The sequence below is a fragment of the Ambystoma mexicanum genome, chromosome 13 (assembly GCF_040938575.1).
Source record: "Ambystoma mexicanum isolate Mex_15411 chromosome 13, UKY_AmexF1_1, whole genome shotgun sequence".
Classification (NCBI taxonomy): Eukaryota; Metazoa; Chordata; class Amphibia; order Caudata; family Ambystomatidae; genus Ambystoma; species Ambystoma mexicanum.
Window position 1 is genome coordinate 117,660,719 of NC_090938.1, and position 288,358 is coordinate 117,949,076.

Here is a 288,358-nt window from a genome sequence, read left to right on the forward strand (position 1 = left end):
TTAAGAAATCCACCCCCATTTCAACAAAATGGTTGGAGTTTCTAGGATTCCCATGGGTTTCAACATTAGGCAAAGTCTTCCCAACAGGAACAAGAATAAATTATATTTTTGAGACTGTAGCCGTGTTCTTGTCTCATTCTCAAGCGACTTAGTGGTAGAACTCTGGTCGGCCTGATGGCATCCTGGCTTCTGCCAGTGCCCATTGCCACATTGCGGATACGCCACCCCAGCTACCACTGGCAGTTGTTTGGACTTACGTCTCTGACCCCCTAACCAAAGTGGTTTCTATTCAAGCCTGGCTCCTGCAGGATCTTATGTGGTGGTCAGTTCACAGGCACCTCTTAATGGACTGTCCTCACCAGTTCACTATAACAGCAGACTCTTCCCTATCAGGGTGGGGGGCAACATTGTAGGGCAAAATTGGGGGATCTCCCAAGTTCACAACATGAAGATTACCAGAGAAAACAAACTTTTGAGAATAGAAGGCAACCTTTCTAGCCATGCTGGTGTTATTACCTGCAATAAAGAAGTCTAATGCCCTTGTATTGACGGACAACGTGCTGACGATGCTCTACATCAACAAACAGGGAGGCACCAGGTCAGTGAAACTATGCGCTCTTGCTGTGCACCTATGGGAGTTGGCACTGAGCAACAACATGCTGCTACAGGTGGCTAAGGTAGCTGGAATAGACAGTGTTCAAGCAGATGAGCTGAGGAGGAGATCTTTCACAAAGCATGAATGAGAGTTGAGTGAGCACGTCGTCCAGGAGATTACCTCCTGTAGTCTTCCCCCAAATGATCTATTTGCGACAGAACTGAACATCAAGTGTCGTCATTATGCCTCATGGAAAGGGAAAGAGTCTCTGGAAGATGCACTGTTTATTTCATTTAACAACCTGTTCGCTTATGACTTTCCCCCTTGTCTGATTCCTAGAATCTTGCAGAAGTTCAGAGCCTCCAAGCATTGTGAAGTGCTCCTATTGTCTGGGTCCCAGACCTACTGCTTGCACATCTCCTTCTCCCACTTCTTCCTGACCTGCTTCAACAGCAGGGTGGAAGGTAATACATCTTTACCTACAACCACTAACCTTGGTGCTCCAGCACTGGAAAAATTCATTTATGGTCACTTGGTATTATCAGATGACAACCGCAATATAATGGGGGCATTCCTGAAACCTTCTACCCAATCCCAGTAGAAAGGAAATCGACTTTGTTTTTGCTATTAGATGTTGGGAAAGTAAAAATATCCATCCCATGCAGATATCCATAGATGATATAATCCCCTTCTTGGTAAGTATTATTCATTTTGGGACTTAGGTTCCTACGTACAGAACATATCTGGTGGCTATCAGCTTTCATATAAGGATAGGCTAGTCTCTTTTGCCAATCCAGTAATTAAGCAACTCTTCGGGGGACTTTTCCATCTGTTTCCTCTGTCATGGCGACCTATTTCAAGCTGTAATCCTTATATAGTTCTTACAGCTCTGGCTCATAAGCCCTTTGAGCCAATGGTGTCAGTAGTTTTATGTCTATTTTAATTGAAAGCAGCCTTTTTTGTAGCAATTACATCAGCTTCTTGTAGCAGCAAATTACAGGCCTTTTCTGTCAAAGAGCATTACCTCTCATTTCACAGACAAAGGAGTCCTGTGTACCCACCCTTCGTTCTTGTCAAAGGTAATCTCAGACTTCCATATAAACCAGGAAATCACTCAGCCGTCTTTTCTCCAGACCCACCGACAGAAGACGATCGAATACTCCACTGCTTGGACTTTTGAAGTTTTCTCTAGAGAGGACTAAGCCTCATAGATCCTCGGATAGACTGTGTGTCACCTTCGAGGGAGTACATCCATGATAGCAGGGCGCATAAGTGTTACTCACCGAGCCGGAAGGTGTGCGTGACCCCAACCTGGATCGAGATGTAGGATGAGCCGTAGACGTCTCCAGAAACCCAGGTCCCCTGATTTCAAAGAATCAGGCTTCCTCTTAGAGAGGGGCACTTTTTCACGATGTACCATTCTATTTATGTAAGAACAGACATAGCAGTTAATAATGCAAAAGAGCGGGATTGAGCGCACCGCCAGATCAATGCTGCAAGAGATACAGAAAGGTTTGAGTTAGTATGCCTAACTTGTGTTTTAAATTATTTCTATTTAACACAATAGAACTGCCGGTACCTGAGGTAGTGTATGTGAGTAGATCTGAGAGGGAATCCTTTACCAGTTTCAATGAGGAACACAAAATCCAAATGGTGGATGACAACAGGATAAAATAATAAAGTGGGAAGGTTAGTATAGGGTGGACAACCCGAACGGCACGAGGGACGCACTAGGGCCGGGTTGGTGCATGTCCTGGAAAGCGTTTGTAAATGCACTTCAGTAGAAAGACATACAGTCTCCCAGGATACGAACACAGTTAATCAGGTAGTTGGAGCAAAGGCAATTCTTGATATGCAGAACTGGTAGGATGGGATGTATACTTCAAAATAGATGATTCAGATAGAACAGAAAGAAAAGGACCAACAAGGATACCACTTAAGCTATTAGTGAAATTCCCAAGCGTCGCGCTGAAGCAGATCTCAGCAGGTCTTAATCGTAGAGCCGGAACTCAGATGGAAAGCAGAGGCGCTCGTGCAAGTGTAAGTTGTATGAGAGCTGGAGTCCAGTTTTGAGCGGAAGTGGAGCGCCACAGAGCCAGTAGAACTGAAGGTTGAGCGGGGAGGCTCCTGCGGGTTTACGGCAGTAAAGGAAAACTGCATGTTAATAGAAAAGGCCGTGGCAACAAGTCCTTAGGGTAATCCAGGTAAGCAGAAACAGAGTACAAAGCCCAGGTCTGGTAACGAGAGTAAAAAGTCAATAAGGTTCACGGAGGATAATCCGAGGAAGGCAAACAGTGCCGTAGGCGGGCTACGAAAAGGCACGTAGTAACGTACAATTAGCAGCAACGAAGTTCCCGTGGCTGAAAGCTTTAAGGAACAAGGGGGCGTGGCTTCTGTGTAAGCGAAGCACGTCCGATCAGCTAACTAGCACGTTTACGTGACCTGAACAGTTTCCAAGGCAACTTGTAACGATGCCAAAGTGGATTCCATGGTCGGGAAGTTCTTTGTAAGAAAGCCCTTTGCTGCCGTAGTGTATCAATAAGCTATTATAGCAAGTTGTGTTCTCTCATGCGTTCAGGGGCTCAAGTCTCATGGAACAGAACTTAACAGGCTGCTTTCGGGGAACACCTCTCAAATAAGGATAGGCTAGTCTCTTTGCCAATCCAGTAATCAAACTACACTTCGGGGTCATAGCTTTCTGTTCCTTCTGACATGACATCCTATAGCGAACTGGGATCTTAAGATAGTCTTGACAGCTCTCGCACACAAACCCTTTGAGCCAATGGCATCAGTTGACTAATACATGAGGAAAACTGCACACCACACAGTCAAAAGAACACCATAATAATGCAATTAAGAGAATTATTACATTCACTGGGGATCTATTGATGTGGTACACTCAGACATAGAGTGTAAATATACGATATACAGGAGAGGCCCTTCGAGCCATCTGACGGTCACCACTACTCAACTCTGAAAGGAATTAATAACTTAATTGATTAAAGAAAAAATATTTTTCTGACCTTCAAATCAACAAATCAAAAATATTCTTTCGATATATGTGCTAATAAACAGTATATTCCATTCAGAAATAGATTCAAGTCTGATTACGATTTCATCATAGCAATCTAATAGATCATTGAAACAGCTTAATCGGACAACAATATATTCAAAAAGAGCCTCTTAAAAATACATACGTATTTTCATGAAAGCTTGACACATTTTGTGTCAATTGACCTTCAGTAGTAATCAAGACTAGGAAATAATCGTGATAAACAATTTAGTACAATTGAAAAGTTCACAAAGCTCACCCCCTCACCCTGCACAAATGATAGATTTAAGATACATTTCAAATAGTCGTACACAAAGATACTATTCTCAAAGGAGTGTCCTCCCTAGAATATAAGACAAGGAAACTCCACATACCTTAAAAACCGTTAGCATATTGAAAGAAACCAATCTACCACGTTAACAAATAGTCATGGTTACCAACATATAGACATAATTACTAGGAAATAGAATTCCATCAGTCTTTGTCAAGAATTCAAGGACCTACATAGGAAGATAGAAATGAACCTTCAGTCAACTAAAGTCATTACTAAGGTCCGAACTTGCCATTAAAGGATAGTTCCGGGACTTTTTTTTTATTGTCCCTACGGTTCGGCCATGTGTTTTTAAGCATAAATCGGTAGATCGTAGAAAACTTTCCTATGGACCATACCCGACTTTTCGTCCATTAACGCACTCGAAATCAGCCGCCATTTTCTGATAATCCTCTCACTTGCCGCATCGCCCTGGCTCACCTGCTTTTGCGGCACTAAATCAAATCCCCCGCCCCTGAGCCTGACATCAGCAGACGCGTACCGCCCATTTCCCAACGCCAAAGCACGTTTCGTGTCAACAATCGCTGCGCCTCAGCTAATGACGTGTCGCCATGGAAATGGCAGGACGCCTCTTTCCTCAATAAGTATAAACACACCGTTTCACAACACACAGCAGCAGATTTTCGATTCCATTATTCTCTCTGTGTTACTTTGAGTATTCTGTGACTCGTTTCTGTGCTCTGGTCAGCTACCTTCGCCACTTCTAGGCCTTGTGAACACCTGTACCATCTCTGTAAATTATTTTACTTTCTTTACCACACAATGGCTACAATAATGCCGTATATGTACGAGCCCGAGTACACCGAGGAAGAACTACTGGAAAGGCAAGCACGCGAAAACGATGGGGATTCGGACGGCAGTTGGGAGGACCAGTCAACGGATGAAGAGCCTGGACCATGTCGCATGGACGGCGTCTCCACCTGGTGCACGTGCAATCGGTGCGAGCTAATGCCAACTGAGGAGGAGAACTGCTGCTGCCGTGAAAATTCCGGGTGCTTGGCCTACATTTCGGAAGGCGAGCCAAGTCCGCAATGCATCACCGAGCTGCCAGAGTTCAGGGAAGCCTGCCTCTCACGGACCGTGTTGAGGATGATGATGGTGCTTATGCACGAACTTCGCGGCACTGTTCGTCCGCGTAATCCGAGTAACGAGTAAGTATACTCTGGTTTTGATGTCAGTGATGCCACTACTATGTCATGGTCGTCTCCCACATATAAAATTACATCTACATATCATTCGAATGCATGTAAATTGGGTCCATATTGTGCATTTTCTAGATAGAATTTTTTTCAAAGCAGAATGATAAGAAAGTTTTGTCATTTTAATACAGTTTGCATCTTTCATTTTCACAGGTGGTACAGGCTGGTGGCCTATCGTTGCTTCACTTGGTGGCTTCACGGGAGGCTCGGACACCGCGTTCGGAGAGTAATACCTGCCTGTGCGGTACTTGCCATTAGACAACATTTCCCAAGCGACAGTGGACAATACCGCGGATTTTCCCTGGATGTGCTGCAACCGGAACTTTACAATGTGTAATGTTTATTATTTATGTTCAATTGAAATTAAGATCTAAAATAAAACCCAACATATATTTTAACAATGGTTGTTTTCATTTTTTAAATGAATCTAGTGTGTCTCCATTGAATAGTCTTCCTGTGCCTTGTCTTGTCACACCACATGTCTCCGGCCAGCATCCTCCCTCACGCTGGCCGCCCACCTTCACTCCACATAACCTTTGCACCCATATATTCTCCTGGGAGGGTGAGGTATTTATAAAGTCACCCCCCTGCCTTCCATGTACTAGATCCTGCAGCCTGCCTCTTACATGCAGTTAGATGGCCTCTCCTTGGTGAGGCCCTGCGGCAAACGAGTCTTGTCTGCACGACCACCGCCCCAATCCACCCCCCCGCCCTATCAAAGGCAGTTCGCACCGGGGCTGCCAAGTGGAGCTGTCAGGGAGCGATAAAGGCCAAGAGGTGCCAAAGACCATGTACACTTCAAAGTGGTCTATAGAGCATGGGTTGTTGTTCCCATGTCTACCTCCAGACCCCGTGTCTCCTGCCAAGCATCCCCCCTCACGCTGGACGGCCCCCTGCAATCCACATAAGTGTGTCTCCATTCACGAGTCTTCCTGTGTCTTGTCTGCACGACCAGCGCCCCAATCCACCCCCCGCCCTATCAAAGGCAGTTCGCACCGGGGTACTTGTGCTGCCAAGTGGAGCTGTCAGGGAGCGATAAAGGCCAAGAGGTGCCAAAGACCATGTACACTTCAAAGTGGTCTATAGAGCATGGGTTGTTGTTCCCATGTCTACCTCCAGACCCCGTGTCTCCTGCCAAGCATCCCCCCTCACGCTGGACGGCCCCCTGCAATCCGCATAATGCCACGACATATAGACGTCATTCATTCACAAACACACCCCTGTTTCGAATTCTTTATAACCCACTTCATATTTCTAATGAGCACTTCTTTGCGCTTTGCTAGTCAACCCGTGAAGGTGCTGGTTATCTGCTCTTCGTCTCTGTGAACTTCCGTGACCACTCCGAGGAAACTCCTCAGTTTGCAACCGGTGAACTGCTCCCTGTTGTACGACAAGAAAGTACTCTGATCCCTGCATCTAACTGTTTGTTCGTCAAGGTAAGGCCATGTACCATAATCATTTTGCGTCCAATTTCTTTTTGTTCAAGACAGTACATGCAAGGAACTAGTCACATGTTCTGAGTTTACATTGGTATTCATAGAGAATTGTTGATCTTTACTTTTCAGAACTTTCCACAATGCCTGCCTGTTCCATTGGCGGTTGCCCTTCGAAGACCCATAATAAATCTGAAGGTACTATAATGCATGTTTTCCCTAAAACAATAGATCAGATAAGAGAATGGGTCCGATATTGCGGATATCCACCGTCTGAGCTTGAAAGTAGAGTCCTAGAAGTCTTTGCGGACAAGAGGGGTGATCGATACCGCATCTGCAGCAGGCACTTTAGCTCAGACATGTACTCCACATCATTGCTAATAAAGAAGAACACACCGCGAGCGAGGCGAAAATTGCTCTCAAACGCTATTCCTACTCTATTCGTCCACATCCCTCCACTGGTGAGTCAAGTTTACGTATTTATCTCTCGGCCTTGCGGTAGTGTGTAGCATTAGCTAACAATAATTTCCCCATTTATGTATCCACTCAATATGAAGGCGGAAGATTCTCCATCCGTGTCGTTATTGCAGTCATCAGCCACTTCAAGCGCCTATCGGGTAATCTTACTTGGCTATTCTGCCACTTACTTTTTTTAGGCATGTAAATCAATAGTTTTAATTTATCGTGTAATTATTTTACCTAATGGTACACCCTTGTACTCGTCCTCTAGTCTTTGTTTTCAGTTATAATTATTGTTATCCAAAATAATGCAAGTACTGTCTTTCAGGGAGATGCTGAGGAGTCCAACGTATTGACGACAACCGTTGATGTCACTCAGATGCTCGAGGTACGTTTCCGGACAGTTCCATCGATGGAGATCATCAGATCTTGCATTCTTGTAGCGTGATTGTTACACACAATGTTTCTTTCGTTTTTAGCCATTGATATGTCCTTCTGTCGTCGCCCTCCTATGTGTCTTCTTTTTTCAATATTGTGTTCATTACTAATGAAAGTCCTACGTTTCAGGGAGTCGATGGAGCATTAGTCCAAGAAGAAGGGGGAGCATGCAGTTACGGGTCGGCGCAACAGCTTGCAGAAGTGTGCACCGCAGTTACATCGTCCCTTGATGTTCTTATGCATTTCGAGGTATGGATACTGACAGTTCGATCAAGCGAAATCATATGACGTGATTACATCCGCTATACTTCCATCTTTATTAACGCAAGTACTATGTTTCAGGGAGATGACGGAGCTTCTTCTACAAGGACATCACCCCTAGTAGTTGATGCAGATCTCTGGGTGGTGACACTTCCAACGATCGAGCAAATCGAATCATATTTACATATCCATTATTTATTTTAGACAACTGATCATTTGTGCAGGTCTATTTAGATGAGCCGTTGACGTCTGCACAAAGTTTATGTTCTTTTTAACAAAATAGAAAACCATACTAATGCAATTACTGTGTTTCAGGGAGTTACTGAAGCATCATCTTCAATAATATCATCAATGGAAGTCTATGAGGAGCCCGAGGTATGGATCTTGACAGTTCCATCTAACTAGATCAACAATGCGTGAATAATTGTCGTTTGAATGTTCTACACAAAGCGTTCATTCGTGTTTTGCTATTGAGATGTACGTGGGTATTGGTCCCCAAGTACATTTTGTGTTTTCGATATTATTATACATACTAATGAAAGTTCTATGTTTCAGGGAGTCGATGGAGCGTCAGTGCGTGATGGATGTGCTTATCATGAAAATATAGTCGTTGCAGCGCAAGAGGAAGTGGAGACATGCACACACGAGTCGGAGCAACAGCGTCCTGATGTTGAAGTTCGAGGCAAGAAAGTTTCAAAGAAAAGAAAGCAAAAGAAGGTTAGTGTCCTGGTCACTATATTATGTTGTTTTTCACTGTTAATAGTTCAATACTGTAAGTTGTATTTAAACTGAACATCCCTTTTCCAATCTGTCCTCTAGTTGCGAGTGGGTGTACGAACTAGATCTACACAGACAGTGAAGCGAACGAGAGATGTTGCTTGTCAAACCTTTTGGCAGGGACTTGAGACTGGAGATGCATCGTGCCAATGGGAAGAATATGAAGTGATTGACAACGGAGCTATACCACATCCAGCCATTGATAGTGAATGTCCTCCTGGTAGTTCGGATGCAGACGGAGATCAGTTCACAGAATCCACACCCGCAAAAACTAAGACCGCGAGAAAGTTGAAGAAATTGTCTTATTCACCCATCGCCGGAGAAGGAACAGATGTTGCAATGGAAGAGAATGAAGTGGACGACAATGAAACACCATCAATATCACTGAACATAGCGGAAGACGATATCATAGATTCTACCTTTCATGTGAGTGACATGTCCTCAACGTTACAGGCCGAACCAGCTGGGATGCAGAGTGACTGTATAAGGAAAGAGGCCAAATTCATTGTATTCGATAGTTGTTTGATTGATATTATTATTCGGATGAAATGTGGGCATTCGGTTGGTGGGGAAGTATGTGGGGAGCCATTGATTAATGTGACTCGTGCAATTCGAGGCACTAACCTTAAAATACATGCCACCTGTACAAAATATCATCCTTTCTCATGGTCTGCACAACCCATGCTGGGGCAACTGCCAGCAGGCAATCTACTTTGTGCAGCGGCTGCACTTTTTAGTGGTTCAAGTTTTAAAAAGTTAGAGTCTTTCTTTCAGTTTGTGGGAATCCATTTCATTGCGAAAACTCAGTTCTACAAATACCAAACCGATTATCTATTTCCAGCCATTAGCGAAGCTTGGAGAATGGAAAAAATGTCTATTGATAGTACATTCGCGGGCAAACGGTTCAGGGTAGCCGGTGATGGACAGTGCGACAGCCCAGGATTTTCAGCCAAGTACTGCACCTACCACTTTCAGGACATGGAAAGTAAGAAAATTGTGAGTTCGGTGGTCGTGCAGGTGTCACAAAGTACATCCTCAGTGGCCATGGAGAAAGTTGGCTTTGTAGCATCATTGCAAGAACTACAATCGCGGGGAATGGTGATCGACCTGATAGCCACGGACAGACACGTTTCAATTGGCAAGACAATGAGAGAAGAGTACAAAAATATAAATCACCAATTTGACGTTTGGCATCTTGCAAAAACAATCAATAAAAAAATGTCTGCTGCAGGTAAAAAAAAAGAAACGCAAGGTATTTCACAGTGGTCCAAGTCAATCAGCAACCATCTTTGGTGGAGCTCAAAAACATGTGGAGGGTCATTGGAAATTCTACTGGAAAAATGGCGGTCAGTAATGCTACACTGTACAAACGTTCACCGTTGGAACACAAACCAACATTTCCACAATTGTGAACATGGCCATTTGTCCACAGAGGAGGCACGGAAGAAGAAGTGGTTGATTCCTTCATCACCCACTCACAAAGCCATTGAAAAGATTGTATTTGATAAAACTATAACAAGAGATTTGAGGGGACTCACGGAATTCTGCCACACAGGAGATTTGGAGGTGTTCCACAATATGTGCCTAAAGTACAGGCCAAAACGATTGCATTTTGGCATGGAGGGCATGATAAATCGGACTCTTCTAGCGGTCTTGGCACATAACCATAATGTTGGACGTCAACAAAGTAGGACGACCGGAACTTTAGGGACGCTTCGCTACAATAAGGCCTTCACTAAAAGAAGTAAACAATGGGTGATCAAACCAGTGTTTGAGGATATGCAATATGAGTTTATTGAGAGACTTATTGTTGACGTCCTAGATAGGCACATAAATGGAGTTGTGAACGAACCTGTGCAGGGGACAACTGCATTGCCACCCAACATTGCCTCTGTTCCATGTCCACCTAAAGAAGAGCTCATTGAGAAATACACATCACGGTTTAAATGATTGTAATTTGATTGTCTGTTCTCTCGAGTCTCCTCATGTCGCAGGCCCATTGAATATGTGTATCTATGTAATGTGTAAATTAAAGTGATTGCTCAGTGTACATGCAATGTGTCTATCCAACCTTGTTCATCTGCGCATTAAATTAAACCAAACAGTATTATAAATCATTTTTCAAAAAATATAGAATGTCTCTGTATTTATGGTTCTCTGGGGCTGCAAACCACGCAGACAAAATGCAAAAATGGAGTGTAAATTTCAAGTCCTGTGAGATGGCCTTACACTGAATGTAGCTAAATAGGAATGTGCGCTCGTTCAAAGTGAAGGTCAGCTGCTTTGATTTTTTGCTCGGGTGCCGGAATGGCCCACGACTCAGTATAAGGTTGTATTGTTATTTGACCTTGACAGGCCGGGACCATCCCGAAAGACTTCTTTTTGGGGGTGTGGGGCAATAATGTAAGAAACGATAATGAAGCCATTTCATGTTCGTTCATTAGAAGAAATAACGTCGGCATAGAAGGAGTGGTATTTCGGGGCTGCCCTACGCACAGACACAATGGAAAATGCAAATATAATGTAAGTAACTCTTTAGATGAGTTTATACCGCAATTTAATTACTATACAGTAGCTTTAAAGACGGGTTAAGTTGTACTTGTTCGTTCTATGTGGCATATTGTTTTGTACCGCCACTATCTTGAGGAGAACCATCTCCTTTTACGGAAGCACCTCAAAACCTTCCTCTTTGCTTCTGCTTTCTCTCTCCCTCTCCCCTGCTACAACTGGTCCACTGTCTGCGACCTCGGTCCTGGGCCCTTCCACTCTCCACCTGCACTGCCTCCCTGTCAACCCCTGCACTGGGGGACTGTCTCAGTATCCTACAGCCACCCCTTGATGTATAATACCCAGTTGCACTGTCCTAGCTATGAAATAATTTCCCGACCTAATATATAAAATGAATAATTTTAATAAAGATCTGATGGTGAGACTAATTTCATTTTTTATGTTTTTCAAACAGGTACATCATGCATTACTGCATGTGTCACGAGTACCAGACACCGGCGGATGGTTTTTTTAACCGCCAGTTGCTTCTCCGCGTGATCAACGTTACCACCCTGACCATTTTATGGGACGATCGCCAAGTACAAGTATGCCCTTACGCGGTACTAACGGCTAGATGCAACATACAGACCGTTGTGGTGGCCTAGTGCTTCGTTATTGGAACAGCCATGCGATTATCAGTGCGACCAAAGAGCTTATTTTATCGTAAACCAACACCCTGTGTACTGCACACGAACATCGCTTGCCTCAAGACGAACTATTTTGGATCGAGAGCAAAGAAAAATGCAAATCCCAGAATATTCTCTAAACATTTGATGTCGAATAAATGTACTTTGCCAAATGTACAATCTTGCCGTTTGCTTTTAAACCACAGTTTCATATTCCGAATTGTGGCGCTGTATTGTGAGATGATCTAAGACCCTGTGTACAGCAAAGGAACATCGCGTGCCTCAAAACGAACTTTTTGGAACGTGAGCAAATAAAAATGAAAATCGCTGAATATTCTCAAAACATTTGATGTCAAATAAATGTACTTTACCAAATTTACAATCTTGAAGTTTAATTTAAAAGTACAGTTTCATATTCCCGATTGTGGCGCGCTGTGTTGTGTGAGCTCATCTGTGTTGATTTCCGGTTCTGTGTGGAGTCGCGTAGAAGACGCCTGGGCGCGTTTGCCTACGCAGCTCAGTCACGTCACGGATAGAGGCGGGGAATATGAATGTTTTGATAAAGTCTGTTTCAGGGGCGGGAGATTTGATTTAGTGCCGCAAAAGCAGGTGAGCCAGGGCGATGCGGCAAGTGAGAGGATTATCAGAAAATGGCGGCTGATTTCGAGTGCGTTAATGGACGAAAAGTCGGGTATGGTCCATAGGAAAGTTTTCTACGATCTACCGATTTATGCTTAAAAACACATGGCCGAACCGTAGGCACAATAAAAAAAAAAGTCCCGGAACTATCCTTTAAAATTAGAGAAGAAAACTTTCCATATCATCTGTTAACAGTTTACAATTCTTCCAGTCAACACCCAACAGGTACTTCCTGGAATCATTGGACCTCCTTTTTGTAGCATTGAACCTAAGATCAATGTGCATGTCCTAACCCACGTCTAGGATTTAGTGAAGGACCCAGTACCCTGGATCAATGCGTTAGATTATCCTTAATTATTGATAAGTATGTCACATTAGGTGTTAGGAAGAATTCTCTTTTAAGGCTAATTTCCCTTACCTATAGAGTCCCCCAGCAGCTTTGCTGGATTTGAAGGGTTTATTTTTTTCTCCTACTGAGAGTGAGACCCTTTTTTCCCACTCTAGACAGATTGCTAGTGTGTGTTTTAGGCTATCTTGTGTGCTTATGGTCTATGGGGTTTTTCTCGCCCTCATAGGAATCATCTTTTTAACATGTGTGGTACACAGCACCCTCCGTGCCGTACCACAGGGGTGTCGTAGCGACCCCCAAACATAGACTCCATACCCTGGGACTGAATACTGTCTCCCAAGGCATGTAAAGTCCCCATTGACTTTACTAGTCATTACTTATGAACTAAACCAGTACAACCCATTTTACTATGGAAGTACTGGAAAGGGTTAATAGTTTTTCCCTAGTGTTCATTTTTGAGGGGGTACCGTACAGTCCCTCTCTCAAAGGTTTCTGGCTGGTGGCAGTGGTTACTACCGTAAATATTCGACCGCAAATATTTCCCTATGGGATTTTCCCATTGTTCGAGGCTACCACTTTTACTGACAGCCTCTAACATACCACTGGTTTATTTTAATATTCACTTTACTCCGGTAGGTTTTTATTGCCAGAACTTTAATAATATTTCTTTCTCGTGTCTTTCTCTATAAGCCTAACCCAGGTCGGGGATCCTTTGTTCGTCCTTTTGGCAGGCTTCTGCACAGAAGCCCTCCTCTCGTCGCCACTGAGTCTGGGGTAGACAGGATGTGTGGGAGAGGGAATAGGCACCCTGGACAACCCAAGTTGCACTCTGCCCTGATAGGCTGGGGGGTTCTCCCCCAGGAGAGCCACCCTACTGTGTGAGTGACAGCTAGGCTGTATGAATGGGGGTCTTGCTGCATAGAAGCAGGGTCCTGAGGACTGGAGGACAAGACGTCGCCACTGGAACTAAGAAACCGAAGAGGAGAGAAGCTGAAGACATCTGCAACGACTGAACCACCGGTGAAGCCCTGCTGCAGATCCTCACCACTTTTCTCCAATGACTTGAGAAGATCTTCCTCTGCAAGAGTCTTCTTCCCTTGAGCTGGTGGGGCCAACCAGTTTGCAAATCGCCTTCCAGGACCTGCCTTGGTCGAATCGCCAGTGTCCTGCACTCGGAGACCGGATAGCCAGGCACCCGTACACCAGGACTGCGATTTAAAGGAGCATACCTTTTATTCGTTTTGGCAGCACCAAGGCTGGTTTCATCCATGGGAAGTGCAGTAACTCGAACCTTCCTCTACGATGAGAGCCCCTCTTCCTCTGCTGGATCTCCCGAACTGCCAGGAACTACCGCCACCGCAGGAGCCTCTACTACTTTAAAGGTACATTGTTCCGCCAGGCCTCCCGTTTCATTGGGTATCGCTAAAGGTCTTTTAAATCCTTTACTTACCTACTGGGTTGGCCGCCCCTATCATCTAACATTGTCTTTCACCTTCTGCAACCGCCTTTTCAAATCGTTAAACAAAGACTTGACTGCAGCTACTAGAACAGTTTTATCCTGGGCACATTGCCTTGTACCATTGACACTGGCACAGGCCTATTGACTCTGGCTAAATCTGTTACAACTGCCTTCTCTAGATTGCTTCTCACCTAGAAATGTGTTGGTGCACCTAACTCTTATAACCACCTTTTTCCTTCCCCTTCTTAAACTTGTGAAGTGCCATTTTGCTCGGTTTTCACCTCAATATTGCATAAGATAAAGTACTGCCTTGCCTAACTTGTTCACAATCTACTTGGGAAGTGTTGCTGGTGTGTTAAGAGTCTAAACCTGTATAACTTGTCCTTTCCCTCCCTTTTGAGAAATTGTTAGAGTGCCATTTCTGCTTGGTTTCCACTGTGCCGTTTTGCTCAGTTTTCACTCTTGCTCAAACTTGTCTACAATTTAAATAGGGAGTTGTGTATACTTTTCTGGACTGATTTAACTTGCTTTAGTAATAGTGGTTTGTGTGTGAACATCAGAGTGTGTAAAATAAATATATATATTCTTTTTGATACAAAGCTTTGGTCAGTGTTTCCTTGTTCCATAGTACTGAGGCCCTAATGTGTAAACCCTGAAAACTGCTCAACTCCCTCTTGAGATACGTCTGACTGCTTAGCCACAGCTACCAATGAAATCTTTGTGGTACAGACTGATACCAAAGGGGATTTCTTGCATATACCTGTAGTCTTAATCTTCTGCAGTGCTCCCTAAGGGAACTGCAGAGGATTCTGCCTAACACTAGGAAAAGCAAATCTATGGGCCTCATTACGTGTCTGGCGGTAACCCTGCCGGTGCTACCGGCGGGTTGCTGCTCAACCCATAATAAATTACCAGTGCCACCAGGCTATTACAAGTCCGGCGGCCAGGAAGTCAGGCACCGCTACATTTGTTAATCCCCATTCCCATGGAGTCCTATGGCACTCTATAGGAGTGGGGACACGGGAGCACCGGCACCGTTAGCAACGGGACCAGTGCTCCCATGACAAGTCTGCCTACTGTGGCCGCTGCGCCCAGCAGGGTCAGACCTGTCGGGCACAGCGGCTGTTCCGGCACCCTTGTTTCCGGACCGGCAAACATGTAATGAGGCCATATATATCTTATTTGTCGATCTGTGCACTGCTTATGATACAGTACCACATTAAGCTTTGGGAAGTATTGAGAAGCCTTGGGATTCTCGCAGCAATATTGTTATTTAATAACAATGCTGTTGTGAGATGGGGTTTGGGAGGGAAACCACAGCACCCTTTAAGGTGCAGAAAGGAGTAAGACAACAGTGTGTGTTTGCCCCAACCCAGTTTTTATTATATATCAATGTCATAATAGATAAAATCCTCACATCGCCAACAGGCGTCCCATCCCTAGCAGGGGAAAGATTTCTGCCCCTTTTATTCTCTGATGGTGCAGTCTTTATTTCCCTGATTAATGTGGGTGGGTAAAACAAAATGTATGGTAATGTCAAAAAAGAGGAAACAAAAAGCTGTAGCTTATCCATTGAGAATGACCCAATCGAGCAAGTAACCTCCTATGATTGACTGGGAGTGAAGTTCTCATGCTCTTGTAGATGGAACCATCAATCGGTAAGAGCAGGAGCCTCACTTGCTAGGTATTGTGGTATGATCACAAAGTTTTCACACAAGTATGGGGATGGCGCTGTGGGACCAATGCTAGAGGCATATAAAATCCAAGACAGACAGGTGCATTTTTTAGGGTTAAAATTTAGTGCCATGTAAAATGCAGGAATGTCGGAGTGATCGAAAACGGGTTTCTCAAGAAAAATGTAAGCTTGCCAAACAGTGCCTTTACAGTGATGATCCATGAGGAAACAGGCTTGCCTTATGTGTCAAATATTATTGCCCTAAAACCTGTACTCTACTGGATCAGATTATGGTCCAGACCAGAACTGCAAAAGTACAGAGAAGCATTTGAGGACGTCCTTGGCCTAGATGGTGGGTTGTCCCTCCCTTGGTGTGTGCATGTGAAAAACACTCTCCACAGGGAATTGTGCTAAAATACAGAGAATATTTCCAAAACTGTGAGTCAAGTCTGATTATACTGAAAAATATTGCTGTGACATATTTGACCGGACCCCTAGATTAACCTTGCTGAGCGTATATTGGCAGCACAAAGATACCAAAGGCTACAAACCATACCTTGATTGTATGAAACCTAGATTCTTGTGCTCTTTGTATAATAAATGTAGGCTTAGCCTATTGCTAGTAGGCTCTAGATTGAATAAGTGGGGCATTAATGTATCAAATAAATGCTTGAAATGTATTATATTATTATCTCTGAAACTGATGGGCACTTTCCTTTGTGTTACCCACTTTACAAGCATCTTAGACAAATGTATTTGAGACCAAAGTTCTTGTTACTCAGAATTACAGCTGTAAGAGAAGCAATGTCTCTTTGTAGAAAGTCCAATATTATAGCACATCTTTTTATAGTATCTACATGTTTATATAGATTGTGGTTAATAAGGCCTGCACTGTTTAAATTAGGATCAATGTAATGTACATATCTCTTATTTTTTGCACTGGAATAAGGCCTATTTAATATTATACAATCTCTGTTTTCAGGTTTTTGGCATGCACTGGCACTTTATGCTCATGATTTTGTATTCATCCGTTATTCTTAGCAGTTGCAAGCACAATGGATGATGTTGTTTTCTTTTATTCTAATTTTTAAACTATGACTGGAATGTAATTTTAGAATGTATTGCACACCTGCGTTTAGGTATTGTACTGCCACTTTACCCCATTTTTATGTGTCATTGCACATAACCTTCGCACCCCACCTTGATAACGTATTGCGAGGAACCACGAATGAGACACAGACACAGAGGACTCAATGTCATTCTAATCAACTTTTATTAAATATTAAAGGGGTTGGACAATGCCTCACTGTCCCTAATCTATGAGGTATTTTCCTACCTCAACCAAAACTAGGGCCTGTCCTGTGTCAAGACATCCAAAGCAAACATTTCAGAAATCCTATCCTAGCCCTCTCATTCTAAGGTGCTAAGGGCAATGTCTTTGGCTTGAGAAGTGCACAAATGTTCAAGTTCAACAAAAGGTATATCTTCAACAAGAAGGCTTCCAATTAGATGGTATTCACAGTTCCTGGGAATGACTCCCTTCTGCAGGTTTCTTTCAAGCAAAAGCAAAAGTTCAGAAGAATAACCAAGTTCTTTGTAACCCAAGAGAAAAACCCTCTCCTCTTGGTATTGCATTTCACACCCGGGGAAATGACTCCCTTCCACAGGTCCTTTTCACATAGAGCACAGTTCACAATCCAGAGGGCATGGATTGTCCTTTGGACTCACTTTTCAAAGTTACAACTACAATTTGAAATCATAAGGGCATAAACCTTCCTTTGGATTCTCTTTCCAAAGTTACACAATTTTGGGTGCAGGTTCCAGACTTGCAAATGCCTGGTATAGTCTCGTCCCAGTGCTTTTATGCAACACAACTCTTGCTCTTACGTCCTGTCCCCTTTCCTCCATACTGCATGGGCGTCCCTTCCAAGGGACGGGAAAGAGAAGCTTTTTCACCAGAAAAAACCTTCTTCCCCTTTAAATATAGCGGCGAGCGGGGATGCGGGCCTGGGTGCATGCGCTGCTCTGACTCCGTCTCTGGCGCCACACCTCAGTTCCCTTTTCTGCTTCGATGGGAACGGGCCGAATTCACCAGCCCTCCTGGGTTTGGCTTCGGCCATGTAATTCCACGTGCGGATACTTCTTCTTCTGTCTTTTTTGTCTTTTATCATACAGGTACACGGTCCTCAGGCGTCACGCTCCTCCCCGGCGCATGTCGACTTCCACAGGGTTCAGCAGGTGTCCATCCTACGACGGGCTCTTCCCAACTTCAGACCCCCACGCCCTCTGCCTACGTTGCCTTGGCCCAGACCACGGTTGGCAAGCTGGTACAGCGTGCGACGCCCTGTCATCGAGGTCGCTGAAGAACAAATTAGTCACATGGAGGGAGTGCTTCCAGAAGTCGCCTCCAGAGGACCTCAAGGACTTCGTGAAACATCGATCCAGCCCCAAGGTAGGGCCTCTAATTTCCATCGCACCCCGCAAGGGAGTCTCCTTCCTAAGGACTTGCCCGTGCGGGAGTGACCTCTCAGGTTCTCGTACCAGCCTGTGCACCGAGGCTGCTCCAGCTACCTGCCTACAGGCCGAGGGATCCTGGTATACTCCTGTTGACATTGTTGAGGGACCGGAAGGTTCTTGTACCGGGTCTTCACCCAAGGGGCTCTGCCCTTGTACTGGCATCATGTCCAAGAGGCCAAGCCCTAATGCCGGCACTACGTCTAAGGCGGCGCCTAAACGCAGCTCTACCGGGCCCCAGGCCGAGGGTGTCACACCTACCGGGTCTAGGCCCGAGGAGCAAGGTAGTCCTCGCGATCCACACTCAAGAGTCCTGGAGGAGGCTGAGCCCAGCGAGCCGAGAAAAACGACGCAGGCATGTGGCAGGAAGCTCGACAAAATGGCCACCGTGCCAGACATCAGCACCCGTCTGACGCCATTCCAGGAGTTCGGCAAGGAACTAGTGTCAAGGTGGGACTGGCCTCAAACAGGTACATGGCCGACAGCCTAGCCTTCATTTGCGCTGGGCAGGTTCCCGCTATGTCCGTATCGGCAGGGTACGCAGCGGCTCCAGCAGCCTCCCGCTACTCCATCTATATCCCCAACCACCCCTCTGGCCTGTGAGGACAGGTTCTTTGAGTGGTTCCTGGGCTCTTGAAGTCCCCTCGGATGGCGGTTATCCTCAGGGATGCCATCATGGACGTGCTCCCTCCAATTTTTCCAGCACCTCAGGCTCCTCCACCGGCACCCCCAGCACCGGCGCAGCCTTTGCCTTCAGCCCCCCAGCCGATTCATCAGGAAGTTCCATATCCACTTCCTCCACAGCCTCCTGCTCCGGTCCTGGTACCCCAGACTCTGTCTCCCGTTACTCCTCCAACGTCGCAGGATCCTCCTTACCCACAGGACACGGACGACGAGGAGGACCCAGACACGCCCTCGTCAGCCAAGGCCTTCCACAAACGTATTGCAGGGCTGGCGGAGTACCTGGGCCTACCTCAACCCAAGGTCGAGCAACCGGCAGAGGGGGTCCTCGCTGAAGTCCTCATGTGACGCCCCTCTGCCAAACAGGAATTCCACTGCAAACAGATGTAGTCTCCCTGGCCAAGAAGGGATGGCTCAAGCCCCACTCTGCCCAACCGTTAAATCGATGCCTGGACGCCAAGTACAGGCATATGGAGGTGGATACACTCTTGCTATCGGCCCATCCTCAGCCGCACTCCTCGGTGATCACTGCGGCATCACTATATTTCAAGCCTCAGTCATCCTCAGCCTCCTCCTCTGCGGTGATGCTAGGCAAGGAGGAGAAGATCTCAGAGGCATACGGGAAGAAGCTGTATTCCAACGTGTCCTTGCATCTTCGTCAGGCCAACGCCGATGCCATTCTGGCAGACGCTAACCAAAGGTTATGGCGGGAAGTTGCGGACTTCCTCCTGGAACTCCCTACACAGAGCCAATCACTTTTCAAGGCGGGACTGGCTGAGGCCAAGCTGCCGGCGCAGGAATTCATGGAGTCTACGTGACCCACATTGACACCTCTGGCCGTCCTTTCTGTATTGCCACGGACATGACAGCCTGGCTCTGTGCAAAGAAATTCAACCTGGATGTCCAGGAACGCATATTAGACCTGCCGTTCGAGGGGGAGGGAAAGCCTCTTCCACTCCACCACGGACGAGGAGCTGGACAAAAAGAAAAGCAGCTCACAAACGGCCAAGTCTTTATCCATCCTGTCAAATCGGCGCAAGAAACAAAAAGGGGGGCAGTAAGGGCTTTTTCCAGTCCCCTCCTCTGAATCAGCCCTTGAGGGAAAGAAGGCATGACACGCCCCTCCGGGTCCTCGTGTCTTTAGTGGGGGGCATGCTTGCTCTTGATGCACATTTCTGCCACCAGAATTTCTCTGACCTCTGGATCATCTCGGGTAGCATCCACGGGGTACCGCCTACCCATCCCAACCTCTCCTCCCTCCTCCCCTCCACTCCCTCAAGTTGGGACAGCAACTCTTCTGGTGGAGGTCCGCTCGCTGGTAGAGAGCCAGGCAGTGTAGGAAGCCCCAGCCTCCCACCGAGGCTTGCGCTTTTACTCCAGGATTTTCGCCATTCAGAAAAAGAACCGGGCGGGCCTGAGAGTTGTGCTGGACCTTTCTACTCTCACTCCTTACCTCTACAAAAATTCAAGATGGTTACGCCAGCTTTTATTGCGTAGACATTGTGCAGGGGAGACTGAATGTGATCTCTGGATCTGAAGGACGTGTATCTACACGTCCCGATTTGTCAGCCCCATCGTTCTTTCCTACGGTTCAGGATCATGGGCTATCATTTCCAATATGAGGTCCTTCCTTTTGGCCTCAACTCGGCCCCAGGGTCTTTACCAGACTCATGACTACTGTGGCTGCCCTCCTCAAAGCTCAGTGCCTCCACCTCTACCCATACCTCGACGACTGGTTGTCAGGGCTACATCTCCGGAAGTGGTTCACCACTCTTCCCATGCTCTTATGAATACACTGCACGATCTGGGCTTTTCGCTCAATCTCAAGAAGTCGCAGCTACAGGCCACGCAAAATCTGACATTCTTGGGCCTCATCTAGGACACGTGCTCCGAGAGGTTGTTTCCGTCGGAGGACAAGATCTCGGCCATCAAGAGGGCCACCACTCACTTCCTCAGCATAGAAGTGACCTCGGCCTGGTGGTACCAGCATCTCCAGGGTCTCTTGGCAGCGGTCCTACTGGCCGTCCCACACACGAGACTAAGGATGAGGAGGATTCAGCTGCACTTCGCGGCATCATGGAACCAGGAACGGGGTTCTCAATCCGAGATGATCAACGTTCCTCCATCTCGCCACTCGGACCTCACATGGTGGTCCAGGGACTGCAACCTACGGACAGCAAAGCCCTTCCGGCCTCTCAACCTGCAGGTCACCATCACCACAAACTCCTGGCTCGAGGGCTGGGGAGCCACCCTGGACGATCTCTCGGTCCACAGCACCTGGACTCGACAGGAGCAGGAGTACCACATCAATTGATTGGAGCTGAACGCCATCTGGCTAGCGCTCAAAGCATTCCTTCCGCTTCTCATGGGCAAGGTTGTCCTCATCCAGACAGACAACTCGACCAGAATGTACTATATCAACAAGCAGGGAGGCACCAGATCCCCTCCACTGTGCAGACTGGCAATCAGCATGTGGGAGTGGGCCCCGGAAAACATCTACCTCATGGCAGTCCACCTTCCAGGGGAATCCAACCTGGAGGCGCACAGGCTCAGCAGATTGGGAGCAGATAGTTACGAGTGGCAGCTAAACGACCTCGTTATTCAGGAGATCGTCAGCAGATGGGGTCTCCCCCAGGTTGATCTCTTTGCCATCTGGCACAACAGGCAGTGCCCTCAGTTCACCTCCTGGCAGGGACGGTGCTACAGCTCTCTGGGCGACGCATTTCGGATTCAGTGAAACGGCATGACAGCTTACGCCTTCCCGCCTACTCCGATGATTCACATAGTGATTTGCAAGATCAAGGAGTCTTGCCAGCTCAACATCATTCTGATTGCTCCATGGTGGCCGGCCAGGCCATGGTTCTCTGAGCTGCTCAGCCTCTTGGCGGTGCCACCAATTCACCTTCTAACGGGCCCAGCACATCATCTGGTGCAGCAGGGGGGCAGGCACCACAGAAACTAGCCCTCACATCATGGTTCCTGAGCAGGTAATGCTAAGGCACCTCAGCCTCTCCCAAGCCAATCTGGAGATCATACAGGGTGCCAGGAGCAAAGCCACCAGGACCCAGTACAAGAGTAAATGGACCGGGTACTGCCATAGGGCAGACTCCAAGGAAATTGACCCCCTGGCGTGTACACTGGACGATGTGCTCTCCTTCTCGGTGCACCTCGCCCATTCTGGCGTGCAGGTAGACACCTGCCGCACTTATCTCACAGCCATCGGGGCTTACAGGAACTCGGAGGAAGGGGTCTCCTCCTCCACCAATCCTATTGTCCAGAAGCATTTGACGGGGCTCGCAAGGCTTTACCCGCCCATCAAGAGGCCACATCCTGTGTGGGATCTAAACATAGTCTTCGGCGCCCTGGCAAGCCATTCGAGCCAATGGTGTCAGCGGACACCAGGCTGGTCACCATTAAGACAGCCTTACTGGTAGGCCTCACCTCGGCTCGCAGAGTCAATGAGATCCAGACGCTGGTCACCTCAGAGCCATATACTACCTTTCACAAAGTAGTCCTGAGGACGCACCCTTCCTTTTTGCCTAAGGTGCCGTCTGCTTTCCATTTGAACGAGGAAATAGTCCTCCCTACGTTTTTTGCCAATCCTCAGGACGAGGCACAGAGAGTTCTGCGCTGCCTAGATGTGAGGCGTGCCCTGAAATTCTACCTTGACAGGACCAAGGGATTCCGCAAGTCAGACGCCCTGTCATCTTTGGAGGTTCAAGACCAGGCTATCAGGCCTCCATATGATGGTCTCGGCCATCAAGGAAGCAAACAAGGGGCAGCACAAGCCGCTTCCAGCCAACATGCATGCCCACGCAGTCAGGGCCAAGGCAACGGCCATAGCTTTCCAGCACCATGTACCTTGGCAGGTCATAAGCAAGACGGCCACTTGGGCCTCCCCCTCGGCTTTCTGCAAGCATTACTGTTTGAATGCCGGCTCTAGATCTGATGCGGCTTTCGGACAGGCGGTTCTCAGGAACCTATTTACTTAAGGAGGGTCTCCTCTCCACCCTGGGGCTACATTCAGTTGTAATCGTCCCATGCATTATGGAGGAAAGGAGGCGTGACGTAAGAGTAATTAGAAGTTACTCACAGTAGTGATTAACATACTCTTAGTCAATAGTTCCCTTTCCTCCATAAGTCCCACCATCCTCCCCCCTAATAATACTGGTGTAATTAGGCAATGTTAAATCTTTTGTTGACTCGTCAATGAGGACTGAGGTGTGGCACCGGGGGGGCAGAGGCAGCCCTGCGCACCTCTAAATTTAAAGGGGAAGAAGGTTTTTTCTGGTGAAAAATGTTCTGTGTCCCGTCCCTTGGAAGGGATGCCCATACAGTATGGAGGAAAGGGGAATATGGACTAAGAATATGTTAGACACTATGGTGAGTAACTTATAATTTATGGATTCAAATCCCAGATCCGCTCTTAACCCGGTATACTCTCCTTCCAGGACTTCTATCACATAGCTCTTTATACAATTTTAGGTGCAGGTCCCAGACTCGCAGATTCATACTCTCCTGCCAGGACTTTTGTACAACACAACTCTCAATTATGGGTGTCGGTTCCAAACTCACACAACGTCAGGCAACAGCCCTCTCCATGCCCTCCTCCTCAAGGTGTCAGCAACCCTCTACTTGGCAGTTTGTTAGCCTATTTTACTTTACAGGGCTTCCCGCCCATTTAGATAACCTCTTCAGGCTTTCCCGGAATGTGCAGCATTTGCGGTGAAGTGACCCAGCATCCCACCTTTTCCCACTGGGCTCACCGGTTCGAGGTATTCGCTTCAGAGTTCCTCATGCTGCCCGGTTGCTGCTGCTGCTTGCCGGTGCTTTGGGGTTGCGTCTCGCTTCCTTTTGCCACCTTGTTTGGTCTCTGGCATCCTCCGACAGCCATGCCCTGTTCTCGGCATTACCCTGGCAGACCTCCGATTTTAAGGTGCTCGGGGAACAGAGTTTCCGATAGTACTCCAAGCTCCTGTACCTCTATGCTTGCACTTGCAGTTTGTCCACTTTTCTCATAGCCTAGCCTCATCTGAGTCTACTTCTGCATCTAACGGTAGCTGTCTGCTCCTGTCAGGGACCTCTCTCCTTTCTGCATCAACTTTCGGGATTGAAAGATTCCGCCACAGCGCCGCTTCTTCACACAACTAGAGCGGGTTGTTGGCTTTCGGTCCTGCTTATCTTCCTAGACCCAGTAGTGTAGACTGGGTCTTATATATGTAGGGAATACTCAGTCTGGTTTCAATCTCTTTTTCCACATAACAATATGTCGTAAAGGCATGAGGAATGGAGGGGACCTCCTTAAATGGGAAAGGGGGATACCATGTTTCGTCTGACAATGTCTCACTCCCCCTTTTAGGGTCGCCTCGCCCCATTTGATCCTCCCTCCCATAGCCACTCCCAGGGTCAGGATCAGGTAGCGGCTGCCGTCCCCTCGCCACATGAGGAGACGCTACCTCAGGGAAAGGAGTGCTGGTTCTTTTAGCATCTAATGGGGAACAGGAAAGAAAGTCTGCATTTCCCTTATCTCTTCCTTTTCGATGTTCTACCGTGATGCAATGGGGCTGCATATCTAGGAACCATCGCATAACTCGTGCATTGGTGTCTTTGCAAAGGCTGATCCATGTTAATGGAGAATGATCTGTGATCAGCCTAAACGTTCTTCCAGTGAGATAGTATTTTAAAGTATAAGACTGCCCACTTTATAGCTAGGGCCTCAAGCTCAATTGTGGCATAGTTATTTTCTCTTGGACATAATTTCCGGCTGATAAAAAAGAATCGAATGGTCGAAGCAATCTTGATCTTGGGAAAGAAAAGACCCTAACCCAACATGTGAGGCGTCTGTAAGATAAATTCTTCGTTAATATTGGCTACTTTTAACACTGGCTCACTGCACAAAATGTGTTTCAATTTGTCTCTTTTACTTTACACGGCTTCCTGCCTACTCAAATAACCTCTTTAGGCTTTCCTGGGATGCGCACCCTTTGCTGTGTCCCCCTTTTCTTACCTGTTTGAGATATTCGATTCGGCATTCATCATGCTGCTTGGTTACTGCTGCTGCCTGTGCTTCGGGGGAGCGTCTCACTTCCGCTTGCCTTCCCGAACGGTCTCTGGCATCCTCCGACAGCCATGCGCTGTTCTCGGCATCACCCTGGAAGACCTTTGTTTTTTTGTGCTATGGGAACAGCGAAAACCTGGCCTGGGACGCTTCTCAGTTGTCCCGCGAAAGGCAGACACTTTTTTTTTTAAACCTGCTTTTTATTGCATTTACAGCAAACATTGCAATAACATACTACACATGTTAGCTTCACAGTGATAATCATTGAGTGTAATCCCCACTATACGTTTAGTAACAGCAAAACCACAACTTTGAATGTAATGTAACTAAACAGATCATGTTTAAAAAGAAAACTCTCCCTGTCCCTACTCATCATATTGAATAACCAGTTGCCTTGCGGGTGCCATTACACACAGTTACACTCACAAATACCCTGAATTAGGTGTCAGGCATCTTAGGCATGCTGACCATATATAGCTCAATCCATTGTTAAAGTTCATGCGTGGAGACTCCTTGGAGAGTCTAAAGAGAAGGCGGAGACAAGCTTTGGGAATACTCCTGGTCTATGTCAGTGTGCTTCATCCAAGGCTTTCATGTAGTCTGTATAATGTTCTGTAAAGGGGTAACAAATGAGGTCTATTTGTGTGTGGGACCCTTGTACGGCAGTGGCAAGGCTCTCATTTCGAATATAGATTGAGCTTTCAAAATCCATTCCCTCTTCGAGGGCAAACTGGTAGACTTCCATTTGCTGGTTAGGCATACTCTAGCTGCCAACAATAGATTTCGGGGCATGTGGGCAAGCAGTGTGTAGGTGTCTTCATCCTCTGATTCTATGCCATAAAAGACTAACAGTGGGGAAAGCTTCCTACTAATGCCGTCTATTGCCTTTATCCACCCCAAAACTTTCTTCCAGTATGTTTGCACTTTTCCACATTTCCACCATTGATGCCAGTAGTCACATTTCGAGTGTATTGTGTCCTCCAACGTATTCCTCATTTTAGATGTATTCGTCCAGCTTTGGCTGCTTTGTAAATCTTTTCTCGGCAGAGGGTGCCGTGCGTCGATGTCGTTGAGTAGAAGTCCCTCGAAGGCCTCCGTCGAGGGTGACGCCATCGGGTATACAAGTAGCATGCGCGGCGCCCGTTGGCCTCAGTTCCATTTTTCCACATTGCGTGTTGCTTCAGAGACTCGGCGCGCCTCGATAGTTCTGTGACGCAGTTATTGTGAAGATATTAGAGATGTCCTCATCGTCGACCCCGACTACCCTGCATTTGGGGTTCAAGAAATGTAAAACCTGCAGTTCCAAAATGTCGATCACAGATCCGCACCAAGAATGTCTGTGGTGCCTCGGCGAAAACCACGACATGGAGGCCTATACGAAGTGTCAGGCAATGACGGGCAAGGCCTTGCGAGAGAGGAAGGGAAAGCTACAGGTAGGTCGAAAACCCAACCAAAAAGCCTCAACCGTCGAGTCGAGAACCCATAAGGACAAATCTCCTCAACGCGAAAGGTGAAAACATAGGTGTAGGTCCCAAAGTGGTTCCCACCACTCTTCGTCTTTTTGACGAAAAAGTCTAAAAAGAGACGCCACCGTTCCCCTTCCACCTTGTCTTCTGATGAATCCTCCAAGAAAATGAAATGCCCCACAAAACATTCTTCCTCCGAAGAATGGGAAGCATTTAGAGTTAAAATGACGGGTTTTTTAAAAGGCTAAGCCTTGGTCCGCGCCTTCCTCGGAAGCCGGCCAAGAGCGTTACCTTTCTGACACTCGCGTGCCATCGAGCCCGGGTGATCGAAGGAGAGAAGATCGGGAACCTTCCAGGACCCCGAGTGATAAAGATCGCTCGAGTCGAGTCGAACGCTCGAGGTCATCGACGCTGTCCAGAACCCGACACACCTCGAAGGACTAGCTTTCGAAGAGCGTCTCGACTGCTATTTCGTCGACACCATAAACGCCTTTCACGACGTCGACCCTGAAGCCTTCGGTGCCAAAAGTTTCAAAGGCTCCAGTTCAACCAGAAACTGACAAAATAGCAGCAAAAGAAAAAGCTGCAAAGACTACAAAGCCTTCAGCCTCCACTGCAACAGCTCCTCCAGAAAAAATGTATAAACCTCTGCCAAGGAAAGAATATTTTAAATCCTTGACTTCAATTTTTGAAGAACAAGAAAGGTCTGAGGAGGAGGATGTTCCTTTTGGCCTAGAGTATGGCACCCTTAATGTTCCAAAATGTCTAATTTCTGAGGTAATTAGGGATTTAGTGGAAACTTTGCATAACGCAAGTGGAGTTGACACATCACCTGAGACAGAATTTGGCAGGCCAGAACCAGGGGAACATGCCAGTCCCTCATACAGACAACTGATGACAAAGGATCATGGCCCCACCGAAGATCCGATTTTACCCTTCCATGTAGCCTTACAAAATAGGGTGGCCAAAAATTGTGAGACCCTGGGCTCAATTCCTCCTGTGAATAAGTCGCTCACGTCAAAATACCGCCCTTCCAGTAGCGACCCTGGCTATCTGTCCAAACACCCCACTCCCGAGAGTCTGGTGGTCCAGGCAGCCGCAGCTTCAAATAAGGTGGCGTACCCTCCATCCCTCCGGATAGGGACGACAAGGGTGTGGATGGTTGGGCACGCAAGGTATTTTCAGCTGGGAGTATGGCATTAAAATCGGCCAACTCCACATGTGCCTTGGCAACATTTTCGCACACCCTGTGGGAGTGCATTGCAATGGCGGCGGAGCACATACCAGAAGGGGAAGAAAGGGAAGGATTCGTAGCCATCGTCAGAGATGGAAAGGAGGCCATGCAGGAATCACTTCAGTCAGGATTTGACACTGCAGATAGTGTGAGCAGGTCCATGGCCACTAGCAGAGTGATGCACAGATTTGCGCGGTTGCGAAAGTTGGGTTTCACACCAGACGTGCAAAACCGTCTTTTGAACATGCCTTTTGACCGGTCTCACCTTTTCGGCAACAAGGCTGACGAGAGCCTTGAGAGGTTGCAGACCTCAAAAGCGGCTGCCAAATCTTTAGGAGCTGCTATTAGGCAACCTCTGCCTTTTCATGCAGCAGGACAATCTTGGAGGGGACGATCCTATCGTTATTACTCCTCATATTGAAAGGCAAGAGGACTGGCCAGTCAAAGAGGCCAGAGAAAAACCACTCATGGTGGACGAGGTAAACGTGCTAAGCCAGCCCCAGCTGCAGCTTCTTTACCATCAGTAGCTGCAGCAACCACCACAAAACCACTTTGAGGACTTGGATCACAAGACACACTTAGGAGGCAGGCTGTCCCAGCATCTGCAAGAATAGCGAGCCATTACTTCATATGTTTGGGCTCTAGAAATAATAGCCCAAGGTTACTGCCTTCCTTTTCTAATGCAACCTCAAAGCAATCCACCTCAAGCACAGAAAATACCTGAGGTTTGCGGTTGGCGACTCGCATTATCAGTTTCGAGTCCTACCATTCGGGTTGACCTCCGCCCCGAGGGTCTTCACCAAGTTGATGGTAGTGGTGGCAGCGCACCTCAGGAGATGGGGGATTCACGTCTATCCCTACCTGGACGATTGGTTGATCAGGGTGCTTTCTGCCGAGCAAGCCCTGAATCATCTGAAAGTCACCTGCCACTTCCTCCACAGACTGGACTTCTCCTTCAATTTCGAGAAGTCACAAATGACACCTTCCCAACAGGTCTAGTACATAGGGGCTGTATTAGACACATCCTTGGGAAAGAGCTCGCTTCCCAAGTCGAGGGCTCAAGACATTCTTCAGATGGTTTCCAAATTCCAAAATGCCCAAAATCTCCAGGCCTACGACTTCTTGAGGTTGCTTGGCCTCATGGCATCCAGCATTTTCCTAGTGCCAGAAGCACGCCTTAGGATGAGATCCCTTCAATGGGCTCTAAAGACTCAATCGTCCCAATTCTCAGGACAAATGACGGATTTCCTTCAGATTCCGAACAAGGTTCAGCAGGATCTTCTGTGGTGGACTTGCACAGAGAACATCCTAAAAGGAGAACATTTTTGGCAACCATGGCCGTAGAATACAGTAGTGACGGACGCCTCACTCATGGGGTGGCAGTGGTCGTTGGTCTCCATCGGAGTCCAAACTACACATCAACCTTTGGAGCTGATAGCAATCAGACTAGCGCTGAAGGCTTTTCTGCCATCTGTCAGGGGAAAACATTTCCTGATAATGACAGACAACACAGTGGCCATACATTACCTGGCCTAGCAGTTCGGGCTGGGCTGCTACCTTCGGTGGCGGCAGCTGCTGACTGATTTGCACATGGCTGGTCCCCTTTTGCAATGGCGCAGACGGGCTAAAAAACGGTGGTGTGGAAGGTTGGCCCAGAGCAATTGCCAGTGGTTTAGATTCATTCGAAACCTTCCACCCATCACTTTTGTGGTCAGTTTGTTTCTCCTTGTGAGAGAGGGTATGCCCAGACGTGGGTCCCTTGCTCGCTGCGCCACAGGGAACCAGACTGCACCTCACTGAGGAAGTCCAACTAGGCCGAAACATGTCTGGGGTTGCTTGGTTTTCTGTGCAGAGGGGACCTGGCCTAGCAGTTCGGGCTGGGCTGCTAACTTCGGTGGTGGCAGCTGCTGACTGATTTGCACATGGCTGGTCTCCTTTTGCAATGGCGCAGACGGGCTAAAAAACGGTGGTGTGGAAGGTTGGCCCAGAGCAATTGCCAGTGGTTTAGATTCATTCGAAACCTTCCACCCATCACTTTTGTGGTCAGTTTGTTTCTCCTTGTGAGAGAGGGTATGCCCAGACGTGGGTCCCTTGCTCGCTGCGCCACAGGGAACCAGGCTGCACCTCACTGAGGAGGTCCAACTAGGCCGAAACATGTCTGGGGTTGCTTGGTTTTCTGTGCAGAGGGGACCTGGCCTAGCAGTTCGGGCTGGGCTGCTACCTTCGGTGGCGGCAGCTGCTGACTGATTTGCACATGGCTGGTCCCCTTTTGCAATGGCGCAGACGGGCTAAAAAACGGTGGTGTGGAAGGTTGGCCCAGAGCAATTACCAGTGGTTTAGATTCATTCGAAACCTTCCACCCATCACTTTTGTGGTCAGTTTGTTTCTCCTTGTGAGAAAGGGTATGCCCAGACGTGGGTCCCTTGATCGCTGTGCCACAGGGAACCAGGCTGCACCTCACTGAGGAGGTCCAACTAGGCCGAAACATGTCTGGGGTTGCTTGGTTTCCTGTGCAGAGGGGACCTGGCCTAGCAGTTCGGGCTGGGCTGCTACCTTCGGTGGCGGCAGCTGCTGACTGATTTGCACATGGCTGGTCCCCTTTTGCAATGGCGCAGACGGGCTAAAAAACGGTGGTGTGGAAGGTTGGCCCAGAGCAATTGCCAGTGGTTTAGATTCATTCGAAACCTTCCACCCATCACTTTTGTGGTCAGGCCATACATTACCTAAACAGAAGAGGACGTGTAGGGTCACTGCCTCTGTGCAGAGAGGCAATGCGGCTCTGGTATTGGGCAATTCAGGAAGGAATCTCCTCATCGGCAGTTCATCTAGCCGGCGAGGAGAATATGACGGCGGATGATCTGAGCAGGCAGAGTACTGTGTCCCACAAGTGGGAACTGGCTCAGGAAGTCCTTCTGGAGATCTTCGCCCTTTGGGGAACCCCTCAAGTAGACCTGTTTGCGACTGGAATCAACCGGAAGTGCGAAAGGTATTGCTCAAGGGAATTTCCCTCGAGAGGAGCCCTAGGGGGCGCTTTCGTGGTGGAGTGGAACTTCCCACTGCTATGCGCGTTCCCTCCGATCCCCGTCATTCCTTAAGTCATCAGGAGGTTATGACGGTTCGGAAACCACATGATCCTAATTGCCCCGGATTGGGCCAGGAGAACGTGATACCCGGACCTTCTAGATATGTCCATCTGCCCTCCGTTACGTCTTCCTCAGAGACAGGACCTTCTCTCACAAAAGGAGGGCCAGGTTCTCCATCCAGTGGTCAGGACTCTCAACCTTCATGCTTGGTATCTGAAAGGCTGAGATACAATGATTGGGACCTTCCGGATGACGTCATGGAGGTGTTGCTTTCGGCGAGAAGGCCAGCAACAACATCTTTGTACCGTTGCCACTGGAAGAAGTTTTGCAACTGGTGCAGGGAAAAGAATGTTGATCCCTTTCTGTGTTCTATTCCAGAAGTGTTATGCTTCTTCTTATCATTGGCACATAGAGGTCTCCATGTTGGGACCATTAAAGTTTATCTTGCAGCGCTTTCCACCTTCAAGCGCTCTTCGGAGGAATGTTCCTATTTTAAAATTCCTTTGATAATACAATTCTTAAATAGACTCACCAATGTGTTTCCTCCTCCTTTCCAAGTCCCAGTTTGGGACCTTAATCTGGTTCGAAAGTTTTTGATGTGTGCCCCTTTTGAACCTTTGCACACATGTCCTTTAAGATTACTAACCGTTTTCTTGGTTGCTTTAACATCTGCACGAAGAGTGAGCGAGTTGCAGGCAATGTCTTCTGGGCCACCCTATACTGTGTTCCACAAGGACGGGGTTGTATTGAGGGTTAAACCCTCGTTCTTACCTAAAGTTGTGACTGATTTCCATTTGAATCAGAAGATCATCATTCTGCCTGCGTTCTATCCTCCACCTCATTCCAGCAAGGATGAGGAAAGATTGCACAGGCTGCACCCGAGAAGAGCTCTAAGCTTTTACATTTCTAGGCTCTCCAAGCTTAGAGTGGATGATCAACTTTTAATTGGCTACACCGGAAGGAAGTTGGGTCATTCGGTGTCAAAACAAACCCTATCAAGTTGGATTGTGCTTTGCATTTCAGAATGCAGCTGATTGGCAGGCAAAGATCCACCAGAAGGCTTGAGGGCCCATTCAACCAGAGGCATAGCCTCTTCGACAGCCCTTCAAAGAGGTGTTCAAATCAAATCTATTTATGAAGCGGCGACTTGGTCTTCGCTGCACACATTTTCTAAATTCTATAATCTGGATGCTTCCCACTGTAAAGAGCTCACTTTTGTTAAAGCAGTGCTGTATTCAGCTATATAATATTAAAAGATCTACTCTCTCTTCCAAAGAACCTTTACATTGCTTTGGGAGTCTATCTAAGAGGAGGAATACATAGGAGGACACAATCCATTCGAAGAACAAGTTCCTTACCAACTAGTAACGTCCTTTCGACTGGATGTTCCTCCAACGTTTTCCTCATCGCCCTCCCATCCTACCCCTCTCTAGACTTTCCGGTGTTATTACCACTTTAACTCTCACAAGGCTGACACCTGGCTACCTACACCATCTTTACAGCAGAGCAAGAGGGGAAAAACAGAACTGAGGACAACGGGCGCTGCGTGTGCGACTTGTATACCCGATGACGTCACCCTCGACAGAGGCCTTCGAGGGACTTCGACTCGACGACAATCGACGCACGGCGCCCTCTGCCAAGAAAAGATTTTCAAAGCAGCCAAAGCTGGACGAATACATCTAAGATGAGGAATACATTGGAGGAACATCCAGTCGAAAGAACGTTACCAGTTGGTAAGTAACTTGTTCATCTCCCAACACCCTCTCCAACAATACGGGAAAGTACAAGGAAACATTCTCGACAGACGCTGGGGGGTATAATGCCATCTCATCAGCAATCTTACATTGTGCATTTTAAATTGCATATATTTTGATGAGCTACACACTGCTCTGTGTATGACCCTTCACGTGTCTGGCTCAGTTTGTAATTCTAATTCCTCCTCCCATCTTGTTTCCGATGTGGGACGTGTCAAGTGGCCTCTGGTGAGGAGAGTATTATACAGCCCTGGGATTAGTCCTCTAGAACCTCTTTTGATGCTCAGGACTTGTTCAAAAGTTGTGAGGGGGCTGCATAGGGATTCCCCCCAGCATGGGTCATTGAGGACACTTCTCAATTGTAGATAGAGCAAGGGAGCTATTGATGTGCCGTGTAATGCATCTTCCAATCCTTCCTTGGTGATATATGCCCCCTTGTTCCACATTTGTCCCGCCCTAACCAAACCCTCCTCGTATAAATGTTGAAAGAGTAGCAAATCACATGTATGGTTTCGCAGCCGGGGAGACCAGATACAACATAGAGGGGATGGCCACGTCGTGACGCCCGTTATAGAGCGGGAAGGACGCCATATGGACCATAATAATGCTAGGACAGTGGGTTCCCAGATTCGGCGGGGCATGGTAGTCAATGGAACCCCCAGCCATTCCCCCAAGGTGACTGGGGCAAACAGTGTATTTTCCAAAGAGACCCATTGGTTCTCTGGGTTTTCCCACAAGTGATCGGAGAGGATCCGAAGCTGGGAGGCTGTGTAGAATTCCTCAAGGTCAGGGTATCCCGTGCCCCCTTTGTCTTTCAGTAGGCTGAATGTGTTATATGGTATCCTGAGTTTGGAGTTTGCCCACAAGAAGGCTAATAACGTACGTTTGGCCTCCACTAAAAAGGCTCCCGGGACTACAACTGGGAGGGACTGAAAGAGAAATAAGAGCCTTGGGAGCACATTCATTTTTATCTATGTAAATCTTTCCGCCCAGGAGAGAGTCAGCTTGGACCATCTATCGAGATCAGACTTGAGAGTACTCCGTAATGGTAAATAATTTGCTTTGAACATATTAGCCAGGTCGGATGTGATCTCACCCCTAAATAGCTTAGGGAGTCCTTTTGCAGTTGAAAGCCCCATTCTGATTTTAGGTGCAGTGCTAGGCTATCGGTGGGACGGAGCAGTAGAGCTATTGTCTTCTTAAGGTTTGCCCGGAACCCCGAGAGGTCACTATATTCCCCCATGGTCTCAAAGAGGGCGGGGACAGAGTCCAAGGGGTGGGTGAGATATGTCAGTATGTCATCCGGAAACATGGCGAGTTTGTGTTCCTTTCCTCCGCTTGTTATACTGTGTATATGGGAGCTTTCCCTTACTTTCTGTGCAAATGGCACAATGACTAGGGCATCCAATAAGGGGGAGATTGGGCAGCCTTGCCTCGTACCACGGGTGAGGGCGAACAGGCTTGAGGGAATACCGTTAACCACGACCCTGGCTGATGCATTACGGTACAACGCCCGCACATTACGGCACAACGCCCGCGCGCCCCTGGCCCATGTCTCCCCAAGGCCCGCCCATCTCGTGACCGTGTGCAGAAATGGCTTTTCCACTCGATCAGAAGCCTTTTCGGCATCTGTTGAGATTAGGATGGGACAGTCTTCATTTTCATTAGGGGTAGCCATAAGATCTAACGTTTTACAAATATTGTCTGCCCCCTGCCTACCTGTTATATAACCCACCTGGTCTGTGTGTATTTGTTGGGGGAGCACTTGAGCTAGGCGAGAGGCTAAAATGCTGGCAAAAGTTTTGCGTCCACATTTATCAAGGATATCGGGCGGTACGATGCACATTCCGGGGTGTATTTCCCTTCTTTGGGGATTACCACTATCCCTGATTCAGTGAATGACGACGGTGGGCGGGGGGAGGCTTGGCCTATGTGCAATATCGGGTTGAAGAGCTTAGTCAGGAAGGGTGCTAGAGCATTGCTGTTTGCTTTAAAGAAGGCTGGGGTAAGCCATCCTGTCCCGGTGCTGAGCCTGCCTTGAGGTGAGAGATGGCGTTGTATATGTCTTCGATTGTTATCGGTGTATTTAATATTTCTACGTGACCCTGCGCTATCTGAGGCCTCTGAAGGCTATTTAAATACTTTTCTATATCGGGGTCTATCCCATGCCCTTCCGCGGTGTATAGTAATGTGTAAAATCTCGAGAATCGGTCTGTGATTTCTTGCATGTCGGTCAGAAGTGTTCCTGTTTCGCTCCTAATCTTGTAAACTGCTCTGTCTGCTCTCTGCTTGTGGAGGCGATTGGCCAGCATGGTGTGAGCTTTATCCCCCTTCTCATAAAATGTTTGCTTTAAATACCTCACTTTCGTTAAGGCTCTTCCCTGCCAAATGCCTTTCAGTTCTTCACAACGTATTTTAATCTGATATAGGATTTGCTCAGCCTCCGTTGGATGCGTACGAAGTTTGAGTTCCCGTTGCGCGATCTCAGCTTTTAAGTCTTCCTCACTCTTTAGTTTAATTTGTTTCTTCTGCAGCCCTTCCGAAATGAGAATCCCTCTCAGAGTAGCTTTACCTGCTTCCCAGACTGTATTCAAGGATGTTTCCCCTGTATCATTTGTGATGAAGTAGTCTTTTATTGCTTGCGTGAATGTTTCTTTGAATATTGTGTCCCTACAAAGATAGTCATTACAGACCCATCTCCGCTATGTACTGGGAGGGTGGCCCAGCTCAAGGATCATCTTACAGAGGTCATGGTCTGACCATGCCACTATTTCCATGGCAGCTGCAGTAAGCAAGTACTCGTACTCAGCTCCCACAAGCAGATAGTTAATTCGTGAATATGGTAGGCGATGTGGGGAGTAAAAAGTCTAAACCCTCTCCTTTGGGTTCGCCGTGAATCTGTTAGATGATGTTGCCTGAGGTGGCTGCAGAACCTTTGCCCTTGGAGATCGCCTGGTGGGTGGGCGTTCGGTCTCATTGATTCCCAGTCCCAATTGGGGTCTGCCACTACATTCTCCCCCGCATACAAACGTGCCTTCCTGCCAACCCTCTAGAAGCTCGAACAAGGATTTGCTGAATAGAGATTGATTTTGGTTAGGGGCATATGCAGAACATAGCGTAACTGTTTGTGACCGTGGCGTTCCTTTCACAGCGACACATCTCCCTTAGTCGTGTCTATAGATGTGCTCTATGAGGAGTCCCAATGATTTCCTGTATAGGATGCGAATCCCGCCTCTCATTACCTTACCGGAAGCCCATATTGTGTTCCCGATTTCTTTATCCAGTATTTTACTTTCATCCCCTTGAATATATTTTGTTTCCTGTACGAACAGAATATCTACTTTCGAGAGCTTGAATTGACGCGCTAGCATGGAGCGTTTGTTTGGTGAATTGAGGCCCTTGACATTCAAGGATCCGAATAGTATGCCCTCAGGGGGCGCCATGTTGACATATGTGCTGATGCAGTGATGCTCTACTAAGGGGTTCTACGTGTAGGTAGATGCCTGACCTGTGTTTGGGGTGCAGGTGAATCGGTAGTGTGAGAGATTGCGATAGAGTACCTGCTTGGGCAAGGCATTGTGATTTTTTTTCTCCCTTCTGATGAGTAGCCCCTATCCACCCCCACCCCTTCCCCAACCCCTGGAAAAGGCTGAATCCTGCAGTTTCGAACCAATAGAGACGCCCTAAAGAGGAAATCTAGGGCCACACTTCAAGGGCCCCTCTCCAGGCAGTTATTCAAACATAACAAAATATCAACAATTATACGTCAAAGGAATTCTTGCTATGTGACTTCGCGAACAGAACTTACTTTCTATGAAAACTTCTCTAAGCATACCATGGAGTTACCTTTTAAAGGCGCACTATAAACATCTTTGTAACACTTTTCTGGAGCCTCTTTTGGGGCGCGACCTCCCTGTGCCCCAGGACAGTTGCTAGTCAGTTCCGCTGCAGCCCCAATGACCTACATAAGAGAAAGGTCTGGAGACTGGCATTCCCCAGGGTGTGTTAAGCCTTTTAAATTTCCATTTCCTAGGGCTGCGGCCCCTCCTGGGTGACATTGGTTGATTCCCTTGATGCAGCCCTTGAGGGATCCTGGCCCTGTCTTTGTTGGAGGTTGACGTGCCCGCTCGCAGATTTTCGAAGGCTCGTTTGGCTTCGTCCTCCGATATCAGTCTGAATTCTTCTCTGTCGTGCTCAAAGTTCACAGAGAAGGGGTGTCCCATCGATAACGTATTCCCTGTTCTTGCAACCAAGCTGTTAGGGAGCGACAACCCCTTCTCCTGCTCAGTGTAATAGCAGAGAGATCCTGAGAGAATTTTACAGTGGACCCCTCAAACTTTATGGGTTCCTTTTCCCTCAATTGTTGCAGGATGTCTTGCCTCTGCTTATAGTAGTGACACTTGATGAAGACTGATCGCGGGCCTTTCGGGGGGGGGCCCGCTCTGTGGACCCTATCGAATTCCAGAACGGGTGGCATCGCTCCACTGAATAGAGACAGAACCAGCGCCTTCACTCTATTTTCCAGTCCGGCCTGTGTTTCACCTTACTTCTCACTCAGGCCCATGATGCGAATATTCGTCGTCCTCTCACGGTTCTCCAAGTCATCTATTTTCAGCTCCACGTCTCGCTCTTTCTGCCCCAAATCCTGAAGCCTGGCTTCGTGGTTCATTGTCGTCATGTCATTGGACTGGTGGTTGTTCTCCACCGCCTCCATTCGGTCTTCAACATTCTTGTTTGCAGATCTGAGACTTTTTCCGTGAGGCTGGACTTGATGGAACATATCTTACCTAAAAAGAGACGTATGTCCGATTTGGTGGCACTATCCCAGTCTTTTCTGGGAATTTCCGAGGAGCTTTGGACTTCATCTTGCTCCAAGTTGGTTGAGATATGACGGAAAGCCTGTAATTTGGTGAGGGTTTGTGGGTCCAGTGTTACCAGGAGAGGCTCTGAATCTACTACCGTTTAACTTTGTGATGGGTCTGGAGACCCGAGGACTGATGACCAGGGTTACTGAGTGTCCTCTGCGTGACTGTTGAGTTGGATAGTGAAGAAGTGCTCAGGGTGCCTCCTGTCGCAAGAAGATATTAGAATTGAGGGAATGCTGTGTGCCCCACCGTGTTGCATGTATCTGTCGGTCCGGCTCGGCTAGCAGCTCCCTGACCTTTCATCTCTCTTATGGGTCCTCACTCCTTTCTCAGCAGCCGTGGTGCAAATCCAGGAGCGCCTATCTCACGTGGGAGAACGAGCCACAAGGCAGTAGTTTACACTGGGGGGTGAAGTGACAGGTCTGCATGCTCTCCCCATGCTGCTGATGATTTGCGCTACACCACCAGAATAATAAGTTTCATAGGGGTTATCGTAGGGCCTCGGCCTATGCTCTGTTAGTGGCTGCGATTCTGGTACGCACTATTGTATGGGGGGACACACAGTCCGGGGAGCTGGATGTGCCCCAAGGGGCATTGGGAGGGTTGGGTGTGCAGCAGATGTAGGTAGTCCTCCTCGATGTTGCTGCCGGACGAGGCGAGACTTCGCCATGATCGAGCAGCCGCTGCGTGGTGTCGTGATTACTTGTGAGGTTCTGCTAGCTCCGCTGCGGGCTGCGGTTTCCACTCTCGTTACACAGAAAAGTGCCCCAACGTGTGAGAAGCTGAATCGCGCGGTTAAAATTGCCTGAAGTTTGTTTTTCACCAGAGTTTTTGCCTTCATCGTGTGTCTGGAGAGGGAGACGAAGGCTTAGGCAGCCATCATGTCTGCACCCCCTGGTGGTCTCCAAAGGCAAACACTTTTTGATCCCGACCCTATGGGTGCTGTTCTGCAGAGGATCACTTGTGGAGGGAAGTAGGTCAGCAGTAATGGGAAACCCCCTTGTTTAACTTTCCCCTGAAGCCCCACCCTTCTAATGGCTTATTGTAAAACAGAAGAAGTAAGAAAAGCTAACTTTGCCATTAGGAACTTCAAGTCCCATAAATCACTAAGTACTGGGACGAAGAAGAGGGCTTGAATGGTACAATGCTGCAGGAGTGGTCAGATTGTTAAATCAGATGACCCACACTTGAGGGAGAATTAGAGGCTTAATAGGCCCCTTTCAGGTGCAGGCCATTAGGATGAGCAAAAACCAGAGCAAGAGGCAGAAGCAGTGTGATTTGTGCAGGCAGCCAAGGCAGAAGCTGGAGGCAGGAGAAGATGCTGGGACCACTGTTGGGCAATAATCAGCTGCTTTTCATGAAAAGGTCCATACCTCCAGAAGCATGAAGGGTAGAGGTCGCACAGCGGGTACTGTGCAAGAGGGAAGCTTGCCCTCTGGGGACCTGTTCTGCAGAGACTGCCCAGCAGGAAGTGAAACGAGGGAAGCTCCCCTACCCAGGAGGCTGTCTGCGGTGGGTGGCGTGCACCAGAGGGCCTCAGGAGCTCCGGTTGCAGGTGGCGTGGGTGACGCGGACCAGGAAAAGCAGTTTGCCGGGTCACTGGGAGGCGCAGAAGTCCTGTGAGCAGTGAGGGGATGGGACGTGCATGCCTTACCCATGAGTTCACAAGCTATGGGATATATTTACCCACTCAGCAGTACTTCCCCCACATCACCAAGCTACACTTCAGCAGAACCAGCAAAATGGCTGCGCTGGCTCCTGTGAGCACCACTGCCTCACACCAAAACTGCATTTTGCAGCGACAAAAGAATGGCTGCACTGTTTTGCCAAGTGCCATTGGGCAAGATGGAACAGGGAGCACCGAGGGAAAGGCTACTAGGGGGTGTTCTTGTTTGTCTTAAAGAAATGGAGTGAAAAAGCAGTGCTGCTTTGCTGCAAGCCCAAAATTCCTATTTCAAAATGATGCTGCTCTGATGCTATTTTTCCTATTCTTCCTCACACTACCTTTATCAAAAAGACCCTGTCATGCCCATCCATATTCACATTGTGCTTCATCAGAAAAGAGCCTAATTCCTGAATGGCAGGCTGTGCCACCCAAACCTGGGAAAATCAACAAAAGCTTTCCTTCAGCTACATGGGAAATGCTTTAATTGCGGCTACAAAATGTCCAGGATCAACGCATCAAAAAGGCCAATTCCAGTGCATCTATATTTAAACAAGGTGCTGCATACAAAATACTAACTCTGGCTCCAAAACCATGGGGGAAGTCAGAGGGAAGAGAAAAATCGAATTGGCAAGGACAATACCAGCAGTCACCTCTTGTTTAAAATGTACTTTTGCAAAGAAAGAAAAATACTTGTTTAAAAGTGTATGTTGGATAGGGTCCTGCCATTATCTAGCAATGTAAAGAGGTTTGTTGTGAAAGATATATCTGGGGGGGTTTATTCAACAGGTTTTATTCTGATTTATAACACAAATAAATAAAATAAGGAATTATAAGGCAGTGGTTACAGGGGGGGGGGGAACCACCCAAACAGCTTTCTGCTGGGGGGGATGCTAGCAACCGAAGGCCCCCACAGTAGATACTAGACACACTAAGTGCTACCTTTCCAGACTTCGGTCTGTGCTCCAGCTTCTGACAATGGGATTTCTGGGACACGGGTATGTAAAAAGAAAATCACACTTCCCCGTGACGTCTACCAGAAGCTTCAAAGAAATTCTCTGTGACAAACCTGGAATGAGGGGAGTAGCATTGGAGGCATGCCCATATATGGGGAACAGACTGAACATTTGCCTCCAAAGACTATTTATTAATAGAAATGTTAAAGACTTTTATCTCTCCAGCAGGACTTTGCATAAATAATAAAAGTTAACAGTTTCAATGTGATTTTGTGGTTTATAATTTAAGACATTGTAGCATTCACTGACACCTTGGGAACAGAAATGGCAGAGAATTGGGTATTCCAAGGAAAGTGTACCTGATGCTAATGTAAAATTTAATTCTGACATGCCTGACGATAATCCAGACACACGTGTAAAGTTACAGATTTTTAAGCCGAATATTTCATACTCAAAATGACTAAAAAATATTAGAAGGGTGAAACAATGTCTCACAAACTGGAGGGTTGGACTGGAATGGTTCACCTGCTTATGTCATTTGTTAAGATGCTTCAACTGTATAAATGTGCCATTTGTGGCAAAACTGGATTTGAGCTAAAGTAAATGGGAGGTTTTGAACATTGTAAAACTCACATCATAAATCTGACATCCTGCCCTTGAAATCCAACCAGCTGAGAGCGAGGCAGGGACTATCACCCCTGACCAACCCTCTGGATTAGAGGCGTGCTTAGCTAAGCCTGCCCCACCATATAGTTCTATGATGTCACCATGCACTATAAATAAGAGTCCTTGACATAACTCTAGACACACACTCTCTCCTCAATTTCCTGCGCCGGCGTTCCTGATCTGTTACATTCATCTTGTTGATTCCAGATTTCACTACAAGGCCAAAGCATTGCTGATCCTATCCCCAGCAAGGGCATTGTTCCAGAAAAACCCACTAAAATCCCATTGAAAGGGGTAAAAGCTCTGGTACCTTTTACATCCTGAAATCAGACCGGCTTGCTGCCCACTACCTGCATGCCCGCTGCAACCCTATCATCCAGCTGTCCTTGTTATCCGGTGACCAGACCTTTGCCCAGCTGTCTTTTGTCAGGAGGGTCCGCCATCCGGTGACCAGAATCTTTTATGATCAGAACCAGTTGACTGTCCAAAATCCTAGACTCAAAAGTGGACTGTGAATATCCCACATCCCATAACACATAGTCTACCCCATCTTAATTTTTCTTTATTCCACTATCAAAGCAATCCTATCCATACCCCGGTAACTTGTTAAAACTGTGAGAATTATCTGTGCACCCTGCCCTTGACTTTCTAAGTGCTAGCGCCATCTCTCTTTTCTTTTCTGTCTGGTGTAAATCATAAGCCCTTAGTCATATTTTGAGTAATCAAACAAATTTCCAGTTAAAGTTGAGCGCTGAGGTGACAAGGTTGACTTCGCGAATCAACCTTGGAGCTTACTGTGTTCCTCTTTAACAATATACAGGCTGATTCATGGAATAATTAGCGCGGCGCAAGTGGGCAAAAACGTGCGAATCGCAGTGGAATAGCGAAAATCGCAGTGCAAGTGCGAAAATCGCACGAAAAGCAGCGCACGTCGATTCATGGAAGGCCGTGCGCGAGAAAACCAGCGGATGTGCGATAAAGTGCGCGGCGCACGTTGGCGCACAGGCCATCTAACAGCGTGCGCCAGGTCACAGCGAAAATCGCACAGGCCACAGCGAAATTCGCACATAGCGCGGCGCACGCAACAAAAGTAGGCGGAACACGGGCGTAACACTCGGAATGGGGAACAACTTGCCAAAACGTGGGCGTCACGGGGAAAGTACAGGGCACAAGTGCGCGGAATGCCCACACGCTCGCCTACAACACGTATTCATGGAATAGAATAGGGGAAAAAAGCGCACGCTCAAACCAGCGCACAGGCACAAACACGACCGCCACAAGAAAGCAGGCGGTAGCGTCTCTGCGGCTGTAAGAAATGTGCCCCAAAAGGTGCGCCAACAAATAGCACCTATATACTGCCATGATGAATGTCCCATACTGTGGCCCTCCAGGAAAAATGACGTGCAAAGGGGTACCCACAAACACGGACACCCGCTGACAAAAAATACGTGTGCGTGTATACCGGGGTGCGCGGGAAGTCTCACACGCGATTTCAGCAGGGTACGTGCATCACAGGGGTTCGCGTGAAGTCATTCACGCGATCGGGCCTGGGGGAGCGGAATACGTGTATTTCAGGGGTTCGCGTGAAGTTTCTCACGCGATCGGGCCTGGGGGAGCGTGCTACGTGTATTTCAGGGGTTGGCGTGAAGTTTCACACGGGATCGGGCCTGGGGGAGCGGGCTACGTGTATTACAGGGGTTCGCGTGAAGTTCCTCACGCGATCGGGCCTGGGGGAGCGTGCTACGTGTATTTCAGGGGTTCGCGTGAAGTTTCACACGCGATCGGGCCTGGGGGAGTGGGCTACGTGTATTACAGGGGTTCGCGTGAAGTTCCTCACGCGATCGGGCCTGGGGGAGCGGGCTACGTGTATTCCAGGGGTGCGTGAGAAGTTCCACACGCGAATAGCCTGGGCGCGTGTATTTCAGGGGTGCGTGGGAAGTTCCACACGCGAATAGCCTGGGCGCGTGTATTTCAGGGGTGCGCGGGAAGTTCCACGCGCGAATAACCTGGGCGCGTGTATTTCAGGGGTGCGCGTGAAGTTCCTCACGCGATCGGGCCTGGGGGAGCGGGCTACGTGTATTCCAGGGGTGCGTGAGAAGTTCCACACGCGAATAGCCTGGGCGCGTGTATTTCAGGGGTGCGCGGGAAGTTCCACACGCGAATAGCCTGGGCGCGTGTATTTCAGGGGTGCGCGTGAAGTTCCTCACGCGATCGGGCCTGGGGGAGCGGGCTACGTGTATTCCAGGGGTGCGTGAGAAGTTCCACACGCGAATAGCCTGGGCGCGTGTATTTCAGGGGTGCGCGGGAAGTTCCACACGCGAATAGCCTGGGCGCGTGTATTTCAGGGGTGCGCGTGAAGTTCCTCACGCGATCGGGCCTGGGGGAGCGGGCTACGTGTATTCCAGGGGTGCGTGAGAAGTTCCACACGCGAATAGCCTGGGCGCGTGTATTTCAGGGGTGCGCGGGAAGTTCCACACGCGAATAGCCTGGCCGCGTGTATTTCAGGGGTGCGCGGGAAGTTCCACACGCGAATAGCCTGGGCGCGTGTATTTCAGGGGTGCGCGTGAAGTTCCTCACGCGATCGGGCCTGGGGGAGCGGGCTACGTGTATTCCAGGGGTGCGTGAGAAGTTCCACACGCGAATAGCCTGGGCGCGTGTATTTCAGGGGTGCGCGGGAAGTTCCTCACGCGAATAGCCTGGGTGCGTGTATTTCAGGGGTGCGCGTGAAGTTCCTCACGCGATCGGGCCTGGGGGAGCGGGCTACGTGTATTCCAGGGGTGCGTGAGAAGTTCCACACGTGAATAGCCTGGGCGCGTGTATTTCAGGGGTGCGCGGGAAGTTCCACACGCGAATAGCCTGGCCGCGTGTATTTCAGGGGTGCGCGGGAAGTTCCACACGCGAAGAGCCTGGGCGCGTGTATTTCAGGTGTGCACGGGAAGTTCCACACGCGAATAGCCTGGGCACGTGTATTTCAGGGGTGCGTGAGAAGTTCCACACGCGAATAGCCTGGGCGCGTGTATTTCAGGGGTGCGCGGGAAGTTCCACACGCGAATAGCCTGGCCGCGTGTATTTCAGGGATGCGCTGTGGGGCACCTGCCAGCAGGCCCCCACCCATGTCCAACTCATGTCCCCCACCACCCCCCAGCACTGTGGGGCACCTGCCAGCAGGCCCCCACCCATGTCCAACTCATGTCTCCCACCACCCCCACCCCCCAGCCACCAGGGTCACCCTCCACCAGGCCCCCACTCATGTCACCCACCACCCCCCAGCCACCAGGGTCACCCTCCACCAGGCCCCCACCCAGGTCTCCCACCACCCCCAGCCACCAGGGTCACCCTCCACCAGGCCCCCACTCATGTCACCCACCACCCCCAGCCACCAGGGTCACCCTCCACCAGGCCCCCACTCATGTCACCCACCACCCCCACCCCCCAGCAGTGCAGGGGCACCCTCCACCAGGCCCCCACTCATGTCTACCACCACCACCACCCCCCCAGCCACCAGGGGCACCCTCCACCAGGCCCCCACCCATGTCTCCCACCACCCCCAGCCACCAGGGTCACCCTCCACCAGGCCCCCACTCATGTCACCCACCACCCCCACCCCCCAGCCACCAGGGGCACCCTCCTCCAGGCCCCCACTCATGTCTCCCACCACCCCCACACCCCAGCAGTGCAGGGGCACCCTCCACCAGGCCCCCACTCATGTCTACCACCACCCCCAGCCACCAGGGGCACCCTCCACCAGGCCCCCACTCATGTCTCCCACCACCCCCACACCCCAGCAGTGCAGGGGCAGCCTCCACCAGGCCCCCACTCATGTCACCCACCACCCCCAGCCACCAGGGTCACCCTCCACCAGGCCCCCACTCATGTCACCCACCACCCCCACCCCCCAGCAGTGCAGGGGCACCCTCCACCAGGCCCCCACTCATGTCTACCACCACCACCACCCCCCCAGCCACCAGGGGCACCCTCCACCAGGCCCCCACTCATGTCTCCCACCACCCCCACACCCCAGCAGAGCAGGGGCAGCCTCCACCAGGCCCCCACTCATGTCACCCACCACCCCCACCCCCCAGCCACCAGGGTCACCCTCCACCAGGCCCCCACTCATGTCACCCACCACCCCCACGCCCCAGCAGTGCAGGGGCACCCTCCACCAGGCCCCCACTCATGTCTACCACCACCCCCACCCCCCCAGCCACCAGGGGCACCCTCCACCAGGCCCCCACTCATGTCTCCCACCACCCCCACACCCCAGCAGTGCAGGGGCAGCCTCCACCAGGCCCCCACTCATGTCACCCACCACCCCCACCCCCCAGCCACCAGGGTCACCCTCCACCAGGCCCCCACCCATGTCTCCCACCACCCCCAGCCACCAGGGTCACCCTCCACCAGGCCCCCACTCATGTCACCACCACCCCCACCCCCCAGCCACCAGGGTCACCCTCCACCAGGCCCCCACTCATGTCACCCACCACCCCCACCCCCCAGCAGTGCAGGGGCACCCTCCACCAGGCCCCCACTCATGTCTCCCACCACCCCCACACCCCAGCAGTGCAGGGGCACCCTCCACCAGGCCCCCACTCATGTCTACCACCACCCCCACCCCCCCAGCCACCAGGGGCACCCCCCACCAGGCCCCCACCCATGTCTCCCACCACCCCCACCCCCCCAGCCACCAGGGGCACCCTCCACCAGGCCCCCACTCATGTCTCCCACCACCCCCACACCCCAGCAGTGCAGGGGCAGCCTCCACCAGGCCCCCACTCATGTCACCCACCACCCCCACCCCCCAGCCACCAGGGTCACCCTCCACCAGGCCCCCACCCATGTCTCCCACCACCCCAACCCCAGCCACCAGGGTCACCCTCCACCAGGCCCCCACTCATGTCACCCACCCCCCAGCCACCAGGGTCACCCTCCACCAGGCCCCCACTCATGTCACCCACCACCCCCACCCCCCAGCAGTGCAGGGGCGCCCTCCACCAGGCCCCCACTCATGTCTACCACCACCACCACCCCCCCAGCCACCAGGGGCACCCTCCACCAGGCCCCCACCCATGTCTCCCACCACCCCCACCCCCCAGCCACCAGGGTCACCCTCCACCAGGTCCCCACTCATGTCACACACCACCCCCACCCCCCAGCCACCAGGGGCACCCTCCACCAGGCCCCCACTCATGTCTCCCACCACCCCCACACCCCAGCAGTGCAGGGGCAGCCTCCACCAGGCCCCCACTCATGTCTCCCACCACCCCCACACCCCAGCAGTGCAGGGGCAGCCTCCACCAGGCCCCCACTCATGTCACCCACCACCCCCACCCCCCAGCCACCAGGGTCACCCTCCACCAGGCCCCCACTCATGTCACCCACCACCCCCAGCCACCAGGGTCACCCTCCACCAGGCCCCCACTCATGTCTCCCACCACCCCCACACCCCAGCAGTGCAGGGGAACCCTCCACCAGGCCCCCACTCATGTCTACCACCACCCCCACCCCCCCAGCCACCAGGGGCACCCTCCACCAGGCCCCCACTCATGTCTCCCACCACCCCCACACCCCAGCAGTGCAGGGGCAGCCTCCACCAGGCCCCCACTCATGTCACCCACCACCCCCAGCCACCAGGGTCACCCTCCACCAGGCCCCCACTCATGTCACCCACCACCCCCACCCCCCCAGCAGTGCAGGGGCACCCTCCACCAGGCCCCCACTCATGTCTACCACCACCACCACCCCCCAGCCACCAGGGGCACCCTCCACCAGGCCCCCACTCATGTCTCCCACCACCCCCACACCCCAGCAGAGCAGGGGCAGCCTCCACCAGGCCCCCACTCATGTCACCCACCACCCCCACCCCCCAGCCACCAGGGTCACCCTCCACCAGGCCCCCACTCATGTCACCCACCACCCCCACGCCCCAGCAGTGCAGGGGCACCCTCCACCAGGCCCCCACTCATGTCTACCACCACCCCCACCCCCCCAGCCACCAGGGGCACCCTCCACCAGGCCCCCACTCATGTCTCCCACCACCCCCACACCCCAGCAGTGCAGGGGCAGCCTCCACCAGGCCCCCACTCATGTCTCCCACCACCCCCACACCCCAGCCACCAGGGGCACCCTCCACCAGGCCCCCATTCATGTCTCCCACCACCCCCACACCCCAGCAGTGCAGGGGCACCCTCCACCAGGCCCCCACTCATGTCTACCACCACCCCCACCCCCCCCAGCCACCAGGGGCACCCTCCACCAGGCCCCCACTCATGTCTCCCACCACCCCCACACCCCAGCAGTGCAGGGGCAGCCTCCACCAGGCCCCCACTCATGTCTCCCACCACCCCCACACCCCAGCAGTGCAGGGGCAGCCTCCACCAGGCCCCCACTCATGTCACCCACCACCCCCACCCCCCAGCCACCAGGGTCACCCTCCACCAGGCCCCCACTCATGTCACCCACCACCCCCACCCCCCAGCCACCAGGGTCACCCTCCACCAGGCCCCCACTCATGTCACCCACCACCCCCACCCCCCAGCCACCAGGGGCACCCTCCACCAGGCCCCCACTCATGTCTCCCACCACCCCCACACCCCAGCAGTGCAGGGGCAGCCTCCACCAGGCCCCCACTCATGTCACCCACCCCCCAGCCACCAGGGGCACCCTCCACCAGGCCCCCACTCATGTCTCCCACCACCCCCACACCCCAGCAGTGCAGGGGCAGCCTCCACCAGGCCCCCACTCATGTCTCCCACCACCCCCACCCCCCAGCCACCAGGGTCACCCTCCACCAGGCCCCCACCCATGTCTCCCACCACCCCCAGCCACCAGGGTCACCCTCCACCAGGCCCCCACTCATGTCACCCACCACCCCCACCACCCAGCAGTGCAGGGGCATCCTCCACCAGGCACCCACACATGTCCCCCTGCCCCCAGGTCCTGACGATACTCAATCATGGCAGTAATGGCCAGGATACCCAGCACAAACACCCAGGCAAGGATTGCATCCACCCACATAGTGAATGCAATTACATGATACAACCCCAATGGCAAGTCTGTAAATGAACACATGTCCGTCACACACACATACACAATGGGTGCAAGTGAATGTCAAAACCCATATCATGACATGTATGAAACCAATGAGAAAATACCACAAGTGAAAGTTAAAAAAACATGTATTAAAGATGAAAAATAAGTAAAAAAATCAAACATACAACAATGGGGATAACAAAATAAATGGTCCATGTCCGAGAACAAATGTAAAAATAAAAAGAACAAAGTAATCCAAAAACAAATGTTGTCCAAAGCAAAATCATGTGGAAGTAAAATAATGAAAAACCATTTCCTCATGGTGAACACAATAATTAATAAAAAAAATGTTTCTTCAAAAAGCAAACTATATACACGAAAATTCCAGGGTCCATGAGCCCAACACCATAAATGAAACCTACTACTACCTAATGAAAATAATATATACAAAAAAGTGGCCATTGTCCGAGCGGTCCAAAAAAACAAAAATTAATAAAGGAAACCTAACACTAACTAACTAAATAACTATATACAAAGGCAGCGGGCAAGTCCTGCGGCTCACTCGGTGATGTTGCTGGCCAGGGCATCATCGAACTCCATGTCGATGTCCTGGAGGCGGGACTCTGTCCTGGCCCCGAGGTCTCGCAGGGATAACCCCATGTCCAGCTCAAACTCCCTGCGAGCTTCCTCGAGGCACTCAGCCCGCCTCAACGCCCGACGCATGGAGAACTCCGCCCTGACCATGGTGAGCCGCTCCTCTTCCGCCCGCTGCCGCTCCGCACCTATCCGCTGGACCAACTGCTCCCACACGGAAGACACCACCATCCCAGGGTTGCCCTGCCCTCCGGCCGATGCCTGCCCCTCTGATCTTGAAGGCCCCGAGCCATGATGCCTCCCACGTCGAGCCTGCTGCTGCCTCCGACGCCACTGCCTCTGCCAGCACGACGGCATCCAGGCTGATGGAAACCACCGACGCCGTCGTGCACGTGCCCTGCCTGATGATGCTGTCACATCTTCCATCTGCTGGGGTCCAGTTGCTGTGTTGTCCACCCCTGCTGGACCTCCGACTCCCAACTGTGGCAGGGATGGGATCCCCACCGAGCTGGCTGCATTGGTCGGGGCAGGTCCACAGGGGGCCCTGGTGGCATCTGGGCCGGAAGACGGCAAGGAGAACGACTGGTGTATAGCCTGCACAGAGGAGGAGAGGGCCGCCAGATTGGACAACACATGCAGGAAACCCCCGAACATGGCCGATCCCAATTGGGCCACGTCGGCACGGTGCACTTCGTGATGACGTGCGTCCTCCTCCCGGGAAGCACGCACGGCATCACGAATCACAGCCGTGCGCATCGCGACCCCAATCAGGACCTTCTCCACACGGCCAGGGGTTCCCACGTCCGCAGGTGGAGGGGAGTCAGGTGACATGGACATCCCCTCTACCTGCGGACGGGCCTGGGAAGGGGCATCCCTGCTGGTGCATGGTGGTGCACTCACAGGGTCAGGGACAGCGACATGCACAGGCCCCTCCACGGTGACCTGTGCTGCCTCCTGCCCCTGGCCCTGGACTGCACCACTTGCACCAGCAGAGATGCCCCCACCAGGCCCCATGTGTGCCCCAGTGGCGGCCTCCTCCTCCTCTGTGCAAACCACCAACCTGGATGGCTCCTCACCGTCTCCCACCGTAGCAGGCCCCTGTGGGGGCTCACCCACCCCTTCCGCTGCAGCCGTGGGGGCATCCCCGCCGCCTTGCTCCACAGCGCCGTCTCCGCCCTCTTCTTCACTAGCCGCTGCGTAGAGGGAGACAAAGAACACAAGCATCAGGGCACTGTACAATGGTCCCCTAGACAGGAAGCAATAGCAGATGAGCACCACTGTCAAAGTACACTTCCATCATGTCCCTCCACAACACATGGGTCAGTCCAGGCAAAACATACACAGTAACAGGCATGGTGCATGCCATGGACATTTCCATGCATGTCCAATGGACTCTTGAAACATTCAATGATATGTAACTCACATGCATCATGGCTCATGCCTATCACATGCACACACTTCACCTCAGTCACATCCATCTGGCCCCAAACACACCAAACACAGCGGATACAAGGGTAATTTGGCTGCTTCACTGAATCTGTGCATTGTCACACACATGTGTCATGCATCCATGGCATGCACAAGTCACAGACACGCAGGTCAGGCACACAGACATGGCTACCATATATGTACCTGGCATCAGCACCCATCCCTCACCCCCACCCATGTCCAGGTACAGAGACTGGTATGCTCTCATGTTCAAAATCTGCATAGGGCTCCCCATGCGGCATTTGAACACATGCAACAACCATGTGGGTCACACATCACTGGTCGCACATGCATTACCATGATGTCCCTGCACACATACATGCATACATGGCCTATGGCACACATACAGGCAAGTATCATAGAACCAGCACACCGCAACATGCCCTGTCTCACACAGTAATGCTTGGACACTTACCGCTCAACTCCAGACGGGCCTCCCTCTCAAGGATCTGGGCGTGGAGCGCTGGGCGTACGCGTTCCAGGACCCTCATCTGGATGGAACTAATGCGGCCCCGGCCCCCCTCCACGAGGCGCCGGGCCTTCACAAAGGTCCTGGACCTCAAGTCCTCCCAGCGTTTCTTGATCTTCAGGACGTTGCGGGTTGCCACCCCCTCCGCGTTGATGGCAACCACACAGTCGGCCCAGATCCTCTCCCGTCCTTCCTTGCTGGCGCGGGACGATCCAAAGAGGGCATCATACTGCCCCAGGACATGCTCCACCAGGACACCAACTTCGGTGGCAGTGAAGCTGGTGCCCCTCTGCCCCTCTGGCCTGGGGTTGCCACTGGTGCCAGATGTGGAAGTGCCCGACATGGCAACCCCAGAGGCAGGTGTGGGTGGGCAACTGGGTCCTGGGGCTGGGCTGTGGAGCGATGTAATCCCAGTCGGGAGTCTTCAGTTCCAGCAGGGGTGGACACAGCAACTGGACCCCTGCAGATGGCTGATGTGCAGGCACCAAATGGCAGGGCACGGTGGCAGCAGGCAGGCAGGCAGGCAGCAGCAGATGGCACGTGGGAGGCTGCTCGGGGCACTGGGGGGCAGTAACTCGGCCTTCTGGGCAGGAGCGTGGTCTTCCGTGTGTTTTCGCGTGGCCAGCTTGATACGGAGTGATTTGGCACGTGAAAATCCTGCACGTCAGCGTGAAATCCGAGGAAAGTCCCTTAGCGCGTAAGCGCGTCAGCACGCATACGCGATTCCATTGGACCAGAGTCCCTCAGCACGTAAGCGTGTCTGTGACGTGACCCGCACGGGTGTTCCCCACTCAGCACGTGATGACGGAGCACACGTGGAAATACTGCACGTCAGAGTGTCATCGCGTGTAATTGGACAAAAGTGCGCGTACACGCGATTGGCCTATGTACGTGTATTTCATGGGTGCGCGGGCACTTACACACGCAAGTACGTCAGCGAACCTGTATCCCGTGGTGCGTGTGAATTTCCACATGCTATTGGACTGGGAACTGGATTCCAGGGGTGCGCGGGTCACACGCTCGCCTAGAACACGCGCAAAGCATAAATTTGCGCACTTTAACAATAACAAGCTCATACGCCAGGATGAACATACTGTTCCTAGCAGCAGTGGCAGTGGGCTACCAAAGGAGGAGGAGGAGGAGGATAGTCAGGGCCAGAATATTCACACCCAGAACCAGCCTTTTCGGGATGCCTGATGACCAGGTGTATGGGAGGTACAGGTTTCCACCACACATCATACTGGACCTGGTGAGTGAGTGGGAGGATGACCTCACATCACCCACCCTGTGCTCCCAAGCACTCAGCCCCCTGGAGAAGGTCCTCAATGTACTGCACTTCTTAGCCACTGGATCATTTCAGCGGACAAGTGCCATAGTGGGTGGGGTGTCACAGGCCACCCAGTCACGCTGCCTACACCAGGTCTTGAACATCATCACTGCACGCCCATCAGTCCGCAGGCACATATACCTGCCCAGAACACCTGCAGAAAGGCATGCTGCCGCCCTGGATTTTTACAGTGTGGCACGATTCCCCAAAGTGCTAGGTGCCATCGACTGCACCCATGTGGCTCTACGTCCCCCCAGGGCATCTGAGCACATCTATAGGAACCGCAAGCACTGGCATTCCATCAACGTGCAGGTAGCATGTAATGCCAAGGGAATCATCACCTCAGTATATGCCAACTATCCCGGCTCCACCCACGACAGCTTCATTTACCGAATGTCCACCCTAAGCCGGGACCTAGAAGCTGGGCGGCATGGCGATACATGGCTGCTTGGTGAGTATGTATGCCACTGCACATGCATGCATGTTGGATACTGAGCAAGGTCACAACCCCACCAATGATACCAATCACAACCTCCACAGGTGACAGTGCTTCCCTCTCAGCCCCCACATGATGACGCCAATTCGGAACCCCACCACGCCACCCGAGGTAAGATATAACACAGCCCACATTACGACCCGGGGCATAGTGGAGCGCACATTCGGAGTGCTAAAGTCACGCTTTCGCTCCCTTGACCGTTCTGGCGGGCAGCTGTTATACGCTCCCCCAGTAGTGTGCAGGATCATAGTGGCAGCATGTGTCCTGCACAACGTTGCAACACGCCGGGGCCTGGCCGTGGACATGGTGGTGGCCCCACATCCCCAACCACATGCACAGCCGCTGCGCATGGGAGGGGAAAGGGCACGGGGGGAGGCAGCCCGTACACAGCTAGTGGCTAATTACTTCACATAGAAATCACACCCCTGTGGAGTGCACACTGCCCTGGCACATTCCATCTGACAATCAATGATGACTCAACCTGACACTGATCCTGAATGTCTGGAGAATGAACCGTGAATACCATATCAGCCTGAGATTGTTCACCTGGAAGTGTCACAATGTGTGCATCCCTACCCACACAGACACCACCAATGCAGTTTTGTGAAGTTACACATTCAAGCAGCTAAAATGAATACCCACTTGCAAAATGCAACAAGAGGACAGTGCCATGTCAGCCAACCCAACCCCAGCACCGCCACACGACACACCGTGCCATGTCATGCTAATTGCAGGCAAACAAAGTAATCCCCACAACATGACACTAGTCTCACTATGTACAGTGTCCCTATTAGAAACCTGCAACACCTGAAATGCTCACAGCAATGCCGGACCAACAACATACTTGAGCACGTACTACCATTAACATGACATCACAAATGTTACATATTAGTAGTCTCACCACCTGGAAATGCCTGCACTCCCACCACTATCAACTGTGCAGTGTTGGCGCCATGTAGAGTTGTAGGTGCACTGCTGCCAACATGGATCCCATCTCCAGACTAGAGGTCCTTGTGTAGACATGAGGAAGGGACCTGCAAATTGGGAGGTAGACACAGAAGAAGAGTTACACATCAATGCAACATGCAGTGTACAACACAACAGCAATATGCACTAGGAATGTATACACAGTATTGACTACAGACTGCCCACACAGCTCATGGGAGTCCAACGTCACTGTGTAATTCACTGTCACTTGGGCACACCCTTTGCAAGCCCATGGAAACGGGAAGCAGGAGGGGTGTGTGTGACTCAAACCCAAGCATCTGAACCAAATACATGACAAGCCTGCATGTGCCCAGCCACAATGCAGCGTATGCCCACAGGAACCACGGAAGCCAACAAATTGTCCCAAAAAAATTGGGAATAAAAGAAATCAGAATAAAAATAAAAATAAGAAACAATCAAAAATGGCCATTGATGGGCCCGGGGGGTTGGGGAGGCCACCCAGGAGGTCCGAGGACAGGATGCACACCAGAACCCACCTGCGTGGATCCTGGGAAGATAAAACACCTCCATGGGCTCATGGCCCACACGGCTACCCTATTGTGGGAGTATCACTGCTGTCGCTATTATCACCCTGTGCAGCTGCATCCGGAGGTGGTTGCACTATGGGAGGCAGCCCACGCAAGGCCCTAGTCTGCTCCTCCATGGCTGCAAGCATGCGGGTGTGGTAGGTCTGGTCCTGGAGGATGAGTGTGCGGAGGTCCCCATGCAACAACTCACGGGATGCCCGGACCTCCGCCCTCGTTGCCTGCATCTCAGCTGAGAGCGTACGGGTGAGACGCTCCAGCTGCTGTTCTGTCCTTTGGTGTGTTGAAGCCTCAAGCTCAACAAGAGTCGTCCTGAGGTGAAGGAGCTCCTGCCTCAGGGCTTCCCTGTGGCCCTGGGACTCAATGGAGATGGCCTCCTGCAGAGTCGCCAGTGCCGCCCGCCTGTCCCTGTTGGACCCCAACATGTCCTCCCTGTGTGACTGGCAGATGGAGTCGGTTGCCTGCTCTAGTCGCTCCATCAGCCTTTCTGGGGGGACAATGGAAGTGGCCACCCTATCCATGGCCTGAGCCATCATCTCGGATGATGCAGCCTGTTGGGTTGCCATACCGTAAATGGATTGCTCCCATGCGGTATTGCCGGGTGGCGTACGGCCACCACGTCGGCGGGCACCACACCTGTCTGGGGCAAGGCGAACTGCGCCTTGCTGTGCCGGCACTGCCTGAGGCTGCAGGACTGCATTCCCCCTCTGATCTGCTGGCCCAGGAACGGGATCAGATGTCGCGGAGTGTGACCCTGCATCCGTAACCACCGAAGGCGTAGCTGCCAACACTGACATCCCCATGGAGGGTTCTGACCCTGGTGCAGGTGGGTGAGACAGAACAGAATCCCTCCCTGGAACACTCACCTGCGACGGCACGTAGGTCTCATCCGAATCAACACCTGAGTACAGCTCGGGGGAGGTGCAGCCAGAGACACCCCTTGAGAGCACGACCTGCAGCACTTGTGGGTTCTCCCCCACCACCACACCACGTCCCTCACTGGTGGTTGGTCGGCCCTCGGACCCCTCCTGGGTCTGCACCATCTCCACAACCCCAGCAGTATCAGGTGCGTCTTCCCCTGCAAAGACATGAAAACAAAGAAATGGAAACAGGCATTAGCACCATGGCACACAATGAGGGCTGAGAAGCAAGAGAACCAGTACTTGATTGACACATGTCCCACATGACTAAAACCCTCCCATGCATGCACCCTCACTGCGTATGAAGTGCAGGCAAATGGCACACACTGATGACACCAAGATGGAAGATGAACACATTTTCTGCATGCTGCCTGGCAGTGGCATCACACATTGGCCTGTGATTGCCAGGTGAAACACACATGCCATCACACAGATGGCATGTACCATTGCTATTGAGTGAAGATGGAGAGGAGGGCAGCACCTATTCATTCAGTCCAGTTCCCGCATGTAATCGCTTTTCTAATTCTAACAGGTCAGATTTTTCACCTGGTGCTGCCAGTCTGAAATGGTCCAATTGCACAGGGACATGTGTGTACAAATGATATCCAGGTAACAAAGTCACTCCACTTTACCATAGCCATGTCAGACATGTGACTAGTGGACAGCGACATGCCTAGTGAAAGTGGTGGAATGCAAACAAACTGACTGAATGAACAGTGAAAAATAAGCAACTATGTTGTGGCAAGGTGACACTTCAAGGGCAACTGGCGTGCAGTTGGGCTAGATGTCTACTGTTGGCAGAAGGGATACTGCTATGGCCAAATGCAGCTGCGCAGGAAGTATTGCATGAAGCACATGGCTGACCCATACGACTCAGGCGCACACACTCTCACCTGGCACACAAACAGAAGCCCTCACACACACACCATGCACATGGATGACACACACATGCATGTGCACTCACCGGACAATGCCTCGTAATCAGCCAGATCTCCCACGCCTTGGATCTGTTCCTCCGTGACGTAGGTCCCAGCGACTGACTCATGTGGAGTGAGTTCCATGTCTACTACTGGAGACCCACCTCCAGTCACTAGAGTTGCGGCATGACTTGAGGCCAGCTTACTCTTTGCCCTGCGCTTTAGGTCATTCCAGCGCTTATAGCAATCATTGGCTGTGCGCCTCACGATTCCAAGGGCACTTACGATGTCCGCAACGGTCTGCCAGTGTGCCTGGCGTTGTGCAGGTGTGGTCTTGGATCCTGCAACAATGACCATCTCGTTGTCATGTCCGGACACATACTCGACAAGTGCATTCAGTTCGTCATCCGTGAAGCTGGGCTTCCTGGATGGGCCGGACTGTGTAGCCGTGTCTGGGGCATCAGCCTGTGCCGGACGAGCACTCTTCCTCTTCCGCTTGGAAGGTGGTGGTGATCCTGAGTGTCCTGCGCCGCTCTGGACACTAGGGGCAGGAGCCCTGGTGGACTCTGTATCAGGAGTGTGGGATTGCACACTCAGCATGGGAGTTGGTGCAGGCATTGGCTCTAGTGTGATGGTGTCAGGGGGAATGTCAGCAGCATGGACTAGGACCGACACTGTCCTGGCTGGGTGTGTGAGGGCTGGGGTGGATGGAGCCGCAGCTGCCCCTGCAGCCTCTCCGCCCTGCCTCCTTGGTGCAGCAGATGACCTTGCTGGCCCAGATGCACGTGGCATGGTGACATCAACGTGCACCAGCGCACGTGTCATAGGCCTGCTGACCTGGAAGTCAGCCATGGAGTCAGCCAGATCTGGTGCCACAATGGGCTGGTCCAACAAGGGCTGAGCATGGATGGTGTCAGCCACATCAGCCTCAACGGGAGGGGGGGGGATTATGGGTGCCCTTGACTGGTCCTCCACACATGGGGGGACAGGCTCACCCTGCAAGTAACGACCACGTCCCCTACCGGATCCACCACAGCCACCACTTGTGGCTCTTCCACCTTTGCCACCCTTACGGAATCCTCGCCTCCCAGCCATGGCACTGATGTAAATGTGCGTATGGGAGTGGCTGGAAACTATTGTCCTGGGCAATTGGGGGTCAAAGGGGTTGGGTACCAGATGGTAATTGTACCCTAGTGCTCTTGCAAGGCTGATTGTAACCCCTGGGGAAAGATGACGGGTCACGCTACGCACAGGAGCCCCAAAAAAGGGAGATGACGTGCACGCAACCCCTCCTAGACCACGTGTGCAGAAAGAAAAACCTGCACTACGCTGTGGCACCCAGTAACACAAGAATGAACGTATGCGTGTCACACGCAGCCTAGAATGACCTCTGAAGGGGTAGGCTACACACGGGGCAAGCACAGATGTTAGATACGTGCGTGACTCACCGTCTGCCTGGTAAACGAGCGTGTAAAAGGAGCACGTTTGGTTGGCAACACCCCCGCCAAAAGAAGATTTGTACGCTGTCAGAGGAGACAGGACAACAGTAGAAGGGAACACTGTTTGAGGGAACAGGCCCAGGTAAACCAGTAAAAGCGAAAAAAGAGAAAAAGCTGTCAGAGGTAACAGGGAATACGAACTTGAAACGCCGTGAAGTAAATCGCGTGTGAAACGACAAGAAGTACAGAATTCACCCACTCGCTCTCCACGAAAAGCACATACAAGGAAAACGTGTTCTACACATACCTTTTATACAGGACCACACGTCCAGCGTCACTTACGCGGCGTGTACGCGCTAGGGCCATTTCCACCAATTACACGCTTTGTCACTTCTGCGTGTAGGGCCATTTCCACCAATTACACGCTTTGTCACTTCTGCGTGTAGGGCCATTTCCACCAATCACACGCTTTGTCACTTCTGCGTGTAGGGCCATTTCCAACAATCACACGCGATTACACTCTGACGTGCAGTCTTTCCACGTGTGCTCTGTCATCACGTGCTGTGTGGGAAACACCTGTGCGGGTCACGTCACAGACGCGCTTACGCGCTGAGGGCCTTTCCTCGGTTTTCACGCTGACGTGCAGGATTTTCACGTGCCAAATCACTCCGTACCAAGGTGGCCACGCCTACGCACACGGAATACCACGCTCCTGCCCGGAAGGCCGAACTACTGCCCCCCAGAGCCCCGAGCACGCTCCCACCTGCTGCTGCCTGACTGCCTGCTGCCCCTGCACTGCTGGGGGGTGGGGGTGATAGGGGACATGGGTGGGGGCCTGGTGGAGGGTGCCCCTGGTGGCTGGGGGGTGGGGGTGGTGGGAGACATGAGTGGGGGCCTGGTGGAGGGTGCCCCTGCACTGCTGGGGGGTGGGGGTGATAGGGGACATGGGTGGGGGCCTGGTGGAGGGTGCCCCTGCACTGCTGGGGGGTGGGGGTGATAGGGGACATGGGTGGGGGCCTGGTGGAGGGTGCCCCTGGTGGCGGGGGTGATAGGGGACATAAGTGGGGGCCTGGTGGAGGGTGCCCCTGGTGGCTGGGGGGTGGGGGTGGTGGGAGACATGAGTGGGGGCCTGGTGGAGGGTGCCCCTGCACTGCTGGGGGGTGGGGGTGATAGGGGACATGGGTGGGGGCCTGGTGGAGGGTGCCCCTGGTGGCGGGGGGGTGGGGGTGATAGGGGACATGAGTGGGAGCCTGGTGGAGGGTGCCCCTGGTGGCTGGGGGGTGGGGGTGGTGGGAGACATGGGTGGGGGCCTGGTGGAGGGTGCCCCTGGTGGCGGGGGGGTGGGGGTGGTGGGAGACATGAGTGGGGGCCTGGTGGAGGGTGCCCCTGCACTGCTGGGGGGTGGGGGTGATAGGGGACATGGGTGGGGGCCTGGTGGAGGGTGCCCCTGGTGGCGGGGGGGTGGGGGTGATAGGGGACATGAGTGGGGGCCTGGTGGAGGGTGCCCCTGGTGGCTGGGGGGTGGGGGTGGTGGGAGACATGAGTGGGGGCCTGGTGGAGGGTGCCCCTGCACTGCTTAGGGGTGGGGGTGATAGGGGACATGGGTGGGGGCCTGGTGGAGGGTGCCCCTGCACTGCTGGGGGGTGGGGGTGATAGGGGACATGGGTGGGGGCCTGGTGGAGGGTGCCCCTGGTGGCGGGGGGATGGGGGTGATAGGGAACATGAGTGGGGGCCTGGTGGAGGGTGCCCCTGGTGGCTGGGGGGTGGGGGTGGTGGGAGACATGAGTGGGGGCCTGGTGGAGGGTGCCCCTGCACTGCTGGGGGGTGGGGGTGTTAGGGGACATGGGTGGGGGCCTGGTGGAGGGTGCCCCTGGTGGCGGGGGGGTGGGGGTGATAGGGGACATGAGTGGGGGCCTGGTGGAGGGTGCCCCTGGTGGCTGGGGGGTGGGGGTGGTGGGAGACATGAGTGGGGGCCTGGTGGAGGGTGCCCCTGCACTGCTGGGGGGTGGGGGTGATAGGGGACATGGGTGGGGGCCTGGTGGAGGGTGCCCCTGGTGGCGGGGGGGTGGGGGTGATAGGGGACATGATTGGGGGACTGGTGGAAGGTGCCCCTGGGGGGTGGGGGTGGTGGGAGACATGAGTGGGGGCCTGGTGGAGGGTGCCCCTGGTGGCTGGGGGGTGGGGGTGGTGGGAGACATGAGTGGGGGCCTGGTGGAGGGTGCCCCTGGTGGCTGGGGGGTGGGGGTGGTGGGAGACATGTGTGGGGGCCTGGTGGAGGGTGCCCCTGCACTGCTGGGGGGTGGGGGTGATAGGGGACATGGGTGGGGGCCTGGTGGAGGGTGCCCCTGGTGGCGGGGGGGTGGGGGTGATAGGGGACATGAGTGGGGGCCTGGGGGAGGGTGCCCCTGCACTGCTGGGGGGTGGGGGTGATGGGGGACATGGGTGGGGGCCTGGTGGAGGGTGCCCCTGCACTGCTGGGGGGTGGGGGTGATGGGGGACATGGGTGTGGGCCTGGTGGAGGGTGCCCCTGCACTGCTGGGGGGTGGGAGTGATGGGTGACATGGGTGGGGGCCTGGTGGAGGGTGCCCCTGCACTGCTGGGAGGTGGGGGTGATAGGGGACATGGGTGGGGGCCTGGTGGAGGGTGCCCCTGGTGGCGGGGGGGTGGGGGTGATAGGGGACATGAGTGGGGGCCTGGTGGAGGGTGCCCCTGGTGGCTGGGGGGTGGGGGTGGTGGGAGACATGAGTGGGGGCCTGGTGGAGGGTGCCCCTGCACTGCTGGGGGGTGGGGGTGATAGGGGACATGGGTGGGGGCCTGGTGGAGGGTGCCCCTGGTGGCGGGGGGGTGGGGGTGATAGGGGACATGAGTGGGGGACTGGTGGAGGGTGCCCCTGGTGGCTGGGGGGGTGGGGGTGGTGGGAGACATGAGTGGGGGCCTGGTGGAGGGTGCCCCTGGTGGCTGGGGGGTGGGGGTGGTGGGAGACATGAGTGGGGGCCTGGTGGAGGGTGCCCCTGGTGGCTGGGGGGTGGGGGTGGTGGGAGACATGAGTGGGGGCCTGGTGGAGGGCGCCCCTGCACTGCTGGGGGCTGGGGGTGATAGGGGACATGGGTGGGGGCCTGGTGGAGGGTGCCCCTGGTGGCGGGGGGGTGGGGGTGATAGGGGACATGAGTGGGGGACTGGTGGAGGGTGCCCCTGGTGGCTGGGGGGTGGGGGTGGTGGGAGACATGAGTGGGGGCCTGGTGGAGGGTGCCCCTGCACTGCTGGGGGGTGGGGGTGATAGGGGACATGGGTGGGGGCCTGGTGGAGGGTGCCCCTGGATGCTGGGGGGTGGGGGTGTTGGGAGACATGGGTGGGGGCCTGGTGGAGGGTGCCCCTGGTGGCGGGGCGGTGGGTGTGATAGGGGACATGGGTGGGGGCCTGGTGGAGGGTGCCCCTGGATACTGGGGGGTGGGGGTGTTGGGAGACATGGGTGGGGGCCTGGTGGAGGGTGCCCCTGGTGGCTGGGGGGTGGGGGTGATAGGGGACATGGGTGGGGGCCTGGTGGAGGCTGCCCCTGCACTGCTGGGGGGTGGGGGTGCAGGGGGACATGAGCAGGTGTGCAGGGTAGTCCCCTGTTTTGTGGGCTGCCTGCAGGGGCCGTGGAGGGTGTACAGGGAACACCTGTGAGGACCCACCCAGCCTAATTGCGTGTGATAATTCCCGCACACCCCTGTAATACACGTACCTGGCCAAATCGCGTGTGATAATTCCCGCGCACCCCTGTAATACACGTACCTGGCCAAATCGCATGTGAGAATTCCCGCGCACCCCTGTAATACACGTACCCAGCCGAATCGCGTGTAGAACTTCCCGCACACCCCTGTAATACACGTACCAAGCCAAATCGCGTGTGATAATTCCCGCGCACCCCTGTAATTCACGTACCCTGGCCAATCGCGTGTAGAACTTCCCACGCACCCCTGTAATACACGTACCAGGCCAAATCGCGTGTGATAATTCCCGCGCACCCCTGTAATACACGTACCCAGCCGAATCGCGTGTAGAACTTCCCGCACACCCCTGTAATACACGTACCTGGCCAAATGGCATGTGAGAATTCCCGCGCACCCCTGTAATACACGTACCCTGGCCAATCGCGTGTAAAACTTCCCACGCACCCCTGTAATACACGTACCAGGCCAAATCGCGTGTGATAATTCCCACGCACCCCTGTAATACACGTACCTGGCCAAATCGCATGTGAGAATTACCGCGCACCCCTGTAATACACGTACCCAGCCGAATCGCGTGTAGAACTTCCCGCACACCCCTGTAATACACGTACCCTGGCCAACCGCGTGTAGAACTTCCCGCGTACCCCTGTAATACACGTACCCTGGCTAATCGCGTGTATGACTTCACGCATACCCCTGATATGCACGTTACCCGCTTTGCGTTCCTTGTTTGGCAGCCCTGTAGACTGGTCCAGGGTTAGCGCAGCCCTTTTCGATGATTTAGCGATTTTGATGGCTTTTCCTTGCGCGAGGGCGTTCTTGGGGGCGTTACTGGCGCTGCTGCAGGGTCGCTTCGATACTCTGCGCCACGGCTGGTTTGGGAGCCTGAAATCCATGAATACGCTGTGCGCGGAAATCGGTTTTAGCGCACGTGCCTGGCGCAGACAATCGCTTGCGACACTTTTCTGCGAAATTCTATGAATTACCCTGTTAGTCTAGATAATTTAGTTTAAGTAACATTTGCCTATCTTTCAAAACCGAAGTTTTCATTTTAACTGCTCTATTTTCCTAAAACTCAACCTCATTCCACCCTGAAAATCTCATCCAAATCTTCAGCTACTAGCATCCTTTCACTTTGATATTGTCCCTTGGATATACATCTGTCCCCCAGACCAAAACCGCATTGCGATTTTCAGTATTTCACCCGTTTTTCTTAAACACCGTTGGGTGATTTAAAGGGGGAGTTGAGAAAATTGCAACTTTCCAACGTGTCATTCGGCTGCAGCATGTTCTAACTTTTCACTCATTTTCGAATTGTATGCTTCTTGTTGATCCATTGCATTGTGATTTCTAGTGTTTATGCATTCCTGTTGTGGTGAAAAATCATATTTGCCTCACACATTTAACCACAAATTAATTATTTATTTGTCAATTTCCAAGTGTCATTTCATGCCATTGCAAAGGGTTTTTGCCTCTTATTTTGTGAGGGAAGGTTGGATTTTGATTCTGTTTGCTGCCCCTTATTCCTGACTACCTGCTGCTTCTTTCTATCTGATTGTGGGTTGAGGGAACATTGCAGGGGGAAACCTTACCTTGTGTGCTATCATTCCTAATTCAAACAGTGCTCCTATTCAATTGTGCTTTGTATATATTCTAGGAAAAGGTTAGCCAAGTACATTTCTTCCATTTACATTGTAATTATCACCCCATTGGTGATTGCTGCCCCATATTAAAAATTGTATGATTTCTTTTGAATTTTAAAACTAAATAAATATTGCAATTTCACCAACCGGCCTGGTTCATGGTCCATTTTGACACGGGGTATTTGAAAAAGAGGGTGTGGGACGAGTTGTTTACCATCTCATATTGAATCTGCATAAAATAAAGAGAACGGCATCTCAATTGAGCGCTACATCCTAGGCTGAGACCAAGGTGTGTGTCACCTGATTGAAATCCTTAACAAAGCGTGTCTTATATGACAAAAACAAATGACTGTAACTTTAAAAGTGTGATTTTGTGGAATACCCAGCAACGCGATGTGGCAATATTATTAAGATCTAATACCTACAAGCATTGCCCAAGCCCAGAGAGACTAAAATCAAGACAATTCAAATCCAACAGATATTGTCAAAGGTAAAAGGGGGTTAATGAAAGATCTATAAGTTGTGAACTTAGTTGCCCATACTTTGTACAGCATATAGCAAAAGCTGGTATAAACGTGCATTGCCAAAGCCAAGGGAGAAACAGATTAAGATCCTATCCTTGTCAGTATTTGGTTATTTGTGCATTGGGGAAACAATAGTGGGAAAAAAGGTTGCCCTTATGGAAAAGGTTATTCAGAAGGAACAGAGCATTATTTAGAGGAGTATTAAAGAGCACCAATGTAAATCTTGTTTTCTCAGAAGAGTTGTTAAAAGTTGGACGCTGCAAAATGGTGAATACTGTCAAGCTGTTGTGAACCTCTTGTCAGTGGATTTTAACCACAAAAGCACTTGTTTTTGTGAAACGTTGTTCGGGCAGGGTATTCCTGGATGGCAAACCTTTGGAGGAGTAGCCTGACATGGGAGTAATCCAGGTGTGAACTGAGGTAGTAGCCCTGGCATGGCAGTAAATCAGGAAGAAGTTGATAAGTGCTATAAAGTGGACCTGACAAAGACAATTGATGTTGCTTGTAGTGCTGAAGAAAGAACTGTGTAAAGCTGTTGTAAAGGAGTTATGTTTTCAGAATTCCTCAGCTGAGGCAAAATGTCCAGACCAAGACAATTATTGTTGCTATTGATGAACTGAAAACATTTTCCTTGATCTGAAGAGAATACGATACATCTTACACTTGTTCAGAGGAAGAACCTTCCATTTTATTTGTTGAATCACGGTAGTGTTGGAACTTTCTGTTGACAAGTTGAAGTTGCAAAGAACTGTGTTGAAACTTTGTTGCAAATCAGGATTTCCTTACTTTCTTTTTGGAACTGTGAAGCAGAATCCCGCTTACATCTGGGGAAGGGGATTTCACCCAGGTTATAGGCAGAGATTGTTGTTACATTACGAATTCAATTATTATATTATTTTGTTGTCTTGAACTACCATGAATTTGCTCATTCATTTACTGTATGCATATGTACGAGAGACAGATATCCTTTGTTAGAGAGTTTCCCTTGTTTTATTTTAGGCAGGGAAATACTTGTCAGGATAGGGCTATTGAGGAGTTTATCCAACCTTCAATTTAATAAAATGGCACTCTTTAAAAAACCTTCACAAAGTCGTCCGCCTCACATTTCTGACCCCTCACAAGTCCCAGTAGTGGCATGTGCAATGCTGGTGGTTGCGCCACTTGGCTCACAGGTGGGGCCTGTGGTGGTATTGCCACTTCTTGCAGGGGATCCTGCCATTTCTCCTGCTTTTTCCATTGCTGGTCATCGGAGGTTGATATGGTCGCACCTGTGGCCCTACCATGGGACATAAATGGGCCTGCATCCACCACCTGAGTTGGCTGTGAAGCTGTTGGGCAGACAATGACATGCTGTAAGCCATCATGCATTCTTGTACGTACGTGGGCTTGCTACATGATGGAAGGTCTTCATACACACATGTGGTCTGATGGGCAGAGTAGATTGCAGGCCAATGTATATGGCTAATGCAAGGTGGGTGTAGTGTCTGCTGAAGGTGTACATTGCCTGTTGGGCTTGCGATGTGGCTTGTACATGTGGTTGCGCTGAAGGTTCACTTTGGCACTTGGCCTTTCCCTGCAAACATCAGTGCTTCTCATGGTTGCATGGGCTCACATGCAAATTCCTAATACTGTTGTATGCATTGGCATGTGGTTACACATTCCCCTGGCCATTTGGCCCATCTATGCTGAGGGACACATGCATGGGATCGTCATTTGTTCAGTGCATTATGGTAGGGAGGACATTCATACCCATCAGCTTCTCCTTGGCTGCTGGCTCTGACCTTGGCACTCCCAACACCCTCAATCCCTTCCATATGGAGGATGCTGCTTGCTTTCTGCTCCCACAGGTCAGGATAAGGTTGTCCACAATGCCCCCTCCTGTGGCAGATGTCTCATGCCAGTGTTTCGACAGGAGGCTGTGGACCCTGACCTTGAGGTCATTCCAGCACTTGCAGCAGTGCTCACAGTCCCATGGGTCTGTGCCCACAGACGCAACCTTGTCACGTATGCTGACCCAGAGGGCAGTCTTCGTCTGGCAAGATGTCTTCCTGTGCCTTGAGCCATACAGCTTGTCAGCATGTGCACAATCTCATCTGTAAGGACCTGCAGCTCAGCCTCACAAAATGTTTGCTTCTGCAGGCTCATATCTGGCAACTTCCCTTTGGCTTTCTCCTGTGACATCTTCAGTGTTGCTTCTATGTTCAGATTGCAACAGGAAACGGGGGTTCAGATCGGATTTGATTTTTAAATATGGCCTCTGCCACGTTTTTCGTTTCAGGGTTGACTGTAATTCCAACCGCTGCAATTCCATCAGTGGAAATAGCACTGTACGTGGCAGCGGTATCAGTAATTCTGCCGATTCCGGGTGTATTTAATGTCCAAAACTCATTTACGGCAGTAATTCCACTGGATCGAATTACTGTTACTGCCAACAGTGTTTGCCCGCTCCTGACAACTTCCAATATGGTGATAATTCCACCAGACACCATGGCCCTAACAGTAATTCTGCCAAGGAGGAATTACTGCTGTATTACTGCCCAACTCGTAATGATGCCCAAAGTATCCTATGAATATATCCAAAGTGCTTCACGTTGTGATAGCAGTTTATCATAATCGCCTCCTCTTTTCTATTAATTGACAACTTCCAGAACACGGTTTTCAGTGTGGTGTCTAGACAATGGTGAAGTGAGATTTCTTAGCCGGATCGATGAACAGTGTTCGTTCCAAAAATCTTTCTGTCCTGGTTTTGCCAACATACATTGAGTAGGGATTATCTATCCTTAGCTGCCACCTTATCACAAAATGCTGATATAAGGGAGTGGTCATACCAGAATTTTCACATTTTTTTTATATAATTTCCAGTTGTTTTGTAAATTCATCCTTATCAGATATAATACGTTTCAATCTGAGAAATTGTGACTATGGTAAATGATGTTTAATACCATTAGACTTAAAGATGTCGACTCTTAGAATACTATTTTTTCCTGTTGGTTTAAAGTAAATGTTTGTGATGAAACGTTGTTAATCATGTGAATACTTCACATTAACATCCAAAAAGTTGACCTGTGGATCTTTTATAGTCATTGTAAATTGAAGTCTCTGGTCGATATTGTTCAGGTAAGCTAGACATTCTTTCAGTGTGTCGGTCAAACCATCACAAATGCCAAAACTGTCATCGATATATCGATACCATGTATATATATGTTGATCCCACATAGTATTATCAAGTATATATATGGTTTCGTAATAATGCATAAAAGTATTAGCGTAGGTGGGTGCAGCAGCCGACTCCATCGCTGTACCTGAGATTTGTAGAAAATATTTGACATTGCATCTGAAAGAATTGTTATATAGGATAGTTTTGAGAGGCTCCAAAACAAAAGCCTTTTCTGTTCAAAAAAGGTCATGTTTCAACAGGAGCCACTCTACGGCATGAAAACTTCGTCACGAGGGAAAGATAGATATAAGCTGACCACATTAATAGTAAGTAGAGAGCTTTCTGAGGGTAACTGTTCCATGGTTTCTAGGTGTCTCAAAAAATGTCCAGTATCTTAAAGTGTCTGTGTTTTGTCTCAGCGGTTGTAGGATGGCATCTGTGCTTTTGGCTAACGGTTCTAGTAGTCCCCCAGTACCTGCAACTATCGGTCATAAAGAAGAGTTTTGTACATTCTTGTGGCTCTTTGATGGGCCATAAAACACTGGCATAATTGGTTGTGAATTAGTGAGAAACTTCAATGTTTTGATGGAAATCCTTTCTTGTTCATCAGCCTTTTTCAATGCTTCGCTACTCAGTTGCTGAACTTCCTCTGTGAGATCTTTTTCAAGTGGTAGACATGTATGTGTATCATGCAGTTAAGTGGTGTATGGTCATAAAATATTGCTCACTGTCCATAACTACAATAGAGCCCCTTTACCGGCAGGCTTTATCGTAATTCTCGGATTTAAATAGCGATCGTTCCAAGTACCCAAATCTCCCAAACAGATGTTTCAAAGAGATCAATAGATCAATCTTTTTACAAGGAACTTTGGGTTGGTCACCCTAAATTACCTGGGGGAACCCAAACGTGGGCCCCTTGCTCACTGTGCTCAGAGAGGCACAGCGCCACCTCACTGATGAGCCCTAACAAGGCTGGAACATGAGTCTGGGGTTGCTGTTGGTACTCTTGTTCAATGGAGGTTTGCCTGGCATTTCGGTGCTTGACTACCCTTGTGGGCATACAAAGACTGATATGCAAATGGGTATTCCTCCTTTGTGAAAAGTACAGTGAGCAGAAAGCGATGACTGCAGACTCTCAAAGTGGGAAAAAACACAGAACAGGTTATCATGTCATGTTCTTTCTATAGAGGGCGTCTGCTACCTTTTTTGTACATTAAAAGTGTGTAAGTCTATAGCTTGATATATTTAAGAGTTCTGCCTGGTTGCTTGGAAAATTGCCTTCCTAGTGAAAATCAAATCAGCCCATCGTATCAGCAAACTGCAGGTGTTTTTCTATTTTTAGCTATTGAGGATTCTTATTTCTTCCTTTCACAGACAAGATAGTCCTACAGACACATCCATCGTTTTTTCCAAAGGTGGCCTTGAACTTCCATATGAATCAGAAAATTACTCTACCTGTATTTTTTTCCAGAAACACAGTCGGAAGCCAATCGTATTCTACATTGTCTCTAAGTTTGAAAGGTCATGAAGTTTTATATTGAGAGGACTAGGTCTAACAGGTCCTCGGATAGACTTATTTGTCTCCTTAAGTTGGGTACATCCGGCAAAAAAGTGGCTAAGGCCACTATAGTGAGATGCATAGTCTCTTGCATTTCTCATGCATACCAACAACAGGTAAAGTTTCCTCCTCAAGGCCTACATGCCCATTTGACTAGAACAAAAGTAGTCTTTCAACGTCATTTGACCTGGGAGATCATAGGCAAAGCAGCGACATGAGCCTCCCCTTCAGCTTTTTGCAAACATTATGCGCTGCACTCCAGATCTAGGGTTGGTACCCAATTCAAATGAGCAGTCATAAAGAATACTTAGCAACAGTGTAATTCCATCCCTCCGGGGTTAGAGTAGTGCTTTATACTCTCCCATAAGTATGGAGGGACAGGATGTAGGAGTAAGTAAGGTTTACTCGCCATAGCGACAACTGTACTCCTAGTCCAGTGAGCCCTTTCCTCCATTTGCCTGCCTTCCACCCCCCCCCCCCCCCACACAATCTAGTACATAGTCCTACCCGTCCTCTTGCAGATTCGGGGACTGAGGGAAAAGAGCGAGGGTGGTGGTATTCATGGCGTGACTGCACTACCCCGACTTGGCCGGCTCTCTCTAAATTCTTAAATGAGAGATGCACTTGGGTTCCTGTGGCTCCCACCCCATCCTTGTGAGAACCTCTACAAATATGGAGGAAAGGCGACACTAGAGTATGAGTACAGTAGGGACTACTGTGAGAAGCGTTTGCTAACTCATTCTTGCCACCTACCTCTGCATCTTCGCTACCTCACTACCTTGTTTCTCTTTCAACCTCTCACTGGTCTTAGAGGATGCCTGGCCTTTAAAAAAGGGCTCAGAGGCTTGCGGTCGGACTGATGTCCTATATATATTTCTCATTCCCATACACTGTTGCTAGGCAGTCTGTCTTCCCTGTTTACTGGCTGCACAAGTGGAGTGGCCACCTTGGAGCTTTTAGTTCCATTCTTGCAGCACCTCAGTGGATACACAAGGTAAGGCGAGAGCCACCTGTGTCTTAATTTCTTTTTTATTGCTTTATCCTAGTTCATCAAGTGAACTTTTTAAGCATTACCAAACACATACAATTCATATGTACATAGTTCAATTAATTAATCACTTGAATACACACTAAGAAAGACTAAGAACTGTAAATGACTAAAAACAGATTACATATCTAAAATGTGGTGCAAAAAGTCCAGCATCCTATTTAAGAGCGACATTTCAGTAGTATTTTAAATTCCAATCCATAACTCTTCATCTAATGTTCCCCAAAACATTGACAGTTTCTCGCTTCGAATCGCAATAAGGGTCGGGCAGTCAATACATAATTGTTTTGTTATTTGTACCACATGGTTAATTTTCCTTTCAGGGACGGATTACGTTCCCTGCCAAGGCGCGTGACTGGGCGCCACTTACTCTGCACTCGCGCTAATTGTTAGCATTCCTAAATATTTTAACTGTTATTTTGTCCGTTTATTTTTCTTTCCTTGTAACGGATCTTAGAGGGTGCCTGGCCTTTTAAAAAGCGCTCTGAGTGTCACGCTGCCCTATTTTATTTCTCACTCCAATACACTGCTGCTAGGCAGTTTGTCACCCCTGTTTACTGGCTGGACAAGGGGAGTGGCCTAGGTAATAGTTGTGTGTATTTAACACGCAGCCTCACAGACAGCGTAGCGGTTGTGCGCAGCGAGCGAGATACTGTTGCGCCTAATTTAAGCCTGTCTGGGCCCATCCGGGCTGAGGACGGGCTCAGAGGGCTGCACTTAGTGCCGCTAGTCCAATATTCGTGTTCTTCCATTTTAGCGCTTGCCCCTGCTATCCCAGCATTGCCTTTGAACTTTAGTATGCGTGACTGGCTTAACGCTCTCATGTACTAGTACGAGTCCTGCATTGAATTCGTATTTGCTTAATTCTCGTTCTCTTGTAGCCCATGTTGATTATGTGCACGTTATTTTGAGTGACTGTTGTCCCGATGTACTTTTTATCACTGAAATTTGACTTTGTGAGACATCAGCTCCTGTGCTCTCCCATCTGCTCCTGGTAGACTACAAAATCATCCATCAGGATAGAGTGGCTTCTCATCCGGGTGGAGGGATTGCGGTTATTTTTAAATATTCTCTGAATGTCTCTTATCCATTTAGCCATTGATGCTTTTTTGGTTCGCTTGACAGTATTTGCCTCCTATTCTGTCGATTTCTTTGCTAGTTTATCGACCCCTGGGTTCCTTTACTATATTTCTGGCCCCTTATTTTAAAAAGGTTGCTTCTTTCCAGGTGAAATACTGCAATCTGGTATTGTAAGGGGAATTTTAATATTAGATTTAACCTCCCTCTTGCCCCGATGTTGTATCATTTTCTTGAAGCTCTAGCTGATCTCGGTCTTACCGAATGTGCCCAGTAGCCCACCCATCAGCAAGGGGGCATCCTGGACAAAACATTTTCTGCTGACCCTTGCTTCTCAGTTTTACCTGTAGGGCAGGTTCTGTGGTCTGACCACTGATTGGTCCCCTTTTTAGTGCCTTGTCCACCTCCTGCGACTGTACCCTGTTTAGCATTCGCCCTGAGGACAAACTGGCAAGGATTGGATGTGGCACACATGGTATCAATGGTTAACCCCCATAGGTTCTTCCTTGATCTTTCTACTGTATTTCAGGCACTTCTTACTGCTGCAAACCAAGTGGCACCACTTAAACATACCTAGGTGCGTCGGTTTTCTGAAGAGACTAAGAAGGCTCATTTGGCGTTCATTTTATAGTCCTAGTGCAAAAACAATCTTTGGATCTTTCTCCTCTACTGCATGGTTTATGCCGGTAGCAGCCATGTCTCAGCTATGCTGCGACGCGTTAGCAGACTTTTTTCACACTAAGATCATAGATATACTCCATCACATCCATCTGGCTCAAATGACCATCACTTTGGCATCACGTAATCTGGATCAGCGGGCAGCCTGTAGCTGGTCAGCTTTTCCAGTGTTCTTTGATGAAGGTGTGTCTGCGGCCACATGCAGGCTCAAATCCGCTGCCCCTTCCAATCCTTTCCTGCTGAGAGTCCTTAAGGACATTCTGCCGGGTCTGATATCTTGGGTTACGCAAGCTATGCATCTATCCTGCCAGTCAGGATGTAGTCAGTGAGAGCTTAAACAGGCCTTTGTGGTCCCTCCTTTTTTTTTATTTTAAACGTCACTGGATGCTTCTGTTCTGGCGAATTTTCGACCTATTTCTCTGCTTCCTTTTTTCTTAGAGTCTCTGGTTGCTCCACTTTTTTCTTCTTTTTTGGAATCTCTGTCTGCTTGACCCCTTTCAGTCTGGTTTCCATCCCGGAGAGGCACTGAGAGTGTCCTAGTATCTGTGATGGATGACGTGGCCAGGCTGGTTGACGAGGGAGGAGTGGGGGCCCTGATATTGCTTGATCTGTCAGCAGCCTTCAACACTGTCAGCTACTCTATACTTCTGTCCCGCCTGGCCTCTGCCAGCATCTCGGGTCCTGTCCTGGCTTGGTTTGCCTCCTTTTTGACTGACAGGGGCCACTCATTGCCTTTACCTCCTTTTCTCCCATCTCCTCGCCTGCTCTCCTGCAGGGTTCGACACGGCTCCGCCTTGTCCCCGATGTAATTTAACATCTATGTTCAGCCACTTATTGGCTTCATCCGCTCCCACAGCTTCAGGTGTTATTCTTACGCGAACGACACTCAGATCTTGGTCCGTCTGGATCTTGGCCAGGGTGAGGTGTCGTCCTGTCTGTGTGAGGTGCTGGATGAGTGACAATTGGCTTAAACTTAACGGGGACAAGACTGGGGTCCTGGTGGTGGGTGCTTCTTCTGGTCTGGGCTCTTGGTCTTCCTCTTTCTGGCCAGCTTCACTGGGTGGTTTTCCTATTCCAGTGACAGTAGTGAAAAATCTTGGTGTCCATCTCTTTTCTTCTCTTTCTATGGCTCCTCAGGTGAGCGCAGTATGTAAGACAGAACACTTCTTGTTCAAGGTTCTTTGCAAGGTTCTGCCTTTCCTGCCTGCTCACCTACATTCAGCAGTAGCTGCCTCAGTTTTTACCAACCACCTAGATTATTGTAATGCTCTGTATTTAGCTAAGCCCTTCAGTCTGATTCATCCCCTCCAGCTTTTGCAGAACCTGCTGGCACGGTACCTGGTGCCATCCCTTATGGTTCTCACATTAGCCCGGTTTTGAGATCCCTTCATTGTCTCCCAGTAGAAGAGGATAGTTTTAAAATCTCTGTGCCTGGTTCATCGGGCCTACTACCAGGTGGGAGCTGCTTTGTTGCAGGAGAAATGTCTGCCTTATATTCCAAGTAGAGTGCGCCGTTGCAGTAATGAGTGTCTATTCGTGGTCACTAGATTCTGTCTCCACAGGAGGGGGGGGCAGGCTTTCTCAGTGGCTGCAAGCAAACTTTAGATTGTCTTACCAGCTTGTTTGAGGCATACTAGAAATCACTTGCAGTTCTGCTCTCAGCTTAAAACCATGCTATGCCAAAGGTCGGGTTGGCTATTGTTTTTTTGTGTATATTCTCGCGCCAAGAAGCCTTTGGGTAGACGTCCGTGCTATAAATGCATTTAACATAACAACCACTCCCTCACCCCTTATATTTTCCTTGATTTTTACAAACATGCCAATATAGTCCCATTCATAATCCTCTCCCTTTTGGTCCTTGTGGTCATTCTTCCCCTGTAACCATTTTCCTATTTAGCTTCTCCCATTTCGTGATTTTACCTTAACCATTCCTGACATATGGCAGTCATCTCAGAGACCAATATTTTGATCTCTTGGTGTCACTCTAAACAATACTCTCTTTTTATCTTACTTGACCTGTCAGCAATGTTCAACCTGGTCGAACCGCAGTACTTTGCTCTAGTCCATTGGTGCACAACATAAGGCCCAAGGGCGGGAGGTCAGCCATTCAGGACATTATTTATGAAGCTCCAAATCACCTAAGTTTAATGAAGTTGCCTGGCCAACAGTCATTTTTTGTCTATGCAGTCTAATACTTTCATTTTTACTTTGACCTAAAACATGATTTCATTCCCCTAATAGAAATAAATACAAGTGATAATGCCATTACACAGTCTACAGTTAAACAATAGATCAATAAATAAAAAATGGCATATCAAAACCCAATGTTTTCATTTTTTGTTCTCAAATTCGTGCACCTACACCCCACCGCCTGCCCATCCTCATAAGTCTGGCTAAATGTGTGAGACTTGAAGTGGATGTATCTTTCAGATTGTTTTTCTTCTCACGTGACACTTTTCCAATCTTTCGCGACCTGAATCGCTGCTCTGTTTTTGAACTCTCAGCACCTTCACATGTCACATGAGAAGAAATACAACTTGAAACAAAGGGTAATAGAATGACAGAATCCTTGTAATGTGCACGGACACTTTAAGATTGATAGTGTAACATGTGAAGAAAAGCAATCTGAAAGATACATGCACTCAAATGAAAAAGGTTCTTCTCAACAAGGTCAAGAAGCACTGTCAATATAAAATAAATGTTGGGGACAAGCAGAATTACAGGAGCACTGTGCGAAGAGAGTAGACCCTTTAGCAAAAGGCTGAAACACACCAGTGTTGACAATCCGTCCTTGTAAAACATTGTGCATTATTTAGTGAATGTGGTCTGAGATGGAAAAAAACCAAGCCAATTATTGTTTTTTCTAACATTTGTATATGCTAACCAAGCTTGGCCAATATAGATGATTCTGGTGACTGTGTGCAATGAAACAGCCATTCTTGAGGTACATGACACTGTAGTCCAGATCTTTGCTGTGTTCTGAATACTGAAATTCTGCGGAAAAAAAAACGAGTTCAATGAAAACATAACATTGACACACCTTACTAATCCCATCAAAAAGCTTCTGTTGAAACAATTGAGTTCTGCCATCATTTTAGGTGAGATGTACCTAATGTGGAATACATATTTTTGTGTTTTTATAACCGTGTTAACTGAATAACATTTATTTTTGTATATTAGAGGTTGAGCTGCTCCTGAACCAATGGTACCATTGGATTAGAGAATGAGGTAATCTGTATGATGTTAGAGAAATTGCTAGCTAAACAGAGTATAGAAGTGCCTCCAGGAGACACTGGTCCAGGCCCCAACTTTTTAGAACCTTTATTGTCCTCCAATTCCATCTTCAGGCTCTTAATCTATTTGTGTTTACTCTTTTTTACTCTGTTATTCACTTCCGCTCTGCCTGACCTTCCCTTACCTTAACTAGGAAATCATTTTAACTCTATTCTTTGCCTCTTGATTGTACAGTTTCAATTCCACATTATTGTACTATATTTTTACTAACTTTTGTAAAGCACTTTGGTGAAAAAGGCCATATAAATGCAATAAATACATTTTTATAAAAATTCCTATTTCGTATTAAGAAATTAGCTTTACCTATTTTTTCGCAGTTAAGTTTCTTGGAGAGTAGGTTAATAAATTGCATGTTTGTTTTTGTAGATTGCAAGACACGAAAGAGATGATAGAAACTCTTAACTTGGAACTTCAAAAGAAGTCTACTGAATGTGGTAAGGGTACATTTCAATACAATGTTTGATTATTTTACGTTTACTTTAAAACGTTAATGAACGTGCTATTTGAAATAAAATCTTGCATAATTATGAAATATTTTCAGTGCTGAACTGAGCTACCAGTTCTTTCTTGTTTTTGTTGATGTTGGTATTAGTTTTCAGCAGAGCACAGACAATACCATATACACAATATTATAGCATACTGTTATTCCCTTTATTAATAGACAGTCATAAGTTTATTTCGGTGAAGAAATACCATCAAACGTATTACAAATACACAATAAATGAGCAATCATGACAAATACCAATTGGCAATACAAAATTAGGAAAATGTGCCTAGTAGAGATATGTTTAATCGCTAGACAATACATCAGGAGCTCAGTCTCTACGATCTGTAATATTACTCAGACAACACCATCAAATGTATAAAATATTAAATCATCTATATAACACTGTTCCATTCTGACAAAAAATGAGGCCATCAATTATATCTTATGGTCTGACTGTGCACAATTAAACATTTGGTGGCCTTTTTTTCTAATGGCTAAAGCTACCCTGAAATAAAAATGCAAAGTCCAGGATACTGCCATTAAAATATTGAATACAGCAGGTCGACATAGCCTAAAATTTAAATTGCGCATTGAGGGAACTAGTGTACATTTGCGGTTGATGTCATATGCTGAACTAAAAATAGAAAATGGAATAGATCGTCTGATCCCCCATTTCATAATTCACATGTTACATTATCCAACCTAGGCTCTATCAAACTTTCTGTTAATGCTCTCAGCCCTGCATCGCTCGTTAAGATATTTAGAAAATCCTAGGTATTTTGCAGTGAATTACAACTAATAATAACATGAAGTCGAGTGACAATTTTTACAAGTTCCATATGTTCTCTTTGCATCGCAGTGGACTCCTTAAACCCCCCTCCTATACACCTGTGGATCTCTGTTAATAGATGCTGAGTTTGCAACTAAGAATTCAGTATTCATCATAGACGATGTTCTATGTGCTTGAGGCAAGGGATATGTCATGCTTCAACACGCCTCATGGTCCTGCAGTCGCGCACTGGGTAGCTGACAGATGTATGCATGCTGGCGCCTCCCACGCAGGCGTGGCACTTACCCGATCCACACTAGGCTCCTGCCTGCCGGTTCCGCAGCGTTGACATTGGGCAGCTGCTCTCCGGGTTCCTTATGGCGAAGGGGGGCTGCCACCTTCCTCATGCATACTGAAAAATGAGTGTCTGCATTGCAGTGATGGAAGTCACTTACTGAGTTCCTGCCCGGTTCGACCTGCTGAACTGGGGGGAAACTAGCGGGCTACGTTCCGGCTGTCACGCTGGTACGCTGGAGCTGGGTTGCGCACTGAGGCATAAAAAGGAAGTGAAACAATACCTCACTGCTGTCTCAACTTTCTTGTTGCTTACGTCCTTTCTGCTCTGACCCCGTTATCTGTGCACCTCTCCCTAGCTGTTTCGCTAGTCTTGCTCTCTACCCTGCCTTCCTTTTCTCTTTCCGTTCCTAGCCTCTAGTCCCTACCAGCCTTCCCTAATCTCCCCTGTTTTTATCAATACCTATCATCTTGTGCCTCTGTCCAGTGTTTTGCACTGTTTCTGCATCATGCTAATCCAGGGGTACTTACTTTGTGATGCAGGAAGATTTACCTTGCTTTCTGCCACTGTGTGTTTTTTGACCAGTTGGCAGGGGTAGGGTGGGGTGGGTTTTCAGGTATTGCCTGTTCTTCCTAGAAACCATTGTTTACTACGTGGCGACTTCTGCTCAATGGACGCCCCGTACAAGTACGCACAAGCGCTCTGATCTGCTTGACAGATTGAGACGCCTACCTTCCCAGTCATTGGACATGGAGGCTCTGCAGGAATTGTGGGATGAAGAAGTAGCACTATGTCAAGAGGTAACAGCCCTCAAACAGGAAAATCAAATTCTGAAGAATGTTATGGCACAACACACCATGGCTCTGCTTGCTTTGAGCACGTTAGCCACGACTGTGTCTGTTAACGACGATGGGGATCCTCGTACCCTCACCGAGTTTTGTAATAATTGCCGAGTCCAGTTTCTGTTCCGACCAGTACATTTCGCAAGCAACAGAGCAATAATTGGATATATTCTAAACAACCTCACAGGAAATACTCTGGCCTGGGCTACACCCTGTGTCGGCCAGGAGTCCGTCCTAGATTCCTTAACCGACTTCGAGAAAGCGTTCCTTGGGGTCTTCCAGTCACCCAATACAACGGCCATTGCCCAGAACCGGTTGTTAGACTTTAAACAAGGGACACAAAACATCATCCTCGATGTTAGTTGGTTTCGTCAGCTGGCTCATGAATCTCAATGGCCAGAAGACACTCAAAAGACATTGTTCCATTATGGGTTGCGCAAGGAATATAAGGATGAATTGGTCCATCCCCGGTACCCACCACCATTCAGGCTTTGATTGATCTAGTGATTAAGATAGACCACCGTCTGACTGAATGACATACCCCACGTTGATGATGTGACTACAACAAAGCAGTGCCGCCAGTGCCCTCGGCTTCCAGAGGTCTCCCCTCAGCGGGGTAGGTTGGGCCTGAACTTATGCAGTTGGGAGCAGTACGGGACCCCCTGACCGAAGCCGAAAGACGACGAAGCTGACTGAATAACTAGTGTCTGTATTGCAGTGATGGAAGTCAATTACTAAGTTCCTGCCCTCCTTCCTATCCACTGGTTTTGGGTTTGCTTTAGTTGATGTTCCATGACACCTACATCAACTGGGCCACCCAAACCCTGATATTCTGTTCCACCCTCTGCACCAAAACCTGTCCTCAGTCTCCCTGCCACCTACGGTACACTTTGACCATCTTGATTCAAGTCCTGTTCGATCAATCCTTTGCTGTCACGAGAGACCGGTGGAGTATGCCTTCTTCAATAAGGTGTTTTCCCTGCCTGAAGATATACCCCTACCACCTTCATGTCCTTTTGATTGCGAGATTAGGCTACGCCTGGATCAACCTATTCCCCATGGGTGAGTGTATTCGCTCACTACACAGGAACAATAAGAACTAAGACGTTATATACCAGATTTCGCACAGAAGACCTCACAAATTACACACCTATTACAGAAAGGGGTAACCTTCAACTGGGACGAATAAGCTGATCAAGGGTTTCCGAGACATCAAAGCAGAGCTCATGAGGGACCCCATCCTGGTACACCCTAATGAAGAACATACATTAATTGTCGAGACTGATGCATCTGATAACGCTGTTGGCTCCGTCTTACTGCAGTGGAATCCTGAAACCTCTCTTGATCATCCCATCGCATACTACTCTAGGCAGTTGTCCCCAAGTGAGCGTAACTATGCGATTATTGAAAAGGAACTGTTGGCTATAAAGTCAGCTTTACGCAATGAAGACATCCTCTTCTCTGAGGCAGGTACCCAGTGGAGGTACGCTCTGACCATAAGAACCTGAAATACCTATGATCCATGTCTTGCCTACAACAGTTGCCAGGCCCGATGGGCATTATTCTTCTCGCAATTCAAGGGCAGAAGTGTTTTTCTCTGCCCCGGAAAGGGCAGGGGGGCTTCCAGAGGCCAGCAAGCAGCGGGTGGGGTGGCTCCACCCTCTAAGCCGCTTTGATGTTCCCCTCCCACAACTTGCCCTTTGGTGGATAGCTGTCAGAGCACTGGCCCCAATGACAGAAGATTACCTCCAACGCCTGGGCCCTCGAGCTTGTGCGTGGGGTTATTGTCTGCCCTGCTTAAGGAAACCTCCAGACAGACCCCCACCACCTCCAAGCCAACTGGGACAGGAGCTCCAGGAAGAACTGAGAGCCCTGTTGTTGAAGGGTGCTGTGGAATACCTCCCGAGCCGAGAGGATTGGGCTGGTATTCCCGGTATTTCCTGTTGCCCAAGAAAGGAAGAAGTCTCTGTCCCATTTTGGACATCAGTGCCTTGAACAAGTTCCTGAGGAAAGACAAATTCAAGATGGTGACATTGAGAGAGATTCTCATACTCTCGAATTACAGCACTGGCTGGTGTGAATAGATCCGCAGGACGCTAATTCCCATGTGCCGATCCTGAGATTCCTCATAGGCGACAAACATTATCAGTTCAAGGTGCTCCTCTTTGGGTTGACCTCAGCTCCAATGGTCTTCACCAAGCTCAAGGCAGTAGTCGCGGCTCACCTCAGGAGATCCGGAGTTCATGTATCCTCGTACCTGGACCACTGACTGATCCGGGGGAAGTTGGCAGAGCCGGTTTTGTCCCACCTAGAGGACACCTGCTCACTACTCCACAAGCTGGGCTTCTGTAACGCTTACCTTAAGTCCCAGCTGGGGCGTAATGCCTTTTAAGCTGAGGACCTGTGGTCTGGGCACTAGTTCTGTGGAAACAACAATTATAACAAAACCACTATTGTAATTCCCATTCACAGACTGATAACTGTGACTCAGTGTACTTTGAAAATGACCCTCCCTTCTCACCTGTGCTTTTGTGTTGTGGAGCTCTCCATCCTGTATTCTACAGGGGCGCGTTGGGTAGGTGACATATTCTGAGGGGGTAATGGTGTCAAGCCTTTTATCTGTATAGCGTCCAAAACCTTTTTTAAGTATCAAGGGAAAGTCTCTTGGTAAGAATAATAATTGTTTATAGTTCATCAAATTAGAAATGGTCCCTACGTTGGAGAGATCGCTCTTGCTAGAATTCCCTTTTATTCTTTGCAGGTTTGTGGTTCCCTAACAAGGGCTTAGGCTGTGGTAAGTCTGCAGCTATACTTGCTTTTAAGGGAATATTAAATTACATCAGTTTGTCAAAAGGAAACGGAGTAATATTTGCCTTCAGAAACAAGCACGGTAATAATTAGTGAAGAAAAGCCCTGCTGATACTTCAGGTAAGCACATATGAAACGTCTTCTTTCTTTTCTTTTAACAAGTTTATTAATTCATTAAATACCTTTGTTTTGCAGGTCTTCGGAGAAACTGTGGAAGAAAATACCTTTGGACGATGCGGGAACTGATGTGGAAACTTTCGGAAGAATACGCTGCGACCACGGACAAAGGCTGCTGAGAGAAGAAATGCTGCGACTGCGACAGAGCTTTTGACAGGAGATGCGGAGACTTCGAATATTACTGCGGACTGTGGAAATTCCTGGAAACCTTCGGTTCGGTAAGTCTTTACAGTATTTCTACTATTCTGTTGATTTTGCTATGGAATTAATATCTTTGACTCGTTTTCTTCTGTTGACAGGTTCTCTCAGGAGATCGCTGGAAGCGTTACCAGCTGTCAGCGGAGAAGATGCAAAGCGAGAGCTTCGGCGGAGGCGGGGCTTAAGTAGCTACCTCTGCTACAGGTGTAGAATGCACTGTGAGTTACCTTATGGGATTAGCGGTGGCCATGTTGAAGATAGGGAAGATAATGTAAGTGAAATGAGCCTATGGGTACAATGCTAAGAGTGAGGCAAATGCCTCTTGCGCAAGCTACTGTTGACCCACTGATAGAAATGATGTGCCCTGCCTCTCACGTATTTCGGAATGGGAATTGTATTTCTGTGCTGGAGTCATGATGGCTTCCCCCTTAACTTGAAGAAGTCCCATGTGACACCAGTCCGGAGGCTTCAGTTCATCGGAGCAGTTCTAGACACTCAGTGGGGAAGGCTTTTCCCCCGCGAGGAGAAAGGCATCTGCATTGTGCAGATGGTGAACCAGTTCCAGAACCATGCCACCTTACTAACAGCTTCTTTCCTCTGCCTTTTAGGCCTCATGGCTTCCTGTATCTTTCTGGTGCCAGAGGGCAAGCTGCGCATCAGATCTCTTCAATGGCTCTTATGAGGCCAGAGGTCCTAGTACCTCAGAACCTTTTTGGATTCCCTCAGGGTATCCAGGTCAGTGGTCGACAACCTTGGTTGGTGGGCTGACAGCAGCAATCTCATGGCGGGGAACCCTTCTGGCCTCTGTGGCTAAAGGCCGGAGTGGTCACGGGCTAAAGGCCCAAGCGGTCACGGATGCGTCTCTGAAGGGTTGAGGCGTTCACTGCGAGGACTTGCAGGTGAACGGCCTTTGGTCAGAAATAGAAGCCAGGTAGCACATCAACAGGCTGGATTTGCGAGCCATCAGGCTAGCCCTGAGAGTGTTTGCTCCATCTCTGAAGGGGAAGCATGCCCTCATTGTGACAAAATGATGCCCATGCACTACCTGAATAAGCAAGATGGAGTGTGCTCCCTGCCCCTCTCGAGGGAGGCGATGCAGCTGTGGTTCTGGCTATTGGAGAATCGGGTCTCGGTCTCAGCAGTTCATCTGGCGGGGACAGAGAACAGTTTGGCGGATGCTCTGAGCGTGCAGACCACAATCTTGCACGAGTGGGAAGTGTGCCAGGACTCCCTTCGGAAGGTCTTCTTTCGTTGGGGTAGCGCATCAGTGGACCTGTTTCCCACAGAGTCCAACAGGAAGTGCAGGCAGTTTTGCTTGACGGAATTCACAGCGAACGGCACGCTAAGGTGTGTGTTTCCTGTGGATTGGACCTTCCCTCCACACTACCCTTCCCTCCGATTCCAGTAGTTCCGTGTGTTCTCAGAAGAAAAGGCAGAGGTATCTTGCATTCGAAGACCCTGAAAGATTATATGATAAGACAGATCACTAGGAGTGTGATTCATTAAGTCTCCTAGGTTAATAGGTGGATCTTTGGCACCTTTTTGTCAGGTTGAATTACCGTAGAAATAACCGTATTTCTGACCATTCCACGTATATTGTGCATAAAATACATTAATAGATTGTATAATTATTTGGACTATATGTGTAATGTTCATTTGTTAGGACTACTTGTTTTACTTAATATCACAAAAAGTGTGTGTTTTGTATGTTTGCAACACTCACATTTATGATTTAGACTTTCCGGATGGCTTCAGTATTATTATTTGTGAATTTGAGTAATTTCCCTTCTTATTTTTTTGCTGTTTTGTCACATCTGGACTGTGTATATTAGTGAATTGTTCACATTCTTTTTATTGTACCTGGATGTTTGATATACCAGTGAATTGTTCATAAAAAAAATTAAAACATTTTTATTTTTAAGAAGTGGTTGTTCAAAATCAGGCCAATTACACACAGACTCCAGGATAATATGGAGCTGTGATAGTAAGTTACTAAGTTTATTTACCTGAGATTAGTAACAGGGATGCACTGATTTTGTTTAATTCGTTTTCGTCTGTTGACAGGTTCTGTCGCTCGAAGCGTTACCAGCTGTCAGCGGAGAAGACGCGAAGCGAGAGCTTCGACGGAGACGGGGCTTAAGTAGCTCCCTCTGCTACAGGTGTAGAATGCACTGTGAGTTACCTTATGGGATTAGCGGCGGCCATGTTGGAAGATAGGGAAGATAATGTAAGTGTAATGAGCCTATGGGTACAATGTGAAGAGTGAGGCAAATGCCTCTTGCGCCAGGCTTGATGCCACTGTTGACCCACTGACAGAAATGATGTTCCCTGCCTCTCACATATTTCTGAATGGGATCTGTATTTCTGTGCTGGGGTCATGACAGCACCCCCCCCCCCCCCCCTCCCAAGGAGGAACCCTCTGGTCCTGACTTAGTCTGGTGATTTTGATGAAACTTTTGGAGTAGTCTGGGGGCATGAATGTTTGAAATAGGTTCCCAAGTCCTATCCTGTGCGCCAAAACCTTTCCAATCTATCAGGTAGAACAATTTCTTTTTAACTATCTAACTATTTTAGAGTCTAAAATTTCTTTTACTATGAATTCTAGTTCACCTTTGACAATTTGGGGTTTTGGTGATAGCTGTAATCTGGTCCCTGGATTCAGTGGTTTGATCAGAGAGACATGAAAAACTGGGTGAATTCGCATGTGAGGGGGTAACTTTAGTCTTACTGCTTCGGGATTAACAATAGTCTCTACTGGAAATGGGCCTATGAATCTTGGTTGGAATTTACGTGGGCATTTGAGTGCCATGTTCTTGGAAGACAACCAAACCTTGTCTATCACCTTATACTTTGGTGACTCTCGTCGAAGTCTATCTGCAAATTTCTTTTGATCCTCCTTTGCTGTAGCCAAATGTCGTAGAACTTCTTCCTGTACTCTGGTAATGTTGTCATGGAGACTCTGTACTGCTGGCATCTCTAAAGACTCAGTTGGATCGAAAGTGGAGGTCTGAGGATGTAAACCGGTCAGAGTGTAGAAAGCAGTATAGCCCGTGGAAGTGTGTTCTGAGTTATTATAAGCATACTCTGTGATCCAAAGGACATCTACCCAAGTGAAGGAGACATCGAAGATAGTGTTCAAGGGTCTGATTTATTCTCCAGCATTGGATCTTTCATAGATTCAGATGCTCGTCAAACTGGGAAAGCTCGGTGATTTAAATAATTATTAAAAAATCTTAAATATATACATTATTTTCATAGAAATATGAATGTAGATTGCTCATTATGGTCTATGAGCCATTCACTTGTGTGGTCCCTACACCTCATTTTGGTCCTTTGTGGCCCTAACCAATGAGGTGGCAGGGCTTAACTCCGCCCCAGTCAGCCATCTTCTGATTTTTCTGTCATGACCCACAGTACGCGCCCCTTCTTGGCTTCCTGGTCCTTATCGCGACAGGGCCTGTATTTATTGTATTCATTGTTTCTTCCAACATGGCCATATCACATGACACACCTCGCACCAGCCTTCACGGCGGACATTGTACGTTCCATAAATGTGCCACACCCCGCGGGCCTGCGCGTCTCAATGCTATTGCGAAGTAGCGATCAGATGTGTGCTCCGTAGCTCGTGGTATTGTAACCTTGCTTATTCCTGCTTACTCATTCCTAGTCCCTTTCCTTCCTTTCTTGGTTCCTGGACTCGTGTGCTTGTTGCGCACCCTGTTACTTTCCCGGACTCCTGGATCCCTGCATCCCGGAACCTTGAACGCACGCTGGAGTCGGAAGAGACTCGTGCAGCCTTATTCAAGACTCGATTAGTTCGCAAGAAGGCATCGACCAAGAAGTCCAGCAAAGATCGAACTCAGGTGAGAAGGGGGGAACTCCTTGACAGTTTGAGACGCCACTCGACTGAACTCGATATGGACATGGACGTGGCTGTCCAGGATTTGATGCATGGCATGCAAGAGCTATCAACCGAGGTGCAGAATCTAAAGGCGGAAAACGCCGCTCTCAAACAATTAGTTCTATCCCGTGATTCTGCCACAAAGGAAAGTGCATTGCTGGGCGGCATAGTGGACAAGTACGATGGCTCAGCAAAAACCCTTCATGGATTCCTGGATTCATGTTTGGTCCACTTTACTTTTAAGCCCTATTACTTTTCAACTCCCAGGGCTAAGGTGGGGTTCATAATTTCCCACCTTTCAGGAAATGCCTTGACCTGGGCCACGCCCCTCGTTAATTCCGGCGATACTCTTCTGGATGACTATGATGGCTTCATACAAGCCCTTAAAACCATGTTTGATTGTCCAGAACAGGTCTATACTGCCCAGGAATGCCTGTGTGACTTCCAGCAAGGATCCCAGGATATGCTCACCTATGTTACCCGATTCAAGCAATTAGTCAAGGAAGCTAATTGGTCCCCGGAGGCGAGTTCTACCCTTTTCAGGAGAGGACTGAATGAGGAGATTAAGGATGACTTGGCCAGAGTGGCTCGCCCAAACTCATTTCAGGCACTAATGGACCTTGCCTTGCAAATAGATTTCCATATCCAGGAAAGGAAGGCAGAGAAGAAGAAATCCAGAGCTAATCCTCCGAAGCTGTCTTTCGAGAATACCAGCAAGACGGACACAAACCCAGGCTCAGTCTCTGAACCTGAACCCATGCAGATAGGAGCCTTCTGTGGACCTATATCCCCGCACGAAAGAATGAGAAGGATTCATATGGGGTTGTGCATGTATTGTGCCTCAGACAAACACTTGGTTACCGATTGTCCTCTAGCCCCTCCTCGGCGTTCGGGAAACGCCAGCTCCCGATCCTAGATGGAGCAGAGCTTCGGGAGAGAGATGTTTGCTCCACATCAATTCCATCCTTGAACTCTCCTGGACAAAACAATTTGGTGATACTACAGGCCTTCCTGTCGCCCTCCAAGAATAAGACCTATCCCATTCTGGCCTTGGTGGACTGCGGAGCTATGGGAATCTTCATTGATCAAGACTGGGTTGTTAGTCATCATATTCCGTATGAGACACGAAGCACCATGCAGCCGGTGGAAGCAATCGACGAAAGACCCCTCTCTTCAGGACCCAAAAGCCTGCAGACAAAAGAGTTCCAACTTTCCATAAACCATCACCAAGAGCGGATTACATTCGACATCATTAAGTCTTCCCATTACCCCATGGTATTGGGTATGCCCTGGTTACAAAGCACAATCCGTATATCAATTGGACAGCAGGATCACTATTCCTAGGCTCAGAGTTTTGCATGTCCCACTGTCTATCCCTGGATCCCTCCTCGACACCTCCTAAAGAACCACTAAGAGACCAGAAAACACCACTCATGGTTTCCAATATCATACAAGTCCCAGAGGCCTATCAGGGATATGCTGATGTATTTTCAACAGCCATAGGCCAGGCCTTACCCCCTCACAGACCTGAAGACTGTGCCATAGATACAGATCCCTCAGCAGTGATTCCCTTCAGCAGAATGTTCATTCTTTCTGAACCTGTGAAAAAGGCCCTCCGAGAATACCTGGACACCAATCTTGAAAACGGCACCATAAGACCCTCAAAATCTCCAGCGGGTGCTTCGTTGTTCTTTGTTCCCAAGAAGGACACCAAGGAACTCAGACCTTGCCTCGACAATCGTGGCTTAAATCGATGCACCCTCAAAGATCGGTAACCACTGCCCCTGATCTCGGGTATCCTGGAAGCTGTGAGAGGCACGTAATATTCATGAAGCTGGATCTCCGGGGTGCCTACCATTTAATCCGTGTACGGGAACAGCCTTTAAAATACCCTTTGGTCACTATGAATATCTAGTCATGCCCTTTGGACTAGCTAATGCCCCTGCAGTTTTTCAACGTTTTATGGATAGGGTGTTTTCTGACATGTTATTCCTCTTCGTCATTGTCTATCTGGATGACATATTGATCTTTTCCAAGGATCCTCTAAAGCATGAAGAACATGTAAAGGCAGTATTACAACGACTACGTGAACACAAACTTTTAGCCAAACCTGAAAAATGCTTGTTTCACGTTACTTCTGTTCACTACCTAGGATTCATCCTTAGCCCAGAAGGAATTGGTGTGGACCCTTCAAAGGTAAAAGCCATACTGGCTTGGCCCGCTCCCACATCTGTGAAACAAGTTCAATCCTTCCTGGGGCTTGCCAACTTCTACCGGAAGTTCATTTCTTCCTTTTCCGAGATCGTTCAGCCGATCGTTGCTCTCTTGAAGAAAGACATCCCCTTTATCTGGTCTACACTGCAAGATCAAGCATTCCAACGATTGAAGACAGAGTTCACGCAAGCCCCCATCCTGGCCCAACCCGACATAAATCGCCCATTCCTAGTGGAAACCGATGCCTTTAATTACGCCATAGGAGCGGTCTTGAAACAGGTACTTGAGGATAAACTGGAACACCCCATTGCTTACCTCTGACGAACCCTGACTCCCAGTGAGACACACTATTCCGTCCTGGAAAAGGAACCGTTAGCCATCCGTCAAGCCTTCACTGAATGGCGACATCTACTGGGTGCTAGGGATCCAGTTCAGGTCCGCACGGACCATCGGAATCTTCAAATTCTACAGTCGTTGGAGTGCAGGAACAGTCGTTGGGCGCTTTGGGCCTAAATCTTTGCCCAGTACCAAATCCAAATCACTCATGTTCCCGGATCACAAAACATGATTGCTGACGCCTTATCCCGACGTCCTGACTATGTAACCACTGAAGACAAGGCCTATCCTAAGATGTTTCCCCACACGATCTTTGTAGCTCAAGCAGTCAACCTCCTGGAAGAAATTCGAGTACAAACCCAATCCTCTGACCTCTGGAAGGATATTTCAAGGAAGAATCCATGATTAAGAGTTAAAGAAGGATATTTATTCAAGGACAATGCACTGGTCATTCCTACACAGAAATTACAACAAAGAATGATAAACCTCTGCCATGATACCCTTCACTCCGGACGTCGTGGCATAACTAACACCCTCCATCTTATACAAAGGCAGTTTTGGTGGCCTGGAATGAAGACCGACGTACAACAGTACATCAAAGCTTGTGCTGTCTGCAGTCAAAACAAACATGATAACAAGAGACCGGCGGGTCTTCTACTACAACCTACACTGCCAACAAGACCATGGGAATTCATTGCTACAGATTTCATTGTGGAATTACCACCTTCCCGAGGATACACGACCATCATGGTAACCATAGACTTGTTCACTCATATGGCTCATTTTACACCCCTGTGTAAGCTGCCATCCTCGTCTGAGCTTGCTGGACTCTTCCTGGAACACATATTTCGTTTACATGGACTTCCTTCCAAGATCATATCTGATCGAGGACCTCAATACGTCTCTCAATTCTGGAAACATCTCTGTTGCATTTTGGGAATCCAACGCGCCCTTTCGTCTGGTTACCATCTCCAAACCAATGGGGCCACAGAACGTGCTAATCAGACCCTGGAACAGTATATTTGATGTTTCGCCACCAAGGTTCAAGATGACTGGTCGCTCCTGATACCCGTGGCTGAATTTGCATACAACAATTCCGACCATTCAGCACTTAAGACCAGTCCCTTTTTTTGTAGCCAAGGTTTCCATCCATCGGTTCTCTCCTCTGTTCTCCCTCATCCTACACCAGTACCTACTGTCGACTCCTGGATAGAAACCCTCATCAACGTTCACCAGGAGGCCAAAGAAAACTGGCCAGAACACAGACTAAGAGGTATGCAGATTTAAAAAGGAGACCAGGTCCTTCTTATGCTATCGGTGATAAAGTCTGGTTGTCTTCGAAATTACTACCCCGGCATCTATGGCCAAACAAGTTGGCCCCTTGGTACTATGGTCTATTTCCCATCAAGGAAATTATCAATCCAGTTTCATACCGGATTAGACTACCAGACTCTTGGAAGAGAATTCACACAGTATTTCACACATCCTTATTAAAACTCTACAACCAATCCTCCCGGAAATCCTACCGACCTCCTCCTCTACTGGTCGACAACCAATTGGGGTATGAAGTATCCCGAATATGTGATTGCAGGTATAAACGGGGTCAGCTTCAATACCTGGTTGAATGGAAAGGATATCCTCCTAGTGAAAGAACCTGGGAACCACTTCCTAATCTCAAGGCCCCTCGACTACTCAGAAGATTTCACCTTATACACCTGAGCAAACCTGGTGGAACAGGGTTTCGGAGGAGGCATGTTGTCATGACCCACAGTACGCGCCCCTTCTGGACTTCCTGGTCCTTATCGCGACGGGGCCTGTATTCATTGTTTCTTCCAACATGGCCGTATCACATGACACGCCTCGCACCAGCCTTCACGGCGGATGTTGTACGTTCTATAAATGTGCCACGCCCCTGCGGGCCCGCGCGTCTCAATGCTATTGCGAAGTAGCGACCAGACGTGTGCTCCGTAGCTCACGGTATTGTATACTTGCTTATTCCTGCTTACCCCATTCTAGTCCCTTTCCTTCCTTTCTTGGTTCCTGGACTTGTGTGCTTGTTGCGCACCCTGTTACTTTCCCGGACTCCTGGATCCCTGCATCCCGGAACCTTGAACGCACGCTGGAGTCGGAAGAGACTTGTGCAGCCTTATTAAAGACTCGATCAGTTCGCAAGAAGGCATCGACCAAGAAGTCCAGCAAAGATCGAACTCAGTTGAGAAGGGGGGGAACTCCTTGACATTTTCAACGTAATCTAACAGACCGAGGGAATCCTTCAGCTCTCTTAGCTTTCCAAATTTGTTCTCTTTGTTATATGGGTTATATCCTTAAAAAGAATTCTATTTTATTCCCCTGCCCAGGGGCTATCTACTCTGTTTTTTTGGGCTCAGAAAATTTCTTTTCTCACCCTAAATTCGTCAAGTAAATTTCACCTCAAGCATGGCTGACCTTCAAACTGCCAAGAAGCCTTCCCTATTCAGGGACTGCACGAGGTACATGAAGAAACCTGCCTACATGAAGGATCCACATGATCAATGCTTCTACTGCCTTTATCCTCATGATATCAATAAATGTGATATCTGCAGGACTTTCTCAAACAAAACCCTCAAGACAGACACAGAAGACTTCTTTTACATTTAGAAGCCAAAGGTCTATCTTCTGACGAGGAATCTGTCAAAACAGCTCCTATACATTCCAGCAAACCATCTGAGAGGAAAACTTCCAAGAGAAGGGCCTCTTCAGTGGAAAAGAGCACCTCTCCCTATCATAAAAGTAAGAGGAAGCTGGATTTAACTTCTTCCACACCTCCCTTGGCCTCTGGAGACCACAAGATACGGCATCCTGAGGAAAAAACCACCTCCAAAAGTAAGGAGGTGTTTTCAAAAAACCAGGGGGATGGGGGTGCAGTCGTCCACAGAGAAGCCGGTTACGAGCGGCAATAAGGATAAAGGCCCATCGATGACCAAGCCGTCGACAAAACCCTTATTGTCCACGACGACGACACTTCAAACCTTGTCGAAATCTGCATCCACGAAACAATCGTTGACAAAGGAATCCCATCACTCGTCCACGAAGCTCTCGTCCACGAAGCTGTCGTCGACGAAGTCATCGTCCATGAAGCCGCCGTTGATGAGAACACTGTCGACGATGCCATAAACTTCGTCTACAGAAAAAACAAAGTCCAAAACGCCCCTTGTGGACGTCACTGTTGCGCCATCTAATGAAGGCAGTATTCCCAAACCAATGGGAACAGTGCCTCCTATTTCAGAAACTCCTGAACCAATAGGATCACAATTATCTCCATTAAGAGAGATGACAGATCTCCCTGACATCATTCTTCAAGAGGAGTTTTCGGACACAGAATTTGTTGGCGAGCAACCTTTTCTCACCCTCAAGGAACACAGCACAGTGGCATCCGACTACAGAGGAACCCGCTGATCCTTACGATCCATCGCTCATGGAGTCGATGCAAGGGATCATTGAAGAATTTAACAGACGTCAAAAGGAAAAGAATAGGTAATCTATATGGAAGGAGTTAAGATCCCCTAAGAGGGACATTTCAACTCAGCAAAGCACACCAAGACATTCTCCTACCAGGAGCAGACCACATAAAAGAACAAATTCACCTGTGCCACCTCGCAGATCCAGGAGCAGGACGCTCAGTGATTCACCGACAAGGGTCCCGTCTCCGACATCATTGCATAGACCAAGATCACTGTTTCAAGATCCGACAATGGTGCCATCGACTGCACCAGTCTCAGATTGGCAGGAGGACCCTTTCAGGGATTTCTCAGACCCCGAGGAAGATGAGATCACGTATGAGCCTGACACTCATAGCGAATGGAACGATTATATTGTTGAGAAACCTAGAAAGAAAGACTCTCCAGGTGACTCTTCACCACTGGACGATTTAGTTTCATTTCATACCATGATCGGCAAAGCCGCAGACTTATTCAAATTACAAGTCACATCGGAACAGAAAAAGCCGGTGCATTATGGGCATAGGGAAAAACGTAGAAGAAGGGTCACCACCATTCCTCTTCTCGATACTGTCAAGACCGGTGGGGGGGTCTGTACTTCCGCTCTCTATATGGTAGAGGAGAGGCACAGAGGACCCCAGCCAAGATTCTCTAATACGGTAGCTATGGACGAGCAATCAAGGCCTAGCTTCTCAGGAGGTGATGCAGGCTGGTTCTTAAGTACAGTGTATCCCCAAGCCCCCACAAAGGAATGTCCACACACTGTATTACTGAAAACACAGTCTTTATATAATTAATATTCAAGGGTTATGTACACTTATCACAACAACGCACTTTGTGCTCAGGAAAACCAATAATGATAAATATCTACAATTCTAAAGTGGTACCACTAATATTAGACCTCATAACAGTGCATTCACAATACTGTAGCAATGGCACGCAGATCAATAAGCAGGAAACCAGCAAATAGAGAGAGGAGAGATAACAGAGGGTTGAAACAATATGCAGAATACTGGCCCCTACCACTGGACACAGTTCTGTGTGGAGATCCCCCCACCTGGGCAACCTGTAAAATAAAGAGATATAACACAAGCCCAGTCCATATATTGTTCAACAGTCTTATTCTCTCCTACAATGTTTTTACCCCCCCCAATGTACCTGGTGGAGTCGAGTTCTTCGAAGAGGCGTCGACAGATCCTTCTTGAATGACCCCCTTTAAAGCAGGAGTCACGGATCGTCGAGAGGCGTCGAGAAACGTCGAAGACCTCGGGGTTCGGCGACGGGGAATCGACGGCCCTTCTTGAATGCCTTCCCTTTCAAGCGGGAGGCACGGGGCGTCGAACGTCCGTCGACAAACGAGGTAGAACGATGTCGGAGAGGCGGCAGCTTCGTCCGAGCGGTGCTCGTCGGCGTCGGGGCGTCGGCGTCCTGCAAGGCGGAGGTGTGCGGGGCACCTCGATGACAATAGTTCTGGACCGCAAAGATTGTAGAGACGGGAGCCCAGCAAGGGCGTCGAGTCGCTCGAGTCTTTGGGATCGTGAGGTGGCGGGAAACCCACCGGCGGATTCTCCTCTGCGCGTTGGTCGTCCTCGACTTTCTCCGGCAGGGCAAAAGCGGTCGACGGTGCGGACGAGGGAGTCCTTCGAGTCAAATGTTCTTAGGCAAGGAGCGGACGGCTCCGGTCGTCGGCGGCTCGGCGTCAAGTGGTTCCCCCGGCTGGGCAACACAACTTCGACGGGCCTCCAGCGGTTGCACAGACCTGCGAACCCTGGTCGACGGCAATGGACTTCGACAGCGTCGATGTCCGGGTGCTTTACTTCGGTCTCCTCGGCAGTCCCCTTCTCCGGTCGGCAGCCTTTCGATGGTCTGGCGTCCAGGGAGCTTCGGCGAAGATTTCAGCGGTGCTCGATGGTCCCTCGGAGCACGGGAAGAGGGCGCCTTACCAGGTCCTCTCTCGGGTCAGTCCTCGACGATTTCGACAACCTTCAGTTCCGTCGAAGCAAATGCCACAGCAAGTCTTCTTCTTCCAGCTGGACGTCGAGGATCAGGAAATCCAGTTACTCTTGAGTGGAGACTCAGCTTCTGAATGCTTCTGAACAATTTCCAGGGGTGAGAGGTCCCCAGATATACTATTCTGTCTCTCATCCACACTGCTGGCACACACACAGCAGCCAATCACACAGAAGGGCATTCATGCAGTCAGTCAGCCAATCAGGCACACAGTGCATTCAGGCCACACTCCTCCCTTTCAGACACTCACAACAAGGAATGTGGATTGGGACAAGTACCCAGCCATTCAACACTACACACTGCATTCAGGCCAGTTTCGGGCAGGGCTGTCTCAGTCTTTGTCTCTCATGCCAGAAACCAGACAACCACAACAAGGAGTGTATATTGGTCACACACTCCATTCACCCAGGTCCCACCCACAGGAGGTACCCACAACATACAGTCACTGGGAAGGCTCCAGTCAGTCTAGCTGGGCCTTCACAACAACACCATATATGGAACTTCCACCCAACAGCCAGTCAGGGGGAAGGGACAGAGTCAGGGCTTCCCAGGACTTTGGGAAAAACAAGATAACAGGCAATAGAAAGCAAGAGGCCACAGGGGCCATCTTGTTTCCTATCAGGAATCAACTGATTCCAATGGCAGGGCCTGGGTATCCCAAAATGGAGGACACCCAGAGCACCTGTCAAATTCAGCATGGAGCTGCCACCAGCCCATACCCTGCTCTGTGGGCCACCCACAGGTGCCCAAAAACATACACTAGGGGCACAGGGTTGTACCCCTACCCATGGGTGCCATAAGGGTATCCCATGGGTCTGTTCACCAAACCAAAAGAGAGCTGCACTGCCAGGAGTCCCTCATGGACTCCTGGGCAGAAAACATGACAGAACACACGGTAAAAACAGAAAAAGGACAAGGATTCAGAGGCCCTGTCCCTCAGATGCATTTCCGGCATCACAGTCGCCCCCCCCAGACTGAGGTGGAGGGTGCCTAATCTCCCACGGGATAGACACCCTCATCCAGACGGTCAACATACCTTCTGGAAAGGCCATCTGCATTATCGTGACTCTTCCCTGGTCTGTGCTCTATGGTGAAGTCTAGCCGTTGTAGGCTAATCGACCACCTGAGCAATTTCGGATTCTCACCCTTCATCTGCATAAGCCACTTCAGGGGCTTATGATCTGTTTGGACCTTGAAGGTGGACCCCGTAAGGTAGGGCCTAAAACGCCTAAGGCTCCAAACTATACTAAAACATTCCTTTTCAACAGTAGCCCACCTAAGTTCTCTACCCTTGAGTTGTCTACTGATGAATATGATAGGATGTTCTCTCCCTTTGTCATCTAACTGGGACAAGACAGCTCCAATTCCGGTGTCGCAGGCATCCGTCTGGACGATAAAGGGTCGGCTGTAGTCAGGCGCACTCAACACAGGTGCCCTACACAGACTTTCTTTCAAGCCATCAAAGGCCCTCTGACAGTCTTCAGTCCAATTAACCTTCCTAGGCTGTTTGGGTGAAGTTAGAGCTGTCAGGGGTGCAGCTATGGTTCCATAGTCTGCCATGAAATTGCGATAGTACCCAGTGAGGCCCAAAAAGGCTCTCACCTGGGTTTGAGTAGTGGGAGTCTCCCAGTTCTGTACGTCCTGTACTTTACTGGAGAGAGGTTGGATTTGACCCCCTCCTACCTCATGACCAAGATAGGTAACTTTCCCCTGAGCTATCTGGCACTTGGTGGCCTTGATAGTGAGGTTAGCCCTTTTCAAGGCCTGCAACACCTTATCCAGATGTGTCAAATGCTCTTCCCAGGTGGAACTGTAGACGGCAATGTCGTCTAAGTAAGCCACACAAAAGGCTTCCAGCCCACTGAGCGCATGGTTGACCAATCTCTGGAAGGTGGCAGGGGCATTCTTCAACCCAAAGGGCATGACCCTAAACTGGTAGAGTCCCTCAGGTGTGGAGAATGCCGTCTTTTCCTTGGCATGGTCCGTCAGAGCTATTTGCCAATAGCCTGAGGTAAGGTCAAAGGTGCTCACAAATTTGGCAGCACCTATAGTGTCCACGAGCTCATCAGCCCTGGGCAATGGGTGCGCGTCAGTTTTGGTGACGGCATTGACTCCTCGGTAGTCCACACAGAACCTCCAATCCTTGGTACCCGCCGGGGAACTTGCCTTGGGGACAAGGACCACTGGACTGGACCAGGGACTGGTGGAGGGTTCAATAACACCCAGATCCAACATCTTGGCGACCTCAGCCTGGATGTGGTTTTTAACGGTATCTGACATACGATAGCTCCTGCTTTTGACAGGCACACTGTCACCAGTGTCAATTTCGTGCTTACACCACGGTGTAAGGCCCGGTGTCAGTGAAAACAGAGGGGCATACTGCTGGAGCAAAGCCCGGCAGGCCCTCTGCTGCTCTGTTGTCAAATCTGGAGAGAGTTGTACTCCCTCCACTGAGCCATCCTGAGGGTTGCTATGCAGCAAATCAGGAAGGGGCTCACTCTCATCCTCTTCTTGCCCTGAAGCTAGCAAGAGACATGAGACCTCTGCTCGCCTGTGGAAAGGCTTGAGCCTGTTGACATGGAATACCTGGGGGGCTACCCCAGAGGCTCCCATGTCCACCAGATAATTGACTTCGCCCATCTTGGAGATGATCCTGAAGGGTCCAGTCCACTTGTCTGCCAAAGCTCTAGGCTTGGTAGGCTCCATCACAAGGATTTCCTGTCCCGGAGTCCAATCCACTTGCGAAGCTTTCAGGTCATGCCAGTACTTATTCAATTCCTGGCTGGCCTTGAGATTTGCTGTTGCCTGACCCATCATTTGTGTCATCCTCCGCCTGAGGCCTAACACATAGTCCCCCACTTGCTTGGCGGGACCTGGAGGGGTGGCTTCCAAGCCTTCTCGGATCAAGGCGAGGGGCCCCCTCACGGGATGTCCAAAGAGTAACTCAAAGGGGCTGAAACCAACACCCTCTTGAGGTACCTCTCTGTAAGCAAACAGCAGGCATGGCAGGAGGAGATCCCATTTCCTCCTTAGGGGCTCTTCCAAAGCACCTAGCATGCCCTTGAGAGTTTTGTTAAATCTCTCAACCAGACCATTGGTCTGGGGGTGGTAAGAGGTGGAGAACTTGTAGGTTACCCCGCACTCTTTCCACATGGTTTTCATGTAACTAGACATGAAGTTGGATCCTCGGTCAGAGACAACCTCCTTGGGGAATCCAACACGGGTGAAAATGCCCAGGAGAGCCCTGGCAACCACCTTGGCAGTAACAGTCCGAAGGGGTATTGCCTCAGGGTACCTGGTGGCATGATCTACCAAGACCAGGATGAACCGATGTCCACCTGAAGTGGGAGGGTCAAGGGGACCGACGATGTCGATGCCCACCCTCTCAAATGGTGTGCCAACCACTGGTAATGGCTGCAGTGGGGCAATGACCCTGCCTCCAGTCTTGCCAGACAACTGACAAGTTGGGCAGGTCCTGCAGTGGGACTCCACCTCTACTCCCATCCGTGGCCAGTAGAAATGGGCAGAGAGCCTCTGCTTAGTCTTCTTGGTCCCAAGATGACCAGCCAAGGGCACCTCATGCGCCAACTGCAGTAGGAAGGGCCTGTAAACCTGGGGTACCACCAACCTCTTGCGGGCACCAGGTTCGGGCTTAGTGGGCTCACTAACAAGGAGCTCACCCTCCCAATAAATCTTGAATGTCCTAGGCACTTCACCTTGTGCCTGGGACAGGGCCTGTTTCCTCAGGCCCTCGAGAGAGTGGCACTCTCTCTGTCCCTTACAGAAGTCTGCCCGGGAGGGTCCCCCTTCAGCTAACAAGCATTGAAGGTCGGGATGATCCTCCGGGTTGAGAACCTCTCCCACAGGAGAGTCTTCTGTCTCTTCTCCCACAGGAGTTGAGTTTGGGTTTTCCACTGGACCCAGCCCGTCCGGAGCATGGATCCCAATGGGTGCTGTCGGAACAGCAGGAAGAGAAGGTGTTCCCTCCACAGAGGTGGCCTTCTTGGTCTTCCTTCTTCTTGCCTTAGGCCTCGCCTTTGGCTCGGGTACCTGACTCACAGCCAGACCCGGTGTCACCTGTGACCTAGTGACTGCAGCAGCAGTCATGGGAAGACCATCCGAGATCAACCCCAACTCTACTAGATCATTTCCTAACAGAATGTTAGCAGGGACATTGTCCTGAACCAGGACAGGAAGCTTTGCTGTCTTGTCTCCAATCATGAGTGTGACTAGGGCTACAGGCGATAATTTGGGAGGCCCACCAGCTAACCTGGTGGTTCTCAGAGGAGCACCTACATAGTCCTCTGGCTTGAGCAGGGTCCTGTCCACCACTGTCATGCTTGCCCCAGTGTCTCTCAAACCAGTAGAAGGCTGGCCATTCAAGAGGACACTTCTCAAAAACCTACGGGTGTTCTGCGGGATAGTTGCCAGTACTTCTGCGTACTGGTCCCAGGCCCCAAGGGACACTAAGGAAATCTCTACCGGAGCACCAAATGTGATTCCTGTAGAGGAGGGGAGGACAGTGGCCTCCACCTCAGCCACGGGGTAAGGGTAGGTCAGGCTGACAGCCTGTACTCCAAGTGCCTTACCTTTACACTTGGGGTCACCCCTTTTGTGATCCAGAGCCCCACAATCCCAACAAGTGCCAGGAGTGCGGGGTATGGTACTGGAACCACTGGGAACCTGCTTTGCAGCAGGTGGACCACTACTCTTATTCCCACCCACAGAGGACTTATCCCCACTAGATTTTTGGGTCTTAGGAGAGGAAGGTTTTGGTTTACCCGACTGTGATTGCTTTTGGGACTCCTCAGCTTTCTGAGAGGTCCCCTTTTCTTTGTCCTTGTCCTTCCCACTGGAGTCCTTAGGGGACACCCGGTGGGAGACCCACTTGTCAGCCAACCTAGCCAGCTTAAAGGGGTCCAAAATGTTCTGGTCAGCCACATACTGACGCAGCTCTGGTGAACAGGCTTCAGAAAAATGCTCAAAAAACAAGAGGTGGGACAACTCAACAAAAGTTTTCACCTTGTAACCGTCAATCCACCCCATCATGTTCATGTGCGCAGTACTCACCCAGTCAACCCAAGACACATTCTCTCTTTTCTTAAAATCCCTGAACCTTTTAAGGTATTGGGTAGGTGTCTTGCCAAACTTGGCAATCAAAGCAGACTTCATACACTCATACTGACCCCTTTCTTCCACACTCAGCTTCAGAATACAGTCATATCCAGTTTGAGGCACTCTGCTTAACAAACACTTAGCCCAATCTCTTTTATCTACATCATGAATTGCACAAGCCATTTCAAACGCTTCAATCCATTGGAGGATATCTGAACCCTCCACAAACACACCAACCAAATCTTTCATAAACTTGGTGGCTGGGGACCTGCCACTCTCAATTGGTCTAGCTGAAGTCTCCACTCTAGCTCTCTCTAGCTGGATTCTCTGACATTCAGTGTCCTTGTCTTTGAGCGCAAGATCCCTATTCTTGAGTTCCACTTGCTGTGCCAGCTCCTCTTTCTTAAGCTCAGCTTCTATTTCCAACTTGCGATATTCAAAGGCCAATTTCATCCTTAATAACTCAAGTTCCATGGAATTGCTGGGGTTTGGAACAGAGGCAGCAGGAATGGTGGCATTCCCAGAAACAGATTCAGCGACAACCCCAGGGGCAGAGTCCTCACTGGTTGCATCCCCCCCTTCATCAAGGGTTTCACCATCAGTCTGGTAGTCCACCAGGGCAGCTATCAGCTCAGCCCTAGACTTATCCACAAAGTCCAACTCCCTGGCTTCACAAGCACTCTGGAGAGCCTCTAAGCTCATCCGAGTCAATTTACCATTTGCAATGGGCTCCATTGCCTGTAATGCAGTTATTTGGTACACACCCAAACCTTAATCTAATAAAGTGCGGATATTTTGTAAGTGGCACGGTTATACACTGAGTCTTAAAACCATAAGCATCCCACCGCTGCCAACAGCTTGTCAAGACCGGTGGGGGGGTCTGTACTTCCGCTCTCTATATGGTAGAGGAGAGGCACAGAGGACCCCAGCCAAGATTCTCTAATACGGTAGCTATGGACGAGCAATCAAGGCCTAGCTTCTCAGGAGGTGATGCAGGCTGGTTCTTAAGTACAGTGTATCCCCAAGCCCCCACAAAGGAATGTCCACACACTGTATTACTGAAAACACAGTCTTTATATAATTAATATTCAAGGGTTATGTACACTTATCACAACAACGCACTTTGTGCTCAGGAAAACCAATAATGATAAATATCTACAATTCTAAAGTGGTACCACTAATATTAGACCTCATAACAGTGCATTCACAATACTGTAGCAATGGCACGCAGATCAATAAGCAGGAAACCAGCAAATAGAGAGAGGAGAGATAACAGAGGGTTGAAACAATAGGCAGAATACTGGCCCCTACCACTGGACACAGTTCTGTGTGGAGATCCCCCCACCTGGGCAACCTGTAAAATAAAGAGATATAACACAAGCCCAGTCCATATATTGTTCAACAGTCTTATTCTCTCCTACAATGTTTTTACCCCCCCAATGTACCTGGTGGAGTCGAGTTCTTCGAAGAGGCGTCGACAGATCCTTCTTGAATGACCCCCTTTAAAGCAGGAGTCACGGATCGTCGAGAGGCGTCGAGAAACGTCGAAGACCTCGGGGTTCGGCGACGGGGAATCGACGGCCCTTCTTGAATGCCTTCCCTTTCAAGCGGGAGGCACGGGGCGTCGAACGTCCGTCGACAAACGAGGTAGAACGATGTCGGAGAGGCGGCAGCTTCGTCCGAGCGGTGCTCGTCGGCGTCGGGGCGTCGGCGTCCTGAAAGGCGGAGGTGTGCGGGGCACCTCGATGACAATAGTTCTGGACCGCAAAGATTGTAGAGACGGGAGCCCAGCAAGGGCGTCGAGTCGCTCGAGTCTTTGGGATCGTAAGGTGGCGGGAAACCCACCGGCGGATTCTCCTCTGCGCGTTGGTCGTCCTCGACTTTCTCCGGCAGGGCAAAAGCGGTCGACGGTGCGGACGAGGGAGTCCTTCGAGTCAAATGTTCTTAGGCAAGGAGCGGACGGCTCCGGTCGTCGGCGGCTCGGCGTCAAGTGGTTCCCCCGGCTGGGCAACACAACTTCGACGGGCCTCCAGCGGTTGCACAGACCTGCGAACCCTGGTCGACGGCAATGGACTTCGACAGCGTCGATGTCCGGGTGCTTTACTTCGGTCTCCTCGGCAGTCCCCTTCTCCGGTCGGCAGCCTTTCGATGGTCTGGCGTCCAGGGAGCTTCGGCGAAGATTTCAGCGGTGCTCGATGGTCCCTCGGAGCACGGGAAGAGGGCGCCTTACCAGGTCCTCTCTCGGGTCAGTCCTCGACGATTTCGACAACCTTCAGTTCCGTCGAAGCAAATGCCACAGCAAGTCTTCTTCTTCCAGCTGGACGTCGAGGATCAGCAAATCCAGTTACTCTTGAGTGGAGACTCAGCTTCTGAATGCTTCTGAACAATTTCCAGGGGTGAGAGGTCCCCAGATATACTATTCTGTCTCTCATCCACACTGCTGGCACACACACAGCAGCCAATCACACAGAAGGGCATTCATGCAGTCAGTCAGCCAATCAGGCACACAGTGCATTCAGGCCACACTCCTCCCTTTCAGACACTCACAACAAGGAATGTGGATTGGGACAAGTACCCAGCCATTCAACACTACACACTGCATTCAGGCCAGTTTCGGGCAGGGCTGTCTCAGTCTTTGTCTCTCATGCCAGAAACCAGACAACCACAACAAGGAGTGTATATTGGTCACACACTCCATTCACCCAGGTCCCACCCACAGGAGGTACCCACAACATACAGTCACTGGGAAGGCTCCAGTCAGTCTAGCTGGGCCTTCACAACAACACCATATATGGAACTTCCACCCAACAGCCAGTCAGGGGGAAGGGACAGAGTCAGGGCTTCCCAGGACTTTGGGAAAAACAAGATAACAGGCAATAGAAAGCAAGAGGCCACAGGGGCCATCTTGTTTCCTATCAGGAATCAACTGATTCCAATGGCAGGGCCTGGGTATCCCAAAATGGAGGACACCCAGAGCACCTGTCAAATTCAGCATGGAGCTGCCACCAGCCCATACCCTGCTCTGTGGGCCACCCACAGGTGCCCAAAAACATACACTAGGGGCACAGGGTTGTACCCCTACCCATGGGTGCCATAAGGGTATCCCATGGGTCTGTTCACCAAACCAAAAGAGAGCTGCACTGCCAGGAGTCCCTCATGGACTCCTGGGCAGAAAACATGACAGAACACACGGTAAAAACAGAAAAAGGACAAGGATTCAGAGGCCCTGTCCCTCAGATGCATTTCCGGCATCACAGATACCATATGGGACTCAGGGTCTAAGATACTGGCCCACCATTATCCACTCCTGCTCTGGATTCAAGACCTGAAAAGAAATACAAAGCTCCTGATACAGCACCGCTTTGTCTAAGGGGACAAGAGGCCATGGGCAGAAAGGTATCCTCCTCAGCATCTCTCACCATCAGAGCGGGCAACGCACTAGCCATGACAGCTAGGTTTGACCGCGAACTATGGCTTTGTATGTTCAAACTGGTCAAACATTTACCAACAGATCCTCAGGAAGAAGCCAGAACCGTCATAGCAGACATGGAAGCTACCTCAGATCATATGATCGACGCAGCAGTTGATGTGGCTGAATCAGGTTTCAAACAAATGGCCCACGGTACTGTACTGAGGAGACAGGCCTGGATGAAAGCTACAAATTTCAGACCGGAGGTCCAAGCACAAATATTGGACATGCCCTTTGATAGACAAGACTTATTTGGTAAAAAGGTCGATAACCACCTGAAAGGGATAAAGACGGACACAGACACAGCTCGAGCCATCAGTTCCCTAAAGGACAAGGACAAAGACTGTAGACCTTTTCGTCCTTTGAGGTTCATCCTCAAAATACAGAGGATTTAATAGTCCCTCCTATGGCCAAAAGATGCAGGGATACCCATTCCAGGACAACAGGTACCACACCACTAATCCTCTAGAAGGTACTCCCAGAGGGGAAGGCATGGCTCTACCCAGGGCAAAGCCCAGAGCAAACAAAATTGACAAATCATGTCTTCCCTCTCAACATCACACCCCGGTGGGGGGGAAGAGTAAGCCGATTTTTTTCAACGTGGCAATCTATAACATCGGCCAAGTGGGTGTTGTAGGTGATCCGCGAGGGTCACACCATAGCATTTCTAGATCAACCTCCATCCCTTGCTCCCACCAATCACAAGGTACATCTGTTAAAGCATGTCATGTCCGAAATTCACAAATTGTTGCAAAGAGCAGCGATAGAACCGGTCGCCTATCAGCAGAAGGGAAGAGATAAAGAAGAAAAACTGTCAATGGAGACCCATTCTAGATCCGAGAGCGCTCAACAAATACATCAAGCACATCAAATGCAAGATGATATCCTTGCAAAGCATTGTACCATGGCTAAACAGGCACGACTTCCTGGCCACTCTGGAGTTGGAGGATGCCTACTTCCACATTCCTATTCACCCTTCCCACAGACAGTTTGTCTGGTTTGCTGTAAGAGAGTTACATTTCCAATTACGTGTGTTCTCGTTCGGGCTAAAGTCAGCACCAAGAGTTTTTACCAAGTGTCTGACACCCGTAGCAGCAAAACACAAAAGGACCGGAACGGAACGGACGTCTTCCCATATTTGGACGACTGGTTGATAAGGGCAAGCTCATCCAGACTCACGTGGATGAGCTTGCATGGTGGTTTCGAGAGCAATAAACTCTCCTAAAAGGGTTAGGTTTTTCAATGAACAAAACAAAGTCCTGGCCAGTGCCCAGCAAGACAGTACTTTTCCTGGGGGGCGAATTCGACACCAGCATTCCCAGGTTAAGACCATCAACAGACAGAATAACAGCTATTCTCCACTTGACCTCATGGTTCCTGGAAAAAGGGACAACCACGGCATGTTCTTTCAAATCCCTCCTGGGCATGATGTCCTCATGTATATTTCTCCTACTGAATTGCAGACTTCGCATGAGACCAGTTCAAGAGGCCCTGGACCACCAATGGAAACAAGCACTCGGTTCACGGGAGGATTTCATTGAGATACCAACGACCATGCACAAGGCACTTCGATGGTGGAACACACCTCAAAACCTGTTTCAAGCAATGCCATTCCAGACTCCAACATCTACCCTTCTCCTCAGGACAGATACAGCCTTGTCGGGCTGGTGGGATCATTTGGCGAACCTCCAAACCAAGGGCATTTAGTCCACCCAGGAATCCCAGCTCCACGTAAATGTTCTAGAGCTCAGGGCTATAAGGTGGGCGCTGAAAGCCTTCCTTTCAATAATAGCTGCACAGGTGCTGACCTTCCAGACAGACAATACAACCTCCATGCATTACACAAACAAGCAAGGGGCATGAGGTCAGAGATTTTGTCAGAAGAAGCTCTGCTATTATGGGCATGGGCCTTGCGCCACAGAGTCCAGATCAAGGCGGAATGCCTTCCGGGAGTGGACAATGTCCTAGCGGAGAAGCTAAGCAGGGAGTACACGATATCTCATGAGTCGGAACTAGACGAAAAAGAAGTCCAGCAATTTTTTTTCCATATGGGGTCATCCACAAATGGACCTCTTTGCCACCAAAGCCAACAAAAAATTCTGCGAATTCGCCTCCAGGTACCCGGAGCATCGGTCCCTAGGAGATGCATTCTCAGTGGATTGGGCGGAGAAATTCCTATATGCCTTTCCCTCCATCCCGCTAATAGCGAGAGTACTGTGCAGACTGAAGGAACAGAGCTGTTCAATGATCCTCATAGTGCCGGACTGGGCTTGGCAGGGCCGGTACCCGACCCTACAGCATCTATCCCGTTGGCCCCGATTCACCTCAAAGCGCATTAATATCTTTTGACGCAACAGAACCACAAAGTCCTCCACCACGACCCAGCAAGTCTGTCCCTCAAGGCCTGGTTCCTGAGCAGAGTAAACTAATGAATCTGAATCTTCCCGAATCTTCCTGCGGATTGCTGGATCATTATCAAGGCGTCGATGGCTCCTTCTACCCGGATCACCTACATCCGGAAATGGACTCGTTTCTCCAAGTGGTGTGAGACATCATCAATCAACCCACTCATCACATCGGTTGAGCAAGTGCTACCTTACTTATTGTATTTGGCTAAAGTAGGGCTTTCGTTATCCTCTATCAAGGTTCATCTGTCGGCCATAGCGGCATACACGACTATCCCAGAAAAAACATTGTTACCCACACAACCGGCTGTCAAGATTTCCCTGAAAGGGTTGATGCGTACTTACCCGCCTACGCCCACATCAGTCCCAGCCTAGAGTCTAAACACTGTAGTAACAGCTCTTATGGAACCTCTGTACGAGCCCATTCAGAGATGTGACATAACATTTTCATCTTGGAAAATGGCTTACATCAGCCAGGAGGATCAGTGAGTTACAAGCTTTGTCATCAGAACTTCCTTTTACCTTGTTTCATAAGGACCGGGTCATTTTGAGAACACACCCTAAATTCCTTCCAAGGTCTTGTCTGAAATGACACTCACAGAGCGCATTGTCCTACCGACTTGCTTCCAGAATCACACCTATGAGGCAGAAAAAGCGTTGCATTTTCTAGATGTGGCAAGAGTTTTGAAGTTTTATTTACAGAGAACTAAGGAGTTCCGCTCCTCCAACAGATTGTTCATTGCTTTTTCTGGTCGCACTAAAGGCCAACATATCTCCAAGCAAGGTCTAGCACGTTGGGTCTCTCAATGTATCACCCACTGTCACCAAGCGAAAGGCAACCCCCTCACCAAGCCTCCTTCGGCTAACTCCACCAGAGGGAGAGCAGCTTCAGTAGCGTTTCACGCAGGGGTAGCTTTGAAAGACATATGCAGAGCCGCTACCTGAAGTACTCTGCACATGTTTGCCAAGCATTACTGCCTGACAGAAGATACCAACAAAGAATCTGCAGTTGGCCAGGCAGTGCTCCACCACCTCTTTGCATAAGGTAGGATCAGCCTTCTCTCCAGCCTTTCCCTGAGTATATAATCTTTGTGTTGCTGTATGGTAAAGGCTCTCAGAAATGTTTTTTCTGCATATCTATGTATTTATGATGGGGGCATGTTCTTAACTGCTTGGTATTCTATTCAAGTGATTAAATCTGTAAAAGATCCAATGCTGGAGAAGTCTTACTTACTTGTAACTGTATTTTTTCAGCATTGGTATCTTTCATAGATTCACATACGCCCACCCGCCTCCCCGAGAGGCTGCTCCTACGCTCAGCATCCATCATACTGTAGTCTCTACGGCTCAAAATCTGAAGATGGCTTACTGGGGCAGAGCTTAAGCCCTGCCACCTTATTGGTTAGGGCTATAAAGGACCAGAATGAGGTGGAGGGACTGCACAAGTAAATGGCTCATAGACCATAATGAGCAATCTACATTCATATTTCTATGAAAATAATGTATATATTTAAAATGCTTAATAATTATTTAAATCACTGAGGATTCCCGGTCTGACGACGGGGAATATTCAAGCATGTGAATCTATGAAAGATACCAATGCTGGAGAAGTACAGTTACAGGCAAGTAACGAAGACTTCTTTCTGTTTGACCGTCAGTCTGGGTGGTGGCTGGTAGATAGGTGCACTTCAATCTTGGCCAATTCACAGCATTTTCTCCAGAATTGGTATACAAATTTGCTTCCCCTATCTGAGATCACAGTAGATGGAAATCCATGAAGACGCACAATTTGTTCGAGGAAGACCTTTGCTAAGACTGCGGAAGCTGGGAGTCCCTTTAGGGCTATGAAATGCGCCATCTTGGAAAATAAGTCCGCCACAACTAAAATAGTGTCATATCCTTAACAAGGAGGTAGTTCCGTAATAAAATCCATAGAAATTATATGCCATGGAGCTGGTGGGACGGGCAACGGTTGCCGCGTTCCTGCTGGTTTCTGTTTTGAATTTTTGTTCTGAGCGCAAATTCCACAAGTTTGAATGTAATCTTTGATGTCTTTGCGCCATGTTGGCCACCAGAAGTGTCTTTTAATCTTGGCCGTGGTTTTAGCAATCCCAGGGTGACCCTCCAAGGGTGCTCCATGGTAATCTGCCATAACCTTCTTTTGTAACTCCAGATGGGGTAGGTAAAGTCAACCCTGGAAATAAGGTACACCTTCTTGAAGACTAAACTTAGGTTCTTTTGATTCCCAAGCCTTGAATTCAGATGTGGTTAAGTGAAGTAGAATTTGTGCTTTTAAGCCTTCTTCGGGGGATCCAGTGACACCCAGCATCTTTTCTTAGGGTATTATGTCTACAGGTTCTGTGGTGCTTTGAGTTTACAGGTTGTGTGGTGCTTTGAATCTCTTTTTCTCCAATCCTTGACAAGGCAGCTGCATTGCCATTACCTACCCCTGGGCGGTATGTGATAACAAAATCGTATTCTATAAAAGATAACGCCCACCAGAGTGGCTTGATGATTGAGCTTTGGCATTGCGCAAATATTGCAGGTTTCGATGATTTGTTAAAACAGTAACTGTATGTCGGGCTCGTAACAAGTGGTGTCTGCATTCTTTTAACGCATGCTTTATTGCCAGTAATTCCTTGTCTGTGATGCTATAGTTCAATTCAGCTGTTGAAAACTTCTTGGACGAGAAGGCCACTGGATGCAGCTGTCCGGTTTCGGGGTCTTTCTGGGATAGTACTGCTCCTATTGCAGCACTGGATGCATCAGTTTCCACTACAAATGGTAACTCTGGTTGAGGGTGTTTAAACACCGGAGCTGTGATAAATTGTTTTCAATATCTGGAAGGCCTCTTCTGCTTCCGCGGTCCAGGAGAAGGTCCTATGTTTTCGTAGCAATGAAGTTATCGGGTGGACCAATTGTGAAAATCCTGCAATAAAGCGTCTGTAAAAATGTGCAAATCCTAAAAAACTTTGGACTCCTTTCACTGTGGTAGGAGAAGGCCAATTGAGAACTGCTTCAACTTTTCTGTTATCCATTTGGATTCATTTAGGTGATAATATGAATCTCAGGAAATCCACTGAGGTCGTCTGAAAGGAACATTTTTCCAATTTTATGTGCTCTTGGACCGACCTTGAGCGTCACACTCCGTCCCTGGAAACGCTGGCATTGGTGAAGACTGGGAGGTATTGTTCGCTCCAACCGACTTCAACGGTCTAGACTTCTTCTAAAATGGCCGCCCTGATAATATAGATGGTCACTTCCGGATACGCTTCGCGTTGTATCCGTCTTGGACCCTCACTGCTTGTACTACTGCTGAGTACTAGCGCTCTGCTCCGGTTATTCATAGCCTTACTCTTTTTACTCTATTTTTCTCTGTCTTTCCTGGTTCCGGCTGTTGCGGATCTTATCTTTCTCTGCCTGTATATTTTTTGCAATGTTTACGTACCAGCTGTTTTCTGTTAATTTTTTGTTTTCCCTTCTACTGGGCTTTAGGAACTCCTCTTGTTTCCTATGCCTCTCTCTTTACTCTCCACCCTTTCGGTTCTCTCGCTGCACCGTGTTTATCTCTGTTCCTAATTTTTCGGTCCAGCTCTTAGCTTGTTTAGTCTGTTTTCTACTTTTTCGGCTTTCCTTCTACCTCGGTTGTGGATCACTCGCTCGGTTCCGACTTTTCAGTAATTCAGTTTCTACCTTTGTATTTTCTGTCTTTCATTATGGAACTCTTTGCATTCACTCTCTAGTGCTTCTTATCGTACTTCCTCCTTGTCTGCAGCCTGTCCTTTACTGTGTTTAATCCTCCTGTCTCTGTTTGTCCGTCTCCTACTCCCTCTTCTACAATCTCGAATACAGGGTCATTCTGTTTTGTTTACAATCTTCCGCGTGCCATCAGGAAGGTGTTACCCTTATTTGGAGCACAGGAAATCTTACCTTTTGATTGGATTACAGTCGACGGTTGTGTTAGTGGATACTGCTTCAACTATACGGAGGCTACAGCTTCAAGACATCCTCTCTTCCGGCAATCAGGAAATCTCATCTTACCCAGGGTTTTTTCTGCCGCATCAGGCTTTTTCTCGTGGACATTTTTGAGAGCTTGCTTCTCGTGATTCAGCTTGATCCTGTTTCCTTGCAGGTCACAGTGGCCTCCGAGGGAGCTCACCCTTATTTGCACGACAAGAAGGAAAAGAAACTAAAGGAAACCAAGAATAACCAAAAGAAGAAGGTATCTGAAAACACCATAGACTCTTTTGAGGACGCAGGTGAGGTGAGGAGAGGGATCGGGGAAGTACCGCGGACTCTGACAGAGTATATAAGAATGTCGTCCAAGTACACTACGGCGCAGACGTCAAGTAATTCACATAAAACGTTGTTCAAAATTTTGGAAGGCCCCTGGGGCGTTACATAAGCCAAAGGGCATAACTTCATATGCGTATAATCCGTATTTTGTGCGGAAGGCAGTCTTCCATTCATCTCCTTCTTTCATTCTCACTAAGTGGTAGGCTCCTCTACGGTCTAATTTAGTAAAAATGTTGAAATCCTTAAATTGATCCATTAGTACTGGAATAAGTGGAAGGGGATATCGATTCTTGACGGTGATCTGGTTTAGGGCACGGTAGTCTATACAGGTACGAAGGTCCCCTTCCTTATTGGGCACGAAAAATAAAGGCGATGCCATGGGGGACTTAGAGGGCCGAATGAACCCATTGGCCAGATAATTGTCTAAATAGGTCTTCAAATGAATATTTTCTTGTTCAGTTAGTGTAACGCTCACCTGATTCTCGCAGAGGCGCCGGTCTTGACTGGGCGACTACCGTATCTTCAAAGGTGATGTGTAGCACCCGGTTGGCTCTTTGGGCTGGACCTCTGTGCACTGTATGCCTGACTTCAAGAGTAAGATGTCTGCAGACAGAAAATATGGGATTAATGAACTGGGGTTATTGGGGTGTCCCTATCTCTTCCCTTTTTTGCTCTCCTGTAGACCCCCAAAGGTTAACGCTCTCACCTTAGGTAAGTGAATGCCGAGCTCTCCATCTGCCTCGGGGCAGGGTGCTGTAACCAGTTTCTTCACTGGATCGGTAGCGCAGGCCTCTTGACTTCAGAGGACTGCTGTCCGTCGTTTACTGCACGAACGGTAAGTTTCGAGTAATTCTATTGTCTTTAAAGTCTTTAGCAATGATGTCTCTTGTTTTGCAGGTTCCGGCGATGGCGGATGACGGGCTGAAGTGAGTTGAAGATGGAGTCCGTATGATGAATAGAAGCGCTTGGAAGCACGTAAGTAAGCGCTTGTTGCCTGCTTCACGATGCGCTCTAACTGTCTTTTATTTTGCAGGTACGAGTTCGGAGCGGCTGCAGGGTGCCGGAATACCCACTGGGGTTGAGGTGGAAAGGAGTAATGGCACGTGAGTATCAAAGTTCCCCAATGTCTTTAAACGCACCTTGTTTTGTCTTTCAGATGCAGGATGCAGCGCCGAAGGCCTCCGGAGCGTGCGAAGAGTCGGTAAGCTTTTGTCTTTCAGATGCCGGAATGCAGTGTGAAGACCTCCGGAGCGCACGAAGAGTAGGTAAGCCTTTGTCTTTCAGATGCCGGAATGCTAACCTGTTCTTTCTTGTCTTTATAGGTGTTGCTGAAGACTGGATTCAGGATGGTAAACCTTTTTCCTTAGGCCCAGGATCCGATGCAGAAGACACGATGAGCGTTCTGCTGCAGAGGATGCAGAATAACGCAAAGCAAGATTCATCCACCGGGTGTGGTTTAAATAGCCTCCTGTAGTGCTTAGGTGTCTCCTTCCACAGCCACGCCTAGGTAAGAAAAGAGTTCCTGCTTTCCAGAAGAGTTCCAGTGTTCTGAATCTAGGGAGTGGCTCCTGCCCCACCCAACAGGAAAAGTAGTTCCAAACAGAAGAGGATCAGAGGCTCAGCTGGCAGGCAAGTAAGCAGCATGGTCTGCTGCCGGTAAGTCCACCCAAGCATTATGAGCCCGGCGCTTCCAGCGCTGGGACTGGGCACATTTATGAGCCTGGTGCCACTGGCGCCAGGACTGGGTCCAAAAGGTCCCAATTGGGACTGGTTGGCCCTCGGAACCTGGGTTATGGATCTGCTTCCAAGGGAGTTGGGAAAACCCTGACCTTTTGGAAGCAGAGATCATGACAGTTAGGGCATAGATTCTGCTGCACTGGGTTTTTGAACCGGGAATCAAATCGATTTGGCAATCATATGGTTGATGAGGTGGCAGCACGTTAGACTGTTCCTCTTCGAATACCTCTCAAAAATCTTGATATTCCAGAGGAATGGTCCCTATCATCCCTAAAGTGGGTGTGTTGTAAGGAATCTCTGGTAACCCTTTCTTTAGAGTTCCGCCTTGAACATAGCAGGAAGTCCTGCATTCCTCTGTGAAAACAATGGTCTTGGCTCGTCAATCAATCCGTGGGTTGTGTTTTTCCAACCATGGAATTCCTACAATCACCTTAAACTGTGGCACACAAATCAGGTCAGAAGATATCTTTTCCCGATATCCTTCCTGGCAGAGCAAGTTACAAACTTCAGAACTGGTCACTGGTCCAGATATTAATTGTGTTCCATCTACCGCAGTGACATTTTCTGCCACAGCTTTTGGATGTAAACTAATACCCATCTTGCCTGCTAGTTCGTAATCCATGTAGTTTCCAATCGCACCACTGTCCACATATGCTTCCAGAGCGTACACCTTGGACGGTTGAAGGTCACTACTTAAGATGACCGGAACAACGAAATGAGGGATCTGAATTTCCTTCTTTTGGGTCGGCAAGTCGACCTCTATACTTGTCGGGCGCTGGAGTTTTCTTTCTCTTTATCTACTGTGACTTTTCTATCCCCCTTGTCTACTGCTCCCACTGGCTTTCATGGTGGTTTCACTGGACAGTTCCGCAATTGATGACCCGCTGAGCCACAATAGAGACATACATTATGCTGTCTTCTTCTATCTGGTTCTTCTTTAGAGATGGGACCTCAAACTCCCCCTAACTGCATGGGTTCAGGGTGACTTTCAGTCGTTGAACCATTTACAGAGTCTCTAGAACGAACATAAAATGATTTTACCTCTGATCTAGCCCGATCAGAGCGTCGGTTCTGTAATCGGTGATCCAACTGGATAGTTAGATCTATGAATTCGGCACAACCTGTAGAAGGATTCACGACTTGCGCCAAAATATCCTTAAGTTCTCCTCTCAGGCCTCGATGAAAAAGTGTGGTTATCTTCTCCTCAAGCCAGTTCCTTTCAGCTACTAATCTATTGAAAGAAGCTATATAAGCCAACGATTCCTGGTTACCTTGGTGTAAAGAAAGCAACTTGTTTTCTAAGGCCTGACCTTGAGCTGGATGAGCAAAAGGTTTTTCTAATTTCTACCGAAAACCAGGATAGTTCCTCAGTAATGGATCATCTCTGTTCACTAGGGGTATGGACCAATCTGCAGCATGTCCTCCCAAATAAGATAACACAAATGCCACTTTGGCCTGATCGGAAGGGAAAACCCCATGTCTACATAGAAAATATAAATTACATTGGTTAATAAATACTGCAAAACGCTGTGGATCTCCTGTAAATCTCGGTGGGGCTGCTAGGTTAATATTTCTGGGTAAGACTACTTGTAGTGGAAGACTGGAAGTGGGAATTTGACCCTGTGAACCCCCACCAGGGAGTGGTGCCTGCCCTGCTTTAGACTAGCAACTGGCGACTCAATTCCCCAGTGCGCTCCCTATTAACTACCAACTCTCTCCTAAAAGACCTAGCTGCATGAACCTCTGCTCTGAACTCTCCCAGAAGTTGGGATAAATGATCTATTCCTGAGTCCTCCATTACGCTGAGGTGGAGTTGTTTAAGTACGGCGTTCTGTAACGCTTACCTTAAGTCCCCGCAGGAGCGTAATGCCTTTTCAGCTGAGGACCCGTGGCATGTACACTAGTTCTGTGGAAACAAGAATTATAACAAAACCACTATTGTAATTCACATTCACAAACTGATAACTGTGATGCAGTGTACTTTGAAAATGACCCTCCCGTCTCACCTGTGCTTTTGTGTTGTGGAGCTCTCCATCCTGTATTCTACAGGGGCGCGTTGGGTAGGTGACTGAGGGGGTAATGGTGTCGAAAGCCGTTTATCTGTATAGCATCCAAAACTTCTTTTAAGTATCAAGGGAAAGTCTCTTGGTAAGAATAATAATTGTTTATAGTTCATCAAATTAGAAATGGTTCCTACGTTGGAGAGATCTCTCTTGCTAGAATTCCCTTTTATCCTTTGCAATTTCCTGGTTCCCTAACAAGGCTGCAGCTATACTCGTTTTTAAGGGAATATTAAATTACGTCAGTTCGTCAAAAAGAAACGGAGTAATAGCTGCCTTCAGAAACAAGCACGCTAAAAATAAGCGAAGAAAAGCCTTGCTGATACTTCAGGTAAGCACGTATGAAACGTCTTCTTTCTTTTCTTTTAACAAGTTCATTCATTCATTAAATACCTTTGTTCTGCAGGTTTTTGGAGAAACTGTGGAAGAAAATACCTTCGGACGATGCAGGGAACTGCTGTGGAAACTTTTGGAAGAATACGCTGCGACCGCGGACAAAGGCTGCTGAGAGAAGAAGTGCTGCGACGGAGCTTCTGACAGGAGATGCGGAGACTTTGAATATTACTGCGGATTGCTGGAAACCTTTGGTTCGGTAAGTCTTTACAGTATTTCTACTATTCTGTTGATTTTGCTATGGAACTAATATCTTTGACTCGTTTTCTTCTGTTTACAGGTTCTGTCAGGGGTTCGCTGGAAGCGTTACCAGCTGTCAGCAGGGAAGACGCAAACCGAGAGCTTCGGCGTAGGCAGGGCTTCAGAAGCTCCCTCTGCTCCAGGTGTATAATGCACTGTGAGTTACCTTATGGGATTAGCGGTGGCCATGTTGGAAGATAGGGAAGATAATGTAAGTGTAATGAGCCTATTGGTACAATGCTAAGAGTGAGGCAAATGCCTCTTGCGCCAGGCTTGAACCCACTGTTGACCCACTGATAGAAATGATGTTCCGTACCTCTTGTCGCGTATTTCTGAATGGGATCTGTATTTCTGTGCTGGGATCATGACAGCTTCCCCCTGAACTTGAAGAAGTCCCATGTGACACTGATAGAAATGATGTTCCCTGCCTCTCACGTATTTCTGAATGGGATCTGTATTTCTGTGCTGGGATCATTACAGCTTCCCCCTGAACTTGAAGATGTCCCATGTGACACTGATAGAAATGATGTTCCCTGCCTCTCACATATTTCTGAATGGGATCTGTATTTCTGTGCTGGGATCATGACAGCTTCCCCCTTAACTAGATACTCAGTGGTGAAGGCTTTTCCCCCCTCGAGGAGAAAGTCAACCACATTGTGCAGATGGTGAACCAGTTCCAGAACCATGCCGCCTTACTAACAGCTTCTTTCCTCTGCCTTTTAGGCCTCATGGCATCCTGTATCTTTCTGGTGCCAGAGGGCAGGCTGCGCATCAGATCCCTTCAATGGCTCTTATGAGGTCAGTGGTCAACAACCTTGGTTGGTGGGCCGACAGCAGCAATCTCATGGCGGGGAATCCTTCTGGCCTCTGTGGCTAAAGGACGAGTGGTCATGGATGCGTCTCTGAAGGGTTGAGGCGTTCACTGAGAGGACTTGCAGGTGAACGGCCTTTGGTCAGCAATAGAAGCCAGGTAGCACATCAACAGGCTGGAGTTGCGAGCCATCAGGCTAGCCCTGAGAGCGTTTGCTCCATCTCTGAAGGGGAAGCATGCCCTCATTCTGACAAAATGATGGCCATGCACTACCTGAACAAGCAAGATGGCGTGTGCTCCCTCCCCCTCTCGAGGGAGGCGATGCAGCTGTGGTTCTGGCTATTGGAGAATCGGATTTCAGTCTCGGCAGTTCATCTGGCGGGGACAGAGAACAGTTTGGCGGATGCTCTGAGCGGGCAGGGCACGGTCTCGCACAAGTGGGAAGTGTGCCAGGACTTCCTTCGGAAGGTCTTCTTTCGCTGGGGTAGCGCGTCAGTGGACCTTTTTCCCACGGAGTACAATAGGAAGTGCAGGCAGTTTTGCTTGATGGAATTCACAGCGAACGGCGCGCTAAGGTGTGTGTTTCCTGTGGATTGGACCTTCCCTCTCCACTACCCCTTCCCTCCGATTCCAGTAGTTCTTTGTGTTCTCAGGAGGATCAAGAGGTTTCATGCAACCATGATCTTGATTGGCCTGGATTGGGCAAAGAGGATGTAGCACTTGCACCTTCTGGCCCACCTCTCCGGTTGCCTCGACTCCCGAATCTCCTAAACCAGTTGGAAGGTTGGGTGCTCCACCCAAATGCTGAGTCCCTCAACCTACATGCGTGGCTATTGATGGGATGAGATATGGTGACTGGAACCTCCCTGAGGAGGTACTCAATGTTTTGCTGGCTGCACCAGAAAATCTACAAGATCTCTGTGCAGGTGGTTAAGATTTAAGGCGTGGTGCATGGAACGCAATATTGACCATTTCTCTTGCCCCACCACTACAGTGATTGAGTTCCTTCTGTCACTGGCAGGTCTTCAGGTCACCACAGTCACTGGATATTTGCCGGCCTTGTCTGTGTTCAAGAGGTCCCAGGATCAACGTTCTTTTTTTTACGATCCCGGTTATGGCACAATTCCTAAAGGGCCTTGAGAATAAGTTTACGCCAACTCTCTATGTTGTCTAAGATTGGGATCTTAATCTGGTTTTGACTTTTCTAATGGCGGCTCACTTTGATCCCATGCATACCTGTTCTTTTCGGATGCTCTCTCTGAAGACAGCTTTCTGAGTTGCAATAACATTTTGGAGGCGGGTTAGTGAATTGCAGGCCCTTTGCTGCAAACCGCCATTCTTGTGGTTCTTTCAAGAGAAGGTCTCACTTTAAGTAAGGTCAGGTACTCCTGCTTCCCTTTCCTCCATACTGCATGGGCGTCCCTCGCTAGGGACGGGAGACAGAACCTTCTTCCCCTTTAAATGTATTTGTATTTATTTATTTGTATTTATTTTTATTTATATAGCGCCTTATTCCAAATTTAGAGGCAAGTGGTGGTGCGACCCTGGAATCATGCGCTCCCCTGACACCGCCCACTGGCGCCACTCCCCAGTACCCTTTTCCTCATCAACTGGAACGGCCCGTTTTCACCAGCACTCCTGTGTTTGGCTTCGGCCTTTTTAATACCACACGCTCTTCCCCGGATATTTTCTTCTGTCCTTTGTCTTCAGTTTTTTTGTTCAATCAGATACTCGGTCCACTGGCACCACGGGCCTCCCCGGAGTATGTCGACGTTGGCGGGCTTCAGCTGGTGTCCAGCCTGCGAAGGGCTCGTCCCTCTGTCCGACCCCCACGCTCTTTGACTCCTCTGCCTTAGCCCCGATCACGGCTGGGAGGGTTGTACTGTGTGCAACGCACTTACACCGCGCGCTCTGAAGAACAGGTTAGCTCGATGAAGGGAGCTCTTCGAAAAGTCACCTCCAGAGGACTTGAAGGACTTCGTCAGACACAAGTCAAGGCCCAAGGTAGGGCTGCTTTTTTCCATTGCACCCCGCAAGGGCGACTCCTTCCCAAGGAAACGCCTGAGCGGAAGGAACCTTTCAGGTTCTCGCACCAGTACAGGCACTGAGGCTACTTCAGCAACCTGTTGCCAGGCTGAGGGGTCTTTAGATCCTTCCGGGGACAGAGCTGAGGGACTGCAAGGTTCTTTTACTGGGTGTACACCTGAGAGGCCATGCCCTAGTACCGGGCAGATGTCCAATGGGGCACCTGTACGCAGCACTTCCGGCTATGCGGATGAGGGCAACACGCCTACAAGGCCTTGTCCTGAGGTGCCGGGTAGGTCTCATGCTCTACTGTCAAGAGTCCTGGAGGAGGCTGGGCCCAGCGACACAAGCACAACCACTTTGGCACGTGGCACGCAGCTCGACAAGATGGCCGCCGCCCCAGACAAAATGGCTGCTTGTACGATACCGCCCCTTTGTGCAGAGCAGGTGGGAGAATGAGTTTCAAAGTGGGACTGGTCTCAACCAGGTACGTGGCCTACAGCGTATCCATCAGCATTGCAGGGCAGATTTACCCTGCAACCGGCAAGTCAGAGTACACATTGGCCCCAGCAGCCGTCCGCTACCAAGTCAATACCACCTGCCACCCCACCAGCCTGTGAGGGCAGGTTTTTTGAATAGTTACTCGCACTCATGAGATCTGCTCAGATGGGGCCATCCTTCTGGACGTGATCAGGGACATGCTGCTTCCAGCCCCTCCGCCTGTTCCTATAGTCATTCCTCATATGGCTCCAGTGCCTCAGGCCCCTGCTGCCCTTGCCGGCTCCTTTGATTCCGGCTCCTCTGCCTCCCACAGTTCAGGCGGTTCCACACCAGCCTCCGCAGCAGCCACCGGCTCCTACTTTGTTTAAAAAAAATGTTTTATTGAATTAGCTGAATTAATCAACTTTTCAATAACAAGATTCATTTAAAAGTAAAATTAAGAGAAATGTTATCAAAATTATTAGCAAAGAAATAACAAAATAACATCACATAACATAAGCATAATAAAGATAAAAATGTCCACTTTACAATCAAACATCTGGATTGAATAAAAAGCAATTACCATATGATACAGAATAGTAAACAAAAGGTAGACTCAAATCCTGTTTGCATATTATGCAACTGTCCAAGGGCATTACAGTAAATAAGTTCATGTTATTCAACAATGGTTAACGCTAAGCCCGATGGTTTCAAATCCAACACCCTCCAACCACACTCACCAAGCCCTCCCAAGACACAAACTAATGTGAAAGGATCAACCATGCTCATTGTCATTGATCATCTTGGTTACTTACAGGATTTTACTCCTGTCGCTAGTCAAAGACATGTTACTTAAACATGATTTCTCAAATCATCTCACAGTTAATAGGATATTATATACTCAGATTCATTTTAACCAGAGATTGTTACGATAGTTTACAGTGGTTTCCAGCGTTACATCTTCAGAAAACATAATCAAATAAACATTGCCATTGTTCATATTGGTTGTTTCCAGTATTATCACTTCCACTGAGCTGTCATGAATCAGCGATATCGACCCTTCTGGTCTGCCTGGTCCCTCAGTCAATAGCCACTACTCCGTTCACCTTCAACATGGGCGACGCCATGTCTTCGGTGCAGTCTAGTCGTCTGTGTGGATCTCATGCTCCCAGACACGCCCCTGCACCTCCGCGCGTCTCTACGCTTTGCTTGCCTGCGCCTCGCCCGGCAAGTTGTGTTCTAGTACCAAGCCCCCTTTCCTTCGCGAATCCTGGTAACCATCATCCATCCATCCTTCCTGGTTCCCCCTTCCTATTCCTTGCGCATGCTATATTCGGAACCTAGTTGCCCCGTCTCCTTATCCTGGTTCCGTCCTGGACCCTTCCTGAAACATTTGAACGTAACCAGTGCCCCAGCGCCGCCGCGACCGGGAGACACTGACCTGCGCGCTCACCGAAGCCCAGCAGACTGGATTCAGAAGACTCGAGAGCTTACCTTTATAAGGCACGCTCGTCCTGGAAATAACCCCCACAAACTCAAAGAAAAAATCCACAAGAAGCAAAGAGGCGAGTCACGAATCCGAGGACTCGGATTCTGACAGTTTGAGACGCCAAAAGACTACAACTGTTACCGCCATGGAGGCAGCCATTCAAGACCTAATGAGAGGTATGCAGGAACTCAATAATAAAGTGCAGAATCTTAAGGCTGAAAATGCTGCCTTAAAACAGCTTGTTTTATCCAGGGACTCAGCATATCAGGAAAGTGCATCGGTAGGAGGCATTGTGGACAAGTATGATGGGAATCCAAAAACCTTGCGTTCCTTCCTGGACTCTTGCTTGGTTCATTTCACCTTTAAACCATACTACTTCTCCACCCCCAGAGCTAAAATGGGGTTCATGATCTCTCATCTATCCGGCAACGCACTGGCCTAGGCTACTCCTTTAGTCTCCGCTGGGGATTCGGTACTTGATAATTATGATGAATTTGTTTCTGCCCTCAAGGCCATGTTCGACCGCCACAAACAGGTGTATTGCGCCCAGGAAAAATTGTTAGAATTCCGGCAGGGAAATCAGGATATGTTGACATATGTTACCCGTTTCAAACAATTGGCTAAGGATGCTAATTGGACCCCAGAAGCCTGTTTGTTAGGGAGAATTCTCTGTAAAGGCTAATTTCCCAAACCTAGTGAGTCCCGCAGCAGCTGGATTTTTGGGGTTTATTTTTTCTCCTGCTAAGAGTGAGACTCTTTTTCTCCCACTCTTAGACATGATTTGAGGTGCTCATTTGACTTTGTATGTGTTCTATGGGCTATGGGGTCCTTTACCCCATAGGGCTTCATGTGTTTTTGATATGTGGGTTACACAGCACCCTTCGTGCAGTAACCCAGGGGTGTCGTCGCGGCCCCCAAACATAGACTCCATACCCTGGGACTGACTACTGTGTCCCAGGGCATGTAAAGTCACCATTGGCTTTACTAGTCTCAAATTGTGAACAGAACCAGTACAGACCATCATATTGTGGACGTACTGGTCGGGGCAATTTGATTGCCCCGGGGTCTGTTGTTCGAGGGGGCACTGTCCAGTCCCCCCCTGACCGAGTTTTGGCTGTTGGCAGTGGATACTACTTTTTATATTCGACCGCAAATATATTCCTATGGGATTTTCCCATTGTTCGATGCTACCACTTTTTAAAATAGCCTCGAACATACTGCCGGTTTATTAAATTAATATAAATTCACCGGTTGGTATATTTTGCCGAAACTTGGTTCCAAAATGGTGTGTGTGTTAGCTTCTGTGACTCCAACCCAAGTCGAGCCCTTTGTTCCACTTTTTGGCGGCCTTCTCCACAGAAGCCTCCAAAAGTGGTGCCACTCTGTCTGGGTACCACAAGGGGTGTGGGAGGGGGTTTAGGCACCGTGGACTGAGTTGCCTCTGCAACTCAAGTCGCACTCTTGTGTGATTGGCCCAAGTGGTGAGCCGCCCGGCTCACCACTTAGCATGTTTGAGTGACAGCTAGGCTGAATGAATGGGGGTTTTCTGCATAAAAGCAGGGCTTTGGGGACTGGAACTTCAGACGTCGCCAGAGGACCTAAAGAATCCGAGGAGGGAGAAGCCGAGCCGACCTGCAACGACGACACCACCGGTGGAGCCCTGCTGAACCGTCTCACCACTTTTCCCGACGCTTTGGAGATCTCCAGCCCGGAGAGTCTTCTTCCTTTGACTGGTGGGGATAACCAGTTTGCCCGTCTTTTCGCCTTCCTGGACCATCTCGTGGCCGCCTTGCCCGTGCCAAACACCCTGGCAACCGAAATACCACGGTTTACCACGAAGAAAAGGGTAGTACCTTGTAACCGGGAAACTCCGCGGCTGGTTTCTTCCCTGGCAGTGCAACGACCTTCAGCTTTCCTCCATGTCGAGATCTCCTCTTCCTCTGGACGAAACACCGACTTGCACCAGCTGCCAGGAACAACTGCCCCCGCTGGAGCGTTCTTCCCATTTTCAGGTACTGTGTCCCGCCTGGCTTCCCTTGCGACAGATCTTTTCGGGGTGACAGTAAATCCTCAACTTTCTAACCTGGGTTAGCCTGGGACCTGTTAAATAACTTTTCCTGACTTGATCTCAATCTTTTATGAACTATCTACAAAGACTCTTTGGGCATAACACCACTGTGTGATCCTGGACACCTTTCGCTTAATCTCTCTAAGAGTGGGCCTGGCATTTGAACTTCCTTGCTCTCCAGTAGCCTTTGCCTAACCTGCCTCACTGTGGTTCTTTGAAAGCTATTGAAATTGTGTGCTTCCATAACTTTGCCTTTTCCCTCCCTTTTTCTATAACTTTTTGGAATGCCAGTTTATGTTAAGCGCTCACCTCTGTCTGAAAATAAGTGGTGTTTCTCACTAAGACTTGTCTAATAAGTAATTAGGGTTGTATATATATATATATATACTAGTGACTGTGTGTTGAATTTACTTACCTCTTTTTGTGCTAGTGTATTTACAAGTGTGTCTTTAAATAAATAATGATATACTTTTACACCAAAGCTCTGATCAGTGTTTGCTTGTGCGACTGTGTCTCTGTACCTATTTTGTATACTCTATATACTGCCTAACTCATCTTGAGAGAAGTCTGGCTGCCCAGCCACAGCTACCAGGTAAATCTGGGTGGTACAGACTGCTACCAATTGGGTTTACTGCCAACCACCTGTAGTCCTAAATCTTTTGCAGTGGTCCCTAAGGGAACTGCACAGGTTTCTGCCTAACACTGTTTCACCTTGTTCAGACGCGGATTAAGCAAAGAAGTCAAGGATGAATTGGCCAGAGTAGCCCGCCCAGCCTCCTGTCAGGCCCTCTTAGATCTGTCCTTGCAGATAGATTTCAGGATACAAGAGAGAAAAGCAGAGAAGAAGAAGACACGGAACCTGCCACCCAAACCTCTTCCTGAATATAACAGTCCCGGGGAACAGGAAACCTCACTCTAAGGTCAATCTGAACCTGAACCCATGCAGCTTGGGTCCTTGAGAGGCCCCATCTCTGCCCAAGAAAGAACACGAAGGATCAATAGCGGTCTTTGCATGTAATGTGCATCGGATAAACATTTAGTGTGTAATTGCCCGATTGCCCCTCCACGACGCTCGGGAAACGCCAGCTCCCGATCCTGAACGGAGCCCAGTTTCGGGAAAAGGAATCTTGCTCCGACATTTCACCTTCACAAGACTGTCCTTTAAGCAGTACGTTGGTGCTACTCCAAGTGACCCTTTCAACATACAACAAAGAAATACATTCTATACTAGCCCTGGTGGATTGCGTTACAATGGGTCTTTTTTTGGATGACAAATGGGCACAGAGACATCATAGTCCCCGAGAGGCCAAGGAAGTCTTCCAGGCAGTGGAAGGAATCGACGGGAAACCCTTATCCTCCGGTCCCATTACTCAACAAACTTCTGAGCTTATGCTCTCTATTCACAATCACCAAGAAAAATTGCGTTTTTACATAATCAGAGCAGCTCACTATCCCATAGTGCTTGGCATGCCATGGTTGCGGAAACATAATCCGTATAACTGGGCAGCTGGATCCTTGTTCTTGGGTTCCGAGTTCTGTCTCACTCATTGTCTATCTGGGGAACCCAAACAGTCCGCCGGAGTGAAGCTTCCTCAACCACAACACCTCACAGTCTCTGCCATCACCCAGGTACCCGAGGTGTACCGTCAATTTTCAGATGTATTTTCTTGTGCCATTGTTCAATCACTCCCTCCTCATCGTCCTGAAGATTGTGCAATTGACACAGAAGAGAATGCATTTATTCCATTTGGAAGGATGTTTATTCTGTCAGAACCCGTGAAAGTTGCCTTGCGAGAGTATCTAGACACCAACCTTTCCAATGGAACCATTCATCCATCCAAGTCCCCAGCGGAGCATCTCTATTTTTTGTACCTAAAAAGGATACTAAGGAACTCCGTCCATGCCTGGACTATCGGGGTTTGAATAAATGTACCTTGAAAGACGGATACCCCTTGCCACTCAATTCGGACATCCTGGAGGCCCTACGTGGAGCCGCAATATTCACTAAACTGGATTTAAGAGGGGCTTACCATCTGATTCGCGTAAAGATGGGCGACTAATGGAAGACTCCTTTCGGACCCCCTTTGGTCACTATGAATATCTGGTGATGCCATTCGGCCTAGCAAATGCTCCTGCGGTATTCCAACGCTTCATGGAACGGGTTTTTTCTGACATGTTGTTTCTTTTCGTCATCGTCTACTTAGATGATATCTTGATTTATTCACAAGACCTGGCCTTGCATCAGAAAAACGTCTCTATGGTCCTACAACGATTGCACGAACACCTACTGTTGGCGAAACCCGAGAAGTGTATTTTCCATGTATCCACAGTCACATACTTAGGGTTTGTATTAAGTCCCCAAGGGGTAGCCATGGATCCATCTAAAGTGGAAGCAATCCTTTCTTGGCGAGCCCCAACCACAGTGAAACAGGTGCAGTCATTCCCAGGGCTTGCTAATTTCTACAGGAAATTCATCCCTTCGTTCTCAGCTATTGTTCAACTCATCGTCCGTCTGCTAAAGAAAGATACTCTCTTCCAATGGACTGCCAGCCAAGAAACTGCCTTTCAGAAACTCAAACATCTGTTTATTAGCGAACCCATCCTGGCTCAACCAGACACTACCAAACCCTTCCTGGTAGAAACTGATGCTTCCGAACATGCTATCGGGGCAGTCCTTAAGCAGGAAACCGAAGGCGGATTGGAACACCCAATTGCTTATTTATCACGAACATTACAGCCTAGCCAAACTCATTACTCAGTCCTGGAGAAAGAGCTACTCGCCATCAGACACGCCTTCACAGATTGGCGTCACCTCCTTTTGGGCGCAAGATATCCGGTCGTTGTAAGGACCGACCATCGGAATATCCAGGTTTTACAGGCCATGGAATGCTGAAACAGTGGCCAGGCAAGATGGGCCTACTTTTTTGCCCAATATCAATTCAGCATTCAACCCATTCCTGATCCATCCAATGTAATAGCAGATGCTCTCTCCCGAAGATTGGATTACATATAAGAGGATGTACCACTCCTTCCCAAGATGTTTCCCGACAAGGTGTTCATAGCACAGGCTAACTCACTATTAGAAATGATGGCTGAAGAGACTGCAACGTCGGACATTTGAAAGGAGCATATTACAGACAATCCCTGGACACTCTCAATCAAGGATGGATACCTCTTCAAGGACAAGTGTTTGGTTGTTCCTACCCCGAAAATTAAATCCAAGATTATGAGTCTCTGTCATGACACGTTTCATTCCGGGCATCGTGGCATCACTTATCAGACAAAACTTCTGGTGGCCTCAAATGCGCTCTGACGTATGCGCCAATATACAAGCCTGTTCAGTCTGCAAACAGAACAAGATTGACAACAGGAAGCCGGTAGGTTTGCTTCATCAACCAGAATTACCATCTGGACCCTGGGAAATCATTGCCATGGACTTTATTGTGGACCTTCCTCCCTCCAGAGGATTTACCACCATAATGGTCACAATAGACCTCTTTTCCCACATGGCTCATTTTACCCCTTTAACTAAAAACTACTTTCAGCGCCCGAGATGGCAGGGATCTTTGTCACTCACATATTCCGGTTGAATGGACTACCCTCCAAAATCATCTCTGATCGTGGACCACAATATGTTTCCAGGTTCTGGAAGCATCTTTATCGACAATTGGGTATTCAACGTGCATTGTCAACCGGTTACCATCCACAAACAAATGGAATTACTGAGAGAGTAAACCAAACCCTGGAACAGTATCTACGTTGTTTTGCATCTAAGCTACAAGATGACTGGTCGCTCCTGGTTCCTGTAACTGAATTTCTCCAGCATGGGGTCTGGCATGGATTCACATGCTCATGAATATTCCCCGTCGTCAGGCTGGGAATCCTCGGTAAAGAAAAAACCAGTATCAGTTTCGTTTCTGATCTGTCTTTCGTAGTAATAACCAATCACTGGTCTCTGCGTCATACTGACCACAGCCAATGACTGCCCTCTACCTAAGCACCGCCTCTGGCAGCCATCTTCAGATTTTTACCGCACGTTCATGTGTTGGGATCCTCGTGCTATTGCTCTCGAGCGTTAGTGCTATTTTTTCACGTTTTTTCTCAAAAACTTCGTTTTTTCGGTCAAAAGAGCCTCAAGCTCCACCGACTCTCCATCCGATCAACGGGGACCCGTGTCGGATTCGTCTGCGCCCCTCAAGGGTGAAGATTTCGTCGAGCTACGCTTTTGGAGGACTCCAGAAGTTTCTCAGGCCCGGACATGGCCCGGGAGAAGGGAAGCTCGACGCCCGGAAAGCTGTTCAGGATCTGCCCTGGATGCCAGCTCCAGAACGTCTTTAAGGAGGACGAACACTCCTTTTTTCTCTACTGCTTACATGAGGACAAGACGCACGTGGAGAAGGACTGTGCGTTTTGCGGCAACATGTCGGAGCGGACCATGAAGGACCGCCATCAACGTCTCGCCAACTGGCTGAAAGGGAAGAGCCCGTCAGGCGAGAAGAAGAGGAAGAAATCCGAGCGGGCTTCTAAGACCTTTGAGGACGCCCCGGCGACGGGGATCGAACACAAGGCCAAGCACCGCGAGTCCGCTGGCACCGGGAGCGCCGAACGGTCGGGCTCTACGGGCGCCAGGCAGGGCGCACCCTCCCCGGCACCTTCAGCCACGAGCCAACGCTCTGGGTCGGGTAAGAGGAAGGGCGAGCACCCGGCGAAGCTCCTGGAGAGGCCCCGGTCGAGCTCGAAGGCCCCATCGGAGGGGGAGCGAGGCAGTGTCCCCCCCCTCAAGGATAAGGCGGTGAGCGCACCTAAGGTGGTGAAGGCCTTAATCCATCCGGCCAAGCCCTCTATCGATACTGTCGCGGCGGCCCTGGCTCAGCCTGTGGAGGCTACACCAGTGGTGGCGACCTCGGGGCTCAGAGTCTCCCTGCCACCTCGGAGGGAGTCCTCTTTTGTGCCCATCGATAGGACCCCCGTGAAATCCCCGGCGGGGAAGAAAAAGGGGGGGCAGGGCGTCGTCGTAGATTCGGCCTCAACCTCGGAGGAAGAGCTGATCGAGGTCTTAAGCCACGGCCTTGGCGTGGAAGAAGACCGGCCCGTCGGGATGGATCCCGACGCAGGTGACGACGACATCGTCGAGGGTGCCGACGGGGCCCCTGATCGCCCGTCGGATTCCCCTCTGCCAGCGCCGCAAGACAACTCGGCGGCCATTTTGTTGGCTATACAGTCCTTATGCTCAGAGATAAGGACGAGACTACCGTTGCCGACGGAGGAACCTCTCCCGTCGGGGGATCCTGAACCGGGAGTTCCCCCGCCCAAGAAAAGAAGGATTCACCCTCCACCTCCTTTTCAGCCGTCGCGCCCCGTCCAGCCCTCCTCCCCGTCCACCCTAGGGGATGATACGGGGACTGACACGGCAGCGACGGGTACGGACGACGAGGTATACGACGAGGATCTACCGTCGTCACCTCCCACCAGGGCTTCTCCGCCCGACGAGATTGGATCGTTCCACTCCATGATCGCCAGGGCATCCGAGCTTTTCCAACTCTGCCCTGAGGAGAAGAAAAAGGAAGGATTCCTTTATCAACGGCGCAAGGCCAAGAGGAAGACGGTCCTCGCGGTGCCTCTACTGGACGACATTTGGGATGAGGGCCTCGCCCTCCTCAAGAACCCTTCCACGACGCCAGCTAGAAGAGACCGGTACGAGAAGAAGTACCGGGTCCCGGACGCGGCCCCCCTGTGCCTCCGGGCGCAGCCTACCCCGGACTCCGTCGTCTCCGCGGCAGCCAGGAAGAAAGCGGGGGGGTGCGGCCTCCACATCGACTTCCCCACCGGACGGCGAGGGAAAGAAATTGGACGCTATGTGACGCAGGGTCGTCTCGTCTGCAGCGACGACGATTAAAGCGGCCAACGCCTTGGCTATCATGGCCCGCTACGACAGGGAGCTATGGTACAAACTGGCTCCCCTGCTGGACTTCCTACCGGACGACAAGAGGGCGGATGCCCTGGAGATCCTACAGGAAGGTGAGGTGGCGTCGGACCACGCCATCACTATTGCGACGGACATCGCCGACACTGGGTTTCGCCAGTTGGGCAACGGCGTGTGCCTTAGGCGGCGTGGATGGCTCAAGGCTACGGACTTCCGTCAAGATGTACAGACCAGAGTCCTGGACATGCCGTTCGATGGGAACAACCTGTTTGGGAAAACAGTGGACGATTCCCTTCAGGCCATTAAAGCGGACACTGAGACGGCCCGGGCCCTTGGGGTTCTGCAGCAACGACGGACGCCCTTTTGGAGCAGCGGAGGCAAGGGCGCCTCCAAAGGTTCCGGCGGCGGTTTCTCCACCTACCGTCAAGCGGCCCGCTCGTCGTCTCAGGAGGCCTACAGAGGACGAGGCAAGTCTGGCGGACCCCGCCGTCGTCGCCAAGGAGGTCAAGGCGGCAAAGCCTCGTCGAAACAGGATTGAACTGGCCGTGGGGTCGGGCCCCCACCGAAGCACCCCGGTGGGAGGCCGGCTGGCGAGCTTCGTCAGCGTGTGGGAGTCCATCTCCACCGACCGTTGGGTGCTGGACGCCTTAGCCCGGGGCCACGCGCTCGAGTTTCAAAGAAGGTGCCCGCGCGTCCCCCCCGTGGCCAGGAAAGAGCTTCACGTCCCTCAGCTTCTCCTGGAGGTAAAGGCGATGCTCAGGAAGGGCGCCATCGAACTCGTCCCAAAGAGGCGTCGGGGCTCCGGAGTTTACTCGAGATACTTCCTCGTGAAGAAGAAGACGTGAGGATGGCGCCCCATCCTAGACCTGCGACGTCTGAACAAGTTCATCAAGGCGCAGAAGTTCCGGATGGTCACCCTCCAGCACGTCCTGGGGCAGCTGGAGGAAGGAGACTTCCTGTCGTCGTTGGATTTGGAGGATGCCTACTTCCATATTCCCATCCTAAAGGGGCACCGAAAATTCCTCAGGTTTGTGGTCCAAGGGCGTCACTACCAGTTCAAAGCCCTCCCTTTCGGACTACGGTCGGCACCCAGGGTATTCACCAAGTGCCTTGCACCGGTGGCGCCGCGAGGGGATCCACGTCTACCCCTACCTGGACGACTGGCTCCTCCGAGCCAAGACGAGGGAGCTCGCCGTGGAGCACACGGCAAGGACCGTCCAACTTCTCACGGACCTGGGATTCTCCGTGAACTACGCCAAGTCCCACCTGGTACCCGCGCAAAACGCACTGTTTCTGGGAGCGAAGCTCGACACAGTGTCCCTTCTGGCCTCCCCGTCGGAGGAAAGGACCAGGTCCATCCTGGGCAAGGTACAGCGGATGTTGGTTTCCGACGCGGCCAAGGTGAGGTCCGTCAAGTCCCTCCTCGGAATGATGTCTTCTTGCATCTACCTCATTCCCATGTGCAGGCTCCGAATGCGCCCGTTGCAGGAGTTCCTGGACGCGCGCTGGATCCAAATGACGGGCGGCTTCGAGGAGAGGATCACACTCGACGAGAGTTTCCGCCGAGCGGTCCGGTGGTGGGGCAACCGCACGCATCTGACGGCAGGCATGGACTTCCAGACCCCAGACCACCAGGAGACAGTGACCACGGATGCCTCCCTGGAAGGGTGGGGAGCGCACACCGAAAACCTGGAGCTCCGTGCAGTGTTCTGGGCCCTCAGGTCCTTCCTTCCGTCCCTCAAGGGCAAGGTGGTGAGGATCTTCACCGACAACACCACCACCATGTTTTACATCAGGAAACAGGGCGGAACCAGGTCCCCAGCGCTGTCCAAGGAGGCGCAGGACCTGTGGCATTGGGCCGTCGCCCAAAGGATGTTTCTGGTGCCGTTTCATCTGGCAGGGATAAAAAACACCATCGCCGACTCACTCAGCAGGGAGCTGCGCTCGTGCCACAAGTGGGAACTACGGCAGGATCTAGTGGATCGCCTCTTCCGACGGTGGGGCACACCCCAGATCGACCTGTTCGCGACGGCGACGAACTCCAAGTGCCGGAGGTTCGCCAGCAGGTTTCCCCAGGCGAGGAGCATGGGCGATGCTTTCTCGTTCCCCTGGGAGGGCCTGTTCCTCTACGTGTTCCCTCCTTTGCCACTGCTAATCCGGCTCGTCAACCAGCTCAAGAGGTCACGGTGCAGGATGATCCTCGTCGCACCTGCGTGGCCGAGGCAGATATGGTTCCCGGACCTTCTGGGCTTGTCAGCGTCCCCGCCAATCAAGCTGCCGGTGGACGCGGATCTACTCTCCAGGGAAGGAGGCGCCATCCTCCACCACGACCCGAAATCGCTGAACTTGCAGGCCTGGCTCCTGCAGCGCTAGAGTTTGGAGGATACGACATACCGGCCGACTGCAGAGAGGTTCTTGCAAAGGCCAGGGCGTCCTCGACTCTTAAATGCTACGGACACAAATGGAAGAGGTTCTCTGTCTGGTGCCACGCACAGAAGATTAACCCTCTACGGATTACGGCTCCCCAGGTACTGCCATACCTGCTGACGCTGGCCAAAGCTGGACTGGCACACGCGTCCATCAAGATTCATCTTGCTGCGATGTCCCGATACACCAGAACCACGGGCCGGACATCCTTGTGGTCTCATCGTCTGGTGAAAGAGTTCATGAAGGGACTGTTCAGATCGTTCCCGCCGGTGAAGGCTCCGGCCCCGGCGTGGGAGCTCAACGTGGTGCTGACCAAGCTCATGGGACCTCCGTTCGAGCCTCTGCACTCGGCCCCGTTGAAGTTTCTGTCGTGGAAAACAGCGTTTCTTGTGGCCATCACCTCCGCACGACGGGTGGGAGAGATCCAGGCCCTTTCCTGCAAGGCCCTGTACTTGACGCACCCCTCCTTCATGCCCAAGGTACCGTCGGACTTCCATCTCAACGAACCCTTGGTGTTGCCTGTGTTCTTCCCGTCGCCTTCGTCGCCGGCTGAGAGGACTTTGCACTCGCTGGATGTGGCTAGAGCGCTGAAGTTCTACGTGGACTGCACGAAGTGTTTTCGGAAGACGTCACAACTCTTTGTGAACTTTGGACCTGTCAATCAGGGGAAGGCTCTCTCGAAGGCTTCCATTTCCAGATGGCTCTCCGGCTGTATCATGTACTGTCATCGGTTGGCAAACCGACCGCTGCCTGGCCGTTCGAGAGCCCATTCCACCAGAGCGATCGCAGCTACCACCGCGTTCCTTTCTGGTGTGCCCCTGCTGGACATATGCAGGGCTGCTACGTGGAGGTCGACGCACACCTTCACGAAATTCTACTGCGTCGATCGGGATTCCAGGGAGGAGTCCAGGGTCGGCCAAGCAGTGCTGCGCAACCTGTTCGCCTGAGGTGAGCCTGGTGAGGAGGTAAGATGCTTAATGTTGAGTTGATGTACTGCTTAATGTTGAGCCTTTGCCACCTCCCGTGGTTGTGCATGTGTGTACTGCTATGTATTCTTTATTCATGAGCATGTGAATCCATGCCAGACTCCATGCTGGAGAAGGAACAAGTTACTTACCTGTAACTTGTTCTCCAGCATGTGTCTGGCATGGATTCACATGCGAACCCTCCCGCCTACCCCTCTGCGGCTCTTCACTTGGTCATACTGCCACTTCACGTGCTTCCAAATCTGAAGATGGCTGCCAGAGGCGGTGCTTAGGTAGAGGGCAGTCATTGGCTGTGGTCAGTATGACGCAGAGACCAGTGATTGGTTATTACTACGAAAGACAGATCAGAAACGAAACTGATACTGGTTTTTTCTTTACCGAGGATTCCCAGCCTGACGACGGGGAATATTCATGAGCATGTGAATCCATGCCAGACCCATGCTGGAGAACAACAGTTACAGGTAAGTAACTTGTTCCTTGCCTACAATAATTCAGATCATTCCACGACAAGGATCAGTCTGTTTTTCTGTAACCAAGGCTTCCACCCTTTAGTATTACCCACACTCTTGCCACCACCCACATTGACTCCTTCAGTAGACGCTTGGATTGCTCAACTAATCTCCATTCACTAGCAAGTTAAGGAACATCTAGAAAAGGCCAGGATGGACATAAAGAGGTTTGCGGATACCAAAAGGTGTCCCGGGTCTTCTTACACTGTCGGAGATAAAGTTTGGCTCTCATCGCCTTATCTACCCAGACATCTGAGACTCAACAAGTTGGCTCCTTGTTTCTACTGACCCTTCACAGTAGTAGAGATTATCAACCTTTGGACTCCATTTACCCACCACTTGGAAGAAGATCCACCCTGTTTTTCATACATCACTGCTGAAACCCTTCCACCAGTCAACCAAGCCAAGTCCTCGACCTCCTCCACTCCTTTTTCACAGGCAAATCAAGTTTGAAGTGTCCCGAATCTGTGATTCCAGATACAGAAGAGGTTGTCTCCAATATTTGGAGGAATGGAAGGGCTATCCACCTAGCAAACGAACTTGGGAACCAGTCTCTAATATGAATGCACCACACCTATTGCAACGTTTTCATCGGGCTCATCCAGGCAAGCCGGGTGGGCTGGAGTTTAGGAGGAGGCATGCTGTCATGAATCAGCGATATCGACCCTTCTGGTCTGCCTTGTCCCTCAGTCAATAGCCACTACTCCGTTCACCTTCAACATGGCCGACGCCATGTGTTCGGTGCGGTCTAGTCGTTGGTGTGGATCTCATGCTCCCTTGAAAACAGACATGCCCCCGCACCTCCGCGTGTCTCAACGCTTTGCTTGCCTTCGCCTCGCCCGGCAAGTAGTGTTCTAGTACCAAGCCCCCTTTCCTTCGCGAATCCTGGTAACCATCATCCATCCTTCTTGGTCCCCCCTTCCTATTCCTTTTGCGTGCTCTATTCGGAACCTAGTTGCCCTGTCTACTTATGCTGGTTCCGTCTTGGATCCTTCCTGGAACATTTGAACGTAACCCGAGCCCCGGTGCCGCCGCAACCGGGAGTCATTGACCTGCGCGCTCACCGAAGCCCAGCAGACTGGATTCAGAAGACTCTAGAGCTTACCTTTATAAGGCACGCTAGTCCAGGAAAAAGAAACCCGCAAACTCAAAGAAGAAATCCACAAGAAGCAAACAGGTGAGTCACGAATCCGAGGACTCGGATTCTGACATGAGCAGCAATATTTTGTAACTGCATAGGAATGGATCTCAAACACAAGAGGCATATTTCATCGTAAGAGACAACATTGCTAATTCCAATTCGCTGATATTTATTTTATCGGTCCCCTCTAAATAAGATTTCAAATCAACCTGGTTGCTTTCCAAGATATTATTGGTGAATTCCTTGATATTACCCCTTCTATATTAGTAACATAATTTGCAATTAGCCAATCAATTCCGGGTGAACATACACTTGCATCTAGTCATTCAAAGCCAATGCTGAAAGTAATTGTATCGTTCTATTCTGATGGAGGGGGTAGACAAAAGCAACTGCCATCTAAGGTTAGAGTTCAGTGATCCTAGATACAAGTAATTTTTTGCAAAAAATGTCCGTCTTTCTGCTATCAAGGCAGTGCAGTGAATTATGAGATGTTCTAATGTCTCTTCACAGCCTGATTCTCTACAGAATCGACAGACATTTTTATTAGCTTGTAGTAATTTGCGATCGACCATAAGATCACGAGTCGACTAGAAATTCAATCTAAATCGAAGGATGGAGGATCTGATGGTGGGGGACGGAGATTGACATAAATATGGTTCCATCACACGAAACTTTCTTTCTCCAAATGGATTTTTTGCAAAATGTTTATGGGTTAAACAAATTTTCCTTGTCTCTATCCAATCCGCTAGGTATATTTGCATCTTAGCATGATCAAGATCAGAGACAAGGACTTCCATGGTGACATCGGCATTAGCCAAAATTCGATAAATGCCCATGGTCCAAGAGTTAGGGAACGTATGGTTGGACAGAAACACACAGGGCCTCATTCCAAAGTTGGAGGTAGCCATGGTGCTATTAGCACCATGGCTACCCCCTTACCGCATACCGGGTCCGGGTTCCCTGAATGGGGACTTAACGGGTCATTGCAACCTTGGACGACCCGGTATTTCCCCATTCAGGGAAGCCATCCCCATTCCCATTCGAGCCCCCATAGGACTCAGTGGGAATGGGGAGGGAGCTAATAACGAACCCGTTAATAATGGGCCTGTTATTAGCTTCCTGGTCCTTTAGCGGGTCTAGTAATGCGACGGTAAGGGGTTAACGGCACCGGCATCCTTACCGGCGCCGTTAACCCCTTACCGCCGCACTCGGAATGAGGCCCATAATCGGATAAAGTCCCGAGCAATGTACCCGACTCAGAGGATATAAGGCATTTTCTACACATGGCACAAAGTCGCCAGTAAATGAAAAATTAGACCATCCAGACCAGAGATGACTTTTTCAGTTTGTAATCCTGAACTATTTATTTTTGTGACAACCTATATGTCAAATTACACAATAACAAAATATATTTATATAAAATATGGCTCTTTGAACTTAGAAAACAAACACATCCCTCCAGGCAAACTTCATTCACAACTTCTTCATACATTCATCACATTCACAAACAATAGAAAAAGAATGATATTTTGTTCATATCACAACAAAAAGCATTTCTTCGTTTCACACTCGATTAATTTACAATGTGTCCATCTGTCAACATTCAGAGGATAGAAAAACTGTTTGTCGACATGTTTCGGTTGAGTTCTTGAAGTGGGCAATAACTTCCCTTTGTGTATGATGTTCAACCTTCTTCAGGACAAGAGACGATCGCCAATTCCGCGTGGTCTCATAGACGAGTGGGGGTGTGTGTAAGGCAAAGAGGCCTAGGTCTAAAGAATAAAGAATAAGAAAAAATGTCATCTCTGTTTCGTAAAAACCCATTTCTTGAGTAACAGCTAACTACTAAGGCTGTATGTGGACCGGCTCACCTCCTCTGATCCTTTCAGTGGCTGGCGTGCCGGTTCAATGGAGTAAATCCCGGCGTGAGAGATCTCTTTTAATGAGTTCCACGTCGTGTGTCCTACAGAATGAAGGGCATATACTCTCGTAAGTTTTATGAGGGAAGTCTAGCATACTGTCAAACAGAACATTAATGAATCGGTACTCACTCAGTTGCGGGGCTCGCAAAATAGTCAATTCGTCCGAGCTGGGGGTTCGGTAAGACTGCAGGGAAAGGAACAAAGTGTAAGGGCTTGCGGATAGTGCACCCTTGTGTCGCATGACTATTATCACAATATAAAACTTGCTTTAAAAATTCTATTGGGTGTCTGCTCTACGGAATAGAAACATTATGTGAGGACCCACACTCGGGAGCCCCGAGCCTGCATATCTAGACATCCCTGCGGAGAACTCTCAACCACTCATGGTGAATGAAACAAAATGGAGCTTACTTCTAGGTTCTCTGGAGTGAATCCCTTGGGAGAGTGTGCACGTTGCTGGTCAATCGCAAGTCACGGAGTCACGAAACTGAAACAACAATACATGGTCTCAGAATATAGACGGAGGAGCCCGGACTGGCATAGGCTATGTCTACTGCTATCTACTTACTCGGTGTGACCTCAGCTCTATCCGTCGGTGTATGCATCTGTTGACGCTCCTTTGCAACTGATCGCGGCGGTCCGGCGTACGTTTCGAATAGCGCCAATGGACGCGCAGTCGCTTTGAATTCTGGATAATATGCGGCTGCTCGGCATTCTGGACATAGTAGTTCCCGAACACCGGCGGAACCAAAAACTATCTCCACATGAATACAGCGTCTAGTTGCCTAACAAAGGTTGGTGTGCCTATACTGGGTGTGTAAAGGCTACACGCTGAGGGATATGTCAAAGGCCGCATGTATTGTTATTTCACTTGACTCATGGAACCTCTCTTCCCATGTCGCAGGATTATAAAGAGAAGTTACTGGCGAATGTGAGAGTACCCCATAGTATCAAGTACTATTCAGGGCATTCCATTCCACCGAAATGTTTAATCCATGGCGGACCGTATCTAGAGAATAGATCCATTTCTGTTCCAGGCGGTGTAGGGCACTGGCCATATCCCCACCTCTTAATGTAGGGCATATGGTTTGTAATACAAACCACTTGATGTCTGTATCTTTGTGATGAAGTCTGTCGAAGTGATCCACCAGAGGTTTGTCGGCTGTATGGTTCCTAATACACGAGCGGTGTTCCCCAATACGTATTTTGACCTCTCGTGTGGTTTTTCCAACGTATAATAGATTGCACGGACATGAGATGATATAGATTGCGTTTTTTGTGTGGCAGTTGGTGTGATTCTTCATCGTCCATGTATTAGTCCCGTATTTGAAAATATGTTTGGTCTCATTAAGGGGACATACGCTGCAGTTCCCGCATTTGTAGTGACCAATAATGGGAGGAAGTCCCCATTGATTCAGAATTGAGTTTTCTTTGTGTTTCTCATAGTACGTGTGCACCAGCTTTTGTCGCAAGTTGCAATTTCGTTTGAATGCAAACATGGGTTTCTTAGATAATGTACCCGGGTTCTTGATTAAATCCCAGTTCTTATTAATGATCTTCTTGATGGCATTGCTAATAGGGTTATACGTTGTGACACAGACCAGTCTCTCGTGGGTCTTTTTTTCTTGACTCTGTAAAATGAGAGCCCTGTTGGTATTGGCTGCTCTCTTCATGTTCCTTTTTATCAGCTGTTTCGGGTAACCCCGTGTGTCCAATCTTTCTTTGAGTTGTGTAGCGTGTGTTTTGTAATCAACCCTATCTGTGCAATTGCGTCGAATCCTTAAAAATTGTCCATATGGCAGATTAAATTTCAAACCCTCCGGATGAAAACTTGAGTAATGTAAGAGGGTGTTCTTGTCTGTGGGTTTCCTATAGAGTGAAGTGACCAACGCATTCCCTTGTTTTCTAATCAGTAGGTCTAGGAAACTGACTTGATCAATATTCCATTCGATGGTAAATTTTATATTGGAATCGCACGTATTGAGCCACTTGTGGAAGGTGAGTAAAGATGTATTATCACCCCGCCATATGAGGAATACGTCGTCTATATAGCGACGCCACATCTTCAGCTGTCCGTGTGGTTGTGTACGTAGTATATCGTTGATGTATCTTGATTCGAAGTTGGCCATGTATAAATTGGCCACATGCGGGGCAAAGGTGGCACCCATACTTACCCCTTTTTGTTGTTTAAAAAGCTGTTTTTTAAAGAGAAAGAAGTTCTCTGTCATTGCTAGTCTCGAACATTCTAGTATGAACCCTGTTGGGGGTTTATGTGGTTGACTACGTGTGTCGAGTACTTCGGCTAATACTTCTAGACATGCCATTTGAGGAATAGACGTATATAATGCTTCCACGTCCATTGTAACCAGCAGATCTCCTGCTTCAATTGAGACATCTTGAAGAATTCGAATCATGTCCGTGGTGTCCTTGATATATGAAGGCATTGCCAGGACAAAAGGTTTCAGGAAGAATTCGCTGTAAACGGACAGTGGTTCCAATAAAGAGTCTATCGCTGACACGATTGGCCTCCCTGGTGGATTCTCGAGGCTCTTGTGCACCTTCGGTAGTATGTAGAATGCCGCTTTTTTAGGGAATTTCTTGTTCAAAAATTTAGCCTCATCTGAGCAGATCCATTCTTCTGTCAGGGCGTGTGTTGTGAGGCTTTTGATCTCTTCCTGTAGTCGTGCCGTAGGATCTTGGTCCAATTTTTTATATGATCTCGTATCATTGAGCAGTCTCAGGCATTCTTTGTCATAGTTGAGGCTGTCCATGAGGACTATCCCTCCACCTTTATCGGCCGATTTGATGGTTATATTCTCTTGGCTGCTTAGATTTCTGAGACTCACTCTTTCGTCTTTTGTCAAGTTATCAGTGCGATAGTTGTTCTTCTTCAGACTCGAGAGCACTTGTTGCGTCACTCGGTTCTCGAATGTGATAATTTCCGGCGGACAAGTATGTGCCGGTGGATTAAAATTTGACTTCGTCTTCAGACCCGTGATGTTAATCTCTGCTGGATCTCGGTCTTTATCCCCCATATTGGTCTGATTTTGGCTGGGTAAATATATTTCAAAAAAGTGTTTGAGTCTAATATTGCGGAAAAATCTCTGTAATTCTAATTCAATGCTGAAAGGATCGGCTTTGGTCACAGGGACATAAGATAATCCTCTCGCTAGAAGGCTTTTTTCTGCGGGACTCAAAATGTGTGAAGAGAGATTGAAGATCGGCAAGGTGTCCAGATTCACTGGTTCGAGTACCATTGCCGGGTGCGTACCCCCTGTTGGGGTCGTTGTCGTGGTCTTCCTCGTGGGCCCCCTCTGGAAAAACCCCCTTGTTGTTGTGGGAAGAAACCCTGTCCTCTTTGGGGTGCCCCGGATGGACCTGCCGAAGATGGGTCCGATCCGCTGGACGAACCAGATGAATTGGAAAAGGTCACTTTCCTATTGCGTCTCGGGTTCTGATTTGGGTTCTGAGGTGGATTAGTAAAGAATCCTTCTTTGAGATACGGATAGGTTTTGTCTTCCTTGTAGCCAGCAATATCTTTTTGCAATTTAAATACTTTACGATCTAGATTCAATTGTTTGAATGTCTTGATCTCAGTTTCTAGATTTTCCAGTATCTTTTTCGCGTCTTGTATATTTTTGTTATCCAAGAATTCTTTTTCCAAGATTGCTAGCTCGTCTCCCTGTTTTTTTGTTTCCTCCTCTGCAGTCTCGATTATTAATATAATCCAGTCCCGAGAGCAGCGACTGCCGACACCACTAAAGTTCTTTTGAAATTTAGGGTTATCAGTGAAAATACACGGTATGTTTCTTACTTGGAGACCTTCCGGAATAATTCCAGCCCTAAGGTATTCAAGCATCAGTTTGCCGTGTAATTCAGTACGGGTGATTTTTTTCTTTTTTTGTAAAATTATTTCACTTTTGTTTTGTTCACCACCAGTTGTTGTTTCGGCTATCTTTTCTTTTGTTAGCCATGCGGGTGTCTCTAAAAGTTTTTTATAATGATCATCTGTAAATGAAAAAAGGTGCACATTCTCCATTTCTTTGTGACACCTTCCAAAGACTAATTAGCCCTTTCAGCCGTGGGCTGTACTTAAATAGAGCAAATATATAAGGGACGCCTGCTTTTAAGTCTGTGGTCTATCAGGCAAAACGATAAAGCAAATGAAAAATTAGACCATCCAGACCAGAGATGACTTTTTCAGTTTGTAATCCTGAACTATTTATTTTTGTGACAACCTATATGTCAAATTACACAATAACAAAATATATTTATATCAAATATGGCTCTTTGAACTTAGAAAACAAACACATCCCTCCAGGCAAACTTCATTCACAACTTCTTCATACATTCATCACATTCACAAACAATAGAAAAAGAATGATATTTTGTTCATATCACAATAAAAAGCATTTCTTCGTTTCACACTCGATTAATTTACAATGTGTCCATCTGTCAACATTCAGAGGATAGAAAAACTGTTTGTCGACATGTTTCGGTTGAGTTCTTGAAGTGGGCAATAACTTCCCTTTGTGTATTATGTTCAACCTTCTTCAGGACAAGAGACGATCGCCAATTCCGCGTGGTCTCATAGACGAGTGGGGGTGTGTGTAAGGCAAAGAGGCCTAGGTCTAAAGAATAAAGAGGAGGAAACAAAAAAACAGGGAGACGAGCTAGCAATCTTGGAAAAAGAATTCTTGGATAACAAAAATATACAAGACGCGAAAAAGATACTGGAAAATCTAGAAACTGAGATCAAGACATTCAAACAATTGAATCTAGATCGTAAAGTATTTAAATTGCAAAAAGATATTGCTGGCTACAAGGAAGACAAAACCTATCCGTATCTCAAAGAAGGATTCTTTACTAATCCACCTCAGAACCCAAATCAGAACCCGAGACGCAATAGGAAAGTGACCTTTTCCAATTCATCTGGTTCGTCCAGCGGATCGGACCCATCTTCGGCAGGTCCATCCGGGGCACCCCAAAGAGGACAGGGTTTCTTCCCACAACAACAAGGGGGTTTTTCCAGAGGGGGCCCACGAGGAAGACCACGACAACGACCCCAACAGGGGGTACGCACCCGGCAATGGTACTCGAACCAGTGAATCTGGACACCTTGCCGATCTTCAATCTCTCTTCACACATTTTGAGTCCCGCAGAAAAAAGCCTTCTAGCGAGAGGATTATCTTATGTCCCTGTGACCAAAGCCGATCCTTTCAGCATTGAATTAGAATTACAGAGATTTTTCCGCAATATTAGACTCAAACACTTTTTTGAAATATATTTACCCAGCCAAAATCAGACCAATATGGGGGATAAAGACCGAGATCCAGCAGAGATTAACATCACGGGTCTGAAGACGAAGTCAAATTTTAATCCACCGGCACATACTTGTCCGCCGGAAATTATCACATTCGAGAACCGAGTGACGCAACAAGTGCTCTCGAGTCTGAAGAAGAACAACTATCGCACTGATAACTTGACAAAAGACGAAAGAGTGAGTCTCAGAAATCTAAGCAGCCAAGAGAATATAACCATCAAATCGGCCGATAAAGGTGGAGGGATAGTCCTCATGGACAGCCTCAACTATGACAAAGAATGCCTGAGACTGCTCAATGATACGAGATCATATAAAAAATTGGACCAAGATCCTACGGCACGACTACAGGAAGAGATCAAAAGCCTCACAACACACGCCCTGACAGAAGAATGGATCTGCTCAGATGAGGCTAAATTTTTGAACAAGAAATTCCCTAAAAAAGCGGCATTCTACATACTACCGAAGGTGCACAAGAGCCTCGAGAATCCACCAGGGAGGCCAATCGTGTCAGCGATAGACTCTTTATTGGAACCACTGTCCGTTTACAGCGAATTCTTCCTGAAACCTTTTGTCCTGGCAATGCCTTCATATATCAAGGACACCACGGACATGATTCGAATTCTTCAAGATGTCTCAATTGAAGCAGGAGATCTGCTGGTTACAATGGACGTGGAAGCATTATATACGTCTATTCCTCAAATGGCATGTCTAGAAGTATTAGCCGAAGTACTCGACACACGTAGTCAACCACATAAACCCCCAACATGGTTCATACTAGAATGTTCGAGACTAGCAATGACAGAGAACTTCTTTCTCTTTAAAAAACAGCTTTTTAAACAACAAAAAGGGGTAAGTATGGGTGCCACCTTTGCCCCGCATGTGGCCAATTTATACATGGCCAACTTCGAATCAAGATACATCAACGATATACTACGTACACAACCACACGGACAGCTGAAGATGTGGCGTCGCTATATAGACGACGTATTCCTCATATGGCGGGGTGATAATACATCTTTACTCACCTTCCACAAGTGGCTCAATACGTGCGATTCCAATATAAAATTTACCATCGAATGGAATATTGATCAAGTCAGTTTCCTAGACCTACTGATTAGAAAACAAGGGAATGCGTTGGTCACTTCACTCTATAGGAAACCCACAGACAAGAACACCCTCTTACATTACTCAAGTTTTCATCCGGAGGGTTTGAAATTTAATCTGCCATATGGACAATTTTTAAGGATTCGACGCAATTGCACAGATAGGGTTGATTACAAAACACACGCTACACAACTCAAAGAAAGATTGGACACACGGGGTTACCCGAAACAGCTGATAAAAAGGAACATGAAGAGAGCAGCCAATACCAACAGGGCTCTCATTTTACAGAGTCAAGAAAAAAAGACCCACGAGAGACTGGTCTGTGTCACAACGTATAACCCTATTAGCAATGCCATCAAGAAGATCATTAATAAGAACTGGGATTTAATCAAGAACCCGGGTACATTATCTAAGAAACCCATGTTTGCATTCAAACGAAATTGCAACTTGCGACAAAAGCTGGTTCACACGTACTATGAGAAACACAAAGAAAACTCAATTCTGAATCAATGGGGACTTCCTCCCATTATTGGTCACTACAAATGCGGGAACTGCAGCGTATGTCCCCTTACTGAGACCAAACATATTTTCAAATACGGGACTAATACATGGACGATGAAGAATCACACCAACTGCCACACAAAAAACGCAATCTATATCATCTCATGTCCGTGCAATCTATTATACGTTGGAAAAACCACACGAGAGGTCAAAATACGTATTGGGGAACACCGCTCGTGTATTAGGAACCATACAGCCGACAAACCTCTGGTGGATCACTTCGACAGACTTCATCACAAAGATACAGACATCAAGTGGTTTGTATTACAAACCATATGCCCTACATTAAGAGGTGGGGATATGGCCAGTGCCCTACACCGCCTGGAACAGAAATGGATCTATTCTCTAGATACGGTCCGCCATGGATTAAACATTTCGGTGGAATGGAATGCCCTGAATAGTACTTGATACTATGGGGTACTCTCACATTCGCCAGTAACTTCTCTTTATAATCCTGCGACATGGGAAGAGAGGTTCCATGAGTCAAGTGAAATAACAATACATGCGGCCTTTGACATATCCCTCAGCGTGTAGCCTTTACACACCCAGTATAGGCACACCAACCTTTGTTAGGCAACTAGACGCTGTATTCATGTGGAGATAGTTTTTGGTTCCGCCGGTGTCCGGGAACAACTATGTCCAGAATGCCGAGCAGCCGCATATTATCCAGAATTCAAAGCGACTGCGCGTCCATTGGCGCTATTCGAAACGTACGCCGGACCGCCGCGATCAGTTGCAAAGGAGCGTCAACAGATGCATACACCGACGGATAGAGCTGAGGTCACACCGAGTAAGTAGATAGCAGTAGACATAGCCTATGCCAGTCCGGGCTCCTCCGCCTATATTCTGAGACCATGTATTGTTGTTTCAGTTTCGTGACTCCGTGACTTGCGATTGACCAGCAACGTGCACACTCTCCCAAGGGATTCACTCCAGAGAACCTAGAAGTAAGCTCCATTTTGTTTCATTCACCATGAGTGGTTGAGAGTTCTTCGCAGGGATGTCTAGATATGCAGGCTCGGGGCTCCCGAGTGCGGGTCCTCACATAATGTTTCTATTCCGTAGAGCAGACACCCAATAGAATTTTTAAAGCAAGTTTTATATTGTGATAATAGTCATGCGACACAAGGGTGCACTATCCGCAAGCCCTTACACTTTGTTCCTTTCCCTGCAGTCTTACCGAACCCCCAGCTCGGACGAATTGACTATTTTGCGAGCCCCGCAACTGAGTGAGTACCGATTCATTAATGTTCTGTTTGACAGTATGCTAGACTTCCCTCATAAAACTTACGAGCGTATATGCCCTTCATTCTGTAGGACACACGACGTGGAACTCATTAAAAGAGATCTCTCACGCCGGGATTTACTCCATTGAACCGGCACGCCAGCCACTGAAAGGATCAGAGGAGGTGAGCCGGTCCACATACAGCCTTAGTAGTTAGCTGTTACTCAAGAAATGGGTTTTTACGAAACAGAGATGACATTTTTTCTTATTCTTTATTCTTTAGACCTAGGCCTCTTTGCCCTACACACACCCCCACTCGTCTATGAGACCACGCGGAATTGGCGATCGTCTCTTGTCCTGAAGAAGGTTGAACATAATACACAAAGGGAAGTTATTGCCCACTTCAAGAACTCAACCGAAAGATGTCGACAAACAGTTTTTCTATCCTCTGAATGTTGACAGATGGACACATTGTAAATTAATCGAGTGTGAAACGAAGAAATGCTTTTTATTGTGATATGAACAAAATATCATTCTTTTTCTATTGTTTGTGAATGTGATGAATGTATGAAGAAGTTGTGAATGAAGTTTGCCTGGAGGGATGTGTTTGTTTTCTAAGTTCAAAGAGCCATATTTTATATAAATATATTTTGTTATTGTGTAATTTGACATATAGGTTGTCACAAAAATAAATAGTTCAGGATTACAAACTGAAAAAGTCATCTCTGGTCTGGATGGTCTAATTTTTCATTTGCTTTATCGTTTTGCCTGATAGACCACAGACTTAAAAGCAGGCGTCCCTTATATATTTGCTCTAACAAAGTCGCCAGTGACATAATGCGTTCAGTGAGACAAGACCTAATCCGTAGCACACCCATGCTACTGGGGTGCACTGTAGGAGTTGCAATACTTGTCTCCAGAATTTGCCCTCAAATTTATCAAAAAACGAATTTGGCAAAATAGTTATCGAATCCATGCCATATAAAAGAGTCGATGTGACTTTTTGGGTGTAGTACATCATAGCCGGACTTAAAGAAAACTTGACATATTTGTACATAATGATCTTTGTCTGTGATACACCGCAACCCTCGGTGCCCAGCACTCCTCCACCCGCTCCGGACCAACCGGACACCCTGGTGGACACTGACACGCCGTCTTCAGCCAAGGCCTTCCATGAATGGCTTGCAGGTTTGGCAGAATATTTGGGACTTCCTCGACCCGAGGTAGAACAACCAGAGGCGGGGTTCATGGCCGAGGTCCTCACTCTACACTCCACGGCTAGAATGGGGATCCCGATGCAGAAGGACGTTGTCGCCTTTGCCAAAAATGGATCGTTTAAACCCCATTTGGCCCAGCCTGTCAATCAGCGCCTCGACACCAAGTATAGGCAATTGGAGGGGGATCCACTCTTGCTGTCAGCACACCTTCAACCGCACTCTTGGGTGATTGCTGCTGCGTCACGCTACTCCAAGCCTCAGTCGTCCTTGGCCACCTCGCCCTTGACGCTTCTAGGCAAGGAGGAGAAGATTTTGGAGGCTTACGGAAAGAAGGTTTATTGCAATGGCTCACTGCACCTTCGTCAATCCAATACAGACGCCATGCTGGCAGCCGTTAACCAGAGGCTTTGGTGGGAAATAGCTGACTTCCTTCCAGAACTTCCGGTGCAGAGCCAGGCATGTTTCAAGGCGAGGCTGGCAGAAGCTAAATTGGTGGCGCAGGACATCATGGAGTCCACCGCGGCCCACATTGACACCTCAGGCCGGGCCATCTGCATTGGCACAACATGAGAAGGATTGCCTGGCTACGGACTACCAAGTTCAACCCGGACATCCAAGAACGCATATTGGACCTTCCATGCGAGGGTGGCAACCTCTTTCATTCCACCATCGATGAGGAGCTAGATAAAATGAAAAACAGTTCCCAAACTGCAAAGTCTTTATCGTTCCTTACGAATGCCACGCCCAAGGCATAAACCCAGTCACATCAACGCTCCGATAAGGGGCAGGCGTTCGGTGGGTTCCGGGGTTTAAAAGAACGGATGTCTAGACAGCCTGACCGTTCTCCTAGTCAGCACTGGCGCAAACAACAGAAGAGGGACGGGGGGCAAAAGGGCTTCTTTCAGTCCCTATCCTCCGCACCAACCTCGGATGGAAAGAAGGCATGAAACGCCCCTTCGGATCCACATGTCTCCGATGGGGAGCAGGCTTGCCCTTCACGCATAGTCTTGGCGTCAGAGGTTTGCGGACCCTTGGATACTATATGTAGTGTCCACGGGTACCGTATACCGATTCCTCCCCTCTCCTCTCTCCTCCCCTCCACTCCCACAGATTAGGACAACAACTCTGTTGACGGAAATTTGTTCGCTCGTCGAGAGCCCGGCAGTGGAAGAAGTCCCAGCCTCCTAGCGAGGCTGGGGCTTCTACTCCAGGATTTTCGCCATAGAAATGAAAAACCAGGCTGGCCGGAGAGTTGTGTTGGACCTCTCCACCCTCAACCTCTCCCTCCCTCTTCAAAAGTTCAAGATGGTTATGCCAGCACTCATTGCGGCGACACTGTGCAGGGGAGACGTCCCAATTTGGCAGCCAAATTTGGCTGTCTCTTCGCTCCTTTTTACGGTTCAGAATCATGGGTTTCCTTTTCCAATGCAAGGTTCTATCCTTCTGCCTCAACTCAGCCCCCAGGGTACTTACCAGACTTATGAATACAGTGGCGGCCCTCCTCAGGGCCCAGGACCACCATGTCTACCCGTACCTGGACGACTGGCTCGTCAGGGCAAGGTCTCAGGAGGTTCACCGCACTTCCTCCGCCCTTATGATCACACGAGCTGGTATTTTCTATCAACCTCAAGAAGTCTCAGCTAAAGCCTGCACAGAGCCTGACCTTTCTGGGCCTCATATGGGACACAAGCTCAGAGAGAGTTTTCCCCTCGGAGGACAAGATCATGGCCATCAAGAAGGCTGCAGGTCAATTTCTCAGCCGAGAGTTAACCTCTGCTTGGTGGTACCAGCATCGATTGGGTATCATGGCAGTGGTCCTACTGGCCGCACCTCTCACGAGACTCAAGATGAGGAGATTACTGCTGCATTTCGCAGCCTCATGGAATCAGGAGCGAGTCTCCCAAGCGGAGCTGGTCAGCATTCCTCATTCTCTCCACCCGGTGGTCCATGGACTCCAACCTGCGGACGCGCCAGCCTTTCCGGCAGACAGCACCTCGGGTCACTATCACCACGGATTCCTCCCTTGAAGGCTGGGGCGCTACACTGGACAATCACAGTGTCCATGGAGTCTGGTCCCTTCATGAGCAGGAGGTTCATATCAACTGGCTGGAGCTGAAAGCAATCTGGCTCGCTCTCAAAGCTTTCCTTCCACTTATTTGTGGCAAACGGACAACTCCAACAGCATGTATTACATCAACAAGCAGGGAGGCACCAGGTCCCCTTCGCTGTGCAGTCTAGCGGTCAGAATGTGGGAATGGGCCCTGGAGAACAACATCTACCTGAGTGCAATTCACCTCCTGGGGGGTGCAACCTGGAGGCGGACAGGTTCAGCAGACTGGGAGCTGACAATTACGAGTGGCAATTGAACTATCAGGTCCTGCTCGGGATCATCAGTGGATGGGGAATTTCTCAAGTGGATCTCTTTGCCACCTGGTCCAACATGAAGTGCCCGTAATTCGTGTCCTGGCAAGGCCAGGGCCCTGGCTCTCTGGGCGACACGTTCTAGATACAGTGGAACAGCATCACAGCATATGCATTCCCTTCCACCCCCATGGTCCACAGGGTTATCTGCAGGATAAATGAATCGTGTCACCTTTGTATCATTTTGATACCTCTGTGGTGGCCGGCGAGACCATGGTTCTCAGAGCTCCTCAGCCTCTCGGACAGGCCACCCAATTCACCTGCTGCTGGGCCCAGCTCACCTTCTCTCGCAGCGGGGGGGCAGGGTCACCCACCCCGCTCCACAGGAATTTGCCCTCACAGCGTGGTTCCTGAGTAGGTCACGCCGAAGCATCTGAGCCTGTCACAGGCTAACCTAGACATCATTCAGGGTGCTAGGAGCAAGGCTACTAGGAGCCAGTACAAAAGTAAATGGACTAGGTTGTCACTGGGCAGACTCTAAGGAGATCAACCCCCTTACTTGCACGTTGGACGCTGTGCTTTCCTTCTCTGCACACCTCGCGCACTCAGAGGTGCAAATAGGCACATGCCGCACCTACCCGGCAGCCATAGGAGCCTACAGGAACTAGGAGGAGGAGGTCTTCTCCTCCTCTAACCCGGTGGTTAAACGATATCTGGCGGTCTCACCAGGCTTTACCCGCCCATCAAGAAACCACACCCTGTGTGGGACCTCAATGTAGTGTTGGACCCCGTGGCGCACAAACCTTTCGAACCAATGACGTCCACGGACATCAGGCTTGTCACCGTTAAAACAGCCCTGTTAGTGGGTCTTGCGTCTGCGCGTAGGGTCAGCGAGATCCAGGCACTGGTGGCTTCAGAACCCTGCACTACTTTTCACAGAGAAAAGGTGGTCCTGAGAACGCACACTGCGTTCCTACCTAAACTAGTCTCTTCTTTCCATCTAAATGAGGAGATAGTGTTAGCTACTTTATTTGCTGATCCTAAGGACGGTGCTTAAAGGGTCTTGCACTGTCTGGATCTATCAGACGCACTCTGAAATTCTTTCTGGACAGGACAAAGTGCTTATGCAAGTCGAAAGCTCTCTTTGTCACCTTTGGGGCGGTCAATGTCCGGTTATCAAGCAGCCAAGGACTCTATAGCAAGTTAGATGGTTTCGCCCATCATGGAGGCCCATGAGGGGCAGCACAAACCCCTTCCAGCACACATGCATGCCCACACTGTCACAGCCAAGTCCACAGCGGTCGCATTCCAGAGACAGGTCCTGTGGCAGGTCATCAGCAGGGCGGCCACCTGGGCCACCCCTTCGGCCTTCTACAAGCACTACTGTTTGGACTCCGGCTCCAAGTCAGACGCGGCTTTCGGACAGGCTGTTCCAAGGAACTTGTTTTCTTAAGGTGTGTGAACTCTCCACCCTGGGGCTACATTCAGTTGTAATCGCCCATGCAGTATGGCGGAAGGGGATCGGGACGTATGAGTAATTATAAGTTACTCACCGTAGTGACTAACGGACTCCTAGTCCATAGTCCCCTTTCCTCCATATGTCCCACCATCCTCCCACCTAATGAAACTGGTGTCATTAGGCAGTGGTAATATTGTCGACACGTCAATGGGGACTGAGGAGTGGCGCCGGTGGGCGGAATCAGGGGAGCGCATGCTCCCAGGGGTGTGCCTCTAAATGTAAAGGGAAAGAAGGTTCTGTCCCCCATCCCTAGCGAGGGGCGCCCATGCAGTATGGAGGAAAGGGGACTATGGACTAGGAGAACGTTAGTCACTATGGTGAGTAATTTATAATATTCCTGCCGAAGGTAGTATCAGAGTTTCATCTGTCTCGGGTCATAGACCTACTGGTCTTTTACCCAGCTCTGCACCCTTCTAAAGAAGAGGAGCATTTCCATCGACTAGATCCCAAAAGTGCCCTAAGCTTCTATGTTGCAAGGATGTCTAGATTTCATAAATCCGGTCAACCTTTCGTGGCATATTATTTATTTAGCCTGTAAAGGTCTATCAGTAACGAAGCAACGCTATCCCTGTGGATCATTCTGTGGGTTGCAGCGTGTTATCAATCTGCAGGCAGGGAGCTGCCTTCTGGCATCAGGACGCTCTCGACTAAAGGGGTTTCTGCATCGACTGCCTTTCATAGGGGGGGGGTCCCATTTTCAGAATTTGTTGTTGTATATTTCTGCCCGCCTCGTTTGCCTCACTGCTTGGGGAGTCTATCAGATGAGGAATCTGCAGGAGAAAGGCAATCCAGTGAAGTAGAAATTAATGTTCTCTTCTATGGATTCTTCTCCCACAGATTCCCCATCTCCCCGCCCATCCATCACCGCTCAGAAAGTTGGTTGGTGTATATCTCTTTTGTTAGTGGGTTGACACCTGGTGATGGTCTTAGGATGACCCTTTTCTGTCTTTCATACCACATCTTTTCACCAATCATTCAATAAAAAAATATATTGTGGTTTCTTCCCTTGGGAAGTTATTATTGTTGTTAACCTCTTCTAGGCTGTTTTGCCTTTTTTCTCTCTCTGTTTTCCTATGTAGCCGTCGAGCTCAGGGAATAAAAGGGGGAAACTGAGGTATGGGGCGTAGTGACATGGTATATATGACACCCAACGTCACGTCCGAAGCTGAAGATTGGGCACAGAGCAAGACGGATCGATGGCCGAGACGAGGTCCACCATGCCCCCTGTCGAAGTTTTTTCAGAGCAGCAGAGCTGGATGAGGATTTCTATCAGATGAGGAATCTGCAGGGGAAGAATCCATAGAAAGAACATTGCAGAAAGTAATTTCTCCTGTTGTCTGTGTCGTACTTCATGTTGCCTTCACAGAGCCCATCATTTTTACCAAAGGTAGCTTCTGAATGCCCTCTAGCACAGAAAATAGTATTACCTACCTTCTGCCCATCACCTCATCCTTCTAAGGAGGAGAGGTTACACAGTCTAGACCCCAAAAGACCTTTATGTTTTTACATTTCAAGGATGGCAAAAATCAGGCAGGATGACCAGCTGTTTATAGGCTATGCAGGCCACAGGCTAGGGTTGGCTGTCACAAAACAGGCTATTTCAAGATGGATTATATTATGCATTTCAGAATCCTACTCTTTAGCCAGCAAGGGCCTGCTGGAGGGATTGAGAGCACATTCTACTCGCGGAATTGTGACTTCTTTGGCTCTTGAAAGAGGGGTACCCATGCAGGATATCTGCAAAATGGCTAGTTGGTCATCTCTGCACACCTTCAATAAACATTATTGCCTAGACTCTTTATCACATCAGGAGGCAACATTTGGAAAAGCTGTTCTTCACTTTATCAATAATTACAGAAATTCTTAGCACCCACCTCCTCATTCTGACTGCTTTGGAAGTTTATCGAAGATGAGGAGTAAGTGGGAGGACACAATCCATTTGAAGAACACATTTCTTACCCTTGGTAATTTTCTCTCAACTGGATGTTCCTCCAACTTATTCCTCATCGCCGCTTCCATCCATCGCCTCTTACTTGCCAAGGATTTCCGTGATATTACACCTTCCTCTCTTGCATCGCTGGAAATGTCATTGACACAGGCAAAACATGCAGAGGAAAAACTAGAACTGAGGCAACGGTCGCTGCGCATGCTACTTCTCCAGCATGGGGTCTGGCATGGATTCACATGGTCATGAATATTGACCTTCGTCAGGCTGGGAATCCTTGGCAAAAGAAAAACAAGTTTCACTTTAAAACTGTATTTCTCCTCTAAACCAATCACTGTCGTCTGGGCCGTACTGCCCCCATCCAATGACGTTCCTCTCCCTAAGCCCTGCCTCTGGCAGCCATCTTCAGATTTTTACTGCATGCTTCAGTGTTGGGAGTCCTCGAATTGCTGTCTGGGCTTTTTTGTACTTTTTTTCCACATTTTTCCTGGAAAAGTTCTATTTTTGTTCCATCACAGCCTATCTGCTCCTATCTTCATCGGACGGCAGCGGGGATTGGATGTCAGTGAAGTTGCACGCCCCTCAAGGGCGTTTATTCAATTAAGTTTCTGGAAGGCCATCTTGGGCCTTCTTCGCGCCCTCCGACCCTGACGGAGGACAAAAAGGAGGGAAGGGCACTTTTCAGGCCCTGCATCCAATGCGGGCTAAGGAACGTCTTCGTGGAGGCCAAACATTAGAAGTGTCTGTACTGCCTGCACACGGACCACAACGAGGATGGGTGCGAGATATGCCTGGGCTTCTTGAAGAAAGACAGGTATATCAGACTGGCGGCATTGCTCAAGTCAAGCAAGGCACCTAGCCCTGCTCCAAGCAGGCTCATACCTCACCCCAGGACCTGTCTGTCCGAGGAGCGGTCTCCCCATCCATGGGGATCCAAGAAAAGTCCAAGAGCCACAAAGCCGATTCCGCCGGGTTCGCCAGTGATGCGTGTCCCAGGTCAGATAGACTGTGATCGCTGTCGCCTCCGCCTCATCAGCCAGCCTGCAATCAGGTTCCTCCTCAGAGTAAGTCCTCCACCTTGGCCAAGTTACGGGACAAATCGGAGAAACAAAGGCCAGAGGAAGAGAAGAAAGCCTCTCCGCAGACTCATCAGGTGCAGCCGAAGACTCTGTCGACCACTTTGTCGACATCCTATGGGGCGACCGCTACGGCTGGTGGTATTGACCCGACAAGGGTGGTCCCTACAGCGCAGAGATTATTCCTGTCTCCCAGGCACGACATGCCCACTGAGGCAGCAGAAAAGGCTGCAGGCACCCCTGGGTGCGGGGAGGGGGGGCACCAGTTCAGGTCCCAGTACACGGCCATCAGTAGGGAAAAACGGGGGGGGCGAGGATGCCCCAAATCAACCCTCTAAGGTTTAAATTCAGCTTATGAACATCTCATCCACGCACAACGGCGACCAAGCGTCTATACAGTCCACGAGGAGGACGATGGCGCCTAGCCTACCACTCCATCATTCCCTCCCCAGCCGAAAGACATATTCATGGACATCCTGTCAACTCTCCACAACCTAGTGATTGAGATCCACCAAAGGTTGCCTCCAGCACCGGCATCTGTTGTACTGCAGGCACCTGACCAGGCTCCACGTAAGAAGAGGAAGCGTCATCCGCTGCTGCTGCATTAGCCTCCCCCACCACGTCGGGACCAGACTCCACCAGTGGACCGGATACACGAACGGATACTGGTACAAAGAAGGCCACGAAAACCGATGAAGATGAGGACTTTGTCTCGGCAGACGATGAATCACTGTACCTGGACGCCCCTCATAGAGGCTCTCCACCAGATGATGTCAGATCTTTTCACTCGCTGATCTCCAGGGCCTCCGAGCTGTTGCAGCTAGTGCCCGAGGAAACCAAGAAGGAGGGCTTCCTATATCAGCGACGGGAGTCCAAGAGGAAGACGATCATGGCGGTACCATTTTTGGACGACATTTGGGAGGAAGGCCTAGCACTCATGAAAAACCCATGCAAGGCCCCAACCAAATGAGACAGGTTGGAGAAGGAATACAGGGTTCATGACTCTGCACCCAAGTGCTCGAGGTAACAACTTTCGCCGGGCTCGGTAGTTTTGGCCACCACAAGAAAACATTCAGCCAACCCGACCTCCGCATTGTCAGTCCCCCCGGGACAACAAAGGTAAGAAGATGGACGCCATGGGGAAGAGAGTCATCTACACACCGGCATCCACAATCAATGCGGCTAATGCTCTGGCTATCTTGTCCGGATGCAAACGGGAGCTGTAGTATAAGATGGGCCCTATCCTGGAATTCTCCAGCATGGGGTCTGGCATGGATTCACATGCTCATGAATATTCCCCGTCGTCAGGCTGGGAATCCTCGGTAAAGAAAAAACCAGTATCAGTTTCGTTTCTGATCTGTCTTTCGTAGTAATAACCAATCACTGGTCTCTGCGTCATACTGACCACAGCCAATGACTGCCCTCTACCTAAGCACCGCCTCTGGCAGCCATCTTCAGATTTTTACCGCACGTTCATGTGTTGGGATCCTCGTGCTATTGCTCTCGAGCGTTAGTGCTATTTTTCGCGCTTTTTTCACAAAAACTTCGATTCTTTCGGTCAAAAGAGCCTCAAGCTCCACCGATCCTACATCCGATCAACGGGGACCCGTGTCGGATTCGTCTGCGCCCCTCAAGGGTGAAGATTTCGTCGAGCTACACTTCGGAGGACTCCAGAAGCTTCTCAGGCCCGGTCTCGGAGATGGCCCAGGAGAAGGGAAGCTCGACGCCCGGAAAGCTGTTCAGGGTCTGCCCTGGATGCCAGCTGCAGAACGTCTTTAAGGAGGACGAACACTCTTTCTGCCTTTACTGCCTTCATGAGGACAAGACGCACGTGGAGAAGGACTGTGCGTTTTGCGGCAACATGTCGGAACGGACCATGAAGGACCGCCATCAACGTCTCGCCAACTGGCTGGAGGGTAAGAGCCCGTCTGGCGAGAAGAAGAAGAAATCCGAGCGGTCTTCTAAGACCTTTGAGGGCGCCCCGGCGACGGGGGCCCAACATAAGGCTAAGCACCGCGAGTCCGCTGGCACCGGGAGCGCCGAACGGTCGGGCTCTACGGGCGCCAGGCAGGGCGCACCCTCCCCGGCACCATCAACCACGAGCCAACGCTCTGGGTCGGGTAAGAGGAAGGCCGAGCACCCGGCGAAACTCCTGGAGAGGCCCCGGTCGAGCTCTAAGACAGAGGAGGAGCGTGGCAGTGCCCCCTCCCTCAAGGATAAGGCGGTGAGCGCACCTAAGGTGGTGAAGGCCTTGATCCATCCAACCAAGCCCTCTATCGAAACGGTCGCGGCGGCCCTGGCTCAGCCTGTGGAGGCTGCGCCAGTGGTGGCGACCTCGGGGCCCAGAATCTCCCTGCCTCCTCGGAGGGAGTCTTCTTTTGTGCCCATCGATAGGACCCCCGTGAAACCCTCCGTGGGGAAGAAGAAGGGGGGGCAGGGCGTCGTCGTAGATTCGGCCTCAACCTCAGAAGAGGAGCTGATCGAGGTCTTAAGCCACGGCCTAGGCGTGGAAGAAGGCCAGCCCGTCGGAATGGACCCCGACGCAGGTGACGACGACGACGACATCGTCGAGGATACCGACGGGGCCCCTGCTCGCCCGTCGGATTCCCCTCTGCCAGCGCCGCAAGACAACTCGGCGGCCATTTTGTTGGCCATACAGTCCTTATGCTCCGAGATAAGGACGAGACTACCGTTACCGACGGAGGAACCTCTCCCGTCGGGGGTTCCAGAACCGGGACCTTCTAGTGTTCCCCCTACCAAGAAAAGAAGGATCCATCCACCACCTCCTTTTCAACCGTCGCGCCCCTTCCAGCCCTCCTCCCCGTCCACCCGAGGGGATGATACGGGGACTGACACGGCAGCGACGGGTACGGACGACGAGGCATACGACGAGGATATTCCGTCGTCGCCTCCCGCCAGGGCTTCTCCGCCCGACGAGATCGGATCTTTCCACTCCATGATCTCCAGGGCTTCCGAGCTTTTCCAACTCTGCCCTGAGGAGAAGAAAAAGGAAGGCTTCCTTTATCAGCGGCGCGAGGCCAAGAGGAAGACGGTCCTCGCAGTGCCTCTGTTGGACGACATTTGGGATGAGGGCCTTTCCCTCCTCAAGAACCCTTCCACGACGCCAGCTAGAAGAGACCGGTACGAGAAAAAGTACCGGGTCCCGGACACGGCCCCCCTGTGCCTCCGGGCGCAGCCTACCCCGGATTCCGTCGTCTCCGCGGCAGCCAGGAAGAAAGCGGGGGGGGGTGCGGCCTCCACATCGACTTCCCCGCCGGACGGCGAGGGAAAGAAATTGGATGCTATGGGACGTAGAGTCATCTCGTCGGCAGCGACGACGATTAAAGCGGCCAACGCCTTGGCTATCGTGGCTCGCTTCGACAGGGAGCTCTGGTACAAGATAGCTCCCCTGCTGGATTTTCTGCCGGACGACAAGAGGGCGGAGGCCCTGGAGATCCTGCAGGAAGGTGAGGTGGCCTCGGACCACGCCATCACCGTGGCGACGGACATCGCCGACACTGGGTTCCGCCAGCTGGGCAACGGCGTTTGCCTTCGACGTCGTGGATGGCTCAAAGCTACGGACTTCCGGCAGGACGTCCAGACCAGAGTCCTGGACATGCCCTTCGACGGGAACAACCTGTTTGGGAAGACAGTGGACGATTCCCTTCAGGCCATCAAGGCGGATACTGAGACGGCCCGGGCCCTCGGAGTTCTGCAGCAACGTCGGACGCCCTTTCGGGGCAGCGGAGGCAAGGGCGCCTCCAGAGGTTCCGGCGGCGGTTTCGCTTCCTACCGTCAAGCGGCCCGCTCGTCGTCGCAAGAGGCCTACAGAGGACGAGGCAAGTCTAGCGGACCCCGCCGTCGTCGCCCAGGAGGTCAAGGCGGCAAGGCCGCGTCCAAGCAGGATTGAACCGGCTGTGGGGTCGGGCCCCCACCGGAGCACCCCGGTGGGAGGCCGGCTGGCGGGCTTCGTCAGCGTGTGGGAGTCCATCTCCACCGACCGTTGGGTGCTGGACGCCCTGGCCCGGGGCCACGCGCTCGAGTTTCAAAGAAGGTGCCCGCGCGTCCCCCCCGTGGCCAGGAAAGAACTTCACGTCCCTCAACTTCTTCTGGAGGTAAAGGCGATGCTCAGGAAGGGCGCCATCGAAATCGTCCCAAAGAGGCTTCGGGGCTCCGGAGTTTACTCGAGATACTTCCTCGTGAAGAAGAAGACGGGAGGATGGCGCCCCATCCTAGACCTCCGACGTCTGAACAAGTTCATCAAGGCGCAGAAGTTCCGGATGGTCACCCTCCAGCACGTCCTGGGCCAGCTGGAGGAAGGGGATTTCCTATCGTCGTTGGATTTGGAGGATGCCTACTTCCACATTCCCATCCTAAAGGGGCACCGAAAATTCCTCAGGTTCGTGGTCCAAGGGCGTCATTACCAGTTCAGAGCCCTCCCCTTCGGACTACGGTCGGCACCCAGGGTATTCACCAAGTGCCTCGCACCGGTGGCGGCGCAGCTGCGCCGCGAGGGGATCCACGTCTACCCCTACCTGGACGACTGGCTCATCCGCGCCAAGACGAGGGAGCTCGCCGTGGTTCACACGGCAAGGACCGTCCAACTCCTCACGGACCTGGGATTCTCCGTGAACTACGCCAAATCCCACCTGGTGCCCGCGCAAGTCGCACTGTTTCTGGGAGCGAGGCTCGACACAGTGTCCCTTCTGGCCTCCCCGTCGGAGGAGAGGACCAGGACCATCTTGGGCAAGGTGAAACGGATGTTGGTGGCCGACGCGGCCAAAGTGAGGTCCATCAAGTCCCTCCTCGGGATGATGTCTTCCTGCATCTACCTCATTCCCATGTGCAGGCTCCGGATGCGCCCGTTGCAAGAATTCCTGGTTGCGCGCTGGATCCAGACGACGGGCAGCTTCGAGGAAAGGATCAAGCTCGACGAGAACTTCCGACGAGCGATACGGTGGTGGGGCACCCGCGCGCATCTGACGGCGGGCATGGACTTCCAGACCCCAGCCCACCAGGAGACTGTGACTACGGATGCCTCCCTGGAAGGGTGGGGAGCGCACACCGAAAATCTGCACGCAAAGGGACTCTGGCTCCCGACGGAGAAGTCCCTGCATATCAACGTCCTGGAGCTCCGTGCAGTGTTTTGGGCCCTCAGGTCTTTCCTTCCGTCCCTCAAGGGCAAGGTGGTGAGGATCTTCACCGACAACACCACCACCATGTTTTACATCAGGAAACAGGGCGGAACCAGGTCCCCAGCGCTGTCCAAGGAGGCGCAGGACCTGTGGCATTGGGCTGTCGCCCAAAGGATTTTTCTGGTGCCGTTTCATCTGGCAGGGATAAAAAACACCATCGCCGACTCACTCAGCAGGGAGCTGCGCTCGTGCCACGAGTGGGAACTACGGCAGGATCTGGTGGATCGCCTCTTCCGACGGTGGGGCACACCCCAGATCGACCTGTTCGCGACGGCGACGAACACCAAGTGCCGGAGGTTCGCCAGCAGGTTTCCCCAGACGAGGAGCATGGGCGATGCTTTCTCGTTCCCCTGGGAGGGCCTGTTCCTCTACGCGTTCCCTCCCTTGCCTCTGCTAATCCGGCTAGTCAACCTGCTCAAGAGGTCACGGTGCAGGATGATCCTCGTCGCACCCTCGTGGCCGAGGCAGATATGGTTCCCGGACCTTCTGGACTTGTCAGCGTCCCCGCCGATCAAGCTGCCGGCGGACGCGGATCTACTCTCCAGGGAAGGAGGCGCCATCCTCCACCACGACCCGAAGTCGCTGAACTTGCAGGCCTGGCTCCTGCAGCGCTAGAGTTTGGAGGATACGACATACCGGCCGACTGCAGAGAGGTTCTTGCAAAGGCCAGGGCGTCCTCGACTCTTAAATGCTACGGACACAAATGGAAGAGGTTCTCTGTCTGGTGCCACGCACAGAAGATTAACCCTCTACGGATTACGGCTCCCCAAGTACTGCCGTACCTGCTGACGCTGGCCAAAGCTGGCCTGGCACACGCGTCCATCAAGATTCATCTTGCTGCGATCTCCCGATACACCAGAACCACGGGGCGGACGTCCTTGTGGTCTCATCGCCTGGTGAAAGAGTTCATGAAGGGACTGTTCAGATCGTTCCCGCCGGTGAAGGCTCCGGCCCCGGCGTGGGAGCTCAACGTGGTGCTGACCAAGCTCATGGGACCCCCGTTGGAGCCTCTGCACTCGGCTCCGTTGAAGTTTCTATCGTGGAAAACTGCTTTTCTTGTGGCCATCACCTCCGCACGACGAGTGGGAGAGATCCAGGCCCTTTCCTGCAAGGCCCCGTACTTGACTTACCACGACACGAGGGTAGTGCTCAGGACGCACCCCTCCTTCATGCCCAAGGTACCGTCGGACTTCCATCTCAACGAACCCTTGGTGTTGCATGTATTCTTCCCGTCGCCTTCGTCGCCGGCTGAGAGGACTTTGCACTCGCTGGATGTAGCTAGAGCGCTGAAGTTCTACGTGGACCGCACGAAGTGTTTTCGGAAGACGTCACAACTCTTTGTGAACTTTGGACCTGTCAATCAGGGGAAGGCTCTCTCGAAGGCTTCCATTTCCAGATGGCTCTCCGGCTATATCATGTACTGTCATCGGTTGGCAAACCGACCTCTGCCCGGCCGTCCGAGAGCCCATTCCACCAGAGCGATCGCAGCTACCACGGCGTTCCTTTCTGGTGTGCCCCTGCTGGACATATGCAGGGCTGCTACGTGGAGGTCGACGCACACCTTCACGAAGTTCTACTGCGTCGATCGGGATTCCAGGGAGGAGTCCAGGGTCGGCCAAGCAGTGCTGCGCAACCTGTTCGCCTGAGGTGAGCCTGGTGAGGAGGTAAGATGCTTAATGTTGAGTTTGATGCTATGCTTAATGTTGAGCCTTTGCCACCTCCCGTGGTTGTGCATGTGTATACTGCTATGTATTCTTTATTCATGAGCATGTGAATCCATGCCAGACCCCATGCTGGAGAAGGAACAAGTTACTTACCTGGAACTGTTGTTCTCCAGCATGGGTCTGGCATGGATTCACATGCGAACCCTCCCGCCTACCCCTCTGCGGCTCTTCACTTGGTCATACTGCCACTTCACGTGCTTCCAAATCTGAAGATGGCTGCCAGAGCCGGTGCTTAGGTAGAGGGCAGTCATTGGCTGTGGTCAGTATGACGCAGAGACCAGTGATTGGTTATTACTACGAAAGACAGATCAGAAACGAAACTGATACTGGTTTTTTCTTTACCGAGGATTCCCAGCCTGACGACGGGGAATATTCATGAGCATGTGAATCCATGCCAGACCCATGCTGGAGAACAACAGTTACAGGTAAGTAACTTGTTCCTTCCTCCCCGATGACAAGAAAACAGAGGCTCTCGCCTTCTTTCAGGAAGTGGATGTGGCATCGGACCATGCCAGTACGGTGGCTTTGGACATCGCCGACGCGGGCTTCCGACAGATGGGAAACAGAGTTTGCCTTTTTCAGCAGGGATGGTGAAGGTGACTAACTTTTGCCAGGATGTTCATGCGAAGGTGCTGGACATGCCTTTCGACAGCGAAAATCTGTTTGGGAAGGCGGTCGACGAATCCCTTCAAGCCATAAAGATGAACACGGATACGGTACGTTTCCTTGGCACTCTGCAGTAGCATCGCTCGTCATTTTTTCGCTCCTCCAGAGGAAAATCAAGCAGATCATCCAAGGATACTCCACGTCGTACAGACAACCTCCCTGATCCTACACGCAGGAAGACTACAGGATTTGCTCACAGGCCTATGGTAGCAGAGGTCAGCGTTGCTGTCGCCCACAGGACAGGGCACCTAAACAAGCCTGAACTGGTCAAGAAGTCGGGCCCCCACTTGTGCACCCCAGCCGGCTGACGAGGTTTGTCAGTGAATGGAAGAAAATCACCACTGACAGTTGGGTGTTGGATGCTCTCTCCCACGGACACACCTTGGAGTTCCAACGCAGGTGCCCTCATATTCCACTGGTTCCCCGTCAGCTCCTGGAAGAAGTGCAAGCCATGTTACGGAAAGGGGCAATAGAGCCCGTTCCCCAAAGGCTCTGGGGCTCGGGAGTCTATTTTTCAGATACTTTCTGGTCAGAAAGAAGACGCGGTGGGGGGGGTTGAAGATCCATCCTGGACCTATGCCGTCTAAACAAGCACTGGAAATCTGAAAAATTCAGGATGGCCACGTTGCAAAACGTGCTCAGCCAGCTGGAGGAAGCAGATTTCTTGACGTTGTTGGACCTAGAGGATGCGTACTTCCATGTCCCTATCCACAGGAAACATCAGAAGTTCCTACGGTTCGTGGCACAAGGCCAACACTACCAGTTCAAGGCCCTACCTTTTGGCTTAAAGTCGGCCCCAAGAGTGTTCACAAAATGCCTGGACCACCTGTGTCTGCAGTGCGTGCACATATACCCGTACCTGGACGATTGGCTGATATGAGCCTACTCCCGGGAACTGGCCGACGAGCACATGAAGAATACCGTCTGGCTACTGACAGAGCTGGGGTTCTCTGTGAACTATTCGAAGTCCTGCTTAACGCTTTCGCTGAACGCGCGGTTCCTCTGCGTCAGACTCAACACAGTTGCTTGCCAGGCATCCCTATCTGAGGAAAGGCTAGCGGCTGGTACAGCAGAAGGGAAGGTACAGCGGCTGTCGTCGGCTAAAACGGCCACGGTTCAGGCCATCAAGTCTTTGCTGGGCATGATGTCGCCCTGCAAACACCAGACGTCTACACGCCATAGGTCTGTGGCTTCCCGAGGAGAAGGATCTGCACATCAACATCCTGGAGTTACGGTAAGTGTTCTGGGCCCTCAAGTCTTTCCTACGGTCTCTGAGAGGCAAGGCGGTGAGGATCTTCACAGACAACACCACAATCATGTTCTACATCAGGAAGCAAGGGGGCACTCGATCACCAGCACTCTCCAAGGAAGCTCAGGATTTGGCGTCAAGAACACCATCGCAGACTTTCTCAACAGGGAACTCTGCTCCTGCCACCAGTGGGAACTTCATCAGGATCAGGTGGACCATCTGTTTGTCAAATGGGGCAGACCTCCGATCGATCTTTTTGCCACAGCGGTGAACTCAAAATGCCAGAAGTTTGCCAGCAGATTCTACCACCCGAGGAGCATGTGCAATGCATTGTCCTTCCCGTAGGAAGGTCTGTTTCTGTATGCCTTTGCCCCATTTCCTCTCCTGCTACGTGTTATCATCACACTCAGACAGTTTTGGTGCAAGATGATACTCATCGCCCCGGCGTGGCCAAGGCAGATTTAGTATACGGACCTACTCAGCATGTCAGTGTCGCCTCTAGTCAATTTGCCGGTACTTCCGGATCTGCTCACCAGGGTGGAAGGTGCAATCCTTCTTCACATCCTAGGATCTCTGAACCCGAAGGCATGGCTCCTGCAGCCTTAGAGTTTGGAGTTTTTGAGTTGACACTGGACTGCAGGGAGGTCCTCACCAAAGCCAGGACGTCATCATCTCTAAAGTGCTATGCCATAAGTGAAAGCGTTTTGCTACGTGGTGCCGGTCGCAGAAGATTACCCCTCTGATTGTCACGGCCCCACAGATTCTTCCATACATTCTTTCCTTGGCAAATGCTGGGCTGGCTCACGCATCCATCAAGTTAGACCTGGCAGTCATTGCACGCTACACCAGATCCCCGGGAAGTTCCTTGCTGTGTTCCCACAGACTTGTCAAGGTGTTTCTCAAGGGGCTTTTTCAATCTTTCCTTCAGGTATGGGAACTCAACGTGGTCCTGACAAGACTCATGGGGGCACCTTTCAAACCTATGCTCCAAGCCCCTCTCAAGTTCCTCTCGTGGAAGCCGGTATTCCTTGTGGCCATCACCTCAGCCAGACGGGTGGGTGTGATCCATGCCCTATCCTGCAAGCAGCCGTATCTGAATTTCCACGAATCAAGGGTGGTACTGCGTACGCATCCCGCTTGTACGCACCCCACTTTCATGTCGAAGGTTCTGTTGGAATTCCACTTCAACGAGCCTTTGGTGTTGCCTGTTTTCTTCCCGAACCCTTCGCCTCCGACAGAGAGGACCTTGCATTCGGTGGACGTTGCTTATGCCTTGAAGTTCGAAGTGTCACGCACAAAGAGTTTTTGGAAGACTTCTTAATTGTTTGTGAACTTTGGACCTGTGAATCATGGTAAGGCCTTGTCCAAGGCTTCCATCTCAAGATGGCTCTCCAGCTGCATCATGCACTGTAATCGGCTGGCTAACCGGCCTCTGCCGTGCCATCTGAGAGCCCACTCCACCAGAGCGATTGTTGCGACGACAGCGTTCCTTTCTGGTGTGCCCGTGCTAGACATCTGCAGGGCTGCAACGTGGAGATCCACGCAAACCTTCACGAAATTCTACTGCGTCGATGGAATTCACCTGAGAAGTTCAGAGTCGGTCAGGCAGTGCTACACAACCTGTTCGCTTGAGGTGAGTCTGTTCCAGGGGTAAGTGTTAATTGCTTCTGTTGAGCCTTGCCACCTCTGTCGTTGTGTAATGTTGTACTGCTATGTATTTGTTATTCATGAGCATGTGAGTCCATGCCAGACACCATGCTGGAGAAGGAACAAGAATTGTTCTCCAGCATGGGTCTGGCATGGATTCACATGCAAACCCTCCCTCTGACCCCTCTGTGGATCTTCTTGGTCATACTGCCACTTTATGTGCTTACCAAATCGGAAAATGATTGCCAGAGGGGGGTTTAAGGATAGGGCTGTCATTGGATGGGGGCCGTATGACCCAGAGGACATCGATTGGGTTAAAGGAGAAATACAGTCTGTAAGTGAAAGTGAAACTGTTTTTTCTTTTACCAAGGATTCCTAGCCTGACAACGGGGAATATTCATGAGCATGTGAATCCATGCCAGACCCATGCTGCAGAGCAATAGTTGCAGGTAAGTAACTTGTTCCTTCTTTTACAGAGGATTCACATCCGGATGACGGGGAATATTCAAGAGCATGTGAATCCATGCCAGACCCATACTGGAGAACAATAGTTACAAGTAAGTAACTTAAACCTTATACCAGCAACAGCGTCACAGCCGAGGTCAGGGCGGAGGCCGTCGAGGGTCACGACTCAAGGACGCACGGCGCCCGATACATGAAAAAAACAATTGCGAAGCAAGCTGCAAGCAGATTTGCGTATCAAAGATGAGGAATAAGTGGGAAGAGCATTCATTCGAAAGAACATTAGCATTGGTAACTCATTTGTTCTTCTTGTCAATTTAGTATTCTTTCCGTAGACCTCATCAACCCTCATGCCTACCACTCTAAACGATCACTCATACATTTATTTTCATCTTTTCCTTTTTCGTGGAACAGTTTTACCACTCCTCAGCATCGATAATTGGAGAAGAAAGGTTGCAACTGAGGCTAGACTCACTTTGCTCCATATATGTACAGAGGATGTCACTTCTGACACAATAGGCACCACAAATGCTATGACGGAGTTTGTGCAGAGTGTGTGATGCCAGCCCCTGGCTGTAACAAACATTTCCAGTCTAGTCTGCTCTGTGCGACATTTCAAAGATGAGGAATCTGTGGGACGAATACTGTTTCTACTGGAAAGAGCATTTCCAAAGGTAGGTTACTTGTTCTTGTCCAGTGCTGATATTGTTAATCGATTCATATGTAACCTGCCCACATACTACTCACAATGGATCCCTAATGAAAATTGTCTTTCCGTGCTACCGGAATCTGAAGAAGGGATGGCGCATATGCCCTCCACCTCATTGGAGGAAGGGCAAAGGCCTAACATAAGATGGGCTGCCCTAAAGTTGCAATGGTTTCCTTTGCTGTACCAAAAATGTCCCTTCAGGCAACATTCAACCAAATGAATCTAAGAAAGATATTAACACTGGAGAACTAAACTGGTAATAAAACTTTTCTTTCCTTACTTATAAATGTTCATTTTGGATTTCTGTTGCTTCCCATCTTGATGAACGGGTATATTCACAGCATGTGAATCTGTAAACAACGGAGAACTAAACTTATAAGTAATTAACTAATTGTTCTGTGATAAACCAGAAGGTTTTGCACCCGCTAGTCCCCGGGGGTCTCTCTATCAGGTGGCCAGGTCACAGCCATCACCTTTGGATCCAGACCCTGGGGTGGACCAGTGTGGGTGGATCACCTGGGTTATAGGGTCTTGTGACAGTGGGACACCTGATGGCAAGACGTGGTATTCCCCCCTCCCCCGCAACACCTTTACCCCATCCTACAAGGTAGGATATATAGGTACTCCCCACCACCCCCCTTCCCCTCATGAACACTTTCACATGGACAGCCCACTCTGGGAGAAAGCAGACTCACACCCGAGCAGTGTACCTGACATGTCCCACTACTATGGTCAGGCAATTACTGGTAACCATTCACACCTGATTTCCATTAAGCTTCCCCACACGGATCAAAGGCGGAGCACAAGAGCACACTCTGAGCGAGGCAAAGCACACGAAGGAACAGCGTTTTCGAGACGGCAAACCAATGAGAGAGATACCCTTGATCTTTCTGGCAGAAAACTGTGGCTTTCCAGATTCCTACCAACTGTATTCCAATTTAAGTGACAAACCAAAGTCTAGTCTATTTTCCAAAGTCAGGTAAACAACCTGTTCGTCGGAATAAAACCACTGTGGTTGAGGGCACAATTAGTTGCTACTGAGGGAGGGAACTACTGTGGGTTTTAGCACCCACAGGGGCAAGGCTGTGTGGGAAGACAGAAAAGGATAGAATGAGATTCTGAATATCCCTTCCTAGTCAGCTATTCTGTCCCTGTGTAGCGCTGCTAGACCGCCTACAAAAAACAGGGGATAGAATAAGAAGAAAAACTAGCTTCTTCTAAATGTAATACACCATTCAGCCTTGCAGCAAATGTGCCCTACAACCACTCTCTCCCCCTATGTGTTTGCATGGGGAGAGACAAATACCAGAACTAAAAACAGTGCTATTGTGATGGGGAGCAACAACATCCTATGGGTTATATACCAATTTATTTACCCAAGGATTGTTAGTCACAACTCATCCACTGTGATTTTTAAAACAAGGAATATCACAAGGTCAGGTTGAAATCACTCTGCGCTTGTGTTTAGACCAACAACAAAAAAGACAACAATTACAACATTCTCCACTCCGCCTTCTTCTAGAACCTCCTATTGATCTAGCGAGTGGAGGATGGTAAAAAATTGCTCATAAATAGAAAGTGAATGTGGTATCTATCTTATGTAGCAATTACTGTCTACCAGTTTCAGCGGCTCATGTTTATTAAGGTCGCTTTCTTCAGGACAGTCTTTTTTCTATGTGTTTAACACCACCAGGGAAGAGAGATGAGTACTATGCCCCATGTGTAATTTCTGGTATGGAAAGTGGATAGTAAATACTTTACCACCTCCTTGCTATGGCACGGCTGGACCAGACAGGTGACCTGTGTAAGAAAACAAGAACATATTCACTACACGTGTCTCCATAGGTTGTTCACTGCCAATAAATGGCTTTATGGATTAGCAATTTTTTAGTGCCAATCCTGATCTAAAACACACTACGCAGGGCGTGATATGGATTACCTCTTTAGCAAAGTTATGAGTCAAAGGATGAACAGAAACCAGATGTGACACCCAGGGGACCCCCGACTACCAGAGGCTAGCTAGAGTATTAAGTAGCCTGTTGCACGGCCCAAACCACTCTATCATGAGTATGCTACTGAGCTGTGCTGTCTATTGTTAGCCTGGTCCTATACATTGGCACTGACCTAGGTATGGGTCTCGTCATGTGCCTCGGATGTGTTCACAGGTTGCGAACGCTTGGTCTCACCATGGATCAACTGTGTTGTCGTATTCCTGGATCAAAAACAAATAATACAAGCTGTGTTTAAATTCAGCTGTTCACAATGGAGGGCCGTAGCTATAGGGCACTCCAAGGTACATTTAGTGCTGACATTTTGATCTCTTCCCTGGTGGTGTTAAACACATAGAAAAAAGACTGTCCTGAAGAAAGCGACCTTAATAAACATGAGCTGCTGAAACCGGTAGACAGTAATTGCTACATAAGATAGATACCACATTCACTTTCTATTTATGAGCAATTTTTTACCATCCTCCACTCGCTAGATCAATAGGAGGTTCTAGAAGAAGGCGGAGTGGAGAATGTTGTAATTGTTGTCTTTTTTGTTGTTGGTCTAAACACAAGCTCAGAGTGATTTCAACCTGACCTTGTGATATTCCTTGTTTTAAAAATCACAGTGGATGAGTTGTGACTAACAATCCTTGGGTAAATAAATTGGTATATAACCCATAGGATGTTGTTGCTCCCCATCACAATAACACTGTTTTTAGTTCTGGTATTTGTCTCTCCCCATGCAAACACATAGGGGGAGAGAGTGGTTGTAGGGCACATTTGCTGCAAGGCTGAATGGTGTATTACATTTAGAAGAAGCTAGTTTTTCTTCTTATTCTATACCCTGTTTTTTGTAGGCAGTCTAGCAGCGCTACACAGGGACAGAATAGCTGACTAGGAAGGGATATTCAGAATCTCATTCTATCCTTTTCTGTCTTCCCACACAGCCTTGCCCCTGTGGGTGCTAAAACCCACAGTAGTTCCCTCCCTCAGTAGCAACTAATTGTGCCCTCCACAGTGGTTTTATTCAGACGAACAGGTTGTTTACCTGACTTTGGAAAATAGACTAGACTTTGGTTTTTCACTTAAATTGGAATACAGTTGGTAATTGTCCATACCTTTCGTGTTATAAATTGCTTCAATAAGGGCATTCCCTGTCAACCTTACCCTTTGCCCCCATATATTTTGTAATGAGTTTCCAGATTCCTTCAGATTAAAAAGCATAAGGACAGGAAATCAGACTGAAATATCCAGCATTGTGTGTTGGAAATACCAGGGCCGTCCTGCACAGCTGACCGAGTTGGGGAGGAGCAGCAGCCACTGTGGTAACATCTTTGGCTCCAAGATCAAAGCAGCGCCAGAGCGATCAACAAAGCCGGTGAGTAGGGAAGACCGAGCAGTGTTGAAGTCAAGGTTGCAAGCGGCAACGAGTGAAAGAACGAACATTGGTAATGCGGTTGATGAAAGCTACAAGGAAAGCCTAATTGCTGATGGATATTTGAACTTAACAAGGAAAGATACAATACCAGTGACAGAGTGGTCCAGCACTGCAAGTGTGCTCCATCGAAGGTCTCTGAGTTATTCAGCCAAGAAGTGACAGAAGTGGAAGTGAAAGATAATAATCAGACATGGAATGAATTGAAGTGGTCTTGCAACGGTTTAAGAAAAACCCACCCCACAATCGAAAGTCTTTGGTTTTTGGTTTAAAGAGGCAAGTTTGGAAAGTGAGCGTAAGTGGTCCAAGCCCGGACGAGGGAGACCAATTGTGAACATTGTGCAAAAGATGTCTGAGCCCTAGCGAGGAAGATCCGTGGTCCGAGCCTGGACGAGGGAGACCAATTGTGAACCAGTGAATGTAAAAATCCTGATAAGAAAGGAACTTTGGTGTTTGTTACATCAGGCCCTCTGCAATAAAACACTGTCTTTGGGAGAGAGAATTTGGCAGAAGGCCCTGATACCTATGCTTTGAACTATTTCCATGTGGCCGAGAAGCCAGAGTGTGTGCAAAGCTCAAGCGTGCCGCCTTGTCCCATGCTGAAAACGTGGGCAAGGGAAGCCTACTGCTCCACTATCCTGACATATCATTTCTTTAACACTTTTCATTTTGCCTACATTGTTGTCCCACACCATTTGTATTTACAAGTAAGGATTGGCAATAGGTTTATTAGTATAGGCCCTTTTATTTTGACAGAGACTCCAGTAGGAGTGCACTATTATTATTTGATGGTTGTAGCTTGCTCCCATCCTTAGATTTTGGTTTAGATATGCGTTCAACCAACCCATTGAAGTTCAATAAACACCCTTGAAATGTGATCACTTGTGCCTATCTTCACTGTTTGATACCATGCCTTCCTTACAGTTCTGGTACAAAAACACACAATTTTGTTTATTACAAAACTTCAGAAAAATAAAAACAGCATATATGACTTAGTAGATATCTACATCTGTGTTTATACTGACTAAAGTTACAGAGTCCCAACAATGTTAATTGTTCAAATGTGTTTCTTTCAGGAGAACTGACAAAACTGAAAAATGAACATGAAACAAAACTCACAGAGATGGCAAATTCCTTGGTAAATCTCATTTACAGTAGTAACTTATACATTTTTTTAATTACATAGTCATGCTCAAGTGACAATAAAACCGCTCAAAACTGAGACAATCAATGTGTTTTCTTCTGCCTGTAAAATACACACATAAAATGTTAACCTTCTTAAATCTGCTAGCATGTATAATGACGGTTTTCCAAGCTCCACCATAATGACCTAACGTACAGCCAAACATTTTAGAAGGGAAAGGTAGAGGTGCCAAAAGAATCCTTCCCATTTATTTTTCTCCCTACATACTGTAGGTTGTAATTCGATACCACCGGGACAGACTGGATTGACTTTCTGAAAGTGCAACTGGACCAGTGCAACTGTTGTGTAGCCCCCATGCTCTAGATAAAAACACGTTTTGCCCATAAAATTTAATTAATTATTCTATTCTGTATTTATTCATAAAACTAAGTAAAGGCCATCGAAGTGGTTATATTCAAGCCCAAATAAATAGCATCTTTAAGAACAGATAAAGAAAGGCCATTCAAATTGCACTTAAAAGGCTTGGTCCCACATCTTTGTCACAAAATTGGATTACCTATGACTTTTATAATCTAAGAGTCAGGGAATTGGCTATGGAATAGTACCAGATCCTATCTAAGGTTCTCTGCAATATAGACTGGGGTTGATCTATTCTGATGAAATTGTCTGCATAAAATACCTATGAGAACCTTTAAGGCCTGATCTTAGCCATAAACATGTGCATTTTCTTATTTATAATATCTAATCTGCCAGGTATAGATTTAAAATTCAGTGAGATGACACATCCCTACTTCAGACCTTTTACTGCCCAATATGCTGCAGCAAATTGCAGTCAGGATTTAATCCAATATGTTCAATAGTATTAGTATACATTAAAAAGTTTACCCTCAGTAGTCTCCCAAAAATCCCCACAACATACGTTTTTACCATAAACGGTGTGTGGCACGCATGGTATCAAGAGATGACACAGACAACAGATTGTAAATTCAGCTGTAGAATCTTTACTAAGTATCAGGATGCGTGTAATGCCTAACTTGCCCTATAGCTATGGTTGGGATTTCCATACCTAAAGAAACTAAGGAATGTCTGTCCGTAAGTCCAAATCAAAAGTCTGTCTGTGTCAACCTATGCTTACCCTCACGTCTAATACAAAAATGTAATGTAGGGTTATTCTAACTCAATAGTGGTCAACATACAGTGTGGAGCAGCCTCTAGCTCCCTTCCCCAAGTTCACGATATAGTTCCAACAATTATGGGTTTCAAGTGTTCCATCCGTTTCTCTTCCCCAAGTTTCAAGTACACTTGGTTTTAGTATACATAGTTCAAAAGGAGCTCAGGGTTCCCTTTCCCAAGCTTCAAGCACTGGTTCGCTAAACAATGTTCAAATGGAGCTCAGGGTTCCCTTCCCCTAGCTGCAAGCACTGGTTCACAAAACAATGTTCTAAAGGTGCTCTGGGTTCCATTTCACAAGCTTCAAGCACTGGCTCACAAAACAACCTCACAATGTTCAGCTTTATCTTGTTTCAGGGTTATGTTTGCAATTCTCCTACATTTGTTGGGCTTCCTTGTCTAGGCGCAGTTGACAGGCCACACTGGCCACCCATTACAGGTCATACAACCAGTTACCCTTGCCCCAGCTTTCTGCCACCTTGACTTGGTTTGGTAGTTAACAACCAACTCCTAAACTCCCAAGTTCATAGATTAATGGTTTCTCTTTCTTGGCACTTCCTTAGCTCTCTTTTCCAAATTCCATTTTATGAACTTTCATTTACAGCCTTCCCTTTCACTTACTCAGCTTACTTTTGTTTGGCCACCATTTTGCTCACACTTCCCTGGCTCCACTCGGCTGCTGGTTCACAGCTTTCATTCTCGTTTTCACAGCGTTCACAGTTCATATTACTTTCTTAGTATCCTTGATCAGAGACTTTGAACACGTATAATTCTTTCAGACGTGACCACTCTCATAAATTGTTTCTGCAAAGTCCACTTCTATCATTGCATTCATTTCGGTTCGTTCTTCTTTGATCGAAGGCTTTCGAGGATGTGGTAAACGCACCCGACCACTCCGATACAGTGTAACTCAGCAACTTTCATATGCACACCGGGTTTCTCGCATTCTCTAAAACTCACTGGTCGCAGCACTCTTTTCTTTAGCTTCCTCGTTGTGATGATTTCTTATATTTGAGGTCAGGGTCTCACCGCCTGCCTCCCAGGCACTCTGAACTGGTATTTCCATTCAGGGAACAAGCACTGTTGGCCACTGGGAATGGACTGCCACCCTCCATGATTTCCTTCTCCGGCCCTCACCGGCTCCCTGGAGACATGGCTCCCTCGCCACACATTTCCACTCTGCGTTACTGTGCAGTCCTTCAACGTCTCAGTGTTATGTTCTCCATTGGCTTCTTGCGGGTTGGGCTTGCCTTCCTGCTGCTCTCCCTCCCAACAAGGCAGCTCTCCCTCTGCCCGGCCTCTCACTTAGTTCTCTGGTGCTACATCCTTTATACACCCGAGCCCCATCAAGGGGTTTAAAGTGTGATCCACTCGCCTCGTTTGCCTGATTCCAATTAAGCCAATTACTGGGACATGCCTGACCTTCAGCCCTGTAGTCATCAGGATCCCTCTTCTTTGTCCCAGTACTATAGTGGTGTTCGCTATGGGTACTCTGTATTACTCCTAGTCCCTTCTTCCTTGTCTCAGTACAGGTAGGGGTGAATGGGGAATTATGGGTTTGGGATTGTATATAACCAATGAAGGCTGAGAAAGGGTTATATAGGTTAGTGTTAGGAAAAGGGGATAGCATGTCTCTCGCCCGTGTTCTCTCTTCCCAATCCCCAAGGACCCTCCACCTAGGTGATCCTCCCTCGCTAGTCCTCCCACAGGGTTGGGATCCAAAAGCAATTGCCCTTCCCTCGCACACCTGAACAGAAGATCCCTGGGGAGTAGTTGTGAGAGTGCCTTCAGGTTGCTCACAACGAGCACAATCAACATTGTCGAAGTCTGCACTAAACTTTAATGAAGCCACATAAATCAAATAAACGTTAGCTCTCAATATAGCCTTCCTTATCTATTTTAATTGTTTACTGGCTCTTTTTGAACTCATGGGGTCATATGATAAGTATACTAGAGGACGGTCCACAATTATGAGTTTTTATGAATACTTGTATTGCCTGCAAAAAGTGGCCTGGAGTGAGCCAACTGTGAATAGTGGATGTCATTTTGATATTTAAGCTAGTTTTTTTCTGCAACATTCCAATAAAGAAGCTATATTAGCATTTTATCCATTGTGGTAGGTCAGAAGAAGGAGGCGTACAAAGGGGTGGCATTTCTAGCCATGATAAACAAAATGCCTATCTATCCCTAACAAAAAGAGGTTTCCCTACCTAATGTAAATCGAACTACGGTGCTTGTCGTCAGTGAGGTAGTCCAAATCCAAAATAGTGTATCCTCCGTCCAAACACTACCCTATGCTGGCCCTCCCACTAAGGATTGTAGCAACCAACAAAACAAAAATGGGTTCCAGGAGAATGACTTCCTTCTCCTGGAGAGGTCTTCTTAGCCGTAATAGTGAATCTTGAGAGAGTTCCTTGTGATGTAGTGAACCAGTTCCTTTAATTCTTCAAGAGGACTCTCCCACCTTCTCGCAGGTATGCCCTGCCTTGACATATTTACAGTTCTTGTTTCCTCACTAGAGGTTCTTGTCCACTATTCCACCGGGTTTCTTTTGCATCAATATCTCTCTCACTTCTACTTTTTTCACAGTCTCTCATTCCACGCAGACCATTGTCCCCAATCCCTTTTACCACTTTATCTTCTGCACACTTTCACTTAGGGGAACCACCATTTGGGTTTTTCTGCTCCACTTTACCACTGTCTTGGTATTTCTAACCACTGAGACAAGTATTACCAGTTTTTTGACTTTCTTCAGTATCTTTAATGCTTTTGTAACCACTAGTACGAGTTCGAGGAGTTCCTCGGTATTCATTATATACTTTGCTGCTTTCACACTTACTGGGACAAGTATGAGGAGTCCCTTCGTATTTGTTAGATGCTCTCTTGCTTTCATCATTACTGGGACGAGTATGAAGAGTCCATTGGTATTCATTATACTCTTTGCTACTTTCACAGTTACTAATACGAGTATGATGAGCTTCTCTATATTCTTTTCTACTGTTATAGTTACTGGGACGGGTATGATGACTCTCTCAGTCTCGTAATGCTCTCTGCTATTTAGCCCTTCCTGTGGCCCCTCCCGGGTCCCCAGCCGTCGCCGTTACCTCTAGCTTGTTAAGCTGGCGTCACTGGTTCTTCCTGTTAGTTCGAGATCATGCCGCCTCGCTGAACACTTCCAGCGCCTTCCTTTCCTTCTCTGATTTCATTCTCCGTGGAGTATTCTGCTGGATGGTCTCGCCGTTGTTGTCGAAGTATACATTTCACCTCTACTAGGTTACACCACCACCAATCAATGCTTGCCACACACACAAGTCGGCTCCCAGATGGCTCCTGCACCGCTTTCCACCTTCGTTTTCCACATCGTCTTAATCGAGGACCTCCCAGAATGCCCTGGCTTCTCTCTCCCAGGTTTGAACTTCTTGGGCATTACCTGCTTGGTGAACACAACTTCTAAGGCAAGCCCTTCTTTGTCTTTTATGCATCGGAGCTGGGGTCTACGCAGCAGAGGATCCTTGTCCTTATTCTCTTTTCCTGAAGTATTCTTTTTTACTCCATAATTCCCACACTTCACAGTGGTCTCTACTTGACATGGAGGAGTGATCAGTATTACTCTGCCACTCTTCTTCTCAGTGGATTGGTGTTGGGTTCGAAAAGTGGAGGCTGCATTACAACAGGAAACAGTGGTCTGTTCGGGTTGTGTCTTCTGAGGCAATGATGGTGTTAGAGGTTCGTAGGAAAGTGGCTCAGGGAGTTTTTTCATGGAAAGGGAGTTCTTGTCCCCAAGAGGGGAGTCTCTCCCTGTGAGGTACCACTTACTGCCACCCCTAGGGGGAATGTTGTGTAGTAGGCTCACCTCCCTAGCCTCACAGGAAAGGGCCCCCTCTGGGGCGAAGTGACGAGATCGTGTGAATCTTCACATACATTTTGCCTTGTGAACCTGCCTTTCCCTTCTTCTCAGATGGGAAAGTTGCTAAGGAAATCTATATTCCCTTGCTCTGTTCCTTTCTGATGTTCTACAGCAAAGCAGTATTGCTGGAGATCGAGAAACCATAACATTATTCTGGGGTTGTTATCTTTCTTAAGGCTTAGCCAAGTCAGGGGTGTGGTCCGGTTAAGTCATATTTTAAATAAGTTATCGCCCATTTGATCGCAAGGGCCTCTAATTCAGTAGTGACATAATTCTCTCTCGAGATGAGTTTCCTAATAACATATAGGACAGGATGTTCCACTCCCTCATATTCCTGCGACAGAACAGTGCTAGGACCCACCTTAGAGGCATAGGTTTGTAGGACAAATTCCCTGTTGAAATTATGCACCTTAAGGACGGTCTCACTACATAAAATATGTTTTAGCATGTTAAGGCTATCTTGGTCTATCTTCTCCCACTTGAGTTTTTGATGCTCTGCTTTCTTAAGTTTATTCGTTAGACAAAACGTGATTGTGGAGTAATTAGGGATAAACCGATGGTAATACACCATGTGAAGGCATCATGAAGTAAGACACAGCCAACAGACAAAGTTAAAAGAAAAGATATTCATTAAATTAAATGTCAGGATGGCAGAAGACCTAACTTGCCCTATACTAAGGCAGGATTTCCCTACTTGGACGAAACTTAGGGAAGTCTGTTTGCAAGAGTTCAACTTAAAAGGTCTGCCTGTGTTCAAAACATATTCTTGCCCTCACAGCCTAAGATACCCAACGTCTAGGGCTGTTACTAACAAAATAAACAGTGTGTAACTCAAAGTCTGAGCTTGTTTCAGCACTCGTCTTTCTTTCAGCTCTCCTTCTCCAGTGCAAGAAAGTTCCACAGAAAGTCTCAAGGGTACCTTTCTCCATGTTCAAGGTAACACAGTTCCAAACTTTAGTGTAAAGCTCTATATAAAACCCAAATATAATATAAAAAATGCAAACAATCCTCAGGGTTCCCTTCCCCAAGTTCCAAGCAACACAGTTCAAAAAGCAAAAGGGGTCCTGAAGCCTCGCCCTCAAGACAACATGTGCAGTTCCCCAAGTCTCGGGGTTCCCTTTCCCAAGATTTCAACTCCACCAAGTTTATTTTAGGCTTTTCAAAAGTATAACATTACTTGAGGTCAACCTGGCCCTCCTTCTGGTTTGCCTCGCCAGTTTGCTTGCATTGCTTCTCCTTGGTTTCTTTCACAATGTCTTTGATTTCTCCTCATTCAGGACTCCCTGGTCTAGGCACAGTTGTCAGACCACACAGTCCACCCATCACAGGTCACGCAACCAGGATCGCTAGGTTCTGAGGCCACACAGTTTCATCAGCTCCCTCTCCCTGCGTATACCAAGTTACTCTCACTTCATTCCTCTTTGTTGGCTTCTTGGCATTAAGTGCACATTTTACACTTCTCTGGCTTTTCCTTATCATCCTATTAGTTCTACCATCACTTCACTTGTCACACACCTCTTGCCAGTCTGTGGCCTTGTTGCATTGCATTCACTCATAAACGTTCACCTTTTCGGAGTTTAATTCATATCCCACCTTCTGTTACATTCTTTCACACTTATGCCCTTTTCCATAGTTTATTTTCACATGGCACTTTGGTTTTCCTTCTAGATTTGCCCATAAAGGTTTTATTGCATTCAGTATTCAAATATATTTAACTTCAAGGTTTCATTTAATTCGGTACTCAATAAGCATCTTTAATGTTTAATTTCACCTTTTCGTTCAGTTTGGTATTTAAAATACATGAATTAGGCTTAATTATATGTTGCCATCCAGTTCGATATTTACGATGCATTCATTATGCTACATTTGTTATATTTAGTTTCAAGTTTCTGTTTGGTTTGGTATTCAATAGGTATTTGCTGCATTTGGTTTCCAAGACTGTTAATTATTCACTGTCTGTTTGGAGCGCCCCGGTGCCCAAGTGCTGTCCCAGACACTCACTGGCTCTTTGCAGCTTCCTCCGACGGTCCCCATAGCTTCCTCTCCCATCGTGAGGTCGGCGGACCCTCTGGTGCGAGCCCTGCTCGCTCCGACAGTCCCCGCAGCTTCCTGCTCGCGAGGTCGGCGGACGATCTGGTGCGATTCCTGCTTGCATGCCGGGCATTCTTCTCCGTATGCCAGCAATTGGAGCGGTTCCTCTCCTGACGCAGACGTCATCCTCTATCTCCTTTAGTCACCCACAGCTGCTCGCATTCTGTGCTGGTGGCTTCCACATCTGTGGCCACGGCACGGCCCACTTGTCTTGGGACCCAAAAGCTCCCTGGGGTATTTGCTGGTGTCCTGACTCCTGCTCTGGTCCCACCACAGTTGCCTCCACACACACAGTCCTCTGCTGGTATCTCTCATGCAGGCCTCCCTGTTCCTCCTTTGTCCTGTTCTCTGACCCTCACTTTATACACCTGCCACCAGTTAAAAGGTTGCGGCATGGATCCTTAGTTAGGTCTGCCTGACCATGTTTAAAGGAACATGACTGACTCTGTGCAGGCATCTTCTTCGTCCCAGTACCAAAGTGGTAAAATGAAGGTGTAGTGTGTATTACTCTGTCTCCTCTTCCTCGTTCCAGTACTCTCAAATGTCAAATGTGTAGAAATGAGGGGGGAGTTCTTACAAGGACCCATAAAGGTTGATGGAGGGTTAGGTTGGTCATTAATAGAAAAGGGTGGGGTACCATGTCTTACCTGTGGGTACCCCACTCCCAATCCCTGAGTACCCTCCACTCAGGCGATCCTCCCTCGCTTGTCTACCCCCAGGGTCGGGATCCAAGGTCGATGGCCTTTCCCTGGCCATCTGAAAAGAGGATCCAGGGGGTTAAGGATTGAGAATACCCTCTGGTTTCTCACAACCACAAGACCTAAGAATGGCCAGAGTTCTCTTTGTTTTTGGTGGGGTCGTAAGTTGCACATCTGTGACCTTCTCTACCTGGGGTTGGATTAAGCCTTTACCTGTGAAAAACCCTAGGTTTTGATGGCTGACTGTGCCAGGTGGTATTACTTAGTGTTTGCAGTCAATCCAACCTTTCTCAGTGCCCTCACGATTTCATAAAGATGGAATGGGTGTTCCTCCCAATTCCTGCTGTGTATTTGGATATTGTCAAGGTTTGCGCTTCAGAAGTGTGAAAATGTTTGCAATACCTTACCCATTAAGCACTGGAAGGTGGCTGGTACTCCATGTAATCCCAAAGGGAGAACTTTAAATTGAAATAATCCTTGGGAGTGATAACATGTTTTTTTTCTCAGTTGGAGGGATTTAGAGAAACTTGTCAATAGCCCTTTGTAAGATCAATCGTGGAGATGTACTTTGCTTGTCCCAGATTGCCCATCAGATCATTGATTCTAGGCATAGGATAATTCTCCAGCATGGGGTCTGGCAAGGATTTACATGCACCTGAATTTTGGCTGTCGTTAGGCTGAAAATCCTCAGTAAAAGAAAATACAGTTTCACTTTCTCGTTAAAACTGTATTTTCCCTCTAAACCAATCACTGTCCTCTGGGTCATACTGCCCCCATCCAATGACAATCCTCTCCCTAAACTCTACCCCTGGTGGCCCTCTTCAGATTTTCACTACACGCCTCAGTGTTGGGAGTACTCAAGTTGATCTCCGAGCTGTTTTCATGCTGTTTCGATTATTTGTCCAAAAATAGTTGTAGAAATTTTGACCAATTTTTGCTTTATCGTCTTCGACAAAAAGGACATGTGCTAACGGTGAAGATCTTCGTCGGATCATCATCGAAGTTTCAAGAAGGCCCGGCCTTGGGCCTACTTCGCGCCTTTCAGCCATGACTGGGGAGAAGAAGGAAAGTTGAAGCCTCTTGAAACTCTGCGCGAAGTCTGGATTAAGGAATGTTTTTGTGGAAGATCGGCATCATAAATGCTTATATTGTCTGCTTCCAGGATGTGAGGTGTGCCGTGGTTTCTCAAAGAAAACCAAAAATGACCGCTACAGCAGACTGCAAGACCACTGACTCAGCCTCAGGGCAGGGTCAAGCCTCATCTAGGAACGGCCGGTCAGAGAAGTGAACTTCTTCCGAGGTCGAGATCCTTTGAGCCCCGCTCACACGGTTTAAGAGAAGGCTAAACTCTGCCCCGCTGGGTCCACCGCAATGTGGGTCCGAGTCAGGCAAAAGGCGATCGCCATCCGCCTCCATGGTGAGCCTAAAAAAATGGCCTCTTCAAAGAGAAAGTGCCTAACTCCTTCCAAACTCTGTGTGTCCGCGGATAAACCAATGAGGGACAAGCTCAGAGAGTCCTCGTCGAAGCTGGCTAAGACCTCACAGCCTGCCAGGTTAACTGAGTCAACGACGATGCCGTCAATGAAAGCAGCGACCACCACACATCGTCGATGCAACGACATCCACTACCGCAGCGCTGAAGGAAAGTGGACCCATGAGGTAACCTTACCCCTGAGGCGAGATACAGCTGCAGAGGCAGCGACAAAGGCAGCGGCCACTTCGTGTTCGAGACAAGACCCGGAGACCGCACCAACCCTGCAACCTCCTGAGAGGGAGAGAGAGTGAGACGGTCCCCCCGGTGAACTTTCCCCAGTACGTGGACCTGCGGGCTGCTTCAGATAGGCCGGTGGAGATCTACTCAAGTGCCAACGAGGGAGACAATGATCTGCACAACAATTACTACACAGATCATAAAAGAATCTGGGGGTGGTGGACCTGAGTCCCATGCTCGCACAAGAACACGTGTCAGCCCACAGCACTGGTTCCTTTCACCCCTAGACCTAGGGACGTGTGGCTGGATATTCTAACGGTTCTGCACACACTGGTCACTGAAATCCAGCAGAGGATGCCGCCACCGGGACCTACTGTCACTTTCAAGGTTATCCTTTCCCGAGTCACTAAACACTCCCTCCTCCTTCTCACCTGTATCAGAAGAATCTGTGTTATATTCTTCCTCCAGGGATTTCCTCCAGGCATTGAAGTCTCTCGTATTTTTTTTTATGAATCTGTGGCTTACCCCGAAAAGAAGCCACCGTTACAGTTGTGAGCTGACTGCAATCACGTGACCCCCTTTCCGGAATAGCCGGATGGGGAAAAAGACGAATGGCGCAAAAAACAAAAGAAGTAGTGTAGAAGTAGCTGAAGACTCTGCAGTGATATATGGCAGGATTCGCAAAGGAGGCACTGGATGCAGGTAAGAGACTCTGTAGGACCGGGGGTGTCCAAGAAGGAAGAATGAATGGGACAATAGGCTGGAGAGAACAGAGTAAGCTCTCGATGAACCGGCCAGCCAGCCGCAGAGAGTAGGTGAAGAAGGAGGGGCACCGCGCGGGACGTGGACAAAGGGAGCTGCACAGGGAAAATTGCAGCAAGCAAGAGGCTGGTTGAGGAATGGTAAGCGCCGGGAGAGAAGCGCACAGCAAGCAAAGGAAACTCAGAACAAGTCAAATGGATAGGGCACTAGCGTTAACGGAGCAGCAAGCAAAGTACTGCAGTTGCAACGCGGTGATCAGACAGAGCGGTTATAAACCTCTGTCATTCCGTGAACAAGGAAAAACTAGACCTCGCACTGACAACGTGCAGAATGTGATGGAACTTGTAATGGCGGCCGCCCTCCTTCCACTTGTGCCATATCCTCCATGCCCCCGGGAGCATGACACCTACGCCTCCAGAGGACACGCAAGAGCCTCTGAGGTGCAGTTCGCCCCTGCAGAAGAGAAAGTCCAAAGGGGGAGCTGGTCATTGGCGTCTTCCCACTCCACCACCACCTCGCCATGAGAAGACCCCACACAGAGCCCCGGCCCAGCACACAGACACAGCTACCACGGCTACGGGCACCGACGACAATGGCGACTTCATCGCGGCTGATGGAGAAACACCACACGCAGACGAGCCCCATAGTGCCTCCCCACTGGACGAAGTTAGATCCTTTCATTCTATTATGTCAAGGTCCTCTGAACTGTTCCAGTTGGTTCTAGATCAGACTGAGAAAGAAGGCTTCCTATAGGCTTCCTGTACCAGCGGCGCAAGTCGAGAAGAAAGACCATCATGTCCGTTCCCTTCCTGGATGACATCTGGGAGGAAGGCCTAGCTCTAATGAGAAACCAGAGTACGGCCCGACCAAGCGTGACAGATTGGAGAAAAAGTACAGGGTTCCCGATTCACTTCCATGTGCTTAAGGTCTCATACCTCGTCGACAAACCCATCATCGGCAGCGATGGTACCTCCATACCAGGAGGGGAAGAAGCTGGATGCAATGGCCAAGATGATAATTTATACAGCAGCCTCTAACCATCAAGGCAGCTAACGCCCTAGCCATTTTGTCCCCAAATGACCAGGAATCCCTAGCGCAAATAGCATTATTATTTATTTATTTTTTTGTTTATTTGTTTTTGGTTTTACGAAAGAAACCTTTACAAACAGAATCATTATCTAAAATTATCAAAAGAAACGAAGAAATTAAGAACAGCCAAAAAAAAAAAAAAAATGATACAGAACACCAGGGGTGAAAAGGGAAGACAGGTCAACTCGTCTATTAAGCTCACTAGCAATCCCATGGATTAAAAGTTCACAAGTATGGAACATTTTTCTAAGACTTGTACTATTGCAGCAACCAGTGATCAGTCTTTCCCGAAAAGAATCCTGTGCTAAACTCTCCTCTCTGGTTACAAATCTCCCCAGCAACAACAGTCTTGTGTCCCAGGTACCTTCGCACTCCAATAACATATGTTTGAGTGATTGTAGATTTGGAGAGTCGCAGTTCCTACAAAGTTTTTTTGCTTTATCACCCTGGTTTCTTCGGGCCAAAATTTCCCCCGTATAAGCTATATTCAGTCTGAGTCTAAGAAAGTTATTTCTTATACTTTGTTCAGGGAATTTTTGGAGATAGCGGGGGAGAGTGCCAAACTTTCTATCTACCTTCAAAAAGAGATTTGGTGGGTTAAGATTCCTTACTCTGTCGATTGTTTGGATCCAACCGCTCATTTCAAGTTGTTTTTTGAATTTCATAGGATTTTGAATGAGCGTTTCTGTTGTTAAATCCAACCTGAGCAAGATGCCTCCCACTTTTTCCTCCAAACCATGGAGTTGTTTCGACTTTGCTTTTTTAAGATGTTCGTTTGCGTCGAAATAAAGGGTGGTCACACTTGCTGTTATTATATTGCGGTAGAGAGACAGGAGTTTCCAGTCCGCTCGACAGCCCAAGGAATTCAAACCCAATTCAAATCTCCAACTGACGAGTTGGGTACACATTGGAAGATGTAAAGATGTTTTCCACAAGAGGCCCTCAATTTTATTCCAATCATAATTCCAAAGCAAAGGCTTCGCTTCCAGGCCATAGAGGAGAACCGGAACTGCTTTACCTATATAAAATGTGATAAATGGGAGTATTGAGAATTTGCAAATTTTTCCATTCAAATTCTTCATCTGTGCAATAATTTTGGAGGTCTTTTCTAGGATGACCGGTATCACCTTCTTCAGGACTGGAGAAGCTAAAATTTCATAGCCCAAATAGGAAAGCTCATCGACACGAGGAATTACATTGCCATCCATGATCCAGTTCCTGGAGGACAGATATTTTTTAGGATGTTTTAATATGAGGATCTTGGACTTCAGTGGATTGATTATGAGACCATTTAGTTTGGTATATTCACTTAGTTTGGATAAAAGCTGCTGCAGACCAATCGCTGAGCCATCCAACAGGACAAGATCGTCCGCATAGGCCAACCGTTTATCCTAGGACAGGCCATCGATGCAGAGGCAAGGAAATCTGAGATCTGACAAGAATAAGTTGAAAAATAAAGGTGCACCAAGACACCCTTGCCGGACTCCCTTGAGAACCTGCATTACTTCCGATAGATTGCCGAGATCATCCAACCTCACCCTGATGGTAGTGTTCTTATGTAACTCTATGAGCATAGCCAAAAGGGGAGCTGGAATCCCCCAGCTATAGAGCTTCTGCCAAAGGAGGGATCTGTCCACTAGATCAAATGCTTTGGACAGATCGACCCAGGCCCCATATAACGGAGTACCCTTCTCATTGGTTCTTTTGCTAAGTAAGTTCAAGAAGAGTCTGTTTAGGCTGGTAGAGAGTCCTTTCTTGAAGCCCGTTTGATGCTGGGAGAGGATCTGCTTAGAGTCCACCCACGACGTGAGTTCTTTCAACAATAATCGCATAAAGAGTTTGGTATCTATGTCCAGGAGGGCGATAGGTCGATAGCTTGCTGGACTTAACCTTTCGCCCCCTTGAAGAATGGGATGACTAGTGCACTCTTCTACGATGGAGGGAAGACCCTGTTCTTAAGGATTTCCTGAAAAAGATGATACAACAGCTTTGCCCATAATTTTGGCTGATTTTAACACCTGGTAGGTGAGTCCATTAGGGACAGCCGCCTTCGACGTGGAGGAAGATACTATAAGATCCTCAATGTCTTGTTCATTGAATGTCAAGGACCAGATAGTATTAGGCGTGATGAAATCTCTGGATCCCGATAGTTCAAAGTTTTTGGATAGATACTCTACCCATTTGTGCTCTGGAACCAGGTTGCAAAGGGAACTGTTATGGCCAGTCTCAAGTTCGTTTAGCGCCGCCCAGAAATTTCTACAATTGTTAGCATTGAGGAGGTAGAACATTCTCTCCCCGTGTTCTTGCAGTTTTTGATATTTATGGTTCTTTGTCCAGTTTCTGTAGGTTTGTTTAGCCTTCTTAGGTTTTTGCATGCAAACGAAGGGGTCCTCGATTCCATTTTTTCTTATATAGCGAAGTGTTTGTTGCAGGATTCTCTTCTTATTGTGTGTTTCTTCATTGAAGTGGTGGAGATGTATTTGTTTGCCTGCAGCCTTTACCTCGCTTGGAGGACAGATGGACCACACAAAGTTCCCGAACTTCTCCGGGTGGAATTCCTCTGACCACGTTGAAGATGGAACCACTTTAAAAAGTTCATTCAACTTTTTTCCTCCGGGTTTATATTTGACAACTCTCAGTTTATCCTTTAAGCCTTCAAGTTCCTCGGAGGTATATTGATTACGGGGTTTCTGTATTTCCGAGAACAAGAGTTCTAAACTTGCATGGTCACTACCCACTTCCCAGTTTAGAGTGAGGCTAGGGCAATGAACTGTGAGGCCCGAGGAAACAAAGATATAATGTAGGGTGGATTGAAGAGACCCTTGACGCCAAGTTGGTCCTGCTATTTCCACACCCCTATTTTTCTCATATATCATTTCAAAATCCCAGGATGAAAGAAAATCCCACCAGTATTTACCCTTCCGCAGTGTGCTCGACTTAGGTTGCCCATTCCTCACACTCCCTGGGTTGATTTTATCTGTATTGAAATCCCCTGCCAAGATAATGTGGGCTCCCTCATAGTCGATCTTCACCGCCGTGAGTGTAGAATATAGGATTTCTATGAACTCTTGAAGGTTCGTGCTGGCTGGGTTCCAGTAGATATTGATAAGCACCAAGGTGGCCCTAGGAACATCCAGTTCTATCTCTACTTTACAGGCTTGTATGCCCGCTGCATTATTGCACAGGGGTACAATTTCTTTGATGCTGGAGTTTTTAAGTACTATTAGTAGTCCTCCTGCCGGTCTCCCTTTCAGCTTTTGCAAAGCCCCAAGATTTAAGACTGTAAAACCCTCTCAATAGGGTTAACGAGCCAGGTCTCCTGGAGTAGCAGAATGTCATTATGTTCCAGCAGATCCTTTTTTAGTTTATTTTTTTTCAAGAAGCTGGGACCCCTCGTATTCCAGGAGACTAGTCTTGGACCCTTTTGTCTAAAGACCATTTTGCTCCTCGCCAAGTTTCTAAAAGATTTGAGATGATCTCGGGGAGTCTTGTTATAAAATTCTCATTTAGCTTAAATCCAGGCGCCATGCTCCTTGATAGCTCTTTTGATGTTCCGGCCACGCCTACGAAGTTAACTGCATCCTCCGACCCCGTTCGTTTTGTATTAGGATAGTTTCTGAGCCTGCCTTCCTTTTCTGATTAATACACCAGCAGGCCTGCTCTGGCCAACTCATTTTTGTTGTTTAAGAGAGCCTTTTGGGCTCTTCTTGAGTTTAGACCAATCTCCACGTAAAATGTATCGTCAATTGCCGGAAATTTAACGTACTCTGTCTTCTAAAGCAAAGAGAAACAAATTATGTTTTTTCTTAAATTCCAACAATAAGACTGATCTGCAGAGTGATTTATTCTTATTATGTCTCTCAAGTCTGAACCAAGCCTTCGGGATTGTGAAGTTGTCCATCTCTGGTTCCACTTTTCTTGCATCTGTGTTATGATGGGTTCCATCTAGCTCCTCTCTTTCTCTGCCCTGGGGAAATGGCTCGAGATTTCTGGATTTCCCCGAGCCATTCCGACAATCAGCTTCACTTGGTGTAGGCCTTGGTGACGCCTCATCTTGAGTATGAGGTGGGTGGAAGGGTCAGTTGGAGGTATTGAGAATACTGGTTTTGCCACTGGTTTTAAAAAGATTGGAGCCAGTTTAACTTTGGTGTTTAGGGTTTCTTGTAGGATCTCCAAGCTTGCCTTGTCTTTTTTCTCCTTTTGTATCTTGTTGTTTAAAAATATTGGGGCTATTTTGATATTTGTTTGGCCCAATTTTTGGTTTTGATTGTTGGAGGCTGCGATCAGAGAAGTTGTAGGTTCAGTTTGCATATCAGTATTTAAGGTTTGCCCCTTAGGGCCATTTGGGCCTTCGCTGCATCTTGCAGGAGCCTTTTTTTCCCATTTTGTCCCGGAACTACATTTGCTGATAATAGGTTTGATAGAGTTTGAGCTCTGAGATGATTCTGTGGCTGAAGATGCGGCAGCAGTGGTTGCAGATCATTTCTCACCAGATGGTAATTGCCACATTTTTCAGGAATAGATTTGTTCCTCTTTTTTTGGGGCTATATTTTTCTGGTTCTTTGATTTTTTCAGAGTGTTTTCCAGCTGCAGATGTGAGATGATGTCCTTAGCACTGCCCCCCTTTTTCCGCTTTTGCCGCTTTCTTCTCTTGGGATTTTGGGAAGCCCCTAAACTCTGGTTTGCTTCGCCAATCGAACAGTCATGAGAGCTTTCGGCATTTGCTTTTGGTGGGCTCTCAAAAATCTCTTCTATTTCTTCAATGTCAACATTTGCAAGTCTTCTGAATTCCTCTAAGACTGAATCTGACAGCGGGGTATCATCAAAACAATCAATAGGACCCTCTTCACTTAGAATCTGACTCTGGTTTTTAAGATTTTGAATTTCCAAGGGGAGATTTTTTAAGAGCTCATGTGTTGCAGCATTACCCTTTGCCTCCTCCTTTAATAAAATGTGGATTTGGGTAATGTCCAGCCCTTGTTTGACTCCCTCTATTTGTGAATCTTTTAGGGTCGGGATCAGAATAGTGTTCATAATGTTATTCAGCGCTGTCATAGCTGATTCATTATTGGATACTTCATTAGAAAGTTCCAACAGAAGACCTGCTTGGGTTTGTACTTCTGTTTTTAGAAGTTCGAACACTGAGACCAGAGAGTTAAGAACAAAACTCAAAGCTGCCAGTGTACTTTCACTAGCTGAAGAGGGTCTGTCTGAGGAGGTGGTTGTAGGTCCTTCTTGTTGGTCCTGAGATGCGGGCGATCTTGCACTGTTTTCTAAAATGATATCCGATGGCGACGGGATAACCTGGGGACATTCTGTAGGAGAAGTTCTTTCAACGTCCTCTTGGTTGTGATCAGAAAGCTGCCAAGTAATATCAGTTAATTCAGCTAGATCATTTGCGCTCTTATTCCTTTTTCTGAGAAAATGGTCATTGGTTCTGCTCTGGATCTTTTTTGTCGTTAATGTGTTTTCCAGCCCTCGTTTCCATCCCTTTTGGATGAGAAGTGAGGGAGTAATTCCCTCAGTTGTTTGCTGTCTGTCTGTATGGATGAGGGCATGGGTGATCATCGGGGCTGGCTGAGATGGGACTGGGGCAGGAGTATTGGATGCTGCTAGCCCTGCCTCACTCTCTCCACCCAGATATTAGCCGTCCTGGTCAGCCATGTCTTCCATGAGGGGAGAGCTCTGCAGTCTCATTTAAGGTCTGATTAGCAGAGTATAGTTAGATCAGTTAGGTAGTAAAGGCACTTGATTGAGCAGATTTGGGTTGTGGCCAGCTTAAATACAATAAGAAATGAGCAGCTACAAAGTTACCTTATTGCCGTGGTAGTGCACCACAGCGCCAAACAGCCGCACAACAGCCAGCGCCCTTGACCCCGCCGGGCTTAACGCTGCAAGGGTGGTTTGTGCTCCCCTTTGTAGTGTATGGATGTCACGTGATCAGACACGTGATCGTGCCCAAGCTCCGCCTCCTCCAGGAAGTGAGCGTTGTTCTGCACGGGCACTTTTGCAGTCAGCTGGCAGGGAAATGTTGTTTTAACGAAGCGTTTCTCCTCTAGGGCTAAAGCACATGGCATTACTGCTTCTCGAGTGCCGGATCACGAGTAGCGGTACAGCGGTAAGTTTCCATTTCACATTGGATCAATTGGACCCGATGGGGTGGGGGGCTGCAATTACCACCGGCAGTAATTGCGCTGGCAGTAATAGTGCCGGAAACAGGCAGTAAGGGTACTTTTTTAAACTCTCACTTGCCGCCAAAATCATAATTGGGCCAACCCTTAAATGCAGCGGTAATAGCATTACCGACTTATTTAAGGGGTGCCCCCCAAATTTGGTGATGACAAACTGAGTAGTCACTTTTTGGGTGTAAAGACACGTGACCCTATTCCCGTGGGTGTCAAGTGGAAAAAGCAAGTGGTCTACTAAATGGTGCACGTATCGTGGATTTTATTAATTACCCTCAAGGGGCCATTATTTGGGTCACTAACAAACTAGTGATTTGAATATCATGGGCTTCACAAAGAAACAAAAAAAGGTAAAGGGCCTAGAAGGTTGGCAAATTCGGGTGGAGAGTCAGTTCCCTGAAAACAGGAATGTAGTACTGAATTGTGCGTGTATCTTATCTCTACTGTCCGAAGTCCCCTTACTATGGGCTATAACAACCAAGGACTTAGATCGAGTTGATTTCTTTCAAGATAGGATTGATGCCGCAATCTTGGATATTCATTCCAAAATTGTTTTTGACCTTATTTTGAAGGAAGCCATGCATCTTCTTCAGAATGGGTATGCGTTTCTCCCGGTTGCTCAACCTTCGAAGTCATTTAATAAACAAGACCAGTTTCTGCCTGGATTAGGCAGAACACTGACTTGAAGATACACATTGTACAAGATTCGATTGTTAAGAGAAGAGAATTGGGTCAGTGAGGACACACAAGACGTTATTGACTCGGATAACTGGTCTTGGGTGGCAGCATCTCTGAATAATCCCTCCTCACGTTGGCCTCACTATTGATGATCCTTTCTTAACCATTCTCTCATGGAATAGTAGTGGTCATATGAACTTGTTTCAGAATCACTGTCTACAAAAAATTCTAAAGGGTTACTGCATAATTTTACTTCAAGAGGCCTGACTAATGGAGTACCCGGCTCTTAATGGGTACACCACGTATGTGCAACCAGCTGTGAAAGGTCCTCGGGGAGGCCCTCCTGGTATTGATTGCCATTAGAAAGGCTGCTGGCATTTAATTTGACCACTTGTTACCTCCGATAACAGCTTTTTGGCACTGCATGCCTCTATTCTGTTTAGGGGCATTACAAGAAGACTGATTTTAATTACTCTTTAAATTAATTTAATTTAGCATTTATCGGAAGGATGAGTTTTGGCCCTGCCGGGATTCCAACCTTCATCAGCAGGCTCTGCACAGATGTCAAAGCGAGCACTCTACTCTGTGCTATCAGATCGGCTAACTCCGTATTGGCATTGCTAGATCTGCTCTCTTGAAACTATACTCGCTAATCTGTCGACTTGTATAATGAATTGGGCAGAAATTGTTGAGTCTGGTCTAATTTGCTTAGGGTAGGGATTGATTCTCCACTTGTGTGGAGATGGGTCTCTTGATGGGTAACACAGGTGATAGGGGCCAGATTATCAAGATCATGCATGGTAGAAAATGGGTTCCATGTCACATTTTCGATATTTGTAGGTCTCCTAACAAAAAGAAAGATTTTTTTCGGCCGATTTTAGGTAGCCCTTCCCTCTCCTCTGTCCCTGCTGCCTCCCACCCCACCCAAAACTCCATCATAAACGAAAACGCACACAAACCAGAACACCAACATGAACACGCAACATGCAAACACTTACCCGTTCTCCCCCAGCGGCGCTTCCGGATCCTGGCGTTTCTGTAGGCCCATGTGCGGCAGGGCCCTGACAGTCGGATTTAGAAAGACCTCTCTGTGCGGTCGCCGAGTGGTCTTTCTAAATCGTCTATTTTTATTTATTTATTTTTAACAATTTTTTTAACTAAATGGGCTGTTTCGTGGGACATCCCAAGTCAACCTACCTGGTCCAGGGGCGGAAAGCAGTCCACACTGGGCAGGTTCTCCAATGAAGCTCTGCTCTGCTGTTGTAATACATTTTTTGTCAAGACATGTGATTGGAGTGATCATGAAATGTTATCTGCCACTTTTGAACTTTCTAAGGACGTTTGTCGATTTAATATGACAGAGGGGCTAGTAGCAAACCAGGGGGGTAACCGTATTAGGTGGACAGAGCACAAAGTGATGGACTTTAACAATAAGTGAATTAAACTATGCAATCCTCAATCCTGGAGTGGACATTTGACACGTTTAATGTATTTAACTTTGTGAATTTTATTGACGGCCATCTGAAAGGCTTGATCACAAAGTCTGGCTTGACTGGGACCAATCATTTGCATTGTTTTTATCAAAGGGTTGTCTTGGAAAAGCGTTAACTCAGGCCAAAAATTGTAGCCATCAATACTAAAAATGGGGGTGACAGGCAGTCTGGAATTGAAGAAACAAAAAAGGCAAGACAAACCTACCGCAAGTGGATTCGAAGCTATCAAGGTCATTTACTGCAAAGGGATGCTGAAGCGACAAAAGCGACACTTCCTTCTTTTGGAGACTTCTGCTGAACCCCATTAATGAAGCCCTTTGGGTGACACACTTTAAAACAGTTTTTGAGCTTGACTATGAAGAAGGTGCCACATTAGCTATCGCAGAAGTGTTCTCGAATAACAGTCGCTTGAGAGAATCTGGCCCTAATAAACTATCCAATGCCGTCTTCAAACATAACTCTGGCATGTGTTCTTGGATTTTATTGACGTATTTTAGACACATTTTTCTCTGCCAAGTACTTTCTAATTCATGGCATACTGCATACGTTGTCCCGATTTTTTAAAGCGTAAATTGTACCGACCCGAAGAGTTATAGACCCATTGCCATCCTAGATGCCGATAGTAAAGTCTTTGCACCCTTATTTTTCCAACCTCGAACGGCATGGTCTTTAGCAACAGGAAGGTTACAAAAATGCCAAACTGTGTTCCGTAAAAGTCATTTCACTACTCTGAATAGCTTTCTTCTAGAACCTGCATAAAACCTGGTTGGGAACAAAAAAGGCAGTTCCTTGGTTGTCATGACCGTTGACATGACCGAAGCCTTTGACAAGGTGAATATGAATCTTCTGTTGGTGAAACTAGCTAAGTGGGGCCTTCCTTGGGGTTTATTGAGCCCAATAATCGCTTTGTATTCTGATTCTAATGTCATGGTCAGACTCAATAATCAGGGAGGGCTGACGCAAAAGATTCCTACTTCCACTGGGGTCAGACATTCTTGGCCCCTGTTTTTTTAACTTGTGTGTCTCAGACATTGGCAATTCGTTAGAGAAGGTTGCACTTGCCTCACTAAAAGTAAACAAGCAAAAGCGTATACGACTTTCCTATGCTGATGACTGTTATTTGATTTAACCCCGGTTGTTCTTCAGCGGCTCATTGACGTATTTGGTACCATTTTTTACAAATCAATGCGAAAAAAACTAAGGTCATCCATTGTACAACAAAAAGGTTTACTACGAAATTTTTTTCCATTGTGGAGGGGAGAAACTAGAACTGGTACCATACATTCCCATACTTTATTTATCTGGGTTCCCCGATTTTCAGTAAACCATCTAAGGACCTCATCAGGAGTCTGGCGGTATCCCAGCGGTAATACCACTGGGATACCGCCAGCACAAATAGCGTTACCGCTACTGGTTCCGGCGCTATTACAGCCGGATCACGAGTAGCGGTACAGTGATAAGTTCCCATTCCCCATTGGGTCTGTTGGACCAATGGGGTTGCGGGGCGCTATTACCGCCGGCAGTAATTGCAATAATAGCGCCAAAAACAGGCAATAAGGAGAATTTTTTTACCTCAAGCAAAAAGCTGGAGGTAATCCTCCCATTTACCATCCAAATCATGATTGACCCAACTCTTAAATTCAGCGGTACTAGTGTTACCGCCGCATTTAAGGGCTAAGGTCCAACTCATGAGGAGGCCCGTCTGCTATTTGGGACTTCTTATGTGAAAAAAGAAAGGGCGGAGTGTGGCAGGAGTGTGTTACCTGTGGACCAAGCTCAGTGTTTTTTCCTGCTCCATTGCTGAGGGAGGAGCTGAACCAGTAAAACCCCTGTCCAGACGCGGAGTGTTGCGGAGTATGGCAGGAATGTGTTGCCTGTGTTCCCTGGTGAGCCCGTGGGAGCAAAGGACATGGCAGGGAGAACGTTGCCCCGTGCTCATTTGAAGCGTGTGGAGCGTGGAGAGTCCAGTGGAGGGCTCATTAAAGGTCAGAGAACCCAGTCCCTTCATACAAATGTGGTGAGTCTCTTAGAACCTCGTTCACCCTACTTCACCTCTTTCTTGCCCACCCCCCTTCACCTCCCACCCCTGGACCCCTCCCAGCTCTACAACATGAAGAAATGAGAGATGTGAATGAAGAACGATGCAGTCAGCCTCTCATGAGAGAGAATGTGAATGAGAGCGAGACTCTGGGTGAACTGGCTGTGGGAAGGAGTGAGAGCGGGGACAACTGTTCACTGGAGGGGCTACACGTAAAGGCAGCGTTACGCTGGTCACCCACGGAACCTACGAAACCCCTGAGTGACATGGAAGCTCTGGCTGCACTGGAAGCCTCAGAGCAGCCGCTTGCTTCCCTGCCCCTCGCGTCGTGCTCTGCGGTCCAGAATAATCACAAAAGCACGTTGAACGGGAAACTACAAAGTGTTAAAACAACCGCCCGAAATAACCAAAGTAAGCAAACAAAGGAGATGAAAGGCGATTCACTTACCTCGAGCAGGCTCTCGGAGCAGGAGACCGAGAGGGCGGTGAAAACGCCCGCGGCCCGCAGTGCGAAGCTGTCAGAGGTGGGAGGGGCCGTGAGCGAGGTAAGCGAGGATGCTGCCCCGGAGGTGGTCACAGACGAGGACCACGAGCGAGCGAGGGAGCACTGGGGCAGACCCAGTCTAATCCCGGATCAGGTCAGAGCTCAGAACAGAAAGAGTGATTGCTCTGAGCTGCTTGAGCCAGGAGAAACAGACGCTGAATGTGAAGCTAACGTGTTAGCTAATACACCAAACCATGAAGGACTTAATTATGCAAACAAGTCTGTAGATCTCCTGAGCCAGTTGCAATCTCTGAAAGCCAACATTTGTTCCCTAAAAATATTGGCATGGAAGAAGGTCGAGGAGGGAACCAATAATGAAATGAAGAAAGGAAAAGTCAGGAACATTAATGACAAAAGGAATGAAAATAAAGACTTACCCTATAGTGTCCTCGTAAGTTCCAAAGAAAGGATGGGCTTACTTGAACACCATGCTCCAAGCGAGCTAATAAGCACAGACAAAAGTGAAAATAGCCGTGAGTGCCTTGAGAAGACATCAATGAAGGGAATGAGGGGAGGTACACCCCAATTGAGTGATGAAAAAGCGGTAAGAAGCCAGAACAAGTGGCGGTGGAGGCCTACCCAAGGGCAATCATCATCAGGCCAAGCATCATCTGACGAACAAGAGTGGAATAATCCATTTGATGGGGCTGACATGACACAAAAGGAAAAGTCGTTCTCCACCCCTACGTTCTAACGAACAGAATCTGAAACATGGATACACGTTTCCACCGCTAGTACACAATTGGAGACCTCCACAAGCCTTCAGTATCAATCACGAAGAAACTCCATCGCAATAGCGGATCAAGTGATTAGAGACCTGACATCGTTGAATGCCAAAATGGGGACACCGGCCCCGGCGCATACTTGTAGCAAAGGGCAGGTTGTTGCAGTAATGAATGGGATCAACCCCGCTCATAGATTTAACACCCCCTCAGATATGACTGCAGCGAGACATCAGAACATGAGAGAGGCATGGAATGATGGACAGTCAAAAAGGACCCGCAATGAAGCAAGCTCGGAGAGTGAATTCCATCACTCCCAGAAACGTGCAAAATATCAGTGTGGAGAATAACATGCCAAAAGTGAGCATAAACCAACAAAAGAACAGGTCTAGTGGCCCGACCGAGAGAGCGGTTTCAACAACATCTTCGTCCACGGACTCCGATGCAGGAAAATCTAATGTTGCGCAACAGAAAGGTAAGAACGCAAAATTGCTATCATGAAAAGAACGAGATGGGATGATGGCTTCTAAGGCAGTAATCGAAAAAGTAGTGAATGAACTACGGCCGATACTGATGGCAGCTACAACAATTGCAGTAGCCCCGCTGACAAAACTATATGAGCAACTAAATGAGACATGTAAGGACCAAAACACTTTGATCGCCTTATTGAGTGCTAAAATGATAAAAATGGAAAGCGATCTGCTTGAAATGACTTTACAAAACAAAATGGCTCGACGTGGTAATGAACACTCGATCTCTGCCCTAAAAGAAGCATTAAAAAGTAATGCCGAGGACAAACGCTTATTAGCTGAGGTCGCACAACAAGCCTTAACCATACTGAACAAAGAGCAAGAGAGGAGAACGGAGCATGCCGGTAGACAGCATCCGAGCGAAAGAGCCCAAGGCCACGCCCAAAATGGCTGTAGGACCGGAGGCTCAAAAGAATCAAAATCTGATAAAACAAAGAAGTGAGTCATTTCACTTTAAGGAATCCGCAAGAGGCCAACTTGACATGAGCACACGCCATGACAAAGGAGGAACAAACCCCGCTTCAAGCATAGTCACCCTCGATAAAGAGGGGGAGCCTCAGGAAGCAAAAAGGACAAGCGCGCTGGATAAGGTTGCGCAGCTGGAGACAGCCGACAATAAAGCATGCAATTGAGACGCGAGTGAGCAAATGGCGCTCCAGGGCTCCCAAAACGAAGAAGAGCCAACAGCGCCTCCAATAGAGGGATTGAAGTCAGTTCCAAGTGCAACAGCAGAGATGCCTAATACAATCCCAATGCATGAGAACAACGAGCCAAGGGGAACCCCGTCAAAGCAGTCGCCGGCAAAAGAAAAATCCACTGAACATGAGTGGTTTGAAATATTTGAAAAACCACATCCCTCAAACCAAGGGAAGGAAACTAAAAGGCTAAAAGGAGGGGAAATTAAGCAAGGCAAATGCAAAAAGAAGACAAAAAATATGGTGGCGCAGAAGAACAAAAACGCAAAAAGTACATCGAACTTCTTTAGAAACATCAACGCCTTGAATGTGACAATAAATAATGTGGAGCCGAACAGGGAGGTGGGGAACAAGAAGGGCTCAGAGAAGGGAAAGCAAAGCGAACTATCAGATACGCCAGCACCAATAGAGAAGTGTAAGACGATGGTGGGGGGCAGCGACCAAGAGAGTAATGGCGAGGAACTGTTGAATATGTCAGTATATAGTATTCACAATGACCAAGAGGACGAGATGGTAAAAGAGATGGACCAGTCACCAGCTGGTAACGAGGATGCCTCAGAACCCGCAGAGACAATAACATCAGAGACCGCGAACCCCAAGACCGAACCAGCAATTAAAAGAATAATTCGGCTAATTGCCTCACCGGAAAAAGAGAAAGAGGAGAAAGGGTGCGACAGCGCAGTGGACCCCTCGAATGTAAAATCCTTCTACACAATAGAGGAAAAATTGAAACGAAGCCTGATGAAAAACAAGCTAGAGTCTGAAAAGTGCAAGAAAAAGGTGGTCACTGAGGAGACGCTAACTTCGGAGAAATTCATGAAGGAAGCTCCATTCCAGATGCGCAACAAAAAGCCAAGACCAGAGCCCGTAAAAATAGATGAGTGCACGACCGGTGGAGAAAAACCTGGAAAGCCAGCGAACCGAGACCACGAAAGAACAATGATGGCAAATTTACCTTTCAGAGTCCTGATCGAAAGAATTTCGCCAAAAAAGGCCGACCAGCCGTTAAATAGAAACCTGGTGTTACAACTCTTCCATTTTATCCCTCCACTGCGGGCAATCTAGAGTGCAGAAATAAGCCGTGTAGAACTGCTAAATGAAAATGGTTGGGCAAGCGCACTGCTACATATCGAGTCCCTTAAAATAACCCAACAGGTGATGATATGCGAAAGACTCCTAATAGAAGCTGGATTTCAGATCTATGAAGTAGACAATGCTCTATCAACAAAGCGGAACACGATAAAGGAAACCCTGAGTGCTGATACCATACCCCAAGTAAGGATAGAGAGGCAGAGCCCAGAATCCTTGAAAGAGCATTTCAAGGTTGACGAAATGGCTCGGGGCGATGGTACAAAAGTATCCAAAATTGAAATTACGGTGTCCAACGCACCCGAGGCAAATGGTGCTCACAAGCCTACAAAAAAAAGTGATACCAGCAGTGACGAGGAATGTAAATGGGCCTGGTTAGCAAAGGCCCTAAATGAGCCACAGAGAAATGAATGCCAATAAATCCCGCTATAGTCCAGAAGAAGGGACGCCGTAAGTCAGGCCAGCTCATTCTAGTCAACCGCAACTGCGGATTTGGGATTAAAATAACGAGAAACCTGTCACCCAACATACAATATGCCAAATTGGAGTCAAACCCTCAGATGAGATCAAAGAAAAAAACAGTTCACATTTTTAACATCTATTGGAACCATTAGGACCCAAAACAGGCAAATTTAATGGATGAGCTTCTGAACGCTGTGGACAATGTGATGACAAACAATAGTGAGACGGATATAGTAATATGTGGCGATCTAAATATGAAACTGATAGAAATAGAGGTAAAGAGCACAGCGAACGTGAAACTCCTGACAAAAGAGGCGAAGATGAAAAAAACATGGCTAGAAGAAATGGATGACCGATCCCTGAACATGATGAATGGAAACATGAAGGGAGACATCCCCCCAGTGGAAACGTGGAAGAGAGGAACAGAGAAGTCAATTCTAGACTACTTCTTAACTGAAACCATGGCAGCCGAAACTGCAGAGATGAAGGTGATAAAGACCATCCAAAGCGATCATAATCTAGTAACGCTTTACTGGAACCAAACCGTTCACATAAAAAAATTACAGTCAAACCAAGACCTTGAACTAGAACCAGGACGAAACCGCCTGAGAATGTTAGCAAAAGACATAAAAATGTTGGCGGCCGTGATAAAACCTGAACCCAGTGACCCAAACAAATATCCTATGGAGTACCGGGAATTTATGGAAATCTACAGAATGGCATCAAAATGCACAGCGAAGCCTCAATACAAAAAACATACTTTCGACGAACAAATTGCTGAAAGAAAAAGGAAGCTAAGGAAAAATTGCCGTAAAATCAAAGGTGGAAATAAGGCAGACCAGGGGCAACAAATAAGAGCTCTGAAGAACAAATATAGAAATTGGGCAAAAACTCACAGAGCAACGCTAGAGCAAAAAGATGCTGAAATAATGCTGAAGACACTCGGGAAAAGAAACGCTAGAGGCTTTTGGTCGCTGGTGAATGAAGCAGATAACCCGCAAACGGCAGTGATAAAAAACATGGAAACAGGAAGCCAGTGGGAAACACATTACACCTGCCTGTTCGAAAAAAAATGGTGACCAGATCCCCCGAGTTCCCGAATATACAACCCTGGGACCTGTCTTTTGAGCATGGCGACATTAAGGAGTGCATTAAAAAATGTAGTGCCTCGCGTGCTGCAGGCCCAGACGGTCTATCGAATCAGATGCTTAAAGAAAACATAGAAGAATGGACCGAGTTCTGCGAGACGTTATTCAGAAATATCACACAAGAAGCCTGTATACCACTGACGTGGAAAGAGGGCATAATTGTACCTATTTTCAAAAAAGGATGCCGAACGGAACCAACTAACTACAGGCCGATAGCTCTGTTAGATGTGGTTGGGAAAATCGTTGCCACTCTGCTATTACAGAAGTTGTCAGCATGGTTGAAAACAAGCAAAGCGATTGACATCAGACAAACTGGTTTCGTAAGGGGAGTAGGGTGCAGCCTAAATCGTCTGCTAATTAATCTATTGAAAATGGAGGCGATCCTTTCAGGCCAGAAGGTCTACTTAACACTAATTGACCTCACTCACGCCTTTGACGGAGTAGATCGAGAAACCCTCTGGCTCAATTTGAAAAGGCGAGGATGTCCTACTAGTCTCATTCTGGCGATAAAGGAGCTGTACTCCCAGACAACAGTAAAGATCCGGCTAGACAACCAAGGCCATTATTCTAAGGCAATTCCAACCGCCTGAGGAATAAAACAAGGGTGCCCGTTGGGTGCATGCTGTTTAACTTTTATTTCTCCGAAGTGGGAAAAGCGTTTGAGGGAGTAAGAAGTACTCCCCCCACCCTGAATGGCACTCATATTAGCTGGCTCCTATATGCAGATGATATTGTGTTGTTAGATCTTACACCGATAGGGCTGCAAAGGAAACTCTCAGATCTAAAAGCCCATACAGTGAAAATGGGCTTAGAAGTAAATACTGCTAAATCAGAGATCCTAATCCTTGAAAATCTAAAAAGAGCCTCCTCGAAAAAACAAACATTTTGTTGGACACTGGGAAAGGAAGAACTGAAAAAAGTTAAATGCAGTAGATAACTAGGAGTATACATCAACTCGAGTTTATGTGACGAACCAATGGCACAGAAAATAATAAGCAAATGTAAGCAATTAACAGCACAAGCGCTGGCAGTTCACAACAAATACAGGAAATTCTCGTACAGACCAGTGATGAACTTTTACAAGAGCAAAGTTGTCCCAGCACTAATCTTTGGAGTAGAGAGTATATTCGAGTGTCCATGTGAAATTTGGTCTCGCTGTGAGGGCATGATCTGGAAAAAGATCTTACAAATTCCAGTAAGTTCTCCAATGGCATGTGTCCTGTATGAAGCAGGAGGGGTGACCTTGAATGCCAGAATCACATGAAACATGCTCTCACTATATAGCAAGTCAATAGAACCAGCTCGTCCGCAATATGAGTTACTGGCAGAACAGGAATCAGTGCGAACACAGCCGATTCTTGAACAATGGAGAGTGAACTGCAAGAAAATCCTGCAAGATGTAGGGGCTGACGTCAAAATGCTGATAACCAACCCAAATGCGGTAAAGAAGAAACTCTTTGAGCATGATTGGATCAAGACAATAGAAAAAAGAAGTGCCCATAATTGCATGGCTAACAGCCCAGTCGAAGCAAAGGGTGTGAATCAGACACTCCAATACATGGAATTGTTCCCGTGTAAAATTCTAAGGAGGTATCATCTGAGATTCAGATTGAACCTATACGCAACACGAGATGTGCTCAGTAACAGAAGAAATTGGGCAGGCAAAGACGCGAGATGTCGGTTTTGCCAAGCCGACACCGAAACCTTGAAACACTTGGTAGTGAACTGCCTAGGGCTCAAAGATGTACGATCCAAATATTTGCTTCAAGAAAGAAATCTGGTTACAACATACACTACTGAAGACTGGTGGACACGTCTGCACTGCAGTACTCACAAAAAACTGTCTCTAGCACTTGCTTTGTTTCTCCAACAGCTAGAAAAAATGATGGATAAAAGAGACGAAGAACCCACGTTGTAGCCACCCTGATGGAACAATTGAATGACAGGACGCAAGTGAAGTTATAAAAAGAGACTTGTGGTTTATGTGAATGGAAAGTTAAAGACTTTTAGTTTTTCTTTTTTTTTTTTTAGGGAGAAGAGAATTATGTATGTATTAGGTAGGAATTATAAAGGATTTTGGTTCTTTCTTTTTCAAAAGTTAGTAAAAACTAAATGAAATTAAAAAAAATTAAAAAAAGGGATTGAGCAATCAACTTGTAAAAATGGATGGAAATGTGGTCGATTTTCCATACTGCCTGCTCTAAAAGATAGCTCTGAAGGTTATCTATGGTGTGGAGTTGTTTGATTTCACTTATTTAAACATGCTGTCTTATATCAAAGCCAAGTTATGGAGGAGATTATTACATTTGCCTAGATCTCTGCCAGTTGCTGCTATTGACTATTAAGTGGGGCTGAGCTCACTGAGGTGTAGTGGAATGTGGCATTTTTTAAAACATTTTTTGGTTTGATTTTGACCGCTTCCCCAGGAACATTGTATGATGATTTGAAAGCAATTGTGAATTTGCAATCTGAATCAGGAATAGGCATGTCTGTTAATAATTTCTGTATTGCGTGTGACAAATTGCTGAACGACATTGGTTCTACTAGGGAAGAATTGATGCACCAGCCTCATCATACCAAATTGCACTTGGAACGATGGGACTGGCAATGGGGACTGACAATTAACACTTGATAAAATGCTTAGCTATGTCTCATTAGTCCATCTGGTTGAAGACAACAAGAAGTTTGGTGTCCTTGCCCCGTTTCTTTCTATTTACCCTGTAATAGCAGCCCAAGGCACATTCTTAAGATTCAGGTGGAGCTGTATCTGGACTAAAGAGATCTTATGTAAATATGAGAAAACACCTTCAGAAGACACTGCATGTAGATTCTGTACGGATAAACATTGAAACTTTGTATCACTTGATTCTTGAATGCCCCAAGTTACATAACTTTTGCACTTTAATTGCTTTTATTGCACTATGGCTTTTATTGATACAGAGTGCTTTTGGAAAAGATGTCTAAGGGGCAGTGTAACTTCAGATGTGGTTGCAGTGGTGGGATTCATGGGTTCCTTGCAGCTGGAAAACTTGGTTATTAACTAAATCACTCAACATAAACTACGTTTTAATATCTTAACTCTGTTATCAAAGTGTAGTATTGAATCAGATTTTATTATGTGTTAATCCTTTTTTCACCTTTTTCTTTTATTTTGCGGTTGATTTTAGAATATTGTATTGTGATGAATTGTAAATGGAAATTATTTGGGAATAAGGGTAACTTTTCTTTTTGGTATGGTTTTCTACTTAGTGTGCTATTTATATGTACTCTTCAATTTAAAGGGTCTATATGAACCAATAACAATAAATAAAAACAAAACAATTGAGCCATTGTTGGGCAAGCTGTTTTTGCTTTGTCCTTGCTGCTACTGGCTGGGGCATGGGTAGATGACGTTTGTCCCACATACATCTGTGTAGCCCATTAGATGTAATGTTTATGGGTGGATGTGTGTAAGAGTGATGAGTGATGCTGCAAGTATATGGACTGGAGAGCTAGTGGCCCATTCAGTATACATTACACACCTTTTATGTGACAGTTATGGTACTGTGGAGAGTGAACTCCTATGTCCTGTCCCCTTTCCTCCATACAGTACGGGCGTCCCTCGCTAGGGACGGGAAACAGAACCTTTTCACCAGAAAAACTTGTCTTCTCCTTTAAATTTAGATGCACACGGGGCGCAGCCCCAGGAACAGCATTCACTACCCTGACTCTGCTCACCGGCGCCACTCCCCAGTACTCTTTTCCGAATCGACGGGAGCGGACCGATTTCACCAGCACTCCTGGGTAAGGCATCTGGCCTTGTAACTCCATGCGCTCCTCCCCAGGACATGTTTTCCCTTTTTTCTTCCATGGTGAATTCTTGAGAATTTAAGGTACTCTGTTCTCTGGCACCACGCTCCTCCCCGTTGCGTGTCGACGATGGCGGCATTCAGCAATGTCTGGCCTGCAAGTGTTCCTTCCCCACATTGGATCCACACGCGCTCGGCCTCAAATGACTTGGTCCAGATCGCGGCTGGGGCGGCTGTTCGGCAAGCAATGCGCTTACCCCGCTCTGGCCAGGTGGAGGGAGCTGTTTGCAAGATCACCACCAGAGAACCTAAAGGAGTACTTCAAGACCAGGTCAAAGGTAGGTGCCCTGTTCGCCTCTGCACCCTGCAGGGGAGACTCCTTCCCTGGGAATCGTCCAAGCGGGAGGGGACATCCATGCTCTATGACCAGCAAAGGGACCGAGGCTCAAAGAGCTACCAGCCATCTGGCTGAGGGGTCCATAGACCCTCCCGGTCCCACTGCTGAGGGATCTCCCCAAGGGGCTCTGCTCTGACACCGGGCTCGATCCCGAGGGGGTGCCTAAACGCGTTATAAGCACTACCAGCACCATGGCCGAGGGCACTCTGCCTCCCAGGTACCTACCTGAGGTGCAGGGAAGGTCTGAGCCTTCGCAATCAAGCGTACAGGCAGGCACTGGTCCCAGTACAATGGTCGGCACGCAGCAAGCACGTGGCCCAGTAAATGACAATCTGGCCGCCCGGCCAGACAAAATGGCGGCACTTCCAGGGCCTTCACATTCTATCATGCATGTCAAGGTGGGATTGGTCAACACCAGTTCTCCAGCATGGGGTCTGGCATGGATTCACATGCTCATGAATATTCCCCGTCGTCAGGCTGGAAATCCTCGGTAAAGAAAAAATCAGTATCAGTTTTGTTTCTGATCTGTCTTTCTTAGTAGTAACCAATCACTGATCTCTGGGTCATACTGCCCCCAGCCAATGACTGCCCTCTCCCTAAGCCCCGCCTCTGGCAGCCATCCTCAGATTTTTACCGCACGCTCAAGTGTTGGGAGTCCTCGTGTTTAGCTCTCGAGTTTTTTGCTGCGTTTTCACGCTTTTTCAGGAGATTTTCTCATTTTTTCGGTTTAATTGAGCCTCAAGCTCCACTGTTTCTACTTCCGACAACGGGGATCCGTTTCGGAATTCTTATACGCCCCTCAAGGGTGAAGTTTTCATCGAGTTTATACTTCTTGGAGGATTCCGGAAGATCTGCGGCCTACCTCAACGGACATGGCCAAGGCAAGGGAAGCTCGATGCCCGGATCCAAGCTGTTCAGGTGCTGCCCTGGATGCGGATTGCAAAACGTTTTCAAGGAGGACGAGCACTTGCGATGTCTACTGCCTTCATGAGGACAAGACGCACGTGGAGAAAGACTGTGCGTTCTGCAAGAACCTTTCGGAAGGGACCAAACAAGATAGTTGTTCCCGCCTCGCCGCCTTGCTGGAGAAGGGCACAGCAGGGGAGAAGGCGAAGAAAAAGTTTGAGCGGGCTTCTAAGTCCTGGGAGGGCGCCCCGGCGACGGGGGCCCAACAGAAGGCCAATCACCGCGAGTCCGCGGGCACCGGGAGTGCCGAAAGGTCGGGCTCTTTGGCTGCCAGGCAGGGTGCTACTTCCCCAGCACGTTCGACCACGAGCCAGCGCTCTGGTTCGGGGAAGAGGAAGTCTGAGAACCCGGGTAAGCCGCTGGAGTGGACCCGGTCGATCTCGAAGGGGGAGCGAGGCGCTGACCCTGCCCCCAAGGCAAAGGCCCAGGACGCACCTAAGGTGGTGAGGGCCTTGTTCCAGCCGGCAAAGGCCTCTATCGAAGTGGTTGCTGCGACCCTGGTGAAGCCGGATGAGACTACGCCAGTGGAAACGGCCTGTGGGCTCAGAGTATCCCTGCCACCGCAGAGGGAATACTCTTTCCAGCCCATCGTTAAGACCCCTGTGAAGTCCCCGGCAGAAAAAGAGGGGGGGCGGTGGCCATTACAGACTCAGAATCAGCCTCTGAGGAGGAGCTGGTGGAAACCGAGAAGGGCCTCAACGAGAGGTTCATATGCCTCAACGAGAGGTTCGAGAAGGTTCGATCCCAGGGGGCGGTCCCTGCTGACGTGATCGAAGATAGCGACGATGGCGACGTAGAGTGCCCAGTGGACCGGCCATCCCGTCCGTCGCAGCCATTACCCGAGCCCCAGGATAGCTTTGCGGCCATTTTGTTGGCAATCCATTCCTTATGCACCGAGATAAGGACGAGATTACCACGGACCCCGACGGAGGATCCAGAACCAGGTCCGTCGGGAAGCCCTCCGAACAAGCGGAGGAGAGTCCACCCCGCTCTGCCCTTCATGCCTGCGAGACCTGTGGACCCCTCATCCTCGCCGGACCCTAGAGAGGATACGGTGACGGATACAGCGACGGGGATGGACGATGACGGCGGCAATGACACAGCGGACATCCCGTCATCACACCCCCCCCGCGGGCTTCTCCAGCCGACGAAATTGGCTATTTCCACGCCATGATAACCAGGGCATCCGAGCTTTTCCAGCGCTGCCCTGAAGAACCAAAAAAGGAAGGATTTCTGTACCAACGATGAGAGGCCAAGAGGAAGACGATGCTAGAGATGCCTTTGCTCGATGACATCTGGGACGACACCCGCCAAGAGGGACAGGTACGAGAAGAAGTACCGAGTCCCTGATGTCGCCCCCTTGTGCCTCAGGGCCCAGCCCACGCCGGACACTGTCATCTTGGCAGCGGCTAAAAAGAAGGCAGTGGGTGCGGTGGCTTCAACTTCCACTTCCCCGCCGGACAGCGAGGGCAAGAAGTTGGACTCCATGGGACGACAGGTCATCTCGTCGGCGGCGACGATTAAGGCGGCCAATCCCTTAGCGATCGTGGCTCGCTACGACAGGGAGCTCTGGTCCAAGATAGCTCCCCTGCTAGACTTCCTACCTGACGACAAGAGGGCGGAGGCCCTAGAAATTCTGCAGGAAGGAGAGGTGGCGTCGGGTCACGCCATAACGGTGGCAACAGACATTGCTGATACCGGATTTCGCCAACTGGGCAACGGAGTTTGCCTCCGACGACGAGGATGGCTCAAGGCGACAGACTTTCGCCAGGACGTCCAGACCAGAGTGTTGGACATGCCATTCGACGGCAACAACCTTTTTGGTAAGTCGGTGGACGAATCTCTACAGGCCATCAAGACCGACTTGGAGACGGCCCGGGCCCTAGGGGTGCTTCAACAGCGACGGCCCTTTCGGAGCTCCGGAGGCAGACAGGGTGCCTCCAAAGGTTCCAGCGGTGGCTCCTCCATTTACCGCCAGGCGGCCCGCTCCTCTTCCCAGGAGGCCTACAGAGGTCGCGGCAAGCAAGGGGGATCCCGCCGTCGTCGCCAAGGAGGCCAAGGCGGCAAGGCCGCCTCCAAGCAAGACTGACCCGGCCGTGTTGTCGGGCCCCCACCGAAGCACCCCGGTGGGAGGCTGGCTGACGAAGTTCGTCAGCGTGTGGGAGTCCATCTCCACCGACCGTTGGGTATTGGACACCCTGGCCAGCGGGCACTCGCTGGAATTCCAAAAGAAGTGCCCTTGCATTCCTCCCGTGGCCAGGAAGGAGAATCATGTCCCTCAACTGCTGTTGGAGGTAAGGGCGATGCTCAAGAAAGGTGCCATCGAGCTCGTCCCCAGAAGGCACCGGGGCTCCGGAGTGTACTCAAGGTACTTCCTCGTCAGAAAGAAGACAGGCAGTTAGCGCCCCATCCTGGACCTGCGTCGGTTAAACAAGTACATCAAGGCGCAGAAATTCAGGATGGTCACCCTCCAGCACGTGCTGGGACAGCTGGAGGAAGGCAACTTCCTATTGTCTTTGGACCTGGAGGATGCTTACTTCCACATCCCCATTTTAAAAAGGTACAGGAAGTTCCTCAGGTTTGTGGTTCAGGGGCGCCACTACCAATTCAGAGCCCTACCGTTCGGATTAAATTCGGCACCCAGGGTTTTCACCAAGTGCCTGGCACCAGTGGCGGTGCTGCGCGCCTGCAGGGGATCTACGTCTACCCCTACCTGGATGACTGGCTAATCTGGGCAAGGACAAGGGAACTCTCCGTCGAACACAAGGCGAGGACCGTCCGGTTGCTCACGGAGCTGGGGTTCACCATCAACTACACCAAATCCCACCTGGTTCCATCACAAGTAGCACTGTTTCTGGGAGCGAAGCTAGATAGAGTGGGGCAATTGGCCTCCCCTTCAGAGGAGAGGACCAAGACCATCCTGGGCAAGGTGCAGCGCCTGTTAGCCATGGACGTGGTCAGGGTGAGGTCCATCAAGTCCCTTCTCGGGATGATGTCCTCATGCATCTATCTTGTACCCCTTTGCAGACTTCGGATGCGTCCGCTACAGGAGTTCCTCGATGCCCGCTGGCTTCAGGCGACAAGCTGTTTCGAGGACAGGATCCTTCTCGACGAGGAGTTCTGTCGGGCGATCCTATGGTGGGGCATCCGTACTCACCTCACTACAGGCACAGACTTTCAAACCCCGGCGTTTCAGGAGACGGTGACGACAGACGCCTCTCTGGAGGGTTGAGGGGCCCACACCGGAGATATCCACGCAAGTGGCCTTTGGCTCCCGGAGGAGAGGTCTCTCCACATCAACATTCTGGAGCTCCGAGCAGTGTTGTGGCCTCTCAAGTCGTTCCTTCCGTCCCTCAAGGACAAGGTGGTGAGGATCTTCACTGACAACACCACCACGATGTTCTACATATGGAAGCAGGGGGGCACCAGATCCCCAGCCCTATCCAAGGAGGCCCAGGATCTGTGGCACTGGGCCGTCGCCCAGGGGATGTTTCTGGTTCCCTTCCACTTGGCAGGAATAAAAAACACCATCGCCGACTCACTCAGCAGGGAGCTGCGCTCGTGCCACGAGTGGGAACTGCGCCAGGATCAAGTGGATCGACTCTTCCAATGATGTGGCAAACCCCAGATCGACCTGTTTGCGACGGCGACGAACTCCAAGTGCCAGAGGTTCGCCAGCAGGTTCCCACAGCCGAGGAGCATGGGCGATGCTTTCTCGTTCCCCTGGGATGGCCTGTTTCTATACGCGTTCCCTCCGTTGCCGTTGCTGCTCCGCCTCATCAACCAGCTCAAGAAGTCCAGGTGCAGGATGATCCTTGTCGCACCGGCGTGGCCGAGGCAGATCTGGTTCCCAGACCTTCTGGACTTGTCAACGTCCCCACCAGTCAAGCTGCCTGCGGATGCGGATCTTCTCTCCAGAGAAGGAAGCGCCATTCTCCATCACGATCCACAGTCGCTGAACTTGCAGGCCTGGCTCCTGCAGCACTAGAGTTTGGAGGGTACGCTATACCGGCTGATTGCAGAGAGGTTCTTGCAAAGGCCAGGGCGTCCTCAACTCGGTCATAAATGGAAGAGATTCTCTGTTGGGGCCGTGCACAGAAGATTGACCCTCTGCGGATTACGGCTCCTCAAGTACTGCCGTACCTACTGTAGTTGGCCAAAGCTGGACTGGCTCACGCCTTCGTCAACATACATCTGGCTGCCATCTCCCAATTTACCAAGACTACGGGACAGGCGTCCTTGTGGTCTCATCGCCTGGTGAAGGAATTTATGAAGGGACTATTCCGATCATTCCCGCCGGTAAAGGCTCCTGCCCCGGCGTGGGAGCTTAATGTGGTGCTGACCAGGCTCATGGGGGCCCCATTCGAGCCTATGCATTCGGCGCCTTTGAAGTTCCTGTCATGGAAGACAGCGTTCCTTGTGGCCATCACCTCTGCACGACGAGTGGGAGAGATCCAGGCCCTATCTTGCAAGCCTCCATACTTGACTTTTCATGACACGAGTGTGGTGCTGAGGACGCACCCCTCCTTCATGCCCAAGGTGCCGTCGGACTTCCACCTCAACGAGCCCTTGGTGTTGCCAGTTTTCTTCGCATCGCCTTCGACGCCGGCCGAGAGGACTTTGCACTCGCTGGATGTAGCTAGAGTGCTGAAGTTCTACGTGGACCGCACGAAGGGTTTTCGGAAGATGTCACAACTGTTTGTGAACTTTGGGTCTGTGAATCAAGGAAAGGCTCTTTCGAAGACTTCCATTTCCAGATGGCTCTCCGGCTGCATCATGCACTGTCACCGGTTGGCAAACCGACCGCTGCCCGGCCGTCCGAGAGCCCATTCAATCAGAGCGATCGCTGCTACCACAGCGTTCCTGTCTGGTGTGCCCCTGCTGGACATCTGCAGGGCTGCTACGTGGAGGTTGACGCACACCTTCACAAGATTCTACTGCGTTGATCAGGACTCCAGGGAGGAGTCCAGGGTTGGCCAAGCAGTGCTGCGCAACCTGTTCGCTTAAGGTGAGCCTGGTGAGGAGGTAAGAGATGCTTAATGTTGAGTTGTTGTATTGCTTAATGTTGAGCCTGTTGCCACCTCCCATGGTTGTGCATGTGTATACTGCTATGTATTCTTTTATTCATGAGCATGTGAATCCATGCCAGACCCCATGCTGGAGAAGGAACAAGTTACTTACCTGTAACTGTTGTTCGAAGGGATTGTGTCCTTCGACGTATTCCTTATCTATGATATTTGCATCTCCAGCTTGCTGGCCTCGGAAAAAAAATTCCCAGTAGAGGGCGCTGTGCGTCGACGTCTGTCGAGTAGGTGTTCCTCGACAGCCACTGTATCGACGCCGACATCATGCCTATAAATGGCCACGCGCAGTGTCCGTTGCTCAGTTCCGTTTTTCCACGCTTCGTGTGCCTTGGAATACCGTTGCTCAGTTCGTCAGTCGAAATATATTCATATTTCCGAGAAAACCGACTCGTACTCGATGGCTTCCTCCTCCAACCCGACGACTCCTCGGTCCGGTTTCAAAAAGTGCCGAAACTGTGGGGAGAAAATGTCATTGACGGATCCTCACAGGATCTGTTTGTGGTGTCTGGGAATTGAACACCAGTGTTCGGAGTGTGAGGAATGCCTATCCATGACGGCGAAAGGCTTGAAGGAGCGTAAGGGGAAGCTCGAGAGAGGTAAGTCAGTTTTAACTTCCTCGAAAGTTTCTCCGTTAGAGTCGAGACATTCGTCTCCTCACCGTCAAAAGCATTCTCGGTCTAGGTCTCGAAGTGGCTCCCACCACTCGTCGAGGTGTAGGCACTCGAAAAAGAGACGTAGACGATCTCCTTTGTCGTCGTCTTCTAGTTCCCCTGAAAGTGTAAATTGCCCCACAAAACACAGCTCTCAGGCTGAGTGGGAAGAATTCAGAAAAAAGATGCTAAGCATCTTCGAGAAAGCGGCCTCGATCCCCTCGAAGTCAGCTCAGGGTGATACCCCGGGTGAAAAGCCCAAAAAATCGAAATGCCGCGAGTCACAGCACCCGGCGAAAGAGTCGACCCGAAAGCGCCATGAGCCATCGGGAAGTAAAGCATCTTCGACGCCATCATCGAAAGCCCCTTCGAAGCATAGATCGGCGCCATCAACGCCGTTACCGAAGGGTTCTTCGACGCATCCGTCAATTGAGTCGACGCCAGCGTCGACATCGACGCCGATAAAAGAAAAACCCATGGCTACTCCACAGCCAACGGTTACACCGAGAGCCTCCGACACGACGTCGAGAACGTCGTCGACATCCTCGAGCAGGATTACGATCCTCTCGAGTTCTTCGAGGCCTCTTCCAGTTTTCTCAACGCCTTTGTCGGCGCCTTCGAGGATTTTTACATCGGCATCGACGACATCGACCTTTTCAAGGCCACTGATGATGGCTCCCTCTGATTTAGAGATGGGTTTTATACCATTTCACAGGCCAGACTTTTGAATATGCCCTTTGACGGTTCTTTCCTGTTTGGTAAGAAGGCGGATGACAGTTTGGAAAAACTGCAAACATCTAAAGCAGCAGCCAAATCACTAGGAGCTGCAATCCGCTAAACTCATTTTCGTCTCTCAGGATCCTCTTGGAGAGGAAGGTCCTTTCGCTATTATTCCTCATATGGAAGAGGCAGAGGACGGACGGCTCAAAGAGGCCAAAGAAAATTTACCCCTGGTGGACGGGGTAAAGGAAAGAAAGCCGCATCAGCAGGAGCAGGAGCTGCTTTACCTTCGGCAACTGCATCAGCCGCTCCCAAACCACTCTGAGGTCTCCCATCACAAGACACCTGTAGGGGGCAGGTTAACTCACCATCCGACGGAATGGCAGGCTATTACGTCAGATGCTTGGGCATTGGAGACAGTTGCCCAAGGTTACTGCCTGCCTTTTCTATGCATCCCTCAGAGCCATCCACCGGGGAACAGCTCTCTGAAAGTGCCGGATCTGCTCCTCTTGCAGGAAATTGTAGACCTGCTAGAGAAAGGTGCCATAGAACCGGTACCTGTAGCGGACCGGAACAAGGGCTGGTACTCCCCCTACTTTCTCATACCAAAGAAAGACCGCGGACTGAGACCCATCCTGGACTTACGCGAATTGAACAAGTTCCTCAGGAAGGACAAGTTCAAGATGGTAACTCTCTCTCAGATCCTTCAGGCCCTTCAGCTTCAGGACTGGTTGGTATCTCTGGACCTTCAGGATGCTTATTTCCATGTGCCAATCCATCCCAAGCACAGGAAGTACCTGAGGTTCGCAATTGGCAACTCATTATCAATTTCAAGTTCTGCCATTTGGGCTGACCTCTGCCCCGAGGGTCTTCACCAAGCTAATGTCGGTTGTGGCTGCAAGTCTAAGGAGGGAAGGGATTCACGTCTGCCCCTACCTGGACGATTGGTTGATCACAGCAGTTTCTTCGGAACAAGCTCAGATCCAACTAGATTATGTCTGCCACTTCCTTCACAAGCTGGGCTTTTCCCTCAATTTAAAGAAGTCACAGATGATACCATCACAGAGACTCCAGTTCAATCGGAGCAGTCCTGGACACGTCCCTGGGAAAAGCCTCGCCACCAGAGGTGAGGGCTCAAGATATTCTGCAGATGGTCACCAGGTTTCAAAATGCCCAACTTCTCCCAGCCTACGACTTTTTGAGGTTGCTAGGCCTCATGGCATCCTGCATATCCCTTGTGCCAGAGACTCGCCTGAGAATGAGATCCCTTCAGTGGGCACTGAGGACTTGGTGGTCACAATTCTCAGGGAGGATGACAGATCTCCTCCGGATTCCGGACAAGGTAGCCCACGACCTTCAATGGTGGGCCTCTCCAGAGAACATCTTGAAAGGAGAACTGTTTTGGCAGCCATGGCCATAGATAACAGTAGTCACAGACGCCTCACTCACGGGGTAGGGAGCCCATGCCAACGACTTGACCATCAGCGGTCGTTGGTCTCCATCGGAGTCCAGACTACACATCAACCTGTTGGAGCTGAGAGCCATCAGACTGGCACTGAAGGCTTTTCTGCCGTCTGTACAGGGGATAAACGTCCTGATAATGACAGACAATACAGTGGCCATGCACTACCTCAACAAAAGAGGAGGCGTAGGGTCACTGCCACTGTGCAGAGAGGCGATGCAGCTCTGGTTTTGGGCAATTCAGGAAGGAATCTCTCCATCGGCAATTCACCTAGCCGGAGAGAAGAACTTGACAGCGGACGCTCTGAGCAGGCAGAACACAGTCTCCCACGAGTGGGAGATAGCTCAGGAAGTCCTTCAAGAGATCTTCGCCCTTTGGGGAACCCCTCAAGTGGATCTGTTCGCCACCAGTATCAACAGGAAGTGCAACAATTTTGCTCAAGGGAATTTCCCTCGAGAGGAGCTCTAGGAGACGCGTTCGTAGTGGACTGGGAGTTCCACTTCTGTACGCGTTTCCTCCGGTCCCTGTCATTCCTCAAATGATCAGGAGGTTGAGAAGGTTTCGGAAGACCATGATCCTAATTGCCCCGGATTGGGCCAGGAGAACGTGGTACCCGGACCTTCTGGACATGTCCATCCATCCTCCAATTCGTCTACCATACAAAGAGGATCTTCTCTCGCAGAAGGGAGGTCAGGTTCTCCATCCAGCCATCAAGACCCTCAACCTTCACGCTTGGTATCTGAAAGGTTGAGGTACAAGGATTGGGACCTTCCAGATGACGTCATGGAGGTGTTGCTTTCGGCCAGAAGGCCAGCAACTAAAGCTCTATACCGCTGCTGTTGGAATACATTTTGCAGCTGGTGCAGAGAAAAGAATACCGAACCCTTTTCATGTGGTACACCTGCGGTGTTATCCTTCTTACTTTATTTGGCAAATTCAGGCCTTCAAGTTGGCACTATTAAGGGCTATCTCGCAGCGCTATCGATCTTTAAGCGCTCTGCAGAGGAGCCATCGTATTTCAAAATTCCCTTGGTAATATAATACCTGAAAGGTCTAACTAATGTTTACCCTCCAAGACCATTCCAAGTTCCCTTATGGGACTTAAATCTAGTTTTAAACTTCCTAAAGGGTGCTCCTTTTGAACCACTCCACTCTTGTTCATTGAAGTTTCTCACCCTCAAAACTGTTTTATTGGTAGCATTAACATCTGCTAGAAGGGTTAGCGAGATACAAGCCCTATCTTGTAAACCTCCTCATACAAATTTTCACAAGGACAAAGTCGTTCTACAGATGAAGCCTAACTTCCTCCCAAAGGTAGTTTCTGAATTTCACATTACTCAGAAGATTACTTTACCTTCATTCTATCCTCCTCCCCATCCGGGGAAAGAGGAAGAGAGACTACACAGGCTGGACCCTAAGCGAGCCTTGAGTTTTTATATCAGTAGACTTGCTAAAATTAGACAAGCAGACGAACTCTTTGTAGGTTACGCAGGCCATAAATTGGGATTACCAATAACCAAACAAACCATCTCCAGATTGATTATTTTAGCCATTCTGGAATGCTACAAACTGGCAGGGAACGAACCCCCTCAAAATCTAAGGGCTCATTCGACCAGGGTTATCGCAGCCTCCTCAGCTCTTCAAAGAGGGGTACCAATTAGAGACATATGTGCGGCTGCCACATGGTCGTCCGCACATACCTTTACCAAATTTTATAGCCTGGATTCCTCCTCTAGCCAAGAGACTAGATTTGGCAAAGCTGTGTTACACTCTGTTCATTCTTAAAGAGTAATATGGCATATTTTACTGCCGCCTCCGATCACATACCACTGCTATGGGAGTCTATCATAGATAAGGAATACGTCGGAGGACACAATCCCTTCGGAGAACACGTTACTCCTTACCTGGTAACGTTCTTTCGATGGGATGTTCCTCCGACGTATTCCTTATCGCCCCTCACATCCATCCCCGCAGTAACATTTCCCTTGTGGTTGCAGCTTACGCTCCTTCAAGGGTAGTAACCATTCATGCAATAACTACCTTACTCTACAAAACGGAACTGAGCAACGGACGCTGCGCGTGGCCATTTATAGGCATGACGACGTCGGCGTCGATACAGTGGCTGTCGAGGAACACCTACTCGACGGACGTCGACGCACAGCGCCCTCTACTGGTAAAAAAAATTTCCGAGGCCAGCAAGCTGGAGATACAAATATCATAGATATGGAATACGTCGGAGGAACATCCCATCGAAAGAACGTTACCAGGTAAGGAGTAACTTGTTCTTCTCCAGCATGGGTCTGGCATGGATTCACATGCAAACCCTCCCACCTACCCCTCTGCGGCTCTTCACTTGGTCATACTGCCACTTGGCGTGCTACCAAATCTGAGGATGGCTGCCAGAGGCGGGGCTTAGGGAGAGGACAGTCATTGGCTGGGGGCAGTATGACCCAGAGATCAGTGATTGGTTACTACTAAGAAAGACAGATCAGAAACAAAACTGATACTGATTTTTTCTTTACCGAGGATTCCCAGCCTGACGACGGGGAATATTCATGAGCATGTGAATCCATGCCAGACCCATGCTGGAGAACAACAGTTACAGGTAAGTAACTTGTTCCTTACTTGGACCACCTCATATCCAACTGCATCTGCAAACGGACAAATCTCAGACCATAGCTATGACAGTCCTGTGGCAGCGAGAGCACAGCAGCAGATACGGGTTCAAGGACACGCTGCCACGCCTGCAAGCGACTCACCAGTTTGCAAGGACAGGTTCTTTGAGAAGTTCCTCACCCGCATGAGATCCCCTCAAATGGGCACTGTACTCAGGGGGTCATCCATGACATGCTCCCTCCTGTACTGCCTCAACCTCTTGTCATGGTCCAGTCCCCGGTACCCGTGCAGGCCCATTTTCCGGCCCCCCCTCAGGTGCCTATTGACACAGCCACTCTGCCCCTGGCACAGCTCCTGCCGGAAACAAAGACACTGCCAGTCAGCACTCCACAGCTGCCCGCAGCACCTCCCCAATACTCCACCAGCAGCACCTGACCTGCAGGACACAGCGGGGGACACGGATGACCATAAGGACCAGGACATTTCCTCCTCAGCTGAGGTCGTTGAATATCTGGGCATATCTGGGGATTCCTCGGCCGCAGGTTGAACAACCGGAGGCAGAGGTATTGGCAGAGGTACTGACAATCTGCTCAACCACAAGAACCTGCATCCCTCTTCAGAAGGATGTTGAAGCTTTGGCCAAAAAAGGCTGGCTGAAGCCACATTCCACTTAGCCTACTAACAAGCGGCTAGATGCCAAGTACAGTCAGGTGGAGGGAGATGCTCTCGTTCTGGCAGTGCACCCTCAACCTCATTCCTCAGTTATAGCGGCAGCTTATATGTATTCTAAGCCACAAACCTCCACATCAGCCCCTACATATGCCCTCTTGGAAAGGAAGAAAAGCTCCTTTAGGCCAATGGGAAGAAAATCTATTCCAATGCCACACTCCACCTAAGACAGGCAATGCGGATGCAGTGCTTGCCGCTGTTAGGAAAGATTCTCTTAACTGCACCTTTCCTTCCATCTTTTTGGAACCCCCAAATTTGTTGCTTTTATTTTTTAATCTGACCTGTACATTTTGCACTACAGTGAAGCCTTAAGCTTCACTGCACTGACCTTTGCTCATATGTTATGGGGAAACTGATATGTTGTTCATGCTATCAGTAGTGGGAAACAGTGTTTCCCTTAGTCTTGTGACTATGTTGCTAATTGTGGTTACTTTCGTATCACCTGTGGTAACTTTTTATCATTGCACAAAACAGCTTACACTGCAGTGCAATGGGTTGTATTTTTGTTTTGCCCTAGACTAACACTCAGGATTTTTGGTTACTCTAGACATACTTGAAAGATGTGCTGGTGGCAGCTGTGACTTTTCCCCACTTTTTGGGGAATTTCGTTTTAGCTTTACTGCGTTTACCGCGTTTGGCTACTAGCTGTGGCTACTGGTCAAACATGACCGTGGCACGAGATTTTTCCATCTTGTTGTTTAGCCTTCTTCCTGGCCTCAGAGGCCAGGAAGATCCTTATAAGGACTTACAGTGCCCAGGAAAGCAGCAGCTTTTGGCAGGCTACTGAAGGGCTATGTGTGTTTGCAGGCAGGATGTGGGCTGGGTCAGTCTGACTCCAATCCACATTCTGGTTTCTGTGTGTCTGAGTGGTATGCATGAATGTTCCCGCCAGTGGTCCTGATTGGACCACTGCTGGGGTGTGTGTGTGGGCTAGTCCTGCTATTGGCTAGTGGGAGTTTCAGCTCTTACCTGGCTTTTAGGATAAGAAGAGGACCCCTGCACCCACCTGACTGATGGAGGCCTGGCAATCAACTTCTGCTGCAGCCCCGGTGGAGCCCTGTCTTGCTTGTGATCTTTAGTAGCCCTGAAGATGTAGTACGACCCTTGGAATGCAGGGACCATCCATTCCCGACGTCTGCTCAGTGCCCAGCACAAAAACCACCTTTGGAAGTGCCCTGCAACCGTCCTGTGGCTGACCAGCTTCGTTTTTTGGGCTACCGTGCTAACTTCGTCACTGCACCGAGTTTCGGCTTGACACTTGGTGGACAGTCAGCTGCCACTGCAAGGACACCCTCTACGAAATGTCAGCGTCCTAGCACAAAGGGGACCTGAGAAAGACCGGAAAGTCCGACCGCTGCTACTGAGTCCTGTTGCATTGCAGGGCGCGGCGTGCACTGTTTGAAACATGCTTACCTGACACGAATCCAGTCTGGAAAGTGGTGCTGCATCGTTTGTTTTTGCATTCCTCGACCGAGAGTCCTTGCACCAGCAAAAGACCCCAACCAGACTGAAACTCGAACCTGCAACCCCTGAAAATCTAGGACCGCAGATTTCGGCGGGAAAAGCAACCTAGGACAACCCTTCCTTTGTTCTACCAAGACTGGGGAAGATTCGGAGTAAGGGGGGCAAGTTACTGAGCTTTTAACCTACCCCTATACTCCCATTATAAGTCAATGGGCGTATAATAATCCTATTTCTAACACTATTGGCTTTGCCATTACTTGCCTTGGCAAGACTTCGGATTGCTGGGGATGCTTTAGGGCATCAATCTATATTAAACCCTAACTCTAAGACCCCTTCACTGGACCCCAGAGACCCTACCTGCATTTTCCCCTGCATCCTAAGTTCTGTGTAACTGTATCCTGAACAATAGGGCACAAGGCCCCAGGCATTTTAGGGCTGGCCAATTTTAGCTAGGGACCCTCTCTGTGGACCTTTTGGTGTATAATACTTACCTATCCATTCCTTTGTAGGAGTACTTGATTTGTATTGTGCATTTGAACCAAGTGAATGTATATATTTATTTAGTTTGATAATATTGTGTGTTAAGTCTACCTGCTTTTATTCATTTTTCTATAGTATGTTTTGGTCATAATTAAATAACTGTATTTTTTTACATCCTGTGTAATTTGTGATGCCCATTGTGTGACCTCATTGTGGACCCTTTACAAGCTCACCACCTGTGAAGCCTAGACCGCCTGTCACTGCTACCTAAACTGGTTTGGCTACAGCTTCCCAGAGTTATCCTTGTCACAATATAGGTTGGCCTTATATACAACTGCCCCCAGGCCACAGTATAGAAAATCAGTCCTAACAGCCACAGTCAACCAACAACTTTGGTGGGAGATAGCAGACTTCCTTTCTGAGCTTCTTGCACACAGTCAGGCAGGTCTGGCAGAGGCGAAGAAAGTGGCCCAGAATATCATGGAAGGAAAGAGAAGGTCCTGTTTAAGGAAACACTTGCATACCCTGCACACCAATCAACTGTTACCAGTCAGAAGTTATAACATGTAAGTATTGGTAGACAAATAGATAGTGTACAGGGTATTCAATAATGCACAATTTGTTGTGTATCTGTATAAAACGTTTACTTTTTACATTTTTAATTAACACAAGTTATGGCCGGAGGAAACATTCAGCCATTTAAAAATTTTGATAACAATGAGCTCAATGCGTTTCGGCTATATTAGCCTACATCAGGAGTAATAGACTTGATCAGACTTATTTCCAAATTCTTTCGGATAGAACATATAGGTTAAAGCATAATATCATCAATATTCAAATTAGCTAAACATTCTACAATTGTCGCATGTGTTGGGTAATCATTCACCTGGATATCAGGACATCAGGGTCCTTGTGTCGAACAGGACAGAATACAGATTCTCAAAAGATGTCAATATCGTAGACCTTCACTGTGTCAAGAAGAAGAAGAAAGTAGCAACGTTTAAGGACTGAGTGCCCGCAGTTGTCAGATCATACAGAAAGATAAACCTCTGGTGTGTCATAGTCTTAGAAGCGTGTAGAGCAACCCAGGACAGGTAGGACAAGAGGCGCCACGTCTAGGAGTTAAGCAGAGAGAACAGTTTTTAAGGCTCTTGTCGAGTGGTGGCACCGGGGTATATGCAACACATGCCCTCTGGGATCGTCTCTATACTCAAACATACTGACACCTCTTGCCCTACCTGTCCTGGGTTGCTCTACACACTTCCAAGCCTACGTTAACTATCTAAGAATGAAGCACAAGGTATGGCACACACCAGAGGTTTATCTTTCCGTATGATTTGACATCTACGGGCACACAGTCCCTAAACGTTGCTCCTTTCTTTTTCTTCTTCTTTTTTACACAGTGAAGGCCTACGATTTTGACTCCGTTTGAGAATCTGTAATCTGTCCTGTTGGACACAAGGTGAATGATTACCCAACACATGGAACAATTGTAGAATATTTAGCTAATTTGAATACTGATGATATTATGCTTTGTTTAAATTATAGGTTCTATCTGAAAGAATTTGGAAATAAGTCTGATCAAGTCTATTACTCCTGATGAAGGCTAATATAGCCGAAATGCGTCAAGCTCATTGTTAACGAATTGTTTAAATGGCTGAATGTTTCTGTCTGCTTGATGTTTGTTATTTAAAAATGTAAAAAGTAAAAGTTGTATACATATACACAACAAATTGTGCGTTATTGAATACCCTGTAAACTATCTATTGGGATGCCAATACTTACATATTATAACTTCTAACTGGTAACAGTTGATAGGTGTGCAGTGCAGGGGGTGCAAGGGTTTCCTCAAACAGGACCTTCTCTTTTCTTCCATATACTATTTAGCCTTGTGCCAGGGCTGCTCCCCCGAACCGGCTCCCCCCCCCCGCACCTTGAATTATACTACATACACTCCACTCTGAACTTACACTTGATTATATAAAATTGCTTTCTGAAAAGGTGTGCACATACAGAGAATCTTCCAGTCGACTTCCCAGAATATCATGGCGTCAAACAGTGGCAAACATCAACAGCGCAGGCAGGGAGATTTGTGTCGCCACCGACATGAGAAGAGCAGCTTGGCTGAAGGCAACCAAGTTGAACCCTGACGTGCAGGATCACATTCTTAACCTGCCATTTGAGGGGGGGGGGGCTTGTTTCATTCAACAACAGATGTGGAGCTTGATAAAAAGAAAAACAGCTCCCAAAGAGCTACTCCCTGTTGTCAGGTAGAATTATATGCAGTACCCTTTGGGAACACCACACACAATTAAGACTACAAGTGACAGTACACATACACCTTTGGTACAAGCCTGTACTACACAGTGACTAAATAAAGTTAATGTAAACTTTATCTTTCAGGAGACCAGTAACCTCGGTGTGGTAGTACCAGCACCTGCTCGGCATAATGGCAGCTTGCCTCCTGCTGGTGCCACACACGAGGCTCAAAATGAGGAGGGTGTAGCTACATTTCTCAGCCTCCTAGAATCAGGAAACGGGCTCTCAGTCAGCATACCACAACACCTTCACCAGGACCTCTTGTGGTGGAGGGCAGTCACCAACCTATCAATGGGCAGGCCATTTACCACAGACTTGTACCCTGAGGAATGGGGTGCTACCATGAACAACCACAGTGTCCATGGAGTCTGGTCACGGAAGGAACAACTGGAACACATTAAGTGGCTCGAGATGATGGCCATCTGGCTGGCTCTCAAAGCGTTCCTCCCCATTGTCAACAGCAAGTCGGTGTGCATTCCGACAGACAGCTAGCTCTACATGCATTTATTACATGAACAAGCAGGGAGGTACTAGGTCTCCTCCGCTCTGCAGGCTGTCGATCGACATATGGCAGTGGACTCTGGCGAGCAACATTTACCTATCGGCAGTCCACCTCCCGGGGAATCCAACTTGGAGGCAGACAGGCTCAGCAGTTTGGGGGTGGATAACTACGAGTGGCTGTTGAACAAGGATGTTCTGGGAGAGATCTTCATCAGATGGGGACTCCCGCAGGTGGACCTAATAGCCACCAGGAGCAACAGGAGATGCCACCAGTTTGCGTCCTGGAGGGGTCAAGGCATAGTCTCTCTGGGGGACGCGCTGCAGATTCAGTGGAACAACATGAGCGCATACGCTTTTCCCTCCACTCCGTTGATTCACAGGGTCATCTGCAAGGTAAAGGAATCACGGAGGCTGCGGCTCATCCCGATAGCACCGTGGTGGGCAGCCAGACCTTTGTTCTCGGAACTCCCACGGCCATCCGATCAGCCTTCGGTAGTCCTCCCTGTGGGTCCAGACCCCCTACTATCCCAGCAGGGAGGCACAGTGGTTGCCCCGCTCTGCAGAAGCTAGTACTGGCAATGTGGTTCCTGAACAAGTCACCCTGAATCATCTGCACCTGTCACAGGACAACTTGGCTATAATTCTGGGGGCCAGAAGCAGCGCCACAAGGAGTCAGTACAAAAGCAAATGGACCAGGTTCTGTCACTGGGCGAAGACAGACAAGATAGATCCTCTGGCATGCCACTGGACGATGTGTTATCTTTCTCGGCGCATCTGGCCCACTCCGGGGTGCAGGTACACCTGTCCTATGTATCTGTCGGCTATAAGGGCCTACAAAAACGCTGGCAACAACATTTTCTTCTCCTCTAATCCGGTGGTAAAAAAGCACTTAGTGGGCCAGACCAGAATGCATCCCCCAGTCAAGCGCTCTCATCCGGTCTGGGACCTGAACTTTGTGCTGGGCACCCTGGCCCACAAGCCTTTTGAGCCCATGGCGTCATCTGACATCAGGCTGGTTACTATAAAGACTGCTCTTCTGGTTGGCCTTACATCAGTGCGCAGGACTAGTGAGATACAGGCGCTGTTGGCTTCTGAGCAGTACACCACATTTCACTGGGACAAGGTGGTGGTTAGGATACACTCTTTATTTCTCCCTAAGGTTGTATCATCTTTTCACCTTAACAAGGAGATAATGCTTCCAACATTCTTTGCGGACCCAAAGGATGAGGCTCAGAAAGTAATGCACTGTATGGATTTGAAGCGTGCTCCAAGATTTTACCTGGACAGGACAAAGAGCTTCCGTGAATCAAATGTCTTGTTCATCACATTTCACGGGTCAACACCGAGCTGTCAAGCCTCCAAGGCTGATGGTGATAGCCATCAAGGAGGCGTGTGAAGGGCAGCAAAGGTCTTTGCCAGCAAACATGCACACCCACTCCATTAGAGCCAAGGCCACGGCCGTGGTTTTCAAGACACGTTCCATGGCAGGCGATCAGCAAGGCGGCTTCTTTGGCTACCCCAACGTCTTTTTGCAAACACTGCTTCTTGGATGCCAGCGCCAGATCTGACGCAGCATTTGGCCAGGGCGTTCTGAAGAACTTGTTTTCTTAGAGGGGCAACTCTCCTCCCCAGGGCTGCATTCAGTTTGTAATCGCCCATAGAGTATGGATGAAAGGGGACAGGACGTAGGAGTAATTATGTTATTCACCTAAGTGACTAACATACTCCTAGTCCAAAGTCCCCTTTCTTCCATACGTCCCACCATCCTCCCCCTTAATAAACCTGTGTCATTAAGCAATTATAATATTGTCGACGTGTCAAAGGGGACTGAGGAGTGGCGCCAGTGGGAAGAGTCAGGGGAGCGCATGCTTCTGGGGCCGCACCCCTGTGTGCATCTAAATTTGAAGCTGAAGGCAAATTTTTCTGGTGAAAAAGTTTTTGTTTCCCGTCCTTAGAGAGGGACAGGAAACAGAAACATTTTCACTAGTATGGAGGAAAGGAGACTATGGACTAGGAGTAAGTTAGTCACTACAGTAAGTAACATATCATTTCTATCACTAAACGTCAAGTGTTCCTGGGTTAGAACTGCCTGGTGCCGTGCATATTGCTTTACTCCATTATGCCTGTGAATTGGCACCCTCAGAGTCAGAAAGATGACAAGCAGCATAGGTCTTGCAATTCTGTTCTGGCTGTTATATTGAAACATTGACTATCGTGTACAGGCTCAGTTTGGCTGCCAGCTCCACACTCGGCGGATCTGACACCCTCCAGCACAGCCATGTTGAGGATGCTGCTCTGCGGCTTGTCCGAAGTGTCCAGGTTAGGTGGCTCCAAGGTGCTCCCTCCTGTGGCTGCTGCCTCCTTACAATGGTGCTCCAGGACACAGTGCACCTTAGCCTTCAGGTCATTCCAAAGCTTTTTGACCTCTTCGATGTCCTTGTCCATTGTCCCAACTGCCACCACCTTTTCAAGCATCTGTGCACAGATGTCTGCCTTACGCTGGTGTGTGCTCTTGCAACTGCTGGCGTCAAAAATCTGATCAGCATGAGCCACAACCTCTGCAGTAAATACGGTGAACTCCACCTCTGTAACTTTAGGATTGCACAGCCTCATTTCTGGCACTTTCCCTCTGGATTTGTCTCCTGACATGGTTACAGTTTTCTTCTGCCTTGCACAGCTGCTATAAAAGGCGATAGTCAATGGATTGGATTTTCAAAGATGGTGGCTACACAGCTTCTCATTTTCATTGTAATAATTATGATTTTATTGTGATATAGTCCAAAATCTGAAATTTACACAAATAATATAAGTACATCCATTAACTTAATACATAAAATCACAACTTCATAAAGAATAGAATCGTATGCATAAGGTGAGGTTTAGATAAAAATCACAAAACATAAGCTTAAAAACGTAGAGACATAAGAGTCATAACAATATGGCACACATGATAATAATACAATCAGAGAGTGATACCAATTCCAGGAGGTATTAAGCCAAGTGCTCCTCCAGCCCTCACAATAGCGTCAATTAATGGGGATAATATTCCTAATCGTGTTCCACACCTGGCACAGTGGGATATGGCTGCTTCAATAGCAAACTTTTAACGTTAGTCCATACCCTATATAGTGCCAGCTGCGTCCCAATCGAGTCTGAATTTAAGCAGTAATCCCAGAAGGGCTCCCCCATGATAGAGCCATGCTTATTTACCAGACTACCCAACAGACACATATAGAGTGGACCCAGTCAAGGGCACTGTGTTAACACGTGCCTGGTTGTCTCCAAATGGTACCCTGTCCCACAAATGCGGCAGCACCTATCTTTGGGCAAAATGCCCAGCCGCGGGCCAACAACAGTTAGTACTTGTAGTTGATTGGTACGCAGCCTAAGGATAAATTGTCGCACCTCTGGGTCCTGACAGATCATCAGGTAGTGTTGGATCTTCCTATATATATGGATAATGTGTGAGACAGCCTCATACTCCTTCAGGGTAGACAGATGAGTGTAATTCTGGTTCCAGTCCTATATATTCATTTTGTACATAAAAGATTTTTTCAAATGCACAAATGGCATTGTTCTCTTCTTGTCGTGGGACCAGTCTATTTCAGTGAATAAGGACTAATTTAGTTGTTTATAGCTAAATCCATGGGAGCCTTTTCAGCTTCAAAGTTATTGCCTGCCAAGCCAAGTAATTTACAAGTTGGTGTAGCGAGCGCCTTCAAATAGAACACACCTCGTGCTCGCAGAGCCATGCCCTTAAGTGAATTTAAACCCAGCTCCAACTTTAAAAATTGAATGGGGCAGGCAGGTCCCATACCCAGTACGGCCTGCCAATACTGGCCCTCCAGAATATTCAGCCAATTCAGGTCCTGCATTGCTAATGCCTCTAAGCCATACAGGATGGCCGGCGCAAAACACTGCTGGTAGAGTTTTATAATCCCTGCAATGCTATACCCTGCCATCCCCTTGGTGAATTTACAGGCCTGGAGTGTAAGAAGCTTGGCTCGTCTCTTTTTTTGGGTGATGATCAGACTATAATTAGGGAGAGAGTCGAATTCCAAACCCAAGTATGGATAGGATTGATCAATACTAATCCTACCCAAACCTGTCTCAACCCCAGAGCGGCTAGGTCCATTTCTTGTAATCATTACAGAAGCAAAGGGGTAGGGTGGGCACCGTTGATATATTTCAAGGTTGTAACGTTTTAATTCTTTTCACAGTCTTTTATAGGAGCACACCCTATGACCTAGGCACAAGGTTGCAGTAATATCTGAGATTTAGGACCGGACAGCTTCCGTTCCTGAGTGTGCTCGCTCAAACAAACCTTTTCCGGGTTTTATCTGGTATTTCAATGCATTTGTTTACTTAGTTCCAATATTTTTGGTAATTTTGTAATTTAATCATTGATTCATAATTCTTCATACGAAGATTTTGGGAAAAAGACTGAATCAACAAGAATCATTTTGGTTTGATCGCCTTGACTCCCTGAAACAAGGAGGTATCTATGTGTTTCCTGTAACCAAAAGTTGTAAATACGAACAATGTACTTTGCAGGACATCATTTTGATATTGGTACATCCACAGAGCCACCAACGGCAGAGTTCCGCATGATATGTCCCGCAGGGAATCCCCCTGTGGGACGTAAGGCAGTGGGAACACTGCCGATATGTGGGACTCGACCGACGGTTGACTGGCAAACCAAATAAAGGAGGTGGTTAAATTGATAAACTGAAAAATATGCATGCTATACAAAGGCCTGGAAGATGGGGGGTATGGAAATCCATTTCTTTCTATATATACCAAGGTTTATGATTGACATTAAGATCTCACAGACAATAATAAAGATGGTACCATAGACAATGGATATGAAATAGAATAGATAGCATGACAAATTAATAACTACAACCCAGAGTATGTCAGATGTAGAAACAGGTGAAGTATTTTTTATAAAAGCCAATACCCAACACTAGCTTCCAGCACACGCGCATGTACGTTGCTTAACATGTAGAATACGAGTCACGTGCAAGTTAATTGTCAATGTAACGAGGGACCGCAGCATTGATATATGGAACATGTAGAAATGATGCGGCAATATGTGACACTACAATTTTGGATTGCGCGCATGCGCAGGTGGTAAACGAATAATACACTATAGGTGCGCATGCGCTCTTAATATCATCCTGCGAAATTAGTGTAGTCTTCCAAAAAGTCATAAATCCCTAATTCGGAGGCATGAAGGACATATCGACCACCTAGGAGGTAGGTACAAGATTAATGAGAATATATATATTCACAACAGAGGTCTGAATTAAAAAATCACAAAAGGGAGCGAGGAACGCTACGCGCAGGAAGATCAGTGTTACGTAAACACACCCAACACAGGCGGCATCTCCTTTCAAGCAACCAGCACGGACACGCTGTACAGAGAACTGGAGGTAAGAGGCTGAGGGAGAAGAGATTAGTGACCATGATACAAGGGAGGGCTACAGAGCAGAATGGGGAATTAATTGAAAGTGCTTTAACTCCATAGAATGTGCAAACTGCTCAAGAGGACTTGTGTGCAGATTGAAATACTCTGGAATCTCTGGGTGATTGAAGCACAACAGGTAGCGAGCAAATTTTTGATACCAATTATATGATTTTATAACAGTCGTCAATTTACATGACAATGCATTAGAATGAATTCTCCTTTTTGTTTGTTTTTTTCTCCAACCCTACCTTGGATAACAACTACTACTGGGTATGTGTTATCGTGATTTACTTATTGTTGAAATTCACAAAATGATGGTCATTGTGGATTGATTTTTATTTGTATATCTATGTGGAATTATTGAATACGTCATGTTTAATAACTGACAGTGTCAATAGTCCTGACGATGGACGGAAGTCCGAAATGCATTGGCGAACAATGATGTGACACTGAGGAGTCAGGAATAAAGAATAACATTTGAATAATCATATATAGAATTATGAATGAATGATTAAATTACAAAAAATAATGCCACTAAGTAAATGAATGGATTGAAATACCAGATAAAACCTGGAAAAGTTTTGTTTGAGCGAGCACACTCAGGAACGGAAGCTGTCCGGTCCTAAATCTCAGCCATTTCTAGTAATCGCCACTATCTTTGTTTTTCCCAAATTGATAGTTAGGACCAGTTGGGCCGAGTAAAGGGGCAACTCTTCTAGCATGCTCTTAACACCCGATAATGTTCGATCAAATAATACAAGATCATCAGCATAGAGCATACCTACTATAGGTCTATCTCCTAGTTTAGGAGGGCAGTTTGCTTTAGAGCCCATCCTTGGAAGTAAGTCCGCTCTATACAGATTGTATAGCCTGGGTGCCCCCACACATCCCTGTTTAACTACCATGTTACTACAAATGGGATCTGTAGCCTCTCCCTCATTATCAAGTCTAACTCTAGCACTGTTGTCACTGGGTAAGGTCAGTAGTACATGTAGTATCAAGCTGTGGCAATGTAGTCCACTTAGCTTGGTCCACGGTGTCTCCCATTTGACTTGGTCGAAGGCACTACAAAAATCAACAAATACTATATACAGGGTAGCATCTCTATTACTCAGTGTGGTGTTAATTAGTTGGTCCAGGACCCGAGTGTTATGTGTTGTCCCGGAACCAGGTCTGAAACCAGTCTGAGCAAGATTTTGTTTGCTACCACACAGGTCTGTAAGTCTCTTAGGACAAGTGTCATAAATATCTTACTAGTTACATCAAACATGGAGAGAAGTCGGTAGTTACTAGCATTACACCAATCTCCCTTCTTATACACCGGTATAAGTACCGATCTTCTCCATGTCGACAGGATCACGGCAGATCTACAGACACGTGAAAAGAGTCAGAAGCACCTGGGCCCAATTATCCGGGTCCTTTTTTAACACAGAGTTTGCTAGCACATTTGGACCTGGTGCATTAGAGGGTTTAAGGTATAAGATTGCCTGCTTTACCATTTTATGGCTTAATTGAAGGGGCCATCACAGTAGAGGGGGCGGGCACATTCTCATTAAAGAACTTGTTCTTAATATGTTCTGCCCACTGCTCCCCACCAATGGGGGATTCAAGACTCTTAGCCCCTGCTCTCCTCCTGCCTCACCAAGAGTTTTCCAGATCTTTCGTGCACTTCTACTATAGATGGTCTGTATGAAATTTTCCCATTTCACTTTTTGTTGGGACTTACGATAATGGCGAAGCCAAGCATGATACTGGCGCTTGGAAGGATCACCCTTCCATACTGGCTTAGCATAATAGGGTCAATCGCTCAACAAGCTCTAATTTCTCGCCGCATTAATCGGTTGCAGTCCCGGTACTTAATATCAAACTGGCTTTTATCTACTGCTTTCCATCTGATCTGAGCAACCTGCGGTCCTTTGAACAGGGCCTGTGTAAGGGATTGAATCCACACCTCAATCTCCTCCAGGTCTTCCCCCGGAGTACACTATTCATCCTACAACCCACAGGGAAGATCAGCAAATTCATTCTGTCAATATTGGTCTGGGTCCATTGGATCCGGTTGCCAGCGTGGCTCGGTATCGCATCACTACAAACATTCCTAGGTCCCCTTTCCCTTCCCCCACTCAGGGTCAGGGTAACTGGGACATGGTCACTAAAAGAGTTGAAAGCAACATGTAATTCAATTCAATAACTTTGCCCAATAGGCAATCTGACACCACCACGTAATCTAGGACCGCCCTCTTAGATCCCAGTGTCCATGTCATTTGACCAGGGCTATCCCCAGTAGTACGACCGTTCAGAAATGTGCATTTCCACTCCTTTAGGAAGTTCATCCAGAGTATCCTCTTTGGGTTGGAAGTCCCTTGTGGCATGCTGCAATAGTCGACTAAATTGGGATAGTTTCCACAACCCCCTAGGTCCACACATCTCGCATTCAGATCTCCACATAGAATGACCAGATTACTTTCCTTGTCTGTATTCCATTTCATGAATATAATGTCTAATTGATCACATATCGGTTCAGTGAGTAGAGAGCCCGGAGGATCATATACACCAATGATTAGCATCTCCTGTTGATTTCCCCCTCTCTTTGGCGGTGTCACTGACACTGCCAATACATTATCACCATGTGTGGGCTCGTTGACCAATCTTGGGTTATAGGTAGACTTTACTGCCATCAGTAGACCATCCTTAGGGCGGCCAAGCTCTCCCTTGGTTGCCAATGCCTGGAAAGTTACATAGCCATCGAATTTTACCTCCAAGGTAATCCAAGTTTCTTGTAATATGAAGATCTCATGTGATAACAGAATATCCTGGGCACCACCATCACTTAACCAATGGCTGAAACCCCTAGTGTTCCAGCTCACCACTGTGCAATTTCAATCCAGCGATGTTTTTTGTAGCAATCATATTCTTTAACCATTCCCAGCCTTGGTTATCACTATATTTAGATATAGTCTTAGGATCACTTTTCAGGGTGACCGGTTTAGGTCCAGCACATTTGCATTTAGAGCAGCCTTCCAATGTGCTCTCCCTGGTTACTGGTACTTCCAGGACGTAACCTAAATAGCCCAGAGATGCGGCTTGCATCCTAATACGTGCAATGGTCTTGGGCAGGCTGCAATGGACTTTGGTAGTCTTGGTGCTCAATGTGCGTAGTGGTTCCACAAAATCAAAATCGCCCGTATTAAGTATCCGCAAAGAGGGCACCTTGTTAAACTAGGATAAGAGCGCGGCATGATTTAACTGCCACCCATTTGCAACTACCTTTGGTTCAATAGTCAAGGTTTTCTGAGGCAATAGGGGCTAAAGGGGAGGGACGGGAAGAGGAGTAGATAAGGGAACTATCGCCTCAGTTTCAATATTGCATGGGTCAGAAGTGGCAGCTTTCGATGGTTGAAGTTGCCCCTGAGGAGAGATACTAGGTCCTGCTACATGATTACAGGCTGCAGGTGCTCGGTTTACAACTTTATCTTCCTCCAGAGGGAGTCCCGGGTCTATAGAGACCTCCTCTATTAACCAGCTTGTAAGAGTACCCACAGTCTGTGCCGACCGCCTTTTGCGCCTCGCAGCTCGTTTCCGTTGTTTTTTAGACATATTAGAGCTGCTTGAGCACAACGTTAAGTTCAATGGGGGGCGATTCACATCCTTCTTGTCCCCTAAAGGAGGTAGGGCTGAGGTGGCTTGAAATTGTGTCTTTGATGATTACAAGCCTCACCTGTCCTTTAGATAAATGTGGATCGACAGGCACAGGATCAGACAAACCATTAATCAAGGCAGCAAGTGAAGTTGGCGGTGATAATACATCGTTCACCCCCTGTGGTTCCACAATAGCACAATCAGGGGTTTCCTCTGTCACTGGAGGAGGTATTTGAGTAGCTTCCCCCCGCAGATCAATAACTGTTTTTTCTGTGGGCTGTTTGAGGGCTATTAAATGTTTATGTAGAAGTGCAATGGCTGCCCCCTGAAGTTTCAAATCTTCATGTATTGTGGAACATAGTTTTTGTAAAATGTTCACAGCGAAATTTAAAATGTCATTATGGTTTGTAGAGGTCTCATGCGTACTGTATTCATCTTCAATAAGGGCACTTGTAGGAACTGCAGTATCATAGGAAAGGTTCGGACTAGCAGACAGCATTGCAGCCACCCCTGTGCTAGGCAGTGGAGTATTCCTTATTTCAGGAGTCAAAGGAATACCCCCTGCCATCCCTGCAGGGGGCACTGTTCCCAGCATTACATCACTCTTAGGTGCCATTAATGCTTGTTCCTCCTTTCCTGGTGAGGGATCTAATCCAGGGGACTGCAGACCCAATTGTTCTTTATCCACGACCCCTCCTTTCCCCCACCCACAATAGGGGAGGCGCGTTCCTGGAGGGCATAGCATAATTGTAGCGATGAGTCATTGTCAATATCCAAAGGTAAGTAGCTATTTTCAGCCTCTGCTAAAGGTGGGATAAGGTCCTGGCCGGGAAGTGCTTTAGCAAGGGCTGGGGATTTAGCTGGGAAAAAGGCATCCAGTGGGCCTTTCTTTTGTACCAATTCCTCCTGTGAATTTGGACCCTTTTTCCCTCTTTTACCGGTCTTCACAGGCTCTTCACTGATGTCATTGGTCTGTTTTGCTGAGCACAGCCCATAAGGTTTCTTACCCCGGGGGCCCACCGCTTTACAGCGACTTACCGCCCTTTTTGGCATTGCGCGCTGAGTAACAGTGTAAAGTTAAGTGCTAATGAGGCAGGCTATGGTGGTATAATTCCGTCACACTCCCCCCACACGATGCACTCCCACTTAAGCGCTGCTCACCAGTCCTTTGTTTGGAGCTAAGTACTGTCCACCACAAGCCAGGGAGGCCACACGGGCGTGCCTACAGCCAACAGGCAGTAAGTATGGAGACTTGAGAATATGCTGATAATTAAGCAGCAAACAGCGGATTTATAGTCTTCATAAAGAGTACCTGGATTCACTCCCGGCCCGTGTCCGCAGGCTCCACAGGGGACACTGGAGACGCACACCGCGTGCTTCGCGTGAGAGGGGGTATTTAAGTCCAACCCCTCCTGACTGTTTTATTGGAGAGTTGTGACATTCTCGTGTCGATGAGCAGCAGGATCTGTTTGTTGGAAATCTCGACCTATTGCTGTGTCCCCATGGACTATTCAAGTATAAGGAGTTTCGAGTTGCTGACTCCAAGTCTGTGTCTGATATAGCTTCAGAAGAGAGATCTATTCACTCATTTTCCATGGCATTTCCTTCTTGGTATTTCCTTCTTCATATACATCTATAATGTATAATATGTTTTGCTCACAGAAAGACACTGAATGGACAACATGTATGGCTTTAGCTGAATATGCACACAACAAATCATACCACACAGCATTACAATATACCTATTTTTGTTTTCCTTTTGTTACCATACTATGGCGCTTTTGGTAAAACTGACAGAAACGCTCACTGTTCTTAAACTGGTGGGATTTCTGCACTAACTACAACAGATGCAGAAACAAATCAGGGACATCTTCTCTTCGCAAAATACTCACTGAAACAGACTGCAGATGAACATTGAAAGGATGCCCCAATATATCAATCAGATTCTAAAGTATGGTTATTAGGGGTGTATCGAATAGTAGATTTAATATTCGGCTGAATACCGAATAGTTAGCCAAATTATTTGGCCGGGGCCGAATAGTGACCGAATAGTAGATTACTACTGGAAATGTGTCACGATATGCATAACAAGCCAAAACTGTTGGCTTTGCCAGTGCTCGTTTTAACAGGACTTCAGAGAAGGATATGCATTGTGCTAATATTAAAATAAATTACAATGTATAAATTAAAGGGGAGGCAGGAGGCCAATGAGACTTTTGTCATGAAGGGGGTGAGGTGAAGAGTGAGCGGGTGATGAACAACACCCCCCTGAGTCTCGTATTAGAGCGTAGGGAAACTAACTTTGTACCCACTCTCACCCATATCCTCAGTGTCATGAAAGTTAATCAGAGAGAAACAGGGGGGAAATGGGAAACTGTGAGAATTAGTGTAGCACCCCAGGTGTTGTGCTTTAACAAGCCTTGGCTGCGGGGCTGACTCTCCCGCAGAGGTCACTTAAGTTGTACCTTAGTGTGCCAAGGGCTGACTCCACCTGTGCATTTACAACACCACAGCTGACAGCGAATGTGGGGTGTTTTCAAATGGCTAGCCTCCAGGGTTATCCTCCAGTTTCATACGGCCGTCTGAGACCAACAACTGATCTGGCACTTTCAAAAGAGCCTTTTAAGACTTAAATGCCCCAAGCAGTTTTTGCTTTCAGGCTGTGCATATTAAAGAAAATAGTTTGCTGCCCAGAGAGCGCACAGGTGTCTCTGCTGCAGGCTCAGCGCTGTGAACAATGGAAACAGTCCCAGGATCACTCCTTCAAGGGAGGGGGTGGGGGAGGTGTGGACAAGCCGTGGCTCCCCGCAGCCGGCCTCTCCGGCTGTCTCTGAAGGCAATGAAGCCGTAGCTTGATCACGATCAGCCACACCCCTCACAGCACCAACAGGCTGAAGCTGCCAGACAGAGGGAGGGAGGTGGCGCTCTTAAAAGGGCTACCCGACCTTCCTTTATTGCCCTTATCAGGGGGAAGGAAAGAGAGCCTGTGTGCGGAACACATGTAATGAAAACCCCTTCATTGGCTTCATGCCGAAGTGCTGTCTTTGCATGGCTCACAGTGCACTGGAGCACATCACTGGAATGTGTAAGTAGACTTATACACTTAGCCCATTGATTATCAGAGCTGACAATTCACTTTGGTTCACAAAGGAAGCAGAAGATAAGCCTGTGCTCCTGAGGTTACCAGCACTGCGTCCTGTTACTTGCAGATCTCTGCTGTGCCTTTCTGGGAGCAAGGCAGGTTCGCTGGCTGCTCCTCGGAGTGCAGCTGCACCTGCAGCACTGGACGCTGCTGCTGGGAGAGGACACAGCATGTGATCTGGGCATGCTGATCGCAGCTGCCTCTGCAGCACTGGATGCTGCTGTTGGGAGAGCATGCTCCCTCGTTGAACAGGTCCATCCAATCCGATGCCTCACTCCTCGGCGGTCGGTGCCCTTGCACACGTGTCGCTGACGACAGGAAAGACCCAAAGAAAAATGGAGGAGGCAGCATGATAACCGCTGCAGGGTCCTGTCCTCCTACAACTTGTTACCCTCCCCCTGGGAAAGGGGAGGGCAGTGGCTGGAACGGCGCCAAACAATCCAAAAGCCTGCGAAGGGCAAAACAAAGGAAAGGGGCGGAGCGAGCCTCTTTATAATCAGCGGGGTCCGACTGCAGAAACATCTCGCTCCTGCAGTGGGACCCTGCTGACTCGCCGTGCCAGAGGAAGGATTTCGTTTGCCGTGTAGTTCCTGATCCAGAGGAAGGAGAGGAAGGAAGATTCCAGTTTGGTTGCTGAGCAGGATGCCATGCAGAGTTCCTGACCCAGAGGAGGAGGGTTCCAGTTATGGTGTGGATTTCAGCAACGAGGAACGTCGTGGCAGCTAGATGTGGGCGGCGGGTAAGGAGCAGGGTAAGAGTGAGAGGATTGCGGGACTCAACGCTGGGGGCCAGTCGCAAGGTATTCCGGGGGCTAGGACAGGCGCTAGTAAAGGTTGCGCCGACGCCTGCTGTTTTTAAAATTGAGGGCGTTTGGCGGCGGTCGCAAGTTTTTGCTATCGCTGCAGGTTTCATGTATTAGCAAAAGCAAACAGAGTGGCGGCGACCCAGGGGGCTGGTTGACGGCTGCAGGGTACGGCCATTACGGGTGTACAGTGATTTTGGAAGGGCATCAAAGCGAGGGGGCCCGGCCGTGGCCTTAGGCTGTCCATTGTTAGCGAGGCATGCATCAGCAGAGTTGGGGATGTAAACAAAGGGGGCAGGTGGCGGCAGCTTGGTCTGCCGCTTTACTGCCCGCATTAGTTGTGGACCGTGCGATTTGCAAACGACTAGTAGATTTTACATATTTTGTCCTCCAGTGCTTCCACTGAAAAGCACCTCGCTGCTTTCGAAAGCCGACGTGTTGGAACGCATTTGCACAACTCGTCAGACGGAGCATTGCGGGCGTCATAACCGCCCCAAAAAAATGCTGCGTCTACTGCCAAGAAACGCTCGCTGACTTTTTTCTAGGCTACATGCAAACACACAGGTAGACATGTTTCTCAACAAGAGAGTAAACAGTAGAACAAGCATATGCATTGGTGAAGAAAGAGTCATGATATACTTTACGGCACTTTAGGGACTGAGGCTGGTAATATTGTCAAAGACCATCCCCCTGAGCCGGCCCTACTGGGAATCCCTTGAGTGAACTGTGGTAGCAATATGCTGGCTCTGCACCAGGAAAATGCGGTTGTTTAAGAGTTATATGCCTTAAATATGGAAAGTAATAAGTGCATTTAAATTGAGAAATGGGATTACGCGTGTGTGTGCGCAGAGGGCCGAAGTTGTAAGAGACACATTTGGTGTCAGAAAGCGCAAATGGCATATTAATTAAACTGAGAGCGCGTGCATTTAGGGGCCTCAATGCGTAGAGTTTACACCTGTTCAGGTTCAGTGCGGTATGTTAACAACAATTTGGCAAAAAGTACCCTCCATTTTTAATAGGGCTGGTCATGGGAAAGGGAGTGCAAGGCCCAGTGCATGTATGTCTATCTGTTGTAGCTCGGTGGTGGAAGGAGCCATGCCAGGTGCTGTACGTCACAAGAGTGGTGTAACTGTCGGGGCAGGTGGGGTTTAATACGCATGGTCTTTGCCACCCTCCTGCTATTGAAAATAGTAAAGCGTACCACATCGCTGCCGTGAGCTGCTTTTCGGTTTACCAGCTGCGCCCAACTAAAGCATGCCCTGTACTGCTGCAATCCCGTGGGGGAAACCAGAACATTCGGCCGGGGTTGGTTTCTGACTACTTGAGGGAATACCTATATTCCTACGTCCGAGCCGAGCTCATCAAGGGTTGAACCACTGAGTGGAGACTCCGAGCACAAACTAATTGAGATCAGCTAAAGAAAAGGGAAAGTCTCTCCATTATTCCGTTCGGCAGCACGGTCGAGAGATAAGGGAGAACCAATCAGCGTTTAGGTCTAAAAGGTAATGGGAGAAATAGTTTCGTAAAAACGGCAATTTGCAGTGTTAATTTAGCAGATGTGTCAGTTGATATTTCTTACTCCCCTGTAGTTTGCCATCCTACATCCATACTTGCCAACCTTACATATTAGGCAGTAGGCAACTGCTCTTTAAAGCTGTCCTCCGCCTACAGATTTCAGTGACACATCCAACCGCTTTTTACGGTGGCAGGTACTTCATGTGACTGGAAGGCAGGCTCCGGCACAGAGCATGCAACGCAGTAATTAGCCTGTCTGTATAGTGGGCGGGTAGGTGATTACTTTGCTTGGGCTCAGACCAGCCCACTGATCTGACAGCTGCATGACTCTGTCCTGCACTCAGGCCGTTACAACCCTTACATGAACCACCAACATATGCAAGGGGCAGACCGGAACACCTTTACACAGCAGCGGCCTATCGTATTGAAGGGGGTACCATTCGCCAGGTGGTTAGTGTTCAACCTGCACTGCAGGAATGCACAGTTATTGCCCAGGCTGATGCTGCAGAGCAGTGGCAAACGTTGCCTACCAACTCTCTGCCTCGCCCTGTACTACACAGAGCAAGCTTTCCACTCTGTCCGTGCACATGAAACGCAGACTTCTCAGCTGACGGCTGCCCTGACTGCAGCGGGCCCGCTAGGAACCACACAGCAGTGCTGTTCCTGTCTCCCTACGGGAGCCCCACGGCACCGCCGTACATACTGGATCTGTTCCTCAACAGACTCCCAGAACTCACCAGCCCTGAAGAAGGCAGAACATTAAAACTGGTCCTTAACCTTTAAGGGACCAGTCTCCGCCGAAACGCAAGAACGTGAGGGGAGTGCTGGGATTTTTTCTCCTACCCACACATCCTTTCGCTTCCATTGGAATATTGCGTTGGCAAAACCTCGGAAACAGACGATATACCTGAACAATAATATCAGGCGTTTTCTGTCTTGATTTTACTTCTCCAGACCTTCACACTGGGAACATTAAGGATATACTCCTCGATTAGAGCAGCATAACAAAAGGCTGTTTGTCTTGAAAAAATTCTCCCCGAGACTCTGGCAGGACAGTTAGACATATCCAGGTCCTACCACTTTGCTGCCAACAATAACCGTATTTCCGGTTATACCTTTTCAGTTTATCAATTTTTCACCTCTCTGCATATCTGTTGCTCTTTGGATACCACCGTTTTGACTTAAATGCATCTCTTTCTGTGATGAAATAACAGATCGATTTTAGGTGTGTGCCACACCGCACTAATTTGTTTTATATGCTTGGAGACTCATAAGTTTTTTTTGCTGTTTTTTCTCTGTTAGTTCTTTGTTGATTTATCACTTGTCTAATGCTTGACATATATTATATTATATATATTAAAAAAACGTTTGTTATGTGAAAAATGCCTCACGGTTGTATCTCATATATTGTGCCAAGAGGATTTATTTTCTCAAAAAATTGACCCTAGCATCTATTGCTTACACATAGAGCTACTCAGGGGAGTCCCAGGAATCAAATGACCCCCATTTCAGTTCTTCACCCCTGGCATAGCGACACCTTTTCCTTTTTTGATGATTCATACCAACTCTCTGCGACTACCTTTGGTGAAATGTACCCATACACAAGTAGCCACAGGAGAATGTATGCACATTATGGTCATTTATAACGCGCCCCTGCACGCATGTTCATGGGATAATGTATAGACACGAGGGTCTTGTATCACGCGCCCAGGTAGGAATGCTCATAGTATAATGTAGGCATATCATGGCCGTTTATGAATGCGCCCAGGCACAAGGGTGCACAGGATGAGGTATGCACATTAGGGCTTTTTATAACGGGCTCAGGCGCAAGTGTGCACAGGGACTTACCTGTGATTCTCCAGCCCCGGTGCAGCACAGAGCGAGAGTACCGCAGCCGCCAGCAGGACAACGCAGAGAGTTGGAAGCCACTGTTTCCCTCCCAAGTCAAAATGAAAGCCACAGGGAGGCAAAGGCGAGGAGGAAGGAATCGCCGGGTGATGCCGGGGAGCAGCCAAGCAATCCTGCAGAGGGAGGCTCTGCTCACAATCCACCGCCCGTGAGAAATCACTGCCGCAGGAGGCTGCCTGCCCTATTTCTGCTGCCTGTACTGGAGCTGAATTGTTAGATTTCCTGGAGTCGCCGCTTTAGGTGAGGGGTTGTGTGACCTCGTTCATTATGGGAACTGTTCGTTGAACGGTACGTGATGTGGCAATTATTGTTCCTCTTAAGGCCATGCGACTTCTGTTCCATTTGCCAGCACTACCCACATCAACAGTGTGCGGGTCACTACCGCACCATTTCATGGCGCACTACACTTGGAGCCTGTTGTTTTAGGAGAGAATTAGACTTTCACACAATCCTGTTCTTTCTTCACGCAGTGGACCACAGTGACTTTATGCTTGCTGAAGCAGCCTTTTCTGTGTTTCTGGACATTCTGTACTGCAGAGCTTATAGTTTCCATGGTCAAGCACGCATTGGGAGTAGTGGTATAACTTCGGCTTCCAGTACAAGTCAAGTACATATTCGGCCGAATGCCGAATAGCTTATTTTCAGCCGGAATTCGGCCGAATATGTACTCGAAGCTGAAATTCGGTACACACCTACAAGTTACAAGTTTCTCATAAATTCCTACCTCACTACGTGTAAAGTAGATAAGATGATTGACCAAGCAACAGACCGTATCCTATTTCCTATTGGCCCTGTGAGTCACATTTGCTTGTAGAGACCGCTGGTTATCTCCATGAAGTTTTCTAAAGAATGTCCTAAGGTCACAGCACAGGTCTACACATTCAAGAGGAATACAAAAGTTCAAAGGATATTGGGCTCTCATTTTCTGGGGTCAAGACTGGAGTCTTTAATTGAATGGAAGGACTTTGTCCCAGAAGAAAGATCATGGGAATCGGAATCCAATGCCTCAGCCACACCGTTTGTGACATCATTTCACAAGACCTTCTCTTGGAAACTGAGATGGTTGAAGGCATGTTTGTGAGGGCGAGTATTGTAAGGAATGAGAAGAAAGAACAGAAAATGCAGAAAAGATAAAAACTGACAGGTAACAGACAAGCACAGGTAAAAAGGAACTAAGCAGCATGGAGTCTATACCAACAATTTAAGATTTGGGTTATGGAACAGATAGCATGTAGGAATTGAAGAGGAAGTAAGAAATAATGGAAAAAAACAAATTGCAACTGAACAAGTAAATAAGGGTATTTCACTTTTCCTACACGGTTGATATAAGTCAAAAGAGGCTTGGTAATTTCAAGCCTCACTTTTATATTTAAAAAAAATCTCAATTCCAGGTTGATGATGTAGCTACAAGTCAAAAGAACGTGTTAATATCTTTTTAATTTACACTCAGGGCAAGAAAGCATTTATGTTTGTGTCTTGCAGTTTGGTTCCCGTTTGGTACATCGGCAGGGCACCATTTGGTTAACGAGCAACAGATTGACGTTGAAGATAAGTGCCCAAGCCTGCCTTACTCCGAATTACTGTCCTGCTGTCTGTTCGATTAGTGTCATTTTTGTTATGATATTTGTTATGATATTTTTTAAATGCTGGGGGAAAGCGGCTGCTCTTGTTAGTCTTTACTGTGCCCATGCCCCAAACTGGGTGAGGCCAGCTTATCTCACCCCCTTCTCTGGGTGTGTAGTAATTAGCTGATTCTTCTCTTTGTGCCCTTGAACAACAAAAGGGCTATAGGGAGCTTTGCTAGATAGGATGCTTTGATGTAGGGCTTGTTAACACACCTTAGCGACCTCAGTGCCAAGGGACTGTGGTCAGTGAAAAAGAAGTGGCCGCACATGAATGTACTAGAGCCATGAGCATTGTTTTGGGCACAGAAGTGCTTCCGACGGCCGCTCAAAGGAAAACCCAAAAGAATCTTCACAGACAATATTGCATCACTTTTCTACATATGGAAGTAAGGGGCAACCAGGTTCCAAGTCCTGTTGTCGGATGCCCAGTTCCTATGGAGGTGGGATTTAAATCAGGGCATGTCCCTAATACAAATCCACACGCTGGGAGTTCAAAACATGATAGCTGGCTCCTTGAGCAGAGATCTGGTGGAATGATATGAATGGAATTGAAACAGAACAAAGTGGATTCCATATTTGAAACCTGAGGCGGACCAGAAATGGTCCTGTTCAATCCCCATATTGACCCAAAGTGTGAGTTGTTCGTCAGCATGTAGCATCATCCAGTTAGCCTGATAGGTGTTCTCGATTAAATAGAAGAACAGTATTTTCCATGTGTTCTCACCTCTGCCTCTAATTCCAAGGTCTTGCACACCATCTGACAGCTGCCATGCAGACTGATTCTCATCGCCCGGGCTTGAGCATGTCAGGACTGGTTTTCGTACAACTCAGCCTCTACAAGATGCATCTGATTGCGTATGCTAACTTAAGTCCTTCTATCCACAGAAGAAAGGAAAGTCCTCTCTCCCTTGACCTCAGGGTGTGGCTCCTAGGTTCTGAGAGTTCAGAGATATAGAGATGCCTAAGGAGTGCAAAGAGATAGTAGCAGCTTCAACTCTGTTAGGTGTTATGGTAAAAAGTGGAAGAGGTTCTTCATTTGGTGCCCTGAACAGGATGTATGTGATTTCTTCTAAAATATTTTACTTAATGGAGATTTCACCTAATCCATTTAACGGAAAAATGAAATTAGCTTTTTACTTTTTCTACTTTTTTTTTTTATAATGCGAGGAGACCCCGCCGCAGCTCCTCCTCACCCCTCCCTACCCTAACTTATACCCTTACCCAACACCCCATCTATTATGCATTACACATATACCACTTTACATACTATTTTCGGTGAAATACATTCGGTAAAAAAAACATTTGGTAAAATGGTGTTCAGTGAAATCTATGGTAACGCTCTGGACAGATCATCTACCTGTTTCATTGTCAACCATATCAAATGCATGCTTGTTTACTGTTTTTGACTAAATACGGCCTGACGTTTGCTTCTATTGAAGTCTGATAGGCAGTCATTCCCTGTTACACTCATCAGTGCAAGACTTCTTCTCTGTCGGCTCAAAGAGTAACGAAGCAATTCATGAAAGGCGTATTCAGGAACTTTTCCCCTGTTACAATCTTTGCGCCTGCGTGGACACTGATATTGTCCCCGTCAAGTAGATGGGCCATTCATATAAACTCATGCCTAAAATAGTAATTCAAATGGATTGTGTCCTCCCGTGTATTCCTCAAAGTCTCTCTGGAGTCGTGGGTCGAGCCCGTCGATGCCAGTGCTGTCGACGTTGACTGTTTCGAAACCTTTGACACCCTCGAAGGACATCAAGAAATCTTTCAAACCTTTACCGAAAAAGGACTTTTTCAAATCCCTCTTCTCTTTTTTTGAGGAACATGAATCTTCAGACCAGAATACTCAAGCTTTTGGCCTGAACATTGGAACACCCAATGTTCCTGAAGCATTAATATCTGTGGAGTCAAGGGTGCAAAACTTGTATGACAAACCTTAGAGTGCAAGTGGCCCAGACACTTCCCCTGAAATTTAGTTTGGTAAGTCTGACCCGTCTGAGCACGCTGAAGCGTCATACAAACAATTCATGAATAGGGTAACTGAGTACCTGGGTTGGGGAGACCAGCTGCAGCCTATGAACAGAATTGCCTAACAGACATTCTTGAGAAGAATCTGCAAAAAGAACCTGTTTTGCCATTTCATAGAGCTCTACAAAAAAGGGTCAAGGCCAACTGGGAGTCCCCTGATACAAATCCAGCTGTCAGTAAAAACTATAAACCGTCAAGCATTGACCCTGAGTATCTTTCAAGGCGTCCTACCCCGGAAAGCCTTACGGCACAGGCTGCTACATCCACATAAAGACAGGCAGTTTACACTACTATACCTCTGGATAGGGACGACAAGCGTTTTGACGCACTAGCTAAAAGATTTTTTTCAGCCAATAGTTTGGTTTTAAAGTCCATCAACGCCACTTGCGCTCAAGCCAAATTTACACACACCTTGTGTGACTGTATTGCAATGGTAGCTGAGCATAACCCTGAAGGATAGGAGATGTAAGGTTTCATGAATATTGTGAAATATGGAAAAGATGCAATGTGCAAATCCCTCCAGTCCGGTTTGGACTATACTGATAGTGTTAGCAGAGCCATGGCGGCGAGCACAGTAATGAGCAGGTTTGCGTGGTTGAGGAAGTCTGGATTTGCACTGGATGTGCAGTCCAGGCTTCCAAGCATGCCCTTTGATGGCACTCAATTGTTTGGCATCAATGCTGATGAAAGTCTTGAGAAATTACAGACCTCAAAATCAGCAGCTAAGTCACTCAGTGTTTCTATAAGGCAGCCTCAACCTTCTCACCCCGCTGCACAGACTTGGAGGGATAGGACCTTACACTACTATTCCTTATTTGGAAGAGCGATAGACTGGCTAGTTAAAGGAGCAAGAGAAAATGTCCTTGTGGTGGACGAGGAAGAGATGCTAAGTCCACCCAAGCAATTGCTACTTTACCCTTAGCCGTGACTTCAGCTGCCTTAAAATCTTAGTCCACAGGACTGCCGTGGGAGGCAGACTCAGTCAGCATCTGGAAGAATGGCGATGCATTACTTCCGGTGCTTGGGCCTTGCAAACAGTAGCCCATGTTTACTGTCTCCCTTTCTTAAGAAGGCCTCCGAATCATCCACCAAGCAGTCCCCTCTACAAAATTCCAGATCTGTTCCTCTTGCAGGAGATGTCCAGTCTGCTAGAGAACTGTGCCTTAGAGCCGGTACCTGTGACGGAGAGGAACTGGGGTGGTACTCCTGTTACTTTTTGATCCCCAAAAAGACAGAGAATGAGACCCTTTTTGAAATGGAGCTACTTGATCAAGTTCCTCATGCAGGACAAGTTCATAATGGTTACTCTTTCTCAGATCCTTCAGGCCCTCCAGCTCCAAGATTAGATGCGATCATTGGACCTTCAGGATGCTTACTTCCATGAACCTATTCATCAAAGGCACAGGAAGTACCTGAGGTTCGCTGTTGGTAGTGCTCGCTATCAGTTTCGAGTTCTGCCATTCGGTCTGACCTCCGCCCGAGGGTTTTCACCTTGTTGCTGGCGGTTTTGCCAGCAAGTCTCAGGAGGGGGCTGGGGCGTTCACGGCAACCCCTACCTGGACGATTGGCTTATCAGGGCCCGTTCTACTGAACAGGTCCTGGAACATCTCAGCATCACCTGCCACACTCTGCGCAGACTGGACTTCTCCCTTAATTTCAAGAAGTCCCACATGATACCTTCCCTAAAGCTCCAGTTCATCAGAACGGTCCTGGATGGTTCCTCTGGGAAAGCCTCGCCACCCGAGGTGTGGGCTCAACACATTCAACAGATGGTCACCAAACTTCAGAATGCCCAGCATCTTCCGGCCTTTGATTTCTTAAAGTTGCTCGGCCTCATGTCATCCTCCATTTTTCTGGTGCCAGAGGCCGGTCTGAGAATTGGATCCCTCCAGTGAGGCCTCAGGTCCCAGTGGTCTGTTTTCGGGCAACATGTTAGATCTACTTTAGGTTACCAGCATAGTCGCATAGGTTCTCCTGTGATGGGCCTGCAAGAAAGCACAGATGCGTCCCTGCAAAGACCAGCACAGTAAACCTATGCTAGGATTTGAGCACAGAAGGTGGATGGAAGAATTAGACACACAAATTTATGGTTGTGGCATTTTGAAACCAGAATAAGCGGCCCAATCTAAGCATTGGAGTAAAGTTTCCCATCTCATAGAGGGCTGAACATAGCAATTGATTGACAAGCTGTAGTATGTTTTTCCGGCAAAAGAAGGCACAATAAGGTGGTTGGGAAGCAACCCCACCCTCACCCGTCCTGAAGAAGGTGGCTAAAACCAGATAAGTGCTACCGAAACTGGTTGACTGACAAATGAGGATGCACATAATGAGAATAGCACACCCGCGCAGAAACTGAAGACTCCCATTAAAAGAAAGTGAAGAGCTTTCTCCACTAAAGCCTGTGTGCCTGCTGGACTTCCGTGCATATATGGGGAAGAAGTCCTCAACTTGAAACAGCAATATATGTTTGTCGCTGTTAGGGAGAATTCTCAAAAATGTGCTAATTCCCTTCACCTTAGAGACCCCCAGCAACTTTGCTGGATTTTGAGGACTTTTACCTGGAGAGGTTTACCCTTGTTCCCACTCTCTCATGTGTTTTGAAATGTGTTTTACTCTTGTGTTTTCTTTGGTTATGGAGTTTTAGACAACTTCATATGCATCATCTTTTCATGTGTGTCACACAGCACCCTCAGTGCAGTGGCACAGGGAAACCTTTTCAGGCTTTCCCAAGGTTTAAATACCTTCTCTGGGATAAACTACTGTTTCCCAGAGTAAGTAAAGTGAAATTGACTTTACTAGTCTTTTTAAATTCCTAGACCCAGGACACCCTATCTTACAATAGAGTGCTGGAGGGGTTACTTAGTATCCCCGGTGTCTAGATACTCATGTAGCAGTCAAATGCTACCCTTTCCTACCAAAATGGCTGGTGGCAGTGGTTTTACAAACGAACTACCATGTTTTTCCTGACCACGAGCACTGGTAGCGTTAAATCGCGGGAGCCATGTTTTTCAATGTGGCGTCTGAGCCCCCTCTGTAAAAACAGGTCCCGGTCTTCTTTTTTCGCCGTTTCTTTGTGGAAAGGTCCGTCTAGAGTTTTGCCTCTTCAGCCCCCTTCCTCATCCTAGTACTTATGTGATTATGGGACTTGTAGTCCTCAACAACAAAATCAGGTCTTTTAACTTCTGCTGTTTGGCAAACAACCATTAAAAGTAGGGGATTACGGGGAAACTTAAACAAGGGTTTTTCCCAGTCTTCTTGGCCTGGTTTACTCCCATGTGATCCTCCTGCAGTAGACCACCCCCATGGTTGGAATCCCCTGGCCACATGAGAAGAGTCCCAAGCAAGTTTTCTTGGTGCAATCATTACTGATTCATCACAGTATTATCGCTAAGATGTTTTCTAAGTCAAAAGGAAGTGTCTATTTGGTGGACAAGGATAACACGTAGACAAATCAAATCCGGAAGACCATGGTACACTAATATACCATAAAGTATACAGCAGGGGTCAATGGTGTTAGGGAGAATTCTCATAAATGTGCTAATTCCCTTCACCTTAGAGACTCACAGCAACTTTGCTGGATTTTGAGGACTTGATTTTTTACCTCGCGAGTGTGTGAGCTTTTTTCCCACTCTCATGTATTTTGATGTGTGTTTTACTCTTGTGTTCTTTGATTATGGAGTTTTAGACAACACCATGGGCAACCTCTTTTCATGTGTGTCACACAGCACCCTCAGTGCAGTGACACAGGGAAGCCTTTTAGGCTCTCCCAAGGTTTAAATACCTTCTCTGGGATAAACTACTGTTTCCCAGAGAAAGTAAAGTGAAATTGACTTTACTAGTCTTTTCAAATTCCTAGACCCAGCACACACTATCTTATAATAGAGTGCTGGAGCGGTTACCTAGTATCCTGTATGTCTAGAAACTCATGTAGCAGTCAAATGCCACCCTTTTCTATCAAAAATGGCTGGTGGCAGTGGTTTTGCAATGAACTACCATGATTTTTCCCGCAGGAGCCATGTTTTTCAAGATGGCGTCTGAGACCCCTTTGTTTAAACAGGTCCCGGTCTTCTTTTTTCGCCATTTCTTTTTGGAAAGGTCCTTCTAGAGTTTGTCTCTGCGTGCCAAACCAGGTCTGGTCCCTTTGTTCTTACACCTTTGGCGGGCTTCACGACTGAAGACCGCCTCTGCCGCCCGAGTGTCTGGGGTGGGCAGGAAGTGAGTGAGGTGCCCGAAACTCCTTGTGCTTAGTCTCTTAGGAGAGCCAAATGCACTCTGGCGTGATTGGTTGGCTGACTGTCCGACAAGGACAGCCACCCTGCTGCGTGAGTGGCAGCTAGGCTGGAGTAAATGGGAGGAAACTGTGTAAAAGGCAAGTCTCTTGGCTTGGAAGGCAGAGTCGACCACTGGAACGAAAGAACTGAAGACGTGCTTAAAGAGGACGGCTGCTGCAACTCCTGGACCGTTGGTTTGCCTGGTGAAACCCTGCTGCAGGTCTGAATCGCTAAGTTCATCTCGACAGAGAAGCCCTGCAAGGACGACTTTTCCTTTTGAGTTGGTAGGTCCAATCAACTCTACCCGTAAGCCACCTGGATACAATTCTCAGAGCTGGTTGTATTTTCCTCAGAGTGCTGCAGGAAACCGAATGACCAGGGAGAAGGACACCAGTGTGTGTTCTTTACTACAGCTACCGGAATTGAAGATTTGCCAAGTATCAGCTTTTCGACCAGTCCACGTGCAGTGCAGGAGTCCCCCGACATCCTTCCTCTTGTCCCCACGACTGAGGCTCAGGAACAGCAATATCTGCAGGAACTGCCAGGAACAGAAGTCTTCAGCTGCATCTTTTTCTTCATTTGAAAGGTACGGTGAAACGAGACAGAAAACTTACTCTCGCGGTAAAAGTGCTTGAAACTTTCGCAACTAGCAGGCCTAATCAGCTTGTGACCCAACGTATAATTCTACTGCTTACAAACTACTTCTAAGAACTTCTACAGAGACTTTACCGTTTACTTGCCAGAACCTTTTTTACCTATCCAAGACTTTAGCCCATTGACTTTGGCTTAGCCTATTGAATTGAATTGACTCATCTGGTGAACTCAAAGTAGCTGCAGTGTCTACGAAATTGTAATTCTTTTATGTTCTGAACCTATTCCTTTTTGCTCCTCCTTCAAAGTATTCTGAATGTCATTTTGCTCCTTCTTCAAAGTAGTTTGAATGCCTCAGAAACTTAACGAGTATAGTATTGAAGTGTATTTATGTATGATATTTAACTGCCTCCTTTTAGTGAATGTTTTATATCTGACTGTTGAATAAATTAATACGTGTTTAATCAAGAAACCTTGAGTGTAAGAGTATATTAGAATACCTGTGATTGTAGACCTCTGTGTAACATCCTTACAGCTCACTTCCCCTCTTGAGATAAGCCTGGATGCTTGGCTCCGCTACCAAAAACTGTGTAGTACAGACTTATAACAAAGGTTGGTTTTGCTTACACCCGTAGTCATAGTTGTGTGTAGTGGTCCCAAAGGGTACTGCATCCAAACTCTGCCTAACAGTCGCTGATTGAGAGTTTTTAATACGAGTAGACTAGACAGTAACAAATGAAACTGTACGAACATACTAGTCCAGTCGTACTACATTTTACCCTTTAAGATTGTTTTTTGATTATATTTCGAGGCACACAACGTACTGACTAAAGTATCTACTTAGGGAATTATCTCTCCCTCTATCCCGCGCACTAGATAGGCGGCTCATCACTGATTGCTAGGGTGAGACACCCACATTTAAGGACAGTTAGTGTCTTTTTGTAGGGACAGAACCTAGGGGACAGATGGCAAAAAATCACTCCTCTTTTTTTTTGTGTTTTTCCCGCCTACAAGGGCAATATTCTGAAGCAGGAATATTTTTGGCAGCCATGGCCAGAAATAACTGTAGTTACGGATGCCTCCCTCACAGGGTGTGGAGCCCCTCCCAATGATCTGACGGTCAGCAGTCATTGGTCTCCATCTGAGTCCAAACTGCACTTCAGCCTTTTAGAGCTGAGGGCTATTAGACTAGCGCTGAAGGCCGTTCTACCGGCTGTACAGGATGACGGACAACACAGTGGCCATGTACTACCCTAACATGAGTGGAGGTGTAGGGTCACTGCCACTTGTGCAGAGTGGCAATGCAGCGCTGGTTCCGGCCACTACAAGAAAAAAATCTCCCTATCAGCAATTCACCTAGTCGTAGAGGAGAACAGAGCAGCAGACAGTCTGAGCTGGAAGAACACAGTATCCCACAAATAGGAATTAGCTCAGGAAGTCCTTCAAGAGATCTTCACCCTTTGGGGAACCACTCAAGTATATCTGTTTGCATCTAGTGTCAACAGGAAATGTGAGCTGTTCTGCTCCTGGAAATTTCCTCCAAGAACATCTCTAGGAGACGCGTTTGTTGTGGACTGGGAGTTTCCACTCCTGTACATAAATCCTCCAGTCACCGTCATTCTTCATATAATCAGTAGGTTGAGAAAGTTGGGGAAATCCATTCTCCTAATTTCTCCGGATTGGGCCAGGAAGACGTGGTACCCAGACCTTCAGGATATGTCCATCTGCCCTCAAATTCTTCTTCCGAAAAGAGTGGACCTTCTCTGACAAAGCAGGTCGGGTTCTTCATCCAGATGTCAAAACTCTCAACCTTCACGCATGGTTTCTGAGAGGTTGTGGTATAAGGATTAAGACCTTCAGGAAGACGTGATGGGAGATTTTGCTCTTGCCAGAATGCTAGCAACAAAATCTCTGTTATCACTGGCATTGGAACAAGTTGTGCAGCTGGCGCAGAGAGAAGAATTTGGATCCTTTTCTATCCTATGGTATTATCATTCCTGCTGCATCTGGCTAATCTGTGGCTCCGGGTTGTCACTGTCAAGGGATACTTGTCAGCGCTTTCTATTGTTAAGCACACGTCTGAGCAAACATCCTACTTTAAGATGCCAATTGTAATTCAATTCTTAAAAGGGTTCACATTTGGGATTTGAATCTGGTGATAACATTCCTCATGTGTGCTCCGTTTGAGCCACTTCATTCTTGCCCATTAAGGTTACTGACATTAAAGACTATCTTTTTAACGTCCATAACATCTGCACACAGGTCAGCGAGTTGCAGGCCTTGTCATGTAAGCCGCCTTCAAACTTTTTTAGAGGTTGGGGTAAATGCTGCCAGACTCGTGATTGGGCGGACTCTTAAACGCAGCAGTAATAGTGTTACCACCGCATTCAAGGGGTGCCGCCCAACTCTTGAAGAGGCCAAATAGTCCGGTCCAGCAGGGCCTTGGGTTAAGTGCAGAGAGGTTGCCCCGCTCAAGGAGCGTTAGCTGAAAGTGCAGAAATGTTGAACATGTGCAGCAGCCTGGAGGCAAGTGCAAAAGACTGTTGGGTGTGCCTGGGACCTGTAGGCTCTGGAGGTGGACCAGGCAACGAGTCAGCAAAAACTGAACAGAGTTAAGAGGAAAAGGAGGGTGGAGAGAGAAGAAAGGAGGTTAGCAGGGGAGAGGGAGAGAGAAGGAGGAAGAGAAAAGGAAGGTCTTGAGGAATTTCCAGAACTGAAGGTGCTCCGGCTCAAGACAGAGAGAAGCAGGGAGGCAGTTCCAGAGGGAAGTACCTGCGGAGGATAAATATCTACCCCCACATCGCTGTTTGTGAAAGCGGCTCACCCGCAGAGAGTTGGAGGAGGACAAACAGAGGACTCAAGAGGGAGAGTATTTAGGAAGATAGCGTTGTAGATAGTGCTGGCCCCAGTCTCAGAAAGCCTTGTGGATTATGGAAAGGGTCTTGAACTTGATCCTTGCAGCCACTGGGAGCCAGTGGAGGGATTTCAGCACTGGAGAGATGCGGTCCCAGGGCTTGAGGCCAAGGATAAGTCTTGTGGTTATGTTCTGGATGAGTTGTGGGGGACGGAGAGTAGAAATAGGAAGATTGAGAAAGAGGATGTTGCAATATTTCAGCTGAAACACTGAAAGTTAGAGGTAAAGGTGGAGATCCTGTTGGCCAAGGGGGGCATGTAGATATTGAAGAACCAGGGGGAAAAGGTTAGATCCCTGGGGGACACCTCAAGTACAGAGATTGGTAGAGGAGAGAAAGGGCCCGAGTGCAACCTGGGAGGGCCGGTCAGAGAGAAAGGAGGCGAGCCACGCCAGGGCCTGATCTGTGATGCTCAGGTTATCATGCAGACCGGTGATCAGGATGCTGTGGTCTACCGTATCAAAAGCAGAAGGGAGGTCGAGAAAAATGAGGACAGAAGGAGAGTTGGAGTCAAGATTTGAGAGCACGTCTTAACGGGTGTTCAGAAGAGCAGTTTCGGTGCCTCTAAAGCCAGACTGAAGGTCATGGAGACAACCAACAGATTTAGGGCCTCATCACGAGTTGGGCGGAATCCCCAGCGGTATTAACGCGGGGGCTATTAGCGTTAGTGCCAAACCCCCCCCCATCGCTATTAGCGCCGGATCACCGGTTTGGTGGAACGGTAAGTCCCCATTCGCCCATGGGCCATTTGGGAATTCCCCATTCCCCATTGGGCCTGCCAGCGGTATTAGCGCGTTGGTAAACCTGTGATTTGACCGACCCTTAAATGCGGCGGTAATAGCGTTACTGCCACATTTAAGGGTTACCGCCAAACTTGTGATGAGGCAGTTATGATGGATGGTAAATTGAGTGATAGCCAGCTTCTCAAGGAGTTTTCCCAGGAAAGGGGTGATGTTGACCGGGCGATCGTTTGCCTGAATGGATGTGTCAGCGGAGGGTTTTTTGAGGCGAGGGTGCACAAGAGTGTGCTTGAGAGGAGAGTGGAAAACTCCTGTGGCGAAAGAGAGTTTGCAGAGTTGGCCAAGGCTGTAGTGAGTGTGTCAGGGGTCCACCTGTTTGGAGGAGGCTTTCATAGACCAGACTTGTCTAGAGACCTCATCAGATGTGCCAGGGGAGAGGGAGGAAAGAAGAGGGGAAGGGGTGGGGCGGCCGAGGGAGGCCCAAGAGATGTTGTTGCAGGGGGAGCAGAAGAGAGAGAGGACAGGGTGTCCTGTGTTTTGGTGGTGAAGTGTGTGGCCAGGGCCGAGCAGAGGGCCTGGGTAGGTGTAGTAGAGGATGCGGCTGTGGTAGGGTTGGCCAGTTCCTTGCCGACTTTGAAGAGTTTGACTGTGTTGTTAGACGCCGCAAAGATGCAGGGTTGAATGTAGACTCTTTTCCTGGAGCAGTTGCAGAGTCTATATTGCCTTTGAAGAAGGTGGCAGGCCAGTTTGTCAGAGGGTGTACCTGAAGGTCCCAATTTCTGTTCCGCTGCTCTGCACTTGTGTTTAAGGGCAGCCAGATCGGAGTCATACCAAGAGTTGCACTTTTTGGCAGGCTTCAGTCGGACCCTAATGACAGGGGCAAGAATTTCAAGAGTGTTGGAGATGGAACGGTGAAAGTTGGAGAGGGCTATATCAGGGTGGGAGTCAGCTGCAGGAGTAGGAGGAGAGTAGGTGGAGGCAAAGGCAGCCGCTGGCACTCTTCATGGGTCGGATGACCTTGAAGGTAGGAGGTGGTGTAGGTTGTGCTATTGCCAAAGGAGAAGAGAGCTTCAAGTGAGAAGATAGAAGAGAATGATCAGTCCATGAGAGTGAAATTGTGAGAGGAATAGAGAGTGGGATGTCTGTGGTGATGAGAGTATCCAAGGTGTGGCCAGCAGTGTGCGTTGGAACAGAGGGTAGAATGGAAAAAGAAAGGGAGTTGCATAGGTTTCAGAAAGGTCCTGAAGAGTCAGGAGAGTCAAGATGGATGTTAAGATTCCCCAGTAGGAGGATTTGGGAAGAGGGGGAGAGTCAGCCCATTCCGAGAGGAAGAGGATGGACTGGCCCAGCGGCTGATAGAAGGTGGCTAGAGTAAGAGAGTCGACGGGTGCGAGGGAGATCCTGCAGACCAGGCATTCAAAGGAGGAGTATGCCTGAGTGGGAGTAATGGAAACAGGTATCCACTCAGGAAAGATCAAGGCTACTCCACCTCCTGGCCTGTTGGTCCTGGGCACTGAGAGAATCCTTGAAAATTCGGCAAAACCTATTGCTTGAGTATAATCTTACATTGAAGGTGGTAGGGTTTTGTCATTGTTTGTGGGTTAGGGACCAGGTTGACGTCTCCTCCTATGAGGAGTCGGCCTTCCGCGAATATGGTGATGTCTGGTATGATGGTTGCAGAGGAAGCTGTCTTGTGCACTGTTTGGGCAGTATATGTCAGCAAAGGTTAGAGCTTCCTCGAGCATGTGTACTTTTACTAGTAAATATCTCCCCTTTGGATCTCGTTTTACATTTTACGGTAATTTGTTTCAGTGGCATCTCCCGGCTAAAAAGTAAGGCACCCCCCCACCTCTTTCCCCCCCCCGCAGTGGCGAAATAGCACTTAGTGAATCGGCCAAAGTCTATACGTTTCTCATCGGCCGCCAGGAGGTGCGTTTCCTGTGGCAGACTATATCGGCGGAGAGCTTGGATAGTCTACGTTCTATCGATTTCCGCTTCCCCGGAAAGTTAAGGCCTTGCACATTCCGTGTCACCATGCATAGTTCTTTAGTAGAGTCAGCTGGCATGTTTGTTCCGTGTGTCAAACTCATAAGCCCCCAACCCGGGCCTCTGTCCTGTGGGTAGAAATTAGAACACCCCATATTGCTTTCCATCCTGTATCGCTTCCTAAGTGATTCCCTGTTGCTGCTCCTTCTTAACCTTTCCCTCCAACAAATTTTTACCCAACAATCTCCCTCCCTCCCTCTCCCCCACCAACCCCCAACCCCCAACAAACAGAGAGCACATGAGCCCAGCCCACAACTCTCGGGGAAACTGACTCAGAGCCCGACAAGCAACCTTAATAGAGACAACTAGTGCCTCTTGACCAGATAGGTAAAACACTACAGTTTCACCAATTCCGCTTATCGTTCCGCTAACCGCTAGTTCCTGGTGTATTTCAGAATTGTGTCTGCACCCGTTTGTATCTGCTTAGTGAGTGTTCAATAGTTTCAGTCAAGGGGGGGCGGCTTGTCTGACCACTGCGGGATGCGTAGATGCTGTTCTGTGAAGAGCACAGGAGGTGTCTTCCGGGAGTTCAGTTCTACCTCACCTGGAGTAGGTATCTCTCATTTTCAGGTGAGTTATTCCATCTCAGTCTTTGTCGCTTTTCTCGCTTTTGCAGATTGGGCCCTTGATCCTTCGCCTCCTATCCACCAGAGTCCCGGGCTTTGTAGTGCCTTTCCGTGAGGCCTCATTGGATGCTGCGCCACCTTCGTTGCCGTCGTCCTCCCCGGTTGGATTCAGGAGTGTTTCCATCTCTTTCATGTTGCAGATTTGCCATTGCTTCCCCTCAAGGTTGAAATTCAGCGAGTTGGGAAAACCCCATCGGTACAGTACTTTCCTTTCGCGTAGCCATTCCGTCTTGGTATAGCGTAATTGAGGCGTCTCTAAATTGGATGCGAGCGGAGTTCCTTGCTTCTTGTATTATCTCCATCTTGACCCTGTGGAAGTGCACTCTCGCCGGGACATCTGGTGGAGTAGCTAGTGCTAGTCTCATCTGGTATGGTTCACCCTGTCCAGTTCCAATGTGGCGCTGTCGGGAAGCGTCAAGATGAATCGGAAGACATCCAGAGTGAAGTCACCTAGCTCTGCATCCGTAATGGTATTTAGGATTCACCGCAGGCGGATATTATTGTGGCAGGAGCAGTTGTCTGAGTCCTCCTGATTAAGTTCCAGGGCCTCATGTCTGGCCTCCAGTGTGGTGATCATGTCTGCTCCTTCGCCAATCTCGTAAGACTGGTCGCACAGTGTGGTTTCAATTTTGGTGGTTCTACTTTCGACCTCGTCCATGCGTTTGTCAAGGCGGGTGATTTTCTTCAGTAGCTCCTCAGTGCCTTTTTAGTATTCTTTGGTCATAGCTGCCAGGAAGTCCTAAAGGTCTGTCTTCGTTACAGCGTGTGCAAGAGGAGTGTTGCCAAACTCAGAGTCTCCTCCTTGGGTCATTGCCGCAGCCCCTTTCCCCCCTTTTCGATTTCTCCATGGTGGTTGCTGATCAATGTTTTTAAGCTCCAGCTGATAAGCTTGGGTTTTAACCAGCACTCACAATCTGCTAAAGAAATGAACGCTTCCTTAGATATTTAATCCAAGGTAAGGATCGACCACATTCCTGAAATAAGATATCTTCCATAGCCAATCTGTGCTTGGTTAGTCCAGGAGCAGGCCAAACCCTAATCCAGTATTGTAGAGGGTTGGGCTTCCATAAAGGCACAATCCTCCGGACATCAACCTCTAGAAATACAGGGATAGTAGGAATGCTTCTAGGAGTCCGAACAGATGTTTCACAGTTGTATTTTCACTGATGATTCGTTGATCACAAGCGGTTCCTTCCCAAAGCTCTGCCCCATAGAGCGCTCCTTGTCTGGGCCTCCTGGGATACATTCACCGCCCTGTTGCCAGGACCATTTACAATTTTCAGTGAACCGTACACCCAAAAAATCATAGGGCCTCATTCCGAGATTGGAGGTCGCCATGGCGCTAGTAGCGCCATGGCTGCCTCCAATAATGGTACCGAGTCCGCCATCATTCAATGGGGATTTACCGGTCTAGTCGGATCTTTGCGGGACCGGTAAATCCCCATTGAAAATACCATTCCCCATTCCCATTGAGCCCCTATAGGGCTCAATGGGGAAGGTGCAAATAACGGTACCGAAATTTGAGGTACCGTTATTTGCTCCCTGAACCCTTTGCGGCTCCCGCTAAGGCCACCTGGTAAAACCAGGGGCCTTAGCGGGACCCGCAAAGGGACCTCGGAATAGGGCGCAAAGGGATTACCGGCACTGGTGTCAGGCCCATACTCATTAACTTTCTCAACACACTTCCCATTGAGTGTCAAACTTAATTTATTGATCCATTTGGTTCCACTTGTCCTAAATACCATAGTTTTTTTCCAACATTTATAGAGAGCCCGTTTATATCACAGAACTCTTCAAATACCAACAATTGTTGTTTTAACCAGATGGAGTCAATGATAACATTGTCCGCAAACATTAAAATTGGCCACTTTTCCCCAGCTAAAACGAGCGCTTTACAAGACACATTAATTTAGTTTTGTAATTATACAGTTGATAAAAAGACAGAGAAGTAGATGATCCAGGTGGCAAAAGATCTTTTCTAGGCCTCCACCTGAGAACTTGAAGGTGTTAACGCACAAGAACAATAAGGCAAGTCCTTTATTTTCTAGGGCAGTCTAGTAGGGGGACGCATCTCAGGGGAGTTCCTCGGCTGGGGTGGGGTCTGAAGGATCCTTGTACCTGTGCACACTCCGAGGACCACAGGGATACCAGTGCACTACCAGTCGTGGCACAGATGGGACCAGTAGCTCTAATACCAGACAACCGTTTGGGGAGCTTTTAATTCCTGTTACATGGCCCTGGCCCGAGAGGGTGCATTTATCTCAGAGGACAACTGGACTTAAGCCTCAGAACTTGAATCCTACCAGAATTTCCTCAGAGGTCCACAGGAGTACTGAGCAGTGCCTCAAGAGATCAGGGAAATCTCCTCATTGAGGCTCAGTGCCCTTGACAGATCCCACGCATTCCTTCTGTTTGTCAGGGTGAGTTCCGACAAAATGATGGTCAGGCCCAACAAAATGGCAGATTGGTGGAAAGGCTCTGTTCCTCGAGTAGCTGAGTCGAACTATCATCAACGAGTTTGATCAGAGAATGATTGAACATTTCAAATGGATTGTGTCCATCTCCCACGCATTGCTCATTTTATGATATCTCCATATCCAGCTTTAGCTGCTTAGGAATTATTTTTCCAGCAGGGGGCGCTGCATGTCGATGCCTGTTGACTCGAGGGTCTCTGTCTGTGTTTCAACATCATCAATGGTATATTTCACACGCAGCGACCGGTGGCTTCAGTTCTGTTTTTCTGCAAGAGCTAACGCTTCAGATTATCGGCACGCTTCGGTTCCTTGAATAAGAAACCTTTCATTTTAGTGAAATGGCATCGTCGTCAGCATCATCTAGTCCGAGATTGTGGTTCAAGAAGGGTCACGACTGTGGGGCGAAGATGTCACTCATGTACCCCCATTGGGTGTGTCTATGGTGCCTGGGATCCTCTCATTCAACTTTGGAGTGTCGGTCTTGCCTATTGATTACAGCGAAGGCCCTGAAAGATCGTAAAGGCAAGCTGGATGCAGGTAGGTCCCATAAATCCTCTTCGACAACCTCCTCAAAAAGGTGATTCTCCGACGAGTCAAGAGATTACTCTCCTCGTCAGAAGAAAGCTAAAAGGTCCCAATCACGCAGTGGCTCACACCACTCGTCATCTTCCTCACGGCGGTCGAAGAAAAGGCACCACAGGTCACCATCTTCGTCGTCAAGTTCCTCCCCGGAACAGGTCTCGTGCCTGACCAAATCGGCCTCGCTGGCCGAGGGGGAGAGGTTCAGACTAAAGATGCTCGAAGTATTTGAGAAAGCGGCCTCAACACCCTTGAAGAAAGATATGAGCCATGCCAGTATCGACAAGCTCGACAGAAAGATGGCAAGGGGCAAAACCTGTGTGCCCTCGGGCCCGGGTAACCAGGAGAAAACTCCGAGAACCCTCGGAGGTTCCCTCGAAGGAAAAGACTCCATCGAAATCATCAACACCATCAGCGCCGAAAGACTCCACGTCGAGTCATAGGAAACCTTCGACGCCTCAACTGTCGAATCCTTCGATGTCGAAGAATTTGATGCCGTTGCTGACACAAATCCCCGAATCCTTGTAGGATGTCGACAAAATATACACTCCACTGCCAAGGATAGTTTTTTTAAAACCCTTTCTTCGATTGATGAGGATAATAAGCCATCTTCAGATGAATCTCATCCATTTGGATTGCAGTATGGGACACAAAATGTTCCAGAGGCCTTCATTTCTGAGGATTCAAGATTAAGGGACCTTCATGAAACCCTGCAATCTGCAAGTGGATTGGACACATCCCCAGAAATGGAGTTTGGCAGGCCAGATCCCTCAGACCATGCCGATGGATCTTATAGGCAACTGATGTCTGGAGTGAATGGAGTAGGCCTGCACCACTATTCAAGCATAGCTCCAAAGCTGCAGCCAAATCCCTTAGAGCAGCAAGCAGACAGCCACCTACTCGCCCCACTGGTACAGCTTGGAGGGGCAGGTCCTTTCGCTATTTCTCCTCAGTTGGAAGAGGGAGAGGACTGTTGAATCAAAGAGGTCAGAAAAGATTCCCCAGTGGTGGACGAGGAAGAGGTGCTAAGACCGTCGATACAGGGGCTGCTTTACACTCAGCCGCTGCATCGGTCACCTCATAACCTCTCCGAGGCCTTACTCCACAAGACCCGGGTGGGAGGCAGACTCTCACAGCATCTGAATGAATGGCAGGGTATTACTTCAGATGCATGAGCACTGGAAACGATAACCCAGGGTTACTGCCTGTCCTTTCTAAAAAGGCCCCAGGATCATCTACAGGGAAACAGCTGTTTCAGAGTTCCATATCCATTCCTTATGCAGGAAATATTAACCCTGCTAGAGAAAGGTGCTATAGAGCCAGTACTTGTAGCGGAGAGGAACAAGGGTTGCTACTCCCCTTACTTCCTAATCCCCAAGAAGGACGGATGATTGAGACCCATCTTGGACTTGAGAGACTTGAAAAAGTTCCTCAGGAAGGACAAGTTCAAGATGGTCACACTTTCTCAGATCCTTCAGGTCCTCCAGCTTCAGGACTGGATGGGATCATTGGACCTTCAGGATGCTTACTTTCATGTGCCAATCTATCTCAAGCATAGAAAGTACCTGAGGCTCGCTGTTGGTGGTTCTCATTATCAATTTCGAGTTCTGCCTTTTGGGCTGACCTCTGACAGAGGGTTTTCACCAAGTTGATGGTGGTGGTGTCAGCAAGTCTCAGGAGAGTGGGGATTCACATCTACCCCAACCTGGACGATTGGCTGATCAGGACCAGTTCCTTAAAACAGGCCCTGGAACATCTCAGCTACACCTGTCATTCTCTTCACAGACTGGGCTTCTCTCTCAACTTCAAGAAGTCCCACATGATACCATCTCAAAGGCTCCAATTCATCGGGCTGCCCTGGATGCATCCTTGGGAAAAGCCTCACCACCCAAGGTGGGGTCTCAAGACATGCTGCAGATGGTCACCAAATTCCAAAAGGTCCAGAGTCTTCCAGCCTACGATTTTCTGAGGTTGCTTTGCCTCATGGACTCAATGGTGACAATTCTCAGGCAAAATGTCAGACCTCCTTCAGGTTCCAAGCAGAGTAGCACATGATCTTCTGTGGTGGATCATGGCCAGAGATAATTTTAGTGACAGACTCCTCACTCACGGGGTGGGGAGCCCACACCAACGATCTGACAAGCTGCTGGTGTTGGTCTCCATCGGAGTCCTAACTACACATCAATCTTTTGGAGCTGAGGGCGATCAGACTAATGCTGAAGGCGTTCCTGCCCTCTGTATGGGGAAAGAATGTCCTGATAATGTCAATGTGCAGAGAATCAATGCAGCTCTGGTACTGGGCAGTTCAGGAAGGAATCTCTCTTTCGGCAGTTCCCCTATCTGGAGAGGAGAACAGGGCGGCAGATGCTCTGAGCAGGCGGACCACAGTCTCCCACGAGTGGGAACTACTGCAGGAAGTCCTTCAAGAGATCTTCACTCTTTGGGGAACCCCTCAAGTGGATCTGTTCGCGACAAGCATCAACCGAAAGTGCGAACTGTACTGCTCCAGGGTATTTCCCCCAAAAGGAGCTCTAGGGGAAATCGTTCATAGTGGGCTGGGAGTTTCCACTCCTCAATGCGTCTCCTCCAGTACCCGTCATTCCTCAGGTCATCAGGAGGTTGAAAAGTTTGGAAAACCCATAATACCAATTGCCGCAGATAGCGCCAGGAGGATGTGGTACCCGGACCTTCTCAACATGTCCATCTGCCCTTCAATACATCTTCCACAAAGAGAGGACCTTATCTTGCGAGAGGAGGGTCGGGTTCTACATCCAGAGTCAAGACACTCAACCTTCACGCATGGTTTCTGAGAGGTTGAGATATAAGGATTGGGTCCTCACGGATGACGTAATGGACATTTTGCATTCATTCAGAATTCCTTGTACCGCTGCTGTTGGAACAAGTTTTGCAGCTTGTGCAGGGAAAAGAATGTGGACCCTTAACACATGCATGGGGTTATCGTTCTTGTTACACCTGGCTTATCTGGGACTCAGGTGGTACAATTAAAGGGTATCTGGCAGCTCTATATATTTTTAAGTGTTCCTCGGAAGAGGTATCTTTTTTCAAGATCCCACTTGTTGTACAGTTCTTAGAAGGATTGAAAAATGTCTTTCCTCCGGTCCCCTTTCAAGTCCTGGTTTGGGATCTTAACCTGGTTCTAAAACTCCTAATGTGTGCTCCATTCAAGCCTATCCACTCATGTCCTTTAAAGACCATTCTTTTAGTGGCCCTGACATCAACCCGTAGAGTGAGTGAACTTCAAACCTTGTCCTGCAAGCCTCCTTACACAGTCTACTTTAGGTCAAATCAACATTTCTATCAAAAATTGTGTCTGATTTTCATATAACTCAAAAGATCATTTTACCTTCCTTCTATCCCCACCTCATCCTCGAAAGGAAGAGGATAGGCTACACAGGCTTGACCCAAAACGTGCACTTACTGCCTCATTACGAGTGTGGTGGTGTGTGTCAAGTTGGCGGTAAAACTTTACCACTATGCCAAATTACAAATCTGGGCCTGGAGTGGAGGATTTGCCTCCAAAGTAAATGCTGGAGGTAAATGCTCGCACTCACCGGCAAAAAATCAGCACAATCAGCGGAATTAACATGGCAGAAATTCTACTGCGGTAATTCCGCCAAAAAAGCCCCATTGGGTCCAATGGACCCAAAATAAATGGGGAGCTACACCATCAGGTGGAAATGCTGCCTGACCAGGTGGTGTTAACGGTAATTTGTTAGGGCGAATCTTTGGCCGATTTACCACCTAATTACCCCACACTCTTATTGAGGCCATTCATTTCTATATTTCCAGGACGTCTAAATTGTGAACTTTTTATTGAATATATGGGCCATAAATTGGGTATGGCTGCTTCAAAGCAAACCTTATCTAGGTGGATCATCCGTGCAATCTCTGAATGCTACAGGTTAGCTGGAAAAGATCCCCCTGAGGGTCTCAGAGCACATTTGAACAGGGGCATGGATACTTCCTCTGCCTTACAGAGGGGCATCCCAATTAAGGAAATTTGTGCGACAGGGTCCTCTACCAACGCATTCACCAAGCACTACAGCCTGGACTCTTCCACAGGCCGGGAATATGTTTTTGGGAAGGCAGTGTTATCAACAGTTAAGAGTGATCACCACCAACTATCAATGACATTGTGATCCCAACAATCGAGAGCTCCAGCTCTCCTTCTACTGGATTTGGAACTCACTCACTGCAATTCACGACTGTGAATTACCAATACTCAATCAAACCAGTTAAAGCAAACATTTATTAACAATCCAATGAAGGATGTCAATAAAATAGAATACGACTGGCTCCTGCAGCCCTTTAGACAACCCTTCAAACCAAAGATTGGTACGAAACCATTGCACCTCCACGCATACAGCAAAGAAATTGCTGCTAGGAAAAAAGATCCAAGAAACAAAGTCAAGAAGGCGAGAAACCTACCGCCCGATCAACAAAGGGTCTTCAACAAATCATGTAAGCAATCCTACAGAAATTGGAGCCACAATTATCGGAGTATACAAATACAGAACAATGCAGAGCATATGCTTAAAGTATTATAAGGCCGGAACACAAGAGACTTGTGGAAGATCCTAAACGGCCAAGACACTCAGCGCAATCTGCTAGCAGCAATTGTCACCAAATCGGCCTGGGTTGATCATTTACGCACCTGTACGCTAGCAAACTCCACAATCAACCTATTGAAGGCACAAAACTAACACCTTGTGCAAAATGGGATCTTGGCCTGGACCACGATCAAATATTATCACACATAAAACGACTCAATCCTTCCAGAGGCCCAGGCCCTGGCGGCCTTAGCAACCAATTGCTAAAATCAAACCCGGGGGCCTGGGCTGATTTTTGTTCACATCATTTTGTGCTAGTCATTGCCTACAAAGAAATCCCAACATCCTGGACATTGGCCATTTTAATACCCTCTACAAAAAAGGTGATAGGACCGTACCTAGTAATTATCGTCCTATAGAACTTTTGGACCCGCTTGACAAAGTGTTTGCATCCTTCCTCCTGCAGCGTCTGACTGAGTGGGCAAAAAATAACAATAGAAGAGACCCCAGGCAAACTGGATTCACACAAGGTGTAGGAACTAACATCAATCTACTGATTCTAAATCTACTCAAGCTAGATGACATTAAGAATAAAACCCAAACTGTGGCAGTCGTTATAGACTTTAAACTAGCATTCAACAGCATCAATCAGAAGAAACTCTGTCAAAAATTAACAAGATGGAAATGCCTGTTAGAAATACAAGAGCCCATCAAGGCCTATACTCAAATACAACAGTCAGAGTAAGACTAGCACGTAGTGGCATAGTACTAAACGCACTAAATACAAAAGAACGTTTAAGCTCTTGGCCTAAGTATGCAAATATTGATCAAAGGTGCCGCTTCTGCAATCTTGATATAGAATCTCTAAAGCACTTGATCATGTCATGCTCGAGTTTTGAGAAAGAAAGAGGACGGATTTTTTCGCCAATCATTCATAATATTAGCCCAAGGAGCTCGGAAAAATGGTGGGAAATGTTCTTCGAAGGCTCAAACCGAACTATATTGTTTAATCTGATAACGCTGCTACAGGTCTTAAAAACAAGATTAGACATGAAGGATCCAACTCAAGTGCCCAGAGTCGAATGAACCTCTGCAGTGAACACGGCTTGGACACCAAGATTCATATAACTTGTGAAATTGGGTGTAGAAGGGTGGCGAGGGCAATGGACTTTAAAAAAGGTCTAGGAGATACTGTTGATCGGGTGTGATTTTCCTGTCCTGTGTTTTTAAAGGTTGAACAAACCGTATAAAAATAAATAAAAAAAAAAAAAAGCAATTTCTTCACAGAATGGTCTAAAGCAAGGCTGTCCCTTGGCTGCGTCTCTATACAACCTGTACACCTCAGACATCAAACCAACACAGAACTTGCCTACAGCAAATCCTCCAATACTAAATGGAACACCATTGCCGTACTTAATCTCGTCCTCTTGGACAAAACTCAAATTGGTTTGCAAAAATGCTATGTGGCAAAAAACGACCTCGAGATTAACACATCAAAATCATATTATATGTCATTAACCCAACATCCAAAGAAAAAGAACACCACAATATTTCTATATTCAACAAAACTGGAAGAAGTTTAACTCCTCAAATATCTTGGAGAATGGCTTAATCAAAGCATATGTGAAAAGGAATGGGCAGACCACCTCTGAACAAAAAACAGAAGCCCTAACTCGACAAGGAGCAATCCTCCACAGGAAATATGGAAAATTCTCCATAAAAAGATGATATAATTCTTCAGATTAAAAGTAGTAGCGATTCTTACCTACAGAGCAGAATCTATGCTAAATCTATACTGTAATGAATGGGATATACTTGAAGCAGTATTCTGGAGGAAAATACTAGTTTTACCAAAGTCATTACCGATCCCTCGTATTCGTTTTGAACTGGCTTTGCAATCATTAAGATCGATTGTAACTTGGAAATCCCTGGACCTCTACAGGAAATTACTACTGGATGAAATACCTCCATCAATAGCGATCCTAAGAGACTGCCCAATGTCATCTCATAACTCCTTACTGAAACAATGGAAAGAAGGATGTAGTCAAATCTTGGATGGCTTGGAGTGCTCTAGGGAAACCCTCACCCAGAACCAATTGAAAGTTAAAAGAAAAATTCAAAGCTCCGATTGGATCGATACAATGGAGAAAAAGTCCTTCTACAAGCTCGCAATACGAGGTGTAGATGAAATCAGAGCACTAAACCATCTACCATCATAGCTTGCTCTATTTCCTTGTCGCCTTGACCTCTTTCTAAGATCAAGATTAAACATACTACCGACCAACGAAGTATTAGCATTAAGGAAACAAGATGGGCCGACTGCTTCTTATTGCCGCTTCTGTCAACGTAAGGATAACATTGAGACATTACATCACATTATCATGGACTGCAAAGCTCTGACTGATGAAAGACGACTGTGCCGAAATGCTTCCCACTGCGCTTGTTGAATTGACATCCAAAGAAAGATGGTCAACACTGATGATTGGCACAAACAAGAAGTTAACATTCAGAATTGTACAATTCTGGTCCCACGTGTTTGGAAAGTATCATTTGCCTTCATCGAACCTTCTCTAATTCTAAAGAGAAATGTAAATTAACAAAAAACCTGGAAATGTTGGAAATTCGTATAAACCATATTCACCTGACAGAGCCAAATCAATCTTGTCCTTTTAATGTACTCTTCCCCATCTTTTATTTATTTTTTAATTTTTTTCTTCTTTTTTCTCTCATCTTTTCTCTTCTCACTCTCATTCTTTTTTTGTCTTCATTGTTAAACGTAAGATTGATTTCATCAAATGAAAAAAAGTCTTTGTAACTAAAACTATATTAATACATTTTTTTTAAAAAGAAGGCAGTGTTACACTTTGTACACACAGACCAATAGAAACTCCCACGTTTTTATTTGAAACTGACAATTCGGACTCTCTCCTTCAGAAATACAAATACTGCTCCGAGAGTCTATCATAAGATGAGGAATACGTGGGAGGACACAATTCATTTGAAGAACAAGTTACTTACCCGTGGTAACGTTCTTTCGACTGGATGTTCCTCCCACGTATTCCTCATAGCCCCTCCCAGGCATCGACACGCAGCACTCCAAGCTGGAAAAAATATTCTGGAGCAGCTAAAGCTGGATATGGAGATATCAGATGAGGAATGCGTGGGAGGAACATCCAGTTGAAAGATCATTACCACGGATAAGTAACCTGTGCTTCTGGTAAGCTTAATTTCATCCTCATTTTTTACATATTATTTCTGTTCTGTTCCCTTGCTTACATTTCTATCTCATAAGAAACCTTTAATTTTCATGAGTTGAGTCAGTGGGTGTTTGTTGAGCATGTTTGTTAACTGGAATGTATTGAAATAATCAGATTGCATCAGCAGAGATAGCAACTTGAATACATTACAGTGCGGCAATTTAGAGGTGACACATATGTTCACATGATTTTACTGTATCAACAAAAGGCGGCAGAGGGCCACAGGGTTGGGCTGGTAATCTGCACAGCCAGATTACCTGGGGTGAGTCTTTCTACTTCCTCATCCCTGCCTACTACATTTTTTTAAATTTCTTAGTAATCGAAACAACAACATGTGGATCTATTTAATCTATGAAATATCCAATGCTGGAGAAAAGAAACATTACCTGTAATTATTGTTCTCCTGCATTTGTATCTTTCTTAGATGCACATGCAACCCTCCCATCTACCCCTTGTGAGGGTCAGTGTTGGATGCTCACTATAGCTATCATCTTTGACCTTAGGTAAAAGGCTTCTGAATACATGCACCGCTTACCCTGATTTGTAACTAAGCTGTAAATTATCTTATGCTCTGCGCCCTGATACCCTCGGGTCTGGTGCGCAATACAAATAATAAAACAAACAAACATATTCTACAAACTTCAATAAACCGTTGCAAATGAATCAAAAAGGCCTCCTACAAGAAATTCAACTGTGTTCCAATGGTTTAGATTCTTTTTGCAGTGTCAGGATAGAGGGTGTTACCTCTTTCAAGAAAGCAAAATTGCCATTATTGCTTTATTTGGGAGTGATATGTTTTTCGTAGCAAATAGCTTTCCTTTCTTCTTTACTACCAGAGGTTTCTTGGACTTTCAAATTAACTTGGCAATTTTACTTCACTGTCCTTCCCCAATCCACCGGCCCCCCCACCCGGCAGAGAGATTCATGTTTCTGATGCTTGTTAATCTGCTTAGAATCACATGCTGTGCATATGGTCCGACATCCAGTGGTAACCGCAGAGTATTTCATCTTGTCTTTCGGGGACCGAAAGGGGACGTCGGCATAGGCGTGTCTGTAACACTATCTCTATCGTGACATGTAGTGCACCCAAAAGACCCTCACGCGCCGAGGTCCCTCAGATTGTTTTTCCGCCCAGATAACTGGTCGCCCTATAGCGGAGCTCTTCATAAAAGACATTGGGCCTCATTACAAGGGTGGCGCTCCCGTAATGAAGGGTGCCGGTACGGGACCGGCACCCTTCATTACAAGAGCGCCTATTACGAGTTTCCCTTTGCGGGACCCAGTAAGGACGCCTGGTAAAACCAGGTGTCCTTAGCGGGTCCCGCGAGGGGAACAGGGAGCTAATAACGTGCCATTATCAACGGCACCATTATTAGCTCCCTCCCCATTGAGCCCTATGGGGGCTCAAATGGGAATGGGGATGGGTTCCTTCAAGGAGGAATTACCAGGTCCTCCAATGTCGGAATGACCCTGTAATTCCTCATTGAAGGAACCCGGTACTGAGACCATGTATGGAGGCAGCCATGCCCTTATTAAGGGCATGGCTGCCTCCATACTCGTAATGAGGCCGATTGTTTATCTTTATACCGACTTTGTCGGTTATTTCCCCTTAAGTCACTTCAACGGCGATTCAACTAACTTCGGCGAAGACTGCGGGAAATTTCGACGGCGGTGGATTTCGGCGCCTAAGATCCGGCGGCTGAGCCATCCACGTGGCCGGGCCTTCTGGCTGGCCAACATAGTAGAGAGAGTGGTGTCAGGGTGGCCATATCTTTCGTTATGTCTCTCCTCTTTCCCCCTCTTTGCCCTCTAGGTCTGGTCATCTTTGTCTATGCCTTTCGCTATGGAAAGGACACCCTTTAGGTTCTGCCCTAAGTGTAGGGTCAGGTACCCGTGGCAAGACGAGCACAGAACGTGTAATTCTTGTCTACCCCTAGATCACGACGAGAAGCGGTGTGCGGCTTGTAAGATCCTTTGGCCTAAGACCCTTAAGGAGCGCTGTGTAAAGTGGTAGGCCGCGTACGGTATGTCGCAGGCTGAGCCCTCTTCCCCCACCACCACACCCGCTGAAAGTGACAGAGGCACAGATGATGACCAGACATCCGTTTCGGATGTCATCGACCTTGAGGCGGACGTTTCTAGGTCCACTGTGCCTGTCCCCGACCCCTCTAGGCCTGACGTAAGTCTCGCTTTGGGGAAAACACCCGGCGACAGGAACGTACAGAAACCACACACTAAGCACACAACCCACCACCGATTTCAACGGTTCCGTCGAATAAGGTGAAAGCGCCAGCAGGACTGCCAAAGGTTTCGATGGAATCCTCTGATCTGGTATATCAGCAGCCATCCCCGCATCCGCAGCAGTGTCTTGCGACTGGGCACACCAAAAATAAGGGCGCTGCCTCTAAATCGGGTTTACACACCAAAGCGTGATCATCCGATGCTCCGGCGCCCCCTAAGGCCCCCGGTAGGCCCGAAACCTACTCCTAGGCCTCTTAGCCTTTCCACAGGCGAGAAATCTACCGCTAGGCCCTCTGATGTCACGCTAGGCGGTAAATCTACCGCTGACCCGTTGACGCACACCGATTCGGCAGAGATTGAGGATAGTATCGCGAGGATTACTTCGGCGGTTGGGCTGACGCCTAAGACACCGTCGAAACACATGGAGCATTCCGCGGACAGGTCTAAAGACACGCCATGGCGCCCCAATACTCGCAAAACCTACGAGGACAGTCAGGAGCCTCTGTCCAACACCCTTGGGGACAAATTTCGAATCCAAAGAGTGGAAGACGAGTTTTTCGACCTTTGGGCCCTTCTGGTTCATCTAAGTGGACCAGGGAAAAGTTCAAAGGATGCATGGACTGTCTCAAAAGGATTGTCTTACGTTCTGAGCATCCTTCCACTAAGAGATCTCGTGAAGATCCTCGTTTGGGGTCAGCTTCACGTTTCCAGGAAAATCTTGACTCTCAGCCTTCGGCTTCTGTGCACCATGAAGATGTGGTCCAGATGGACACTTACCAAGACATCAGTGACAAGGAAGAAGCCCCTTCCTTCCTGCAAGACTACCCTGATGACCAGGCGGATGCCATGGACAACTGGGAGGAAACCCAGCAAGTGGAAATAGAGCCATGGACGCTCCCCACGCAAGATCAGGAAACTGATGTCCTATGCCTGGATTCTCCTCCCACCATTCCAGCCCACCAGGTCTCGCCTGTAGATGATCAAATGGCCTTCAATGTCATCTTAAGGAAGGCAGCAGAACACTTTCAGATCACCACCCAGGAGGCGGTCCCCCAACAAGATTTTGTGGAGGACATTCTCAAAGAGAAACCCCCCTGTGGCTAAGCCATTCCCCTCCTGAACTCTGTTAAAAGAAGGTTGTACCCCCTCCCTGGTCACGCCAGCTCACACCCGGGCAGTTAATCCAAGAGAAGAAAAACTATTTCGGCCAGCTCCTACGGACCCTCAATATATTAAAGGCCACGCCACCCCCGAATCCTTGGTAGTCACTACCACCCGGAAACGGGCAGGGGTACCCCTTGCTACGGGGCAGGCACCTCTGGAAAAGGAATCTAAAATGTTGTACGCCTTAGGTAAGCGTGTTACCTCGGCAGCTTCATGCACCACACGCATATCGAATAACACTACGCCGCTTGCTAGTTATGCAGACGCACAATAGAACCTTGTACAAGAAGGTCTCCAGGAGGTTCCTGAACCCGCAAGGTCCAGACTTCTCACCATCGTGGCCGAGGGCAGGCAGGTAAATCAGAATATAATTAAAAACACTCTGGACACTACTGAGACGGCAGGCAGGTCCCTGGCCCAGGGCACACTACTCAAGCAGAACGCTTGGCTCCCCAAATTGGGGTTCAAGCCTGAAACACAGACCGCTCTTATTAACAAACCCATAGAAGAGACCAATCTTTTTGGGAAAGCGGTTGACGATACTCTAGAGACGGCCAAGAAAGAGCATGAGACTCTTAAGTCCTAACAACAAATAACTCAGAAACCTTCCCCCCAAAGAGGAGGTGGTTCTCGTCAGACCTCTCGAGGCCAATCCTGTGCGGGTCAAAACAACTACAATGCGGGAAACTGGAACTCTGGACAAACATCCGGAAGCCCCGCCAACTACCCACCTAGGGGTAAACGACGCGACAGAGGCCCCAACCCTATAGGAGCTGCAGCCTCTGGTCAGAAATGACCAACGGATCCAGGTCCCTTCCCATGTCACCCCGGTCGGGGGGCGTTTGACATCTTTTCTCGTGGCATGGGAGGGGATAACTTCAGACCAGTTGGTCATAAAGACGGTCGCCCACGGGTACTGTGTGGAATTCGGCCGACCACCAGAGTTCAGACCGCCACGTTCACGACGCCTCTCGCCGGACCATCTGCAGATCCTGAATCAAGAGGTGGAGGCGCTTCTGGGAAAGGACGCCATAGAAGCCGTCCCTATTCTTCAGGTAAACAAGGGTATTTATTCAGTGTAATTCCTTGTACCCAAAAAGGACCTCGCCATGCGCCCTGTTCTAGACCTGTGCCCAGCGAACAAATTTATAAAACCTCAAAAGTTTCGTTTGGTAACGCTACAGGAAGTGATCCCACTGTTGAAACAGGGGGACCACATGGCAACATAGGACATGAAAGATGCATACTTCCATATTTCAATGTTGCCAGCGCACAGGAAATATCTAAGTTTCATGATAGAGGACAGGCATTACCAATTCAAGGTGCTCCCCTTCGACATTGCCTCTGCGCCAAGGGCGTTTACAAAGGTCCTGGCAGTAGCGGCAGCACACCTGCACAGACTATCAGTCCCGGTTTACCCTTACCTCGACCACTGGCTCATAACAGGGGACTCTTAAGACGCATGCTTTTTGAACACCCTGAAGACCGTAGACCTTCTGTTCAGTCTGGGATTCTCTATCAACGAAAAGAAGTCCAGTCTCGTCCCCAGTCAAGTAAAACAATTTCTGGGAGCTCTAATCCAGACGAAGAACGGCCTCGTCTTCCCCTCCAACATGCTTTTTCAGATCCTTTAATATGTAGCCAGTTGGGAGGTGATGGCTGCTAGGTATGATGGCGTCGTGCATATACTTGGTTCCCCACGCGTGTCTGCGCATGCATCCCATGCAAGAGTGCCTCAACAGCCAGTGGTGTCAGGCCAGCGGACAATGGGAAGATTTGGTAGTTGTCTCGCCACCCCTCGTTCTCTCTCTGCAGTGGTGGTTGAGGGAAAACCTCTTGAAGGAGAAGTCCTTCACCACCCCTGCAGGGGAAGCCACTCACACGACAGACGCATCTCTCACGGGGTGGGGGGCTCACCTGCTTCAGCAGACAGCGCATGGAGTGTGGTTTCCACAAGGAGCATCCAACCATATAAATCTGCTAGAGCTATTAGCAGTGTTCAAGGCACTGAAAACCTTTCAGACTCAACTACAAGGGAAGACAGTTCTGGTTCTTACAGACAGCACCACAGCCATGTATTACCCAAACAAACAAGGGGGCACACACACTCCAGGGCTATCCAAGCTGTCCCAAAACATTTGGATGTGGGCTCTCAAACACAAGATGTTTCTGTTGTCCCAACACGTTCCAGGGGAACTCAATCTTCTGGCAGACGTGCTGAGCAAAGATTTCCCACTGCCCATAGAATACGAATGGCGTCTGCACGAAGACATCGTCTCCAACGTCTTCGCAGAATTGGGCTTCCCAGAGATCAAACCTGTTTGCAACTCAGGAGAATGCCCAATGCCAAGACTACGCCTCCAGGTACCCCCAGAACCGCTCCAAGGGGAACGGACTCTGGATAACATGGTCAGGGAAATTTGTTTACGCTCCCCCCCCGACTCCCCTACTCAACAAACTAGTGCTCAAGATGCACCAAGAACCAGTCACTGTGATATTGGTAGCCCCCATGTGGGCCCGCCAACCCTGGTTCACTCATCTAATGGAAATGTCCCTCTCCCCACCAGTAAGACTATCCTGCCCGTACAACATGTTGTCTCAGGACAGGGGTGAGACCCTACACCCATGCCCACAAACTCTGAACTTAGCAGCTGGCTCCTGAGGTCAGAGTTTGGACACCTTCAGAGATGCATGGACATTCTCAGGGAAGCTAGGAAACCTAACACACGCTATTGCTATTCTAGTAAATGGAACGCTTTGTCATCTAGTGTAATACCAAGGGCGTCAATCCCATTGATTGCTCACCCACACACATTGTGCTGTACCTAACCCATTTGTTAGACACAGGACTGGTCTTCAATTCCCTAAAGGTTCATCTTGCTGCTCTCTCAGCCTACACCACGTCACAACAGAAAGTGTCATGATGGAAAATACCTGTTTTAAGGCCTTTATGGAAGGGGTTAAGAGAATCCATCCCCCCATTTCTCACCCAGCTCCTGGGTAGGATCTAAATGTGGTTTTAACCAGAGTCATGGGATCTCCCTTTGAGCCAATGCATAAAGCAAGTCTAAAAGACCTTACTTAAAAGACGGCCTTCTTAGTGGCTATCACTTCTATTAGAAGGGTTAGCGAACTACAGACCCACTCTGTTTTAGACCCTTTTGTTACAGTCCACAGGGATACGGTAGTTCTGCGCACTCATCCCAGATTTGCGCCTAAATTAATCTCGAAGTTCCATGTGAACCAATCAATCGAACTATCCACTTTCTTCCAGAATCCCACCAGCATGGCTGAAAGAAGCCTACACTCACTAGATGTGCACAGGGCAGTCATATTCTACCTGGAAAGAAGAAAACCACTGAGAAAAACAAACCAATTTTTCGTTTCTCTGGCAGCTGGCAGAGAAGGGGATCCTGTCTCTAAATCAGCTATCTCAAGGTGGATTGTCAAATGCATCACACTGTTTCACTCTCGCTAAGAGAGAACTGCCCTTCAAGTCTAGAGCACACTCTACTTGGGGCACTGGGGCTTCCCTAGCATTCATTGCAAATGTTACCCTAGAGTCCATTTGCAAAGCGGCAACCTGGAGTTCTATACACACCCTTACAAAACACTATTGCCTAGACACTCATTCTAGATCTGACTCTCAGGTGGGACAAGCAGTATTAAGACATCTTTTCTCTACTGTTCCTTCTCATAACCCACCTCCAACTCCGGGTACTGCTCGCTAGTCTATGCACAGCATGTGATTCTAAGCAGATTAAGAAGCATCAGAAGACATGCATTACTCACGGTAATAGCATTTCTGATGATTGTATCTGCTTAGATTCACATGCACCCTCCCTTCCTCCCCGCTCGGGGTGGAAGGAACATAGACGTCTTACTACTTTCTCTCTTTATGTATTCACTCACAATAGCCTTGGGCTCCCTCATGGCAGAAAAAATACAATCGGAGGGACCTCAGCGCATGAAGGATTTTGGGCACACTACACGTCACAATAGGGAGAGTGTTACAGACACGCCTATGCCGACGTCCCCTTTCAGTCCCCGAAAGACAAGTTGCAATACTCCGCTGTTACCACTGGATGTCGGACCATATGCACAGCATGTGAATCTAAGCAGATACAATCATCAGAAATGCTATTACAGTGAGTAATGCATGTCATACCCTGAAATTAAAATGGGCACTTTGTCACTAACTTGATAAAACAGTGAAGATTAGCAAATCAGAACAACTCTATGTAAAGTATGGATTAATAAAAAGAACTTGCCCTGCCTCCAAACAATCCATAGCTAGATGGATAGTGGCTTGTATTTCAACATGTTATCAAAAAGGTAACAAACCACTCCCATGGAAACCAAGGGATTCAATTTCTACGCCTCGGAGGGCAACCGTTGGCCGAGTGTTTGCCGAGTGTTTGGCATTGGTGAAAGTGAAGCTCTGTTACCCATCCCCCGGAAGGAGGAAAGCTACCCTGTTGGAGTCTGTTTTTTGTTTCTACCACTAGAAACCATTTACAGACGCGGAGCGTACCGGAGTGTTTGCCGAGTGTTTGGCATTGGTGAAGGTGAAGCTCTGTTAACCATCCCCTGGAAGAAGGAAGCTACCCTGTTGGAATCTGTTTTTTGTGTCTACCACTAGAAACCATAAAGACCATTTACAGATGTGTGTGCGAAGTGTTTGCCGAGTATTCGCCTATGTGCGAGCAAATGGACCCTGAAACATCCGGAGAAATGTACTCATGAACCCGGAGCAAGGTACGTGCATTAGATGCTACTGTTGATAAACAGATTGTTGCTTTACCGCTCATTATACCTGTCACAAAGACTGCCATAAAGGTTACTTCAAAGCAAATTATAAAGCCAACCATAAATTTACATGCAAACATAGCCTGCGATTTAGACATAAACCACATGCTGTCACCAATTGCAGCCAAAACTGCTTTTCACCCATTATTGACGTCTGCTTTACACCAGGGGGGGGGGGTCGATGGCATGCTGTGAAGAGGTGCTTCATGGCCCCTGTGGCTCTAGCAGCTCCTGCGGCGCAGCGTGTGCAAACGCAGCCGTGAGCGAATCGCTTGCCCAGTGTGAAGATGGGCGCGTTGGAGACTCTGCGGGCGCGGGCGTGGATGGGTCCGCCATTGTCATGCCATTGCTGGACGCGTCTGGATGCCCCCGCTCCGAGGCATGTTGCGAGCGAGAGCGGGTGTGCTGCGAGGGGGAAGTGGCAGCCGAGCCTCCATGCTGCCGGCCGGCGGGCGATCCGCTTCCTTGTGTGGGCGGGGCTTGCGGTGGGCGCGAGCCAGCACAGCCTCTGGCCAACGCAGACGCGGAGAACGAGGGCTGTTCTCCGTCACTCTGCGCCACGGTGTGCGAGTGTCTCATCTCTGGAAAACAAGGGTCAAGCGGTCTCTGCAGCGGAGCTAACACCGCGCTACAGTCCGAATACCCGTTAAACCCCAAAAATACGCCCATACAGAATTAGCAAAAGTAAACGTATTGCAGTCAGCGCACCTACAGAAATCTGATAACACGCCATCACAAGAACCCCTTAACATGCCAGAATCAGAACTTGAAAATATTCAAACACAAAAGGAAAGCGCCAATAGGAAGCTTTCAAAAAATGACAGTACAAAAACTAAAACCACCAGCTCACAGTCTGGTGTGCGACCGAAAGGCTTAGAGCTATCTGGAATACAAAGTCAGGTGAAACACGCAAAAAAAAGGTGCCAATCTAGCTCCAAGATCGGAACATTGAGGTGGCATTTCAAAGGAAAACCATTGCAAATTGGAGTGACTAAATCCACAAACATGGGAAAACCTCAAATATGCAACAGCACGCAAGAAAGCATAACATCCAAAATAGTGCTAGATGGCAGAAGCACTATTACAAAAGGAAATGTTACTCTGGAAATAACAGATGATGACCTACTATCAAATACAGCTGAGATGATTGATACCCAAAAAACAAATCCAATCTCAGAAAAATCTAACACCCAGATCGCAATTGTGGAAAAAAGTCCTAATAGAACAATCCAAAAACAAGGCTTGTCAAAGCAAAATGGGAAAGAGACCCAAAATGAATCATGGGCTCCAAAACGCCCAAGGATATACTCACCTGTGCAGAGCACTTTAAAGAACATATAGTGTAAACTCCCAGATCCTCTAGAACAAGTTATATTGACTGCCAAAACCACAAACAAAAATAGTGCTGAACCCGAAAGCAGAAGGATAAGATCACCTGAAGAGGGAGAAGTAAACAGACAGCGTGCTCTAGAAATAAAAGCTTTACAAGAACAAATCAAATTTTTTTAACCACATACAAATACCCGCGCAAAGGTGACAATGCCATCGGGTGATAACTCCTCCTCATCATCAGAGTACAGTTCAAATGAGAGTAACAGAAATAAAGGAATAAATTCACAAAGACTCAAAAACTTCACACTTAATAGGGAAACAAAGGAAACGAGGTGGCTCAAAGAGGCGCAGGAATCCATCATCTCCTCTGTATCAATAACTATGGCTCCTTTTCTAAAACTGTACGAAAGTATACATGAAAATCAACGAAACCAAACAATGATGGCATTAATGAACAGTAAAATGATTTATGTAGAATCAGTCTTGGAGGCAATCAAAGAAAAGCGAAGCCGGGAGAAAGAAATGGATGGAGTGATCCTAAAAACACTGATAGACCTATTACAAGATGCAAAATCTGATAAACACCTTTTCTTAGAAGGGATCTGAGAAATCGTTACGACCCTATCACCTCAAACAAAAGGCGCAGCAAAAGTGGAAACGAGAAATACAAAAACCACCGGTGTGACAGCGAGTGAGTTTGATACCGCACAGCCCACTATAGGCGAAGAACAAAGAGTCATACCACCAGTTACATCTAGCTTGGCAATGACCCAAAAGCCAATATCATTTGAAAATGAAAATAACCAACAAATTTGAAGCGAGAATCCCGATCAATCTGTAAAATCTACAGATAAAGCAGTCACAAGTGCCTTTTCAATATTCGATCAAAATGCAACTAAAAAGGCAGAGGAATTAAAGTCAATAAACATTCAAAAGAAAAACCTAAAAAGTGCCTGCAAAACAAAAAATGTGAAACAAAGAAAAGAAAAAGATCTGTGGTTCTAGGAGTTTAAGAAATTTAAAAACCACAGCTGAAGATGAGATTCCAAGCACTTCCACTATGCCACCACCTAGCAGTAAACCATCAGAATCTTTGGCCGGGTCGGCACAAGGAAAGACCTCGACTATATCTGTGTTTTCCGATGAATCTAGTACATATGATGGCAGTTTACAGGAACTCCTAGACTGCTCGGTCCATGAACCTGAAAACTTGCAAGAAAATGAAACTCAAGAAATAGCGATTACGGATTTCAATATATATGAATCCAAAGAAGTATGCATTGACCCTAAGATTAACAATAAAAAAAGTGAAGAAAACTTTCTAACTTTAAGCGAAAAATTGCAAAAATACACAGCCAAATATACAGAAATGAGTAAAGAACCTAAGGAAACTTCCATGCCTAAAGAGTTACCACTTGAAAATATGAACATTGTCCACCATAAAAATACAGGAAATGAAATAAGGACACCGATAAAAAGACACCGAATCTCAAGAAAAACTGGACAAAACAACAAATGGACTAAGCCAAAACCACCGACAAACACGGTTGTGAAACTTGAAAGATTGGCAAGAAATTCGGACGGGCTATTACTGAATAGATCAGCCGTCATGAAACTCCTACAATATATTCCTCAACTAAAAATAAAATCAGAAGAAATTCTGTTTGTAAGTTTCCCTGTTGAAGCTCGTGTCAACCTAGTTGAAATAGTGACAAACTCGGTTATGCTTGCCTCTATTATGTTAGAGGCCCACAAAAACTTTAGAGTGCTGGGCTTTAAGATCACAAAACTAGTTGCTAACTAAAACGCCGATGAAGAGCCACGGGCCCGTGGAAATAGCAAAACCGAGCAAATCAATAGAGAATTTTTCAAAGAGGATGGAGTAAAACAAGATAAAGACAGAAGTGAGACTGTGAAGTCAAAACCGAGAGAGAACTCTGAATATTACCAGAGTCACTCATGTGGCAACAGTAATATAATAAGACAGATTACAGAATCATCACAACGGCAATTAAAGGAAGATAAAAATGGATAACAAATTCAAAGGCATGAAAAGGAACACTTAAACAAAATAAAAATAACCATAAAAAGAAACCAAAATATAGTTGAATGAAATAATACAACACAAACATCAAAAGATGATCCGAGGTATTGGAATTGGCTAGCGGGCACTCTTGCCATAAAACCGAAATTATAGCCACCCAAGGAATCCAAAGAAGATCAATGGAAAATAGGAAGCTGGAATACCAGAGGATTCCGCCATCTTTTCAATGATTTCAATCCAACTCTAAACAATCTTGAAATAATATGTATACAAGAATCTTGGCTGAAAATTGCACCCATCAAGGATGGATACACCGTGTTATGCAATCCGGCAAAAGGAGGCTTGCTTGGAACACCATCTGTAGGCCTACTAACCTTAATCAAAAATGGTTCCGGAATAACAGTGTTTGAATCCACAAATATCAACTCGTACATACAGGCAACAGTAGTGCAATTTCAGTCGGAATCCTCAATGCCTACACAAACATTACTCATATTGAACGTATACTGGAATCCCCTAAAAAATGAAAGTGAAAAATTCATAGATCAAATAATGGAATGTTTGGATTGTAAAAGAGAAGTGCACCAAGATATGGATATTCTCATCTGCGGTGATCTTAATGCAAACTGTTTTGAGGTAAAGAGATCGACACAAAATGAAATAAAAAAAAATGGCCAAAAATGCAAACTTGGTCAAATGTGGAATGACGAAATGGAAGTGAGGAGACTGCACAGATTAAATGGAAATATGAAGGGAGATATCCCGCCCACCAACTCCTGGACCAATGGTAAATTGAGTAATATACTGGACTACATGTTTGTCTCGGAACAACTGTTAACGAAAATCTAGAGTTTTCGTGTAATACCATTAATTCACAGCGATCATGACCCAATTATCGCTGTGTTTTCGCACTGGAAGACGAGACTAAATCCGGTATGGAATTCTAAAATCGAGTTGGAATCTGGATTAAATCGCCTAAGGTTAAAAAGAAATGACATTGACACTGTATTGCAAAATCTGGATGAGTGGCAAGCTAAAGAAAAAATGTCTGTAGAATATGACACGTCTCTACAGATATTCAAAAAAAGCTCAGGAAAATATATGAAACCAAAAGTTAAAAAATTACATATGTATGATCCAGAAGTGATGATACAAAAGAAACAATTGCGAAGAAAAGATCTATACGCATTAAAATAGCAAAGAAACAAAAGAACTGATCTGGGAAAGAAAACAAAAATACAAAAATTGGCAGAAGTCCCATAAAATACAACTGCTACAACAGGATGCTGAAGCCATGCAAAAAGCCATAGATAATGCAAACAGTAGGACACTATGGGATCTGCTAAACGAGGAACAATCAACGGCAGCGCTTATGAATCCTATTCCGGAAATTGGCTGGATGGAGCACTTCACAAAATTGTTCAACGACACAGAAAAACCGGACTTCCAAAGTAATATAAACGAAAATGAAACCGGATCCTGGAATATAACATTCGACAAAGAAGACATAAAACTGCTAATTCTAAAAGCAAGCTCATCAAGAGCTCCAGGACCAGACGGCCTATCGAATGCGGTGCTAAAAGAAGATCCAGAAAAATGGGCCATTTTCTGTGAAAGACTGTTTAAGAGAATCATCAAGCTGGGACAAATCCCTAAATCATGGCAGTCGGCCATCGTTGTTCCTATTTTCAAAAAAGGAAATCAGATGGAACGTAAATTTACCGACCAATCGCTCAGCTGGATTGTGTTGGAAATATTTTTGCTACACTTCTGCCAAAACGATTAAAAAAATGGATCAAAGACACAAATATCTATGACAAACGGCAGTCGGGCTTTGTCAAATATATAGGGTGTAACTTAAATCTCCCGATACTAGGATTGATGAAAAAAAGAGCATTCACAAACAAACAAAAGTTATACACAGCCAGCATTGACTTGCGCCAAGCTTTTGATAGCGTAAACAGAAGACATCTTTGGGAAAAATTGGCCACTAAAGGTTGCCCTACAGTACTCCTGAAAGCAATCAAAGAACTGTATGCTAAAACCTCAATAAGAGTTAAATTAGACCAAGGTGGCAACCTATCAAAGGAAATAGAAACAACAAAAGACCTAGAACAAGGCTGCCCGCTAGCCGCTACTCTCTTTTGCTTCTATATTGAAGATCTGCAATACTGCCTGGACATTAGTAGAACCTTTCCACCAAGATTAAATGGCAGACCGGTCAACCATCTATTATATGCAGATGACCTGATTATATTAGACCACACACAAATTGGTCTACAAAGTGCCCTAAATCAGGTTGAAAAATATATAGAATAAAAAGATCTAGAAATAAATGCAGAAAAGACAGAAATACTGATATTTGGTGACAAAAGATGGAAAAAAGGCAATAACGAAGAATGGTCTGTGAACAACACGCAAATAAAGCCGTGTTGAGAAATGAGATACTTGGGTATCCAATTAAGCGGGACAAAAAATGAAGAGCCCTGGAAAAGGATGCTTAAGACGAAAACAAAACAACTAATCGCGCACGCGAATATTATCAACAAAAGATACGGGAAATTTTCCCTCCGACCTGTAATAACATTCTACAGGCTCAAAGTAATACCAACACTAACATATGGAGGAGAAACTTGCATGAATATCCCAGAGGATTTCTGGAATGCTTTGGAAGGGCTTTTCTGGAAAAATATCCTGCTGTTACTGAAAGCTACACCAATGACGGTAATTCGCCATGAACTCGGCCTGACTGCTCTATATGTATTCATCCGCTATAATAAGCTGATGTTATACAGAAAAACAATGAATAACTTGATGCCACCTCAATTAGAAATATTCTGCGAAAACAACAACTTCACAGAAGAAGTAGTTGAAGAATGGAAAAGAAAAAATGACTGAATCTTAAAGGAGTCAAGCCTAGAGAAAGAAACCTTGGCCGAAAACCCGAAAGCTGTCAAAAGAATGCTATGGGCAGAGGACTGGACCAAAACTGAAATAAAAAGGGTATTGTCAAAAACTAATACACTCCTAAAAACAAATTGTGGTGTGATGTCTATTATACCAGATTATTTGAGAACATTTCCAAATCGTAAGCAAAGAGATCTATTATTACGTTTTAGACTGAATGTTCTCCAAAACAAAACAACAAAGGCAAGATATACCAAAGAAAAGATATGTACAAGGTGCAGATTATGTAAAGGAAGTGAAGAGTCTCTTAGCCACTTGGTACTATTCTGCCGAAAGCTAAGAGAACTCAGAAATCTGTACTTAAACAGCAACATCGTAGATCTATGTGGCCTATACTCTGAGAAATGGTAGAGTTTAATATATGACTGTCGAACGCCAATAATAAACTTTGTAACAGTCACATTTTTAGAACAAACCCTTAAAATGCTAGACCAATTCAGCGATGAGGATGTAAAGTAAAAAAGTTAAATTTTTTGTAGCTAATAAGTTGTAATGTTTCTATGCGCCTCCTTGCTTTAAAACTTGTTTTAATACCCATTAAGTAATGCTTGCCTAATTTGGAGACTTCTTTTAGGTTAGAATTTTGTTAGAGGTTGTTGTTTTGTTTTGATTTTTCCTGTTTTATGCATCATTTCATCTTTATGTATGATCTCTTTGTTGAAATGTGTTAAATTTGTGAAAGGTTTGTAATAAACCAAATACACTGAATAAAAATAAAAACAATGTTTAAAAAAGAACTGACTTCAAACAACCGATAGCTAGATGGATAGTGTCTTGTATTTCAACATGTTATCAAAGAGGTAACAAACCACTCCCAGAGAAACCAAGGGATTCGATTTCTACGCCTCGGAGGGCAACCGTTGGGGATAAAAGCAAGGCATTTGACAGCAATACTTCACTTTTACATTTCAGTGCATTTTACAGCCATTTGGTGGTGGAGAAAAAGCATGAAATGGACTTCACATTTCCGCTGTGCATTCCTCAGACTTCAAATTACACATGCTTCCACAACTGAATGAGATTTTCATGCAGGTGCGAAAGGAATGGATTGAAGGCTGCATAATCATTCCCCCCTTCTTGCCGGTATTACTGTTGTGGGGGCAGCGAGCTGAAAAACACAGAATTCAAAAGGTAAGGCCAATTAGGCCTAATTACACCAGTGCAACCATGTGCATTTTAAAGATGGCAGCCTCCTTTCGCTTGCAGCAGTGATTTTGCCTCCCTCTGTGCCCCAGAGCCCGCCTCACCTCTCTGCCCCAGAGCCCGCCTCACAGCCATGATTGGCTCAGCATTACACTAAGGGGCCAATTTCAGGAGCCAGCGAGACAAAGCGGGCCCTCCGACAAGGCCCACACAAGTCCCCTGTCTGGGCTGACCGTGGCCGCGAGCCCGCACTGCCCTGAATCTTCTTATTCATCCGGCTGCCTCTGTTGTTTTGTGCCCCCCTCCTGATGGTAAGCGCTTCCCCTGAGCACCTCCCCTCTCCTCCCCTGCCTGATCCTCGCTTGCGCACGCTGAGCCTTTACACTGGTAGCCTACTCCTACCTCTCCTTGTAACTTCCATGCTGCGTTCATGCCTGGAATAAAATCAGTAACTTCCTACCTCCCCTTCGCTTCCTGATATTTCTCCTTCTAGTCTGATCTCAGTTACTGTGTCCAATGTATCCTAATCTGTGTGACTGCCATCAGCTCGCTGTAAATTACCAGTGTTGCTCTTTACCTTTGTTCCTTGTTATTCTGCTGACTTATGTTGCATTCTCTTGCTGCATTCAAATGCTAACATTTTGCCTTGATTTGTAACATCAATTCTGCATGTTTTAAACTTTATTGCTGCATTCTAATGTGGACATTTTTAACTGGATTCCTTGAAATCGAATTCGGATGTTTCTAAAAAATCTGCCTGTTGCATTCTAATGTGGACATTTTTTACTGGATTTCTTGAAATCGAATCTGGATGTTTTTTAACTGGCTTCTTTGAAATCAAATCTGGATGTTTCTAAAAAAATCTGCTTGTTGCATTCTAATATGTTCATTTTTAAACTGGTCCTTGTTATCGCGCCTGTTGCTCTAAATATCCAAGGGTTGCACTAAATGAAATCTGCAGGATTTTACCTAAATTATGCTTTTGTGGCTGTATATTTCATATTAAATCTAGATGTGCGCTGTTTCTGCATGCTTTACTTATACGTTGCATGATGTCTGTATTCTGAATTTCGAATCCTGCTGTTAAACATCCTCTGGCTGTGCCGAATACTAAGCTGGCTAAAACCTGTTGCCCTGCTTGATTGCAGACATTTCTCATATATGTGTGAATTTCTAATCTGGGTGCATTGTATTATCTGTTGCCCATGCTGATTAGCTGCATTTTCCCTGCTTTTTGGGGAATGTCAAATCTGCATGTATTCAACACCTGTCCTGTTTAAATGGTGACATTTCTAATGCATGCTTAAACTGCAAATCTGGCCATTCAAAATCTGCTGCCTTAGTGTGCATCTTGTTTAAAATACCTGCTTCATCTGTGTCTGCTTGGCTACTGGTCCGCCTGGTGAGATTTTCATGTATTGTCCAGCTCTCTGTCTCTCTCCCTCCTCTGCACATCCTTCTGTAACCCCCACCTCCTTATGGTGCTCTCCATCTCCCCTAACTATTCTAACTGCTACTATATTACCTATCGTCCCTCCTTCGAAGCCTGGTTTAAGAAGGGTCTCATACCCAGGTCTGCCCATCGCTGACACCTATGTCAATGCTCTCTCCAGGCAGACTTTTACTGACATTCTCTTTGTCGTTCGCTTTCCGGACCTATGGACTCCCCATATGGTTTCTGTCCTCTCCCCCCTTTTCTCTTCCTCACCCATTAATGGTGGAACAAGATGGGAAGTGCTCTTGGCCCACTCCCCACCTTCCACTATCATGGTCCAGGGATCTCAACCCAACTTCCTCCTTCTTGAGAGGTGTCTACTGTCTCTCGTTTACTTCCTCCCTTCTCCTACCACTCATCCTCCTTCCATCTGACTCCCCTCCGGCGGTAGTACCTCGTCCCTGTACTCCTCATCGGAAAACTTTGAAAGGTGGCAACCAGCTTCAGTTAGCTACCCTCAATTCTCGTTCTGCTGTCAAACACTCATCTGACTTCTGACACCTCCTTGAAGACTTTGACCTTGACGCCCTTACGCTCACAGAGACGTGGTTTAAGGCCAGCTCTGTGACTGCATTTGGCACTCTTCTTCCTGATGGCTACAAGATCCTCTCCAGGTCCATGCCAAACTTTGCATGGAGGCAGAGTGGCCCTTTTCGTCCCTGAATGGATCCCTGCCTCTATCAAACCCATTCAATCCTTTTCCTCCTTTGAATGTCTTGTCTGCAAGCTTTGCATCTCTCCTACCCTGTCGATCACTCTTGCTACTATCTACAGGACTTCTAGGTCTGTCTCCCTCTTCCTATCGGAGTGGGCCCACTTCACATCATCTCTCCTGACTTCTACCTCTAAGCTTCTCCTCCTAGGACTCTTCAATATCCATCTTGACTCTCCTGATGCGGTCTTACTCTTCCGCAACCTCTGTGACTCTTTCTCCCTCACCATTCTTCTCTCTGCTCCGACTCACTCAGCTGGGCACACTCTGGAAGCACTCATCTGCGCTTACCTGTCTCTCTCCCTCTCACTACACCTCTCTCTTAATCTGATCATTCTCTCCTCTCCTCTAATCTGGAGCTCTTGGGGTCCCCGGCTAAGCCTCTGCACCCACGGCCACCCTCCTTCTCTGTCATCCGACCGATGAAGCGAGTGTTAGTAGCCACCTTTGTCGCCTCTTTTGTTCCCCCCTCCACCCCTGCTATTGACTCTCACTCTGACTCAGTCCTTGCTAACCTTCACTTCTTCATCTCCAATACCCTTACATCCTTGCCCCTGCCATGACGATCTGCATGAAGTCTGCCTCCAAGTGCAACAGTTGGTATGATTCAGACCTAGCCTCGCTGAAAAGCAAGTGCAGAGTTGTGTAACATAAGTGGTTGGCTTCTCACATAACCTCTGACAAACTGGCCTGTCGCCTGCTCCAAAGGCATTGCAGATTCTCCATCCGTTCCAAGAAGCAAGGACTATTCAAGCTTGCATCTCTGGGTCCTCCAACAACACGGCTGAACTTTTTAAAATCTGTAAGGAACTTGCCAATCCTACTGCTGTCTTTACTTCTCCTCTTCCTTCCCATGCCCTCTGCACCGCTTTGGGCTCGTACTTCACAACCAAAACCCAGGACATCCTGTCCTCACTCTCCTCTACTCACCTCCCTCCTCCAACTGCACTTAGGCCTCTCTTGGCCCCTCCTTCTCCATCCTTCTTTGTCTCCTCCTTCTCACCCATAGCACCGGATGAGGCCACCAAGACTGTTTGCTCTATGAAATTCTCCTCAAAGCAGATGCTTCCCTGCTCATCTAGAACTATCAAAGGCAATATTGCTGCCCTCGCTCCCTCTTTAGCTGATTTCTGCAATCACTCTTTTGCCACTGGCTCCTTCCCATCACCTCTCAAGCACTCCCTTGTGCACCCCCTCCTGAAAAAGCCACCTGTGGAACCTTCCTGCCCGGGTAACTTGCTCCCCATCTCCACTACCCCCTTATTGGGCAAGCCTTTGGAGAAGTTGGTCATCTCCCAACTAATCCACCACACTGAATCTGTTGGCTGTCTCCACGACCGCCAGTCTGGCTTCAGAGCAGCCAGAGGCATGGAAACTGCTCTCCTGAACACCCATGAAGACTTATTCTCAAACCTCTACCCCAACTCTCCATCTCTTCTCATCCGCCTTGATTTCTCCTCTGCCTTCGACACTGTCAATCAAGCCACTCGCTTAAATCGACTCCATGATACTCTGGGTATCACGGATTGGACACTGGCTTGTCTCCTCTACCTCACTCTCTACCTGCTGCGCCCCCCAGGGCTTTATCCTCTCGCTGTGGCTTTTCGATATTTACCATGCCCCCTTTTGCCCACCTGATCTCCACCTTCTCTCCCCACTTCCATTGTTTTGCGGATGACACTCAGCTCTACTTTGAGCTTCCCTCCTGTACCTCCTCTCCTTCCTCTGTCATTCCCAATTGTCCGACTGCTATTCAGCCATGGTGTGCTACCAATGATCTCTGTCATAATGCCAGTAAGACCGAGATCCTTCTCATTGGTGCCCCCCTGCCCCTTCCTTCCTCCTTCCGCCCTAATCTCTGGCCGCCCTCCTTACCCCCTCTCCCCTCACCCTCTTGTGAGGCAAAAACCTGAGTGTCATCTTCGACTCAGCTCTCTCCTTACTCACTTCATATCGCTGAACTTGCCAAGAAGGCTCAGATTCAGCTTCACCTCCTCAGAGGCATTCTCCCTTTCCTCACCTTCCCAAAGAAACTGAATGTCCCTAGAGCTCTGGTTCTCTCCAAGCTGGGCAACATCCTCTTCCACAATCTGCCTCTTTCCTCCCTCCGCCCTTTTCAACTAATCCACAATAGGACTGCAAGACTTATCCTTTACCTCAAGGCCAGGGACTGCATCTCTCCAGCCCTAAACTCTCTTCACTGGCTCCTGGTGGCTGCAAGGATAACATTCAAGACCCACTGCATCATCCACAAGGCTTTCTGGGGCCTAGGACCATGCTACATCAAACATTCTCGCCCTAAATACCACCCTGCTAGAGTCCTTCGGTCCTCTAGCTCTAACTCTCTGCAGGTCAGACGTTTCTCCAAGCAGAGAATGGGGGTAGATCTGTTTCTTCTACAGGAGCCTCCCTCTTTAACAGCCTCCTTGCTCCACTCAGACTTGAACCAGATCTCCTTAAGTTCAGGAAGCTTCTCAGGACTGAAATCTCTACACTGGCTCCCAGTGGCTGCGAGGATAAAGTTCAAAACCCTCTGCATTGTCCACAAGGCCTTCTGGGGCCTGGGTCCTAAATACCTTCAACTCTCTCTTCCCAAATATCTTCCTTCCCGAGCCCTTTGCTCATCCGCCTCCAACTCCCTCAGGGTCAGCCGCTTCTCGAAGCAACGAGCTGGGGGTAGATCTCTCTCCGCGGCAGGGGCCTCCCTCTGGAACAGCCTTCCTGCCTCACTGAAACTTGAGGAGAACCATCTCCGGTTCCGGAAGCACCTCAAAACCTTCCTCTTTGCTTCTGCTTTCTCTCTCCCTCTCCCCTGCTGAACAGCTAATATCCTTCACTGAAACTGCACTGATTCTGCAACTGGACCACTCTTAACGGCCTCGGTCCTGGGCCCAGCCACTCTCCACTTGCACTGATGCACTGGAACCCCTCTGCACTGCGGGACTGTCTCTGTATCCCTACAGCCCCCCCCTTTCCCAGCACTTGTTCTGCACTTACCTTGCACTTGCCACCAGCTGGCCCTATTTATTTATTACTTTACGCCACTTACCTTGTACTGCACTTCCCCCCCTCCCCTTCCCCTTGCACTTTTCCCCCTCCCCTGCACTTGCGCGATCTGAATGACACCTGGCCTAGTAGGATCGTTGTCTGTCTCCCCTTGTTCCTCCCCTCCCTGCCTCGTCGCGCCTTGAAACACCTGTGTATAGGCGCGTTACAAATGCCATATCATATCATATCATACCTTCCTTTTTGCCTCCTCTTTCCCTCTCCCCCCTTTTTTGCTAACCCCTCCCCACCCCTGCTGCTGCGACTGTCTGCCTGGTCCCTTCTGAGTCATACAGCAGCCAGACCCTGCCTCGACCAGTCCACCTCCGAACCCCCCCCCCCGCCCCCCTACCAGCACTTGCCTTCGGGCACCATGCCCTGACTAGACTACTGAGTCTGGTGTACCCCCTCACACTAATTTACCCCTTACCCACCCCCCCAGTGCACTTGCTCCCCAGGCTCCCCCTAGCACTTACCCAGCCTTAGGGGTCCCTTCCCCCCTGCATACCCGCCTCGCCCTAACCTGCGCCTCCGCCGGCACTGCCTGCTGGCTGCACTTGCACGATCTGAATGTCACAAGGCCTAATAGGACCGTTTATTGCTGTTTATCCTTCTCTGTTCCCCCTTAGTCGTGTGGCGCCTGTAAAAACTTCCTGCTGTATAGGCACCATACAAATGTTCAATAAATAAATAAATGCAGTCTGCCTGTTTGTAGCTTCTGCTAAATGCAGGTGGATTCCATAGAAATCTGTTGTAAGGGGCTCATTTCTTATGCCCTGGAGAGTCAAGGTAAAGAAGAGGAAGGTGTTAGCCATTTCTGTCTCGCTTTTACCTTCCATGGCATTTTGCAGCCATTTGGAGACAGGGATGAAGCTTGAAACAGAATTAACATTTCCACCATGCATTCCTCCTCCGTCTACATAAGGAACGTGCTGTTATGCCTGCATGAGATATTCATAAAGGCGTAAAAGTAATGGCTGGCTAAGAATAAACGGTGGATTACAGCATTGTAAATGCTGTCTGCATAGCGTAATTTGAAAGCAGCATTTACAGTTTTTAGAAACAGAGTAAAAGCAAAAAGTAAGGGGAATTTCGCCTGTGTGCTCTTTCCATTCAACTCAGTTTTGCTAAAGTTCAAAATTGCATGTAGGTATTTATTTATTTATTTATTTATTGTGCATTAGCCAATATTTTTTGACTTTTCACACATGTTAACACAAAAAGCAAAAGAAAAAAAATAATTGAAAACAATTTACAACATAGAAATTAAGGTAGAAAGAGGAAGAAAGGAAGAGAGAATAAACAATACAGTTACAGCTATTAACAAATCACAGTTCTTAGTAACTGTCCAAATTTAAATCTCTTAAAACTCTTACTACTTCTGTGGTCAAGAATATTTCATTGCCAGATGATAATCTGAGCCACAATTCATCCTTGTAACCACCGAACATCATGAACAAATCTTTTCAATCTAGCGACTCTAACGTCCCACGTACCCAAACACCTAGATAACAAATGTTTTATCGTTTGGTGTTCTTAAGCATCACATTTATCACACCAGTCATCAGAGAGGACTTTGTCTCTAACAGATTGAATTTCTAAACTAGCGAGTATATTCAATCGGAATCTTAGAAAGAGATCCCTTGATCTCAAGTCTGGGTATTTGGTCAGATGGGGGTAAAATCGCCCTCTTTTTACCCATAGTGGAGAATGATATTGACAACTTTGCCCTCCTCATCTTTTCTCCTGTTTCTAACCAATCCCAACTTTTCATCCGCTCTTTTACTTTTGTTGGATTTTGTATCAGGAGTTCTAATGTACAATCCAAGTTATTCAATAACTCTGAACATCTGAGCTTTAATTTTTCAAAGAACTGGTTGCTATTACAATGCATTAGGAGGGACAAGTCCTTGTATAGTGAGCCCTTTGGAGGATCCAAGAGCGACCTATACAGGGAGATTCATTTCCACTCCAACCACGATCTTAGGGAGGAGAGGCCCAATTCGTATCTGATGGACACAATCTGAACACAGTTCGGGAGGGATAATGTTTTTTTCCAGAGCTTTGACTCTATAATATCCCAATTCACCTCCATCGAAATTAAATTTGTGTCCATACCGAACAGAATGACAGGGACCACCTTTCCTAGATAGAATTTCACCAATGGTAGTATTGAGAATTTACAGAACTTTGATCTTATCCTTTTGATCTGAGTCCCCAACTTAATAGTTTTTAAACTAATAGTTTCAAGTAGATGGATTTTTGTTGGGTATGACTTAATTGTTGATCCCAGGTAGGTGAGCTCAGAGACAACCTCTATGGGTTGGTGGTCCAGTTGCCATGAGTAGTTCTTAATTCTTCTGTTCGGATGCTTACAAATCAGGAGCTTAGATTTTTTGGGATTGATCCTAAAATCATTGCTTTGGGCATAAGCCACCAAAGCAGACAACAGCCGTTGGAGTCCGACCTGAGAGTGATCGAGCACCACCACGTCATCCGCATATGCCAATCAGCTGATTTTAGTTGAGCCGATGCACGGTGATACTAGACCACTCTCCTTTAAATTTTGATTGAGGTCGGTGTTAGGCAGAATCCTATGCAGTGCCCTTAGGGACCACTACACACAATTAAGACTACAAGTGGTAATACAAGTTCACCTTTGGTACAAGCCTGTACTACACTGTTAAAGTGGTAACAGTAGCGGAGCAGCCAGACCTATATCAAGAGCAAATAAGCAGTAGTAGAGATTACACAAAGGACCATAGTAACTGTGATTCAAGCAAACACTGACTCAAGGTTTCAGGTAAAAAATATAAGTACATTTATTTTTAAACCATCTGCTGTAAAACACTTCACTTCTAATACTTTAAAATCACACGTAAAATACACTACACACAACCAATTCCACTTGTTCCAATGAATTCAAGGTAAGTACAGTAGGATTTGACAGACCGGTGTTGCAATACTAATGCGTAACCGCGGATAGAAATGCTCACAAAGTTAAAACAAACTTTGTACTTTAGAATTTCAAACAAGGGTAAAGTGGATAAAATCACAGGCAATACCTTTGTCAAGGTAATAGGATCAGAGGACTCGTTCAAAGACACAGATAAAAGTCAATAGGCCTTCGCCAATGTCTGTGGAGCAGATGCTCAGTTGCCGAGGATCACACGTTGAACAGTTCGAGATTCGAGATGCCAAGAGTACTTAGATATTGTCAGATGGAAGGAAAAGTTATAAGAGTGAAGGAAGAAAGGACAAGCCTTCGTGGAGGAAAAGTGTTCGCCCCGATTCCGTACGGTCAGACGGAGAGAATGACCAAATGTGTACAGTACCTTACTCGGTTGAAGAAAGCTGGTGTCACGGCAGTTGTTCCTGGTAGTTCAAGCAGAGTCACGGTTCCTGCGGCTTCAGTTGTGGTGACAAGAAGGACGTCGTCTGGAGCGATCTGCACTACCCAGAGATGAGGCCAGCAGCAGCGAAAAGGCAACGATGAATAAAAGGTGCTCTCCTTTAAATCAGGAGAGGGCTCTTCTGATGGCTATCCGGACCACTACAGCACAGCAGTGATTTCGACCCAATAGTGGATTCTCTGACTGAAGAAAGGGTGAGCTGGTTGATCCCACTAGACTTAAGGGAAGAAGACTCTGGACTGGATCTTCTCTTGTCGTTGAAGGGTAGATAGCTCAGGACTGCAGCAGGGCTTCACCGGGACTCGGGGTTGCAGCAGCTGCCTTCTTCTCCGCTTCTCTTTGTTCTTTGCAGTTCCAGTGGCGACTCTGCCTTCCAGCCCAAGAGTCCACCTCAGCCAATAGACACAAAGTGCGACCTGGATTTCCAAGGAAACCCTGTGCAGAGGGTGACTACACCCCTCCCTCACATTCAGCCCACCTAGACACCCAGACGCCAAAGGAGGGCTTCTGGTCAGAAGCCCGCCAAAGGTCAGCGTACGAAGGAGGCAAACCTGGTTTGCCACGCAAAGAAAGACCCAAGAAGGATGTTAACAAAAAGAAATGGCGATTAAACCCAACCAGAGCCGAAATCAAAAGTATTTGGGCAAGCGGGTTTAAAGTTCGAGGCTAGTAAAATAGCCTAAAACATTACCATGTTATGTAATATAATCGCGGTATGAAAATTAGGGTAGATACCACTGCCACCAGCCAAGTCTTAATGTTAAGGGAGCGAAACAACGCTCCAGGAGACACAGATGAAAAGGGCTATGAATTAACCCTTTCCAATACTCCATATAAAATGGGGTGTACTGGACCTGTGGTAAAAAGTGACTATGTAAAGTTAATGGCAACTTTACCTTTTCTGGGGGACAGTAGTCAGCCACAGAAAATGGAGTCGGTGGGAAGTATAAAAAAGACAACCCTGTGTCACTGCACTGAAGGTGCTGTGTAACACACAAAGTGTGGGGCTCCTGGAGTGGTGTACTCCAGAGCCCACAATCACAAAAACAGTATAAATACACATGGCAAAACACAGGTAAGAGTGGGGGAAAAGCTCACACTCTTACCAAGTGGAAGAAAATAAACTCCAGAAATCCAGCAAAGCTGCTGGGGAACTCACTAGGTAAAGGAAATTAGCCATAGAATGAGAATTCTCCCTAACAGTCAGCCATAAAGAGGATAAAAAGCAGAGGTGCTATTAGGCAGCCCTGGCGAATCCCTCTATCCACCCGTATTGGTCCAGATAGTCAGCCCGCCCTGGAAAGTCTAACTCTCATCTTGGTATTTTGATGTAATTCAATCAGGATAGAGAGTAGATTAGAGGGAACCCCCCAGGTGCAATTTCTTCCACAAAAGACCCCTATTAACAGTGTCAAAGGGTTGGGAGAGGTCAATCCAGGCTCCAAAGAGAGGCAAGCCACCCTTGTATCCCAAGTCCACATTCAAACAGCTGAGAACCAGACCATTAAGGGAGGTGGATAATCCCTTCCTGAAGCCAGTTTGCTGTTTTGGTATGACTCCATTTAATTTAGCCCATTCCTCCAACTCCCTTAATATTAGTCTGACAAAGATTTTGCTGTTAGCATCTAATAGCGAGATTGGTCGATAGTTAGAAGCCAAACGTCTATGCCCTTTTTTATAAATTGGAATCATAATCGAGTTTTTCCACGATTCTGGGAGTTCTTTTAACATGATTATTTTGTCAAATAGTAGTTTGAGTACCTGAGCCCACAACGTAGCGTTCCTTTTCAGGGTCCAGTTACTAAGGCCGTTCGGACCAGCCGCTCTGGAGGTGGAGGAATTTTTTATTAAAGGTTCTATGTCCGTGCTTGTGTAATTTAAAGACCACTGAGCATTTGCCAATTTCTCAGGGGCTGGCGTGCCTATGGACCCATATACCTGAGAGAAGTGGTCAGCCCAGGTCTGTTCTGGTAATAAGGCGTTCTGATTGCACACAGCTGAATCTTGTTTAGCCCCCACAATTGCCCTGAAATTTCTAGAATTTCTCTGATTTAACAACCTGAGCATTAGTTCTCCATCATGCTGTAAAATGGATGACCTAAATAACCGTATCCAATTTCTGTATTGGTTTTTAGTAAGTCTGAGTGCTGTCTCATAGGTTTTTCTATCAGGTTTTGCTTTTTTTAGAGCTGCTTTTTGATGTTTTATGTTTTTCCTTTGTTCCAGGATCTGGGCATTAAATACATGTTTATGCAACAACTGGGATTTCTGAGTGCTAGATTCCTGAGGATCCAGATCGAATAGTAACAAATGGAAACTAGAGGGTTTACAATAATCAGAAAATTGTTCCACAGACGAGTTAGCAACGATGTCTTGAAGTCTGCTAGTCAGTCTTCTAACCCGCTATCAAATTTCCTAATACAATTACCAGCCATGTTAACAGACAATTTGCACGAGTAGATGGAGACAGTTGAGGAATGATTGACATCTAATGATAATTTGATAATTGCATGATCATCAGCATTCCCTTCTTCCACATTTAACATCACACAATTTTCAAATCTTTCTGGAAGCAAAGAAATAGTCCATTGTTGAGAAAGGTGTTCCCCTGCGCCAAGTAGGGATACTTGAGAGATCACCCCTAACATTTCCATTGAGCATCCATAGGTCCCACACCTTCATAAAATTAACCCAAGCTGATCCATTGGGTGTTTGATGTCGAGTCTTTCCTGAGTCTTGATCTATTGTCATTAGACATTGCGAGTTCAAGTCTCCTGCTACTATTAATTCATCCATAGTAAACTGGAATAATACATCAACTAGCAGATCAGATACATTTTGCAAAAAATCATGTAAAGACAGCCTCCAACAGTTCCAGTACAGATTTACAATGATCCAACTCAAACCGGATTTGGGACCCTTATACTCTGCCCTTACTATCAAGATACCTTGCATTTCATTTGATAACCTGGAAACATAGAAAGCATCATTTTTACAGGCAATCATCTGACCCCCAGAAGGTCTGCTTTCTTTGGACCCAGAAGCCAATTGTTGAAACGTGGAATATTCATCTAACCCAATTGGACAGGTAAGCTAAGTTTCTCCAGCATGGGGTCTGGCATGGATTCACATGCTCATGAATATTCCCCGTCGTCAGGCTGGGAATCCTCGGTAAAGAAAAAACCAGTATCAGTTTCGTTTCTGATCTGTCTTTCGTAGTAGTAACCAATCACTGGTCTCTGCGTCATACTGACCACAGCCAATGACTGCCCTCTACCTAAGCACCGCCTCTGGCAGCCATCTTCAGATTTTTACCGCACGTTCATGTGTTGGGATCCTCGTGCTATTGCTCTCGAGCGTTAGTGCTATTTTTTCACGTTTTTTCGGTCAAAAGAGCCTCAAGCTCCACCGACTCTCCATCCGATCAACGGGGACCCGTGTCGGATTCGTCTGCGCCCCTCAAGGGTGAAGATTTTGTCGAGCTACGCTTTTGGAGGACTCCAGAAGTTTCTCAGGCCCGGACATGGCCCAGGAGAAGGGAAGCTCGACGCCCGGAAAGCTGTTCAGGATCTGTCCTGGATGCCAGCTGCAGAACGTCTTTAAGGAGGACGAACACTCCTTTTGTCTCTACTGCTTACATGAGGACAAGACGCACGTGGAGAAGGACTGTGCGTTTTGCGGCAACATGTCGGAGCGGACCATGAAGGACCGCCATCAACGTCTCGCCAACTGGCTGGAAGGGAAGAGCCCGTCAGGCGAGAATAAGAGGAAGAAATCCGAGCGGTCTTCTAAGACCTTTGAGGACGCCCCGGCGACGGGGGTCCAACACAAGGCCAAGCACCGCGAGTCCGCTGGCACCGGGAGCGCCGAACGGTCGGGCTCTACGGGCGCCAGGCAGGGCGCACCCTCCCCGGCCCCTTCAGCCACGAGCCAACGCTCTGGGTCGGGTAAGAGGAAGGGCGAGCACCCGGCGAAGCTCCTGGAGAGGCCCCGGTCGAGCTCGAAGGCCCCATCGGAGGGGGAGCGAGGCAGTGTCCCCCCTCTCAAGGATAAGGCGGTGAGCGCACCTAAGGTGGTGAAGGCCTTAATCCATCCGGCCAAGCCCTCTATCGATACTGTCGCGGCGGCCCTGGCTCAGCCTGTGGAGGCTACACCAGTGGTGGCGACCTCGGGGCTCAGAGTCTCCCTGCCACCTCGGAGGGAGTCCTCTTTTGTGCCCATCGATAGGACCCCCGTGAAATCCCCGGCGGAGAAGAAAATGGGGGGGCAGGGCGTCGTCGTAGATTCGGCCTCAACCTCGGAGGAGGAGCTGATTGAGGTCTTAAGCCACGGCCTTGGCGTGGAAGAAGACCGGCCCGTCGGGATGGATCCCGACGCAGGCGACGACGACATCGTCGAGGGTGCCGACGGGGCCCCTGATCGCCCGTCGGATTCCCCTCTGCCAGCGCCGCAAGACAACTCGGCGGCCATTTTGTTGGCTATACAGTCCTTATGTTCAGAGATAAGGACGAGACTACCGTTGCCGACGGAGGAACCTCTCCCGTCGGGGGATCCGGGACCTTCTGGTGTTCCCCCGCCCAAGAAAAGAAGGATTCACCCTCCACCTCCTTTTCAGCCGTCGCGCCCCGTCCAGCCCTCCTCCCCGTCCACCCGAGGGGAGGATACGGGGACTGACACGGCAGCGACGGGTACGGACGACCAGGTATACGACGAGGATCTACCGTCGTCACCTCCCACCAGGGCTTCTCCGCCCGACGAGATTGGATCGTTCCACTCCATGATCGCCAGGGCATCCGAGCTTTTCCAACTCTGCCCTGAGGTGGGGCAACCGCGCGCATCTGACGGCGGGCATGGACTTCCAGACCCCAGACCACCAGGAGACAGTGACCACGGATGCCTCCCTGGAAGGGTGGGGAGCGCACACCGAAAATCTGCACGCGAGAGGCCTTTGGCTCCCGACGGAGAAGTCCCTCCATATCAACGTCCTGGAGCTCCGTGCAGTGTTCTGGGCCCTCAGGTCCTTCCTGCCGTCCCTCAAGGGCAAGGTGGTGAGGATCTTCACCGACAACACCACCACCATGTTTTACATCAGGAAACAGGGCGGAACCAGGTCCCCACCGCTATCCAAGGAGGCGCAGGACCTGTGGCATTGGGCCGTCGCCCAAAGGATGTTTCTGGTGCCGTTTCATCTGGCAGGGATAAAAAACACCATCGCCGACTCACTCAGCAGGGAGCTGCGCTCGTGCCACGAGTGGGAACTACGGCAGGATCTAGTGGATCGCCTCTTCCGACGGTGGGGCACACCCCAGATCGACCGGTTCGCGACGGCAACAAACTCCAAGTGCCGGAGGTTCGCCAGCAGGTTTCCCCAGGCGAGGAGCATGGGCGATGCTTTCTCGTTCCCCTGGGAGGGCCTGTTCCTCTACGCGTTCCCTCCTTTGCCACTGCTAATCCGGCTCGTCAACCAGCTCAAGAGGTCACGGTGCAGGATGATCCTCGTCGCACCTGCGTGGCCGAGGCAGATATGGTTCCCGGACCTTCTGGACTTGTCAGCGTCCCCGCCAATCAAGCTGCCGGTGGACGCGGATCTACTCTCCAGGGAAGGAGGCGCCATCCTCCACCACGACCCGAAATCGCTGAACTTGCAGGCCTGGCTCCTGCAGCGCTAGAGTTTAGAGGATACGACATACCGGCCGACTGCAGAGAGGTTCTTGCAAAGGCCAGGGCGTCCTCGACTCTTAAATGCTACGGACACAAATGGAAAAGGTTCTCTGTCTGTTGCCACGCACAGAAGATTAACCCTCTACGGATTACGGCTCCCCAGGTACTGCCGTACCTGCTGACGCTGGCCAAAGCTGGACTGGCACACGCGTCCATCAAGATTCATCTTGCTGCGATCTCCCGATACACCAGAACCACGGGCCGGACGTCCTTGTGGTCTCATCGTCTGGTGAAAGAGTTCATGAAGGGACTGTTCAGATCGTTCCCGCCGGTGAAGGCTCCGGCTCCGGCATGGGAGCTCAACGTGGTGCTGACCAAGCTCATGGGACCTCCGTTCGAGCCTCTGCACTCGGCCCCGTTGAAGTTTCTGTCGTGGAAAACAGCGTTTCTTGTGGCCATCACCTCCGCACGACGGGTGGGAGAGATCCAGGCCCTTTCATGCAAGGCCCCGTACTTGACTTTTCACGACACGAGGGTAGTGCTCAGGACGCACCCCTCCTTCATGCCCAAGGTACCGTCGGACTTCCATCTCAACGAACCCTTGGTGTTGCCTGTGTTCTTCCCGTCGCCTTCGTCGCCGGCTGAGAGGACTTTGCACTCGCTGGATGTGGCTAGAGCGCTGAAGTTCTACGTGGACCGCACAAAGTGTTTTTGGAAGACGTCACAACTCTTTGTGAACTTTGGACCTGTCAATCAGGGGAAGGCTCTCTCGAAGGCTTCCATTTCCAGATGGCTCTCCGGCTGTATCATGTACTGTCATCGGTTGGCAAACCGACCGCTGCCTGGCCGTCCGAGAGCCCATTCCACCAGAGAGATCGCAGCTACCACGGCGTTCCTTTCTGGTGTGCCCCTGCTGGACATATGCAGGGCTGCTACGTGGAGGTCGACGCACACCTTCACGAAATTCTACTGCGTCGATCGGGATTCCAGGGAGGAGTCCAGGGTCGGCCAAGCAGTGCTGCGCAACCTGTTCGCCTGAGGTGAGCCTGGTGAGGAGGTAAGATGCTTAATGTTGAGTTTGATGTACTGCCTAATGTTGAGCCTTTGCCACCTCCCGTGGTTGTGCATGTGTGTACTGCTATGTATTCTTTATTCATGAGCATGTGAATCCATGCCAGACCCCATGCTGGAGAAGGAACAAGTTACTTACCTGTAACTGTTGTTCTCCAGCATGGGTCTGGCATGGATTCACATGCGAACCCTCCCGCCTACCCCTCTGCGGCTCTTCACTTGGTCATACTGCCACTTCACGTGCTTCCAAATCTGAAGATGGCTACCAGAGGCGGTGCTTAGGTAGAGGGCAGTCATTGGCTGTGGTCAGTATGACGCAGAGACCAGTGATTGGTTATTACTACGAAAGACAGATCAGAAACGAAACTGATACTGGTTTTTTCTTTACCGAGGATTCCCAGCCTGACGACGGGGAATATTCATGAGCATGTGAATCCATGCCAGACCCATGCTGGAGAACAACAGTTACAGGTAAGTAACTTGTTCCTTTTTCCCCACGCCTCCGTTTACCTCAAGATTGATTCCAGCCCCAGGTTTGACCTTAGTACCAATTCAGCTATGTTTGTAAATGCGGAAAAAGGGAATTTAACCACCTCAATATCATCTGTAGAGTAATATTTCATGCCCGGGTTTCAAAGGAACCCCAATTTGAGTAGTGGGAAATGATCTTGATACGTATACTTTCAACTCTTTGAATTGTTTCATAGTTTGGGTTATTAGGAGCTTCCAGCTTTCGATCCAGCAATGGTTGGACCGGAATACAGTACTTTGAGGCTGACTCATCCCCCGGTCGTGGAAGGATCTGATGCAATTCTTTGTTTCCCCTAATTTGTGGGCTCGATAGGGCAAAGCCTTGTGGCTGTGTGACAGTCTCTACGGCTGGCAACCCGACTCTTATAGCTGGGATAGGTCCATTTTCCCCCTTGTCCTACCTCTGAAACTTGTTTTGCTTTTAAGAAGATCAGGGCTATTTTTATTGCAGGTTTCAGAGGTTTTGTTTTTTGCTTTGGCACTGTAGTTTTCCTTAATTCAACTGCAGGAATCTCATTTATTTTCTTTGTTTCTTTTGCCTTAACAGTCTTTTTTCTTTTTAGTCATTTTCCCTTTTTAGGGGAATTTTCTTTTTCTTCTCTTTCCTCCTCTCCTGCCTTAGCCTTTAAATCCTTCTCAAAATGATTTGTGTCAGTTGTCAAATGTTTTCTCTTACCTTTGATCTGGCAGCTCACGGGTGCTTGTGAGCGTTTAGGACCTTCCTTTACAGTTTTTTTCTTTTTCTTTTTAGATTTGCCTGACGATTTCTTTTTGACCTTCTCTTGCAAATTCTCAGCATTTGTGGGGACATTTCCTGGGAGCTCATGGTCAGTGCTTTACAAGTTGCATCCAAGTCTATTACCTGAGCCATCCGCAGGAATTCCTCCATATTTGAGGCTAATACAGAGGAACAATCAAGTGGTGGCTCTGGGGCCGTAGTTGAGGGCCTAGGATCATATCTTTCCTCATTACCATTGGCTAGAGGATTTAGTCTCTCCACCAGGGCCCCTAGTTCAATTTTCTGTAAGCAGATCTAGTTTTACTGCTTGTTCGGTAGAGGTTTTCCGGGATTCCTTTTGAATTTCTCCCAAACCTTCATTGACTGCTGATTTAATTGCCGTCATCATGATATCATTCAGCTCGAGTTCCTTCGTTATTTCTAGTAATATGCCAGTGTGTTGCTAAACCTCTAGTTTAATGGTTTGTATTTGATTCAGCCTGCACTTGCGGCTGCTTACATGGAGAAGGTTCAACCTCCTTGTCAGACTCTAAAGGAGGCACCTCACTCCCCAAGTCTTGATCCTGTTCTTCTGGTATTTTATTTAGTTAATATGATGAATTCAGAGGTATTAACATTTCTATCTCCAAGAGATCATCACATGGCTCTATCACAATTGTGTACTTCAAAGGGATTGTGTCCTCCGACGTATTCCTTATCTTAGATATCTCTTTCCAGCTTTGCTGGCCTCGGACATTTTTTCTCTCTAGAGGGTGCTGCGCGTCGACGTCCGCCGAGTCGATGTCCCTCGACAGCCGCCGTATCGACGTCGTCATCCTGCCTATAAAGGCCGCGCACAGCGTCCGTTGCTCAGTTCCGTTTTTCCGCGCTTACTCAGTGCCTCGGAATATCGTTGCTCAGTTTCGTAGAGAATTATTCCATTTTCCTCGAGATATTCGATCCATACTCGATGGCTTCCTCGTCTGAACCGACGACCCCTCGGTCCGGCTTTAAAAAATGCAGAGACTGTGGAAAAAAGATGTCGCTGACAGACCCTCAGAGGGTCTGTCTGTGGTGTTTGGGAGCTGAACACCATTGTTCGGAGTGCGAGGACTGTATGTCCATGATGGCTAAGGCCGTGAAGGAGCGTAGGGGGAAGCTGGAAAAAGGTAAGACTTCTAAAGCTTCTTCTTCCTCGACAAAGTCGAGACATTCGTCTCCTCGTCACCATTCGCGCTCCAGGTCTCGAAGCGGGTCCCATCACTCCTCGAGATCGAAGCACTCGAAAAGGAGACGCCGAAGATCCCCTTCTTCGTCCTCCTCTTCCTCTGTTTCACCTAAGAGAATCCCTTGCCCCACGAAACATAGTTCCCGGGCTGAATGGGAGGAATTCCGAAAAAATATGATGAGCGTCTTCGAGAAAGCGGCCTTGACCCCCCTCGAAGACTGCCGAGAGCGAATCTCTGGTCGAAAGACCCGAAGGTCCAAAACGCTGCGGTCGCAGCACCCGTCGAAGGAAGCTTCTCGAGCGCGTCACGAACCCTCGCGTAAAGCAAAGACCTTGAATCCTTCTTCGAAGGTTCCGTTGACACCATCGACGAGGGTTCCGTCGACGCCGAGGTCGGTGTCTTCGACGCCGTTGTCGAAGGGACCTTCGACACACGGTTCTGTCGACTCAACGCCATCCTCAACACCGGCGTCAATGCCAAGGAAAGTCACGGTTGCGGCGCACCCAGTGGCTATTCCCAGGTCTTCGATGACGATGTCGTCGAGATTGTCGACATCCTCAAGCAGAATTTTGATTCTATCGAGGACCTCGAGGCCTCCACCTTTGTTTTCAACGCCACGTTCGAAGCCTTCGACGTCGGCGTCGACGACATCGACGTTTTCGAGGCCGATTACAACAAGTTTGGCACCCTCTGCCTTGGAGATGGGTTTCACACCCTTTGTGAGTTCAGACCAATTGAGAACAATGTCCTCAATTATGGAAGAGGGAGAACTGTCTGACCAAGAAGAGACATTTGAGTTGCAGGGATCTGCAACCCCAGTTCAAGAGGAGTTATCCTCAGAGGAACGCAGATTAAAGGAACTCCATGATTCCTTACATGAGGCAAGTGGTTTGGACACTTCCCCAGAGGTGGAGTTCGCTAGGCCAGACACAGGGGAGCATGCTGAAACCCCTTATAGAGCCTTAATGGCCAGGATCACAGAATTTATGGGGTGGTCAACACCTTCACAGGCTTTTCAACAGGATGACCTCACGGATATTCTTGATAAAGGTCCACAGGAGGATCCTGTAGTACCTTTTCATAAAGCTCTTCAAAGAAAAATCATGACGAACTGGGAAACCCCAGATGTTGTCCCGGCAGTAAATAAAAAACTG